At 38.9% G+C, this 288,358-nt stretch overlaps 1 protein-coding gene across 3 annotated transcripts; it reads right to left on the reverse strand.

Moving 5' to 3' along the window:
* Positions 1-21,145: 21,145 nt before the first annotated feature.
* PDE5A (phosphodiesterase 5A) lies at positions 21,146-152,947 on the reverse strand. Of its 3 annotated transcripts, none has more exons than XM_058549977.1 (21): positions 152,546-152,947; positions 131,331-131,919; positions 119,885-119,974; positions 97,933-98,004; positions 96,205-96,294; positions 92,976-93,113; positions 90,631-90,698; positions 82,295-82,403; positions 81,248-81,335; positions 72,314-72,489; positions 68,262-68,321; positions 56,791-56,937; positions 51,596-51,721; positions 49,942-50,036; positions 41,563-41,650; positions 37,553-37,653; positions 35,750-35,827; positions 33,773-33,836; positions 29,267-29,341; positions 27,736-27,819; positions 21,146-25,644 (listed from the first exon to the last, which is right to left on the reverse strand). In XM_058549977.1, exons 1-21 carry the CDS (start codon positions 152,665-152,667, stop codon positions 25,507-25,509), a joined length of 2,598 nt encoding a protein of 865 aa, XP_058405960.1. In that variant the 5' UTR covers positions 152,668-152,947; the 3' UTR covers positions 21,146-25,506. The 3 variants fall into 3 exon arrangements, with proteins under 3 accessions (XP_058405960.1, XP_058405962.1, XP_058405961.1); XM_058549979.1 differs by lacking the exon at positions 152,546-152,947 and adding an exon at positions 151,990-152,440; XM_058549978.1 differs by lacking the exon at positions 152,546-152,947 and adding an exon at positions 151,143-151,244.
* Positions 152,948-288,358: the final 135,411 nt, after the last annotated feature.

The following is a 288,358-nucleotide window of genomic DNA, read 5'->3' on the forward strand; positions in this document are numbered from 1 at the left end:
TTCTACCATCTCCATTATTTCATTAAAAAAGAAAAAGACATCACAACACACACAGAGGGGTGGGGAGGTGGAGAGAGCGTAATTTTAGAATAACAGGAAGTCCTTTACATTTATAACTCTAGCTTTATGAGAAAATTGACTACCTTGTCTTTTTTTTTTCTCTCTTTTGCCAAAGATAATGAACCTCATCATTTAGGAACCATCACCCTAGTATACTTTCAACTTGGAGAAGAGTAGAAAAGTTTATGGTTACTCTAAAGCCAAGGACTAAATAGTCTCTCAGATAATCTCACTACTTATGGCGATTTGTGAATTTAGAAGGCCATGGATGATGGATCCAATCTTTCTTTTCAGATTAGAAAATTAGATGTGTCTGGTTACTGGAATAGAAATGTGGTACAGTAAAAAGAACATGTGTTTTAGAAACAAAAAGTCTTGCATTTCAATACTGACTACAACGCCCATTACCATACAGGACCTTGGTCGGATTACTCAGTCTCTGAGTGTCAGTTTCTTCATCTGTAAAATGAAGATAAATACCTAATACATACAGTTTTATGAATAAATTGTATAAAGCACACCCTGAACAAGTGGTAGACATCAAGTACTCAATAAACCTTGGTTTCTCTCCACATTCCCTGAGAAAGAAAATCCAACAGCAATAATAAACCCTTAGAAGTATCCCAGGTCTCAAAGTATTTTCATATTTTGTAAAGAAAATCCATGTCATTCTGCTGTTTATTAGAAAGTCACCTAAAAGTTATTTAGGTATTTTGTGACTTGTTCTAGTGATTAACTTGGAACTGGGTATGACTTGGATTTGCCTGTGAAGGGTAGCATGATGCTATAGCTCTCTCTGGGAATACATCTTCCTACTCTATGATCTCATAGCAATTGAAATGAAAATTCCTGACTCAGTTAGGAAGGTGGGGAGGAAGAAACTAGAATGACTTCTTACCATTGTTCACCTCACAGTGCCTTCCAAACATGATCTCACCCTTTATCTCATGGCCACCTTGAGCTTCCCAGGGGGAGCAGAATAGGATCAGGTGAAAGCAAATATCACTTGGACTCGTGCAAACCTGCAAACAGAATGGGCATGCTAAACTTTCAGCTTTCCATTTATCAGAGGCAGTAAACTAATTTAAAATCAGTTAGGAATCTGTGTTATCTCTGTAGACTAGTATCATTGGATATTTTTTTAATGACCAGATCAAATTTTTAACTACACTTTTCCTTCTTCAGCTCCCAACTCTGTAGCTCCCCAATTCTTATCACTTACCTAGACTCTATCTAGAAAAGGTTGTACAGAACCTATGGACCAGTTTCCCTATAGACCTCGCTTACTGAAGAAGCAACTGGGCCAACCAGCTGAGGCAGACCCAGTCCTTTATTTTCTTCTCTGATGATACTAGAAGACTTAGGGTCCTGCAATTTGGGAAAGTGGGTGGATTGGGTGTGTGTGTGCATGTGGGTGCAGACGCTATGGACGTAGAGCTGTACCCTCTATCTGGACTCCGCAGTACACATCCCCCACTGAATGGTGTGAAAGAAGTGGAAATCAGCAGAAGCTCCTGCTGAGCCCCGTCCCATTCCTCCAAGAGAAAGTACAAACCATGTTCCTTAACATGTCTTATGAAGCTCCTACTCACATCTCCAGTCTCTTGCCATTCCTTGCTGTGTACTCTAAGATCTAAACGTATTAAACTTCCTGCAGTCCCAGTCTCCTGAATGTGCATGCTTTCTGTTGCTTCAGGTCCCAGCTCGGTCATTTACTGCTCTAAGAAGCCTGCCCTGAACTACCAAGAGTAGGTCAGGTAAGCCTACTTCTCCCTAGTGTAATGAGCTTGTAAAGCTCTCAGCATAGCTCATAAAAGACAAGAACAGCTGATTCATGATAACCAGGGAAATATTAGTCTCATCATGAAGTCCAGAGATATCATGAGGAAGGGCAATACAATGTTGCAAGCTCGTCTCAAAGGAATAGCTTTCTAGAGATCATAGAAATCCTTTCACCCTGCTGTGTAGCAGTTGGGAAAGTTTTTCTGGAGTATTTTTTAAAAATATAACTTAAGGACATAATTATTATGCTTTTATATGATTCTTCCAGTTTTAAGTATATGTGTATGTTTGTACACACTCACCATATGTATAGGTATATTTTCATATATTCCTATGTACATATATGTGTATATATGTATGCATATACATATATGTATATGTTTGTGTATGTGTAGATACCCACAACCTATCTTCATGTGATCAGATTTGTATTTTAGAAGGCTTCATTTGGCACCAAATATAGGAGGGATTTGAGGAACCCATCTGGAAGAGAAGGCTAATTAAGTATTACCCTAACCTTGCTGAGAAATGAGGACTGCAAATAAATGGTGAAAGTGAGATTGGAGAAAAGAGAACCACAGAAATGTGGGAACATCCTAGGTGTCTGTCAGAGACTAGATTAGCAAACAAGACAGTAGATGGCAGCTGTGCCAGATGTGTATGGTACCTCCCAAGGGCATCAGGGCACAGTATTCTCTTTTCAGCTAGCTTATCTGTATGGGAGACCAACCTTTGAAATACAGATCAAGTCCCTAAACAACATCAGTCAGACATTGAAATTTGTCCCCAAAGAATGTTTCTACCCTTTTCAACAGGAATATGCTTCTTAAATCATCTCCTTGTTAAAGAAACAGATTAATTTAAATAGAATCACTCTCTTTAATAACTGAAATTGGCCTTTTACTATCTGTTTATTCATCCGTTCGTTCCTCCATCCGTCTTTCTGTGACCGTAAGTTGAACAAGCACAATTTATGGAGTTTAATTAAAATGCAAATTCATTTTTGTCTTTGTCTTTCACTGGGAGAAGTTTTTTTCCTATGCCTACGTAAAAACCTAGGCAGTCCCATGATTTTTCTGACCGTTCAAGTAATAAAATATTCTATCAGGGCCTCCAAGTTGTACAACTCCAGGGGCACCATTTGCATTGTAATCTTTGTAAATGAGCCTTCTGGAGCCCAGCTGCAATAGATTATAATAGGAATGATGCCCCTGGAGTTTAGTAACACGGTCTTGAATCCTAAGGTCACTTTAATATCAAACGCATTGTTTTAATCAGTGTCAGAAATGTTGTGTCTAATGTATTAAAGAATACTTTGTTCTTCATTCAAACTTAAGACTTCTCCTCCACACCCCACCTCCATTCCAGGGCTTGGCTGCAGGCAGGCCAGCAGTCTTCAGGGAAGAGTGTGTTATAAACCTTGCTTAACTCCTCTAGGGTTGGAGAGTGGGGTGGAGGGCAGAGGGCAGAGGTGGGGTCCCTCTGATTGCTTGGTCGTCAGTCCAACTCTCCAGAGGTAGCAGTGCTTCGCCTTCATTTGGTCACTCCCAGTGCCCCTCAGCTTCTGCTTTGCAGCAGTATATCCCAAAGCCGCCTACTCCTAGGTTGTCCTCAACCATCTCAGACCATCCTCTTGGACAGGATACCTTTTTAAATGACCCCTGACGTATATTCCTACCACTAGGTTTCATCTCGTCTCTAAAGTTCCCATCCTTTGGCCCACCATTAGAGGAGAGTGCGGTACTTTCCTAGTCACCCACCTCTGTCCTGCTGTCATAGGCTGCTTTAGCAGGTGCAGGTGAGGGTCAGACATTATTCCCTTGTGCCCCTCAGTTAGGGCTGGGACTAGGGTGAAGCTAGAGAGGCGCTCATCTTAAGCACAAAATTAAAGGAGGTGCCAAAAAAACTCAGCAATCAAAATAAACAATATTTTAGTGAAACATTTTTTAAAAATAAATGTTAATGCAAAAAAACACGATGAGCAGGATATCAAAATTTTAAATAAAGAGATTAGTGCAGGAGATGCTTATTAAGTTCTGTGACTAGTACATTGCAAACAACCCTCATCATTGTTCCCCCATAATACATCTCTCTTTCCAATGAAATAATCTTCAAAACATTTTCTCAATTGGCATAATCTTTTATATCTATGTTGAAATTTAGGCTCTGTGGTCTAACAGCTCACTTTGAAATGTATTTTGTATATTGTTGTATCAGTCAAAATTTCCAATTTAAATTACGGTTATCCATCCATCCATCCACCAATCCATCCACTCATTTATTGGAGTTGTATATGAAGGAGAATAAAGACAATCTTTAAATGCTAATAATTAATCTATTTTAAGAGATGGTTAAACTGATGACTGTGAAGTGGAAATGTTTACAGTTATAAAAGGAATACTAAGTTGGTCTGCCTCACCAAGTAGGCCCTGAGAACAAATTGATATGTAAAATTAAAGGGAATCACAATGCATTTTATTCTCCTGTTAGAAATGGCCCATAAAACGTATCATGTTACCAATTCCTCTATTCTGCTTACATCCCCACCTCTAAAGAGTCAGCCCTTGTGAGCTGTTCTGAAACAGCTCATTCCAGTTTCTGATCAGTTTGTTGTCAGTGTAAATAGAGACTCACCTTCAGAGGTAGAACGATGAGCCTGGTCTTGTTCAGAGAAAAATTGAGGACCTTTAAGCCAGTGAATTGTCAGTTCCTTTGGCAAGAGAGTGTTTATTACCCTTCAGCTGCCTTAGAGGTAGTTGTTAACAAAGGATTAAGTCAAACTTTGTATCAAAGAATACAGATATGCATGTCATTGTAAGCATTCAGGTTTTTTTGAAACTTATTTTCAAAGTTGTTTTTTTTTTAAGCTGATGTATTAGAGGGGTAATTTAGTCAATAGATATTTATCTATTTAGCTTACTTCATACAGTGCTATTGGCTCTAATGATTTTGAGTAGTAAAGATAATTCTCTAAAATCAGTTAAGGCACCTTTGGCCTATTTGTGTAACCAGGTACAAATTAGCAAGTTTCCCCCTTGAGTCCAGCTGCAGTGTATTGTTCTGTAAAGTGTCCAGGTGTCAGCTATGGTTACCTTGGTTGGTTGAATGACTCTGTTCCATAAGCACAGCCTGCAATGCATTTGGCTTAATAAACTAAACTGTAACATGCTGGCCACAGAAAGGAGGATTTTATAGAACCGTTCCTGCTTGGAATAGTATAATTGGGATTTGAATTAATTATAATCCGAAAATGTGTTTTAGCTCACAGCATATGACCTCTAAAGCTCACAGCATATGACCTCTAAAACTACAAATGTCAAATTCTTACTATGTAAAAATGATCCATATAATACAAAAACAGACACATAAATTGAATTGAGTTTCACACCATGATGTTTTCCTAAAATATACTGTCTAAAGAGTTCTTGCAAATCAGTTCCTGCTGTTATGTAAATGACCATATTTAAACTGAATTACAACAGCTCTGCTGCAAGGAGGCTGAAAGGCCCGAAAAGCCAACTTGTTCAAATAATGATTTAGGGCCCAATGATGCCAGAGAGTCTATGGCCCCATTGCTGCAAGTGAGCAGAAGGTCAGTGAAAATGGACACGTTATGAAGTCCACATTGCTAACAAACATCTTCCAAAGAATAAAATGGGAATTCCAGAAACATGTACAAGTTTACTTAATATTTTTTATTAACATTAGCAATGATATGAAAGAATACATTTCACATATATAATACAAAAAATAACCAAATAAATCCCATTTTAGCCACTCCTGGTTTAAAAAGTAGACTAGTACTGTGGATGGCCTATTCTGTTCGTGCTCACTACTCCCGAAAAGCACAAATGGCTGTGTGCTGTAAGCACCTGAGACGCTCTGCCTGTGGGCTTTCCTCTGGTCACAGAAACATGCTTAGCTCCTTCAGGCAGGGCATGCCGAAGTGCCAGGGAATTAAGGCCACCAGGAGCAGCCCTCAACTAACAATGGGCAGGAGCTGGCAGACAAATATCCAAGCTTCCTTGCCCCTCAAGTAGGATGATTTTGAGGTGTATTGTGTACAGTCTCCAAGAGGTCCCCAGTGAAACTGAGCCTCAGTTGCCCACGGTAATAATCTGCTTAAAACTCACCCTTGTACAGACTCCCCTCCCCTCCCATCTCACCTCTCTACTCCTTTGTCAGTGCTTCCTGGGATAGCCTCCCAAATCAACTACTTACACTCAAATACCTGCATCAGGGTTTGCTCCTGGGGGATTCTAACAATTGCCAATACTGTTGAAGCTCTTCATTTTCATCCCAATTTCAACTCTCTGTCTCTCCCCAACCAAGGGTAACTACTACTTTGACTTTTTTACGTTTACCATTGCTTTGCTGTTTTTTTATGGTTTTACTAAATATATTGAAGATACCAGTAACTAACAATGCATTTTTAGGATTTTTTGTTTTTGAACTAAATAAGTTTATTTCATATGGTATGCATTCTTCTGCAATTTTTTTTAAACTAACCATTATCTTTCTAAGATTCATCCATGGATTACTTCTAGATTGTTGCTGTTATGTCAATGCTGCTTTGAATATTTCTGCACATCTCTCCTGGTACACGTGTCAAGAGTTTACCTAGTAGTGAAATTGCTGAGTTGTAGACTCTGTGCATATTTATTTTTCTTAAATCACATCTCCTAGTAAAAACAGTAGATTTAATACATATGTCTAATTTTATTTCCTTTCAAAACCCCAATAAAACTTTTAAAAAGGCAAAACTCCCCAGAGATGGGGAAAAGAGAAGATGAGACAATATCAATAAAATTTTTAAATCTTGAAAGTAGATGGATGAGTGGTAAATTACTTGGTAAAACTGAAACAGCCAAAACTAAGATGGGATGAGGGGCAATGGAAGGGAATCAGAGAACCACCTTAATTTATGCTGCGGAATCTTCAAAAGACTCCATAATTGGTACCTCTGGAAGATGGGATAAAAGGGGCTAGCTGAAATATGGTGAATTGATTGAAAGCTTTTAAAGAAGCAGTTAAATTCCCAAACCACCTTCTCTATACTACACCCATGAGTAATTGTCCCTCACAGCCAGCAGAATTATTCTCCAGATGGTAAAACAGAAGAACTCTTGACTAAGAGATACTGCACACAATTGAGAACACAAATACTATAAAGAAACAGGAAGATGAATTGAATATGTAACTATTACATATTGAGAGATCCACCCTATTCACTTTTTAAAACTCTGGAAGCCAAGTCTTTACTCTCTACACAAGATTTTGGAAGAGTCTTCTCTGGGGGCTCTGACCGGTCCGTGTGCAAAGACCTAAAGAAAATGACATTGCACTTTCCCCAACAAATGGCCATCTGGATCACCCTACAGGGAATTTCACAGTTGGCAAGCTCACCAGGCCTTTAGTCATACACCTTTAAAAATGAGCATTTAATCAGGGAGACTTTTGAGAAAAAAGCCTCTAATATGAAAGAGAAGAAAATAAATGGATGAAATCATTTTAGATATATGTGGAAAGAATAAAACCTCAAAAATAAAAATAGAAATATAACTATCATTAATATCTTCAAAGATATAAGAGAATATATGTATGTCTGGAACAAAAACAGGATGGCATGAAAAATTGAACAGAGAACCAAAAAATAGCTCTTGGAAATTAAAAATGTGATGGAAGAAATGAAATACTTAATAGAAGAGTTGGATGAGAAAGAAACATCTCAGAAAATATATAAAAAGATGAAGAAAAGACATGCATGAAAATGTAAGGAAATTAAAGGACCAGTCCAGGAGTCATAACATTTGACAAACAAAAGTTCAGAATGTGAAAACAGAAAAAATAGAGGGCAGGAAATCATGCATCAAATAATTCAAGAAAATTACCCAAACTGAAAGATTTGAGTTTCTACATTGAAAGGGCTCACCAAGTGCTTAGCACAGCAGGTAAAAATAGGACCACACTAAGGCACATTGTGAAATTTCATTTATGTGGGGAAAAAGAAATAATTTTATAAATTTCTGTGGTGGGGCGTTGGCAAGGGCAGTGACATACACATCATAATCATAAGGGGTTTGAATTTCTCAACAGCATACTGGACGTTAGACAGTAAAGGAGCATTGCCTTCAAAGTAAAAAGGAAATTATTGCCTTTTTTTCTAATGTAGAGTTCTATACTGATCCAAACTATCAATTGAGTATTAGGATAGACTACAGATGTTTTCCAGTTATACAGGTCTCAAAAAATTTATCCCATAAGCATCCTTTCTAAGAAGCTTCTGGAAGACAAAATGTGCATATAAAACATGGATTAAAAAAAAAAAACTTTAAAATTTAAAAAATAGGGGGAAATATAATACAAATACTTTTTCAAAGTGGTATATCAATTTATCCTTCCTAAAACAGTGTATATGAATTCCTTAGGCCACATCCTCATCAATAATTCTTTTTCCTCTAAAAGTTTGGTAGAACTTATTATAAATCTGTATGAGTCTGGTGTCTTCTTTATGAGAGAAGTTTGAAAACAACAATTTAATTTCTTTAATTATAATAATATATATAATAATATAGTATATGTAATATATAATATACATATATGTATAATATATCATAATATATATAGTATATTATGTATAATGTATATTGTATATTATACATAATGTATAATGTATATTATATATAATGTATAATAATATTTCTTTAATTTTAATATACTATACATGTTTTGTATTTTTTGAGTGAGTTTCAATAAATTATTTGTTTCTAGGATGTGTTCCTTTTGTCTAAATTATTAAATTTTTTTCACTAATATATTTATTCTATTTGTATTGGTTTTTCTTCTCTCCATTTTGTATGTTGAAGGTCACACCTAAACGGCTTTTTTCACCTGAACTTAATGACTCTAAGAAACTTTATATATGCACATATGTGTATGTATGCATCTGTAGCTCTTACTACAGAAGTAATATGTTCATTGTTGAAAATCAAGATATGCAGATAAGCGAAAAGGAAACAATAACCTTCAATAATCCCCCCATTTTACTGGTACAAAAACAGACACACAGATCAATGGAACAGAATCGAGAGCCCAGAAATAAACCCACACATCTATGGATACCTAATTTTCGACAAGAGAGCTAAGAACATATAATGGAGAAAGGGGAGTCTCTTCAGTAAATAGTGTTGGGGAAACTGGACAACCACCTGCAAAAGAAGGAAAGTAGACCATTATCTTACACCATACACAAAAATTAACTCAAAATTGGTTAAAGACTTAAATATAAAACCTGAAACCATAAAACTTCTAAAAGAAAACATAGGCAGTACGCTCTTTGACATTGGTCTTAGCAGCATACTTGCAAGTACCATCTCTGACCAGGCAAGGGAAATAATAGAAAAAATAAACAAATGGGACTACATAAAACTAAAAACCTTCTGCACAGCAAAGGAAACCATCAACAAAGCAAAAATACAACCTAACAATTGGGAGAAGATATTTGCAAACCATATATCTGATAAGGGATTAATTTCCAAAATATATAAAGAACTCATACATCTCAACAACAAAAAAAACTAACAACCCAATTAAAAAATGGGCAAAAGACCTGAACAGACATTTTCCCAAAGAAGATAGATATACAGATGGCCAACAGACACATGAAAACATGTTCAACATCACTAATTATTAGGGAAATGCAAATCCAAACTACAATGAGATATCACTTCACGCCCGTCAGAATGGCTAGAATTAACCAGACAAGAAATAACAAGTGTTGGAGAGGATGTGGAGAAAGGGAACTCTCATACACTGCTGGTGGGAGTGCAAACTGGTGCAGCCACTATGGAAAGCAGTATGGAGATTCCTCAAAAAATTAAGAATAGAACTACCATATGATCCAGCTATTCCACTGTTGGATATTTATCCAAAGAATGTGAAAACATGAATGTGTAAAGATATATGCATCCCTGTGTTCATTGTGACATTATTCACAATAGCCAAGACTTGGAAGCAACCTAGGTGCCCATCAAGTGATGAATGGATACAGAAGATGTGGTATATATACACAATGGAATACTACTCAGCCATTAAAAAACATGAAATCTTGCCATTTGCGACAACATGGATGGACCTTGAGGGTGTTATGCTAAGTGAAATAAGTCAGAGGGAGAAAGTCAAATACTGTATGATCTCACTCATAAATAGAAAATAAAACAACAACAAACAAACACAGAGACAGAGATTGGATTGGTGGTTACCAGAGGGAAAGGGGAGAGGGAGGAGGGTGAAAGGGGTGATTAGGCATAAGTGTATGGTGATGGATTGTAATTAGTCTTTGGGTGGTGTACATGATGTATTCTACACATAAATTGAAATATAATGATGTACACTTGAAATTTATATAATGTTATAAACCAATGTTACCTCTGTAAAAAAGGAAAGAAAATCAAATGACCATTAAAAAAAAAGGAAAAAAAAATCCCGCCATTTAGGGATTACCACTGTTCACATCTATTTTAGCTTGGATTCCCTGAAAAACAGGCTTGACGACAGAGAATTCGGTGCAAGAAGTTTACCAGGGAGTGCTCTTGGGAAAACACCTGTGAGTGAATGAAGGCAGCAGGACTGGGCAGCAGGGAGAACTTGATCTGCTGTGCAGGAGCAACGAAGTCAGTCAGTCCTCTGAGGGGGTCTGGAACTGGAATAGCTCTTCAGAGTTGTCCTCACTTAGGCAAGGGGATTGGGTCTTTGTTCCCCTCGTTGACCCGTGATAGGATGCAGTGTTGTCCCTGGAGAGAGTGGGTAACCTTGAGCCAGGCAGCTCCCTTAGGACCAGGACAATTTCTGGGCCCAGCTGTGAGCTGACACTGTTAGCAGTCAAAGATCCTGACAGCCTGGAGAGTGAGTGCCTTTATGCTCTGGCGCTGTGTGTGTATAGGTTGAGGGAGGGTGGCTAGAGTGGGAGATGAATCTTGTCAGTACACCACGGACTAACTAAAATCTACCTCTGGCACTGCTCGGATCACACTTGCTTAATATAATAAGTTTGCCTCATCTGGGAATAGCTCCTCTGAGATCCTGGTTGGTCTCTTTCTCTGGGGAGAAGGGGAAGGATAGTGGGATGAACTATTAGCCCAGTGGTGGCAGCTGTCCTAGTGGTCACAAATGATGCTTATCGTTTCTCTCTTCTATTACCCATTCTAGATTTGCCTTGCCCTTGGAGGCTTTCCCTCAGGAGCCTGGGACCCTGGCCGTGATGCCCTTCTCACACTGTGGCTGCTGCACTTATCCATTTTCTTTCAAAATTTGGAAAAAAATACTAAAAGATGCTCCGTTGGAACACCTGGGTACCAAACATATTCTTTCCTGCTCCTGTTGTGTACAAGCAACCCTGTCTTCTGATACTCTGGGTCAGTTACTCCTGCCAGGATGGTGACTTCTTTCTTTGCCTATTGGTGTGTTGGGAAATAGGATTTCTAACTCACAGAGTTGAAGGAGTAGGAAGTGATGGCAACAGGACCACTTCTATTTTTACTCTTTATTTCCCAGATCCAGATATTCTACTTATTGAGGATAGAGCACTATAAAATGGTTATTAATACGAGTATACCATATCTTTGCAGCTGATGCCCCACCCTTGCAGTGTATGCACATCTATATTGCCTTAGGAGAAATTCCTCAAGTAGATTAGTTGGCCAAATGGCCACAGTAAAATCAACTCTCACACAGATGAGGGTAGGTGTTCCTACCTCAAGGCCGTGACAGAACAGCCTGGGCTGCCTACAGCTGCTCTATTCCTGTTCCATTCCAAATTGTTTCATCTGCCTGGCAAGCAATTCCATAGGTTAGTGCTGCCCAGGAACCCTGCCCTAGAGACTGCATTCTGTCATGGAATTGTCCTGGCACATAGCTTGTTAAAAGAAGGATATAATTGTAGCTGACAAATACAAAGGAAAGTATTAGTTAATATGTCACTATTCTGTAATAGTTAAATAAATAAGTCCCCAGTGGGGAGTGATAGATATATGTCCCAAGAAGAAAGGAGTCTTTCTATAAGGGGTTAGTTTGACCAGCTTGAAAACGAAAACAAACTTCACAGAAAACTGTTCTTCTGACTTAGGCTATCACAAATGAATGATTAACTGGCTGAAATATCATTGATAGTTATGACTATGTTGTATATAAAGCTTTAGGGCAAATAAAAGAGCGCTTAGAGGATTATGCTGAAAGAAGCAGATTGCAGCAAATGCTGTGTGGCTACCTTTGCAATAAAATGCTCACCTCAGCCCTTTTTTTCCCTCGTGTTAAGAGATAAAAAAATTGATGATGGTTTTCATTTGACTGGCATGTGTGGAGGTAAATGGAGGAAGGAGGTTTGGATGGAGAAAGGGGAGTAGATGGCATAAATAAGGAGCATCCAGAGAAAAACTCCCAACTCAGCTGTCTGTGACCTCCACCCCTTCTTCGGTGGTAGGAGAAGTGCATAATGATTCTCTCTCAGGACAGTGTGATCAGGATGTGTGTCTGCAGGCCAAGAAAGATGGCACAGGTGACGTATACACTGCAATCTTCATTGATCTGTGGGTGACAGCTCACACAGGAAGGCCTGAAATGACTTTCTCTCCAAGACAGGTAGTCAGCCCCCTGGGCCCCATCTGCTGTGGCAGCGCAGTAGTGAGAGCAGGGACTTTGAAGCCAGACCTGAGTTCATATTCCAGCTATGCCACTTGCAAGCTTGTGACTTTGAGTAAGTAACATAACCTTCTCTGCCTTATTTTCCTGTCTGAAAAATGGGGATAAAATTATCTACTTAATGATATTCTTATGAGGATAAAATGAGTTAATGTATGGAAGGGGTCTGACACATAGTTACTGCCCAATAAATGTTCACCTCCTTCCCTCTACTCTGCTCACAGTCCTTACTGTAATGCAAAGAATTGTTTTCTGGTAATTCTATGGAAAAGGCCTCTTTGGGCATGAAATCACCTGCCAATTGTCCCCAGGACACAGCCTTCATAGCTCTTGGGGGCCGACTAAGGTGCAGGGCTCAGGGCAGTAACATGCTTCACCGTACCAGCAGGATGGTTATCAGGACCTCATCCCTGGCCAGGGAAGAGCTCTCTTTCCCCACGCAGTTGGAAGCCCCATCCTCATCTGGAGTTTACCTAGGTTTTGAAGAAGCTCCAAACTGTAGCAGCAAGGAAGGCCGAGGGCTGAGCAGGGACCAGCCCTACCGTGGATTTTGGCTTCTGGTGAAAGCACCACTAGCCTCACCTCCTCTCTTAAATCTCCTTCGAAATGCTTACTCTCTCTCATAGACTTGGAACAGACTGCTTTTCCTCAGGGATGGTTTTTGCCAGAGTCTTCCCTGGGGCCCCTTTCAAAATTGAACTGATCCCTTGGTTCTGATAATGAACAGTGACTGTTGGACCTCCAGGGTGGTAGCTGGCAGGAGTCTTTACCCTCCCAAATTGCTCCTGGATGTTGATCCAACCCATGACATATTTAGATGATATATCAGAAAGAGCACCATTGTCCTCTACTCTTAGATCTAGAAACAATTTGGTGGATCACCAGTAAGGGTATCTATAACAGATAAGATGTCAGCTCTCACTTTGCCGTCTCAGGCTGACATACCACATCCAATTTGTCTTTGTTCCAAATGTGAGAGGACTGAATCTCATCATTCTGGCCTTTTGCAGTGAAGTGTTTGTTCTCCAAGGGTAAGATCTATGAGGGGGAGAAGGACTGATAGTGGAGCTAGTCTTTTAAGGTCCTGCTGAAGCAATTGTAGATAACATAGAAGGAGAGGAAACTCTGGAAATCATCATGATTATCCTGCTTCTGCCCCTGCTGAAACTTAATTTGAAACCTCCCTTGTTTTGACTTCTCTCTTCCCTATATGGATGGAATATGTTGTACTTTTGTTGAGATGAAAAATCCATATAATTGAAACAGCATTTTCAATGAGTTGGCTTCAATGGTTCAATGACTCATTGAAAGGTGTTTGAAGTTTGAATCCTTCAAAATTTTAGGGGTCTCTCTAATAAAAGTGTTACTTTAATGGAGTCATTATTTAAACAGTTTTGGTGTGGCTGTCTCGTTATCTCTTTCATCTTGGGATTGTAAAATTAGAAGAAAAGAGCAATGTCTTGGATCAGTGGTTCTCAAACTTGAGCTCACATTGGAGTAACCTGCAGGGCTAATAAAAAACTCAGATTGCTTGGCCTGACCCTCAGTAGATCAGGCATGGGGCCGGAGAATTTGCATTTTCAACACGTGATGCTGATGCTGCTGGTCCAGGAACCACACTTTGAAAATTACCTATTTACATAATAAAAGCCTGACCATTTGGAACCCTTAGAGAGTGGAACTATTGTGTAATGCAAAGTGTACCAGATTTGGTGTGGGAAGACGGGTTCAGGTGGCAACTCTGCAAATTACAAGATGTGAAACAACTGAGTCTCTGGGACTCAGTGTCATCATCTGAAAATCAGGAATGAAAATAATGCCTTTAGTGCAGAATTGCTGTCAAGATGAGATAAGGTTGTGTATGTGAAAGAGCTTGGTAAATGGCAAAGCACAATCTAAGTTTAATTCATTCTAGATGTGCTTTCAATAGTCAAATTTTATCTTCTTTAGAATAGAAGATTTTATTTTAACTTCTGGGATAGAAATCTTTCATCATTATCATCATTGTAATAATAACAATAATAGAAGTCTACTAGTCTATTTACTGTACTTTCTGTACTGGGCACTTAACACGTTTTGTTTATATCTTTCAAAAACCTCATAAAATCTACTTTATCATATAAATTCTTTGCTTGCCTAAAAGGAGTGTACTGGACAGAATTTAAATTTTTCTTGAGGCTTCAGGGCAGGGCAGCCCCTTGGGTGTGTGAGGCCCCTGTCTATATATATAAACAATTTGACTCAAAAATATAAGTGGTACACCCATACTATGAAATATTATTAAGAGCTAAAAAGAAATGGGCTAGCAAGCCAAAAAAAAGACATGGAAGAATCTTAGATGCATATTACTAAGTGGAAGAAGCCAATTGTTAAAGGCTACATAATGTATGATTCCAACTCTATAACATTCTGGAAAAGGCAAAACTATGGAGACAGTAAAAAAAAAAAAAAGAAAAATCAGTGGTTGCCAGGGGCTGAGGGAGGGAAGAAGGATTAATAGGCAGAGTGCAGAGGGTTTTTAGGGCCGTGGATCTACTCTGTATGATACTATAGTGATGGATACAAGCAGGGGGTATATGTGAACTCTCTGTACCTTCCTCTCTATTTTTCTGTGAAGCTAAAAATGCTCTAAAAAATAAATTCTTTAAATTTAAAAAAATTAGTGGTTGCCAGGTATTAGGGGGCAAGGAGGGATTCATAGGCAGAGCATAGAAGATTTTTAGGGCAATGAAACTGCTCCGCCACTATAATGATGGATACATATCATTATACATTTGTCCAAACCCATAGAATGTACAACACCAAGAGTGAACCCTAATGTAAACTTTGGACTTTAGGTGGCAACGGTGTGTCAGTATTGGTTCATTGACTGAAACAATTGTACCACTCTGGGGTGCGATGTTGATAGTGGGGGAGACTGTGCATGTGGGGTGATGGGATATTTGGAAACTCTGTACTTTCTGTTCAGTTTTGCTGTGAATCCAAAATTGTTCTAAAAAAATAGTCTATTAAAAAAAATCTCACCAAAAAAAATGTACTACAAAATTCATGAGCGCCTGTGAGAGATAGTGACTGGTAGACAGAATAATGGCCCCCAAAGATGTCCACATCCTAATCCCTGGAACCTGTGAACACGTCCCCTTACATGGCTGAAGGGACTTTGCAGATGTGATTGTTAGGTATTTTGAAATGGGAAGGTCGGGGCTGGCCCTGTGGCATAGTGGCTAAGTGCGCGCGCTCTGCTGCTGGCTGCCGGGTTCGGATCCCGGGTGCGCACCGACGCACCGCTTGTCAGGCCATGCTGTGGCGGCATCCCACATAAAGTGGAGGAAGATAGGCATGGATGTTAGCCCAGGGCCATTCTTCCTCAGCAAAAAGAGGAGGATTGGCATGGATGTCAGCTCAGGGCTGATCTTCCTTACAAAAAACTAAAAAGAAATGGGAAGATCATCCTGGATTATCTGGATGGGCCCAAGGTAATCATAAGCCTCCTTATAAGAGGGTTAGAGAAGGAAATGTGAAGATGGGAGCAGAGGTAGGTCGTGTGTGTGTGTGTGTGTGTGTGTGTGTGTGTGTGTGTAAGAGAGAAAGAGAGAGCCCTTTAAAGATGTTACACTGCTGGCTTTGAAGATGGAGGAAGAGACAACAAACTAAGCAGTGCAGGCAGCCTCTAAAAGCTCAGAAAGGCAAGAAAGTGGCTTCTAGAAGTAATGTAGCCTTGCAGACACATTTTAGACTTTTGATCTCTTGAACAGTAGGATAATAAATTTGTGTTGTTTTAAGTCAATACATCTGTGATAATTTGTTACACCAGCAATAGGAAACTAATACAATGATATTTCAGTGAAAATTTAGAAAATTAAGTAGAGAAGACATAATTACATAGTCCCTTGTCCAATTAGTGCATGTGAAAATCAATTCGCATTGGTAGTGTCCAGGTACCACCTCTTCTTGTTCAGGTCCGAGAACCATCTGCTTGTGTTTTTTATCGTCAGACGTGCTCTTCCTCTCTAATTTCATAACTCACTGAGAGAAAAAAGTAACTGTTATACTCACAATGCCATGGCTCTTTAGAATGTGTTTATATGGAAATAATATTAGCTCTTCTTGTCTCTGCGGTTCCCTAATACTATTTATTTGTATTGGGTATATTATTACCCACGACGCTGCCTCATCCATTGTGCTGACTATGAAAACAGTCCAGTGATTGTTAGGGTGCTTCGTTAATGATTATCACCAATGCAAGTCTTAGAATAGGCTGAAGAAAAATGTGAATGATAATTTCTGGTCATGTTAAATTTACTTTTCAGAATTTTAAATATAAAACAGATCAACTTCTAACCATGCTTTTCTTGAACTCTTTAGGCCATATACACCGCATTCCTAAAATGGGATCTTTTTCACTGTTGACTTCACTCTGTCTTCCAACAGCCACCAGCAGGAAGGAGAGGTGAGTAAGAATGTTCTTATTTGCACATTCTGTCCCTCGAACGGCATGGCTTACGACAGACCCAAGAAAGCACAGATTTACCACATTGATCAGAGGCTGGAGAGGACATTGATTGAAATGGCCCATTGGTATTGCAGAGAAACAGTCTAGAAAGCCTTTGTAGGAGATAGGCATAGCACTCAAAGAAAACCATGTGACGCTGGCTGGTGTAGTGCTTTGTGGAAGTGGTCAGGTAAATATGGCATTTAGAGAACAGGCTGTGGTCAACATGGGTGTAACACTTCCTGCCTCAGTCCTCACCCCTTCAGCAGGCTAGACCTTGGGACAGCCTACATACTGGGACACACTTACCTAGGATTTCCAACTTGCACTGGATCAGGGTCGAAAAGTAAGGAAAAGAAACAAATCCCCAGCATTTACTGCATTTTATTAGATTAACTTCACCCATTTAAGGACTGTGGACTGATGGCCGTCACCCTCCAATCAGGCATCTGACTGAGTTGGGTGAAAGGTGGAACAAGGGGCCAAGAGTGTCACCTTAGGGGTGTTCCTTCATTTGGAAACACAAGAACGAGGAATCAGTGATCCTCCCAACAGCCTCTATCAAAGAGTTCTATTGTCTGGGTTTGTTGGGGATCTGATCCTGCAGTCTTGTGGAAGTCTTCTGACTTCTTGCATTGTGAATTGTTTCCTCACGTGTTTTGCAATTATGAATTATGAATTTGTCTTTAGTGGCATAATTTCTGTGGAAATTTTATGGGCCTATTTGAGGCTGTGTTCCTCCAAAGACATTTTGCCTTTGCTTTTGCCAGGTGTCCAGGGATATTACTGGCCTGAGACTTCTTTTTGTGCTTACAATTTAACTTGGGTAGTCCTGGATCATATTCAAACCCCAAATCTGTGTGAATATGAGGGTAGACCCAATGTTATGATTTTTTTTTTTTAATCAGACCCAAGATTAAGACAGGCGGTGCTTCCTTTATGTTTTCCTGTGTCTCTGAGTGGACTTCCCCCCAGTTTTTACATGTTCATTGAGGGCATAGCTCTTCAAAGGGTTTGGCCTTACTTGGAGGGCTGTTCCCCAAATGCTTCACAGGGTCTCAAGACCATGTTTCCTGCCTGGGTGGGCATTGAAACCCCTTCATTATAGAGATCTCCAAATATTCCCAGGTCTGACATAGTATCAGCTCACATGCTTACTGCTGGGATTTTTAATTAGCTTTATTTTAGCCTCTGGGAATTTCTCTTACTTTCTTAAGAGCTCAAATTTACATTTAAAGGACACCTGCTTTATTTTATACAACATTTATACGTACATGTAATATTTATACTTTATAAATATATTTTTAATCCTCATCATTCATAAGTGTAAAATTTACCAGCATTTAAATAAGTCGAGGGAAGTCTTTCAAGTTCTCTCGTCTGCTACTTCTAGGTCTTAACATGTTTCTTCTACCAGGAGTACTCTTCTCCCTTTTCACTTGGCTAAACCAGATGTCACACCCTTAAGGGAGCCATCTGTGAACCCTCAAGTTTGAATTAAGTATCCTCCACTCCCACCCTCAGTGCATAGATAATGAGTCTCTTTGCCCTTGTGTGTAGCCTCCACTGGACTAGAAGCTCTGTGAGACCATGTCTATTTAGTTTACCCCAGCCTGACACATAGAAGAGAATCAACTATTTGTGAATGAATGAATTTTCCTTGGCTCCTAGCAATATGGTAAAAATTCCACTGGGAGTAACTCCACCATTGGTTATCAATTTATTAACAAAAGCCTGGTAAACTATTGTTCACAGTAGAAAACAAGTATTTTTTTCTAAAAGATTGTTTTATTCAGTTTGTTTTTTCATCTGAAATTTCAGCTCTTGTTCAACTGAGAATGTCTAAAAATCCTGTATTGATTTTTCTATTGCCCTGCACTGGAATTACTTTTTCCTTTCTTTATAAAAAATTCAATTTTAGGTCAAATGGGAAAGGATGGAAATCTATTCTTTCACTATTTGTTGAATACCTTCAAAGTACAAGAAAGAATGCAGAGATGCTGGTAGCTTAGGAGGGCTGTGTCATTCAGGGAGCTGTTTTTAGGGAAGGGGAGAATCAAATATGTTTGAAGGCCTAGGGGATGGAGCCACAATAGAAGAGAAGCAGAGGTTTCAAGAAACGGAGGGAATAATGATATGACACAGTCCTGCCTTCATCTCCCAAGAAGCATATTATTTATTCTAACAGACTCAGTAGAGCACCCTTAGTAACTACTTCTCTTGGCTTTTCTATAGAGAGAAGTTGTAGCTGAGGTAGTTGTTGACCATATTTTATGCCTTTCCTCCTCGGTCCGGGCAGATCAGCAAGACCAGAGAATTCTTGACTTTCAGAGAGCTGGTTGGTAAAGGGAGAAGCTTGTTTCTTACAGAAATATGCTGGATTGGTGTCATATAAAGCCTAAGAACACTCCTGCTGGGTAAGAGGAAACAGTGATATGAAGTGAAATATGTCTCTAAAAGGAATTACTATAGAGGATATATATAGGGGATATATATATATAGGGGATAGAAAGCTGTTGTGACAGTCCACATTCATGGTTTTATTTTTTTACCCTTTAGCCATGCAGTCTTGTCCCTTAGATTTTAGTTTAAAAAGACGAATCCTAAAATGTGCCACCGAGATTGTTGTCAGATGACTGAAAGAGTTAACTTAGTTCCTGTTTATATTATACACAGACACACACACACACACACACACACACACACACACACACACACTCAAAATGAGGCAAGCCAGAGAGAGAAATCATGCATGCCACTTAATTAGTCAGATTTCTTTTGTTTCACATATTATTATTTTGGTCCCATTCATAACTCTTGTGGATTTTTATTTTGAACTGGAAACATATAATTTTTTTTCCTGCTAAAGCTGAATATAGCTTAAAATCAGAGAATATTCTCTGCAAGTTCAAAGTGTCTGTTATGTTATATGCCTTAAAAATAGAAAATCATATCCTACATTTGCATATATCAAACCTAGGAATCCCTGTTTGCTGAGAAGGCAGCACAGCTAATAGCAAGAATGTGGGTTCAAGAGAGTTGTCAAATGCTTCTCTTTTCTACAAGAAGGGATGGTGTCCCTGTGGGTGGAATAGAGTATCAATCAGAGACTTCAGATATCAATTATTGTTTGGAGAAAATCTTGAAGAAATGATCACTAGACAGACAGCAGTCAGCAAGTCTTAATTCCCAATTGGTTTTTTCCATTTATTTTTCTTTAGCTAGTAAAAATCTTTTAGAAAGCAGTTTTATTCACTGTTTGTACCCAGTCAGGGAGGATTACTGCTTTAAATGCAACTGTAACTCGGGCGCTCCCTAGTGGCCAGAAAATCTAACATATTGTTTTACACGAGCTTTCGTTTTATTTTTGTCTTTATCTTTCTGAATTAGGCATAACCTAGATATTCTGCCCCACAGGAAGAGGGCTTGTCTAGTGGCAAAACTAAATAATGAATCTCTTCACTAACAGATTCTTAATAAGTTCCAGGCAAAGGTCCTCAGAAAACTGCATTTAATTGTACCACCACACCTCTAGACCAGCAGCACTGAAGCACGGTGGTATCTGGGATTCTGTGAAGGCATGGCATTAGTTATTACCAGATGAACTAAAGGAATGTTGACTGTAAAAACCCAAACAAAACCAAACCTGCCGGGTGACAGAAATCTTGTCTCTAATGCTTCTAGGTAGCCCATCGGATTCACTAAGGATGGATTTGGGACCTTTAACAGTTACAACTCAAGAAGAGAACTAAGTGGAATCAACACCTGCTTTGACACTAGAAAGATCTGGGCTCGAATGCAGCTCATGCCCTCTGGCAAGTATTTAACTCCTAAGCCTTAGCTCCTCACACAACATGAGGCAGGGAATAATCACCCTCCATGGAGTTGTTAGGATCTTGAAGTGAGGAGTATGGAAGATGTTGCCCTCAAATTTCCAGCAAAGGATATAGAAGACTATTACTGAGAGGAGTCTAGACTAAGGAAAGGATTTTATTAAAACAGTTTTTTTCAGCTAACAGAACCATAGGTTAGTTTGATTAAAGTCTCTCAAACTATTGGCCCCATTCTGTCTACCTAAAATTCAAAGTCCCCCGATAATCACACAATACTCATACCTACTTATTCATTGTTTTTATTTTTACAAAGCATAGCAAAATGAGCAAACAAATGATAGGTTCTTACAAGTTTTCACAATGGAAAACCACCCTGACCATCTCGTGACTTCAGGGGTCACAGGTGGGTAAGTGTCCTTTAAAGTGATTTTTGTCACCGAAGTCATCTGAAATGGTTCTCATGGTGGGGGGAGAGGAAAGACAAGAAATCAACATTCACAATTATTTTAAATGACTTAAAAGCTAAACATAATATACATAGTAATTCCTTTATCCTAGTACAAAAATAGTGGCAGAAACTATATATTTGTTCAAATATATTGAAAAGGTATAAGAATACAAATAGATATTAACAGTGGCTAGTGATGATTCATAAGGTTTTTTTTCCTTAAACTGTAATAGAAATTTATATTTTCAACTATTTACATTGCTCTCAACAACATTCATTAAGACATGTTTACACAGGCTTTTGAGAAGTATATGGAAGGTCAAAGTGAGCTTTTAATACTTTCTTCCTCGCTCCCTGTGGTGGAGCAGAAGGGGTCCAAAACTGTGCACAATTTAGCAGTCTAAGAGAACTCTGAGTAATCTCTACCTGGCCAACATAAGGAAAAATAATCCAGATAGTGGAATATATGACTCCGTACATAGGATGTTCTTTTAAGCTATCAACAGGCTAAGTGATTCATACTTGCAAGAAGACAGGATGTTCACGAACAGATTCTTAATAAGTTCCAGGTAAAGGTCCTCAAATAACTGTATAATACATATGTTATAGATGAAAACGAAAGTGATATAATGTTATTTTAACGTTAAATCAGCAGGATCAGAAGCTGGTTAAGTCTCTTATCCAGCCTTTCCTGCAGAGACTGTGAGCTCCTTGAGGTCACTGCTCTGTCTCCATGGCTGAGTACAATGCCTGACGTGGCAGGGACTCAATAAAAGGTGGATCAATGCATGTCCGATACTGAGCAATTGAATTATACCACCTTATTTTAACTACAGTTGTTCACAGAAGACAGCAGTTACTCTTTTTCCCCTTCTCACCTTAAATTGATCTCATAAAAACAAAACAGCATTGCTTGTGATGGCCTGTAAAGTTTTAGGAGTATAATCTGGTGAAAAACACAGGAAAACTGAAATCAAATTGGAGTAGGTCTAACATCTGTGCTCTATGCTAAAAATAAAGGCACTTCACTGCTAGGCAAGAATGTATCTGTGACCAGTTTCCTCCCAGAATCCAATATGTCCAGTATATTTTCATACACTTTCTTATCTTCAATACTCCTATCAGTGGAAACTATTCTTCTTAATTAAGAGATCAGTGGTGACCACATCATTGTCAGGGTTTGTACCTTGAGGCGAGGTGCTCAAAGAGCTCTACATCTCACAGTCACCAGCGATCTGCGTGGGAAGCCGAATAAATGTATTGTCTTTGCTTTTCCAGTCTTGGAAACTCAACATAAGAAATGACATGTGGGATTAGATCACTGTGCTCTGTAGCCCAGTATCCCATTTCTGACAGTGGTCTCCAGGGCCCATTAGGGCTGACATAGTAGCTGCCTTCTGTGACATCCTCCTTGAAGACAAAGGCTTAGCCCAAACAGAACTCCTTTAATAGCACAACTTATCAGGCACACAGCGGTTAAGTGACTCACACAAGTTCACACAGGACTGCGATTGGCAAAGGCCAGTCTTCTGAAAAATATAAGGCCAGGCAATTTTATAGACATCTTTTAACAATTAGTATAATAGTCGGGACTTTTTGGGCTGAAAATGGAAATGAAATGGTATCATACTACTTAGCTATAACTAAAACAAACTAATCTAGAACAACTTTTCACTAGTTATTGCTAATATAAATATAGGGTAGGGTGGGGGAAGACTATATATATATATTTTTCCAACTTGAGAAGATAATGGAAAGGAAATATTTACATAAAAGCAAAAACTTTGAGTTGTGCCCACGTACCAGATATTAATCCATGTATGGAATGATTTTTCCTAAAAATTAAAAATTATTTGAATCAACTAACCAAGGCTAAAGAAGTATTCTTCTTCTGTATGAACTAAAACATCCAACAATAAAATAAAATAGGCATGGCATTGCCAAACTTCTTTTAATTTCTAAACTAGTAAAGTAAAATAAACCATTATCTAAAGGTAAACCAAACAATTTCTAATCTAAATATCTCTTCTTGCTTGTTTAAGTGACACACATACAAATCCTCCATACATGGTCTCTGTCTTTAAAAATCTCAGTGACATATATTAGAGGGGGTCTAAACAGACTACTAATATATGTGTCTATAGATTTTAGCATAACTGCTAAATCATGATGTGTATGAAAAAAAGATAAGTTTTTAAAGACTGTAATTCTTTAAACAATTTTTCTATACTAAGGAATTACATATGCATGCATAGGTGTATACCAGTATGTAGACACATGATTTTAGTGACAGTCTGTGTACTTTACACACCAGTGTCACCAAGAGGCAACCTTACAGATCTCATTTGTATGCCATAAAATAAAATAGAATAACATCCTGAAAATACAAGTATTACAATAACAATACATATAACATTAAATAGCTGATAACTTTCTAGACTAGCCTTTACCACTACAAAGTAATGTCAATACAATACAATTTGTTTTGTTTTGTTTTTACCTGAATGGTAAGAAGAAAGCCACATTATGTCAAGATACATATACACACTCAGAATGTTAAAAACTTAACAAACATATTGAATTTTAGGCAGTTTAGAGAAAAAACAATATGATTGGAAAACATGTTTTAGTGAAAGGTCTTTGAGAATGCTGCATTACCATATCCTCAAGAGATTTCTATCCAAATTAGTGACAGGAACTCAGAAACTTTTTTTGACCTCAAACACCTCCCTACTCTCCCCAAGTCCAAACATTTCCACAGATTTGGAGCAGGCTTTCCTTTCCTGAACCTGTTGCTCGATTCATTCCCTACTTCTGCAACACTGAATAAATGTGAAGTTAGGGGCACACATGTACAATGGGAATCCACTTCAATGGGCTCAAATTCTAAGAAAATGGTAACATTTTCTAAATGTACGAAAAGCTATGAGAAGTAAATACCACCAACTACGAGGTCAGGGCCAGCGTTTAGGGTACTACCCCAACTTCCGTGATTCCGGGTTGACTAGTCCTATAAAGCAAAATATGGCACTCTCAATCACAAACTCAATACTGCTAAGTTTTATTCAGGCCTAAGGTTTCTTACCTTACTGCTCCCTCAATTTAATTTTTGACTCCAATATCAAGGATAGCCCTTTGCTGTTTATATAATTAAAACTTTTCTCTGTACTTCGTTTGAAAAGAGAAAAACAATGATTCATTTTGTACCCTCTTATCTGTAGTTGAATCTCACTTCAGGTCAGTGCTCCACTTATCACTTTTTTCTCGATTTCCTGTTGAGATTTAAGCTCTTGACTTATAAACTTTGGTTTGTAAGGAGATGAAAGATGAGGAAGCTATTTAAAAAAGGAAGTTCAATATTCAAAACGCTCACTGACTCTCCAAAGGGTCTTCCAACAGAACGTTTTTCTTCACTGACAGACATCCATGGCCATGCCCTTTCTGGATCACACTCATCCCTCGATACAGTCAGCGACTGGGTCTTCTCAAGAGGTTTCCCCTGCTTTCCATCAGATGGGTTAGACTGAAGAGACTTGATGGTAGCCTTTGGATAGATGTATTGCACTGAAATGAGAAAGTGCTCTCCTGCCTGTTCTCTAACAAAAATAGCAAATCAATTAAATAATACTTTTTCTTTACAATACTGCCTCATAGTACTTTCCATTTGTTTCAGAGTTTTAACTTTTTTTCTTAAGGTAATACACTGTTGACAAACATACCCCTTAAAATCCACTTAGCCAACGTTTTCCTCTATCCTATGAAGGTTTTAAATGTCACAGAATATATTCAATTTGCTCCTAGCTTATTTTTGAGAAAGGAAAGATTCCAAACATTCTTGAAAGATTGGTAATTCAGAAAACACAAAACCAATTATTTAAAATCTCTAAGCAAAAAAAACAACCTCAGTGCAACAATGCCACTTGCACTTTGCAGTACACAACATATCACAAACAGTGCTCTTATCCATGTGCTAAGAGTGGGTGTCATTGAAAATCTCAGTTCAGTGGCGTAAAACAAATATACAGAAAATATGTAATAGTCCCCTAAAAACATTTCATGCTGTGCTCTCAAAAGTTGTACAAAAATAAAAATACAGCAGTGGCAAAGTATACACTAAATCTGTACAGTGTATAGCAAGACTAGGCATACTGCAGAATACACCATCTGTAAACTTCAACTCTGCGCGAATAGGCCACTCAGTTCCGCTTGGCCTGGCTGCTTTCTCCATTAATCAGCATCTTCTCCTGCTGTTCTGCAAGAGCCTGCCATTTTTGCCTGTTCTTTCTGCAACCATCTAGCAAAGGGAAACAGTCCTCTGATACATGGGTCAGGACCTAAAGAAAGAAAAAGAAAGCAAACAACTATAAGGAAGCCAGGAAATGAGCCCTCTCCCCAGGCCTGTACCAAAGGGCCACATCCCACACTCGCTTCACAAGCAGGCCCACTGTTGGAGTTTTCACAAGCTGTGTGAACACATACATGGATTATTCACGAATGAGTCCTCTTAAGCTATACAAACAAGGAGTATGTGCTGAGAGATAGAGCAAATGCACACATTCCAAAATAACATTATTGAGCTATGGAGACACGATCTGCATGGAATCTGCTTTGCAGGGAAACAATACATTTTGCTTTTATGTAGTACAGATGGCTGTCCCTAACTATGACTGTACTAGGAACTGCTTACTTTTTGTTTTTCTATTAAATGGTTTTATACAATGTACTTAAATAGATTTTCATCCAAGATTATAATAAAGATTAATTTATAATTCTGTGTGGCATTATTATTTACTAACTATAGTGCCATAAATATTTAGCTCCAAGAATGTTCATTGCAGATTTCTTTGTAATAGAAAAACATTCAAAATGACTGAGATAACCCAACAACAGGGTTAGGTATATTGTGTTACTATTTTGCAGCCATTAAAAATGTCACAGAAACACATCTGGAACAGAAAGATGTATATTATGGATTGCAAAAAGCAATTTTTGTTAAATGAAAAACAGGAAGATGTCATAAAGCATCTATATGGTTGACGGTAATTATCTCAGAGTAGTGGAATTATAAGTGATTTTATCTTTCTTTTTGCTTCTCTATTCTCTGATTTTTCTAAAATAGTATATTACTAATGTAATAGTAAAAATACATATCTGTCACATAGAATTTAATAGCAGATTCAAATAAAATGAATCCTTGCACAAACATGAAATGTGGAAGGATAAAATCTATAATAGGTGATCTGATTGTAATTTTGACTAGATTTACAGGCATGGGGAAAAATCAAAAGACATTAGTATCTTCAACTGAGGAACTCTTAATCCAATCAATAAGGAAAGATCTGCTAAGTAAAGAATGAGATATTCAAAGGTGTTCAAAACCTTGCTCTGAACATACTTCTGCAAAGGAGTAAACAAGTAGAATGCCAAAACAAGGTGGGGAGACAGTGGTACAGAGGCCGAACACCCGATGCTCCTTCTGCTTTTGCTGCCTCTCCTCCTCTTCTTTTCCTCTTCAGCCGCAGCTTCTGTATTAAATTCTTTTGATGACTAGAACCCTGGACTTAGGTGAGAACTGGATTCTAGATGCAGTTCTCCCACTACCTACCTGTCTGGGGCAAATATTCCAGCTCCCTGGAAGATGAACTTGACATATTCCTTTACTGAATCCATGAAATGTCTGGATTAGAAGATTTCTAGGGTTTCCTCTGGTCTTGACATTCTGTGATAACTCCATGATAAATGTTCTTTTCCCAAATAATTAAAACTTAAGACAGTTTCCTGGTTAAACTTTGAAAGACAAGGACAGCATCTACTTTCTGTGCTTGGGGCATAAACATCTAAACTGGTAAGCTGGATGTTTTAGGGAGAATATCTTTACCTAAAAATAAACAAACAAACAAAAAAAACCCAAGCCAACAGGTGTATGGAAATGGGAACCTGCAATATTCTTCTAGCTACCTTCTTTTAATCCTCATAAAAATTTTCTTAACAATGTTAAAGCCACACTATGACAATGAGAAAAAGTTAGATGATTATTTTTTCTTATCTAGGGTGAAATTTAGACTTAAAAAGAATAGGCTAACAGAGAGTATGCACAATATACCTGCTCGAGGGTAGCCCTGGCACATAATTTTTCTCAGTATTCTTTACATCAGTTTGTTGGAGCCTAGCACATAGTTGGCACTCAATAGATAGTTTTGATGAATTAAAGTTTTTGAGAAATAGTAAACATAAAATGTGTTCCTTGTTCAATGCAAATAGCATGTTCATCAACAAAAGAAAAAATCCTAATAATAATTTTACTTCTTATTTCTTGATTAAGAAGCAAAAAATATATGCCTAGTGTTAATCACTTCAATTTACTTTAGGTTTTAATTCATAATGCAGTCTAAGTTTAGCAAGTCTAGTAGTTTTCATATAAATACCTCATACAGTTGTAAGCAGATGGCATCTATGAACCCAACTTGCATATTTGGGATTTTGTTTTTCTTCTCTCTGTTCATTAGATCCTGAAAACACAGAAAGAGACACACATAGATATCTCGTTTACTTAAAGAGCATAACTTAAAGAGCATAATTGACTCTAAACAGATGAATCACTAGGTTAGCTGAGGAAGGCAATACCTGCCTACCTGCTCTCTACCTCTGCGAGCCTCCTGCACTCCCCACCAGCACCATGCTCAGGAAGACGCTGATCCTCTCCATCTTGTTCATTCTGACTGTAACTTTCCTCACATTACCCCTGGAATCGATCACTGTGCCCTAGACTTGATCACTGACCTAGAGTCAACCACTGACCTAGAGTTGACCACTGACCTAGAGTTCACTGCTGACGTAGAATCAACCACTGACATGTATGTGGAGAACACACACACAGGCTTTCAAATTGTCTACTGATGTGAAATCAAACACCCTCAGCTTTGTGGAAGAAGCCACTGAGACCACAGCTGATTATAATTCCTTGACACAGAAAGCTTTTTGAGCGCAGATTACACAGACGTCACTGCTGATTATTCCGAGGAGTTCATGCCTGGAGCATCAGAATAGCCCAGCGCCTCCGTGGGAAGCAATGAGCCTGTCTCAGTGCATGTTTAAAATGCAGCAGATTCTCTGTTAGCTCTAACCATCACTCTGCTACCCACCACTTTCTAAGAAGATTCCGAGCTTCTGAGCAAGCCTACTGTTACATTATAGGAGACTGAATAATTGTAAAAGACTAATGAGACACAGGATGTACCCAGCTGAGGAAACAGAGCAGAGTGGAGGGAACTGCACACAGATACAGGAGGGGCATCTCTTAACCATGTCCCATTTACTATGGGCTCAATAAATGTTCATTTGAATTGGAAAAAAAAAAAATGACTCTATGCTTCATTTTCAGGAAAAACTCATTCCAAAAGACAAATGGTTTGAGAAGAATCTTTTTCTTGTTGGGATCCATATTTGTGTGAGATCCAGGCTCTATGTAAAAAGACAGTATGTATCAAAAATCTTTAAAATCTGTGTGCCCTTCAACACAGCAATTCTGGGAATTTATCCTAACAAGATAATGAAAAATGGCACACATTTCACAACATAGATGTTTATAGTGAACACTGCAGAACATTACCCCAAAGGAAGTGGGTAAATTACGGTTACATCTATTTCATGTAATCATTACAAATAATATATAGAAGAGCATCTGTTAGAATGAAAAGTGGCTTATGATATTCAAGTGGAAAAATCAAATTATAAAAACATAGGTACAATATGATGACCCAAAGAGTCTTTTTTGTCCTCTTTTATGTGCTCGTTTTCCGTAATAAACATGTATAATTCTTCTAATACGAAAAAAGTTGTAAAAATAAAATGAGGAGAGATTGCATTCCCAAGGAAAGGTCTCATAGAAGCATAAAAAGAAGTCTACAATAAAAAAATGTATTTGAATAATTTGTACCAACAAGGTCTTGTACTTACAGCAGGCTCTATGTTGAGTTCTTTTCTCTCCCTGTCTCCTTGGTCAAAAAATTCAGTCGCTACAAGTTCTGCTATCTAAAAAATAAAGAACAGACTAAGTTTTGGCAATTAAAAGCATATCACTGTAAAACATTTTGAATGAAGATAAAATCTATCAAATCTGTAGCTTTCAACCACATCAGTAAAATTAAAGCAGTAATGAGTAATAGAAATTATATTTCATCACAAAGGCTAGAGTTTGTAATCTTCTGTAACTAACCAGAAAAAAGCAACATGTTATTTCAACTCCAGCAATTAGCAGGAAGAAAGTACTGTGTGCCTGTCTGTATGCATAATCAATGAGATATTTATTGAGCACCTGTTACACCAGGTGCTGTGAAGAACACAGTATCAAATAGTAAAAATATACTGTGATTGATTGATATGCCTTTTAAGTTTCCTTTAATCTACCAGTTCCTTCTCTTCTCTCTTTTTAAAAATTTTCTTTATAATCTTGATGTTTGTTGTTGAATAAACTGGGTTATTTATCTTATAGTTTCCCACTGTCTGGATTTTGCTGATTGCATTCCTGTGATGAAATTTAATGTTTCTCTGTACCCTGTATTTCCATACACTAGAGGCTTGATTAGATTGAGATTCTAATTTTTTTTTTTTTTGCCACAACTACTTCATAGGCAGTGCTGTGTATGTACTCCTATCAAGGGCTACTGAATGCTTGGTTGGCTCTCTTTTTGTGATATTAGCAACCCTTTATGATCTTTGCCTAGATCCATTAATTTAGAGGCTGCAAAAAGATGATATTCAAAGCAATCATTCCTTTTTCCTTTATAAGATGAAATACAGTAAAGAGGAAGTTCCCCACGTTGATTATTTAGTTACCCTAAAGTACAATTGATATAAGAAAAGAAGGAGAAATGCTTGATTTTCTCTACTTTACTTACTATTTTTAAAATAACTCGGTTCTCAAGCATCCACCAAAGATGATCATGGAAGGTTTTGTTTTATTATTTTTATTATTATTTTAAACTCTTGGATTTAAACATATTTAATGTATTTCAATCTTTATGGATGCTGAAATTGTTCCATTTTGGCCAGTGGGAGCTTATTAAGTTCACTTCTTTGTGCTTTTGACACAACCCTATCAGTCTTGGACAGCTTCTTTGCTTTCTGCTAAACAAGACGTTCTAGGCTCATCTTGTACATTTCCTGCTTTAGAACTGCAATCAGCCATTTCTTCCTGGAGCCCTTGTTCCTTTAAGTTGAGGTATTGAGAAACCTCAATCTGGGCACTAGGTTTGTTCATTACTGCTAGGTTGATCCATATTTTTAAGTCCTTTTAGGGTTTGGAGCTAAGACACAACCTAAGTCCATACAATATTTCTATTTGAAATTCAGGACTACAGGATTTCTGCATAACTTTGTCCATCTTAGATCTTTATCTTTCCCCTCACACTGAAAATGTGGAAATACATTTCACACTGAAATGTATTCTCAACAGCAATATAATTTCTTATATGCTTTTATCCCACATCATCCACAATAGTGACTGAGTATCTATACAAAATTACCACTAATAATATGATTACTGAAAACAGTTTTAAGAGCTTTTTTGGTAATTCTTTTTGTTTTTAGGGTACATCCCACTAGAGATACATGGTCAAATTACTGTTTTAATGCCACTTGGAATGAAATAGTCCCTCTCAGTGTGGTTTTGCAAACAAAATCAGGTTTGTTTCATTTTACTTTCAAAGTTTAGTGATTTTTTAAAATTCAATTTTATTTTATAAAAACTATTTACATGGTTCCAAAGTGAAATCTACAAAACAAGGACATTCAAGCAACTCTAGCTTCTATCCCTGTTCCCTCTCCTATTCCTCCTCTCCTGTAGGAAATCATTAATTTTTTTGTGGTTAATCCTTCTGGGTTTTTAACATATAAGCAAACATGTACATATATACCCCTCTTTTAGATAAATGGTAGCACACCATACACATTTTTCTCTACCTTGTTTTTCACTTAAAAATATATCCTTGTAATCCATAGTAGTATACAGATTGTAAATATACTACAATTTATTCAATCAGTACCCTATTGATGAATATTTGAGTTATTTCTAGTCTTTGCATTATAAATAGCACTAAAATGAACAGCTGTGTGTAAATACTTTTTTATATTCTTGCTAGTATATCTTTGGGATAAGATTTCTAGAAGTAATGGTAAAGGAATATGTGTATTTATATACTTCCAAACGGTTGCAGTATTTTGCATTCCTAGTTTTCCCACAGTTTCCGCAACAGAGTATGTTGTAAAACCTTTGGATTTTTGCCAATTGGACAATTGAGAAATGGTATCTCAGTGTTGTTTTTTTTAAAAGAAGTAGAATTTACATACTGTGAATGCACAGCTCATAAGTATACAGTTCAGTGTATTGATAAATGCATATAACCATTTAACACACACCCCATCCAAGATATGGAATATTTCTGTCACCCTAAAAGGTGCCCTCATGCCCCTTTCCCAATCAATCCCTGCCCCTTCTTTCCTCCCTCCTCTCACAACCACTATTCTAATTTCTTTCACCATAGATTAGTTTCACCTGTTCTGGAACTTCATATAAATGAAATCACAGTACGTATTCTTCTGTGTCTGGCTTCTTTTGCTCAGTACAAGGTTTATGAGACTCATCTATATTGTTGCATGTGTCAATGGTTAGTTTCTGTTTATTGCTGAGCGGTACTCCATTGTATGAAGGAATATACTACAATATGTTTCTCCCTCCTCCTGTTGATAGATGCTTGGGTTGTTTCTAGTTTCTGACTGTTAGGAATAAAGCTGTTATGAGATTCTATACAAGTTTTTTTGTGTCAGTGTAGTTTTAATTTGTATTTTTTCTTATGACTGATGTTCTGAGAACCTTTTCAAGTGAATAAGAATCGTTCGCATTTCTTTTTCTATCAACTTTCTGTTCAAATCTTTGGCCTATTTTTCTGTAGGGTTGTTGGCCTTTTTCTTTTTTCTTTTTTAGAAATTCTTTAATATTAGGGATATTAACTATCTGTCAGATATAAGTTGCAAATTTTTTTTTACCAGTTTTTCATTGTTTTTTACTCTGCTTATAGTATAGTGTCTTTTGCCATGCAAAAGTTTTATTCTTCATTTTTATGTAATCAAATTTATCAATCTTTTTCTTTATTGTTTCTGCCTGTCAAGCCATAGTTAGAAAAGTTTTCACACTCCTAGGTTATAGAAGAATCCACAAATGTTTTTATTTAGTACTTGTATGGTTTAATTCTCTACATTGAACTCTATGCTCCACTTGGAACTTAAGTATGCAGAGTAGATCCAATTTTGTCTTTTGCTATCTCGCTATGGAAGATGGGAAAATCATCCTAACATTATTTAGTAAAAAGTCTATCTTTTCCTCAGTTATTTGAAATACTATCTTTATTATATATTAAATGTTCTATGCAATTCTAGATTTTCTATTGTGTTCCACTGGTCTGTCACCAAACTGTTTTAATTATAGAGGCTTTATAGTATTGCTTTTTATGTCTGGACCCCAGCCTCATTGTTCTACCTTTTCAGAGTTTGATTTAGAAGAAAGAAAAGATAAATGAAAAGACAAATTCCTCCCTCTTCCATTCTCTTCCCATTTTGGAAATGGGCATTTAGTCCTATTTATTATGGAGCAGGAAGGTCTGTAAAGACCACCTTTCTTGAGTGCTTATGGCATATCAGGTTTGACACATGGAGAGTGCATTTCTGATCTTGTTGTCTCGGCATGTGTGTTTCATGAGATAAACCTGTGGTTGCTGGGCTCCATACCTGTGCAGCTCAGAGCCTTGACCAATAGCAGACTATCCATAATTTTAGGTAGTGCAGCAAGGATTCAAAATGCAGCCTCCAAGAAACACAATATACATATCACTGCATGTATACCCATCCCTCTTCTAAGCCTAGGGCCTTTACTGCCACTGCCAAATGTTATGGCAGTTACTTATTTAGAGAGAAGGATATATTTCTAGCCACCTAGCCATAGGCCCTGATCAGATTCTTCCTGACCTCTTATATCAACGTTTCCAATATTTACAAGCTCCAGAAATGTTTAAGTTCTACTTGTTAATGCCTATTTAGAGCTGTGGTATAACCTAGTAGGATAACCATAAGAAAAATAAGTTTGCTTCTTCTAATTTTCAAGGTTATTAAAGGGATGTGCTAAAAACACCCCTCAGTGAGCCAGAAGTAGTACTGGAATTTAAAACTTATCAACAGCTAGGTTTCTGCTCTGTTCATACAGATGCTCTCTTAATATATCTTATAAATACTAGTAAGTGCTAATGAATCTTCTAAAAAAGAAAACTTGTTTATGTCCAATTATCTGCTTTTAGTACTACTTAAAAATTAGATTAAAAGTTCCACAAGTACTTCAGAAGCTACCTTTAAGAGTAAAGAGTTTCCTGATTTTGACTTTTTAATGATTACATTTATCATCACTAAGCAACATACCCGTTGTTGAATAGGCCAGGGTTTTGTAATTGCAGAAAGATCACAAGCTGTCATCAGCATAGCTCTGTTAAAGGAAAAAGAAGCCCAACTTCTTTAACTCCTGTTTACTTTCATGCGAATATATACCCTCAGTAAATAGCTACTAATACAAAAGTTAAATTAAAACCCTCTAAACTACAGGGATGGTATGAAGACTAAAGAAACAGAATTTAGATAGAAGTGTGACTGATACAGTGATAGCAGAGTGTCATTGTTTTGGTTCACCCAGTGAACTACTGGAATTTGACTTCAAACTGCCTCATTTAGCTCCAGATTGGCGTAAGGAGAGAAATTATTAACCTTTCGGCAAAAACTTGCCTGCTATTATTTTGTTTCAACTTGGTACTCCATTCTCAGTGATAATATGATAAAAACACACTGATTACTAATAATTAACCATTAAAGGATAACATCAGATATCCTACTGATAAAAGTCCTATGAGAGAAAGAACTATGGTGGGTCATCCTAATTCACTCAACATACATAGTGACTTCTATGTGAAAAGCCTTTGAATTACTCAACAGTATCTGCTGGAAGAAAAGAGGGAGATGAGAGGACAGTGCTCTTTAGTCCTTCCCTTGTTAGAGAAGTGAAAACCACGCTGGACTCTGGGGCCTGTGACAAGGCACTCTAGAACTCAATATATAACTATCGTATGAAAATGGTTCTTCTATCTTTAGCACAGTTTTCCCATGTCAGATCCAAATATCTACCATTTAATCCTTTTGTTTGAAGAAACAGGCAAAAAGGCCATCACTCAATATAGAAACACTCAAGGTAAAGGATCATATCACTTGTCCCTCTAGGGAAACACAACCTAAAAGTATCTTCTCCCTCACTAGATAAGTCCCCAAAGCAAATGGTTTTCCACTGCTATTCTCTTTCTTATACCAACTCTCTCACAAGAAATGAGTGCACCAGAGAGTTTTAATCATTGTTTAAACCCATTTTCATGAAGGATTTCAATAACATTTGCCAATTCAAATGGCCTCCCCCGAAGAACACTGTCCACCTATATGAGCTTAACTACAACCAAAAAAAAATGAAGAGTGCCAGAGGTGACGCTGAGTGCTAGACCTGAGTACTTCTTCATGAGCTCAGAAGTTAGGAGAGTGGAGAAGCGAAAACCGTGGCACAGACTTGGAATTGAGGTTGGATTTCTTTTTTGTTATTGGGCAAAACTGTTCACTAATCACAGCAGCATGTCCACACTTTTCTAAGGCACTGTTCTGAAAAACATGTTGAGACTATTAAGTGAAACATGACTATACCGACCAGACAGCTGGGCATTTGTATATTGTTTCCTTATAATTTGCATTTGTTTGCATGCTAAATAATATCAATCTGTTTAAAGAAATGTTGATTTCAAAATTGTAACAGCACTGTCCTTAGTATTGCCATGTCTTTCTTTTCTTTACTATTGACCCTCTGTTCTGTTCTTTTTGATCCAGTTCTTGCCATGGCAAAGGTAGTCACAGTAACAGCCAAGGGATGGTCTCTGCAGCTAGGAGGGAGGGACAGGGCGCAGGTGAGGAAAAACAGAAATCCTGAAGTTATGTCAGTGCTCTCTGCCATCACTCAAGAGAAGTAAACACTTCACAGCCACCTTCTTGCTCCCACAATCTTTAGGATGCTATTTTCAGCTCTTTCATTCCAAAGAATTGGGAATATGAACAAGGGAACCTTATAGCCTTGTACTGATACTCTACCACATTTTAAAGGTCCTTCTAGGACAAAGGAGTGATTTATTCACTTGAATTTGCAAATGCATTTCTTTTCAAGTAAATATTCATACTCAGCCCTTTGTAGAACACTCTGGAGAATTCTGACAGCCTCTAAGATCATCACATTATAACAAATAATTACAATAAAATCTGATGATGATAAAATTAATTGGGTGGCAAAACTTCAGCTTTAAGAAGGGTAAACCTACTTACAAAAACAATTCCTTTTGATGAGGATCTTCCAAATTGAATTGATTTTTTCTTACAAGTTCAAAAAATTCTCCTCGCCTCCTTGAAAACAAAAAAAAATATTTGGTAGTTATGATGAGTCCCCAGGCTCTTATCCCTTTGGTCTACAAAGATTCATGCAGTAAATTTTGGGGGAAAAGAGTCTCTAATGGTTTTTTCCCATCTTAGAATCCAATATAAAAATCATCATTTAAAAATCTTTAATACCTTACTTTCCTCCCTTCTGCCATTTTCTTTGGTGAAACATTAAACCTCACCTACTTTTTAACTATAGACCATGAATAGTGGTCATTTCATTTCTTGAACGTGATTTTAAGAAAATGAAACAATCTGAGTTAAAAATTTGATGCCAAGAATGATTTAAGAAATTTTAAGTGTATGGCATAATAAGATCTATATGGTTTCAGTTTAATCTCATGTATCTTATTCATATATATTATGGTATAGAATAACACGTGTTCATAATAATTACTCTATGTCAGTATAAAGTTGTGAAGAGTTTCTGAAGCAAAAAAAGACCAAGTGAAGTGTGAGCTAATATTTGTTAAGTATATAGTGAATATCTCCTATGTGCCCACATTGTTAAGCATCTTGGGAAGTCTTTAAGACGTGAGTTCTTTTCACAGTGTTTAAAATAAATCTAGTCAGAGACACAAGACAAACATAAGAAAACCTTATATAACAAAATTGACTGTATGTGATTGAGTACCAAAAATGAAAAGCAGGTTTCATAAGGGTTCAGAGGAGAGACCCACATGGCCTGGAAACGTTGAGAAGTCTTTGTGGTTGGTTACAAGTATTTTTCAAATTCTTGGTAATTTGATAATCTTTATTCTGCAATCACTTTGAATACACTGAGGTTTACTATATTTTCTTTTATCTGAATTAACTTTAAAGTGCTCCAAAGTCCAATGAAGCAGACACTTTTAGATGCAGTTTCGTTTAGATGTACAACAGTGGCTATCTGGTATGTGTTTTTGTGTCTGTTCTGTTTGTTTTTACTTCTCATAAGAGTGGCTACAACCACGGATGTGAATCCCTGCACAGAGGGAGAGGGGCCCGTGGTCCAGGGAAATCCCATGAATGTGACTGCCTGCCTCCCCTCACTCCCACACATGCAGCAAAGATCTCGCTCTACCTGTGGGAAACTGATTCCTGCCCAAATGCAGCCAAGTCTTTTCTCGCTTTTAGAGAGGCAGTTTAATTATGCAAATGCATGTGTACATCACAAATCCTACTTTAATGCATACTTTAATCTTTGAATCAGTAACTTCATTAATTAAAGTTCTATATTAATACTCTTCTTCTGCCAAAATCAAATAAAAAGAAACAAGATTTACTTGTCTGGCACTCAGCTCCTTTTCCTGCCCACCTAGGCTGAGATGACAGTACAAAGGATTGTGAAACGGTCAGAAGTCAGGGGAGTGAAGGAAAGGAGGAAAAGCAAATGGCCTTTATAATCTTTAGATTGGACAACCCAGCTTGGAATGAACTTGCAATGGTTATTTGCTTTGTACATAGCTTCAGAGAGATAGTGGTGGATAAACAGCAGAAATAACTCTGTATTCTGTAATTTCTAGCATTAACTAAGTCAAAGGAGTAGACTTTTCTGGCTTCCTCTAAGAAACTGCTCCATAGTTTGAAAAACAGCTCTGCCAGGACATTTGTCCTTATAATCTAAAAATTTTCCAATGTGGATTTTCAAAGTTTGAAACAATGCAAAAACTACCAAGACCTGTTTATCCCAGGATATTTCTTAAAACTTACTTAATGTACAGTGCTAGGTCTGTAGCTAAAATAGCTTGCTTGATCATTTTCAAGGTGGTTTTATATTCTTCAATGGAGAGGCCACTGAGAATCTGATTGCCCTTTATAAAAGAAGAAAACCATCATTAGATTCCACCTGCAAAAGCTGCTGACAAGAAAAAAATCTGAAAATATATTCACATATCTTAAACACATGCATAGTATTCTGAACTCATGACTATGGAAGACACCTGCTTACTTAAAATAAATACTGTGAAATAATGTTTCCCCTCTGTGCTCCTACTGCCTTGTCACATAAGAAAAAACAGCTTCATAATGGTGCATCTGCGTATGTATGCATGTTTTTCCAACTCTTATACTCCTTAGACCTAAAATCTATAACTAGATCTTTTTTCCTTTGGGCAGGTTAATTGCTACAACATAACACCAAGTGAAACTTTGAAAAATCAAAGCCGTATTAATGACATGAAGAACACAGTAGTGAAACTTTTAAACAACTGATTATTAAAAAAATCATTTCTCTATGGCTTTTATAATAAATCCAATAACATTTTTGGTGCAAATTTATATAATTTTAACTTAACAAACATTGAGAACACTGTGTATTCCTTAGGAAGATGCCAATATAGATGGGTGGAGGGCATGAGCCAAAGGTGTGCTTACTGGTGGCATAAAGAAAGCATGGGTTAAAACACCTATAAGGAGTATTTAAAAGGTGGCTAATCCACGTGCAAGTTATTGCAAGTTTTCGCTACATAACCATTTTTTATTTCTTGCCTGTAATTTAAAGAATAGTGGCTCTCTAATCTTGAACTAAGTAAAACATACCTTGGGCACTCAGAATATACTCAAAACAACATCTGTTAAAGTGAGTCAGATGTGCTTCCTAAATCTCAGGGCCAAGAAAACACCCAGAGGCTTAGGAACAGGATCTGGAGGCAAAGGATTTGTTTTAAGAAGGGGAAACTGCTGAGTGTGGTAGGCTGAAGCCAGAACACTGGTTAGGGGATAACTAGATGCTGAAATTGTGGCATATATCTAATTAATGAATCTGTGACTACAACCATAAACATTATTTTTGAATATTAAATCATTCTAGACTCTGGGCGAAACAGAAAACTACTCAGAAAACACCTTCTGACACTTTTATTTATTTTAAGATAAAAACATTTCGAGTGGAAAAGGAAATGTCTTTTGGTGTTATATTTTTATTTTCCCTTCCAAAAGCACACGCTTTAAATTCTTGTGTATTGGTGCTTAGAAAGACAGAATATACAGGTAGCTCTTATAATTTGAGGCCAGCCATTTATACAACCAGATTCCTTATATGTTAAGTAATAACATATTACATAATAAGTTACATTATTTAATAACAGAGGTAGCTATGATAGGAATACTGTAAAATATTATGTTTTTTTGTGTGTGTGTGAGGAAGATCGGCTATGAGCTAACATCTGCCAATCCTCTTTTTGCTGAGGAAGACTGGCCCTGGGCTAACATCCACGCCCATCTTCCTCTACTTTATATGGGATGCCGCCACAGCATGGCTTGACAAGCTGTGCCTCGATGTGCGCCTGGGATCTGAACCGGTGAACTCCGGGCCGCGGCAGCAGAGTGCGTACACTTAACCGCTTGCACCACCGGGCCGGCCCCTAAAATATTATGTTTTTTAAAAAAGCTTAGCATATTTTCCTTCTTTAAAACAGAATAGGATATTAAAATGAAAGTTTGAGCTGAAGTACAAAGATAGCAAATTCCAAGGAAAGTACAGATGTTTCTGCCATAACTCAACATATACATTCCTGAAAAGTCTCAGTTCTGAAAAACTACACGCTAAAAATAACATAGTTTATGGGAAAAAAACAGTGTGAGGCAGACCACTGGAAACCTATGCAACTTTATAGCCAGAGCAAGAATTGGTATATCTGGAGGTAACTTGGAAGCCCAGGCTGGCCAGTCTGGAGGCTGCCTCTGAGGATATTTAATGACACAAAAACAATCGAGTGGAAACACCGGTTTACCAGAGCCCAGGAACAAAAAAATGGAATTAGATTCCTGGGACAGTGGGGCTACTCTAATTACCTGCCACGAGCCTAAAGCAGTCCAAAGCAAGGGAGCATGCCTCAGGTGCAACTGGCCGTTTCAATATTCTTGGAATAGAATGGAAAGGGCTGTGTGAACAAAAGCCAAGTGGAGGGCATTTTCCTTTCTTGTTGAAGGTCGAAATTCAACTCCCATAATTCTGGCACCTTACTCAAGAGAACTTATATATGAAGCAATAAAACTTGTATATTATACTGACATCATTTGCCTGCTTACCAATCACACATGAACTAATTCATATTAAACAATCACATACTGTAGCAAAATAGTCTGTACTAGACCACATGCCAGATTTATAAGAAGGCTGTCTTAACCTTCACCCACATTCTAGAGGTATTTAGAGAGAGGTGAGATTGTGTTCCCCTTCACCTCAAGTAAGAGAGAGGGGCATGAAGTCCCTGCAGATGTCTCCTGTAGTTTAGTGGGGTGGGGTGGGGCTATAGTGGACCTGTGTCTGATTCCTTCTGGAAAATCTAAAAGGCAAGACACAGGCTGGCTGGCTGCTCTGATCGCAGCAATGAAGGAGAGGTTGTCACTAAATGGGATGGCTTGCATTCTCTGAGTTTTGCAGGCATGGGATTGATTTAAGTCCTGTCCTGTTCAAGAGGACCACAAAGAAGGCCAAAGAATCTTAGCAGAAAGGAGCTGAAAGCAAATGATCAGATTTCCATGAGCTGAGGAAGGAGTCCTGTGGTGATAAAGCAGACGGAGATGATCACTCATATAACGGGATGTCCGGTGGAAACGCCCCACAATGAGGGTGCTCGGCGGGACCATGAAATTACCCACAAGAAAAGAACTTGGCTCAGACACCTACCAGGCACAAAGAGGGAGACACTCCTAACATTACCAGTCTGGAGAATGTCCTTACCCCTCCTCTCACCTGTTCTCCCAGTCTGGAGGGGAGGAAACTACTTGGGGGTTTGAGGGAAAGGAAAGAGAAGAAACACCAAGTAGGGACAAAAGAAGCCAGCCAGGGCAGTTAGGGGAGAACCTGAAACTTTAAATCAAGTTCAAAATCTGGACTGTTACATAGGACTGGACGTTTGGTTTCTAACTTGAGAATTGTATACTGTATTTTGGGACCTAAAGTAACTAGAGGGCTTTTCCTCACAGTACAGTGACCAAAAGAGTCCTGGCCTCCCTGAGTTTCCTTCTAGGGCTCAGGGAAGAACGGCCTCACTGCGCAAACATGAAGAGGCGGAGGTAAAACTGCTTTCAGATTACATACCAGGCATTGTGCTTCTTCAACCTAATAGTTACAACTTTCATTTTTTTCTTATTATAAAGGTAATATGTGCACACAACAGATAACGTGAATAATGAACAAAACAAAATAAGAAAATACAAAGTACTGATAATTTAACTAGACAAAGACAACCACTGTTAACGTTTTGGTGTATATTATTTTAATCTTATTTTCCTTGACATAAATATGTTTAGCATAGCATAGCATATGCTTTCTTACATTGATAAATATTCATTTAACCAAGCTGTTGAACAGTTTTATTCCTTAATAAAACAGTTAGTGCTCAGAAGTTTCAATAAAAAGAGGAAAAGCTATTGCGAGCTGTATAAACCGCTTCATTTGACCTCCCCGCCGCCAAAAAAAAAGCAGAATTAACTGAGACCCACGAAATACCAGCTTTGTTCGTTTCTAATTTGGAATAACCAAATAAAGGTGTGTAACCCGATTTCCCTTATCAGGCAACACTGAAACAGTGCTGGTTGTCTAGAGAAGTGAGGCTGTGAAGACCTCAAATGTTTTGGCTTTGCCTTCCTTACCCAAAAAGGAATAAAGCCTGCTCAAGAATTTATGATGCTGGGAATAAATCCAAAACTTAAAAATAAAACTGAATTTATAAAGCTCTCTTTTAAAATTCCACAACCATAAATTAGGTACTTACTGGACTATTAAGAATCATCAGGCACTGGTCAAAATGATGATGCTCCATGATTGAATGGCAGTAGAGCTGAGCAAGTGGGTGTTCACTTCTGAAAAATATTTTGTTGAAGAAAGAAAAAAAGTTTAAAAAATTATCAATTTCCCCAATATGTCAGTTTATCAGTTTATTATTATTATTAGTTAATTTAAAAAGAGGCTATTTCACAAAATTAATCAAACTAACAACTTTCCTTTTGCTGAGAAAAGAATGAGGTAATCTCTGGGAAATAAATGTAAAGAGTCAAATTGTTTTCAGATACCCATGTTACTGCTGCTGGTTCAAAGCACGAACAATTGCACTGGTTTTAATATTGATTAAAATAGTAGAAGGAATAAAGACAAAGAACTAATTTCTTTAAACATGAAAAAATAATCTCTGAAATAGCTGTACCAGTAATAATTTTCAATTTCAACACTGCAATTAATTTAAAATCTGAAACAAATTTCCCTATGCTAGCCTTTCCTCTGAAATAAGCCTGAAAGTCAGTGTATTCAGGTGTGCCTACGTATAAGAGAGAGAGCTGACTGAGGTGGAATTAACTGAGGTGTGAGTGATGAAAGGCAAGGAAAGGGGGGACAGTCGGTGCACATCCCCCTCTGCAGGAAGGAGGAGAGAGATGAGTCAGAAATTCCCCACGGGGGATCCAGGTGATTTCAGTGTGGGACATCCTGCACGCTCTCTAAAGTGAACTGGGGCAACAGTAGAGATGGGTTGGCTGAAGGGGGAGAAAGAGAGAGAGATATTACACTCAGTTCACTGTATGTAACAGACAGTCACAAATCAAGTCCTAGAGCATGGCAAGTCTAGTCTTCCACTCATATTTCTCATGACCCCTCACATGTGAATATAAAGCACAATTTCCACTATTTCTTCTTTGGAAAAAAAAAAAAGTTAAAGTTCCTGAGAATCTCTGTTCCTAAAATTTATAGGACAGAGATTTATGAATTGTAAAGCACCATACGAGTGTCAGATAATAGAACTAATTTGTTTTTTCTTTATACTTCTATATGAATCCTTATTTTACTTTGCATTTAATTTGTTGAAGATAGAGAAGCTACTCAAGACTGAAGAAACTGACACGGGAAAAAATGAGTAGAGTGAGAAGGCCTTAAGGGAAAACAAACAGTAAAATGAAAATAAAGGTAAGAGAATGGGTATTCTCATCTGTTGCTATTGTTTAATCTACCACGGATAATTGCTGACCCCCAAACTGCCAATTTTTGTTGTTGCTGTTGTAACCGTTCCCAGATTAACTCCTGTCTGCCTGTTGTCTTTGCTCTTTCCATATTTAGTGAGTTGTACTTTGTGTCAGATACTGTGCTTATCACTGGACAATGGGAAGACAACGGATGGAGTAAAATGAGCAGATTTGTAAAAATAAATAAATAAATTTGCTGGAATCAAGACTGGAGATGCATGGAGACTACTGGGAGTGAGTGAGTTAGGAGACTACCAGCAAACTGTTCTAGTAAAGCGAGATAAGAGTCTGGATTAGAGTGGTAGAATCCCAGTAAAGAGAAGCAGAGTTACGAGAGCTGTTGAGGAGGTAGACTAGAGAGGAGTTGGCAATGGATCCCAATGTTGGGACCTAGTGGGGATGAGGGAGATGAAGGGGGAAAAGTATGAAGGCCACATTTCTGTCTTCTCATTTACTGACACAGGATAAAAGGGAGAAGATGACTAGGGATGAGGGATGATAGTGGGGAGATGACTAATTGAGTGCTGGATCTGTTGATTTTAAGATGCCTAAAGTACACCCAAGTGGGTATAAATGTCTGAACTCAGGTCTGGACTGGAGATACAGATTTGGAACATATCAACATGCAGATGGGAACTCAAGCCATGGGAGTAGATGAGATGATCCAGGGAGACAGAATAACAGAGGGCCTAGGATAAACAGAATCGATGCTCTCCCTTCTGAATCCTGCCTCATATTCTATATTCTCCATTTTGGCAGCAGCATTTTCTCCTCACTCAGACTAGAGATGCTGAAGTCAACTTCAGCCTAACAATTGCAGCCTTCCTCATTCGCTTCACCTAGAAAAGGAAAAGCTTCTAGAGTATCTGTTCTTTTTATTTATATAAGAAATTCAGGACATACAGCCAGGTGTTAGCTGTTTATAAGTGTATTACCCTGTTAGATAAACCTCATGCGTTTTGTCAGGTCTGTTTTCCCTAATGATAACGATTACCATTTACTGAGGGGCTATAACATGTCAGGCACTGTGCTAAGTAGTTTATATTTAATTTTTACAATACTCCTGTATGAGAACACTGTTCACCACATCAAAATCCTGAATCCCACCTCCTATTCCAGCCACTGACATAGTGTCCAGTTTCATGCACGTTTTAACAGACTTCACACAGGTGCCAATTAGAAGGTGTCTTGCCCTGGCCCACCGTGACTACCTCTCACTGCTGCCCTGCGGCTCTCTCACCTCACAGCTGGGGCCCACAGGAACTCTCTCTGCACTCAGGCTTGTTCAGCCTGGAGTGTGGAGGATCTAAGGTCTATAGAGTCACCTTTGACCAATGGAGTACAGGAGCTTATGGATAGCTGCCCCCTCCTCCTTTTGTCTCTGTCCGTCTGTGAACAGTTCTGGGTCTCATTTCATAACACTTCTCAAAAGCACCTGGCAGGATTGAGCACCAGCTGCCTGGATGGGTGGACAGCTGGATAACTCATCCTTCTGCTGGCTTTCTCTTTTCCCCTGTTTCACACTCCCAGGCCTGTGTTCCTCCTCCCTGGGATCACGTGCACAAATAAGCTATAAGCACACCAGCTTTTGTCTCAGGCTGTGCCTCCAGGGGGACCCAGGCTGAGACCTCTCTAAAATTGGCATTTTAGCATTTGTTTTTTAGATGACTAAAAGTTCAGAGAGATTATCTAACTTGCTCAAGGATTCAAACACATCCTCCTGGGCCGCCCCGTGGCTTAGCGGTTAAGTGCGCGCGCTCTGCTGCTGTCGGCCGGGGTTCGGATCCTGGGCGCGCACCGATGCACAGCTTGTCCGGCAGTGCTGAGGCCGCGTCCCACATACAGCAACTAGAAGAATGTACAGCTATGACATACAACTATCTACTGGGGCTTTGGGGGCAAAATATATAAATAAATAAAAAATTAAAAAAAAAAGTCAACTCAGTTCTAAAAAAAAACAAAAACAAAAACAAATACATCCTCCTCACCACATCACGCTGGCTCATGACACTACAGCACTTTGCACACAGTATCCACTCACTGACCTAGTTAGAAGCTGCACTAGAAATGCGATGAGGTGCATACAACACAAACATGTTTAAAACTTCAAACCCACATTACATTTTTAGACAATGCAGAAAGGACTGTTTCACATTAGAGAAAATTCTTGGCTTGTGAGATAGATGAATGCAAATTATGTGTTTGCCTTTACTTACATTCTAAAACTGCAGATCTACGAATCAATAAAAGGGTGACAAATGCCCCAAGTTTCTTGTTTACAAAAGATATTCATGGAAATCTACGTATTCTATATCCTGTTGCTTTATACTCTTTCAGACACAAGGCAATGTTGCCTCTTTATTTGAGGCCCTGTCAAAAGGACCCATTTAAACCACTTCTGCTGCAGAATTTTATTCCCACATTAATGTCATTGAGCAGTAACGGCCTAGCATGCCCTCCCTACATTTTCATCTTATCCTGCAGTTGTTGGTCCATCCTATGAGTGGCATTAGGATGCCAGTGCAGAAGTCAGACCAATATTCTAGAAATATAAAGCCTTAGAAATCAACAGAAAATAAAGTCTCTGTAAGAAAAACAATTCCTGCCACTCCAGTATTCCTTTTTACTAACTCTAACAACCGTCCTTGATTTTGCTTCTCATCCCATATATACTGCTCTGGGCTCAAATCTCTTCAACACTCTTTGTAACCCAAGTCAAGCCCATTTAATTCTTTACTTCACAATTTCTCTCCAAATCATCACTATTGTCTTCTATCAATCAGAGGTTATTTTACCTTCGCATTCTCTGTAATCACATTTGGTGACACAGATATTCAAGCCAATGAATCATTTGACCTTTTGACCCCATTTCTTTGACCTCCTTGACTCTACTGATTGTCTCTTTTCACATCAACAATAGACACTCCCTTCTTTGTCCCACAGCTTCTAAGTGCCATGAGGCATAGTATCTTTGCTACTCCCTGATCCACTTTTGGGACAAAGCAAGATCTTGAACTCCTACCTGTCCTTAATAGCATCCCCTGTGAAAACAGCTAAAACCTGTAGAGCATTTATATGTGCCAGGGACTGTTCCAAGCACTTTACATTTATTTATACTCCTTAATCCTTATGGAAAACTCTATGAGACAGGTACTGTCATTATTCCATTATACAGAGAAGGAAACACAGGGAGGGAGGTTACAGGACTTGCCCAAGGTCACATGGTGAGAGGAGTCAGGATTCGCATTTGCACCCAGGCATCTGGCATCTGAGTTGGCCCTTAACCACCATAACCATCGTAGCCACTGCACTGCGTGGTGGTCTAAGGACCAACTGAACTTGTACATATAAAGTGCTAAAAAGGGTTCCAATGCCACATGATGAGGGCTATATTAAGCATTAGCTTCTATTATTATTACTATTATTAGCTACTGACATTAGGACTAATTGAACTTGCACTTTATTCACATTCAGATCTCCAGTCTCTCAAGCCCTCCAACCTTACCAGGGATGATCTCATTCCTGGCTAAAATAGACTCTACCCGGTTTGAACTTCACAAAATGTGATTTCTGAGCTGTCTTTACTGCCCTTTTAAGTCTCTCAGAGCCTGCTGACCCTCTATTACCACCATGCCAGTCCACAACTCCAGCTCACTCCTGCTCCTCTGTCACAGAGCAGAGAAGACCACGGCACAGAACCAGTTCTCCCAGGACAAATATATGTGGTCCCATTGTGGTTACCAGGAAATTCTTTTATTCTGATTTGACTGAATCTCTAATTTTGAAAAAAACATTCATCATTTTACCTCTTCTAACTGCTATCCTATTTATTATTTTCTCCTCATTGTCAAACTCTTATACCCTGCATGCTTCTCCCCCCTCCCCCCGAGCACACACACACGCACATGCCCCCCAGTTCTCTCACAGTCATCAATGGCACTGTCATTGTCCCAACGTCTTGGACTGGGAGTCATGATGTTTCCCCTTCCTTCATGCATATAACTAACTGTTCAGTATTACATTACAAAAAAAGTTTCTCTTTCCTTCAGCTTCTTTCTCTCTCTCCAGCCAATATGTGATTTTCACCATATACGTGGCTTGCTGTAACAGCTTTATAGCTAAACTCTGTGGTTCTAATTATTACTCATTTACCTTCTACCTTATTTTCAGACTTTCTTCCTAAACAATGTCTTTATTACCCACTGCAGTGGCTCCTTGTGTTTTCACTATATCAAATCTAAAATGCACTTAGTTGTGTAGCTCTCCCTCGAAAGGGAGAGCTCCCTCGAACTTCTATTTGTTCATCCTCTCCCTTTTCATTCCTAGTCAGTGAGCCTTCTCACTCTAGGCAGGCTAGCCATCATCACTGTTCCATGAGAATGCTCACCTAATGGTGCTTCTGGAATATCTTCATCCTTTCTCCTCTCCAAATCCTAACCCTTTTTAAGATCCAGTTTAAGTCTCATTCCTCCATTAACAGTGGAGATGGACTCCATTGGTCTTGGCCAGTCTCCTTCTCTGCTGAACACTTACAGCTCATGTTATTAAACAACTCAGGACTTACTAGATACTTTCTTGCATTGATCACCATTGTTTCACAAGACTATGAAAATTCCTTGATAACAGGAACCACATTTTATACTTTTATAGTTCTCTTTCTGCCTAGCAAAGTGCCAGACCCTAGTAATTACTCATTATCCATCTGCCTAAAATGTAGGATAATTTCACTATATCATTTTATCAAACACCAAATCTGGATCTAACCAAATAAATGCATCTATGACAGTCTTCTTATATTGACTGCAGGCCTACCGCAGAAAATTTCTCTACATAAGCCAAGTATTCCAATGGTGCTTTCTCTAGCAGATGTCTGTACTCCAGCCATTTTGTTCCTATTCCGGTGTATTTTTAAAACAATACTTCAATATCTATCTGAAATCACTCTTTCCCTTATCCACCCATGTGGGAGAAGGAAGCACAACAGTGAACTCTTCCCCCAAATATTTCACTGGCATATTTGCAGTACTCCTCATAATGGCAGTCTTCCTAATCAAGGAAGTAATCAAAGAATCAAATAATGACTCAAAACAGTTTCCTTAAAAGGAATATCTTACCTTCAAATTAATTTTCTGAAAAGATGTTCAAGAAGAACGAATGACAGGAGAAGTTCAGTTTCTAACTTTGCTACCACATGAGGGCTTTTGTCTTTTTGATGTATTACTTTTATTTCTGTGCCTTCTTTTATTGTTTTGGTTGTCTTCATACAATGTTTGAATATCTGATGAGGTCTGGACACAGTACACCTTTTTTAGAAATTAGTTCTTTATATGGGAATGTTTTGGTACTCTTATTCTTCCCAGAGTCCCGGTTAAGAAAATCCTACTTGAGGTATCATTCATTTACCACAAAAAAAGGAAAAAAAAGAAACATCACTGGAAAATTCTTGGTTTCTTCTACTCAAACCACAGGGATGTAGGAAGAAATAAAAGTCTCTGAAACTCCTTTAATTTTTTTTTAAGTTATTATTACTTGGTGGAAGTCTGCTTTGTGGTGTGTGTGAAAGCAAGATTCTGCAGTCTGACTTTTTCCCAGGACTTTTTTTTTTTAAAGAGAAGATGACGTATCTCCAGATGTTTTTCCGGGTAATTATTTTTAAATAAACAAAGGAAAAAATAGCTGAGTGTTTTTTTCACTCTAAAGCAGGGCAATATGGCACCTCAGAGCAATCTGCGCACTAATAATGCCTATATACTAATAATATCATGTTCAGGGCCAAGGCAGGGAGGGGATGGAACACCCCTGACTCTGATCAGTGTCTGTGCTTGACTCTGCGCTATACATCTTTTCATGTCATTGATCCCTTTCATAATAACTCCTGTGTCGATGTGAGGCTCAGGATCACAAGCACATGACAAAGCACAGAGGACAAAGGACATGTCACCCAATCAGTTCTCCAAAACGTTAGGTTTTAAAGAGGAAACAGCCAGTCACTGACACTCAGGCAAGAGCCTGCTATCTTTTCCCATCAGAGGTCAGCAGAGGACACAGTTGCTACATCACTACAATTCTTCTTACATGAAGTTTTCCATTTATTTAGATAAAGGGAATGTGATTAGAGAGCTTCCTGAAATTCCCTCAAGATATCAGACATCCGGAATTTTCTTAAGAGATCTATCCATTAGTTTAGTCACTTATGTACTTAAAAAATGCTCAGTAGTAAGAGATTTTTGCCATTAAAACGTAAGCTTTTCAACTAAGTTGCTGCAAGAAAATAAAAATGTCACAGCGGCTCGAAAATGATGAAAGTGATGTCACCTTTATCATCTCATTTGTCATTGCAAACATCACTTAAGTATGATCCGTAAGGGAGCCTGAAACACTTGTCTGAAGAGTTAGTATCTTACCCTCAAAATCGGCCAAAAAAGCAGGCTTCTGATGATGATAGGACTATCAGAAGCATCTGCTGCTGAGATTTATTTAACACTTATGTACCAGATATAGCAGGCATGCTACCTGGTATTGACGTGTGTTCTCTGTTAAAGCTTACAGCAACCCTATGAGGTAGGTATGCTATGATCTCCGTTTTACAAATGAGGACATTGAGGTATAGAGAGATGAGCTCCTTGCCCAAGGTCACACAGGAACTGTGTGGCAGTGGTAGGATCTGAATCCAGGTCTGACTGCAGAGCCCAGGCTCCCCACACTGCTCCCTGCCTTCACCAGACCAGAGCCTCCTTCTACTGAGCACTGACTAGGTACCTAGGATCGACCTGAGCACTTTTCAAACGTTATCTTTTCTATTCCAGGATGAAATTCTACCTTTTCTGAACTAGTCTTAATAGTTTTCTAATGAAGCTCTTAAGCTGGTGTACATAAACTAAAGCAAAACTCTTGGTAATTATCGAATGAAATAAGATGCTCAAAATAAATATTTTTTCAACTTCAGACCAGAAACAGTACCAACACAATACTGGATTTGCATTATTTTTTCCATTTCCCTTAAATAAAACCAGAGTATGTTATGGGAACTTGACCAATTGAAATTTTGTACCATCAAATTTTGCTGTGGCTTTTACTTTAAAAAAGACAGCCCTACAATTTAAAAGCAACATTTTCCTCTCTGGCTGGGGAAAACGCCTTACCGCTGTATGTACGAGTTATTCACACCACGGTGATCCAGATCGTGGCTCAGTGCAGCAATCAGCAATGCAAGTATCTCCAGGTCAGTCAGCTTGTTCTGCACCACCGAGGGCATTGGAGGAAAGAAAGAGAAAGGACAATGTGGTAAAGTGCATTATACTACCTCTTTTCATTAATCATGTATTTTCTTTCTCACTGCGTTACATATGTGCTTCTTTATAGTCACAAAGGACTCATGCTGGAATCCTGTTCTGCAGGAAATCAATTGTACTTTGTCTTTAGAATGGGATTATGTCAAATGTCACTTAGCAATAGAAAAAGTTGAAATGCCTCAAACAATAATCTGTCCACCTGTAGTATTTACCATTAATTCTTAATTATTTACATATATGTGAAATAATCGAAATAAACTTTAAACAACTGTTTTCTCTCTGCTTTTTAGCTCACTGCAGATTCTGCTGCCTTCACTCTGCTATCAGTTGCTGTGTCCTTAAGGGACAGAGACAATGTGAATATTAAGCAAAACAACAGAAAAAAGGAGGATTAGGAATGAAAATTTGGCTTCAAAAAATTACACAATATATTCCAAAGCCAAATATACGTTATTTTTTAATATCTGCCATTTGTATTATCTATTCTACTGTTCTCCTTCATTAGTAAGAAAACACAAGTTGACATTATTATCAGCTCTGTTCTGCTGGAACTCTCTACACTCTAAACAGTATGTTTACAACATACCCAAAAATCTTCATTTTGTTATTCTTCACAAAAAGCAAGGAGAGTCTTCAGTGGTATAATCCTTATAACCTTTCCATACCCCAAACTAAGTTTACCCTATTTCTTATGAATATTTGCTATGGCAGGAAAATACTACTATGGTATTTCATATGGCTTCTTGGACAACAATCACTTCTCTTAGCTCTAGCCAGTTACAGTGTGCACCCTATGAAAGTAGAGACAGAGAACAACATTTTTGGAATTTATTACAAAGAAAAGTGCATGGAGGCTCTGAATTAAAAAGTTATATGATGGATGCCTGGAATCACTTACCTAGAATAACTAGTCGATTCCCACTGAAGTTAGAATCTAAGGACAGAGATATGGATAAAATTTGGCCTGGAAAGGAACGAATTACTTGAACGTTTTCTGCATTGAACTTCCTTATAAACAGTCTCGGTCACTGTCTATGAAACCAAAACGCTTTCCATGAAATCGTACTTATAAAATTAACTGAGTGCTCCTGAGAGAATGCAATAGAGAACCATGGACTTATCTGTGAAGCCAAGTTCAGGACTCAAGTGGCTTTTGAGGAATTCTACTGTAGAGCAGGTTGAATGTGAACATGAGAAATCTGATACTTTTTCTTATGAAGGAAGTATTTATTTGCCCAAAGACTATTAAGTTTAACATGAAGTTATTTTAAAGATTTTTAAAAATATGCCATATATATTATATATGAAAGAAAATTAGTAACTAAGTATTTTGCTTAGTAACTAAGTCTTCTTTAAATAACAAAATAATTTATTTTTTAAGTGGCAATAAATATCATTCTCAATCATCATTAGTACACATTTAAAAAACATGAAAGAACAAGCTGTAAATTTTACTACTAAAGCAACAAAATGTCTTAAATATATAAATGGCTCTAAAAAGTACCTGAATTTTGCCTGCTTTTAGAGCAGCAAACATGCATTGGGCTGTATTAAAGGCGTGTCTCCAGTTATGATAGGCAACATTCTTCCGGTAATTCTTCTTAACACTCAAAATCCATCTGCAAAGAACCTTTGGGAGATAAAGCATAAGGAGGAATAATAATTGCTAACATTTATCCCACATTTCCTATGTTCCAGGCACTGTAAGATCGTTTACATCCAACTCTCACGACTCTGAGGGAGGCACTACTATCTGGATCATTTTACAGATGAGGAAACTGACAGGTAATTTGCCCAAGGTCATGTTGCTCATTAAGGGTGAGGCCGAAATTCAAACCTGAGCAGTCTGACTCCAGAGCCCACCACGTTAACCACCACGCTAACTAAATTAGATGTAAAATGCAATACAGCTCTAAGAAAGGTATTTTTGGCATGGGTAGGGCACTGACTGGCTTTTTAAAAGGTATTATGTCCATGTGTCATCAATCAGGAGAGTCCAGATAGTCAGATACCTATGAATTCACTTTTAGAGAGCCATGCAAGCAGCCACTCTCAGGCTCCCATGTTCTATGTCTGTGAAGGTATTCAGTGCAAGGCTCTGGGGGTCAACTGGGGGCAGGTATACAGCACATGTCCAAGGACCAACTGGAGCTCCAAGTTCTGATACAATCATTAGATCTTTGCCCCTTTCATTTTTTAGGAAGATTGGCCCTGAGCTAACATCTATTGCTAATCTTCCTCTTTTTCTTTTTTTTTCTCCCCAAAGCCCCAGTACATAGTTGTATATCTTAGTTTTAGGTCCTTCTAGTTCTTCTATGTGGGACACCACCTCAGCACGGCTTGATGAGCAGTGAGTAGGTCCGCGCCCAGGATCCAAACCGGCGAACCCCAGGTTGCCGAAGTGGGACTCACGAACTTAGCCGCTATGCCACCGGGCCAGCCCCTTTTTGTCGCTTTTAAACTGTGCTTCAATATTCAGGCAGAGTTACTGCTTAGTTACCAGAAGTAATTTTTTAAAAATAACATATGCAAAATAAAGCCCTAGGGTACATATGAAAAAAATATATTTTAAAAGATGGGGGGAGGGCCGGCTCAGTGGCATAGTGGTTAAGTGCACGCACTCCGCTGCTGGCGGCCCGGGTTTGGATCCCCAGTGTGCACCGAGGCACTGCTTGTCAAGCCATGCTGTGGCGGCGTCCCATATAAAGTGGAGGAAGATGGGCACAGATGTTAGCCCAGGGCCAGTCTTCCTCAGCAAAAAGAGGAGGATTGGCATGGATGTTAGCTCAGGGCTGATCTTCCTCACCAAAAAAAAAAAAAAAAAAACACAACAGATGGGGGAAAAAAGGGATAGACTGATCGGAAAATCTCATAAGCTGGGTTTAATTCAACTTCTAAGTGGTGATTCAGTAAAATCCCCAGGGACTCATGGGCTCTAAGCATGGTTATTTTGTGTTTCTGTTAGCATCAGAGCCTGCCTCTGTTCAATTCTGAATGATTTACTATACATTTGGGGATCAGTAAAAATAAATACACGCTTCTCCCGACGTATATCCCCGGAGATATTTCCAACACAAAGGACGCTGCCCTGGGGAATGAAAAAAGTACCAGGGAAAAGAATGTTGCTTTAACAATATTCCACACAGTATGATTGGCTGCAGAAGAAGGCCAAAAACAAGGTTTGTTCATTGTTGGTAGCAAATGCTTACAGAGGATTTAGTAGAAAATTAGTGCTTTCATATCTTCCCTTTTCTTTTCGGGTCTTTTTGTTCCTGTTTCATCACACAGTTCACAGGCAATTCTGATAACAAAGAGCCCCAAAGTCCCCTAGCTCCTTCACCTCCAAGTCACCATATTTTGCAGAGGATTTCAGTGTGCCTAAGACTGACGTGTTAACCCCAAGTACCCTGCAGCTTCCTTCACCATGACATTGCTGAACAAAGTTGTCCAGGAAGGCGATAGATTCATCTTATCAGGAGAATTTTAGGTAAAAGCCATAAACTTTCCTTGATATGCTTAAAAACTATACAGTAAAGTGTGGTAGAAAATTACTGGTGATTAATTAAAGAATCAAGTAAAATAAGCAGAAAACCCAGAAATTTAACCTATGGACATATCTCTTTACTAATCATAAATCTGTAGATATAATTAAATATGCACATATATCATTTAATGTGAAATAATGACCAAAATGACTCTATGAAACATAATTACTGATGGACTATTCTATTAAGCTTCTTTTAAGATGGGCCTGATAGAATTGGGTAACACAGTGGATATAGTAGTTAGCAACTAGATTTAAGTACAGTTTTGGATTCTATTATCAGAATGTTCTTAACAGCATTTAAGAAAATAATGGTCAGATCTGCTAAGTGCTTGGTGGACATGCCTGCCATGTTAAAATTTGCAATAGTCTTTTTTGTACAGGACTGTTGAATAATTATGTGCAGTTCGGATGATTCTAGGGAGCATGCTCAATACACTGAATCAGTCTCCAGCAATTACAAAAGCTTCCTAAGTCCTGAGTGGCATACTCAAGATGCTATGAGAGAAAGGGAAGAAACAGAAAAGACAGCTCAGCTCCTGCCTTCAAGAACCTCAATCAGTAGTAAAAATAACAAAAGTGCACATAAAAAGGAACTAAATCTATCAACATAAAATTGAGAACACAAATTTATAAACTGTGTCAACAGCATTCCAAATGGCATGAAGTCAATCCTAGGGTTCTCCCAGGATCAGAGATTTTTGAGTCAGGCTCTGAGGAAGAGAAAAGTATGTTGTGGCATAAAATGGAGCAGACTTGGAAGTGGAGCAGCCCATTCAGGGGAGGAATGACGTGTAAAAGACAGAAGGTAGAAATAAGCACAGAACATGCAGATTTGTTCGAGGAGAGTCAAGAATCTGTTTCAGGGATCAGCAAGAGCAACGGTTGCAATGGTTATAGGAAGCCAAGCAGAGACGTGAAGATCTGACATATGTTTGGAGTAGGAAATGTTCTGTCAGGGCAGCTTCATGATGCTACCAGCCTCTCTAGCAATAACATTTTAATTTTATCATCCTAAACTTAAAGGGACAATAATATCTGAAATAAACAAAAGAGTCATTAAGGCAGGAAGGCCGAGAAGAAGGACTGCAATGTTCAAGTTGATGTTGGCCGGAATTAGAATAGTAGTTATTCAAACAGAAAAGGAAAGAAGATGAATGAGACAGTGAGGAGAAATATCTGCCTAATGGAAAAAATTCAAGAAAAGGTGAGAATAAACATTGCTAAGGAAATTTTAAGTGACTATCTTCATATCCAACACTCAAATGCTATCTAAAAATAAAAGTTTTTAAGAAATAAATCAACTTATAAGAATTTCATAAATAGGTACAAGGACTACATTTCTTTGTTCTGGCCAGGCCCTTTCAATAGAATCATTACTAGTTTAAAGTATGGGTGATCTCAGGAATAGAAACGGATTAGAGATGCTATCTTAGTTTATAAGGTCCTATAACTAGCAAGAAACAGAACTGAGATTCACATTTAGAAGTTCCAGCTCTAAATGAGGTCTTCATTCCATTAATAGAAAAGGCTTTTAAAAATGGGCCCTACAACCTACAATAGAGAAATTTGATGGGGTGATATAACTATAGTCAAATTTGGCCTAAGGAAGGGATAACTGACATGCACTCCACACCTGTGTTAAGCAAAATATCATCCAAGTATACACACATACACATGCATACAAATACATACTCACATAGATGCATGTGTAATTCTCACAAGATGCCCACAGGGCAAGTCACAGCATTACCCCCAATTAACAGATTACCAAACTGAGAATGAGGGATTAATTGCCCAAGGAACGAAGAGCTAATCACTAGTAGAGCTATATCTCAAAATCCATGAGCTTTCTACTCTATCATGCTGTCTCAATTTCTTCATTTGTAAAACAGGGACAATAATAACCAATAACCTTTCTTGAGAGCTTCTTGAAACAATTAAATGACTAATATCCCTTAATCAACACACTCTAATAGGAGTGAAGTCTTATTAAAGAAGAGTCCACAGACAGTTGTTCTTTGTTTTCACCCAAGAGTAATATTAACTTTGGTTAAATTCAAGAAAGAACTAGATTTGGGCCCCACTTATACCATAAATGGCACTGTATTGACCGTAGCTATATTAGCCCTTAGCTTTCACTCCTAACTGTGAGCTTTTGAGCGCAGGGACAACTCATCACTGGAATGTGTACCTAGCACAGTGCTGAGAACACTGTGTATATTCATAAATTTTTATTTTATGAATTAATGGATTGCTAAATAGTGGAAGCCTTCAAGGTATTTAAATTTCCAGAGAGGAGATCTGTACAAAGAGACTAGACATTCAACTGACCAGAAAAAAATAAGTTTAAAGGCAAATTACTGATTTTTTTTCAAACAGTGCTTTCTATTCTCCCTTATTCTTTGATGCTTTACACATAGCCATTATGAAACACACTAGAATTCCCTTGATATCTCCAGACTGGTATTAGAAGGCTTTGATTTAAGTCTTGCTATTTTCCGGGAGGCGAATAAGGCAATCAACAGAGGTTAAAATCAGTTTCCATCTTCACCCCATGTGGGTGACCCTGTTCAGACCAAGAGCTTGGCCTCACATCAAGCCGCCTTTACGCCCTGATTTCCAAAGGAGTTCACTCCTTTGGTCCTTCCCTGTACTGTGTTATTATGACCTCTGCAATCAGACCATGTTACTTCCTTGCTTAAAATTCCTCAGTGACTCACCATTGTTTTCAGGATAAAATCCAAATTCCTCTGAATAGCTTACGAGGTTATATGTGATTTGCTTCCTACCTTCCTCTCCAGTTGCCACTCTCACCCCCACAACCAGGGCTTCACGCCCCCACCCCCAATCTTTCTGTCATCATGCCTTTGCACATCCCGCTCACTGTTGGGAACATACTCCCCTACTCTTCAACCTGGTGCTTGATACATGGGAGGAACCCAATAAATGTCTTTTTAATGGTTGAAAATTTTCCTTTAAAAATCTCAGTATGCATTAGGTGACAGTATATTAATCACTAAAGCTTAAAAATCCCTATTCCATACTAGCATACAAAACTAATTCTCTCTTTCTCTCTCTCTCTCTCTCTCTCACACACACACACACACACACACACACACACACTTTTCCAAAGGACATCACTGCATTCCTACCTCATGTTTCATCTGGAAGTTCTGCACCAGGTTGAGGTCAGTGAACATCCGAATCGTGCACAGTGCCGTTTCCAAGTCAGACAGCTCAAAGTCACTGAAGCTGAAGTCAGTAATTTTAAGGGTCTGGGCAGATGGTACCACAGCAGCCTTAGGTCAGGGGAGAAAAAAATAAAATAAAGCTGTTAATTAAAGCAGCAGTGATTCCCTAAGTTTTCTCGCTTTGCTATAGAGAAATAGCACATTATGCTTGTTTTTCCTTTTTAATGTAATACACTAGAAATTTTCTAATATAGGAGTTACCCCCATTTTTTTTTAAACTGAGCCACACGGGGATAACTAATATGGTTCCAGGTAGATAAGTAGAGAGAGGGTAGTTGCCCTGAGATTGTACCTAGAACAGTAAGCAGAACTAAGGACTCCAGTGATCTGGCCCCTGTATACCTCCCCAGTCTTATTCATTCAACAGATATTTACTGCGTAATTATTCTGGACCAGTCCCAGTACCATGGGCTAGGAAGCAAGTGGTGAGCAGGATGATGATGCTCTAAGGATTTTACATTTAATTCTCAGGACAACCTTATGAAGTGGATATTCTAGTTCCATTTTTCAGGTACAGAAACTTAAGCACAAAGAGGTTAATTTCCTTACCCATGGTAGCTCAGCTAGTTAAGGAATGGAGCCTGGCTTCCAATCCAGGCCGACTCTCCTGGTCTAGATTTGACACAATCTATGCTAGAGACTAGCAGAACGTGCTTCATGCACGCCTCAATCGTAAGAATCGCCTCATGTGCCTATTAAAATAAGCAGTGATTCAGTAGGTCTGGGATGGGTCTTTGGAAGCTGTTTTTGTTTTTTGCAGGGGGATGTTTTTTATTAACATCCTCGGCTTTCATTTGATAATCATTTAATTGTAGTAAGCACTTACACTTTCTTGAAATATACCTTGCTCTTTTTCATCAACATTCCTTTGTACTTCCTGCTTCTCCTGTAAAGCACCTACTCTCTTTAACTGATGGACTCCTTTAAGGCACAGTTTCCATCCACAGAAGGGTTAAATGCCCTTTAGAGCTGACCCCACCCTGGGGATACCTGTTTAATTACATGAAATTCACTATAATGTAATTTCCCTGTTTGTCTCCTAACTACACTGGGATCTACAGCTGGGGCTATGTCTTTCCTTATCTTGGTATCCATTGTGACTACTGATGAATAGAGTTTTGATATTTGTTACTATGAATATTTACTAAATAAATGGGAGGAAACAAGTCTCATTCCCTTCAGTTAATTTGAGTCAGTAAGTTCCAGTTTTAAGGTCCCAAAACCTAGGAGGATGAAGCCTGTTAACCTGAGCTAGGAAACTAGCAGACCTGGCAAGTGTATTCCAATCTGTTTTGTTTGGTACTGAATGTTTTTAAAAGTCACCAAATGTGTTATATTGTTTAAGAACTGGGAGAATTTAACAAGGAAAAAAATGATTTCTGGCTTCTCCTGAAAAATCAGGCCACACTGAGCCCCAATTCCCACAAAGCAACACTGGCTACGGCCAAGGCACCCTGGCCCCTCAGAGGAGCAGAGCTGTCAAGCTTCTCTCCTAGATTTCCTGCCGGCCCCTGGGGGCATCAGAACTTGCAGGGGTGGGGCATCAGAACTTGCAGGAACCCCCACTCCTCCACCCCGTTAACCCTTTACCCTGCCAGCACTTTAACTGCTTTAGCCAGATCAGGCTGAGATTCACTTGATAAAAAGAGGGTTTAACTTGGTGCGGGGCAGAGGAAAGAATAATTAAGGAATCTGAACCAGGCAGGTTGCTTCCCTTGAATGTTTTTTCCTCGACTCCCTCCAAACCCCTTAGGTTTCCTATGAGTATCTGGGATATCACTAGTCCGCTTTACCTACAACTTGCATGAAGTAAAATGGGCAAAATAATAAAATCTTATGGAACAATCTAGAGCTTTCCTCTACAATCTGAAGGCACTTGCACATTCCCCTGCTCATGTTGAACTTCACATTTTACTTACATATACCAGAAGTATCTAAACTTTAAACGAATGTCACCTCTCTGTATACTCCAAACTAAGAATCTTTTCCCAAGTCCCAAATTCACAGGAAAATATGCATTGTGTTAAGTCAATTCCACAGGCTAATGCGTGGGCTGAATTATGGGAAAAGAGAAGGAATTAAAATATTTAGATAAAGGGCTTTGTTGTTTACATGAGCCTCCAACTTCAGAGAGGAACAGTGGACTCAACTGGAACTCGGAAGTGTGGAGGTGGGAATCAGCCCACCTTTTAACTCAAAGCAGATAACAGCTGCTTCCCTTAAACATACTGCACTCGACAAGAGAACAGATGTTTTTTCCTTAGGGCATCATTATTCTTACAGCAGGGTTTTCTTTCCTTCCTTCCACAAAGGATATTCTCAACGCTACAGGATAAAGGCAGCCAACACAGCTTGTGCCTCTCTCCATTACACACTCTAATTCCCAACCTCTCTCTACTGAGAGAAAAGAACCTTTTCTTTGGCTTGTTCAGTCACACCACACCACAACTCAACCCTCCTGAGCTGACCCCGTGGGGACATGCAAACATTTTGCTCCGGAACCTTGTGGTCAGTGATACAGATGTTCAGAATTCTTGGGACTGATTACTAACAAGGCATGAGGAAAGTCAGACGCCATTTAAAGCTCATTTAAAACTGCTTCATTGACCACTACAAGATAATTCAACTTTCTGTTTGCCTTGGAAGGCCTTGGGACAAAGGTGATTTAAGTAAAACATATTACCTATAATTCTTACCTGCCATTTTATAAAACAAAATATTCTACATTTTATTAATAGTAGGGAATAAAGTGTGTGGTTTTTCTGGGATAGGATATGTATATTCAAATCTGGATTTTCACAGCTTCTCCTTTTGTGATGGTTTGATTTGTTAGAATTTGCAAAGTGCGATTTCTGACTTTGTTTTTCTTCACGGGATAATATAACTTCTTGCATTGTGGTGTTAAAGACTAACAGAAATAACATACTTTAAAGATTCTGTAAAACAATAAGGTGCATTAAATGTGTATATGTATTATGCTATAATCCAATTGAAAACTCCTGGGACTATATACCACCTAACACATCCAATTCTGCCTATCCCTCCACATGCGGGCACAACGCCTGTGAATTCTCAGGCCACTGCATTTATTTAGTGCTTTAACTGAATGGGAGTTTTAATTTGTGTCAAATTAACCAAATATGGAATGCAAAAAAATACACAAAGCTCAGTGGATTAAAGATTCAATCTGACAAACAGCTCAGTACTATACTCTCATTTTTCTTCTGAGTTCTTTAATTGTATCTGCCATTCAAATAATAAAGAACTAGTTTGCCTCTAGTGACTCTTTAAAGGAAATTCTTCATTTAAGCCACCTTTTTATGAATCTTTTTTTAATGCCTTGGCTACTTTTCACCATTCTTGCAAAAATTAAAAAAAAAAAACAAACCTCTGGAAGTGAAATTCACTAAGAGTGGAACTGAAAGCATCTTTGGGAGTAGGGCTGGATTGAGTTAAAGGAAGCAGTATTCAGAGTTATAAAAATATTTTAGTTTCTCAGTGATCATTAATCAAAACCAGTTGTTCTGAATACCACCTGACTGATAAGGAGTTAAATATTAAATTGATCACCAGCTGACAAATTCTACCACATCTGCATTTCAGCATTAGATAATGACCATGAAAAGAGAAACTTAAAAGCAAGGTGAAGCACATGGTAAAAAGGAATGTTTGCTATTAGGGTTCTAGTCCCGACGTCCCACTGACTTTGTCACCCTGAACAAGGTGTTCAACCTCTCTGCTTTTTTTCTCACCTGTAAAATGAGGAGGTTGGATTACATTGTCTCTAAGGGTTAATATTCTGAGTTTATGGTACATTTATCTCTGTGTCCACAGGACTCCAGGATCTCTTATTGCCTGCTCACTTTGGAACCAAATGCCACACTCTGAGAGGCATCTAAATCTTGCCAGTGACCTTCCTGTACAGGGCCCAAGCTCTGTCTCTGACTCTCTCAGTGTTCAAGGTAAATGGATGGGTGCACCTTAGCTGTTATGGTTATGCAGTGTTTCCATGCTTGATTACACACACACAGTTTCTACCTTTTAGCAGCTCTGGTAGCAAGTTACTTACAATGGTCAATTCTAGATTATCCCCCTCAAGTAGACAACTGGTTTACATTTCTTCCTATAACACGTGGTGCTTTCTTCTTGCAGTAAGTTTTCTACTAACCTGTTCTACGTAGGCCAATTTAAAAATGAGTGTATACTTTCTTGAGTGCACATTATTGGAATGGTTTGGGCACAAAGACTTGGTACATGACAGCAAACATAAAGATCTCGATGCTCTTACTACTAGATCTTGAGAACTGATTTTCCTCCCACTATTCCCACTACCAACAATAACTAATACTTAATGGGGGCGTATGTACCAGGAACTCTGGTCACTACAACTCTGTGAGGTAAATTCTTTTATTATCCTCCTTTTACAGATGAAGAAACTGAGGCACAGAGAAATCACATATTTGCCTGAGATCACACAGCTAGAATTTGAACCTAAATGTCTCCCTCTAGACCCATGTTTTTAACCATCATGCTTTCTCATGGAAATGAAAGTTAGCAATGAAAACGTGTCTTAGCGCCCCTTGACATGTCTGGCTCTATCACCAGTTAACAGGCAGTTTTATATATTTAATCAACTATTAAATTATTTCAAGCTTCATAATCATTTTAAAGAAAAAGAAAACAAAAATCTTGTTGAATGGATTGAAGGAGCTTGAGTTGTGTTATTTCATGCTAGATTATAGGCTTTCTAAAAGTCTGGATTTTCCAGAATCTACTAGGTCATTCAATCAATCCTTCAACAAAACAGGTAAACCAGGATCTTGTTAAGCAATCACTAAATGGTAGTTGTTATTATTATTATTACGACTCAAGAACTAACAGCCTGATGGAGACAACAGACACATAAATAATTGAAAATAGTTTTTTAAGTGCAATAACAAGTATGTTGGTAGTTTGCCCAAGTGATTCCTAACAACACAATGATAGAGAATGTTAAGTACACATTTGACTACTTTTTTTTTAGTCACTTGTGATGGTTAATTTTATGTGTCAATTTGACTGGCTGTGGGGTGCCCAAATTAAACATTATTTCTGGGTGTGTCAGTGAGGGTGTTTCTGGATGAGATTAGCATTGGAATCAGTGGCCTCAGTAAAGTAGACTGCACTCCCCAGTGTGGGTGGGCATCATCCATTCCATTGAGGGCCTGAATAGAACAAAAGGCAGAGGAAAGAAATCTACCTACCTGCTTGAGTTGGGACATCTCATCTCATGTGCTCAGGCCCTCGGACTGGGATTAAACCATCCGCTCTTCTGTTCTCAGGCCTTCAGACTCGGACTGAATTACACCACCAGCTTTCCTGGGTCTCTACCTTGCAGGTGGCAGATTGCTGGACTTCTCAGCTCCCACAATCATGTGAGCCAATTCCTCAAATAAATCTCCTTGGATATACATATCCTACTGGTTTTGTTTCTCTGGAGAACCCTGACTAATACAGTCACCTATTTTTCTAAAGTCAAAGAGAATCCTTCCTGAGCTTTATGAGGGCCTTACTTAAGATAAATGATACCCTGCTTTTCTTCAACTTTTTCTCATTATAAAGGCCATCAAGGTAACAAAAGGGACACACTGTTGTCCCTTTTATACAGGTGTAGAGGGTGCCTTTTTGTTTACTCAATTGAGAAATGATACTTTATAGGAAATAATACAGTTATAAAGCGTATAGTCTCCCTGAAGCCCATAAGGCATGTGTTCATGGAAAATAATACACTTGGGTAAAGTAAATATAATGATTGTTTTAAGAAGATTGAGTTTCTTATTTTTAGTGGATGCCTCATGACAAAGGTTCATATTTGGCCTGTGGCAAAGTCTCTGGTAAATTCAGAAGAAAATAAAGACATGTGGCTACATGGCTACACAATTTGCTCAGTTGTATAATCTTCATACAAAAAAGGTCACACCGCTATCAAAAGCATTCTGCCTGCCTTAGTCTGAAGGATCAAATCCCCAGAGATAAAATAAAAATGAAATAAACAACTCCTACTAGCCAACTGTTAGGAAAAGGCTCCTTATTCAGAAAGTTATTTATTAAAATAAGTCTGAGAAGAAGGGCAGCTACTGAACTTGGTGTTCCACAAAATGTCAAATTCTTCCAATTAGCTTCAGTGCTTTATAAAGGCATTCTGTTACAGTAACACTCCTTGATGTTTATTCAATGTAAATGTTAAGAGGAAAAGAGATTTTCCTCAATGATTCATCCTTTAAGGAAATTATTTTCAGGGAAAAGTTAATAAGATATTTGATGAGTTTATTGGCAGTTATGAGGAGAGAGACCCTCGGTCAGGTGTTTGATCACTAGCCCCCATCCCCCGCCTACTGGGGCACTCTTCTATGAAGAGCAGTTTGGTTCCAGGCTTTGAATAAAGCCACTGTGACAGCCATCACATTACACTTCACAGAAGACTAATGTCTCTCTTCCTCACTTTTTACATGCACAGAAAAGGTGTTTTTAAAGGAAAAAACCCACACAATTAGTTTACAAAGCTGATAGAATTTCTCTCTCTCTAAGACTGAAGTGCATCCAACTACACATGAAAAAGAAATCTACTTGTACAAAGGGAGGTGAATATTCAACTCAGTATGTGGAACCAAATCTTATAGAGAATAAAGAAGTGAATAAGGCACAGCAGGACTGGATTAGTATATTTTCTTCAATAACTATACCAACATGTTTTATGATTTCTCCTTCTTTCTAACATTATATAAATGGGTTCCTTTAAATCTCAATAGGGAAGAAGCACAGACTTTAAAAAAACTTGGATAATGAACATAGTTTTCCAAACTATATAAAGAAAGTACATAATAATATCAAGATTCTGATAAACTGGGACTAATACACACGGATCTGGTTAACATGAAGTTAGTATATAAGAAGCTCAAGAACAGTGCCACTATACTCTGGAGCTAAGATTAACATTGAACGTGATCCACTAGTAAAATCAAAGCAAAACAGATAAGATTAGCTTGTCAAATGAAAGCAGGCAGAATCAACAGTATCTATTAAGTCTTGCCAGTGTGGAAAAGATACAGCCCAGTTAATGTAATAGACATCTATAAAAATGAATGTTATCAACTGATGGTATAAAGAAGTCCAAAGGACTCAGATTGTTCCAGAGTATTTCCAAAGGACTCAGATTGTTCCAGAGTATTTCTAGCACTGTTTGAGGAAGAGGGTGCCTTACTGGATGCCACAGGTTACCACATTCAGTGACACTGGTTATCGAGATCATAGGGTCAACCCTTCTTTGTTATTACTGCTCAAAATCTTCCATTTATAATTTGGCTATCCATATAGATTCTCCCAAAAAGTGAGGGGATGTGATGGTCATCTTGATAGAAGGAACTAGATCTATACTCTAACACTGACTTAGGCATCAGAGATTTGGGGCAGGTACCTGGCTCTGCTCTTACTGCTGTTACCTGCAGCAATCACACACATGCCTGATCAAGCGAGTTCTTGTGAAGTTTCTGGCTCTGAGAGGTTAAGGTCAAGATGAGGTACATTCTGTCCTAGGAAATCCTGCCCAAGAGGTCGGCATCTCCCTCTCTCACTATTTTGATACAGAAGACCCTTCAGGATCATGACAGGGTCTCAGTTTGCTTTTAGATACATGACCTGGGATTAGAAATTGCTGTAAAGCAGAAGTTATAGGGACTGAACCAAATCAACACTGTCTCCATGACAAAACTGAGGAGCTTATTTTAAAAAACTAAACTCAGGGCCGGCCCCCTGGCTTAGCGGTTAAGTGCGCGCGCTCTGCTACTGGCGGCCTGGGTTTGGATCCCGGGCGCGCACCAACGCACGGCTTCTCCGGCCATGCTGAGGCCGCGTCCCACATACAGCAACTAGCAGGATGTGCAACTGTGACATACAACTATCAACTGGGGCTTTGGGGAGGAAAAAAAAAAAAAGGAGGAGGATTGGCAATAGGTGTTAGCTCAGGGCTGGTCTTCCTCAGCAAAAAGAGCAGGATTGCATGAATGTTAGCTCAGGGCTGATCTTCCTCACAAAAAAAAAAAAAAAAACTAAACTCTAATATAATTTACTGCTCTTCCAACAAGAGAGGAAGGCAGAAAAGGCCTTTTCAATCAATCAAATGTAATAACTATTTATTACATTCTGATATCTTAGAACTACTAACTTTGTAAGAACCATAACCAGGTCACCTGGGGTCCTTTTATTGTTATCCCAACAACTTGTGACTACGGATCATCAGAATACATTATTTAATTTTCTTAACAACTAATTTTTAAAAATAAAAGTTAAGAAAACATTTGACAGCTTTTCAATTTATTTTAGGTTTCAAATTGAGATAAACAATCAGACATGACAAAGACAGCAATTTTGGTAATTTCTAGATGATGCAGACACCTGTGTAGTTGGGGCTGTAAAGGAATTTTTATTAGGTTGATAGAAAACTAGAATTGAAATCAGTTGCTGAATTTAAATGACTTACTTGACCTACAAGCTATGTAACCCTAAATTTCTCAATGCAGCTGCCAGAAATCTATTTTCCAAATGGAACAACAGATGGTTTTGAACAATACTGCAATACGGCAATTTTCAGTTATTCCAAAGTGTTTTTCTCTTGCTAAAATTATAAACATAATTGAGAAAATAATTTTCAGATTTTTCTGAAAGACTCTGCTATTTTCAAAGTGAAAAGCAAAGTTTAATGTCCTAGTGATTTTTTTAGCATTATCTTTAGAAATTACTTTATTTGCTACTTTTTATTTAGCTAAAACAGCACATGGCAGAGTGTAACCTTGTCCTCATTTTAGAAATAACCTAATCATCCCACAGTGCCTGCAAGCACTTCAAAATGTATCTTTCCATGGGATAATTTCCAACTCACAGTATGCACTTAGTTCCAAACTTTATCATTCTGGAGGAGTAGACAAATGGGCCAATTAAGCCTAATGTGAAAGATACTTTAAACCTATAAACCTTTGTACATAATTGAAAAACTGCTCATTCCTTCAAATACCATTGTGAACAAAATAAATACAGCCAATTCCGAATGCGGCTAACCCCAAAAGAAGCTTAACCTTTCAGGTGAAATCATCGCAAGTTCCTTAAACTGTTCTTGGCAAATGACTCAGCATCCTACTCAGTGATGTAACGGAGGATGTCTACAGGTCCTCATTCTTCTTCCCTCCTTTGCAGCCCATCATCTTGCCAGTGCTGTGCAATGGAGTGTGGGTTCTGGATCTGGACCACCTGAGTTTAGTACTGGCATCATCACTTATGACCCGAATAGGACAATCTAAACTCTCTCAACCCTAAATTCCATTTTCAAAATGCTAATACTACTGACCTTAGAGAGTTGTTGTGGATTGAATACATTTAGTCCACACACACACAAAGAACTTTAAACATGCCAGGTATATGGTAAACGCTCCATAAATGTGGCTATTATTATTATTATTACCCCTTTCTTCTTGTCTTGGCCAAAGAAATGTCTCTCTTAATGCCTAGGCCACTTCAAGGTCCAAGTCTCTTCACTGTCTTGCACTGTTAGTCTCACACCCACCCCATACCTTCCCCCTTTGTCCAAGAACATGTTGGCTCTCTTGGTTGTGAGCAAACCCTGCTCACAAACACAAAACAAACAATAAAAAACTTCACATGATTCAGCCAACACCCTTCATGGCTACTTCTCCACGAAACTTATTTTTTAGAAATAGTCCACATTCATTTCCTCCATTTCTCACCATTTACTCCTTCTGTTTGCAGTTTCACTCCTGAAGCTGCTTTCTCAAGAATCACCTAACTACTGAATCCAGCAGCATTTTCTCAGTCTTCCTATTTCTCAACCTTCCTACCGCTGATGGGATCTCTGTCTCTTTTGAAACTGTTCTATCTTGCCTTCTGTGCCACTGCTCTATCCTTATTCTTCCTCCCTAACTACTGCTTCTCTACCTTAGCTGGTTTCTTTTCCCACTCCTCCCATCTAAAGCTGTATTTACAAGAGTTCTGCCCACAGTCTTGCACATTTCTCTCTGCACTCTCTCCCAACTGCTCCACTCCCATTATTTCACTACCATGGGACTCCCCCAAATCCCAAGACTTAACTTCCAAGTCACCACCTCTAGTTCTGCCCACCAGTCCCTCACCACTCCAGTCCTGCCTCTCCTGATCAACACTCTAGTCCTGCCTTTCCGGATCAGTGAAGATGTCCATTTGGTTGTTCCACCAGCACCTCAAACTTACCATGTTCCAATCAAATCTACCAGTTTTCCTTCTTAATATTTCCACTTTTGTTAATTAATGGCATCGTGGTTCTTTGAATTACCAAGGTCAAGACATCCAAATCATCTTGACTCTTCCCTCTCCCCAACGGCTCATAACAGAGAGCGTGTGGTTTTGTGCATGGGCTCTGGAAGGAGACTATATGAGTTTGTACCCTGACTCCCTCACTTCCTGCCAGTGTGACCTTGAGCAAGTCACTTGGCTTCCCTAGTGTCAGTGTGGGCTTTATAACACAGTTGTGCAGTTTACATGAGAAAATGTATGTAAGGGCATAGAGGGTTAGCATCTGGTAAGCTATGATGATGATGATGATGACAATGAAAAAGAAGCTCAGTGATCTGTTCACACCCTTCTCCTCACATCTCACATAGACCTTATCTATGTTGTCTCAAGTAAATGTAAACTCAGAAGGCCAGCCTTAGTTGTAAATGTGTAAGTGCCTCAAATTTTCATTAATCTCGGCCACAGCAATCTCAATCAAGACCCAAAACATATGACATTCCACTTAAATATCAATGTGCTTTTCTCTCACAGCATACTAAATAAGAATGTGATGAGAATTCAGGAACTGGCCTTATTTCAACCCGATTTCAAATAATAGTCCGTAAGCCATATGGTCAGAAATTAAAATCACTCTCAGTTCTCAATAATGCACAGTAAGTTATCAGTAACTAACTAAAAAATCTTTGTTGTCATTATCCTAACCAAACAACCACCCTGCAGTCACCTGTCCACATTTCCCCAGGGAACTGAAAACTAATTTTGGCCTTAGAAAGATATAAAGATTATAACAATTATTGGAAAAAGTCAGAATCATATAATGTTTTACAAAGTCAGTATGTTATGATCTTTTGCTTTGTATTATCAGTGCCTTTGTAGCCCTGCAAGAAAGCAGAGATGATTAAATACTTTTATGAATGTCTATCTAAATATTTACCACATTTAATTAAATGTCTAGGGGGCCATTACTAGTAGAGGCAGTTATCTTGAGAGAAGTGTATTTATGTATTATTAGATGTCTGTAGTTAGTCATTTTTACAAAGAAAGAGAAGGAGAATTACCGCTAAGGATTGGAGCTCTCTTGTTTCTTCCTCCGCTGCTGAAGCGTGATATGACAGAACCTACAGCATAAGAAAAGAAGGAATACAGGTTATACAGAAGAGGACTACCACATGCAGACTACAACTGCAAACTTGGGATTCTGCTAAACCTTCCTGGAGAGAGAACTAGACTCCTCAGAATGTCAAATCTTGTTTGCTGCTTTCTTCACCAGAGAGCAAATCCCAGATGTGGATTCCATTGCTTATTTCAGAAAACAAAAAGTTATACTCCTTAAGTTCCAAGAAAACTCTTGCCACTTTTATTCTGACATTGTTGATATACCAAACACATTATTTATAAGCCACACTATTTGGCTTAAACTTGGCAGAAAATTTACTTTGTATTGCCTTTTTAAAAAATATACTGACTTTAATTGTTTCTATTTGTCTACAGAATTAATTAAAAAAACGTTGTGGAGGTGGCCCAGTGGTGCAAGCAGTTAAGTGCATGCGCTCCGCTGCGGCGGCCCGGGGTTCGTGGGTTCGGATCCCGGGCGCGCACCGACGCACCGCTTGTCAGGCCATGCTGTGGCAGCTTCCCATATAAAGTGCAGGAAGATGAGCATGGATGTTAGCCCAGGGCCAGTCTTCCTCAGCAAAAAGAGGAGGATTGGCAGAAGATGTTAGCTCAGGGCCAACCTTCCTCACAAAAACAAAACAAAACAAAAACAAAAACAAAAATGTTGCATAAACTGACATTTTTAACAGTGATATTTGGAAAGAAAGTAGTCTAGAAGTGACTCTCAGATGAGGCCAGTAACCACTGTAGAATTCATGAAGAAAAACTGAGTGGCTGGGATATAACGTCACACAGGTTCAGGGATCCCTTTACACTTGTAGGACTTATGAGCTGAGAAGAAGAGTACTAAACCCACCCATTAACAGGTGAGGACACCTAGGAGCAGCGATTCTCACCCAGTGAGACGACAGGAGGGCCTAGGACCAGCTTTCAACTCCTACTCTAGTACACTTTCCATTACCCTAGTTGAGTTAAAAAGGCAGGCTTACTATCTTCTTATAATTTAACTTGAAAATCATTAATTCCCATTTTCAAAAGTGATAACTTCTAAGTGAAGGGATAATATTTTAGATATTCTATTTAACCAAGGTAGTGGTAATTAAAACATCTATCATATTTAATTTTTTTTTTTTTTTTTTTTTTTTTTTTTGCTGAGGAAGATTTCCCCTGAGCTAATATCTGTGCCAAGCTTCCTCTATTTTGTATGCGGGTCACTGCCACAGCATGCCTGACAAGCATGGCTGATCAGAACCCGCAAACCTGGGCCGCCGAAAAGGTGTGTGCAGAACTTTAACCACTTGGCCACAGGGCTGGCCCCTTAAAAAATATTTTTTAATGTTCACTTTCGATAGAGACAACATAGATTTACTAAAAACACAAGTTTTAGAATCATTGATAAAAAGGTAACCCATTTTCAGACTTTAAATGGTGAGCCAAGTAATGCAGCAATCCAAACTAGTTTTCCTTAAACCAGTCTTTAAAATTTTAAGCAATTCAAAATCTAAAGCCAAAAGGTATTTATTGTCTACTATCTTGTGTTTCAGAGCATTTATATGTGCTACTTCGGATCTGTCTTAGCATTTGAACTGTTAATCACTAGGAAATCACAGGAAACTTGGAGCTTCTGTCTTCTGCTCACGTGAAATTGATGGGTCACGACTCCTAACCTGTTGCTGCTGATACCACAGAGGTAGTTTGTTGGGAAAAGCTAAAACTGTGACCAGGAATTAGTCTAATATAAATAAGTGCAATGCAACATGGATAAATGAATAAAGGCATAACAACATTCTAAGCTCAAAAAGATTAATTTTATCACACACTGAAGATAAAAATAGCACCTTACTCACAGGGTTGTAAGGATTAATTCTGTTAATACATATAAGCATTAGAACAGAGTAAGCATTTGATGGAGGTTAGCTATTATTATTGTTATTATAATAATATGGCTTCCAGGTCAAAATAATTCACTGTCATAAGAAAACCTGAGGGGTCTGTGTCCTTAGCTTTTATCCAATGGGCTCATGAGAAAAGGAAAATATTTTCAAGTTTGAACCTATGATCACAGAAATGACTTCCCATAATGACCTTAAATTGAAAAATGTTTATACTAAATGAAAGCCTAATTACTCATAGCATATATGTAACAAAGTAAAGCTTAAAGTATAAAAATAGAAATAAAAATTCCTCAATCAGGAAAATATCTAAAGATTTTGAACAAAATGATCCGATGTCTGGTATTTGCTTCAAAATAATCCAATGGGAGGGGAAGAAGTGTTCCAAGGAGTGAGGGTAGAGATGGAATGATACTGGCCATGGGGTCGGCAATTTCGGAAGATGGCTGATGAGTGCATGGGGGCTCATTAAGCTATTCTCTCTACTTTTGTATATGTTTGAAATTTTCCATAATAAAAAGTTTTTTAAAAAAGAAATAATTTTTAACTCATAGCTGGCTTAGATTCAGTTCTTCAATGCAAAACCATGGGAACTGTAGAAAAAGATTAGATAAAAAATTATATATATATATATATACACACACACACATACATGTATATTAAACTATATGTACACATATGTGTGTATGTGTGTGTGTGTGTGTGTATATATATTTGTGTATATATATTTGAAACTGTGATTTTTCCCTGGTTTATAATCCAAGGTCTCTTACCTTATATAATACTATAGCAAAACTGTAAGAATTATACATTCACCTTAGAAAGTAAAGGGTACCATCTTGGTATTGATAAATCTTGATGTATAATTTATAACTTTCTAGCTCATTAGGTTCAGTATTTATTTATTAGGGGTTAGAGGAAAAGTTATGTTCCAAATACCAATTCCCACTGACCTCAGCTAGGTATGAGTAGGCAAACATTCAAACATATTCACACAGTTTTGTCTCTAGTACAAAAACTAGAGACATTTGTACTTTCTGAAGTCTATTTCCCTAAATTGGTCTATGATGTAAGAAATTTCCATGTTATACAAAGCGAGCATTTTCAAGGCAGTTAGTGACATACATCAGGCGAGGGCTGGCCCCACTTGGGTAGGCTAGCCCTAGCTGGGAGGGAGCCTGCCTGAAGTCAGTCCCCCAGACCAGTTGTTCACTCACTGCCTGCACGTTCAGAATCACTCGGGGAACTTTGTAATAATACAGATTCCCAGCCTCTACCCAAGGCTTACTGAATCAGAAATTTCAGAAGTGGGATCCATAAACCTGTAATTTGAAAGAGTTTCTGAGCGCCCGGCACGGTGGCGTAGCAGTTAAGTGTACATGCTCCGCTGCGGCAGCCCGGGGTTCACCGATTCGGATCCCGGGCGTGCACCGATGCATCGCTTATCAAGCCATGCTGTGGCAGCGTCCCATATAGAGTAGAGGAAGATGGGCATGGATGTTAGCCCAGGGCCAATCTTCCTCGGCAAAAAGAGGAAGATTGGCATCGGATGTTAGCTCAGGGCTGATCTTCCTCACAAAATAAAAAAATAAATAAATAAAAAAAAAAGAGTTTCTGAGAGATTCCAAAGTAGCTAGTCCAGGAGTTTAAACTAGTCCTGATTTTCATTGATTTTTTTTTCTTTTCTTCACTTCGCATTCTCTGAGTGCTTAGTGTTTCTGTTTTTGTTTTTAAAAAATGTGTGAACAAAACTGCTTGCATGGAGAGATGGGGAGGCTCAGGCAATGGGGAAGGGACAGACAGGCCACAGGGGAAGTAGACATCTGGGAATGGATTATTAAGATCAAGGATTGCTTTCTGCCAAAAAAGCAGAGGACTGAAGGGAGAACACCCTGAGTTTTGGTTTGGTCATATGACTTCTTGACAAGTTTCTAAAATATTCTGGGTCTCAGTTTCCTTAGCTGTTTAAATGATCATCTAAATCACATGATTCTCATGAGGATAAAATGATACAACAAATAGCCACCACGAGTTGTTAGGAGGGAAAGGTAGAAGCTGAGTGTTTGGCTGTAGACCGAGAAGTCGTGTAAGCTTCATCCCACCTCTAATGTGACCATTTGCTTGGCCATGGCTCTCTCCACTGCTTCATACATCTGTGTGTTCTGGATCCCCAAGCCACAAAAGATGACAAAAGCTTCCAGAAACTGCTCATCATTTCGGTTGAAAGGCTTAACCTTGCCAGTATTCTCGTCCATCTTATTAACAAGTTGGCAAACCCCTGTAACGATCCAAGAAATTGAACAAATGTTATTATGAATTATCACAGTCTTTATTAACTGTAATACATACCCCTAAAGATTATCTTATACTTTTCTCTTAGAGTGCTTTGCATCTCCAAATAAGCAAATGAATGCTCACAAATATAAGCTAGAAAAGTACACTAAAATAATTTACATGAGAACTCGTTTCACATAGTCCTAAATGTATGTTGCCAGTGTTAAAAAAATCCTAGAGCGCTATTTTCTTCCAGACTGGGTCACGAATTTTACATCAGTTGAGTCCCCAAAGACAATTTGTCCTTTGGAGACTAATTGGATTTTTGTACACTTGCCAAGAGAACAATTTTGATGCACATCAGAATTTTGGGTCAGACAGATTGCCTTTCCTTACTGAGAAAACAGAAGTTAAAAACACAGTTACATACAAAATAGAATGTAGAAAACAGGCAATTCACAGACAGTCTCAAAGGTCAAATATGCACCTCTGCATCCAGGAGGATCATATTGGCAGACAACTTTTGATACTGCAAATAAATGCCAATAAAAATGACTATTTACTTAGAAATAAAAGCAGAACTAATGTTTGAAGAAAATCACAACCTCCCAAGTCCTGGCCTCTCATACAAAGTCAAACGTGTAGTCAATATAAAGGGAAGATTACATCAATGTTAGGGTAAATCTTTATCAAACTAGTTGTTCTATAGGATTCCTAGCCAACTGGTCTCTCTGTGAGGAGTTTGGTGACCTCCAACCTCTGGGTAAAACAAAGCATTGTTAAAGTCATTATCTCTTTTGTCTCTAAATATCTGATAACAGACTTTCCTCAGGTGACCACCGTGGGGCAGACATTGTGCTAAATGCTTTCGCACACACAGGATCTCATGTCCTCCCAATTTATACTGTGAGGTAGCTCTGACCATCCCCATTCTACAATGAAGAAACTGAATCTCGGAAACGTTAAGTAATTTGCTCAAGGCTACTCAGCTAGTATGCTTATGTCTAAAATTCAAACCTCAGCTCGGCTTTGCCCCAAAGCCCACTTTTTACCACACGCTGTTGCTCTGTGCCCTTTACCTCCGTCAGATCCTTGCTAGCAGTCCGACTGCACCTAGCTTGCCCGCACTCTTGCCCATGCTGCCCCCTCCGCCTTCTCTCCTGTTTTCCCAGTTGATCCCTCCATCTCTTTCACAGTGAGCTCCTGGAGGCCTCCCAGTTCCCAGCTGAGGTGGGCACGTCTCTCTTCTATGCCCTCAATGTGATCACTTGGCGTATCATGGTGGATTTTATTTCTCTCTCCCTCTAGACTGTACATACCTTGGTCTTAGAGATTTTATTTTTTCAATTCCACTTCCTCAACTAGCAAAATGCCTGGCATATAGCAGGAACTCAGAAAATGTTTACTGAGTTAATGAAAGAACGCAGGATTGCGGCTGTGACCCCAACTATTTTCCCATGAAGACTGTAGTCTGTTATCTCTTATTTTTCCTGGAGCACAAAAGGATTTCCTAGAGTCCACGCTGATGCATGGCTGCACATTAGGTCCCTTTATGACCACGGGTGTGCAGTTTCTTTATTTTTAACACTACAAATGATCTGTACTCTCTTTTTATGCTCTTTTTTTGTTTGTTTGTGGGAGTTTTTTGACTTTAGACAGTAAAGATATCCTTATCTATCTAGATTAGTACTGTTGAGATTACTTCTCCAACACTTATTCCATTATCAAGAAAAACTTTAAACAAAACACAATGAATTTGGACACTGCAAGTAGAAACCATGATTAAATGGCAATTGGCCCTCACTATCTTAAAAGAACATGTCCCTTGTATGGTAAAAACACAGGGTTATGTCCTCCAACCTTTGTGAATCTCCCATTATAAATATGGAACTGTTTATATAGCTTCTGGCCATCTCCCAAACCACATTTTCTTGCAAATCATGTGTTTCATGCCCTTATCCTCACATCACAATGTAATTTCCTTTCAATTCTCACTCAAGTTTTCTCCTCCTTGATGGCCATTTTTCATAAGCAATATTTTTCTTTTTATCATTTCATAAGAATTACTGCATGTATGAAAGGAAAAGACAACAAGGAGGCACTGAAACGTGGCTACCTGGCAGTCGGCTAGGCTTCTGACCTGGCTATGTAACTCTCTCCTGAACAGCAGTTCAAATCTATGCCTCAGTCACAATGAATGAATACATTGAGGTATTAATTAATACTTCTAGAATGGAAAGGTATTGAAATGGAATGCTAAGCGTACAAATATCAAGAGTTGGCTATAACAACCACAGCTCAGAGCACAACAGCTAAAGTGTGTCTCTGTTACAATCCAGATACAGATATAGACATATAGACAGTTAAGCTCTATCAAATAAAATACTCAAGTTAAAAAAGAAAGCTATGAAGAAGAAGGTTTATAACAAACAAACAGGGTTCTTTGGGAAAATTGAAAGCTTGGACACATTTACAGATGGAGTTTTCACAACTTCTTCATTAATGACCAGAAGAGTGGATAAAGAGTACAATAATGAAATTCAAAACTGGTCATTTCAGATGCCACATCTACTAGTAAGCCATACAAAATCAGAATCACTTACATACAAAAACAAAGTAGTTAATGCAGAACCAAAAAACCAAAACCACTCAGTAAAAACCAATGAATATGTACAATCATAAAGTAAAATATTCAAAAACATATTAGGAGAAAACCAAGAAGTAGTACAGTTACATAGTAAAATATCAGTGCTACTTAATATTATTAGAGTTCACCAAATACTTGTACAGACATTATTTCATGTGGTCATCATGGCAGCTCTGAGGGGCTAAGTTGGCATTGAAGGCATCTCTTGAAATGATGCTGAAGGGACTAGATGGTTTCTAAAAGCACACAATTATGTTTCCTTTTCTGTAATTCCAGGGATCAGATGTTGTTACCTACCACAGTTTTCCTCCCAGCTTTTTGGCAGAGCAGGGAGTCAACTCTTACATCCTGCTTGTCGTCTCATGTCCTCTCTACCACACAACATGGACTCCAACATTAGCATCCTGTCTTGTTAATATATGACTTGCCCTTATCACCTTTATTGCAAATATTTTTTTTTTGCACTTGTCATTTGTCAATTATCTTAATTTGAGAAGTTTTTATTGCAGTATAGTGTCTTGCTTTTAAAAGAAGCTTCCCCATTTTAAGATTACATATAAAACCATATTTTCCCCTAGTACTTTTATAGATTCATTGTATCACATTTAATCTTCAAATTCAACTTAATTTTTTCCCCAAATTGCTAGTAGATTCTTATAATACTTGAATAGTTACCCATTCTCTAATGATTTGAATTGTCACCTTAAATGCTAAATTCATACTTATTTCAACTATTATGTACTTTTTTCACATGTTAATATTTTTGAAATCAGTATGCATCCTAATCAATTGCTTGTCATAGTTTACTTGAAATCATTTTTTTCTTTCTTGAAGATACATAAAATGATGTCTTTCAACCAATGTCATCTTAGAAACAATGAAATATACTCTATTACATACAATAACACAAATATTATATATATATACCAGACGTGGGTCCGCATTTAGACTTTCCGTTGTGTTCCATCAATCATGCCATCTCTTGTAGCACACATGATACACACTTTTAATTATGTTACTTTTATAGCATTACTCTAATTTCTGATAAGGCAATTCTCTATCCATCAACTCTGATTCTTTTTATATGTTATTCTTCCAGATGAATTTTATAAATGTTGGTCAAGAATTCCCCTTCCCCCTGAAAAAAAAATCTTACAAGGATATGTCTTAAAATTGATATAAATCTAATCTGGGGACACTGACATCTTACAAAATAGATTGTTATCATTAGGAAATGTTATATCAGTTCACTTACTAAAGATTTTTAAGTTACTCAGAATTTTCCTCATATAGATGCTACATATTTCTGGCTTAAGTTTATTCTTTGTTACTATTGTAAATGGGACTTTTTTCCATTATAATTTTCTAACAAATTTGTCTTGGCATATATTAAAGTTATTTCTCTTTAATAATTTGATAACTAGGCACTTTTTAAACTTTCTTTTTAGATAGGTCCTTCTGGCTGATTCTCTTGGGTTTTCCCATTTCACAATTCATATCACTTGTATGTTATTTTGCCTCTTCCTTTTCTATGTCTCGCCGTATTTCATCCTCTCCTCTCATCTGATCACTTTGGTTAGAATTTCCTTTGGGCAATAGCTTTTTTTTTTTGTTTAAATGACTTGAAAAATAACTTTCTCAATTACTTCTATGAAAAATTTTAAACACCTCTTGAGTTAGTATTGATTATTACCAATTTTTATACAATTTCTCCATTTCATAAAATGTACTACCTTTTTGGTACACTGTATTATCTAATGCCTGTTAAAATTTCTTCTGTATCTGTAATTACACTTTCTTTCTCTTTCCTAATTGTTTCTCTCATTTTCTGTCTTGGAGATTTCTTTATTATTATTGTGTTTGCCCATTATCTCTCGTTTTACTATCCCTTCCCATTTCACAAATTCATCTTTCCAATTTCTTTCCTCTGCTTTCTTTCTTCCTATTTATTTCGTTATTTTGGGGGACAGCATAGAGGGTGAGAAAGAGAAAAAAAGGTGCCGCTTTTATAATTTCTTCAGTTGAACACTTAGTTCAAATAATTTCATTATTTCTTGATTAATAATAACAAAATATTTAAAGCTAAGTATCTCCTCTGAGTATAGCTTTGACTGTGTACCTTGAGTTTTTATGTTACATTGATACAACCATTAATTCTCTAAAATGCTGTACTTTCATTTTGACTTTTGATTTCTTCTGTCATTTAGGAAAATGCTTTTCAGTTTCTGAGTTTTTTCCTTCCAATTTATCCTTTTATTATGCATTTCCAGTTTTAATGCATTGTGATCCACGAGAGTGGCTGTCAATTCTGCTTTTCAGAAATGACTGAGTTTGTGTTGTTTGTGTATCTCATGAGTATTTGTACATTTCTGGTGGATATTTAACGGGAATTTGTATTTTTAAATTACAAAATATAAAAGTAAATCTATATATGATAATTTAAATCCGTTTCATTTTTATATTAATCAATTCTAATGTTTCCTTATTTTTTCCTGTACCTTAACATTCTATGAGAAGTCTACTAAAGGCTCTCACATGACCACCTTTTTGTCCATTTCTCCCTATATTTTTAATAGCTTTGGCTTTTATTTGTCAATGATGTTATTTAGTTTATTAAAAGCATTTATGACAATTACATTTTCCTCCATGGATTTTAACTTTAATCAATGCAAAGTGACGCTTTAACATTATGTTTTTATCTTAAATTCTACTTTGATATTAATATTGTTATCTCTATTCAAATTTTGTGTAATGTATTCTTAGAAATGGTATATACTTCATATCTTCCAGAAATTCCTCAGTGTTTCTGGGCCCATCAAGGTACGCTTTTCTGTTTTCCAGTGCTACTATGAAGCTTTCCTTATATTTCTATTTCTTCAGTCAATTCTTGAAACTATAATCCTTATATTTATTTTTATTTTATATATTTTCATTTTTATACTTTTAAGCTATAATTTCCTAGTTTTATTTTTCTCTCATTTTCTTCCAATTATTACTGCTCCTACAGTCTTATTTCCTGGTGCTTATTATAACTAAACATAATCTACATTTCTCTAACTGGGAAAAAAACTGGATACTGTAAAAAAGAAAACTGTACCATGGATGACACTACACAGTTTAATTACACTTGCATTAAGAAAATCCTAGCAAGTATTTTATAAACAAATGAGCAGTTAGTGATATTGTCAAATGATAAGATTTAATATGAAAAATAAAATGAAGTAGAAGTCAAATTTGAACTTATATAATTTTAGAATATTTGTTTATGCCTTGGAATCAAATTGCAACACACAGATGACCAGAGGATTAGGATAGTAATCAGTTTAGAACATACATACAGTAAGAAATACATATTTCTCATACTTTTCTCTCATACTTCACTGTCAAGCAATATGTGGTATAACACTATAACTTTTATTATACACAGAGATGGAAATATAACTTATTGAAAGTGGCTAAACATTTTTTTGGATGGGAATGGGACTAATTTCTTCAAAATCTGCCCTGAAACTGGTATGGCAAATGGGCATAAGAATTTCTGATAAATATGATATGGGAAAAAGGCATATTTAGCCTAATAAATAGAGGAAATTATTGGTTAAAATAAACGAATGTTGAATGAGAAAAATACTTCCTTAATAGTTTTGGAAGTAAAGTTATGGAAACACTCTGTATTAGCCAGAGCACTAAGAAAACATTTGCTATGAAATAATACCTCAGGGAATACATCTGATGATACAACAGGCCCCATACTGGTCTAATGTCTATAATTTCATCTAAATGTCAGTAATGGAAAAAAATGAGGGGGAAGGAAGATTACCAAAAACACATGGGCCTGTCTGTCTTTCTAAATGTAACTCTATGGGGATTCTCTATTAGAGTTATATAAAAGCAGAATCTGGTCTGTGACATGTAAGAAAAATTATCTACAACCACGATATTTTCCATGCTGCATCTGTGGGCACAGAGTATGGCTGAGAATTCAAATTCTATGTTTTGTCACACTTATAAAACAGCAGGGAACACTGGAAATTTTCCCTCTTATACTTGGAATCAACTTAAGCCCCCACAAACACCCCACTAAGGGAATCATTTTTTTCTTTCTTTGTATTTCCAGAGAATTTTTCCTCACCAAAAACAACATTTGCTTACTTTTGGCTCTGCTTTCAACTAGGGTGACACAAAATGTATGCCAGGAGAAGTCTGATTATTTCAAGTGGTATTTATTATTTTTTTGGCTCACTTGTCTGAAACAGTGACAGGATCATAGAAGGTGAATTTTGAACAGATCTGAAAGGTTATTTAGTTCACTTCCATAGAGGTCAAAGGTCAAAGGCAGCTTGTAGTAAATCTTTGTAGTTATATCAAAAAGCATTTTAAAAAAGCATAACTTTTATAATGCAGTTTCCACCTTGAGCTCCCTGGGAAATAAAATTTTATAATATGATGTTTACTCAATATCATATTGTAGGGCACCCTTGTCAGTTTTCTTTTGTTGTTTATGTTAGAGATCTGATCGGTAATAATCTTGAAAAGAGGGCTTCCGTAGTACGTATTCATCAGCCTCTACTTTTTCCTCTGAGAACTGTGAAGAGGGCATGTGACCACACAGCCCAGCAGGGAGTCACCAGGCTGGCTTCTAAGGCTTTACCAGGCAATTCACCAGGGTCAGGATCTGACCCCCACCCAGCCTTGTAGCCTTAGGAACTAGGTTACCATGCTGAGGACAGATCTGTCTCTCTGGGTTGGATCCAGTAACTAACTTCACAAGACTGATATATAACCCCAGCATAGTATTAATGCCCAACAAGAAATAGAGCTGTCCCAGGAACAGGAGTACGTGCACCTGCAACCCCAGCCCATTGCCTCAAGTCCAGTTCACTGATTTACAATAAGGAACAACTGTCAAAGCAGTCAATCTATTTGAGAGGATACGAAGACTGCGTTCTCTTCCTATGAGTTAACCTACCTTGAAAAGAAAATAATCAGAACAAGGGAGGTCAGACTGGTGGGATGTTTACCAGCATAAGCCGGTGTAGCTGTCTCACAGTAAGGATGCACACCAGCAAAGGGACTGGAATAGTTGAGAAATATCAGCTACAACCTGCTGCATCCATCGCTAGCGAAATGATGGCCTCGCTATGTGGTTAGAATACTGTCTGCAAACTGGTACAACTCTCTATATCCACCTCCACGTGAGGGGCTGAGGCTCCCTGACTCCTGGACAGAACCTGGACAGGCACTTGCAATACTTGTCTTTTTTTTTCTCCCTCCCCAGCCTTTCTGACTGATAATCTCCTTCAATAAAATTATAGTCAAGTCTTGCAACCTGGAAACTATTCAGACTTTTCAAGGTAAATTTATATATCTAAGCCTTGCTCTATTCGGGTTTTTATTTAAAAATTTAGCCTTTAGAAGGCACTCATAATTCCTTTATTTCCAAGTTCTTGGGAGAATGTTAACAGTTCAGACTATTTTCACAATGTCAGTCGTGTGATTGGCATTTAAAACCCCATGTTTTCTGTTCTACTCTTAACATAACATGCAGTGCCAAGAAACAAATATGTCAATAACAGGAAACATCATTCCTTTTCTCTGAGAATGCATTCTTCCACCATTCCTGAAGTGGACATTTTTCTAGAATCTTCATATAAGAATGTAAGCTCCTAGAGGGCAGGGATTTCTGCCTTGTTTGCTGATTTTTCCCAAGTGCCTACAACAGTGGCGTGCTCAATAAATATTCTTGAATGAGTGAATGACTACAACCTACAATCGAAACCACATATTCACAAAAGAAAAATCAGAAACCAAGAAGTGAGACTCTAAAATAATGCACATTATCAACTTGATGTCTCTCAGTCCACTAACTTTCAACACATCATTCTGTTGAAAAAGGATTATAATGATTATGATAATACATCAGAGTTAATAAGATATTTAACAAATGTCTGTTGACATTTATCAATATAAAATTATTTCAAAATTCTTTTATTATTCCAATTTTTATCTTTGTTCACACATTTTATCCTTTAAATTTATACTTGAAAGAAAGAAGTTTCTGGGGCTACACTTTTTTCTATTAAGTACAGAGTAGAGGTTAATGAAAAGGCTTTACCTATCACTTTATTCTTCTTTCCATTTTTTATAGGCGTGCAAAGCAAACTTCTAATGCACTGCTGGTTTACATTTCCTGTGTTTTCATTCTAAACAAAGTAAAACAGCGAAAAATTGTGAAAAGACTGATTTGCCCATTACATGCTATATAAACTAAATTGCACATCTGAAACCACTAATATATTGATCTCTTATTAGCTTTAGATAACATCAGAGTGCAGAAAATGTACAAATTATAATGAAGTTCACATAAATGCAATATAAAGCAATTAGTCTTTACATTATTAAAAATAATAACCTATATTTCTTTTTTTTCCATTTTACACTCTCCAAGAAGCTTATAGTAATATTAAGCAAAATATTTATTCAGTATCTACCATACCTGTATAGTATCCACCATACCTATGTAGTGGTATCCAAAAGCATTACACCGCTAGGATACCACATGTTACAAACTTGTCCTTCTTTAGTTCCACTACTGTTCTATTGCCCATATTGCTAAAGTTCTAAAAAGGTCTCCTGGATATGCAAATAAAAAAATCAAGGCAGCTGCCTCAAAGTGCAAAGCTTTTCTGAAGTAAGATGAGAGAAAGTACTAGAATTCACAGTTTTCAAGGTCTGAGAAACTGATCTTTGTAGCTTTTGCTGTCAAGGAAAACAGATCTTCGTTTTTCCACAGAGCTACTCACTGTGGTAGATAACCAATTACTTAAGTTCAAGTCATACGGAACTTCATTTTTGAGGATAAACTCAAGAACTCTAGCAACACTATCTAAGGAATGTCATTGGCTTTAAGCAGGTAATAGTTAAATTACCTCAACATTAGTTCATAATTCATTAATACATGTTAAAAAATGATAAAAGTACAGAGAAAAATACTCAAGTATAGCTGACCGCCACTCAACAGGTGTTACGAGCTATTTTATTCTCTTAGATCACTCCTAAATAGCCAGTTCTAGGGCCAGTCCTTCAGCTGCAGAGTCCCTGTAAGTGCACATCTGATGGGAACACAGCCTTCAAGCTCCAAGTCTAAAATGGGGTCACTTACTGTCCAGAGAAATCTCTTGTCCTTACTGACATCTGGGATATTAAGTGGTTCCATAGTATTTTTGACATACTGAGCATACATGTAATTGATTCTGTTTGCATCACGTTCCCTGTGGAAATAACAGATATGAGTTCTTTCTGTGCAGTGAAAAAACATGGGCAAAACAGTTAAATAAATGATTAGAGAAACATACCAATCTTAAATTACAGGGCAAAGTATATGTCTTCATTAGAAAATGCAGCTTTAAATGTATTTGAGGATTTTTAACTTTGGTAGTTACTATAATTGAAATGGTTTGAAAAGACAAAGATCCACAATTTTTCAACCATCTAAACAAGTTTTAAAACTTTACTCATAAGTAATCTTATTACCACTGTTAATGGGCATGTTGATTTTTGTGCCACTTAATGTAAAATCCACATGAATTTTCCCCTATGTCTTATTTTCTCATCAGATTCCAGAATGACTAAGGTCTAGGGCCTGTTTTACTTCCTCAATTATTTCCTTTTTCTATCCAGCCCAATAAAACAATCTTTTACACGTTTCAATCCAAGGGAAATTTCAAGCAGGCCTAAAAGAATTTTGTTAAGCTCTTCTCTGTTCTTTTTTCTGCTTTAAGACCCTTTATATAATATTTTTTTAATTAAAAATTTTTTGAACTTAAAATATTTTTCCCAGTTTCTTGCTTAATAGGTTGAACATAAAAGATTAATCTGATGTCAGAGGGTACATAAGTACAGTGCCAGTGCTGGAGGTGGGAAAACAACAGAACATGTTTTTTCATCAGGAAACCTCATATGTTCCCTGGTGATGGGGATGAATTCGCAAAGAGGGTCAGGTTATACAAATTTACTCCAATTTTAAGGATATGCCTGTATTAATTGTAATAGTACTAACTGAAGAAATAGGAAAGCAGAATAGTAGGAGACATTTCAAAATAAAATATATGTTTCAGGAAAAATGTCCATGTGTTCTGAGTTCTCCAAGTTCCAATATTTTTCCTATCCTCCGTCCTTCTCACCCACCCAAACTGCTTCTTGGGAGAGTAGTTTCAGATGGTGTCCCTGAGCACCAGTGAGTCCACAAAGATTCCTGAAGTCTTGGCCTCATTCCTGGGCAAGGCATGTTAGTGCTTCCTTTCTTTGCTGTTCATTTTAGTCTACGTGTAATTTGGTCAAATCGGGTACTGACCACATGTCTGGTATTATGTATAAATGAAAAAGAAGGAAAAGGAAATGACAGTAGTAACATAGGAATAGATGAACTTCAGACTCAACATTTACTGAGTGATAATGCAGACTGACAATCTGTGAAGGCATGCGGAACATCGTACACATCAGACCTAGGATCCCAAGAAAAAGTTATGAGATAAGTGCAGGATTTAGGTTGACAAAATAATTTTTAAAACTGCAAATATTTTATAGACATCTAAAGTCTCAGGAAAAGAAAACAAGATAATAATAAAGATAAGAAAAATGAAAAGGTGGTTACTGGGAGGAAGAAGTACATTGAAGAAGATACCCTTGTCGAAATCTCTTTTAAAATGATAATATTACTGACTTTCGTTATTCTTCTCATCATTAGGTTAACAGTGTGAGCCACATGAAACCCAAAACAGTTAAGCAACTTGCCAGAGATCATAAATTCAGACTTACAGGTGTTGACATAGAGAAGCAGAAGTACTAAAATTACTTTTAAATCAACAGAAACCTAATTCTTTTTTCAATTCTCCGAAAATTAAGTTTTCCTGACGGTTACTTCAGTGGAAAATGAGTATTAGATTTATTAAAGTTATACGATACCATTTTATTTCTTACTCTGTAAAAAAATGCTGATAAATTCTTAGTTCCTGCGCTCAATAAATACAGACTGAGCACCTGTTCCGTGAGAGGCCCCTTAGCATCAGGAGAGGGACAAACTTATACAGGTCAGTAGCTATCATAAGGGGCTCACCAGCCGGCTGAGGGTTGTGACACAGAACAGACAATACAACGTTTAGTTGAACGTACTCAGGGTAGAGTCTAGTGCAGAGGCTCGCAGCTGCCCCTCAATAACCGTTCTTCCTTTGTCTTGATCTGGGCACGTGGCCACCCAGAATAGAGACTACTTTCTCAGCCACCCTAGTGGCTTGACATGGCCATGTGACTAAGTTCTAGTCAACAGGATGTAAGAGGCACTGTGATTGCTTCTAGAAACCTTACCTAAGGGACAGCGGAGGCATGCTCTCTGCCCCTTCTTTCCCTGTCCTCCATCCTTCCCTTTGAAACAGGGATATGATGGCTGGAGCTGCGTCCCTGATCCTGAAGGGAAGGGCCACATCCTAGAGATGCGGAATAGAAAGCCTGTAGGCGCCTGGGTCCCTGAGGCCTTTGTGGAGCAGAGCAGCATCCCCGACCCTGAGCCGCCTGCCTCTGGGCCGTTACAGGAGACAGTAGTAATACTGCATTCTTGTTTAAGCTATTTTTATTTACGAGTTTTTAAGATTTACGGTCAAACCTAATCCTAACTAGTACAATTGGTAACAATGCGAGCACCACCCATATGGAGAAGATGGACAGACAGCACCTAATGGAGTGGGTTAGAGAGGAGGTGGCATTAGAGAAATGCATGAAAGGCTGGGTGAGATGTAAGGATGTGAAAAAAGACATTAGGAATGAAAGGGAGGGTATTCCAGGAAGGGGAAGAAAACCAAACCAGTAAAACATACGTTGCTGAAATGGAAGAGTTCTGTGTGTATTTGGGAAACATGAAATAGTTACAGATTGTTAGGAATAAAGTGATGGTTTTAGGCTGACAATGTTAGGACAGATAGTGGATGATTCTGAAAGTGCAACACAAGGAATACGGATCTCATTCTTTAAATAACAGGAATCACAGGTAGCCTTGAAAACGTGCCTCTCAGAGCTCCAGCTGCAGGAAGAGTGACTGACTGATGTCTCGAGTTGCCGGGATCTGGAACCGGGACAACGTTTGCACTGAGGCCATGCCTCCCAGGGCTGCCCCTGGACGCTGAGCACAGCAGAGACGCTAAGATAGGCCCATTCCTGGAGACCCAGGATTCTTCTGAGGAGACTGGCTAGAGGACTCCCCAACAGCCGTGCCCAACTTTCCTTAGACTGCTTCCACACAATCCTCCTTCCTTCTTTCCCCCTTTCTTTCACTCTGGATCAGACTTGTGTGGGGGTCTGATGGCTCTCCTAGCCTCTCCCACCTCCTTCTCTCTTTACTCTCACAGGGGGTTCCCCTAATAAATTGGCTGCACATTTAATCCAGTCTCAGCATCTGCTTCTTGGAGGGTCCAGGCTAACCTAGACATCTAAGGCGTTTTGCACAGTGGATATCAAGGGAGTTGTATATGAGTACAACCTTGAGAAGACAAGGGAACACTCACAAATTTCTGTGCTTTAGAACTAAGTGGGAATCACTGCAGGCAATGTGCACCAAAGGCAGAAAAACACATCAGAGATACAGAAACACTAGCTCACACATACTGAGTACTTACTATGTGCCAGAAATTTTCTGAAGCATTTTATGTGCATTATCTCATTTAGTCTTTACTACAATCCTACTGTCATTATCCCCATTTTACAGATGAAGAAACTGAGGCTTCAAGAGGTTAAATAATTTACATGAAGCCCTAGAGCTAATAAGTGGTAAAACTTCAATTTAAATACCATCAGTCTGATTTCAGACTCTACACTCTCCTACTCTGTATCCACAGTTTTTTAAAGTAGTAGGTGTCACTGTATTTAACTATAACTATGTTTTCTAGTATAATAATAATTAGCAAGTACTAACTAGTATATATATTCCAAGAAAGTGAGCCTAAAGGATTAATTCTATGTATTTGTCATTTTATGATAAAAATGTACATTTATAAATTAATATAAAGTTACCTAATATGGAATTATGGCACTAAAATATCTATTTCTTAAAATTAAGAGCCAACATAAACTGTCCCCACTCCACACTCATTTTTTCCTTCTCATTGGGTGGCTCTCTGAATTAAGCACAGAAACTAAAACCTCCCACCATCTGAAATGAACTTCCCTTCTGAAATTCTCAGGCAGCCGAACTCCCAACAGCTTCCTGTGCTTTATCCCACGACAATATGATTCTAATAACTGTGTATAATGTTCACCCTGAATATGTTTTCGTTTTACACTTAACATTTCTAAACTGTCTTCAATATACTATTTTAAATTATAAAAGATAATTAGTGGGTTGGTTAGAAAAATACCAAATGAACCATGCTTTTCAAAAGATACATAACTGCCTACAGAGAATGATTTACTTACTGTGAACATCATCAAACTGTCTAGCATTTAATTTCATGGAAGAGTGTTTGGACTGACAAAGTGTTTAATAATGAGAATTGGAGAGGCCTGAATTCTATCAATAAGCAATTTTAGAAACGCAATAAGGAATCCTCTGGTGAAGTGTCAATATCAGCTTAGTCCTTTTTCAAAATGCTGAAGTTACTCAACACCATTTTAATTCAGAATTGTTGCAAAATTAAGCCCGATATCTAATTTTTATTAAAATAAAAACATATTTATGTCACTAAGAGGTCTCTTATTGCATTATTAGAATAAAGGCTAACTTTAAAACATTTAGCTGAGACAAGGCATTAGTGCTGAATAATTTTCATTACTGTAAAATCAGTTAATCCATCAGTTAAAATGATCCATGTAAATCAGTCTCTTTTAAGGTAATCACACTGACCTAGTTATCTTTTATAAAAAATCTTTATACTAAGACTGCCTTGGAATGATTAAAAAATAAATAAAAGGCAAGAAACTTTCCATTTTGCCTACAGAGAGGGAACATGGTATTCATCAGAAAACAACCTGAATAAATCAAATATATACTAAAATTTCGCTTTTTGAAAAAAGTGCATATTCACCAGTAGAGGTCACTATTACACAAGTCACTGGGCTTATTCAGTTATCACTGAAGAAATTAGAGGACCTGGCTGAATTTATAATAAAAATCAAAATGTGAATACGTAAAATATAATTACACAGACATATGCTCCTGCACAAATATTCAAAGGTAAATGTAAATAATTCATCATTTTATACATTTTATATGCATTATCATACCGATTTTCCTATTGTCCTATGGATATATGTAAATTCACAAATATACAGGTATCTATTTATATTTTTATATTTCTATATATAGCAATTAATTATTTATACAAGCCAGAGTAAAATAATCGAATATTTACATGTGTCTTATCTAGAAGATTCCTAAAATATTCTTTCTAAAAAGCAACAAAAATGTCATACCATCATAAAATCAAAATAATATATATTAATGCTCCTCATAAGAAAAGAAACTTGATGACTGAACTAGGCGGTTCAGCCTGATACCAGCATTTAAGAGGGATACACTGGGGCCGGCCCCGTGGCTTAGCGGTTAAGTGCTCGCGCTGCGCTACTGGCGGCCTGGGCCCTCCGGCCATGCTGAGGCCGCGTCCCACATACAGCAACTAGAAGACTGTGCAACTATGACATACAACTATCTACTGGGGCTTTGGGGGGAAAAAAAAAGGAGGAGGATTGGCAATGGATGTTAGCTCAGAGCCGGTCTTCCTCAGCAAAAAGAGGAGGATTAGCATGGATGTTAGCTCAGGGCTGATCTTCCTCACAAAAAAAAAAAAGAGAGATACGTACATACTCACCGGGACATGTGCATATTACCACACATTCAAAAAGGATTCAATACTAACTAAAACAATGTCAAATAGCTAGGAAATACACGGGGGGCAGGAAAGAACAGCCATGGAGATGGGATACAAACTACAGTTCATGACCAGCGATGACAAGAGAGACACAAAAGTCAGCTCTTCAGTTATCACTATGTGAACCAAAAACTCCAGGCCAGCAGAAGAATCTCTGGGTAGAGATACCATGGCTTATCTACCTCGACTACACACCCCACGCCAAGTCAGCAGTGAAGGCCCAAGTCAGGTGTATCTTCTGAGTTTAATGAATTCCCCATCTGCCCCCAAGTTACATCCGCCCCTTTGCTAGTTCCTAAAATTCTTTTAATAGGAGAAACCGCTTTTCATTGTATCGTGTTGTTAAAATAATAGTCTAGAAACAATGAGTTTTGATTTAAATACAATCGTTTAACAAACTAACAGCTTTAAGTCACTGTGGTCAACAGTTTCTCCATCTTTTTTTTTTTTTTTATAATTTTATTTATTTACTTTTTCCCCCAAAGCCCCAGTAGATAGTTGTATGTCATAGCTGCACATCCTTCTAGTTGCTGTATGTGGGACGCGGCCTCAGCATGGCCAGAGAAGCGGTGCCTCGGTGAGTGCCCGGGATCCGAACCCGGGCCGCCAGCAGCGGAGCGCACGCACTTAACCGCTAAGCCACGGGGCCGGCCCAGTTTCTCCATCTTGATGGGGGAAGACATAAGAGGACAGATCTGCTTTATATGATGTATAGAGATAATTTTTGTTTTGTTTGTTACTTTTTATTACAACTTTTTATTACAAACATTTTCTTCCAATTTTTTATGATAAACATTTTGAATTATCCAAGAAAGCTGAAAGTAAAATGAATAGCTTACTCGTTGACTCAACAATTTTTAACATTTTGCCATGTTTGCTTTATCTACATATGTTATGTGTAAATATATATATTTGTTTGAATATATGAAATTTAGATACATTTACTTATTTCTCTTTGGCTGACCCATTTTAAAGTAAGGTGCAGACGTGACATGAAACACTTCATCCTTAAATACACCAGCATGAATCTCCTAAAAATAAGAACATTCTCCTACTAACCATAATATCTTCTTAATTTTAATTTTATTTATTTATTTATTTTTTTCCCCCAAAGCCCCAGTAGATAGTTGTATGTCATAGTTGCACATCCCTCCAGTTGCTGTATGTGGGACGCGGCCTCAGCATGGCCGGAGAAGCGGTGCGTCAGTGCGCGCCCGGGATCCGAACCCAGGCCGCCCAGCAGCGGAGCATGAGCACCCAACCACTAAGCCACAGGGCCGGCCCATGATATCTTCTTAATTTCAAAGAAAAGTAACAATAATTCCCCATCAACATCTAGTATCTGGTCCACATTCAAATTTGCAATTGTCCTCAAAATGACTTTGATAGCTGTTTTATTTTTAACCAGGATCTAATCAAGGCTCATGTATTGCATTTGCTGTTGTGTCCAAGAGCAGTCCCTCCCTCCATTTTATTCAGTGATACTGACTTTTTGAAGAGACCAGGCCAGTTAACTTATAGAATGTTCTTTAGTTTAGATTTGCACCGAGTTTATTTTTAAAGCATCACCACCAAGGAAGGAGCTTGGTTACTGAGAACAGTACTAATTCTGACATCATTCACTACATGAAATAATTCTTTGATAGGTCAACTGTAGGGAAAAAAATCTGGAACTTTAATATCAAACAGTAAAGTTAAGATAATGTTCTATTTCCATGATCATATGAGGCTTTTAGATATAATATCAATAATTAGGGGTAAAATAAGTTGAGACAAATGAACAATGAATAATGTGATAAATAGCATTATGCCCAAGAATTCCTGACACTTTATCCTGGCTGACTTATATTACTTAGAACATCCTATAACTTAAGCAAACAATACCAGTTTTTTTGCTAAGGGTGAAAAAGGAATATGAGAAAGAACATTTGGTAGTTTACTCTAAACCCTTTCTAAATTCTTCAGAAAGCACATATAAAATTGGGGCAATAACATCTATAACCTAGATCATCCAACTACGTTCTACTGTTTCTGAGTGACAATTAACAACAAAAAAATGAATACAAATCTTAAAATTACAAAAGAACATGAAAAAGCAATGAACTACCACAGAGATCTGGGCTGATTCCAGCCATGGGGTACAGGTACTAGTGTGATGGGGATCACAGGCTTCCTTCTGGTATTGGTTAAATCCCCACGGCTGATTCCAAATCAGAACAGATTCACAGAACAGTCTGTTCAGAAGCCAATCACAATTCCAGTGAGGGTCCAAAATGCAATGAAAAAGTATAATTGAAATGTAGTACTCGTGGGTTTTACATGAGCCAGTTCACAAAAAACACCACACCCAGGCCTGTACTAATTGCGACACCATTCATCAGATGAAAGAATTCTCCAATAGGTCAACTGCAGTAAAAAAAAAATCCTGGAATTTTAACATCAAATAGTAAAATATTTTCACAAATAAAATTATTTGTGGGGGAAGAGAGCAGTTTGTAGCTTCTATGTCCTAAACTAAACAGATCATGAAATAACTATTTAGCCAGTATTATATACCTGTGATAAAGGCAGAGAATAAGTATTTTACCTTGTTAAAGTATCGGATGATTTTTCTAATTCCTCACACTCCATGTGAAACACACTAGAAAAAGAATCCTGAAAACAGAGTGACAACACAGACTGAGATATAGTTTGACAACGTAATGAAAACTATCTAGACACAGACATACGGGTCTGGGGAACTGACTGAAGATACCAACACTTGTGATATTTTTTAACTCACTCTCCAACTGACCCCAGTACTCACTTCTTGACATCCCCAAACGTCCTTCCCATTATCGAAAGCCATGTTGCTAGTGTTTCTGATATTTTCTTGCAAAAATGCTTATCTCAGTACTATTTGCTTTTGTTTTTCTACCAGGTGTTAATGAATATGTTAGCTTCAAACTTTCTCTATATTTATTCGAAATCCTCAAGTTTTAGCTTTTAAGTATACACTGATTACTGTTGTTAGATCTTTTTTAAAAGACATATGAGTCAATAATATTTTATGAGATCATTAAAATAATTGTGAAGATTTTAGCAACATAGAAAAGTACTTTTGAAGTTACATGAAAAGCAGAACACAACTGAATAATGAAATGGAAGGAAACAGAAATAAAACAATGATATTAGTTTAATTTGGGGATAGAAAACTGAGTACATGTTTTCTCTTGCTTACATTTGGATTTTTGCTTATGTTGTTGGAATATTTTTAATCAAAAAATAATTATAATATAAATAAACATCAAGTCACTTAATTCCTAAAACCAACAAATTAAGTTGTTAAAACTGAGCAAAATACATTAATTGTCATAATGCCAAGCTATACTTCAAAGCACCACTGATTCAAGACATTTGCTGCTATGATAGGTGTTAACTGGTAGAAGCATGAGCTGAATGTTAATTAAAGTGATATTTAAGTTGTCTAAAAAAGGAGTGCCTTACATATAACTTCAAAAATTAAATGCTAAAGAGCAGGTCACAGAGAAGAAATAATAAATTGACAGGGGCTGGCCCGGTGGCATAAGTGGTTAAGTGCGCATGCTCCGCTGTGGTCCGGGCTTTGCCAGTTCGGAACCCCGGGCGCACACCGACGCACTGCTTGGCAAGCCATGCTGTGGTGGCGTCCCATATAAAGTAGAGGAAGATGGGCACGGATGTTAGCCCAGGGCCAGTCTTCCTCAGCAAAAAGAGGAAGATTGGCAGATGTTAGCACAGAGCTATCTCCTCACACAAAAAATAATAATAATAATAATAAATTGACATACCGCATTAACAAGTTCTGACCTGAACTTTAAAAGGATAGCTACTATCTTGTAATCATCTCTATATTAAGAATTTTATAACTGATTGAAAAATGAAATAATATCTATGAGAATACTGATTATCTTATAGCACAGTGAATTCTCATTTGATATGCTATTAATAAGAATTACACACACACACAAAATGATTCAGATAATGCTGAGTCATACAGTATACTCTTACTATCTAAAACAAAATTTTTTTAATATGTTAAGTATTAAATATCTTTTATTATTCTACTTCCCTAAAAATATCAATTCAGATATCATATATGGATTATAGCTGACCTATGCAAGTGGTAATCCCCACTCTCTTTTCCTAACTCACCAATGAAGAGCCTATTCTCAGCGTCTAAAGGAAAAGAAAAACAACTGCACCAAAAAGAAATATCCCAAATGCAGTGGTTCACAGGTTGAGAAGGGAAAGAAAGTGCATCAAGGAAAACTGCCTTAGGCTAGGGGCCTGATTCTAACAGCAAACTCAGCTGGGCTGTTTAGAAGTAGCTAGCACTCTATGAGAACGCTCCATCTTTCTGCACACATCTGTTTCTTTACCTTACAAATCAATGGATTGAAATCTACCAATAAGAACAGTTTTCCATTGTTGGTAAAGAACTTGGGACTAATAAGCACCTTTAATAACATTGCCTTTACTGGGCCATGCCTTTTATAATTTCTGGTTAAAAAAAAAATTTTGGACCGAGCCCTTTCAGAAGCGGGGGTCAACCTGTTCACAGCAACCAGGGCAACACTATTCCTGACCATAAAAGGTGTGCACACTGTAATGACAAAGTATTTCTCCATTAAGGTCGTATAGCCATTGACAAAAGCAGTACACAGACGTTCCCATGGTAACTACTCAGTGGAGGGGCACACAGGTGAAAGCATGCATTCAAGGCATCCTGCAACCTCACCTCTACCCCTTCTCAACCAGAACAGCTCAAACTCTGATCAGCTTTACATAAACAACCATATATAGTTGGGTTTGAGCGAGAGTTCTGAGGCTAACATGAGGTTTACAAGCAGTGCTTTAAGAAATGTAAGTTTCTATCTTTCTAAAAATAAAAAAGTCATACTCTGTACTCACGGAGCAATCTTCATCCACTATGAAAATGGTGCATTTCTGCACCTGCATGAAAGAGATAATAGTGGCAGCTATTTTCTTTAGAATTACTTCTAATGATTGTTGTTCTTCAAAAATTAAGCTAGCAAGGTCAAGCAGCACCTAGACAAAAAAATTAAGAGCTTATTATTTAGTAATTGTTTGTAATTATTAAAGTAATACAGTAATTTATATGGGTTATAAGTTGCTTATATATCATCTAACAAGTTACAACCAAGTTTGTGTTCAAGTATTAAATATATAAATCTCTGCTTACTAACAAAACTTCCCTGTTGATTGTTGTACAGTTAGTATAATGGTTATGATCACAGACTCTGAAGCAGAGTCATCAGTTTTAATCCTGACTCCCTTCCTGCTAGCTTTGTGATCTAGGGCAAGTTTCTTGAAAAGAGGGAAAACAAACAGTAGTACCAAAATCAAAGGGCTGTTGTGAGGACTAAATAAATTAACATTAGGAAGCATTCTGAACAGTATCTGATACATAAAACACACTGTTGTTGTTATTCCAAACTTCTGAGATCAACATGATCAACATTTTCACAGAGCACAGTAAATACTGTCCAAAGTAAACCAAGGTTTAAGAGTTCCTTTTGTGTTTTGCCTGGTAATTTCTCTTTCCTTTGAATTCCATAGAATTTCTTCTAATCTCACAAGGTATTTGTGTGATGAAGGGGGACTAAGGGTGTTACAGAAAGTTTATTGGAGGTGATACTATCCTAGCTGAGGCCTGAAAGATGAAGTGGAAGGTGAAGTGGGGAAGGTAAATAGTTCAGTCAAAAAGAACTGAATTGAGAGAAAGTAGCATACTGCAAGTTTTGATCAAGTTTTATGAGAATATAGAGAGTAAAGAGAACTGGGGAGATGACACCGCAGAGTTGAGCAGAGAAAGAACCCCAAAAGCCCTGTATGTCTTTTGAAGCAGTATGGACCATTATGAATTGCAGGAAGGAAGTGACAAGATCACAGCTGGGTTCATAAAAATGGGGACTGGAATCACAGGGTGGCAAGAATGCAGCAGAGAGAACAGTTAGGAAGATACTGCAGTTGAAGGCAATGGAAAGTCCAATAACTTATTAAAACAAGTTCTAAAAAGAGAAAAAAGAGGGTAGGGGAGACGAATTATCAAAGAAATAATGAAAAAGAATTACATAAAATTGAAGGGCTTAAGTCTCTAGACTGAAAGGGATGACCAGGTACCAGCCTGATGAATGAAAAAAGAGTCATATTGTGAAATTAAGTTACAAAAGCAGATAAGGAAATCATTTGAAAAGCTTATAGACAAAAGAAAAAAAAAATCTACAAAGAGCCAAGAATCACAATAACATGGATGCTAGTTAGAAGACAAAGTACTACCTTTAAATTCTGAGAAAATGATTTTTCAATTTAGAATTTTTTTTTGTGAGGAAGATCAGCACTGAGCTAACATCCATGCCAATCCTCCTCTTTTTGCTGAGGAAGACTGGCCCTGAGCTAACATCTATTGCCAATCTTTCTCCTTTTCTTCCCTTTTTCTCCCGAAAGCCCGGGCAGATAGTTGTATGTCATAGTTGCACATCATTCTAGTTGCTCAATGTGGGACACTGCCTCAGCACGGCCCGACAAGCAGTGTGTTGGTGCGCGCCCAGGATCCGAACCCGGGCCACCAGTCGCGGAGCGCGCGCACGTAACTGCTAAGCCACAGGGCCGGCCCCTCAATTTAGAATTTTATACCCAGCCAAACTGGTAGGATGATACAGTAGACATTTTCATACATTCAAGAACTCAGAAAGCTTACTCACCAATATTCTTTCTCAAGTAGTTAATTGAGAATATGCTGCAATAAAACAAGGAAGTAAACTGATAAAGAAGGAGCTATGGGATCCAGTGGAGTCTTTCTAAGAAAGCAGTGAAGGAGAGTTCTATGATGACACCTGTACAGCAGGCATGAGGAGAAATAGTTTAGCTTGTGTGAAAATTAATAAAGGGAAATCTCATTTAAAATGGAGTCAGGAGGCCAGAAGCGGGGAGTTCCCACGCAGTACCACACCAGGTCAATTATAGGAAAGATAGTCAATTACAGACCCCAATAGAAAGTACTAAATAGGAAAGAATTGTCAATTACAGGAAGAAAAATACATTGCATCCCAAACAGAAATCATTACCCTAGCAACTCAGCCAATGGAAAACCATCACCACCCTGAACTCTTGCTTTTCTCCAACGGACTTTCCTTCAAAACAACCCCTCCCAATATCCTCCTTTTTCCCTATAAAATAACATGCCTCTCCTTTGATTGTCGGATTTGCCTATGGTCTGCCATAGCATGCATATGCTGAATTGGAATTCTCTGGCTATTCCTGAATAAACTTGTTTCACTGGTAAAATAACTGGTTGTTTTATTTTTAAGGTTGACACTTGGAAGAGGAAAGATGGAAAACCTCAATTTGGAGATCTCCAAGAAAAAGAAGCAAGCAACAGAATGCTGTAAAAAATGGAGAGTTTGGAGGGAAAAACCAACAACATGAAGGTACACTAGAGCAAGAAGTTCAAGGAAAAAAAGAATGGAATTCAGAAATATCAAGAAAAACTACAAGTTATATAACAAAGGTAATATGAACAACATTTACGTAGTCATAATACTTATAAACACTTTATTTTAAATTACAACTTTAGAATTAACCTAGACAAAGCTTAAGAAAAGTCAATCCTGGTTGTAGAACAATATATATGTTATCAACATGAGCAATATAAAAGAAAAAGTCAAGATGGGAAAAGCAGAGGTAAGGAGTGGTAGCTGGGAAGGAAAGATGAGAGTTGCTAAGATCCTCACCTTATAAAGCATGGGATCAAGAAATGATGTCTCTAGTTGACAGAGCAAGAACTAAAAGCCTTATTTAACATTACAAATGCAACCCATCCAGTAACTTAAAACAGCGACATAATGATACTGGTCGGATCAGGGTAATGGAAGGCAGAGGGTGGTCTAAGTCAAATAAGTCCTCATCTGTCAAGTTAATGAATATTGTCTAACAGGGAAAAAGCAACAGAACATAGAAAATAGGAAATGGAAATAACTATTAGTAGAAACAGCCAAAATATTTGGAAACTTAAATCTGTACTATTTGGATTTTTAGTCATATGCATATATTACTTGGATAAAAATTTAACAATTTTTTAAAAAAGAATTTCTATACTCTCTTTAGTAATCACACTTGCCTGATTTCTCTTGTTCTCCAGCAGTGAAGTCTCATAGAGTTGAGCATTATGAAGAACAATACCACAAAATGCCAAATACGCAGCAAAGTCCTAGAAAACAGGTAAGACAACAGCCAAATAAGAATTGTCTATAAAACTGTCCTGTTACATTGCCTGAAAAAACAAAAGACATCAAAAAACATTTATAGTTGAAATAAATAGGAGAAAGCCAAAAGTGTAGATGTTTATTCTGCATAAAATTAGGACCTGATGCAAAGCAAGTGTTAGCTGAATGGCACAAGTAGTAGGTGACAAGTGTTAATATAATCTCCTCAAGTCGTACATTAGTTATAAATTAACAAGAGAAAGAGGGGAGGGACACAGATCTCTTTATATCATTTGAAATTGAAACTGGCTCTATATAAAATCTGTTGTAGTCTCTGAATGATAATAAGACTTGGATCTCTGCCGACTATATAAATAGCTTATAACTTATTACTGGGGCAAACGAAAGCTCACATACTTGTTAAGAGAATATTGGCAATAACAGTCCCATATAAAGTTGCAAATATGAGTTTAAATATGTTCTTTTTTAACATGGATCTATCATCATTATACTGTACTAGGGTGATACGTTCACAATTATATTATTGATTAACATAAATCTTTACATGGTATACTGTGTTCACAATCATGGATTTATTTTGCCAAGAGATGATACAGCCTAAGAATGCAAATCTTTCAAGAGGGGTTTACATTAATGGACTGTAAACAAATAATGGAATATAAAGCCAATCTAGAACCATGTTCCCCACCAAATGTTCTCAGGTGTCATTAACAGAAGAGGAGACTATATGTCTATTACACTGATTTAAAAAGGTACTTGCTATGTTCTGAAGCAATTAAGACCTGGGGACCACACACGTGCCAATACAGCCTACAGCATGGAGACAAAAATAACTCTGTCTTGTCTGAATGTCTTCCAAAGGCACCTACTACTTTTCAGGGGAGTGACATAAATAGCAATGGGCTTGAATAGGAAGAATTCAGTGGGCTCCATGATATGCATATAACTGCATATTCAAGAAGAGAAATAATAAAACCTACTGACAGAATGAAGTTATAAACAGGTTTAAGGGCTTCCGTCCTTAAATGGAAAGCATGTTGATGTGGTGCGGTGTGGAATGTATTCCTTCAGAGTTGGACGAGAGGAGTAATAAAATAATGCTGACTGCCGTTCTTTCTAAAGCTAAATTCACATCATCCAGCCTGAATTCACACCTTGGCGCCCCACCGTCTGTGTGCAAAGCTTATAAAACATTCTGAAATTTCACCAGGAGGCAATTCCAATTTTTAGCTGACCTGGAGTGCTGAACTTGGAGCCCTGTTTAGGGGTTTTACTCAAGGTTGAATTTCTTTATAGTGGTGATGAAAGGTAAATGAGATACTTAAAATACCATGGCACCCGCTTATGGCCCTAACAGGCACACAGCCCTGGGGGAGGCTTGGCAGCACAGCGAGCAGGGGGTTGGGGGGGTTTCTGCTGACTGAATGCCACAGGTCCTCCAAAGTCAGGTCAGCACTGTATTGAGCCATAGGAAAGAGACACTTTGGAACATTTCATATCACTTAAACTATCATGTTTTTTGTAATCAACAATTTCAGCAACAGCTAATTCTAGAGGTCTATACACTATAAATAGAAAGCATCTTCCTAAACTGACATCACACCAGACACAAGTTTGGGTACCTTTTCATCCTTTTCAGTGAATGTCCCACCATTGCCCGATTTCTTGTTGATGGCCTGGGCTACGCCAACAACCTGGTATAAGCAGAGAAAAGTGGTAATTTCGTTGACCGAAATTATTGGCACAAATTCACCAAAGTGTGTTTACAGAAGAATTTCTACATGTGCTTTAAAATAACAATAAGCTACAAAACCAAAACAAAACCCCTCAGCATTTGAACTAGTTCTGTATCATTTACTACATTCTTTTTCCCTAATAAGAGTTCAAATGTTTTTAACTTCTTGGCAATCACATTTTTTTTTTTTTTGTGAGGAAAACCAGCCCTGAGCTAACATCTGATGCCAATCCTCCTCTTTTTGCTGAGGAAGACTGGCCCTGGGCTAACATCCATGCCCATCTTACTCCACTTTATATAGGACGCCGCCACAGCATGGCTTGACAAGCAGTGCGTCGGTGCGCGCCAGGGATCCGAACCTGCGACCCCCAGGCTGCCGCAGCAGAGCGCGCGCACTTAACCGCTTGCGCCACCGGGCCGGCCCCAGCAATTACATTTTAAGTGAATATTTGTCATAGTTCTTGAATAAAAAATAAACACTAAATTTCTATCACATTCAAATAAAATATATGATAAAATGAACATTTTATACTGGTTTTAAATATAATATTTCAAACGGGCTAAATGCTCTTCTACTGAAAATGAAACAGGACCCAGTGGTCAATCACAGAAATTAAAATGCAGGAGGACTGTTAGGGTGAAAACAATTCCTAATGTAGGCATGTAGTCCAACTTCTTTTGAAACTTCTGACCTTGAAAATTATTTTACCTTCAACAGACTTGTTTTTGGGGGAAGAGATTTTATTGAAAAATCAAAACAGGAATTAACAGGCTGAGATTTATTTCAAATGGATCAGAAGGTGTTCCAATAAATTATATCTTAAGAAGACTGAGCTAAACTCGTTCTAGGAATATATCTTAAGTTTCCATGCAAGCTTTAGCAAGACTTGAAGAACCGTCTCATCTTTCCACTTGAAAGTGTATCTTACTTACCTGTTTAGTTCCAACTCCAGTCTGAGTTATTACCTTAATCTTAAAAAGACCTTCAACTTACTTGTTTCCTCTTTGCCACTTATAAATTCTACCCTTTCCTTCCTTCTGCAATTTAATATTTTCAGTGGAATAAGCTATTATCCCCTAAATGGTTACACGTTAGGAATATAACGTCCTTAGTCGTGTGGAGACGGTTGATCCTTGTTTCCTCAGCTCTCTCGAGTACGTGTGCTTTAGGAAAAGGATATAAAATTCCCTCTAGGATAGCAGAACAAGGAAGGGGAAATATATTCTTGTCTGATGCAGTTTTCTGGGCTTCTCAACACCTTTCCTCCCCACCCGATGACAGAGTAAAGGAAGGTTAATTTAGAAAAAGCAGAATTATCCAATTATTTTGTACCTTTTTATTGTCCTTAGTTCAAGTCTCTTATTTTTGTACACTCTTTAGCTCTTGAAAATGGCTAAAAGGTTTCTAGATGCTCAAATCTCAACGACTAAATGCTAACAAAAGCTTTTGTCTCTAAGGTCAAAAAATGTCTGGACTGCAGCTAATTCATGTGAATAGAACTGATAGGAACCACCAGAAGGTCACTGGGCTCTAATGCATAGCGGTACCAGAATAACTTGGTTATTTCAAGTGTTCAGTCATTCACTCAACAAATGCTGAGGGGCCTTCTATGTATGAGTGAGAAAAACTGGAAGAAAGACCCCCCTGGGCTCTAATGCATAGCGGTACCAGAATAACTTGGTTATTTCAAGTGTTCAGTCATTCACTCAACAAATGCTGAGGGGCCTTCTATGTATGAGTGAGAAAAACTGGGAGAAAGACCCCCCTGAAGGAACTCAGGACCAAGAATGGGTGATACATAAGCAGACAGAGCACACGAGATGGTGTGGTCAGTTTTATGCTGGATGCCCACAGACTGCTAAGAGCATGGGGCGGGGGGGTGGGGCACTTCTAATATGGGTAAAAGAGAAGGCTTCTCAGCAATGATGACATTTGAGTTTTTATTTGTCTTTATTAAATGGTTTTCTAAAAGAAAGACTTAAATTTTAAATCTTCATTTTAAGGAAGATGAGTTTAAAACAGATATAGAGACTGTTATGCAAACCTTCTCAGATAATTATACAGCATAAAAAAGTATGTACTGATGTGCTATTTGTACCTGGAGCTGTGTGAGGTAATGTACTAAGCAAGGAAGTGAAGAGAAAGTTCCTGCTCACTCAAAAATATGAAGGGACAAAAAGCTAGCTATTTATCAAATGGCCAATAATCAAACTATATTAACATTTTAGTCCATCATGATATCACCATAAATTGACAGTGAGATGATAGTTTCTTGCAAAGTCTTAAAAGAAAGGAAAATCAGCTGCACAATGTATTTCTAGTAAAAGTGATAATGTTGGTTAGTTTAGGTCATTAGAGTCCCTTGAGAATGAGGGGAAAGCTAGCTTCGGCCAGTTAGCTCACTGTGGTCCGAGGCTGCAGGCTACAGATACCCTTAACTGAGTCAGTGATCTGTGAACTGACTTGTGGTGGGAGGGGAGAGTCGGGAGGGGAGGGGGAGTAAATATTTTATGGGTGGGTTAGTGAGCATCTATCTCGACTACAAAAGCAGAACCGAAGCACAGCCTGTTCCCACTGGGTCTGCAGCATCTTATCTTCGTTTCAGTAGAACATCAAACAAGGCATCTTCAGTACACAGGAGGATGGGCCCTAGAGCTCTCCCTTCATTAAAACCTGGATCCCGATTTCAACTGCAGTTTCAACCCGCATGTTTGTGTTTTACACTCGGGAACAATTACAGGGTAAGCATTTTTCTAACTGTGGGCTGAAAAGTTTTCTCTGTGGTTAAAAGAACAACGGCCCTGAAACCATACTAAATATAAGCCATTATTCACAATTTTCAACCCACACAATAGTGTTCACATAGTTCAATAACTCTTTTCCATTTCTAGAATTTCTATTTGATTCTTTTTTCAAACCTGCCTATTCCTCTTCCTTTTCTTTCTTTGTCCTTTAAATACTAGGGCTCGTCGTCCGTCATCTCTCCGAACATACTTCATTTTGACTGTAGGTTCATCCTCAGCAGGACTGTTTTCCATGGGAGTCCCATGTTCCCCGGGTCATGAAGTGTCCATGCACGGCAATTTCCTGCTTGTCTGCGCACTGCACTGCTGGTGTGAACTGAACTCCATACCTGTGTGTGCCACAGGCTCGTGCTCTCATGCTTCACAGGTGTCTCTTCTTTGTCTCGCAACTGCCGGCAGAAGGCAAACTTCCCTGCTGCCTCTCCTGGCTGCCGGTGGAGTTTGCCAGGCCCAGTTTCGTAGATGGAAGCTTCACTGTCTAGGCTTTCCATGGGAGTTCAGTTTCACCTCCCTGCCCAGACCGTGCCTGCCGAGTAGATGCACCCCCGACCTGCCGATGCTGCCCTCAGATGTTCATCTTACTATCCTGAATCTCAGACTCTGGGAGCTCAGCTGGCCAGTGGTCACTCACATTTCTTACCTTGGGTTCCCCTCTTTGTTTCTGACACCTGGGGTTTTCCCTTTCTTGAGCTCATCTGTAATTTGTTAAATTGCTTTTGATGAAATTTTATCTACTTGTTTGCAGAATGGGGGGCGGGTGGGAGCGGTTTTCTTCTGCATCTGTTCAGTCTGGTATACTGACCAGAAGTCTTGCTCAAGGCTTCAAAACCTACTTTGTACCTGCTGAATACCAGGTCTTTACTATGTTTAATTTTTTTCCCCTAACATTAGAGCAAGATATTTACCATTAGGCAATCTTGTGGAATGAGGACTTCCAAGGATGAATTTTTCATCCTTTCTGGTAACCAATTATTTCTCTCACTAGTAATTTTATAGATTCAGATATTAGAGGTTAATTTGTTTAAGGGATGATGAATTAAATATAATTCGTATTAAAAAAAAAACAGGCAAGTTCTTTCAAGAAACTATTAGGCCAGGAAAATATATCTAATATGTATATGTACCTCCTATCCTCAGATGGATGCCCTTTTAAAAACAGCACTGATAAAGACAACAGATAAAAACAGGGGAAAAGATATAGTGTTTGTCCAAGGTCACATAAGACAGTAAAAGACAAAAAAAGACTTTAATTCTACAATTTCAAGGATCCTGAGCAAAACTAGCACCCTCTGCCCTCCTTGTGTTGATATAAAGTCTTTCCTCCTCCTGTCAACTATTGCTCCTTTAAACAAATTAGTTCATTTTCTTCAAGCCAGGGAACTGCTAACCATAGGTTTTTAAGTGTCCATTTTCAAAGACAGATTTTATGGCAAGTGTATGTCAGACCTCATATCTGAGAGGCCAACCCCCTAAAAATGTTAGCTTCCATACCAGAAACCAATACTTCTGCCTACCTGCTGGCTATCCATACCCTCAAACACCAATACTTCATGATATATTTTTTAAGCACAAAGAATCTTCTCCGTTTTCTATTTTACTGGCACTTTCCACAGCATAAATGGATATTATGTCCTCATGGGGTCAAGTGTTCTTTTAGGAATGCAAAGGGTAAGCCTTGACTCTCGCTGGGTGAGCAGCATGGAATGTGACAGCTGGTCGTTTCAGGGGCAACTGATCATTGCCACAGTGAGCAATTTCTTCTATCAGCAGCTGCCCCAGACCCCTCCTGAGGCCATACATCAGTCCCAATGTATTTCCCCATTCCTACTTCCAGGGGATGCTCAGCATGGAGGCTAAAAGCAAGTGAGAAAAAGAACAGACTACAAATCTCAGCTCTCCCTCTCTCCCACCAGCAGAATGTCTCATCATAATGACAGGATTCTAGACCATCTACAACCTGAGCCAAAAACCTTACGTCACCAAGAAAACAAGAACTTAATGTAGACAGGGGCCAGTGGAGAATTCTCCCCTGTGCTCTTTTCAAACTTTTCCTTGACTCAGTCATTCATTTGGCAACAAACATTCTATTCAACAAATAATTACTGAGCGCCTATTAATATGTATCAGTTACTGTTCTAGACAGTGAAGACACCAGTAGTGAACAAGACAGACACAAATCCCTGGCCTCAGGGAGCTGACATTCTAGTCAGTGTTAGGCTTGGAAGGGAATCCCACCCCTACCCACTTCTCCACCCCTATTTTGCAGATGAGCAAACTGAAAACGAGACGGCTGACATGACCAATCCAGGCTTTTCCACCTCTCTTCCAAACCCTAGGCAATCATCAAATCATGGTCATATTCCATGTGGTAGGAAAAATAATGGCTCCCAAAGATATCCTCGTCCTAATCCCCAGAACCTGTGAACATGTTACCTTAAAGGCAAAAGCGACTTTGCAGATGTGATAGTTAAGGATCTGGAGATGAGGAGACTATCCTGAATCATCTGCCTGGGCCCAGTGAAATCACAAGAATCCTTATGAGGGAAAGTGGGAGGCAGAAGAGTCAGAGTCAGAGATTTGAAGACCCTATGCTGCAGGTTTTGAAGATGGAGGAAGGGGCCACAAGCCAAGGGATGTGGGCAGCCTGTAGAACCGGGAAAAGGCAAGAGAACAGATTCTTCCCCTCTTAGAGACTCCACATAGGAACACACCCCTGCTGACACTGTGATTTTAGCCCAGTGAGAACTATTTTGGACTCTGAACTCCAAAACTATGACACAATACATTTGCATTGTTTTAAGCTACTAAGTTTCTGGTAGTTTTTTACAGCAGCAATAAGAAACTGATACCTTCCATTAGAATTATTTTCACATTTTTCCATTCCTTTTTCATTTTTCTTTACCCAGTATTGTATCTTGTGTTTCACCATCTAAATCTTCACGTTGTTGAAGGCCCTGACATCTCATTGCTAATTGTTTTTTTGCCTTTAGTCCATCTTTGACACTTATGCCAAATTTATCTTCTTGGGACACTGCTTTGCATGTACAAATTACCTCATTACTCAAGACTTTTTAATGGTTCCATCTATCTCTAGGTGAAGACTCTGATTCCATACCCTCAACCTGAACTAGGATCACTTTTTACATGGGTATTTAAGTTAGAATGCTACAATGACCTTTGTTCACATCATTCCTTGAAATATTACTTCCACTTTCTCTACTGAGGCTGAGTCTCCAAAAAGCTTCCCTTCAAACTCCTCTGAAATTCTGTGCAGCAACTGTGTATGCCCTACATCTTACAGTGGGGTATTCTCATTTTTAACCTCGTCTTCTATACTCACATCCTGACTCTCCAACTAGGTTGTTTTCTAGGGACATGATTTATACCTTATGCCTTACGGGAGCATCAGTACTCTGCATTGTTCTGAAGGTACTCAATGCTAGATAGATATTTGCTGTTGATGATAACAGGAGAAGTGTCAGAGGGATCAGTTTTAGGGTGATGTACTTACTGGATGCTACACATCTGAATAATAGTCAATAATATCTGCCCAATTTTTTTTTCTACCCTTTGCTTGATACTAAGAGATCTGTCCACATCTGAGAACTTTATGAGGCAGTAATGAGCTTATGCTCTTAATAAGCCTTTGGTTATGGAGTTGAAATTCACAGCCTAGACGGACTTTGGGAGAGTGGGAAAGAAAAGCTTCAGATTGTTAGTTTCAACTTTTAATTTTAAAAATATAGAAAATCGCAGTGAATAAGATCGTCATAAAAGTCCCTGTCTTTGTCATCTAGAACAGTGGTAGTGTGGGGCTTGTTAAAACACAGCTTGCTGAGTTCCCACCCCCAGAGTTTCAGATTCAGTAGATCTGGGTTGGGGCCTGAGAATTTGTTTTACTAAAAGTTCTCAGGTGATGCCAAGTGCCAGTGGTCTAGGGACAAAAACCACTTTGAGAACCACTGATACAGAGCTAAGTGTTAATATTGGTGATGTTCTCCTTTCTTAAGACTAAATTAAATTGGACTTTCTCCTTCCCAGTCCCATTGTATTCTATACAAATTTTATTCATTTCATCCCCAAATGTTTGGACTGATCGCAATTTTCTGCTATTCTGAACCATCTACAAGGAACATCTCTATATAGGTCTCCTTGTGCACATGTGCAAGAGCTTCTTTGATGAAATCTTCAAAGGGATTACAGAAATTTATACCTTTCCTAGCGATATGTAAGGGTTCTTACTAAGCTCATATCCTAATCAGCACCTAGTATTATCAGGCTTTTTAATCTTTGTCAATCTGATAGGTATAAAACTGTATCTTATTGTTGTTTTAATTTGCATTCTCTTGATTACTAGAGCAAATGAACCACTTTTTAATTTTTATCTGCTATCTTGGTTTTCCTCTTCTGTGTTGTCTACATGTACCTTTACCAATTTTGACTGTTTTGTTTGGGTTGTTTGGCTTTTATTAATAAATTTGAGAATCGAGGTTTGATATTTCTTTAAATGACTGGTAAGACTGCCTTTATTTGGTTGTGATCCATTTTACCCATCTGTAATGTACACGCACCACTATACCTACTCTCTCTCTCAAGAGTACATTTCTGGATATTCTAGGGTTGGGGACAACACAAGTATGAATGTAGAAGTAGTGGGTGCTTGTAGTTTCCTCTCACAGCTTGGGTGACTAGGAAGAGGCAGCCAAGGTGAAGAGAAGCTTCTAGGAAGTTGCAAGATATAAACAGCAGTGCCCTGAAGATAACTGGCATCAGCAATACATGATCAATGGCCAATGTCTCTAATATAGTTAATAAATCTATTCCCAGCCAAAAAAAAGAAAAATTCATAATGCTAAAAAGTTTGCCATTTAAAAAAAGGAGAAGGGAGGGCCTGCTATGTGACAGGCACTTAGTATCTGTTAATCCATTTAACCTCTGGCACAACCCTTGCAGGGAGATATTATTATTCCCATTTAATCACAGAGGCAGCTGATGTTCAGAAAAGTTAAATAGGTGGTCCAAGAATGCACAGACCCACATGCTCTCCAGGTCTGATGCCAAAGCCTACATTCTTTCTACTGCTTCCCCAGGTAAAGTGAAACCAGCAGCAGTATAAAATACAGGTTCTTAGGCACTATTCTTTAAACTAAAGGAATTGTGAAGACCAAGGGTTTTCTAGTACATCCAAGGCTGTCTTCAAATCCCATACATGGGCTTATCTTAATGCATATTTTCATCAAAGGGAATGAAACAATTTCAAAATTATAACTTTAAGAAACAAAAACAGATCTGAAGATAGCTGCTAAAAGTTCTGTTTTCTTTGACTTTAATTATAAATCTTATGACACATTTTTATAGCCAAGAACCACTTATACAACATAAAAATGTCCTATGTTTCAGGGGAAAATAGATAATAATGCAGTTTCAAAAATAAGTAGATTCTTCAAGAAAAAGCAGAATTAACCTGTGGTGACAGAAATCAGAACAGTGTTGCCCATGGGTGGTGGGGACCGACTGGGGTGATGAAAAGTGTTCTATATCTTGAGTGGGGTGTTAGTTACACACATGTATATACATTTGTCGAAACTCATCAAATTGTACATTAAGATCTGTGTGTCTTACTGTATGTAAAATTTGACTTAGTTTTCAAAAAGTATTTAAAAGTTTTAAAAGTAAATTTGCAATCGCTGACAGCACATGAAAGTGGTGGTCCGCGTGCCCAGTTCCCGGCTGTCCTGGTAGAGCAGGCTGAGGCCCTGACCATTTGCTCTGTTCCCCAGAAGAACTAAGACAAATCCAGCCTCTGGGGGTTGGTAGCTGTCCTGCCCCAGGAACATCCAGTGGGAGTGGTGCCAACCTGCGCCTGGATTCCTTCCAGACAAGGGGATGCTGGGCATAATTCTTGATCCTGGTGTTTATTCTTATCCCTTTGCACAAAAAAATTCCTCTTCCCTGCCAAATACTAATCTCTCTGCCACACTAGCTTTTAAGCAATGAGGCAAAGGTCTCAGATCTAGAACCACAGGGACCTTTTACCTTATTAGACCTTTACGTCCCTTGGGATACGGAGATTCAGGTCTGAGACAGAGCAGCACATAGCTACTGTGAGCAGAGTCTCCTTTCATGCCCTTTAAAAACTGCCAGAGACACAAAGGTCACATAGCAGAAAAGAACCTGCTGTCTTTCCCATGTTCAGTGTTTAACTGTTGTTACTTAACTTTCCATGCCTCCATTTGTCTGGTCTTGCAACACTCTGAAGGGAGGAAAGGGACCTTTTCTGAATCTTCACTAGCTGAAGAGCTCTGCCGTGGGCACTGTCACATTCCTTGTCTCCCTAGGACTTTCCAAGCCCCCCTAAGTGTTTGTACTTCATGTTAAAACTTCACAGATGAGTGACCTACGGCACAGAGAGGTGAAGAAGCTTGCTTCAAGAATCACTGATCTGAAGCCAGCACTCAAGACCAAGTCATTTTTGCTACAGAGTTGGAGCTCTTTCTTTCAAACTGTCTCTCTGCCTAATTGGGAATATGTCCAAAATAACAACAACAAAATTGTATACTCAATATATATTGTACAAACTGCACTTTGTATCAGGATAATTCTACCACTGTTTGTGCCCACCTTTTACGTGACATTGCCAAAAATGACTTCAGAGCCTTGGAGCTATTTAGTAACTAAGATTTATTTTCAGGGTGGTATCCTGCATTCTGCCAGGTGCTGGCCTGCAAAGCACAGGCTTACTCTGGACAGTGTTGTTGGATCTGGATTCTATTAAACCAGGATCAGGCTTGTTCCAGCACTGCCTGCACTTATAACAGGTCCACGTCGCTACAGCCTGGTAAGATGTTGTGCTAATCAAGCTTCCTGATAATTACAGGGGAAAGGGGTGTGCCCATAATGTGCACCTAACACAAACAGAAGAGAGATAACACAGCAAAAGTGGCAAAAAGCAAGTTTTGTGCATCAAAACACTGAAAAGCTGAATCTCATTTATCAATTAAAGTTGGTATCAAAGGGGCTGAGAGAATACCTTCCTAATTAGAGCTGAACTGAGTGTTCAGATCCCTGCTCTTGCCTCTACTGGTCCAGCTAACCGCATCACAGCCGTGAGAAGCTAGATATCCATTTCATTTAGCTTAACAGATCCAGGAGAAAACCATGTGTGTGTGTATATTCATCATTTTATTTACATTCAACAAATTCTTCACATAGAGAATACAGTCTATTATGTTATCAGAGTTAAAACACAATTTTCTCTCTTAAGTGTTTTTTCCTCCAAATGGAAGATGAGCCTGAAAAGGTAATCATATATGGAAGCTCAGATGCAGACATCAGTCTCACTCGCAAAACTCCTAGTTGTAGGTGTTACCAGCACAAAAAGACTGTCCTCCTCCAGACGGCTGTGCCAGTTAATATACAGAGTAATTAATAGTATGTAGAATCATTGTTTGCAACTCTAGATTTTGTTATTATATTATTCCAGTCTATAACTTGCATTTTCAAAAGCTAAAATAGAAAAAGAGTTGGTTGGTAGCTTTTCAGGTATAATCATTAATAAAAATGAAAGAAGATAATGATTTCATAGTGAGAAAAATGCAGCCTTAGAATAAGACGACATGGGTCTGAATTCCAGCTCTGTCAACACCTAAAAGATATGTAACATTGGGAAATTTCCCTAACTTGACCAAGTCCATATTTCCTCATCTAAAATGGGGATAATAATATCAACAAAGAAGTTACTATTGATCTCTCAAGATCAGCAGGAAGATCCTAGCCCTACTGCTATTTACCACATAGCCTTTATTTAAATCTCTGCTTGAGATCCCTTAATTTGCCAGTCTATTTTGGTTATCATGCTTTAAGATGGTAAAAAAACACTTCTGAAAAAGAATCATACTATAAGTTCTCAAGTAAACTAGGTTATTGCATACTACAAATGCAGCTTAAATGTCGCCTCCTCTGTGAAGCATTCTCATCTCACCTTGCTCGCATGGGGCTTTCAGGCTAGTGAGGGGAAACAGAAACAAACCAGTAGGTTTAATGTGTAGTATGTGAAATGGTGATTGAGTGCTTAAGCATTATGGAGAAAACAGAGCAGGGATGGAAGTAATGGTTGATATTTAATAAGGATGGCCAAAGTCTTATGGAGATGTCACTGGAGTAAAAACCTGAAGGAGATGAGAGAGTGAGCCATGTGAATAACTAGGGAAGAGACTTCCAGACAGAGGGAACAGCAAGTGCAAAGGCCCTGGGGCTGGAGCTTACCTGATTTATTGAGAAACAGCAAGACTGCCACTGTACTGGAGAGGATTGGGGGTTGGGGGGGGAGTGGGGAGAGATAATAGGAGAAGAGATCAGAGGGGCATTGGAGCCAGATCATGTGCGACTATTCTTATAGAGTGAGGTGGAAATACACTGGAGATTTTTGAACAGGCGAGTGATGAGATCTAACATATTTTATAAAATTTGTGTTGAGACTAGACCATAGGGAGTTAAAGGCTTGAGGCAGGGATACTAGTCAGGGGGCTACTGTAATAATTCAGGTGCTACATATTGATGGTTTGAGCCGGGGGTTAGAAGCGCAGGGGGTTAGAAGCGCAGGTGGAGACGAGTGATGGACGGGACAGGCAATAGTGTTTGCTAATTAACCAGGCATCTGCTGTGAGGGAAAGAAGGCAGAGATGGCTTCAGGGAATTCAGCCTGAATAACTAGAGTGATAGCCAAATTGTTCACTGCATGGGGACAAGTATGGAGCAGCTTTGATGGAAAGGAAGACCAGGAGTTGGGTTTTAGATGTTAAGTGCCTGTGAGACATATGTAGGTACAGCAGTCAAGTAAGCAGTTGAAATATGAGTTTAAACTGACGAAACAGCACAGCTGCCATATAAGTTTGGTCAGCACATATACGGTATTTAAAGCCAGGAGAGTAAATAAAGTCACAGAGGGAGTGAGTGTCGTCAGAGCAGAGAAGAGGGTCCAGGGCTGAGCCATTTAGCAGCACTGTGATGAGCAGACACCAGCTAAGGAGAGAGAGAGATGCTCAAAGAGACAAGAGGAAAACTGGGGGGTCTGAGGTCCTGGAAAGCAAGTGAAAACAATGAGTGACCGCTAAGAATGTCACATGCTGCTGACAGGCCGAGTAAGCTGAGAACTGAGAAATGATCACCAGCTCTTGCCCTACAGAAGCCAGGGGACCTTGCCAAGAGCTTCCATAGAATGGGGAGGGTAAAGGCTTGGGTGGAGTGTGTTCAAGCAAGGATGGAAGGAAATGGAAATGGCGAGCGTGGACATCTCTTTCAAAGAGTTTTGCTCTGATGGTGATCAGAGACATGGGTGTTTTCCGAAAGGAGATGTGTAGGCCAATGGGTGTTTATTTTTGTTTTTAAGATGGGAGAAATAACAGCATATTTGTAGAGTGATAAACTAATTTGGTAGAGAGGGGAATTTTGGTGATTCTGCACATAGAGGGAAGACCTGCTGAGCCGTGTCTTTGAGCAGAAAAAACAGGATGAGATCTAGTGTACACGTGTGAGACTGACCTTTGCTATTTCAGAGACGGTTAAAGTAGAAGGGAAACAGAAGCATATGGACTCAGGTGCAGGAGCAGGGGAAGAGACTGGCGAAGTCCTCTTGTGGAAAGATTCTTCTAATTGAAAATTTTTTTGCTGAAATAGTAAGCAGGCCATCAGCTGAAGGTGGGCTGGGGAGGCAGCACTGAGACATGAGGAGAGCGGAGAAAGCAGTAGACAGTACAACATATCCCAAAAAGGACCTAACTGTTGTCATCCCCACAAACCAATTCTCTCTGTTGCATGTTTTATTTTAGGGACTATCACAACTTTCCCCGTTGCATCCTATCTAAAAAACCTAGGAAGTATTCTAGATTCTTCCTTCTACTTAACCTTCCATCAAATCAATCCCTCAACCTCCCAAACAGAAGTGTAACAAATCCACTCTTCTTGTTCCCTCCGCCTCAGCCTGTGTCCACTTGTAGTCTGGATTACTGCAAAAGCTTCCTTACCAACTTCCCCGCTTCGAGACACAGTACTTTCTCCATGTATGAACAAATATGGAAATTATTTAATTATCAAAATCTATCAAGTGTCAAATTATGTGGCTCTGGGTTAGATATTAAACAAAGAGAACTGTTCATCCTTAATGCTGTGGCCCTACAGATCTTTAAATATAGCAAATGTTTCCCGGCTTAAAAAAAAATTCAGCACCTCCTTTCCATGGCTTTAGAAGGCTCTTCGTGATCTTGCCTCTCTGCCTGCACGGACTTATCTCCAGGACACTCCCTCCTTCCAGTTTACACTCAAGCAAACACGGTGCCCAAGTGCTAAACACATTCCCTCCGCTCCTGATCCAGGACAGAGGCAGAAAACAACGGTGCAGAAAGAGATATACCAGTGACTGTTTCAATACTTTCAAAGCAAAGTATTGAAATTACATGGAAACAGTGGTCTCATGTAGACTAGCATTTATGACCTAACATTTTAGAAGCCTTTTAACGCCTCAATCATTTGCCACAGCCCAAAGAAGCAGACATCTTCCTCTTTTCCTCCTCCATCTTCCTCTTTTAATTCTCTACTTCCTCTTTTCCCTGTGACTCATGCCAACCTGGCAAAGCATACACACCAACTCGCCACCTTTTTTAAATCCAGCCTATGTTGCCTCTGGTAGTTCATATTATTTTTTAGTACCAGGTTGAGAAATAATAATTTTTAAATATTATTTTAATTAATGAGTGGAGTTCCTCTTTTATCATCTGGCCAGTTTTAAGGACAGAGAATAAAGCTTCAAAATATATTTAGTACTTCTGCTGGTTTCAAAACATCTCCACAAATTCTTTGATACTCCTCTCTTCAAGAGGTGGAGCCTAATTCCCCTGCTCTTGAGTTTGGGCTGGACTCGATGCCTGGCCTCTAAAGAACAGAGTACTATGAAGTGACGGTGTACGTCTCTGCAGACTTGGTCATACAAAGGCGCTACTGCTCCTCCTTGCTCGCTCTCTGCCACGTGACAAGGACACTAACTGAGGCCTCCTGCCAAGAACCATGTGTGTGAGCCCTCTGGGGAGTGGACACTCAGGCCTGAGTCAAACATCTCTCTCATATCCTGAGTGCTGCCCCCCCTGCAGGTAATCTGGGCCAAAACCACCCAGCCAGCTAAGCCACTGCAGAATTCCTGAACCACAGAAACTGTGAGATAATAAATGTCTCTTGTCCAAAATCACTAAGCTTAGGGTAATTTGTTATGTTGCAAGAGATAACTAATATAATACTCATGATCATCAAATAATTTTTAATAATCAAATATATCTGGAATTCTAAATCCAGGTATTTTTGCTTTATTTCACTGCTATGAAGTGATACAGAAAAACATGATTCAAAAATTTTATAAGATCATCATCTCTTGCTCTTCAATTTAAACTAAGCCTGGAATATTAATTTCCACTCTATGGTAGAAGAGAAACAAGTAGGGATTTTTAGATGAGGATTTAATAAGAAGGAATACAGAGTATTTAAACAATTTATAGAGGACTTTATCTATGTAACCTTAGCTCTTAATAGATGAATATAGATGTTTGCACATATATCTATTGAGAGGAACTATTTCATTGCACCACCTTAATTCTTTAAGAATGCATGAAAAAATGAAAATTATTTAATAATCAAAATCCATCCAAGAGTCTAATGGTGTGGCTCTGAGTCAGATATTATAACAAAGCAATTGTTTATGCTTATCTGCTTATCTGCAACTGGTTCCAGACCTGCATTATTCAGGGCCTATGTAAAACTTCTCAAAACTAAATTTATAAATGATCTATTAAATTAAAAATGTAATGTATTCCAACAAGTGCTGGAATGGTTATCCTGCAAGTACTAATGAAGATAGGCCTCATATTGAATAAAACATAGCATTCAGTCTGAACCAAATTTTCTGAGCATTAAAAATAAGATTTGGGTGAATACAGCGTACCATTAATTTAATCTTCAGTCTCAAGCTTTTATTCACCCTTTCTTCTTCTCCCGGATCAGTAGTGTAGCCTCAGGGATTTAACCTATTAGCACCATGTTTTTCATCTGCTGCTCTTAAGAAATGTGTTTTCCTTAGGACAGTGGTTACCACCTTCTTCTTCGTAAAACACACTTGTTTATTATTTAAAGGGCAATGTGGAAAAGGAAAATGAAAAGATCATCAGCATCATGACATCAAGTCCAGAACAAACGGAAACTTTGCAGAGTGCTTTTGTTTTGTTTCTAAAACCAAGCCACAAGAAAGAATATCGCAGGGGAATAAATGCAATCAACAATTTATAAGTTAAAAAAACAACACATTGGCTACTTGGCCAATTCTTTAAGATTAAAATAGATCTAGATTAACTCTGCTTATTTTTGTAGCTATATTTTCATCTAGTCTGACTTAGAATTGAAGGATTATGCATAAAACCATAACGTTTATCTGTTCCAAGGTTACTTGTCAAACTTAAGAAAGACCCAGTCAGTACTGTGAGCCTGAGATCACAGACAAGCATCTCCTCTGCCTGCACCTCTCATGGAGGGCCTGGATGTGCTTCCTCTCTTAGGGCTCTGGGATAAACACAGCAGGCATCTGCCCTATGAAACCACAGCTTCTTCCATCCTCTGTGACTTCTGTAGCTCTCAAAATCTAGTCCTTCCTTTGCACTTGTGTGTCAAATATTGAACTCATTTAACATTTGTCTTGTTGCTTTGTATCGATATTTAATTTCTGGTATACAAGATCCACAGCAACAAATTGAAAAAAAATTTAAAGCAAGTATCTTCCTTGCTTCCTTTTTTTTTAGATCCTCACTGCTCTACATAGTACAGTGATTCAATAATTACTTGTCCAAACAAAATAATTCAGGGGAAAAAATGAGAATATTTTAAAATGAGAAGATAAAATCATATAGCTTAAATTCTAGAAAACATTCACTTTTGTACATTGCAGTTGGAATTACACATCTGATTCCATTACTGCTTTATTTTGTGATTTTTGGCAGGCATTAAATCTCTTTGATCCATCCAAGTATTTATCTCATAAAAATTAGCTGATATTTTTTGAAAATTTTCAGGTTTTTTTTAAAGGAAGATAGAAATAATTAGATATTTAGCTAAAATACTCCTTTATCACAATTGTAAAAAGATTTATCATAAATTCTGTTATATTTGCATCAAAGAATTATAAGCATATCATCAAGTATGATAAAATCAAATCAAATGCTAAAACAAAAATAGATAAGGTGGAAAAGAGCTCTGATTCCAAATTAGATTTCTGCTTAATAACTGGAGTTGACTTTCAACCAAGAGAAAACAGGTGTTTCAGCCTAGCTTGAAAGACATTATTGGATATAATCTCCAGCTCAGATCAATAGGAAATTTTCACAGAACTTGCATTATTTCGCAATGTCCTGCCTGCTACCTCATTGGTGCAGCCCCTATAAATAAAAAAGAACACCCATCTCTACCAGGTCATAACGAGCAATACTTCAGAGGAGGGCAGTATTTCAGAAATAGGTCACCTGAGATACAGAGAAAGAGTTGAATTTCCTTGCACTTCTTCACTGAACATAAAAGAATTGTCTGGTTACAGAAATAACTAATGCAAGTGACAAAAATAAAAACTGGTTCAAGTGCCCAGGTCCAAAAAATGCAGCATTAAGTATGAAAGAAATTTAACAGCAGCCCTAAAAATTCACACACTTGCTGCAATTTTCTTCATTGTGCTTCATGTGCCCGATATGGTTCTTCTCTGGAGCACATTGGCCAGATGAATAAGAAGCATACTCCTGTAACTCTTTCATCTCTGGTCAAGATTTCCTCTAGTTTATTGGATGGATTCCTCTTAAGACATTATAGACGATGTGACTCTGATCCATCTTTCTCCTTCACTCTTTTTATTTTTTCATTTTAAAAAGTCTGTCTGCAGAGTGTTTTAAACACTTAACTTGGAAAAGCCATCAGAATACAGCCAGTCTCCTTGTTTCCACCTTCCGGTCCTGCTTCTGCGTGGAGCCACATTAAACACATCAGTAGTGTACCTCCCCTCCCCCCACCCAAATCAACCATCATTTAAAGGTTTACCACAACTGTTCAAGAAAACACTGCAGGGAGGGGGAGAAAGTACAGTGCAGTCATCATCCACAGCAGAATTGTAAGAAGCCCACCTTCCCACATTATGACCCCGCAGTCCGACTGCCTAGGATTGAATCTCAGCTTCACCAGTTTTTAGTCATGTGACTTTGGGTGAGTTCCCTGAAGGTTCTGCGTCTGTTTCCTCATCTGTTAAGTGGGAATAAATAATGACCACCTCCTATGGTTGTTATGAAGCTTAAACGAATTAGTATAAGCCAGGTCTTTAGAATAGTTTCCACAAGATAGGCAGTTATTTCCAGAGTCCCACCCCACAGTCCTCAAACCACTCTAACACACAGCCCAGGCTGGCTCTCTTCTCTCCCTTGACCTTTTTCTTTCTGTCTTCATTCATTTTTCTCTAGCCAGTAGCTCTTTGACCTTTCCAAAATAAATTATTTTAGCCTTCTCAAGCTTTCCAGTTTTTTTCCCCTACTTTGTCCATTAACCTCATTCTCTTGGAAGGGAATAGGGAGAAGAGAAGATTGCAAAAGCTTATTCTCTAAGATTTTTTTTAAAAATGTCTGTTAGAGAAGTTTGGGAGTATCTATGATCCTGACTTCTAAAAAGGTATTGCTGTATCTATTACACTTAAGATTATAACATCAATGAAAAGAAGTCGTGAAAATTTTTAATTAGTTGAACTGCTTCACAAGAAGAGACAAATGAGATTATATATTTTACTAAATCTTAAAAATCTTCCTGAATTTTCTGGACTATGTTATATAGTTCAGACTTTAGGACTCCATATTCAACTGCTCCGTTCAAGCAGCTTTCCAGAGTTGATACCTATGCCTTAAGAAACTGGGGTCACTGAAAGGCACGTAAAGGACATTTTGTAAACAGTCAATAATCACATTTCATTTTAGGTTCCTTGGTAGTTGGAATCAGTGCTGGCTTACCACAGTTGGACTAACACAAAGAGAAGACAACAAATTCATTTTGCCTCATTTATGAGGAAAAACAGTGAAAAGCATTTTTCTTTTAAGCTTCAGGTTTGTTAGAGGATAACAACCCAGTTATGTCAGGTAACACACCAGTTAAGTCAGGACTGTGCTGGTTACTATGTGGCCAATGACCTCTTCATATAACTTGATCATTCCCTGTCTCTCTTAAAAGCTCTGTTAGTTCTATGTCTCCTGTTAAAAAACAACAGCTGACATTTATTGACCATTCCGGTGTGCCAGGAACTATGGTAAGCCCTCTGCATGCATTAATGTATTTAATCTTTACAACCCTATGAAGTAGGGCTTTTTTTAACCCCCATGTTGCAGATGAGGAAACTGAAGGGCAAAGGGATTAACCAATTCCATACTGGTTACTCATCAAGGAAGTGGTAAAAACGGGATTCTAGCCCAGAGCAAGCAAACTTAACAATTACTCCCAAAAACCTACTGTGACTCTCCATTCTGATTTCAAAAGCTTCATGAGAGAAAGAACACACACAAGTACACACAAAAGCAAACACTGCCCTGAGTCTGTTTACGTAGCTATAAACTTAAAGATAATTCTAGAAGTCATCTATTGCATCTTCTTAGTGGCCTTGGTTCTCAGTCAGCTAAATTACTTTTTTATACTACATAGCCATGCTGAGAGTGTGTCTATTCCTCTGTTTTTCTTCATTCCTTTTCTCTGAAGAAATAATTCTCACAGGAAATAATTTCGAACTGGGTGGTGTGAATGTGGGAGGAGAAGGAACAAGGGGGAGAGGATAGGGAATGGGTAGGGTCAGCAAGATGTTTAAAAAGCTATTTGGAAACCCTCCCTTCAGTAAAGTTACTAAATCCCCAGTGAAGTTACTGAAGGTTTTTTATCTCATAAAATGCTTGGTGTGAGCGAACTTTTGAGGAAACCAGTTAAGAGCCCAGGCTTCATATCAAGTCATCACAGGGTAGAACAGAGACAGCAGGAGGATGCAGGGGCATGGGGGCAGAGAAACCTGAGGACACTCAGGAACCCAGCAGGAATCTTAGAGAGAGCTTTGGACAATCACAATCTGGGGACCTGTGGCTGAACCCACTTTAATTATATTTGTAAGTGAGCCGTCAGCCCTTGGCTGAGAGTGGGGTTATATATTCATGTAATCAAATTTAAACCATCCCCGCTAGAATGGCTAAAATTTCAAAATTTGACAATACCACGTGTTGCCAAGGGTGTGAAGTAACTGGAACTCTCATACATTGCTGGTAAGAATGCATATGGTACAGCCACTTTGAGAAAGAGTTTGGAAGTCTCTTATAAAATTAAACATTTACCTAACATGTGACCTGGCAGTTCCTCTCCTATATATTTACCCAAGAGAAATGAAAACATTATGTCCACACAAAGATCTGTATGCAAACACTGACAGTGACTTTTTTCATAGTAGATAAAAACTGGAAACAACTCAAATGTCTATCAGCTGAGGAATGGATAATCAAATTGTGGTATATCCATAAAATGGAATAAATCACTCAGCAATAAAAAGGAATAAACTACTGACCCATGCAACAACATGTGCTAAGTGAAAGAAGCCAGACACACAAGACTTCATACTGTAGGATTCCATTTATATGACATTCTAGAAAAGGCAAAACAATACAGACAAAAAACAGATCGGTGACTGTCAGGGGCTGGGGGTTGAGGGAGATGGAGATCAACTACAAAGGGGCACAGGGAAATATCTGAGGTGACAGAAATGCTCTATATCTTGATGATAGTGGTGGTTACATGACTGTATACACATTTATCAAAACTCATCAAATTGTACACTTAAAATTTTAGGGCAAATTATACTTCAATACAGCTGGGGGTTTTGTTGTTGTTGTTTGTTTTAATTTAAATCATCCTCACAGGTAGTCATAAAAAGAGAAACATATGTGTCCTGAAAATGCTCTCTTACAGAAGGGCAGTCCCACTCACTTCACCATGGTGATTCTGCTGCACATCTCATGGGTTCTCCCAACTCCTACTGTTGGCGAGATTGTTCACATTATTTAGAAAGAGTTTAATCAGAGTATAATTCAGGCTGAGTCTCTTGGCCAGTATGAAGTTGTGTTTTGGGCCATGATTTTAAACCATAATTACTAACTAATAGCTGAACATTGTCTTCTTAAGTACACAGAATCATAGTCCTTGGTTTATAACTAGGGTTGCCTGATAAAATACAGGATATCTAGTCAAACAATTTCAGATGAACAACAAGTAAATTTTTTAGTATAACTATGTCCCAAATATTGCATGGGACATGCTTTTTATTTGCCATATTTGGCAACCCAATTAATAGCGCTACCATTAGTCCATGCACGGCCTTTTCAATTTTATTTATTCATTCACATAATTAATTAATTAACTTACTAATTAACTAATTAATCTCATATTCATGTTTTAGCTGCAGGTATTTTTAGTAACTACCCTCCTTAAGAAACCATGTAGCAACTCTAAGGCAGTGAGAACTTATTTTAGACTACTGAGAAGTGACTGATTCAGGATCCTCTTAATCAAATTGTGATCTGCTGACCCAGGGCGTCAGCATCAACTTGGTGCTTGTTAGAAAAGAATCTCAGGTCCCACCTAGACCTACTAAATTCAGAATCTGCATTTTAACAAAATCCCCATGTGATTCATATGCACATTAATGTTTTAGGAGCACTGATTCAGAAAGCTGTGTTTTAGGAAAATTCCCAAGGCATATGCAGGGTGGATTGAAAGGAAACTGACTGCAAGTAGAGAAACCCCTTACAAGACTATTTTAAAAGTTCAGGCATTGCTTCCAGATCTGAATTACGGTGCAGGCAGCAGGAATGAAAAGAAAGAAATTGAAATGAGAAACAATCTAATGGAAAAAAATCAATGGGACTTGGTAATAGACCAGATGGAGGAGAGAAAGGAAAGATGTCAGAATCTGAATATAAATCAAGCAGACGCATCAAAGTGTTTCTAGACCCCTTGGCAGCGATTCTCAACCTCAGCCACGAACTGTGATCACCGGGAGCTTTAAAATCCTGATGCTCAGGTCCCAACCCCAGAGACTGATTTAAGGTGAAGCCTGGGCATTCGAATTGCTAACTACTTCCCAAGTGATTCTACTGTGCAGCCAAGACCAAGAACCACCGATATGGGCTCTTTCAATCTATCTGTGTTCACTTAGAGTCGTCATTTTCAACCCTGGCTACACTTTAGAATTACTTGGGGAGCTTTAAAAATATATCAGTATCCAGACCTTGCCCTTAGAGATTCTGATTTAATTGGTAATATTTTAGAAGTTCTTCAGTTGATTGTAATGTGCAGCCAGGGTTGAAAACACTCAATTGAAACATTCAGTTTAATCGGTAATTTATTAACTATTTTTTTCAAATAAGTATAAACGAAGAGGGAAATCAGTGCTAACAGAATCCAAACCTTCTAGTTAGATGAAATATAAACCAACATATTTTCATTTGCTTGTTATAACTTCACGATGAAATTTACTTGGAATTAGCTACAATTTCCATTTTTTCATAACCTCATTTTGAATCCAGAAAACAATCAGCTGATGACCATTGCAATTGGATAACCATTTATGAAATGAGCATTATTCAGACACTTAAAAGATAATATGAAATAAATTGATTCCAACTGCAACCACAATTATATATCTTAGGACAGAATAAGGTCCTGGGAAGAGCAAAGCAAGGAAACAAAATGTCTGAAATTTATTTCTAAGTCAAAGTAAAGTCTCTATCAGGATTCAACCCTATAATTAAAATCTAAATAAAAAATATAGAGCGGAACATTTAAGCACTTTATAGTTAACTTGTCACTATAGTATTATTTCATAAGCGCACAAAGTAAAAATTTTTTTTTCAAAAAGAGAAATGTCTCCAGATGACCTTTTATAAAATGGAAAACTGGCTTACCTCTTCCCTGTGATTCTTAATTGGCATACAAAGAATACTTTGTGTCCTGTAGCCTGTGATTTGGTCAACTTCTGCATTGAATCGAGGATCCTAGTAAGGAAAAAGAAATTCAATTTAATGACTGACTTGTTCAAAGATTGATTTGATTTTTCCGACTTATAAGATTAGAGAAATCTAACCTTCGACTTACCTTGTTGCTCTGAATGACAATTTTATCATTGTAAAAGGCATCATATCATGTAAGTACATATCATCTTTGACAAAGATAAATTTAAGTGTTTTTTTAGCAGCTAGTGTTTATTAGAACCAAAAAAATACGGACTCAAACAAATAAAGGAAATAGAAATAAAGAAATAAACTTAAAGAAATAAAGGAAATTCAAACTATTAACCAATTTGGATAGCCTTACTTAAATTCAGGAAAACTGTCAACTCTCCTCTCCTGTAACACAATTTGCCTGTTCCCATCTCACTACCTGATTCTTCTGCGCCATCCAACAGAAAAGCATCTCTGCTCTGAAACTTTTCCTATAAAACCTACCACCTCCAAAACGACCTTACCAGTATTGACTTTACTTCCTCGTAATGGTTGTTTATATAATTCCTCAGTATTCTGTTCTATCTCAGGTGTTCATAAGAATTTAAATATTTTCTTTTAATATATATAAAAAGTCTGCATGGGGGCCAGCCCAGCGGTATACTGGTTAAGTCTGCACACTCCGCTTTCGCAGCCCAGGGTTTGCAGGTTCGGATTGTGGGCGTGGACCTACGCACCACTTACCAAGCCATGCTGTGACAGGCATCCCACATATAAAGTAGAGGAAGATGGGCACGGATGTTAGCCCAGGACCAATCTTCCTCAGCAAAAAGAGGGGAATTGGCAACAGATGTTAGCTCAGGGCTAATCTTCATCACCAAAAAAACAAAAGTCTGCATGGCCTCAATCAGACTGTAAACAACTTAATCTTTTGAAGCTCTTTCCCCTTTTACAAAGTATATCATGCACATCCAAAAATCACAAAGGACTCTGAGAGGTGTGTAAAAGTTCTAAATGTGGGTTAAGAAAGGTACAGGCTATTTTCTATTAAACTCTAGATTGGGAAGATTAAAGTTAGTTAGGCTGTAAACTTATGTGGGGCTTTTTTTGGTTCATCACTGTATTCCCGATATTAGCACAGGAACTTAAAAGCATTTGTTAAATAAACAAAGGAATTCATTAACAAGTGATATCATAGTTATCAAATGTGATCATTTTTAGCTTATTGTAGTTTAAAGAAAGCTTGTAGGTAGGGGGAAAACATACTAGAGGAAACGGACACTTACTACTATATGAGGAAAGATTAGAATGGATAAAACATACCAGAACATAAACATCTGAATGAGTGTTGTTCCCTTCAAAGTAATAGCCTTGGGAAGTTACATGTTCAACCTAATAATAGCATCACTGCTCTAAAAACTCTGCTTTTGGAATTCCCTTCAGAGAATATGGAATAGCTACATTGGAAAATTCTCATCTTTCAAGGTCATTTCTATTTTTTTTAATTAGTCTAAAGTCATGCAAAGCCAAAGCTGTGAATGAAGGAAATGATTACACTAGATTCCATAAATTGGGGTCAGAAATGAGGCCAATTTTCCCAAGAGGGCCAAACCCGGCATTAAAGACAACTGCAAAAAAAAAAAGTTATAAAATGGTGGAAAATCAGTTTGAATATTTTATATTATAAATAAACACTACTGCATTTTTGCTTTTTCTGCAAACATGCTCAAAGTTATACTGAGACACAAAGAAAACCCTGGCTGAATGTTTCTAAGAAATAGTTCTTAAATAACATACTTTAGTATTGCAAAGTATCTGAAGAAAGCAACAGGATACTGATTATTAATGAATTAAAGTAAAAATTTATTAACTTATAGAGTAAATTATTCTACAAGCTAATAATCAAAATGTGAATTAAAATGCACCCTCAGTAATTATTTTGTTAATGAATATTTGAATAACAAGACCAATCTATAAAGAAGAAGATTAAACCCAACTATCTAATCAGAGCAATAGAGTTTGAGAAACTGAAATTAGTAGGACTTTCACAGCATTTTTATGCATACTAGAAGTTTAAAATCAACAGCAGCCTGGATGTCACTCTTCATTGAAGGAGGTGGGAGTAATGTATGCTTCAAATTCACTTTAGGTGTACTTTGGCATCTCAAAGAATTTTCCTTTAACAATGCACTCAGTGCAAAGGTGATACACAGAGAGAACTTCTAACCCCCCTAGGTCCAAGAAACACCAAAGAAAAAAATGAAACACTAGTATTATTGTGATTATTTCTTTCACTGTTTATAAGAACATGACAGTATAAAAAAACACAAGCCTTGGATATCCACTGCCATAATAAAGCAACTGGTACCAGACTTGCCCTCCTGCTAAAAAATATAAGACTAGACCAAATAATATGAGACAACTAAACCACAGGCAGTGAAGAGGGGAAATACACAATTGCCATGCAATACTCTGGCTTTCTTCCTGGGGGCATTTCCTGCTGGGGAGAAGGCCAGTAGTACCCAAGTGGAACAACAATTTCCAATGGAACTGAAAGAAATTCAAAGCTTCTAAATTTGCAAGGCTGGAATCTGCAAGGCAAAGTACCTGATGAGAGAGGCTGTGTTGGGGGTTGGGGGTATAAAGGAGGAGTGGCAGAAGACTGAGTGGCTATTCACTTCAGACACGTACAGAGCAAGACTCTAAGAGAACTTGGAAAAATGACCTGTTGAAGGCTGAAAGCAGAATGGGGACACCAGCTGGGGACATGGTCAGAGACACTGGAGTTCCAGCCCAGCCAGAGGAGAGACCTCACTGAGCACCTCAGGCATTCAGTTGAGACAGAGAAAGGCCACCCCTTAGCAGTCAGGATCACACCCTAAATTCAGGGGCCACTCCCTAAGATTCAATTCAAAACTAAAATAGATCCACCCTGACAAATAATAATACCAAGCCCAACAGGACCAAAAGGATCTCTCAGTAATTTCACTGCCTGCAAGAACAAATGTCAGCCCTATTTTAAAGAGCTGATATGATCCAAAAGCCCTGCAATGAAACGTCCACAATGTCCAGCATGCAATCAAAAATCACAACACATGGGAAAAAACAGGAAATTGCAACCCATAATAAAGAGAAAAAGTAGTCAACAGAAAATGACCCCAAGATGATTCAGATGTTAGAATTAACAGACAAAGATTTTAAAAGCAGCTATTATAAATGTATTTAAGGACTTAAAATAAAATATGGTAACAATGAACTGATAGGAATCTCTGCAAAGAAAGAAAAAACTATTAAGAAAAAAAAGCCAAATGGAAATTCTAGAACTGAAAAGTACAATGTTTAAAATGAAAAGTTCATCGAGGGATTTAACAGCAGATTAGAAAGAGAAGAAGAAAGGGTCTGTGAACCTGAAGATAGATCAACAGAAAGTATCTAATCAGAAGAAGTGAGAGGAAAAAGAAAAAACCTGTAAAAAGTTAACAGAGCCTCACTGTTTTCTGGGACAATATCAAGTGGTCTAAAATATATATAATTGAAGTCCCAAAAAGAAGAAAGAAAATGGAGCAGAAAATATTTAAAGTTAAATATTTTACTTTTATTTAAATAAATACAATTAGAAATAAAATATTTAGGGGCCGGCCCGGTGGGCAAGCGGTTAAGTGTGCGAGCTCCGCTGCAGAGGCCCGGGGTTCGCTGGTTTGGATCCCGGGTGCGCATCGACACACTGCTTGTCAGGCCACGCTGTGGCAGTGTCCCATATAAAGTAGAGGAAGATGGGCGTGGATGTTAGCCCAGGGCCAGTCTTCCTCAGCAAAAAGAGGAGGATTTGCAGATGTTAGTTCAGGGCCGATCTTCCTCACACACACAAAAAATAAAATAAAATACTTAAAATTAAACTAAAAATTTCTCAAAGTTGGTGAAAACCTTAAACTTATACACATGGTGTGAAAATGATATATAGCATGAAACATAGAAGGTGAAAATATCAAGTACGGCTTACTTCTCACGAGAAAAACAAAGACCAGAAAAAAGTGGGAAAACCCGTTTAAAGTGTTGAAAGAAAACTACTATTAACTGAGAATTGTCTATCCAGTGAAAATATCTTTTAAGAATACAGGTAAAATAAAGGCATTTTCAGATAAACTAAAACTGAGAGAATTTGTCAGCACCAGACCTGTACTAGAAGAAGTGCTAATGTAAGTTCTTCAGCCTGAAGGGAAAGATACTGGAACCTGCAAAAAGGAGTAAAGAGGTTAGAACTTGGCTTGAGGAGATGCTTAAATATATAAAGAATAAGGAAGCCTGGTTCTTCATTTTTGGAGAAGGAAACACCTAATAGAGAAAAGTAGAAGAAAAACAAAATATACCTTGAGATGTGGATTGAAATTGGAGGTATCAGTAAGAATTCATTGTTTTTAATATAGTAAGCAGATATACAGAGAAATAAATAAAACATAGTATGTGTGTATATTTGTTTTTGTCCCTAACTCTGTCTGCTAACACATTAGCAATGAGTACATATCAGAAGCAATGAGCACACCTGGTGCCCAGACCTTGGTTTCTAAATACCATCCCTTCCTTGGAACCAAGGCTCCTTGGAAAAAACAGTCATTCTAGGGCTAGGGCAGGGAACGTATAAGATGACCTGGAACATCTTGTTAAGCCAGTTAGAACTTCCAGCCCCACCAGAAAGCAAGAAAATTGCAGAATGATGGGGACATATCACAAAGACATGGGAGCCTGCAAATCTGATATAATTTGAGAATCCAAGTAAATAAAGATAATAACAGATCATAACTCATAAACAAAATGAAAATGAGAGTCCTCAGTGATATAAATGAATGAATGAATGGATGAATGAATAAAAAAGACAAAACTCTTCCTCACATTAGAATGCCAACTAATAAATATAGAAGGTATGATGACATTAGAAAATTAGTGGATGCCAAAACTGGTAAATGTAGGTTGATGAGGAAAAGAATATTTACACAATATGAAAGTATCTCCCCATAAGATACTTATTAATTTGTTGTTGCTAGTGCCATCAAGTCTCTCCGACTCCTAGTGCCCCTGTGGACAGCAGGGCAGAACCCTGACCAGTCTTTTTGCGCCATCCTCTCACCTTATGGCGCTGTATCAGACAATGCTCTGCTGCTATTCATAGGGTTTTCATGGCCAATTTTTTCGAAGTGGGTGGCCAGGTCCTTCTTCCTAATCTGTCTTAGTCTGAAAGCTCCACTGAAACCTGTCCACCATGGGTGACCCAGTTGGTATTTGAAATATCGGTGGCACAGCTTTCTGCATCACAGCAACTTGTAGCTGCCACAGCATGACAAACCATAGACGGGTGGTGTGGTTCCCTAACAAGGAAACAAACGCAGGCTAGGGTGGTGAGAACACTGAATCTTAACCACTAGACCTCCAGGGCTGGCTACTTAATAATTACAATGAGAAAACTGTACCTTTACAGTGGAGAAACCCAGTGGACACCACTTTAACCAAGTTATCAAATTTAACATCATTGATACTGGGGTAAACTAACATCACATGCTTCCTGATAACGTACACTGAGAAGGTCTGTGGTATAATAAAAAATATATTTGGTCTTTGTCCCTGGTTCCCGGCACAGAGCTCCTAAAACCCTTAAAATTTCCCAAGTGATAGGAGAGTCTTTTGATATTCATAACAAGCCCCTTTCAACCACACCTGAGTTCATGCTAATTAGATGATTCATGGGGGAGAGGGCTCCAGATAGCTTTAGGATGGGGGCTGGCCACCAGAAAAACCAACCAATTGATTAGAGGGTTAGAACTCTCAGCCCCACCCCTGACCTCGGCAGAGCGAAGCCAGCACTGGAGATTGAGTTCAATCACAAATTGCCAATGATTTAATCAATCATGCCTACATAATGAAATCTCAATAAAAACCTCAGAACAATGAGGTTTGGGGGAGCGTCCGGGTTGGTGAAGATATCTGTGCTGGGATGACGCTCCCCAGGGAGCATGGAAGTTCTGTGTCCCCCACATTCCCATTCCTTGCCCTACGCATCTCTCCCATTTGGCTGTTCCTGAATTGTATCCTTTATAATAAAACCGTAATTGTAAGGATAGCACTTTCTTGAGTTCTGTGAGTCATTCTAGCAAATGACTGAAGCTGAGCGGGGAACCCCTGAATCTGTAGTCAGCTGAGCATAGGTATAGGTAGCCTGGGGACCTCATTTGTGGCTGGCATCTGAAGTGGGGACAATCCTGTGGGCCTGAGTCCCTAACCTGTGGAGTCTAACTCCAGGTATTTATTGTCAGAACTGAAGTGGATTGCAGGACCCCCAGCTGGTGTAGGAGGGAAGAATTAATTGTTGTTTGGAAAACCAAACAAGGTCATAACATCAACACCTGTGGTATTCCTGCCAAAAGTGCCTAAGTTTAATCTATTCAGGAAAGATAGTCTAGTCTACAAAATAACTTGTCTGTATTCTTCCAAAATACATGTCAAGAAAGATAAAGGAACACTGACAAACTGTTCTAGACTTAAAGGGGACTAAAGAGACATGACAAATATGTACAATATGTAATCCTAGATTAGATCTTTGATTGGAGGGGAAAAATAACTATACAAGGACATTAATGGGACAATTGACCAAACCTGACTATAGACTGTTAGATACTGGTATTGTACCATAAAATTTCCTGATTTGGGGTGAATCTTTCCCAGCAAAAAAAAAAATTCTGATTTGGTAAAAGTATTACAATGGTGTAAGAGAATATTCTTGTTAGAAAATATACAGTGAAATATTTAGTTAAAACGTCTCTAACTTATTAGATGGTTGATAAGAAATATGTAGTATTACTTATATGCATTATATATAGAAAAAGAGAGAAAATGGTAAAGCAAATGGGGTAAAACATAACTGCAGAATATGGATAAAGGGTATATGGAAGTTGTTTATACGGGTCTTGCAACTTTTCTGCAAGTTTGCAATTATGTAAAAATAAAAATACAAAAAACAAAAAAAAGGAAACAACATAGTAGACTTGCCAAATTATAGGCTGGTTTTCTTTCACAGAGTAGCATTTTTAAGACAATGCCTAAAGATTATTAGAACAGTGAATAAAGACATATATAGCAGTTCCCAAACTGTGTTCCCTAGGGCACAAAGATGCCATGACATATTAGTAGATTTATCAAAATTAAAACAGGTGTTAGTGTTCTTTCTTCTAAAATTCATTTTGGAAATAATTTTATTCATCAGAAATTCATTTGAGAGAGCTCATATTTCTTTAGAAAAATATCTTGATAAATACTTGAAGTAGAAAGTGAGACGTGCAGGGTGAGAGATGGTGAAGATTCATTTATCTGGAGAAAGAATGACAAAGAAGGAATGAAGTAGGGATGGGAGGAATAGCAGCTACGTGGTAGAGGCCACATGAGTGGCCATGTGACCCTTCCCTAAGACCCTCCAAGCCTTCTCTCTAGAAATCATGACATACATGGGAGTGGCTGTCCTGTGGAAACAGAAGAGTCCAAGTTTTGCATTCCAGTTGACTTGGGAAAAAGTGGGGTGTTGTGACAATGTAAAACCTTTGACATAGGAAATCTTAGGGAGGCTTAAGGACATGGAACTAGGGGTTCAAGGCAATTTGTGATGGTTAATTTTATATGTCAACTTGACTAAGCTAAAGGATGCCCAATTAGCTGGAAAACTTTATTACAAGGTGTGCCTGTAAGGATGTCTCCGCAAGAGATTAGCATTTGAATCAGCAGACTGAATAAAGAAGATCTTCACCATTGTAGGTGGGCATCATCCAACCCGTTGAGGGCCTGACCAGACCAAAAAGGCAGAGGAAGGGCAGATTCGCTCTCTCTGCTTGAGCTGTGACAGCCATCTTCTCCTGCCCTCCTGCCCTCTATCGGAGCTCCTAGTTCTCAGGCGGGGTGGGGTGGGGGGGTGGGGGCGCTTTCAGATTCAAACCCAGACCAGACTTACACCAGTGGCCCCTTGATTCTCTGGCCTTCAGACTCTGAATTACACCACTAGCTTTCCTGGTTCTCCAGCTTGCAGAAGGCAGGCAGATCATGGACGTTCTAGGCCTCCATAACCAAGTGAGCTAATTCCTATAATAAATCTCTTTTTATATCTCTATATATATATTCTATTGGTTCTGTTTCTCTGAAGAACCCTGACTAATACACAATCTAATCTAGATATTGGATGATACCTGTTTTCATACACAGTTATGCACCGCAGAACAACATTTCAGTTACCAACAGACAGCATATCCATTGGCGGTCCCATAAGATTAGTACCATATAGCCTAGGTGTGTAGTAGGCTATACCGTCTAGGTTTGTGTAAGTACACTCTGTGATGTTCGTACAACAACGAAATTGCCTAACAATGCATTTCTCAGAGCGTATCCCCGCCGTTAGGAGATGCATGACTGTATAAAGGAAAACACCAAACACATTTATATAGTTGTTCTGATTATTATGTGTTAATATCTTATTATTCATAAATGTTGTGCCACATTCAAGAAAATTGCATAAATGATGGACTGATGCAGGAGATGATGTGTGACAACATCAATATATAGGCAGCATTTACTAACCCTTTCATTGGTATTTGTGGTCTAATTGAGAATTACTGGTCTAAGTTGTAGAACTTGTCTTATATTTTAAATATATGAATGTCTAATTTTATTAGTAATAAAATAGTTGAATTCTGATAATTTATATCATTCTGTTACAAAGTTTTAAACAGTGAATCAAATGTTGACCACTTCTTACAACAAATTTATCTATGACACCATTTTTTTATTCTTAGCGTCAGTCTGAGCACTATTATATTTCATGGCCACCTTGTGGTTTTCCCCTGTTACAGTACAACTTTTAAAGTGTTCTGTGGTCAAATAAGCTTAAGAAATACTGCTATAGAGTATTATTTTTACAGATGCATGTTTAAAGAGTGAGGACTCAGAAAACACTAGAATGTATTTTCATATTCTGACTACTTTCACAAAAGGCTATGCGACAGTATTTTGATTATTCAAATTATGGGTGGGGCTAAGTAATGAATTATCTGTTAGCCACCGACTTCCACTGTTAATACCAATGTAAATTATATGTCACAGATCAACCCCACAAGTTCTATTGAAATTCCTGGGACACAAATAACTTCTGCAAGGCCACTATAAACACAGATCAGGGTGCCAAGAGTGAAGTGGCAACATGAGGAACCCGCAGGCTAAGAGGCTTCACTCTGGGAGTGTCACAAATCAAGGACACGGGGCCTCTTTTAGACAGCAGCAGCAGAATTAAATCATTACTAAATGCAAAACAAAAATTACATTGTCAAAACTTTAAAGATGGTTGCAGATGAAATAAAATGCGTGTAAGGGAAGAAATTCTCAGGGCTGGAAAAACAGGAACACGAGGACAAATGAAGGCTTTCTCAGCAAAGCTGAAGCATATTTACGGTCCTACTGTACTTGAGACTATAGTGCCATTGAAGAGCGGAAACCCAGCTGTCACCTAAGACAGGAAGGGAATTCTGCAAATTTGGCAGCAGTCTTTCAGCTGTGTCCTTAATACCCCTCTTGGAGCTGGCTATGGTGTGACGTTACTACAGAGCTCAAAGAGGTCATGGAGACAGCTCCATGGAGAACCAAAATTGAATAAATTGCTTGTACAGAATGGATTCTGAAATATATCTCAGGATTTAACCTTCCTGAACTATCACTTCTCTCCCCAAATCCCTGCCCTGGGTGTTCCTCAGCAGTTACCATTATTTATTCACCCAACTTGAAAGCTGAGTCATCTCTGACTCCTCTTTCTCCCCCTCACTTCCATCTCCTATTTAGCTGCCAAGTCCAGCACATTCTACTTCTTCATTTGAAGTCCATTCCCTCTTTTTGATCTTGAAGGCTAGTGCCCTGCTTCAGGTCCTCACTTCCTCATACTATTACAATAATCTATCCTCCCAGCCTCCAGTATTTTTCCCTCTAATTCATTTTATGACCACCATCAAATTCATCTGTCTAAAGCACAGTCAGAATCATACCAGTCCCCCTTTCAAACCATCTTCCATTATTCCTCATGGCTCTGGACCACAGACACACTCTTCGCCTGGCATTCAAGACCCCAGTAATCAGGCTCTGCTCCCACAGCTCCTCGACGTCCATACTGACTATACCCTTTCCACACAACTGCCACATGGTCCAACTTCCTCATCTCTTCAAACTTCTCTTCACATCTGGATCTCACCATGCACGCAACTCAATCTATTCAAATCTTACCTATTTTTTAGGGTCCATTATCAGCACTGCTTCCTCAAAGAAACCTTTCTCCATCTCCCCAACTAGACGTCATCTCCTGCTTCCCTGGCCCTACTACATTTTCCTTGGCATCTATTACACTCTGCTTTCTATTCTCCTTATCTATCTCATCTACTATAATTTTCACTGAATCAATATTTATTAAGACTTGACTATACTCCAGGCACCATATTAGGCACCAGTGAACAGGGGTGAACAAAACAGCAATGACCCCACGAATTACATAGAGGAGCCTCAAGCTGGGATTATCCTGGAACCTGTACAGGGTACTGCATGGTAGGGAGGTAGAACAATTGTTCTTTCAAGGTGCTGGAAAATATTTCATAAACATACAAAGTGTCACTCAATTAAGATGCTTTGTTTAAAACCCATAATTCTATTAATAAAAAAGATCATTTTAAATAGGAAATTTGAAGAATCATATAGTATTATCTTTCAATCCATAATTAAAGACCTGTACAAAACTGTAGCAAAAGTGGAATATCAAATCCTTCCACTGAAATATTTTAGAGCAAAAATTTCCATTTTTTTTTAAGACATCCATAAATGTATTTGTTTAATAAAACAAAAGGAAGAAAGGATGGAAAGAAAGGAAATCAGACTTTACTGTCAATGGGACTTCTCATGAATGAATATGATCAATTGAATGAATGAATAAAAAAAGACTAAGGGTTTGGTTTTTTGACAATTTTTGGACCTATCATTTTGGAATCTCAGTAAAATCCTCAAAAGTTCACATACAAATAACAGATAGGGATATGTATAGTGATGAGGCAAAAAGATGAGAGAATACAACTATGAGATGAGCTATGTTAAATTATCATTAAGGAGAAAAACAAGACAAGACTTGTCTCACTCAGGTTCATATTCTTGACTCAACCCCAGTGAAAAAAATTTAGAAGAAGGGAAAGCTCTTACCATACATTCCAGTTTTAAATAAGTACGGAAATTATTACCTCCCAGTTCTCCTACTGCGTACATCTCAGTTTTGAATATCTCCACCATTCGCAGTAGCTGTCCAGTGCCCACCCATGTCCCCCTTCCCAACCCACCTCCACGGTTCCAATGGCTCCCTGTTTACCTCATACGCATCTTTGATGTTCAAAGGCTCACCAAGCGCTGCCACGTGTCCCACAATGCCTTTGTTCCATTCTAAGCGGATACAGTTATTGGAAGCTTCTTCCAGTGTTGAACCTTCTGCAACATCAAAGAGGCGGCTGATAAGAAACTTGTCGTTGGAGCTGTCCTCACAGACGAGGAACAGGGAATAGCGGTCAGCGGAGATGAGTCCATGGATGTGCAAGAAAATTTTGTGACATAAGGCTGTGACATCCAAATGACTAGAAATATCTTTCACTAATTCCAAGAGTCTTGAGCACTGGTCCCCTTCATCATTATCAAACCTTGGGGAGGTTAGAGGCATCTGTTCCTTCTTTTCTGAGTCAGAGAGGAAGCTCACAGTTCCCTCAGAATCCTTGACAACAATGGGTCTAAGAGGCCGGTCAAATTCGGAGGCAGAGATTTTCCTGGTTGGAGTTCCAGGGACGCTGCTATCCGCACGGGGAGTCTGCGGCAAGGGGCAAGAGCAGGATTCCGGGTGGCCTCTGACGCCTTCCTTGCAGACAGGGATGGTGTGAACTCTCTCAGCAAACCATGCATTGACCATTTCTCTGCAGAACAGAACATGCAGACACATTAAATATTTAAGATGGAAAGGTGCTACCCTGAAAGCTGCTAAAAATTCTCTCATGGTAAACTGATCAGATAATAATTCGAATTGTCATAGAAAATATAAACAAGATGCTTTATTTAAGACAGTTTTATTTTGAAAAACTAAAGAGGACAATTGTGCCAATGAATAATTTTAATAAAGTATGATGCCTATATATGTATATTTTCAGATATCTGATTTACAACACATCAAGCATCAAGTCTGCTTTCCTCAAAATCAGTTTGTATTAAAGTAAAAGACACTAAATTTGACAATAGTCTTAAGAAAACATAAATATGGAAATTAATCTGCTGTTTAAAACATACAACTTGTTCTGAAGCTAAATATTTGAAAGTTAAAGACAAATATTTATCTAAATTTGGCTAGCTAATATGCTTAATTTTAGATAGTTTTGTCTATATTGTTATATATAGATTAGATTTAGAAGGGGAAATGGGAAATATAAACAATTTTATCTGGTATATAGAAAGACTGTAGACTTCTGTAAATATTATCCTAAATATGCTTGTTCAGTGGTAAAAATTTCTTCTAGATTATCTACTCCTGGCATAAAGGAAGAAAATTAAAAAGTAGGCAATACCTAATTTTAAAAATTCAATCCAAGAAAATTTAAATTATTTATGTTTTTAATGTACTCTCCTGTGAAAGAAATCTATTTGAGCTAAAGGCTTCACAGAGAGTGATTTTTTCAAACAAACATACCAGATCATACACATCCAAATGATTATTCATTTCAAACAATTCCCTTTGGAAAGCTGTAATCTTAGATCAATTGATACTGCCATTACTTTGGACATTTTTGGAACGCTTCTTTTGAAACTAACTTCTAAGAAAATCATAAGCCAAGTAAGAACATTAGTTTTATCTAAAAGTTAGATCTTGTTTTTGGTCTTCCTCTTAAAACAAAAAAAATAAAACAAAGACCAAAGAAACCTAGAGTAACAGCTAACTTAATATCTATCTTATGCATAAGACTTTACTTTTTCCAAAACTCAAATTTACCTTCAAAAGATAAAAACTTGCTACCATTGAGGATATTTAAAAGAATTTGCCTATAGTAAGAGCAATGCAGTCTCCACTCTACAATAACATATGGATTATTTTCACCAAATAGCAGGATAAAAAAAGTTTGACAATGTACTATTTTGGAGAGTGTTGGGATATAGACACTCTCCAATCTTTGTGGCTGTACTAAATATTGGTTTCACCTCTTTGGAGGACAAATAGGCAATAGCTAATACATTTTTAAATGCACTTATCCTCTGTTCCAGAGATTTTACACGTGTGGCAAAGGAAGTACCAGGGTATTTATTGCAGGACTGTTCATTTAGCAAAGGTGACAAGCAACCTAACACCACCCCTGGGAGGCTAGCTAATGCATCATGACACATTTATACTACAGACCACTAGGCAGACACTAAAAGATGGTCATATGTACTGATATGAACAATCTCCAGATTTATTAAGTGAAAAAAGAAGAAAGCTGAGATAAAAAGAAGAGGTTGTCTTATTTCTGAGTCTCTTCTAAGTCTTTCATTTATGGGATGTTCCCTTAATTATTTTATTTTGAACAACACTGTATTGTTTGGTAAATATATATTATTCTGAAATGGTGCCAGTCTAGAATGAAATGGGGAAAAAATAACAGATATTATCCAGATGACTTAATAATTTCAGTGTTGGATACAGTTATAAAAGCTCTTTAAAGACCTCTTTTAAAAGTAATGTAGTAGGTAGGTATATAGTACAGATCACAAGTATATGCACCTACGGCACAGAGCTTTTAAAAATATAACTGTCCTAATGTTTTATAAATACATGCTGTGGCTTAGGACAAACTTTCCAATGACAGCAACAAACACTGCTTAAAACAATGCTGTATGTTAAAAACTTAGATAGAAATGAAGGTGATGTACTCCGGGGAATGCTTATATAACTAACCCCCCAAAATTGCAGTAGTAGTACCAAAGACACTGACGTCAAAATACATGTGAAGCTGTCAAAAACATACAGGAGGCTTTTGAATAAAATTGTTTTGTAAAATGTAAGATAGGAAGAAAGCAGTACGTGTAAATTAACACATCTTACGAGGATTTTAAAATATGTACATGTAACTTATATTGTTAAATCAATATAAAAATAGGCATTTTAATTATTTCAGCTACAAACCTAAAACTTAGCCCCAACTTATTTCTTATCTTCTCACTGGAAAATGGTGATCAACTTTTTTTTTTTTTTTGGTGAGGGAGACTGGCCCCGAGCTAATATCCGTTGCCAATCTGCCTCTTTTTGCTTGAGAAAGATTCACCCTGACCTAACAGCTGTGCCCATCTTCCTCTGTTTCATATGTGGGTCACCACCACAGCATGGCTGCTGACGAGTGGTGTAGGTCCACGCCCGGGTACCAAACCCGGGCCGCTGAAGCGGAGCACACCAAACTTAACCCTAGGCCATGGGGGTGGCCCCTGGTGATCAACTTTTTAATTTTTTAATCAAATCACCTACTTGACAACTGCATGTGGATGTCTAAACGGACAAGTGAAAATGGGGGAAACAGAATTCCTAATGCCCTTCCTAATGTCATCTTGCTCCCATCTCATTCCCTGCCAGTTTTCCTCACATCAATAAATAGCACCATCACCTCCCCAGTTACTCAAACCAGACATCTAGGAATTACTTTAAATTTCTGTTTCCTTAATTTCTCACGTCCAATCCAAGTCCCATCAACTTGACTCCCAAAACCTTCTTTCCCAACCTGTTCATTCCTAACTCCTCTACTACCACTCTGGTCCAAGCCCCACCATATCCCCCCTGGACTATGGCCGCAGCCCTAACTGGTCTCTCTGATATTATACTTGCTCCTTTCAATCCATTCTCCAGACAGCAGATCTTTTAACAAAGTAAATCTTAACATCTTAACTACCCAACTTGGCTTCTCATTGAACTGAGGATAAAACCCAAACTCTTTGAAACCCCTACCACAGCTCCTCTTGCCCACCCTGGCCTCCTTGGTGCTTGTCAAGCACCCCAAACTCCAACTGCCCCCAGTCTGCAATGCTCTCCCCCCACCTGCACCTGGCTGATCACAGCTTCCTCAACCCCCGTTCAGACAGCTCTTCCCTGATCACTTCACCTAAAGGGGCCTCCGACACATTGTGTTCTCGCCCCACACTCTGAATTCTCACTATCAGATACTTCTCTTGTTCATTAATCTGTTGGCTTATTGTCTGTCTCCCCTGACCAGATATAAATTTCATCAGAGCTACTTGTCTGCCTTGTTCACTACTGCATCCCGTCACACAGCAAATGCCTGTCACGTAATATGTCCTCAATAAATACTTCTTGAGTGAAGTGAGTGAATAAATAAATGAAGGCTCTAAATTAACTGTATCAAAAGGGACAACGGTCTTTTGAATGTCTGAATGCTGGTATATTCGTTACGGAAAATCAACACTGTGTTTTAGCTATTAATGTTCATCATCCCTCTGATGTAAGCTTCATAACTGATCACGGCTAATTTATCCTCGTATATCCTGCAGTGCCAGGTATATGTCTTAGAGCCAGTGCTCAACAATTCTTCATGTGTTTTTTATTACTATATTTAATTGTCTTACAAGTGATTTATCTCTAGATATTTTCTTGGAGAGATGACCTCAGTATTAAATGACCCAGGTAAAGCAGATCTAGACTGAATATCTAGAATGATATTCAGTCATTCAGTCAACAACTTTTATTAACTACTAGTCATGGAGGGAAGGCGTTTCTCATGACCACATTATTGATTATCTGAGTCCCTGTGGTTATATGCTTGTGTAGGAAAACATATGTTATCATAACATCAAAACAATCACTTATGAATCAACCACAAATAAAATTAAATCATCTCTCACACCTCTCTCCCTCATGCATCCCTTGAAGTGTTGTAGTGCGTGACCTATGTGGCTGTATGAAGTGGGCCTCTCCTAAGAGTAACTTCTCTCCTCTCCCGGTGAGTTTTTAACACTCCAGTCTCTATACAAGTACAAATCACCTGCAAATTGAAATTCTTTTTTTTTTTTTTGCTGGGAAAGATTCACCCTGAACTAACATCTGTTGCCAATCTTCCTCTTTTTTTTTTCTCCCCAAAGCCCTAGTAAATAGTTGTATATTCTAGTTTTAAGTCCTTCTAGTCCTTCTATGTGAGCTGCTGCCACAACATGGCTAATGACAGATGAGTGGCATGGTTCTGTGCCCGGGAACTGAACCTGGGCCGCCAAAGCAGTGCATGCCAAACTTTAACCACTAGGCCATCAGGGCTGGCTCGAAATTAAAATTCTTATATAAGATAGAGAATTTCCAGAAGTATACAAAAGTGATGTTGGAGAAGCATTCTAATATTACACAAAGCCTCTGACAAATAAGGGTTATGCCCAATTAAAGACCAGCTAACAACTGAAGAAAGAATCAACAGGGATAATGACATAACAGATACTCGAAAAGAGAGTTCTGTTCAAATAATTACATTCTAGATTTTAAAAGGCCCTTGGAAAAACTGATGAAGTTTTCAAATACTAATTCAAAAAAACTATTTTTGGGAAAAAAAAAAGACTCTCTATGATCCTGCTGCAAAAGTCAAACATGAGGTACATGTATTTATACACCATAAACATATACCATTGTTTATGATATAGTTTTGTCAGAAAATCAATTGTTTATTCTAAAAATTCGCATGGAGTTTATTATAATCTAAGTTTTATGAAATCTAAAATAAATTTACTTTCATAATCTACAGTTCCATTTTTCAAGATAAAGTTCCAATTAAAACGTTTTCACTGATATTTTTCCCTTTTAATTGAATTCACTTTTAAGTGTCCTTTTTTTCTAGAATGAATTATTCTCATGAGGTAAAGATCCCTGAGTGTAGCTGGGCACCAGGGATACAGTAATGAGCAACCTCAGATAAATTATTAAGTGACCTCTCCTCCCAAAACTGAAGTTTATATTGTGTTCAGAGGCTAATTTATATACATATTGGATTTTTCTGTGATGTGAAGTTAAATGTAAATACATACAAATGAATAAAGAGGGAAGAGATGACTGTGAACACGTCAAATATAAGGGTAAAAAGTACCAGAGAGGACTCAAGAAACCTGCATGGTAGTTCTGACTGGGCAAATCACTTCTACGGCCTCTAGAGGATCTCTAGTTCCCCTTCTTGCTCTTCCTTGATTCTATGGGATTTTGAAAAGTATTTACATTAGTGATATTGAAAAATAAAAAGCACCATTTTATTTAAACCTGGTGAGGCAGGCATTAACAATCCTACTTTGCAAATTATGAAGCTAAATTAAATGGCTGGACCAAACACATTCTGCTATTTGATAGCAAAACTAGGTCTCCTATTCCAAGTCTTATGGCCTGTAAAAATATAAAAGTTCCCAGAACCTCAACGCTTGTCATGAAGAAGGCACTCCGTAACTTCTAGCTGCATCTGAAAGAGTCAAAATCAGATTCGGGCATACAAGGCATAGAGAGAGTAAGATCACAACAACTCATTCTCTAACTTAATTCTTTCCATCCAGATCATAAAAGGATGGCACACTAACCCACGGAGGTAAAAACTCTGTCTCAGAGGACTCAAGGGAACAAAAATTCTTAAGGTTAGTGTCCTTAAAAAAACTCTGCCTGAATCTCACGTCTATACTTCTCTGAAAACAGGTCATGCTTTATAAATCTAACACAATGCACTGAAAAGAATGTATAATAAATGTGTTCGAGAGAAGAGTCATTCTTAGGGTCGCTTGATTTAGCAAATAAAAATATGGGATACCCAGTTAAAACTGAGTTTCAGATAAACAATGAATAATTGTTTAGTGTAAGTTGTATCTGAAATTCGAATTTAACGGGGTGTCCTGTATTTTAGCTGGCCACTCTAGTCACTCTATAGTCTGTTTTTCCCAACTGGAATTGTTGGCAGAAAGACTACAAAGAAAAGGTAAGTTCTATCCAGCATACTAATGAGTTCCAGGCTATCAAATCACTAATACTAATTTTGTCATCAAAAGAGCACAAAGGATCCTGTGTACCACACTGTGATCCTGTGTGTGACAAGTGAACCTTTTGAAAGCTCTTAGATTAATAATTTGTGGCATAAAATTCCTCCTTAAGTAAGCTTTTTCATTTCACTCTCAAAACCATACCATATAATATACTTAAAAGAGAAAAAACAAATTGCAGTCTACTTATAAAAGGGAGTTTGACTAATTGCTAAAAATTCTTGAGACGACAAAGCATTGAGAAGCTGTATTTTTTAGCCATGAATCCTAAATTCTAATCTAGTCTTAGCATTTGCTACTAGTGGGATGTGTGACCAGTGGCAAACAATTTTCTTCCTGCGTTTTCTTTCTGCATTTCAATTTTATCCTCTATAAAACAGGGCAGACACCACTGGTTCTGACTTCTTTTCGAAGTGCAAGGTGCTGACTGTCTTCTGCAGGGTATAAAGTCAAGAATACCAAACTGGCAATCAGGAGAGAATTCTAGTTCCAGCTACAAGACCACACAAATGTGAGGGTGAACCAATCACAACTTCTTTGGAGTTCAAGTTCTTCAGTTGTAAAAACGGGCAGCTGTATTAACAGGCCATGAAGACCCCCACAATGGCTTACAGTATCAACAGGCCAGGAGATGATGGATCACCAGGTCAGTCAACTCAGTTACCCTCTTTTTGCCCCTCACTTCCTCATTTTCACATAGGGGAAAGACCTCCTTACTCCTTCACTCACCACACAGGGTTGATGTACAAGTGAAATTAGAAAACGCATGTGGAAGCATTTCAAAATCTCCTCCACATACTTAAGATTTTGCTGTCTCCTATAATTTAGTACTCACTCCAACAGAGATGCAGGGCTGGGGTAAGGAGCAATGGCTGTTTATTTCCTCATAAAATTCCGCCAGGAGAACAAGGGAAAAGATGAGGGAAAAAAGGTTGTGTTCCCGGTGGTACAAAGCTCACAGGCTGCGAGGGTCTAACGGGGTCTGCAAAAGGCTGGCTACATGCACCCTGAGGACTCCAAGTCCTCGGCCAAAGCAGATACCTCAGAATGCCATTCTTTATAGGCTGTCACTAAGTTTTCCCCCCAAAAAGAAGAGTTACATCCTAACTCTACATAAGTTACATCCTAGCCATCTGAGCAAAAAGAACCAAGGGGACGCCCGTTCCACAAAGGTATTTTATATTTTACCCTTTGCTACAAGCCCTCATAACTCAGAGACTCGACTTTCATGTGCAAGCCTGCCCTTGCTCACTGCCCTGCAAACCTGGGAGCAATCACGAGCAGAGTGGCCCTCTTGAAGTCTTCGAGTTGATTTAACGTTTACAAGGCTGTTAATGAAAGATAAGAGGCCCTTGACACTTGAAATAAAGCCATGGCCAAGGGAAATACAATGAAAATTGATGCCAAGAATTTATAATCAATGACAAGATCCTGATGTTTAACATCCCACCCAAATCATTCCCTCTCTCCTCACCACAATCTGGTTTATTATCCTCCAGTCACTTATTTCCTTCCTCATTTTATTATACAAAAAATTTCTTACCTCATAAATGAGTTGTATTATAGACCAACTTTAAATGGGCAAATTAGATTTAGTTTTGTTTTCGTCTTTAACAATATGCCTTAAAATAGCTGGAGAAACCTTGGAGGGTACCAAAATCAATGTTAGGAGTTATTCCTCTCAGGTAACACTAATGCAAATACCATCTGTGGTTTCAGACGTGTACACTGCATACCACAGATGCTGCGCAGGCTTACTGAGGGGCCCTTTCCCACGCTGAGCAAGTAAAGAGCCCAAAAGACTGATAGGAATTAGATAGTAGGAAATAACGCCAAATGGAATTTGCCAAAAACTTGCCATGAGTTGTCATAAATGTAACTTGAATTTTAAATCTCAAATCTTTTTGAACAATGAATCCAATCAGAAGTTTATTATATTGTACTTTGGGGAAGACTCTTGCAGCTCAAACTGCTCATGCAATGACAATTTGATACAAAAATCAGTGTCATGAAGAATAATGCTTAACACATTTTGATTTCACGAGGCTCCTTTACAGCACCGACAGCACTGCGCCCTTTAGGGCGATGCTCCGACGTGGCTGGAGCGCCCCACAAAACTAAACGCGTTCCCGCACTCACAAGGCTGGGCAGCCAGGTTCTAGCAGCTGCTGCGGGCAAAGGCTGCGCGTGACACTTCCAGGCTCGGACACTGTGCTGTGTCTTTACTAACAGAAGGATGAATACGTTCAATCCTGAATGATAAAAAAGATCAAAGGAATTCTGGGGGGTAGGAAGCTTAGAAGGTGGTCATTTTTTCACATTTTTGTCCATAACGGTTGTAACACAGGGTTTATTTCATCAAATCACACACATGGCAGGAATAAAGTGCTATACATTTCATTCTACACTTCCTGTGTGCTCATATTGTGTAAGTAGGTGAAAAGTGTATCATAGACTCAATTAAGTTAATGATTAAATTTAATGGTGTCAAGCTAGTATTTTTTTTTTTTTTTTTTTTTTGGTGAGGAAGATTCGCCCTGAGCCAACATCCATTGCCAATCTTCATTTTTTTTGCCTCAGGAAGATTAGCCCTGAGCTAACATCTGTGCCAGTCTTCCTCTATTTTGTATGTGGGATGCCTCCACAGCATGGCTGGCGCGTGAAGTAGGTCTGCACCCGGGATCCGAACCCGTGACCCTGAGCCACCAAAGTGGATCACATGGAACCTTAACCACTCAGCCACAGGGCCAGCCCCAGTAATACCGTTTTTATGGATATTTAAATAAGTGTTGTAGATTGGGTACACTTCATCTCATACTTTCTAAAAATTTTATAGATTGATTAGTAATATTCATTTAAAAAATGAAAAGTCACTATATGGCACATACTATTAAGAATCAAAACTTTCCCCCTTTTCCAATCTCTCATTTTCACTCACGATTATTATAAACCTACCACAGGAAAGAAAACTACAACTTATTTTGTGTTCTAGAAATTTTCTACTAATCTAGACAAGTCACAGTTTCTTCCAGTGCCCACTATCTAGAAGTATTAAATAGGATATGCAAAACTTATTAACAGGACAGAGGGATGCAAGCTCTTGTATGGCATTTTAAATGTGAATAGCAAAAGGGACACACACACACACTCTAATGCCACACACACACACACAATACACTCTAATGCCTGTGTCCATAAGGGCTCCATGCAGCATACACTCTAATGCCACACACACACACACACACACAATACACTCTAATGCCTGTGTCCATAAGGGCTCCATGCAGCATACACTCTAATGCCACACACACACACACACACACACACAATACACTCTAATGCCTGTGTCCATAAGGGCTCCATGCAGCATACACTCTAATGCCACACACACACACACACACACATACACAATACACTCTAATGCCTGTGTCCATAAGGGCTCCATGCAGCATACACTCTAATGCCACACACACACACACACACACACACACACACACAATACACTCTAATGCCTGTGTCCATAAGGGCTCCATGCAGCATACATTCTAATGCCACACACACACACACACACACACACAATACACTCTAATGCCTGTGTCCATAAGGGCTCCATGCAGCATACACTCTAATGCCACACACACACACACACACAATACACTCTAATGCCTGTGTCCATAAGGGCTCCATGCTGCATACACTCTAATGCCACACACACAATACACTCTAATGCCTGTGTCCATAAGGGCTCCACGTAGCATACACTCTAATGCCACACACACACACACACACACACAATACACTCTAATGCCTGTGTCCATAAGGGCTCCATGCAGCGTACACTCTAATGCCACACACACACACACACACACACACACACACACACACAATACACTCTAATGCCTGTCTCCATAAGGGCTCCACGCAGCAGTAACTTTACTTTCTACTAAAGTTGAACTGCTCACTCATCTTACAAAATGAATCTTGAAAAAGAAAGAAATGCCTAAAAATACATATTCAATATTCCAGATGTCTTGAAAGGGAAAAATAATTAGAACACATTGTCAAGGTTTTATGGAATATTTCTTGGCATCTAGAAAAGTAAGGAAAAAGAAAAATTTACAAGGCAAAGTAAAATTGTGACATAAACAGAATAACTCTCATGAGTTAAAAACATAATTAGATGAAACCTACTTGTAGACCAACTAGTTTAATGTGTTTTGTACTCTTGCCTAAAATAATGTATCAAAGGGTAAAAATTCTTTCAAAATACACTGTACTTAGGGTATTCTGTGTTCTAATACTAAAAATATAATTCTAATGGCCTAGTACCTAAATTGTCAGCCACTCTATTTAAAATGTCATTTGAGAGTTGCCACTTTTTATACTCTAAAATTATATATAGAAACTGAACCCACCTGGGCAAGGTCTCTAGGCACATCATTTAGCAAGGTGCTTGCACATTAAGAGGCCCTAGAAGAAACTTCAACCTCTTCCTGAGCGCGATTCCCCATGACATTAACTCTATGAGCCTTTAGTGGGCTTCCATGAACGTGGACAGTGAACTGCAGTAGAGCATGCTGGGTAAGGGCCCTGGGTGCCAAAGACTTAGGCTTCAACCCCAGAACTACTTCTTTCTACGAGTGAGACCTTAGGGACATTATTTTCTCTCTCTAAAACGGAGAAAATGGTATTAACCGTCACAGGGTTTTTAAGAAAAAGAAAATGATGCCTATAAAATGACAGCAGAGTCTGAGACACAGTGTTTAATACATGATAATTATTGTTTTTAAGTTAATCGAACATTAAATGGAGTGTATTTTCAAAAGTGACTTTTTTTTTGTAAAAATAAAAAGAATTCATTCAGTGGGCTTCTATGGAATAACTAGATGTTAGCCATTTGTTGCTCCTAGTTTAAAAGCACTAATTTCTCTACAGAAACACTCATAAGAAATTGTTTCAATGTTAGCATTTTCTCAAATTAGTACTGAAAAAACACAGACTCCTTAGACCAATAATTACACTTACATATGACATAATTTTCTGAATAATACATAAAGATTAAGAGCTGAACATTTAGTGGAGAAAAATAAATGCAAGAACATAACTTGTTCTTCCATTACCAGTTAGAAATTAATTTTTTTAAGAAAAATAGGTTATAGATTTGGGGGATGATTTTTTTTTCAAAAGAGCAAAGATAAAATAAAACCAGCTGACAATAAATGTGAAAAAATATACAACTAATTACTATGATGAAAACCACAGCAATATTTCATAATAACCATAATTCTAAACTAGAGAATGGTTTTAAGACTTGATAAAGCAATGCTTTAACACTCTGCTACAGGAGATTTGGGGATTAAAGTTGATCCGTTTTAGCTCCTACTCAAGGGGGGGTCACTTGGGGAAATTCTATAAGTAGGCTGATGCCTGGGCCTCCAGGATGCCCATACAGCAGGTCCCCTGAGCACTAGCATTTGGGGAGACTTGCAGGGCACCACAAACAAAACAGAGTAGAGAGTTGCAGGCCATGAATGATCCACAAAACACAACGCATTCTTGTGTTTTTAAAATCTACTATTAAAACTTCATCCCTTTTTCTTTCTCTCTAGTGCTTTTTTCATCAGTCATGTGAATCACTAAAACCAAAATTACAAAGAGTGTACTAATTTCCTGTCTGGAAAGAGATGGTTAATAACTTATATGAAAATCTGCTAAAATTATCTGTAGGAAAAATATAAAAATAATTCACATTATAACGTTAGACATTTTTTTGCTCTTGGATCCTAATTCTATACAGTTTTAGTTATGTAGTTTGCATAATTTGACCTCGATCCACTACGGGTATTTGGAAAATACTTAGAGGAAACTATTCAATCTGAGAAGTTGATAGTCTGCTCTCCTGGTGAGAATCAAGATGCTGAGAGCTGGAAGAGGTTTTAAAGCTCACTGATCAATTTCTCTGCCTTGATTCCTTATTCCCTCCCACCTCCCATTTTCAAGTGGAGGTTTGTTAACTTGAGCCAGTCACAAAGCTGGGGACAAAATCCAGAGGCCTGGCCTCCCATTCCAATCCCCTTTCCAGAACCTTACACAATCCACAAAGCTTCTGTTCAAACCATTAATAAAACTTCATCTGAAGAATGAGAAGGACACTTAAAAGTCTATAAAATTCCTGTTCTGTTCTTTTAATTCCCAGAAGAAGGGAATGACTATCAAAGTAAGTGATTATATTCAAGGCACTGATGGTTCTCAAGGTAAAATAGTAAACTACTGAAAATCACTCTAAAAAAGATACGGAAATATGCATTATTTCCTGTAAATTTCTTAAGAAGCCTATGAAGTAAATACTATTATTTCCATTTTACAGAGAAAGCAAATAAAGCACCTAAGGTCATACCCTCAGAAAGACGTAGTTCTGGGGTTGAAGCCTAAATCTATCCTTCCCAGGGCCCTTACCCACCATAAACAGAGATAAATTTTAAAGGGTTCAGAACAGGGGCTCCCAACCAAGTTGCTGTGCCAGCCCTTGGGGGCATGTGGAAATGTGTGTCACAAGGATGGGGGTGCTCCTGGCATTTGGCATCCGGGGCCCAGGGATGTTAAACATCCTGCATTGTGCTGAACAGTCTCTCACAACAAAAAAAAAGGGTCACCACCAAATGCCAATAGCATCCCCTTTGGGAAGCACTGGTTTAGATGAATAAAAGACTAACATACTATAACAGGGAGATGGGGGCACCCTCAAGCGACATCCTCCAATAACCTCTCCTCTGATGTTACACTGCGTAGTTCACTTGGGTCTGGCATGGAAAAGAAATGAATGCTCTGCCTAAAGTTACTTAGTATTTCCAAGTTTTCTCCAGTTATGAAAACATCTGAGAAGCTTATTGGGACCAAACATAAATAAAATGCATAACTGCTTCATATGGTTTTACATTCAAATTTGACCAAGAATTGGAAGAGACACGTTTTGTAATTTTCCACGCATTCAGAATCACATGTATGAGAAATGTTCTTTTAAGGAAAACCTACTTATATCTGAAAGAAAACATCATAACTGAAATCTATGCTGTAAATATGTAATTGACTTGCTTTGCGGCTTAGATACGGGAGAGACTGGACTAGACTGGCATTTCTCAATCTGAGGTCTCAGAAGCCCCAAGAGTCCAAAACAAATACGTTTTGAAGATCTGTACTTTTCTATGAAAATGAAAGTTTGTGTTTTCACACTGATGACAATTAAAACCAAAAAAGGCAAAAGAAGTAAACTTTAAATGACTGGGTTGACCACCTTATAACCAGGTACTGTCCTGCAATTTTAGTGGTCAGGTTTATAATTGTGTTTACAGTCACACTGTAGCCCAGTGGTTCTGGGATAAGGAGAAAATAAAAGAGGTAAATTTAATACGCAAATGTGCTTTTAAACCAAGTAAAAACCAAAAGCTGGTATGCTGTGCCTGAGAATAAAAGTTTCCTGATTCTTCACACAGAGACCCAGTGGGAGAAGTGGACGATGCATCACAGGGCAGCCGTAGCAAAGGCGAACTGACCTCACCAGACCCTTCACTGGGCAGTCAGGGCCACGTTCACTTTGCAAGGGTGATTTAGTGAACGCTGTCAATTTGCATTTGGCAGGAGTTTTACCATTTTATTCATAATTAACTTATAAATTTATTTTGGTATTACAGTTGCATAAATGCTGTAAGTATGATTAAATTATACCTACTCTTAAGAATTCCACATTTAACTAACATTAAAATAAAAGAAAGCCCACACTAAGTACGGTAGGTATCTGGAACCTCTGGCTGTGCCCTCATCGCTTTCTTTTGGGAATTCCCCCTCCCCCAATGACATATCACACTATGGGTTACCTGTCCCAAAAAAGTAGTGCGACAACCCTATTCTTCTGGACACAATGATTGCTACAGAGCAGACACATGACCCAAACAAGGCCAGAGTACTTTTGAGAGGACTGATATGGATAAGAAGGTACTTCTCTAACATTAGAAGTTTAAGACCCACATAAACCTGCCAAGAAGAAACTTTTCCAGCACATGAAGAAAGCATGCAGGAGAATAAAACCAACACAGCATAGGGCCAAAACATGGATGGATGGATAGGTGGATGCATGGATGGATGAAGGAAGGAAGGAAGAATGAATGGATGGAAAAATGGATGGATGGACTGAAGGAAGGACTGATAGATTAGCTAGATACAGAGACAGACAGACAGACTCTTGACAAGATTATTCGATCAGCTGAATTTCACAGCCAAACCAATCCCCAGGTACTTCAATTATGTGAGTCAATTTTGTATGAGTTTAAGTTGGGTTTCTGTCACTTGTGACCAAAAGCTTTCTAACTAATATACTGGAGATCAATAAGAATGTCTTTAAAGGAGAACGTTACTTAAGTTTGAGAAACACTGGATTACATGATCCCCTCTAACTTTAAAGCTCAAAGATCCTGTGTGTGTATTAATTATTTTATCAGCTTCAAAGTTTTGGATCTTTTCTCTTCTTATAACCTCAGCACAGGTATTCAACAGAAAGTAGACCTCATTATTCTTATTTTTTTATAGTTATCACTAGGGATATGATATCAGATGGGGATCTTTTCTCTCCCAAGTTTAGATGTAATAAAATTATTCAGAGAAGATAATTTGCAAAAAATTAATCTTACTTTACAATTCAGACTCCAGGGAAAAATCTCAAAGAATACAGAAGCTAACAACGGCACAGAAGACTCTAAAAAGCATGTTCACTACAAACTACAAACCAGAAAGGGGAGGGAAAAAAAAAATAATATATATATATATAAAGGCTTTTTAAAAGCTTTTTAGAATACTTATCAAAACGATTCTTTGTGTGCGTGTGTGTAAGGAAGATCAGCCCTGAGCTAACATCCGATGCCAATTCTCCTCTTTTTTGCCAAGGAAGATTGGCCCTGGGCTAACATCCATGCCCATCTTCCTCTACTTTATATGGGGCGCAGCCACAGCATGGCTTGACAAGCAGTGGGTCGGTGCGCGCCTGGGATTCGAACCTTCGAACCCTGGGCCAACGCAGTGGAGCGAGCGCACTTAACCGCTATACCAAGTGGCCCCTCAAAATGATTCTTATGAACTTAACATTCAGGTTGCTTTACCTGCCTTAAACATTTGGTTGGCAACATGTATAAATTCCTACCAATTAGAGAAAATGAATAAAGCACTTACATTGTGGAAAAAATATATATAATTTAAAATAAAATGAGAATACTGAGTCAGTAAATAAGATTACAGAGTTAAATATCAAACAAATGACTCATGCAGAAAGACTTTCTTCAATTTTTATTCCTAGGTATGCAGTTCACAGGCACTCTTTACTGAGAACCTGACATAACAGATATCTCCAAGGCCACATCAATCAGCTGTAACACTGATCAACTGAATTTCCATCTGTCCAGCTAAACTAATTTGATAGGAAGTCCTGCAAAGTCGGTAGCTAGTCTGCATCCTAAATTCAGTAATTAGTCATCTTTCAACCCTCCACTATCAATCAACTCAGTGATTTATTTAATTGCTCTGCAGTCTTTACTAAAGCCTTTTATCCTAGGAAGAGGTTTTTATCCTTCAGTCAGCTCTGAGAACAAAGAACAAATCTAACTCCATACAACAGTTACAGGTTTAATAAATTATTAGGTTGAAAAATGTTTGGGGGATAAACTAATAAATACTGAGCACTTCTGATTATTAGCCTTTTCAATTATGAAACAAATCTTTCTCAAGCATTACTAAAAGGCACTAGGAAGTTCAAGCAAAGTTCTAAGTGCATTTGTGTTTTCAAATTCAGAGGAAGAGGAGCATCTTAGTAAGACACGTTCTCTGCCATCAGATGAAGGGTGAAGATACAAACTTGACCCAGACAACTTGAAAGCAGTCTCCAATATTTTAAAAGAAATAATGTCAGAGACCAGAGTCCAATCATCTATTTAGTTGGAATTATTTACAAAGGAAATTTTGTTACACAGCATAATCAAAATGCTAAAAATTGCTCATCTTTAGGTGCTGAAGACATGACCTTGTGAAAATATTGGTGATTTCTACAGATCTTCCAATCACAAACTGAAACAAAAAAAGCTACTGAATTGTACTACAAGCCTATTTAAGTTTGTGTTACAATAAGCAAACAGAGATATCCATCTATGTTTGCGACTGCATTAATTCTACCACATTTTTAGGAATCATGATCTTGTACTGCAAGATCTGAATGGATCTGTATTTGAAACCTTGAGAACATTAGAGAAAGAAGGGCAATGAGAAACATCATTTTAGGGTCTCCTACAGATTCTTCTAGAGGGGAAGAATTCCATCCACACGAATACTTTTAGGGCACTAAAGGCTGCTTAGAGCTGGCTATATGGATCCTGGTTATAAACAATACAAGCAAAAAAGGCCAATATTGCACCAGCAGAAAAATATTATAAATAATATCAAAGTCAGACTGAGTCAATACCCACAGTTTTATCTTCAACACTAGTGACTGCTTAACATAATATGCTTAACAAACCATTTGTCTGAAAATTGTGAAAAGTTTATGTTCCTATATAATTATAGAAATTAATTTTTAAAAGCATATAGCAATATTTATTTTATATCCATCATCTGATTTTAATATAAATATCTTGCAAATAAAAGTGTTGCAACTTTTAGAGATGAGAAAAAAATTACCAAGGAAAAAAAACAAAGAAAGAATCCCAAACACAGGACCTGCAACCTCAACTAATTCAGCACAGCCCTGCAGCGTCAAATAAAAAGTCTATCCTAGAAGACTACACGGGAGTGTAAAACTCCCGGACTTTGATCCAAGCGGTCATAAAAACCTGTCCTCACTTAATATCTCCTATTTCCAGTATATGCCAAATATTCTTAAGCTTTTGCCTAGTACAAAACAAAGCAAGAAAAAGTCAATCATGTTCCCCCACCATACTAAATGACCTAAAATATCACCCACAGCCACAGAGCTGATTAGTAACTAATGAAAGGTAACATGATTTTAATATGCTGTCAAGAAGAACAACAGTGGTTAAGTGGCATTAGCAGGGAAGGCTGCATTTGTGAACACACTAGCACTAAGAGCCCTTAATTAACACTGTATCTCGGGCCTGCAGGACTGCAAAGTTGTCTCCGACAGTGAGGGTGGGAGTTTTCCATAAGTTGTGGTTACTAGTCTCAAATTCATTTTTATGCCAGTAGATTATGTTATGACTTGTTCAACTGACTCTCTCAAATTCACATAAACAGGCTGTGATTACTAAACACCATCTATTCTAGGCTCCAAACTATACCTTTTAATGAGGTGCTTAGCTCTATATTTGAAGATAGTTACAGGAAACAATGTAATATAGCAGCATAACTGTGTTCAAGGTCAACCAAAATTCACAGGTGTTTACATGAGAATTTAGGAATGCCAGAACCTTCATTCTGTTCAGTAACTACTATTGAGTGCAGATCATTCAGTCTGGGGAGAGGATCGAGAATGCATGAATGCTGAACCACAACAATTAAATCAAATAATGTAGAAACAGTTCCATCAACACGCCTGTTTACAGGCACAGATGGCCAATCTAAGTGAATCCAAATTTATTTCAAATCTTAAAACATGCCAAATGCCTCTACAGAACTTGCATCGTTTCATCGGTTTCCTGCATCACATACAGTATTCATTTACACTTACTAAGTGTAACAAAAGGGAAAAAAGCAAAGCAATGTGAGCTTCTAGTTAAAAAAAAAATCAGCTGTAAAGTTAAAATGTCTACAATAAGTTTGTATCACAACCATGTGAATCCCACTGGCTTTAGCCATTCTGCACTTTTATCATCAACTAACGTCCAAACTCTCGTTCTTAAGTCTCCAGTAAATGCCACCGAACGTAAGCCCAAACTGGAATGTTGTTTCCTGAAGAACCTCAGGGTACACACAAACTCTCAGATTGTCTTCTCTGCAGTGACAACCTTCAGTACTTTATAACTCCTAAAATTGAAGGCCTGTACTACTCTTAAATATTTTACACTTTCGCTTTCCAACTTATAGGCCACATAAACTTTTAGGAACACATATGCACACACACACATATATCATAGAAAGTGTTCAGCCTGTTGTCAACATCAATTATAACATAAAGACCCTAACTGAAAAAAGTACACAGGGTCTCAGATGATCCAGATTTTACACTGAGCAGTGTAATTTTGAGAACTAGAATTTTAATCCTATGCTACTTGGGAGAAAAAGTAATGTGAAAAGAAATGTAACAACTCTCCATTTGTATTCCAATAAAATGTTACTTTCAATATTTTGGCAGCAAGGGTACTACTTATCTATGACTAGTTAAAAACTACCACCAAACAATCCCAAGTTTATGTCTTTAAAGGGAGAGGGGAGAAAAAAGGAAAGGACATTTATGCTGATACATAAAACAACTTTTTTCTTTCAACTTAATAATCTGCCTAAAGAACACCTCCAGAGAACAGCCACACACACTTAAAAACTCAGCCCAATTCTCTGCCCACTCCCCGTTCTGTGCGCTAGAATTCACCGAGGGCAGAGATGGAAGTGTATGGGGGTGAAAGAAAGTGGGGACAGATGGCCTCGGGGTACCAGGTGACATCTGAACACTGTCGCCCCCAGCAATCAGTAATTCCAGACCTAGATGGCCTTAGCGCCTCGCCCCAAACTCGCAGAAAAGTGGCCTTTGAAAAGAAACCACTTCCCTTTCAGGGTTCATCCTCTGGTCGCTCCAGACCTAGGATTTTGAAGGAACAAGGCGAAATCGGGGAAGAGGATTTAAAAAGGAGGGCGGAGTAATTAAACAGAAGAGATAAGATTTGTCCCGAAGCGGTGGCCTCTATCCAAAAACCCCGAAAGTGATCAAATCGACACCAACTCGTTAGGAGAAACAGGGTTAAAAAGAGCCCCATCTAAGATCCCAAAGTAACACATCCGCAAGACAGTAAAGGAAGACAGAAATATCACACACTCCATATTCAATGAAACAGCGCCCCACCGGTGTGACCCGAGCCACTACCCCGCACCCGGCCCCCGCCGCGCCCGCGGGGAAAGTGGGACGGGGGGATGCTGAAGGAAATACCTTGTTTTGTCTCCAAAAGGCAACATAGCAAACGTGGGAAGTTCGAGGTGCAGATCAAGCGGCCCCGGCGGCCCCTGGACTCTAGAAGGCGCCGAGGGACAACGACGTGCCCAGGTGAGGCCGGTGACTCAAGCCAGGTCCCCTACCGCCCGCGCCGCCGCCCGCCGCCGCCCGCTCGCCCCGCGCTGCGCCGCCCCCTGGCGGGGAGCGCCCGGCAGAGCCGAGGCCGCGCGCCGGCGGGTGGGAGCCCCGGCCGGCTCCTCCACCATCACCGCCCCGCGCGCGTCTCCCGGGCGGCCGAGGCGGCCAGCGCTGGCTGCCCGACGGCCGCTGCCCCGAGCCGGCGGCGGCGAGGCTCGGGACCCTTCTCCGAAGGCGTGCGTCCTCGAGTCAGCGCGCAGTAGCCTTGCCCGCGCCCCGGCTTCGCACCGACGACTCGGGCTTCGGGGGACCCGCCTGCCACGCACTCTCCGCTCCACCGTCCTCGGCCCCCGGCCTCAGGCTCAGTTCCTCCCCAACTCCCGGCGAGCGTTTCCCACGCGCGCCCCGATTGCCCGCTGCGCCGCTGCCTCCCAGGGGACGGGCTCCCTCCTCTCCGCCCTCCGCCGTGGCCGCCCCGGCGCTTGGCTCTCGACCAGGAAGGGCCGGCCTCTGGGGTCACCTGGGGCCGCGCGGGACCCGCCAGCCCCCGGGGTCCGCTCCCCGCCGCGCCTCCCCCGCGCCCTTTGTGTGCGCGCCGCGATCCCCTCCGCCCAGCCCTTTCGGCGGCGCCGCCTTGGGCGCAAGAGCGAGTGGAAGGAGGCGTGCGGGACAATCGGGGGACTGGAAGGGGGCAAAAGGCACTCACTCTGGGAGGGTTCCGGCATGTTGCTGCCTCTGGGCTTCCTTGTGGTCTCGCCCCTTCCCCGGCTTCCCCGCCCCGCCAGGGCCGGGGCGAGGGGGACGGAGGAGGAGCGGAGCCACTGGGACCGAGTTGGAAATGGTGCTTCCGGAGCTGCAGGGAAGGGGCTCAAAAACTGTTTTGGTTTCGCTAAGGAGATTTAGGGGAACCAGGAGGCTAGAGAAAGGCTGGAGGAAGGCCCGGGAGCACGGCTGTTATGAAAATAATCTTCCTCCCAGGGAATACCAAGGCGGTCAGGGATCGGGGGGTCGGCACGTACATTTTGGTATTAGAACTTTGTGAGCAAGTTGGATCGAATCCTAAGCTTGGGTTTTTCGACTGTACTCGCCTTAAAGTCGAGGTCCCTATACCGTAACAGGACCAGGGACCTACTTCAAAAGCGAAGGGCCTGGGAACGATGTTGTTGAATGGTGAACGAAAGGGAAAATGCAAAAGGGGAGAGAGATCAGCCCCAGGTCACGCTCCGCGCCCCGGCCGGGTCTTCCGTGGGTCCTCTTCTTACCTGGTGGCTTTCCTAACAAAGTAAGAGAAGGTAAAGTCCCAGTGATCGTCCAGCCAGGCTTCCACTGAGTCCTGGTCCCGCTGCTGCGGCGGCGGCGCAGAGCCGAGGCCGGCCCGCTCCATGATGGGCGCAGCGCGTCTCTGCGGCTGGCTGGCGCTGGTTTTCCACCCCAGCTGGGGTCCCTCCCTCGGAGCAGCAGGCTTCTGCCTCGAGACCCTCCCCCTTCGTCTTGCTCCAGTCCGGCCAGCTTTCGGGGAAGCCGCTCGGGCACCGGGCCAGCCCCCTGCCCCGCCCCGCCTCTCCCAGTCCTCACGGCTCCCAGGTGTGGCGGGTGGGGTCCGGCGCAGCAGCCCGGCGCCCTCCCTGGGGTCCGGCCGAGACTGGCTCTCGCAGTCTCTCGAGTCCCCCGATTCCGAGGCGGCTGCGGCGGCGACTGGCAAGCTCTCCGGAAGCCAAGTGGCCACGGCTAGCAGGAGGCCATGCGGCCGCTGGGGTGCGCTGTGTGCCAAGGCGGCTCCGGGGAGCGCGCAAAGGTGACTGTGGTGTGTTCTCAGTGTCCCACTCTGGGAAAGGGAAGGTCGCGATGTGGAGACCCATCCCAAGCCCAGAAAGCGGGAGCTAGGGGAAGTTTCGCCCCAAAGTGAGAGGTGGTGCTAGCTTGGGCGCTTTTCCTCGGGCCTGGGAGAACAATGACTGTCCCGCCTCGCTTTCCTCCAGCCTGGCGCTCCGGTCTGCGAGGAGTGGGGACCGACCTCCCTCGGAGCCCAGCCAGCGCGGTGGCTCAAAGCGCCCAGCCACCGACCGCGTCCGAGGAAGGACAGTTGGGCGTGTGCCACCAAGACGGATTCGCGAGTCTGGGTGGGTAACTTCCAATAAAGCCATTCCCGTGCTAATGTTAATAAGAACAACAATAATAATCATTATAAATTAAGTGCCTTTGCATCAAACACCCCCTTTTCGTGACTGGAAAAAGATTTTCTGGAAAAAGAAAAAGGTAAATTGAAATAATCATAGATGGTTTGTGAATGAAGTCAGAAAACAAGGGCACCTCTGTCCAATTAGGGTAACCTGAGAGCACTGGTGCTACCCCTGTACAGAGCAGAACAGCCAGTTAGCCCAATTTAAATTAATTCGTCATTTATATTTAACTGGAATTAACATAGACACACAAACACACACACACACCAAAAAATGTATCCCTATAAAAGAGATCAGACTTGCTACTCTGTTTTGTCCCATCCCTGTCATGTTTTACAAGAAGGAACTGGTGTCTTCCTTTGCTTTGTCCTCATCCCCAGATCCCTGTCCCGCATTTGCAGTCTTAGGATGGTATTTTGCAATGACCTAATTTTTTTGGCAGAATTAAATCTGGAGTTGTGTGTTTCACAACGTGTGAACAACACCATTAGCAGTGATATACCAAAAGTAATTGAGCTGACATACTTTCAACAAACTCCTTTCAAAACATTCTTGGCAAGAATATAAGACATTACTCACTACATAGAAACACGTAATTAAATTGATAATATGAGAAGGTTAAAAAATGTCCTCCATTCCTCCAATGCAATGATTTATCTTTCCTGCATTAAAGAATTGTCCTTTGGTAACTTCATTTTCTCTGGAACTTTGCTGTTGCTTTCTCCTCAGTGCTCAGTTCTCCCCTGTGGAAATTCATGCATTTCTTCTAACAGGAAGTCAATTATAATTTAAAACTCCACTTACCTACTAAAAATGGAGTCCATTTTTGGCTTGAATTGTTTGCTTTGTTTGGCTATCTTGATTAAACAAACAGGCTCTATCCAAATGGCCTTTTTTCTCTCCCAACCTGAAAGGGTTAAATTATCAGAAATTAGGAAGGTTTCTAAAAAAAATTACTGCAAGAAAAACAATCCATGGATTTTCCCATCAGTGAGTCTTAATTCCATGTGGTGTAGATGGTGGATTGGGGGTTACTGCAAAACCTTTTACCTGAGGTGAGCATATCACAAGGGATATGCTCTAGAATGCTCTAGAAAGCTCAGAGAAAGTTGGTAACAATACCTCTTGTAATTTTAAAGTACTTAAAGGTAAGTGTATTTTGAACCGGCCTCACCCTGGCTTCTTGGTTTTTAGCTCCATTGTATTCGATCCCAATTTGCTCGATTATTTTATGTTTTTAACTTATTGGTATGGATTGCTCTAAGCATCTCAAATTTTGTTTCAGAATGAGTTGAAGAATAAGTAAATAATAAATATTACCAGAAAATCACTTGAAAAATGCTGTTAATGCTGTTTATAACAAACAAATGTGACTTAACAGAAAGCCCTCCAGTGCATTCCCATTGTACTAGAATAAAACCCAAACTCTCTAATATGGCTTACAAAGTTCTACATGAATGGCTTTTACCTACCTCTGCTGTTAAAGGGTTTGGTCGTACAACTAGAAAAAACAAACAAAACGATGGCTGATCAAATTCCTTTTCCCAAAAAGAGAACACAAATGATAAGAGTCATAACATCTTTCCTGCCTTGCCTTGTTTTTTCCCCCAAATACCACACAGTATCTTCTGCTCCCTTGCAGCAATCCTGTGTATTCTAGGCTTGAGAAAATTGAGTAAATACATTTGCACATATAATGGGATCAGGTTTCTCACTGTTGAAGGGGTAAGACTAGAAGGTACATTGTGGTGTTGCAATGCAATTGGAGGTTAAAAATTCGATGTGTGTATGTATGTGTGTATGTCTGTGGGGAAATCCCACATAACAAGGAAATGCAGGCAGCTTCTAAGAGCTATGGGCAGCCTCTAGCTGACAGCCTACAAGGAGCTCTGGCCAGCAAGATAATGAATCCCTCAGTCTTATAACTACAAGGAACTGAATTCTCCCCAACAACCTCAGTGAGCTCAGATATTTCCCCAGTTAAGCCTCAGATGAGACCACAATCCCAGCCCATACATTAATTGCAGCCTTGTGAGATGCTAAGCAGAAGACATCATAATTATTTACTTCATAATATTGAGTCCTACAATCCATGAACATAGTACACTTATCCATTTATTCCAGTCTTTTAAAATTTCTCCCAGCAATGTCTTGTAGTTTTTAGTGTATATGTCTTGCATATATTTTGTTAAATTTATCTATATATATATTCCAGCTCTGTCACTGAGAGGTACTAGAAGCAATGATGTTCCAGTAACAATGAGTACACTTAGTACCCAGATTTTGGTTTCTAAATACCATTCTCCACTTTAAAAGAAACCAGGAGTCTTTGGAGAAAAAATTCCAGGTCTAGGACAGGGAAAGCACAAGATGTGCCTGGAAATTTCTGTTTTGCCAGAAAATAAAAAAGGCTTAAAAATGAGGCAACATACCAGAAGGACAGAAGATATATCTGAAGGGGGCTTCTAATTTATAAATCTGGAGCAATTGGAATATCAAAATATATAATAATAGTAACAAATTATAAACCATTGGCTAAAGTAAGAAACTGTGATTCTATATTGATATAAATAGATAACTAGATAAGTAAATAAATAGAAGAGAAGGGACTATTCCTTACAGTAGAATGCCAAGTACTAAATATAAAAGGAATCATGTAGTTGGAAAATCATTAACAGTTTCTAAAACTAATAGCTGAGAGTTTGATGATGAATGGGATATTGACATAGTCTTAAAGTCTATCCTCACAAGTTACATATTAGTTACCATGGGAAAATAGTATCTTTACAACAAAGAGAGCTTGTGGATACCTCTCTAACCAAGCAATCAATTAAATATCACTTATATTGTGATAAACCAACCATATGTACCTTTTAATAGGATATACTGAGAAGGACTCAACATCACTTCTGTATTATTCCTGCCAAAAAATCTGAATCTAATCATGAGGATTAGATTGAGGGATTTCCACATACACACACCCAGATTGAAGAACTTTCTACAAAATAACTGGCCTGTATGCTTCAAAGATTTCAAGGTCAAGAAAGACAAAGAAAGACTGAGGAGCTATTAGTTATTTATTGCTATGTAACAATATTACCACAATTTTTGTGGCTTAAAGCAACACACATTCATTATGTCTCAGTTTCTGTGAATGAGTCCGGCCTCAGCTGAACTAGGTCTTCTGCTCTGGGGGGTTTCACAAGGCAATCAAGGTGTGGGTCAGAGCTGCAGTCTCCTCTGAGGGTCACCTGGAGAAGGATCCAAGTTCCACTCAGGCTATTGACAGAACTCAGTTCCTTGCGATTGTAAAACTGAGGGATTCTTTTACTTGCTGGCTTCTAGCCCTCTCTGCTTCTAGAAGCCGCCTTCAGTTCCTCACCACATGGAATTCCCCAACATGGCCACTTGCTTCCTTGAAGCCAGCAAGGAAGAGAGCCTCCAGCAAGACGGGCACTATAATCTTATGTAACAGAATCACACAGTCACATACACATAATCGCACACATCCCATCACCTTCGCCTTATTCCCTTTGTTGGAACAAAGTCAAATCCTGCCCTCACACAAGAGAAGGGGATCGCACCAGGGTGTGAGCACCAGGAGGTGGGGATGCTGGAGGCCACCTCAGGAATCCATCTGGAATAACACTGTGTCACAAGGCATGGTGACTGGGACACAGCGTATGTTCAGTAGATAGTTGTTGAGTCAATTTAAGAAATGTGGGCGTTCTAGTAGAGTACTTGGGCAGTACTTCTGTGTACATATTGTACGTAAATACGTCAGCAATGAATCTTTGATAAGAGTAAATAATTCTTTACTTCTTTCAGTGGTCTTTGGAAGTTGTATCACGCTTAGTAAGATCACCTTTTACCCTTAGCAGCACTAGGCATATGTGAATTGGCAGTTTTATGAGGATAGTGTTGGAGTATGTGTTTCAAGTTGTTTCGAAGTATGGATCAGCCTAATATTTTAAATGCATGAATTTAAATGAGATCATAATTTTCAATTTCAAAGACAGAGCCCACTTATGAAGAATAAAACTGTGTTATAGTGCAATGATTCCAATCGGTACACAGCATTTTCTTTCCCAAATCAAACCCAAGTCTCTTGCAGCAGCCAAGAGTTCCGTTTGATATACAAAAGCTGGTCCGTGTAAAACAACATTACACAGAGGATGGTGTGCAGCTGTTCTTCCTATCGATGAAGGTCACACAGAGAGGAAATGGCCTTACATTAAAACAAGAGGGATTTGGGACAGATACTAAACACACTTTCCTGACACAGGGATGTAATGCAGATGGATTCATGATGAAAAACAACTGTGGAATTTTTCCCTAGAGACTCTTACCAAGGGGTGGACAACCATCTGTTGATAACGCTTTGAGTTCCCATCTAAGAAGCAGATCAACCACAGGAGCTCTTAACTTTCCCCACTGCCCTTTAGCTGCATATGGAGAGTATGTTAAACAGAGGAATTATGTTGTTTTCATTGATAAATAATATTAACTACTCGCGGAAACATAAAATCCCATAAAACACTCGTCCCCAGAACAAATCTATACACTTCCCATCCCCTTTCCTATTAAAGAAGAGATTCCATTCTCTAGAGAAAATATCCTGCACTAATCAGAATGACTAAAAATAAAATAATTAGCTTAGAGAGAAATAGCAACAAGTGAAACACTTTTAAGTCAACTGCATCCAGGTGTGACACACTTAACTAAAAACCAATTTAAAAGTAGGTCATTGGAAATAGACTCTTTAAAGGTTGAAGGAACAAAAATGTGTATTTTCAAAAGAAAATCAAGAGAAACAGAGGCTTATTGATCTTGATTGCTAGTCTAGAGAATCACTTGTCTTTCCTTTATTTTTATGGATAAAAATTCTTTACCTGATGCTCAGAGTCTCATTTTAAAAATCTCAGATGGCTGCCTAGACACTGTTGTGAAGCCTTCCTCCCCCACAATAAGTAAGAAAAACTATGATTTAATCATCATGCCAGAGAAAAAGAAAGAAGCTCATGACTGGACATAATTTTCATCTTTTAGGAGTAGCCTTTGGAAAAACTTTGAATCAATTCTTTTAAAACAAAAATCAACATTTTACAACATAATAAAATCAATGAAAACTCAAGCTAGACTTCAAAATTAGGTATACTATAAACTGTTCAAAACTCTTCACTTGGGCCAGCCCTGTGGCGTAGTGATTAAGTGCTCACACTCCGCTGCTGGCAGCCAGGGTTCGGATCCTGGGCGGGCACTGATGCACCCCTTGTCAGGCCATGCTGTGGCGGCATCCCACATAAAGTGGAGGAAGATGGGCGCAGATGTTAGCCCAGGGCCAGTCTTCCTCAGCAAAAAGAGGAGGATTGGCGTGGATGTTAGCTCAGGGCCGATCTTCCTCACAAAAAAAAAAACAACTTTTCACTCAAGTTTGATACATGCCTTGAAAATATTACATTTTTTAAATGAACAATGGCTGTATGGAGATATAGATTAAGCTACTAGTTCATTCTTTAGAGATAAGTCATAGTGATTCAATTTTCCCATTGCTTTCTTAGAGGAAAATTAACAATATGTTGAAAGGGAATAACTTGCAGCCTTTCTAATCTAAAAGTTCCAGGATAAAATTTCCAGCCGTGCTTACAGAAAATGTCATCTTTAAACGATAGCACTTCCAAGAAGAATAATCAATAAATCAATAGAAAGAGGGAACTACATCCCCAGAACAGGCCCCAATCCCTTCAGTTCACTTGTTTTCATTCTTCTCTGGGAACTCACTGAGCTGGTACATACATTAGAAGCGTTGCGCAAACTATTCCAGCATGAGAGTAAGGCCTGCAAAATCTCTTTCATACTAGGGCTGGGAATCTGAACATTTCAGTAATGTCTTAAAACTCCTTAATTGATCAATGCCAGTGATTTGCTCTTTGCAGTAGTTACCTTGGAAGGCCATATATTTTGATAAACTGTGCTGCCATTGCCGGAAATGTCTTGGGAAATTCCTCTTTGGAATGCTTTCAGAGTCTGCATTAGTCTCTGTGCACCTCTTCAGTAATGACAATATTTTGGTTTCTTTTATGCTGAGAGTGAATTTGTTTCTTTGTATATTTTAAACAGCCAAAAGTCACTCCACCTATGGAGTGGTGGGAAGTACAAATATTTTTTTTGTAAAATGAGAAATGGTTATAAAGTCATGGGACTGATTTTTGTTCTCTAGCTTGGAAGTTTATATTATCCTTTTCATATGCTGGCTGTGGGACCATGGGCAGTTTAGTCAGCGGCTCCATGCTTCAGTTTCCTTCTTTGTAACAGGAGTAACAATAGCCCACATAGACCTGTTATGACTATTAAGTAACATAATAAATGTACAGTAGTAATTAGAGTGCCCAGCACACGTTAGAGCTCAGTAATTCTTACTCAGAGAATAACTACGTGAAGGGACTTCTAGCTTTCTCCTTCTGATTCAAACTCCTTTCTCCATCTATTCAAATCCCACACATTGTTCGTGACTGACTCCAAATCCATTCTCTGAAGTCACTTCTTCAGTGTAACTAATTTATTTTGCCATTCTCACTTTCCAGCCAATCTGGGAGCCTTGAAGATTGATCTTCCATCATGACTCTTAAATCCATCCCCTTTTTCTCCATCCCACTTCTTGTCTTCAGTCTGTGAACCCATGCAATCTCCATGTTGCAGGCAGAGTGATCTGTCTAAAGTGTAAGCCTGATGGAGTTACTTTCCTCCTGAAACACTTTAGTGCCTCCCCATTGTCCTCTGGATAAGGGACAATCTTCTCAGTCTGTAAGACCATTTGCCATCTGAACCTGGTTTACTGCAGAGGCATCAGGGTCATATTTCCTTAAATGTAGCATGTTCTCCTCACTTTCTGAGGACTTTGCAGGTGGCTGAAATTTGCTGTCTTACTTTGGCTTCGGGCTAACTCCTCCTGTTTCCTCTGAATTTAATTTAGAGATCAGGGCTCCCGGAAGCTCACACTCCCAGGCCCACCTCCCCACCTCCCACACAAGGCTCATTTAGGTGTCCCTCTTAAGTAATCTTACAGTACCTGCTCACTCATTGCACCATTTTGTAATCCTCTATTTATTTGAAATTTATTTCCACATCAGAACATGAGCTTCTGGAGGGAGGCACTGTGTCTCATTTCATGCTGGTCCTAGTGGAGGCTCTTTGGGACCTCGTGTTCATATTTGTACCCCTAGAAACATAAAAGGGCTCAGTAATTATTTATTGAATGAATTAATGAACAAATAATGTTTCTGATGTCTTACTTACTGTTCTTGTGACTCATTAACAATTTTTATTGTTATTAGGATTTTTTTTAAATATTGGAAATCCTTGGAAAAATCTATACCTTCCCCCAAATAGTTCATAGCTAATCCTCTTTCTTAACGTGGGTCTCTGCTCATGTATCATCTCAGAGAGGTTTTCTCAGACCACATAAGCAAATAGGACACACAGTCACCCCATTACCAAACACAGCTGTATTTTTCTTGATAGCACTTATCTATTCTGGACATTAGAATCTGTATTTATCATTTGTTTGTTTATTCCTGATCTCTGTAAGCTCCATAAGGCTGAGTTTGCTTTTTTTCACTACTGGCTTCTCAGCTCCTACAATGTTGCCTGGCACATGGTGGGTGCTTAATGTTAAGTAAAGTGTTGAATTCCAGATTATGAATTCCCTGAAAACAGTAAAATTGCATATGAAAAAATGTTAGAGTATATAATTGATAAATATATATACATATATTTAAAAAAAAGCCTGTATCTACCTTTTGTATCTTTTCAGAGGTTAATTTTATGTATGAGTAACAGGGTGCCTCTTGAGGCAGACAATACCTGTGGGTGGGCATTGAGGGGGGGAAACTAAAAATTAAGTGAGTATCTGTAGGAAAGGAGGCAAAAAGTTTGTTTGAATCAGATCTTTGTTCTGCTAAGAATCACGTGAAGTTTTGCCCTTATTGATGTAAATGTAGGATAGGAAGGTTTCCCATGTTTGAAGTGGGGTGATGATGGTTAAAACAGAAGGCTGCCATTCTCTGAGACCCCGTGAGCAAAGGAAGGTCCCTAGGATGGAGTTAGACTAATTTGCACAAGGACCCTGGAACTTCTGGAAGAGAGGAACTAAACCACTTGTCTTTGTTCCCTGTGATTTGGCATGGTGTGGGGGAGGGTCTGTCAAGATGAATCAGGGTATCCATGATCTAGGCACAGAGGCAGAGAAGAGCAAGGGCTCCCCCAGGAAAACTCTGCAGAAAGGGCAGAGGTGGACTTACCCCAAAGCTCAGGAAACTTTCAGGGTCCTTCACTCACAGGGCCCCTTCTCAAGTCTCTGAGCGGGTCCCTAGCAATGTGTCCACGTGGCTATGTGGATTTAACTGACGAGTGATGAAGACAGCTGACTCTTGCCAACCCAACATTACCCTCTCAGACTTCTTCGCTGGAGTAGCTGCAGGCATTTTGGGGATCCAGCTAAGGGGAGGTTGAGGTAGGGATACTTTTAGTTTGGTTTAAAGGGGATATCTTTATCTGGTTCAAAGTCAATTCTTTTTATTGTTAAGTTTTTGCTAGCTGCCCTGGCGTAGGAACGACTTACAAGAATAGTCCTACCACCCACTCTTCAGAATCCCCTGGCCCCAGGACAAAAAGGGTCAGACTGCCTGTTGTGATATAAATGTGCCCTAGACCACCTGTCACTAGAGGTATGTGGATTGTTCGGGAGAAACAAGCTCTTTCTCATTTGGGGAATCTGGTAAACTGTGATGAGATTTAGTTTAAAATGAGACTACCAGATGTTTTAAAATTACTGCTCAGATATTCGATGGTTAGCAAAAGATTCTAGAAGAAATCAAATGCAAATACTACTTTACTAGTCTTTGCTGAAGAAGGTATTAACTATTTGATTCCTAAGATAAACCAAAAAGAAGAGGATGTAGAGGATGATTTTTGAGGCTTTCACCTAAGACTCTACCATCCCTGCCCTCCACCAAAAAATTTTTACGGAAAACTGAACCTCGTGATGGAGGAGGACCCAATGTCCGATGTTGCTAGACTCTTGGGTACAAGCGCACTGCACCCCAAGCCTCAGTGTGCTCGCATACAAAGGATGGCATGTTGCTAGCTGCTCTAGTGTGGGAGTCACTTGTAAGACTATTCCAACAGGAGGATTCCAGCGGAAAGTAAGGCTGTTGTTCTGTAGGTGGGAAACTGAGGTACCAGAAATGGAGAGTGTGCTCTGAGAATGAAATTCTAGCTCAAATGAAAACTCTATCTGAACACTGATTAAGACGGTAAGAGTAAAAGGTACCATAGTGGGAAATACAAGTGTAGGTAATGGAGGGCTTATATGGCTCTCTCCTCGTGGTCATCCCTATGTTCTTAAGAACACACTCCTGCATAACTCTGGCACAGTGCTTGAAAGCCCTAAAACAAGCATTTGAGGATTAGGAGAGTCATTGAATATGCTGGATATCTTCCGTTTGTCCCTCCAGGTCCTACTCTGTTCCCCAGAAGTCTGACCTGTAAGGACTACATCAACAAGCTCCTTTGCCCTCTGGCTATTGGTTGCCTCGGTTAATAGGGAGTATCAGTAAGAGATCGGGGGCAGGAGGAGAATGAGCTCGGAATCTTTATTAACCTGCTATGGTGGACTAAACATGGTGGGAAATTCTCTGCTGTTTCTCCCATTGAGAAGTGGAGTCAGTTCCCCTGTCTCATTTAATCTGGACTGGCCTAAGTGGCTTGCTTGAGTAACTGAATGCAGTTGGGAGTGACATTTTGGGACTTCTGAGGCTAGGTCATCACAAGAAGCCTTGCAGCCCCATCTACCCAGGTCTCTTGGAGCTCTGAGCTGTCATGTAAGAAGTCTGACTCCCCTGAGACAGTATTGCTGGAGGGACCTCCAGGGAGAGACCCTGTGGAGAGAGAGCAATTCTGGTCATCCCCCAGCCATTCCAGCCTTCCCAGGCAGACATGTGAGTGAGGACCCCATCTTGGAGGACATTCCAACCACAGCAGATATATCGTGGAGAAGAGCCAAGAAACCCAGCCAATAGCAGAGCTGAGGCCCCAAGCATATGACCCCCATAGAGCTGTCTCAGACATCTCCAGCTGTTCAAACACCCCGGCCGAGGCTTCAGGCACTGTGAAGCAAAAATGATCCATCTCCTCTATGTCCTGCCAGAATTCCTGGCCCACAAAATCGTGAGCATGACACATAATTATTGTTTCACCCTAGCAAGTTTGGGGGTGGTTTGTTACACAACAACAAATAACCAAACACCTGGTAACCTCCCACTGGGTCATCCCTGGTGGGCTACGTCCCTCTGCCAAAGTCTCTTCAAGTCAGTCTTCTCCAGCTCCTTGCCATCCAGCCTGCGGGAGGTGACAGCTGCCCGCCATCACGAGCTATAATAGCCTTTGTTATTGGCTTTGTTAAATGTTGTCTACCTTTTAAAAATAGTTCCTTAATTAAACTCTCCTGAATTACCCAGTTTGAGACCATCATCTGTTTCCTATTGGGATCTTGGCTCATCTACCAGACCTGATACACATCTCAAGACTTATTGCAGAGCAGGGGAGAAAGCTACAGACTTTGTAAGGAGGTTCAAAATTATGCTTCAGAAAGCCACAGAAAAATTTGCCCTAGCCAAACAGTATGTTTATTAACTGATATCAAGTACTTTATCAGGCAATTAGCATATTACTCTTAATGAAATACTTTAGAATACTTTTGAAGAGACTAGGTTTTTAAGGCCATTCTTAAGATTTTCTTGATTCAGTGAGTCCAGTGATTCTTTTGCTTTGTTTGGGAGGAAAATGGTCATTTTCTGGGATACCGCATTATTTTATTTAAGAAACAGTTATGTGACACTTTCTCTATTCCAGGCACTCTTCTAAGACCTTTAGAAATAATAACCCATTGAAATCTCCTAATAACCCTATCAGCCGTGTGCTATTATTATTTTACAGATGAAGACACTGGGGTGTGTCAAGATTACATGACTGGCCCAAGGGCTCACAGCTAGTAGGTGGCAGAGCTAGTGCTCAAAGCCACACGGTTGAGCTATAGAGTGCGCGCTCTTTGCCACTGTGTCATGCTGTTAAGTCTTGCCAGGGAAGATTTAGAAAACAGGAGAAATGAGTCGTCCTGGTCCGCTGTGTGGTTAGCCTCAGTGAGCGCTGGTGCCTCCTCTTCTCACAGGCATCAGAGATGATGGAGAGCGAGAAAGAGGAAGAGGTTGGATGCTCCTCAGAGGGCAGACACTAGAGAGGAGAAGTGTACTAGTCATCTGTTGCTGTGTAACAAATTACCTCAAAATGTAGTGGCTGCAAGCAACAATAATAGGTTTTTATGTCTCATGGTTTCTGTGGGTTGGGAGTTCAGATGCGGCACAGCAGGGTCTCTAATCCATTGGATCCAGAGTCTCAGATGGAAGATGTGGAGTCTGAAGACTCATTCACCCCTAAGTGGGCCTAGCTGGGTCTGCAGCCTGGAATACCCGTGACAACCCTCTACCCTCTGTCTGGTTCCAGGGGTGCTTAGAGGAAATGCCACCCACAAAATGAAATGTGTGGGAGTTATTATTTTGGAGGACCTGGGTTGAGTGATTATTTAAATGTTTCAGTCAGGATTTCTGAAGAAAATAAAGGGTAAGCTCAAACCATGTAAAAGGATTATTATTACTTTTTGTGTGTGTGAGGAAGATCAGTCCTGAGCTAACATCTGTTGCCAATCCTCCTCTTTTTGCTGAGGAAGACTGGCCCTGGGCTAACATCCATGCCCATCTTCCTCTACTTTATATGTGACGCTGCCACGGCATGGCTTGACAAGTGGTGCATCAGTCTGCGCCCGGGATCCGAACCTGTGAACCCCGGACTGCCAAAGTGGAGCACACGCACTTAACCGCTATGCCACCGGGGCAGCCCCTAAAAGGATTATTTTTAAAAGTGTGGGGAGCATTAACAAAAATAAGAGATTATGTAGAACCCCAGAACTAGCAACAGTAGAGAGCCATTACCTCTCCTAGGACTGAAGGATCCCTGAGGCTGTTTGTAGAGAGTGTCTGACAAGAGCTGTGGCCTTTAGGGAAGGATGCAGATAACAAAGGATGACCTGGTGGAGTAGGAGGAGGGTGACTAAACACTCTCTCCTCATTGTCCTCCTGCCCTCTGATCCCCTTGTCTAACTCACCCGAAGGCCATATGGCCATACCAGTTCATATAGGTCAGTCTCCCAGGATCCCAGAGGAGGATGATGTTGGGAATGGGTCTGGACAGGCAAACAGAAGATATCCAACACACCAAGATATGCCTGGGGGGGCCAGGTGGGAGGAGTGAGCAGTGTGTTTTGGCGAGTCACCAGTTGTCCCTTGTAGAGCTTCAGGTGAATGCTGCTGGAGTCTGTAAGGCCGCCATTAACATATTATGTTGTATCATATGAAATTACCATTTTTGTAGGTAAGAAAACTGGAAAAATTGGCAATTGCATGTAGTTCAACCTGATAGTCTGGGTACTTTCCAATAAAGTTGCTAATGGACAAACTGCTCATATTGGATAACTAAAAGTGTTGCTCCTCATTGTTTTATTGTTGTGTACTTTCTGTGTTGGGACTGTCTAAAATGCTTAAGCAGAATGGGTATTCTCATTGCACCACAGTAAACATTTTTTGGTTGTTCAGAGATGAGCCATGATAACAAACATCAAGTCAGCAAAACTTTAGAGGTCGGCATGTTGCTCGCTACAGCTCATGGCCATCTGAACCTGGGGGCCCGACTGGAATAGCTGAACCTACCTAGTTTGGCTTTCAGAGGTGGAGAGCCTTGAACCCAAGCAGAGAACTCTAAGGGGTGGCCCTGATGCCTGGGTTTCAGGGAGGCCCAGCAGGAAACAGAGAAGACTCAGGATAGACTATGGGAAGGGGACGTTTTGAATGTCATGTTCAAATCATGCCTTTGACTATCTTGTCCTCTAATCACATATTATTTAGTAACCTATTGCATCAAGACATGCTGGGGTTTTGAGGGTTTTTCTCACTCTGCCGTGCAGCTAGGAAGGTGTGAGTCAGAGGCTGGTTAATGTGGATTTTGAAGGGAATGTCCCCTGAGACATATATTTAAAAATTCTGCCACCTTCCACTAAGCATAGGGTGGAAACAGAACGTGGCCCTGAAGCAGATCTCTGTTGTCTAAGCAGTCACTTGAGTGGCGTGGCAGACAGAATAATGAGTCCCCAAAGATGTCCATGTCCTAATCCCCAGCACCTGTGAAAATGTTACTTTACGTGGTAAATGGGACTTTGCTGATATGACTAAATTAAGCATTTTGGGATAGAGACATTATCCTGGGTTATCCAGGTGGTTCCAACGTAATTCCACAGGTCCTTATAAGAGGGAGGCAGGAGAGTTAAAGTTAGGCGAAGACGATGTAACAATGGAAGTACAGATTGGAGTGATGTGGCCACAAGCCAAGGAATGCTGGCAGCCTCTAGAAGTTGGAAGAGGCAAGGAATGGATTCTCTTCCAAAAGGAACAGGCTCTGCAGAAACGTTCATTTTAGTCCCGTAAGACATAATTCAGACTTCTGATCTCCAGAACTGTAGAAGAACACATTTGTGTTGTTTTAAGCCAAATTTGTGATAATTTATTACAGCAGCCATAGTAAACTAATAAAAGTGGTTTCCCTAGTTATGTGAATATAGAGGAATATAGAGTGAGGAGGTACGCATGAGGATAGAGTCTTTTTGACAGTCACTCTGCGTTGTTACTCTTTACAAACCCAGCTGTGAGATTTGCGTGAGAGCCTAGGAGCCTCAGAGAGACTGGGACCAAGACACACACCCAGAAATTTGGAGTTAGAGTGATCTGTCAGGGTAGACTCGGGTGGTTCTGACCAAGACACAGTAACAGAGAAGGGCAATGGGATGCCTGGGAACAAAGTGTCCTCAGGAAATGGAGGAGGTGGTGGCTGATCCAAGCTTGACATAAGATCCCAAGTGTTGCTGGGGGGAGGACGGGTCTGGCACAGCTGGTGATTTATGCTACAAGGCTCTCAGGACCCAGCTGCCCAGACGTGTGACCGCAATGGCTGAGCAAGGCATTGTGGACAAATCATGAGGCTCTACTCTAGGAATCCAAATGAAAGGCATCCCTGAAGCCAGACCGTGGCCTCGGACCAGCTCAGCAAGTGTTAACAGGGATCTGAGGAACTTTTGGGACCAAGTTTCCACGATGACACTGTGTGGCAGTGAGAAACACCGCTAGCAGTAGGCTGACTGCACTTCAGTTATCCCTCCACTTGGCCTCTGGGCAAGGATTGACCAGATTGGCACTGAGTAATCCCTGAAGGTTCTTGCTAAATGGGTTATGGGGTGGGGTGGGTGTGGTCACAGGGGTCTGGGGTGGGGAGAGAGGATGGGTGGAATTTAAGGTTTACTGGGCTACCTTCCAGTAGGTGTTCTTTTGACTGACTGGGTTAATTAGAACAAAATAAGAGATATGTGTAGTTGGTTTTTTCCTTTGGGTTTATGCAGCAGGTTGTACTAGATACATAGGTTTGTGTTCAGTTAGAAAATTTTTAAAAAGATTTTTGGCTTCCTCTTTGTATATTTTTGGGAATCTGAACTTAAACTATACTGAATTCTGTATTCTTTACTTTTGCCCTCATTAAACAAACAAACAGTCTTGCAATACTATAAAATTAAAGGATTGTACATACATGCCCCCTATCCTTTGAATGTTAGCTTCTTTAATTGGGAGACTCCATCAACAGGCATTTTCCAGAAGTTGCTTAACCTTTACAGAGGGCCTGCTTTTTGTCAGACATTGCTCTACGATTTTACATAGCTCGTCTCATTGAAATCTCCCCGAAATTCCATGAGGCAGACTTTCTTTGATCGTATAAATGAGGAAATTGATTCATAGGCTTAGGAATTTCTTCTAGGTGGTTATAAGAGATGGATCTCTAACCATTGGTTTTATAAGCATCAATTAAGATCACACTTAAATCACGTGGCAAGTGAAGGATGAATATTAATAGGATGCTTGAATGCGCCTAGCAACTAAATCAAGATTTAATATAAATATAAGATGTAATATAACACCAGTTTGCATATCCCTTATTTTGTTCCAATTAATCACTCTCTCCAAACAAATCCTATCAGATAGACCAGCATATCCTCCTTAACCTCTACCTCCTCCTCGAATTACCTGAACTATACAGGTGCCAATAATGGATGAAAGATGTGAAAAAGCACTTAGCACCATACCATAAATATGGAAAGTGCTCGTTAAAGTTGAATAAAAAGTTAGCAAAAACATCATCCAAAAAGCACAGTAACAAATAGGGGAGGCGAAAAAAGGTTTGATACCATTTCCAAAGTTACAGCCTGATTTAAAAAATAGCAGCTACAGAATAACCCTGGTCTATTACTGGTCTATTACTCCTTTTCGGAAAAAAAGTTGAAAACACACCTTGAATTTCAAAGACGGGATTGCAAAAAGTCTCCCAACTCTGAATAATTCTAAAGCTACAAAACAAAAATTCTTTATATGTGGAAGAGTATTGCTTTCCCAATTTTTATTTGCTCTTGATTTTTGGAGGGCTATATTTAATATATGATCACCGGTCACCATTTGAAATAGACGTTTCTGCTTAATATATGATCACCGGTCACCATTTGAAATAGACATTTCTGCTGCCCACAAGCATTCATTTCTCCCTTCCTTCCAACAATCCCCAGACCTTATTCAGGTGTCTTCTCCTTCCTCACACCTCGCATGGGTCTCAGCAGAACCTGACCTCACTATCTGCTCCAGGGGTGGCTCTGGTGCATCTAAGGCTAACCCCACCCCTAGAGCAAGTGACAGGTGCAGGAGAGGTTTCCAAGGGGCATCTGAGAATGACTCATCATCACAATGAGCGAGATCCTCAGAGTCACCCTCTCTCCAGACGTTGTCATGATTCTCCTGCAGCTATTCTGCTATTACCCTGAAGATGTGGAGTAGGGAAAAGAAATCTAGTGGGTGACAGGATTGTCACCTCTAAGGCCTCTCCTCCTCTTCCTCTAATTAATTGAGCCAACAAATATCTGATTGTTTAAGCTAGTTTGAGTTGGGTTTTCTGCCATTTGCAGCTGAAAGTTTTCTAACCTGTACACCATCAACATTTTATTCTGTAAATATAATTCTGGTGTAGAGTCACTAAAACAAGTAAAAAAGACAGTCCTTGCTCATGGTATCAAAATGATAAGACTCATGCAAACTCTGAAGTCCATACTTAGGGGCTTGCCAAGCCAAATAAACAGCCTCTAAAGACTACTTTAGCTACAACTTGCCAATTCGAAAATGCCCATTCATCTGTAATCATCAAGTTTCAGTTCCTGAAGATTGTATGTTGTATGTTTTGTGAAATTACACATTTCCTGTGATAGCAAGAACCCCAGGTAATAATTTACCTAGCAAAGGAAAGTGAAGAGCGAAGATGGGTATATAATTTGTGTATGAATGGCTGTAGAACATTTGCATATTTTTAACACCACATGAAATGATTAGAATAAAAAATAAGATTTTTAAAATCCAATAAATTACGAAAAGGCCATGAATTACTTTTTAGGCACATTTAAAGAGAATCCCTAGAAATCAGAGCTGTTAAAATTTGTTACAAGTTGTAAGGGTACTTTTCACCTTAAAAAGAACATTGACCTTTGAGTGGATGACAGCAATATACCTAATTTTTAGAAAACATTCTGAATTGAATGATCACAGAACTATCAATATGGGGTTTCAAATTGAGACTGTCTCAGGCAATTAACCTAAAACAATGTGTCCATTTTGTTTAAAGACTCAGCAGGGAAGAATAATGAGCAACTTGAATTACCATTTGACTTATACTCCAGAAGTATGTTTGTGGCTTGAATAAATATGCTCTCAAGTATAAAATAGGACCCAAATTTACTTTAAAATTTAAATGGTTTTATTTGTTAAGTGATTTTTATGGTCTATAGTCAAATGATTAACTATCAAAAAAAGCATTTACTTTTTATGTAAAGAAAGATTATTTTTTTAAGTTTGCTTATTTTTCTTCCCAACTAACATTTACGGCACACTTATTAGGAGTAAAGGGGTAAAAATCCATCCAGCTCTCATGTAAGCTAGAGGGTTGGCTTTTGGAGTCCCAGAGAGATTTCTTCTTTGTATTTTGCATTTACTTTGTATTTATGTATCTTGCAAAAAACAATAATTCTATTTTTTAAATTAAGTAGCAGGATATTTGTTCTGTTGGTCAGAGCTTGTTCATACATAATCACAATATTATCGGCAATTGATCTGAGAGTAACTGTTTTCCAATTTGTTCTTGGACTGATAGTTTGTGATGTTAAACGTTTATTACTTCATGTGAAATAACTACAATCTTTAAACCAAATTAATAAATACTTATTGAATATCGCTATGTGCAAAGTGCTATATTTAAATATTATTAGTTTTCCTGTTGGACATAAAAATCCAGGTTATTGAAGTCACATCACCACTTCATAAGGTGGAGACAGTATCCCCACTGCCTTATTTACAGTAGAGAAAACCTCATCACGAGCTGTAAAGAAACTCGAGTTGCAAAACAACTTAGTGAAAACATGAGTAGTGATCGTGATAATCATATCCAACATTCACTGAGTGTGGAATTGAGAATATAAAATAATATTTAATACCTTTTGAAATCTCTATCACCTTACCTGCTCAAGCCTTTTTCCAGTATCTTATAAAAATGTGACTCTATTCAAATAAATTTATCCCTTATATTATTTTTTCTACAAAAGCTAATTGATTTAGAGCTTATAAAATTGTTTTTCTTTGCTTTAGGACCCAAACAGGCAATGTTCTAGAAGGTGAGGTAACTCATGTATGGAAGAATAATTCAACTATTATCCTATCAACGTTCCTACACCTGGAGCCACATCCTCTGCTTTTCCTACAGAAGCGTGGCTCCTACCACTCCACTTGTGTACTGGGTCCTGTTCCTCCTTACCGTCCACGAGGCTCTGTTGATCCCTTCTCTCTTCTGCATCCTCCTTTCTTTCTGCACTAAATTATTCCCATCGGCGTGAAAACATATGGAATATCTTCCATCTTATTAAAAAGAAGCCCTCTCTTGACTCCACGTCCCACCTCTAGCTTTGCCCATTTCTCTGCTCCCTTTTACAGTAGAACTCCATACCTGTTTCTCTTTTCTTCACTTCCTCATTCTCTGCCTTTCCTTGAACTCACTTACTTTGCTCCTCCACAGCAGTCTCTCCTGAACCCACTGCAGTGAGAATTTCTCCCATTTCTGCTTCACAGGAGAGTGCTTGTTAAGGTCACAAACGACCTCTACATTGCCATATCCAGGGTAAAATTCTCAGTCCTCATCTAACTTGACTTAGTATCAGCATTTGGCGCAGATGACCACCCCTTCTCCATTTTCTTCACTTGGTTTCCAAGACACCACTCCGATCTCCCTTTACCGCCATCCCACTGGCTGTTTGTCTCTCTGGTTGCTGGATCTGTCTCCTCCTCCTGACTAGGACTCAGTCTTCAGCTCCCTTTTGTATCCATACTCATTTCCTCAACGATCTCAGCTCTGAGCTGAAAAATTGCAGAATAATATGCCCAGCCAATGAAGAACAAGGCTGACTTTTATTTCCCCTTGCGATATACAGACAGCTAGGAAAGAAGATTCTGTGGTGTCCCTCTTTCTTGATTCCGTCTTCACCTCCTCATCCTACCTGCTATCCTTCAGACCAAATATGATGTTCACTCGTCTATTCATTTGACCAATACTTATTGACCAATATGTGCCAGGCTCTATGCTGTCTTATCCATAATCTAGGCTTCCGATGGTTTCTGGGTTTTTCTCCCTTCTTTTTTCTATCAGTTCTTCTTGCTCAATCTTACCCATTTCCATAACCTCAGGTATGTTCTAATGACCCCTCGAATATATATCTCCAGCCCAGACTTTCTCTTCCAAATTTCAAAGTCAAAATTCTACTGACTAGGTTTCTTATACCTGAAATGAACACTTCAAATTCAACATTACAATTTAAATGCAATTTTGTTAGAAATGCAACCAACACAAACGACCCTTGAAGCTCTTCCCGCCTAAGTCAGAGGTGAGTCGTTCTCCATTCCTCCTCCTCCCTCAGCTCACAGTGCCTTTCTGTTTCTCTCTAACTGGTCCCCTTATCTCTGTTCCTACTAATAGTGCTTCATCGTTTACTTGCCTTAATCATGTATTCTCTAAGGATCTCTTGGCCTCCAGTCTTGCATTCCTCCACTCCTTGCCCCACAATGCTGCCTGTGTGATCTACCTAAATTGAAATCTGAATATTTCACTTCCTTGAATACTATCTTTGATGGCTCTCCATCTCCTATGGAACAAAGCCCACAGTTTTATTCTTTGTAAGAACAAAACCTTTTGAGCCTCATCAGCTCTTCTTCTGCAAAAACTCGAGAGTTCTGTCCCAACAGAATGACTTGCAGATCTAGGAAGCCGAACTGCTGTTTCAGACCTCTTTGTCTCTGCATGTGTTTCTATGCCCTGTGTGTCTGGTGACTATGCACTCTTCCATCAAGACTCAGATCAATTTATACTATCTTTGAATCTCCTTGATGCCACCCAGAATTAGACCTTCTCTCTCCTCTGTGTTGTAATACCTTGTATAGACCTCTTTATTTTTTTCTATGTATTTCATGTAATGTAATTATTTGTCCGTATGTCTGTCTACTTCACTGCAGAGTATGTAGGCAGAGAACAGGTATTATTAATCTTATAATTTCAGTCTTTTTGTTTTGATTTCATCTTTTCTAAGGAAGAGGGAACAGCTGATATGCACTATCCTTCTAATGAATATTTGTGTACTGCAGAAGCTTAGATTATAAGACAAAATATTTTTTTCTAAAATATAATAGCTCTTTTCCTAATATTAGTTACTTGCTTATACAGGCTTTTTTAAAAATTGAAATATAATTCACATACCATAAAACTCATCCTTTTAAAGTGTATGCTTCAGTGGTTTTTAGTATATTCCCTGAGTTGTGCAATCATCACCACTATATGTTTCCAGAACATTTCTAACTCTAGAACATTTTCATTAACCCCAAAAGAAACTCTGACATCATTAGCTATCACTCTCCATCCCCATCCCCTCTCCAGGCCAACTAATCTACTTTCCACCTCTATAGGTTTGCCTATTCTGGACATTTAATAGAAATGAAATTACATAATATATGGCCTTTTTTGTCTGGCTTCTTTCACTTAGCATAATGTTTTCAAGGTTCATCCATGTTGTAGCTTGTATCATTCCTCTTTATGAGTGAATAATATTCCATTGTCTGGATATACCATATTTTATTTATTCATTCTTCAATTGATGGACATTTGGGTTTTTCCACTTTTTGGCTGTTATGAATAATGCTTCTATGAACATTCATGTACAAGTTTTTGTGTGGACATATATTTTCAATTCTCTTAGGTATATACAAGGAGTGGAATTACTGGATCGCGTGACAGCTCTGTTTAACTTTGTAAGGAACTGCCAAATAGCCTTCCAAAGGACTGCACAATTTTGCATTCCCATAATCTATGTAGGAGGGTTCTCATTTCTCTACATCCTTGTCAATACATGTTACTGTCCATTTTTTTGATTATAGCCTTCTGTGGGTATGAAGTGGTATCTTATTGTGATTATACAGGGTTTGATATCATCCTCCCATAACAGGGTTATAAAGAGTTCCATTCTGTCTAAAATCAGTAAACAAATATTTTGTTTTATATTACTCCGAAATAAATAAGAGATAAGCCTCTCAGAAGACAGAACTGTTCTTTTTTCTTATCTAAACGTCTTTGGTGTTTCATAGGACTTAGTATATTTTAAGTTATTTCTTAATATTCCTAAGATTCTTCCAAGATTCTCTCCTGTTTCCTAGTTTTTTGGGGGCAATATAAGGCCCTCAAATGCAAAGCTCTTAATTAAGATTTGATGTATGTTAACTTTGAGGGAAAAATACTTTCTAGCTCCCATCTTCCTATCTATCTTACATGTAAGCGTTACATGACAGTATAGGGCTAAGGATGGGGCTAGCACATTTAATTTGTCATCCCCTGTGATTCTTTAGACTTTTTTTTCTTATGTGTTCTTAACCAGTCTTTCCTGGTAACTAGCTATTACCTTGTTTTTGTCTGCACTTAACCCACCCAACTTAGTATTGTTTGAAAACTTTAATAAACATACTATAATTTCCTTTCTGCTGCCCAACATGGTATTCAGCATAGATGGTGAGTTTTAGAAATTGGCTAATTTACTTGAACATGTGGTGGGTGGAGTGACATTTGGTATAGTGGCTGTTTGTACACATTCCCTTGGATGAGTCTTTCCAATGAGGTGACTGTGACTGTGGCCAGCACTCTAGTCTCTGGTTGAGGAGAGGATTATTCTAGTTTACCCAAAACATGGTGACAGTGATTTGCCCAGATGGATTCCCCAAGCTAATAAGATATGGCCAGATGCTGCAGGTCATCTTCTGCAGTGTTAGGCCTCAAGAGACTTCTGTTGACATGTCCAAATATATTTTGATGGGGAGGTTGCTCTGTTTTTTCCATGTTTATGTAAATATTCATCCAATGATCTTGTGTTCATACACTTGAAGCATTTCTCATTTTGTTCAGAGGCGTTTAGCTTAGTCATTGACTAAATGCTTCATTCATTTCATTCATTCACAGTTTATTCACCCTGGATCCATAATGGCGGGCCCGTGACTTTCATAATTATTATTATGATTATTATTAACACATTATCTCCTCAAAGACCTCTCTGACCTTTCCTTCAGACTTCCATGTGTTTATGTAGTTGTGTATAACCGAATCCATCCGTTCCCTACAACCTTACCTTAGAAATCCTAGCTTAAATATTATAACCTTTACCCTCATGCAAGTGCATGGCTGAACATTCAGCTTAGTATTGCTCCACCCTTGCAAATATGCACAATTAAACATTGATCACCATATAATTCATCTTACCAATTATACACAATTATTTAATTTTGTCCTAGAAGTCAAAAGTAATAAGCATTCATATTTCTATCTCTTAATATACAGTGAGTAAAAAAGGAAGTAAAGAAATTATGTATGCTGAGGAATAATTCACACACTATGATAAATGCTGGAAGTTACATTAGCTTAAATATATCTCCTCAGTGATGGCTGGTCAGGCCTCATTTGTACCCACTAATGCATTTTGATTATAAAACACTTTATTTTGTGTCTTGCCATTTCTTTGTTACACTGACTTTTCCTGAGAAGAGGGTTAACATTCTTAGTTGATTCTCAAGTTAAGACTGATATTGGCAAGCAACTAACTTCCCCAGTTCAAGTATATCTTTCTCATGAGTAAAATTTCTTGTTTTTGTTGTTTACATCTCTAACAAAATTACATTTAACTTGTGCCAGTGGGAGCTCTGATAATGCGCCATAAATTGTTGTTCTCCCTCCTCTCCCAAGGATATTATGCTTATCTAGCTAGAAATTTGAGGCAAATTATCTTCCCTCAAATATATAAAGAAGAGGAATGGAGAAAGCTGTGTGTTTTAGCAACTGGAATTAAAAGAGGTGATGTCCAGCACACATCCATTTATCATGCAGTTTACATCACGAGGGAATTTGTCACCGCTGTCATTAGCATGTACGTCTCTAACGATGGGGACTTACGGCTATATCTGTAAATGGAAGCTCGTGTCCAGAGTTCCCACAGGAAACTCGTCATTTGTTTCAGTTTGGATGTGTAATCCGTCACATGCTCACAGCCCGTAAACTTGAGCAGAGTGTAGTGCTGGGCTTGGATGACATGACTTTATGGTTCCAGATGTTCTCTGATCTTTCAAATTTGCTTTATACTAAATGATCCACTGAATACCATACTTTTAGAAAACTTTTCCTTTCAGTGCCAGTTGCATTCACTTTCTCTAAGGAAGAAGAGGCATCTTGACCCCCAAATAATAAATTCAGTGAGTTCCACAGGTCCTGTTCTATATCTTACATCATCATATTCCTTTCCACAACTTTAGAAGTCAAGGATTTCAAGTTCCTCTCTCCCATCTTGTTGTCTTCATTGGTCAAATTCTTATTATTAGGATGATTTTAGGATCCTCATTTTAACAGCAGTACTCTGTAGGACCAAGACTGGATGTTGCAGACTCGATGCCTGGCTATGATCTTGGTCAAGTTACAGAGCCACATAACGCCTCAGTTTTCCCACATGTAACATGGATCATAATAAAATAGGAGAGCCTCCTTACCTGAGCAGGGTTGATACTGGAAGAAAAACCCTCTTAAAATGAATCCACTTCAAATATCATACATTTTATAGCAAATTGTGAGGTTTGCAAATTCATCTTTAAAAATACAAGCTAAACTATAAGAAACTGAATTCATTTTAATTCACAGTTAACATTGCAAAGATGTGCTATTTCTTAGCATAAACGAAGAATGAATCAGATATTAACTTTTGGCATAATTTTGGGGGGAGAAAATTATATCATAGTGTGATAGACAATCTTCACTTCAGTTCTGGCTTTTAGAGCAGGATCATAATCTTTCAATATTTAAATCATTCATATGATTTAAAGAACATAACCCGTCAACAGTTTGCTGATTTTTCTTTTTCAGTTAACTATTCTAAATTCTGCCAGATCCTCATCTGTTAGTGTCTTTGCCTGTGATTTGAACAGTGTTCCAACATATTTTTCACCAACGTCATGAAATCTGCCTCTTTTCCAGAATCTACAGTTATGCTTTGTTGTTGGTTTTCACTGTGTTGCTGGATGTTTGATACAATTAACAAGACACTGAGGGACAAAAACTTTGGCTCTTGTCCTGGTATGCTGGCATTAAATGGAAGTGATGTTTGTCTGAGTGGGAATTCATTCTATAAGTGGCCAATTTATTAGGGAATATTTTGTGTTATTGTGACTTTTACTTCCCTCTTAACCACTAGGACTCAGTAAATGAATACTAATATAAGGTGCCCCTAACTCATCTAATTGTATTATCGAGAAAAGTAAATGTGGGACTGTATCTAAGACACTTAGCACAGTCCTCGCATGTATTAATCAAACCATATACAATTAACAATTGTTACTATTATCATTATTTTACAAACATTCTCTAACAAAGTTAGTTACCCACAAACCGTAAGTTTTGGGGGTACTCACTGTTATGAGAGGTTCGGGGATTCGATCGGAGACGTAAAAGACACTTTCCACTCCAAACAAATGGACTGAAGGTATATTTTATTATATAGAGGATAGTAAAGGCGACAGTCTGCAAACAGATCTAGATAGGTCAAATATCAAGAGGGAAAAAAAACATCAGCCCGACTGGAAAGGGAAAACACCCACATCGGCTGAAGAGAAATGACACAAATCAACCAAAAAGAGAAACACCAGGTTAACCGAAAAGAGAACACATCAAATCAATTACTTCATATCAAATCAATTACTTCATATCAAATCAATTACTTCACATCAAATCAGTTATTCACAACATCCACGCCCCACTGCCGGGAGAGCTCTGTCAATCGACGCAGCTGGGCAAGGATCACACGTCCTGGGCAAGGTGTCCCTTCCACAGGTGGAACTCTCTCTGGGTCTCAGTTTCCAGCAGTTTTTATACCATCAGTAATTTTCAGAGTAAGCAATTACAGAGTTTGCAGAGCAAGCATTTAGTGTTCCCATGCACAAAATGGTTATCAGTGGCGTACGTGCACTGAGCCCCCTGGCTAACGTCCCAGCCCAGTAGTTGTGTACGTGCATTGTTCTCTTTGGTTATCGTCCCAGCCCGGCATAGATGGCCAGTCCATCCCGTGCTACGACGCTCCAAGAGCCTTGAAATGTTACAACCTGCAACTCCCTCCGTGAGAGAAGGGCCAGTTCCCACCACGCAGAAAGCAGCTTTTATATTTCTTTTTGTGCTGGTGGCTGTAGGTCAATGGAGCGGCCAAACATGGCTGCACTCATGTCAAGACACTCACCCAACAGAATGGACTTAATTGTCCAGCAACTCACAAACTTTTAGATTCACAGCCATCTCGGTCACCCGTATCATTTATTTAACTCACCAGAGTTTACTTCCACAAACCAAGTGACAAAAAATACTTTTTCAGAGACTCTGTAGCCCAATCCATTCATGCTGTTTTTCTCTTTAAAGGGAGGACATAGAAGGTACAGGGAGAGAGTTTGGAACTCCAAGTCAGAGGCTGAAAAGACGAATGGTTTTTGGCCGAGTCAATGACTGAATGAGGGATCAAGACGGTGTGTCAGCTGCAGTTTCTTTTAGAGACTTTGCCTCCTTCCTTTCCTCCATTTCTTCTTCCTTCATTTGTCTGCAGTCCTCTTTGAGCTAAGGTAGAAATCAAAAGTAAAAGTAAGATCCAATCATTTTGATTTTTTTTGAGCCTGTGGAGAAAAGAACCGAAAAATGAGGATAAGTGGAAAGAGAGATAACCCTGGCTGAAAGCACCCAGTGTCCAGTTGCCCAGACGTGCAGTCAAAGTGACCTTGCTGACAAATAAATTGAACTTTAAACACGATGGTTGCCGTTTCTTCAGTTTGACCCCCCGCTCTTTCTATCCTTACTTTCACTCCAACCTAAGTTTTTAAATGTGGGTTATCAGATCAATAGATACTTGAATCTACTGTCTGGTCCAGTGCTTCTCCAAATGAAAGTGCATAAGAATCCGCTGGGGATTTTGCTAAAATGCAGGTTCTGACTTAGCAGGCCTGAGAGTCTGCATTTCTAACAAGCCCCCGGGTGATACTGATGCTGCTGGTCTGGGGCCAAGGCCCACACTTTGAGGAGCAAGAATCTAGTATAATCCCAGGAATGTTAGATGGGATGACATGAAAGGCCTTCCTAATGATTAAAGAGATGAAATGTACAGTTTTGCCTTTTTCAATATTACTTTGCTATATATCAGGAAAGGAAATTAAATTGGTCTTTCTAGAACTATTTGAGTCTGCAAAAGCATGCTAATTACTCTATTTCTGGCCCTTCAAGGACGTTTCAAAATGATGATGTTCTACTTTCTTCTTGGGTATCAACACGAAGCTTTCTCATCTAATTTTGCTTTGACCAAATTGTGAAAGTAGATAGTCTCTGGTTTTGCAAGTTACCTCGTGACCTCTTGCTTTTTCACCCTCAATGGAGCCTCTAAATTTATTCTAATTAGAGTGTAAATAACTAATAATGATGGTGTAAGGCAGACGGGAATGCAGGAGTAAGCTCCTACTATGTGACACATGCTGCTGTAAGTATTGGAGACACAGCCATGGACAAAATATATGCCGTGTCTAGTTGCTTCCTCCCTTTAGCCCCGTGAGACCGGTGTGATGTTAATTGCTCAGATGGGAGACACAGAGAGTTACATAACCTCAGCAGGAGCAGCTGTGGGCGGCCAGCGGAGATACACACCTAGTTCTTTTTGACTCCAAAACCCTTGCTAGAGCTCCTGAACTCATTCCGAATAGGAAATGGCCCACCTCCTTGCCACAATGAGTAACTGGGGGTTTTGTATACTGTGGCGTCCAAAAAAGTCACTCTATTTCTCTTTCTTATACTTTCAGAATAAAGCTGCTGACTCTATAGGGACAACTGCCAATGTATTTTGTAAATAAGGATTCCATCTTCAAGCCCAAGGAATCCAAACATATATAATATTTTAACACGGCTTTACATTTAAATTGTTTTTCTCATTTTAATGCTATTTTCTATCTTTCTATCTCTTGTCCTGGATACTTGACTAGCATTGATATTTTTTCAAAAAGGAGAGGATATTTGCAATACATAAAGGATTGCATTTTTTGCATATATGCAAAAATTATATATATATGCAATATAATTGCATATAAAGGATTGATATTTTTTCCAGTAGGAAAGGATATGTGCGATACATAAACCAACAGGTTTAGAGTCAGAATACAAAAAAAAAAAAAAATCCAACAAATCAATAAGAAAAGGATGGACAACATATTAGAAAACCTTGCAAAAGACTTACATGGTAACTTCACAGAAAAGCATATCCAAATTGCTGTTAACATATGAAAATGTTCTCAGTCTTATTTGTCATCAGGGAAATACAAATTAAAACCACAATAAGATACCACTCCACACCCTCCAGAACGTCTAAAATTAAAAAGATTGGCAATACCAAACTCAGGCAATGGTTTGGAGTAACTGGAACTCTCATCCACTGCTGGTGGGAAAGTAAATTGATACAGCAACTTTGGAAATCCTTTTGGCAATAAATATTAAAACTGAACAAATGCACAGCCAATGACTCAGCATTTCCACTCCTAGGTGGAACAATGTAACAAATATGTGGACAACAGAAAGTCAAGTACATGAATATGCATATTCTTAAGCATTCATAATAGTCAAAACTGGGAACAACCCAAATAGCTATAAATAGAGAATGGATACATAAATTGTGTTTTATTGATTCAATCACATATTACTTAGCAATGAACATGAACAAGTGCTACATACAACAATATGTGTGAAATCTCATAGACGTAGTGTCCAGCAAAAGAAGTCAGACACAAAGAAGTACACATTATATGATTCTGGTTATATGAACGTCAAAAACATAAAACTGAGCAATAGTATCTGAAGTCAGGATAGATACTTTTGCAGGGGAGGGAAAGCAACTGGCAGCGGTGTGGAAATGGATTATTTCTTGTTCTGGATGGTGGTTACCTAGATATGTTCATTTTATGAAAATTCACTGAAGGGCCAGCCCCAGTAGCCTAGTAGTTTAAGTTCAGCACACTCTGTTTTGCTGGCCTGGGTTTGGTTCCCAGATGCAGACCTACACCGCTCTGTTAGCAGCCATACTGTGCTGGTGGCCCACATAGTAGAAAATAAAGGAAGATTGGCATGGATGTTAGCTCAGGGCGAATCTTCCTCAGCAAAAAAAAGAAAAAGAAAAAAGAAAATCCACTTAGGGGCTGGCCCCGTGGCACACGCAGTTAAGTGCGCACGCTCCACCGCATCGGCATGGGGTTCACCCGTTCAGATCCCAGGCGCGCACCAACGCACTGCTTGGCAAGCCATGCTGTGGCGGCTTCCCATATAAAGTGGAGGAAGATAGGCACGGATGTTAGGCCAGGGTCAGTCTTCCTCAGCAAAAAAAGAGGAGGATTGGCAGATGTTAGCACAGGGCTGATCTTCCTCACACACAAAAACAAAAAAGAAAATCCACTGAAATGTATACTTATGTATATGTAAGCTAACTCATATACTTTCCTATATGTTTGTTATTTTTTTCAATAAACAATAAAATATATGAAGGAGTAAAATTATTTAAAGTCTCTGTGTTTTTAATGTCATCTGTTACTAGTTTTTTTCCCTCTACAGCAAAGAAGCAAGAATTTTCTCAATTTCATTCCTTTGCCTTGCAAAACTAAAATCTGTTTTTTAAACAAATTTTTATGACACTTGTAAAACATATTTCTATTACTGCTTTTTGTCCCTAGGTTTTCCTTTTCTACATCAAATTCATTCTGCATTTTTTTTTGGAGTGCTGACTCCTGCTTTTTGTCACTTTTCCATTTGCCTTTTATGTTTCAGCAGAGTTCTGGTAATAATCCCATTTGACCTGAAGACAAATGCATTATCAAACCTTAAACAAAGCCCAGTCACCGTGGGCCTGATGTGTGACCTCATTCCATCTAACATTTAAGGAAACAGCAGTCCTCTAAGAATGATGGGACACGTGCTTCCTGAGGATGTGAGGCTTTTGACTGAAGACATGCTCTTTGAAAAAGAGCACTGATGACGGGAGTATAAAGGGAGTTGATCCCTTCAGAAGTGAAAAACCACCCCATCATCACAGCTTCATGCACTTTCCACTGCCCCCTCCCAGCGTAGCCCAGGGCAGCACATGGTGGGAACAGTTTGGAAAAGTCTTGGGTTCTGGGCTCGTCAGATAGGGATTCAAAGTCTAGATCTCACTAACAGTGTGTTCTTGAGCACGTGCTCAGTCTCTCTGGATTGCAATGGACTTCTCTATAAAATTGGGAATAAAAATATCTACATGACAAAACTGTTGCAAAAATTTCAATTACATAGATATATAAATGTCTCTAACATAATATCTAGCACATTTAGATTTTCAAAAGATGAAGCTCTCTTTTCTGCCCTTTTCCTTTTTAGGCAAAAATTTGTTGCAATAGTTTACAATCACATTTGAGTTTTTGATTCACAGCAGTCTGGCTTTGGTATGATAGGCTCTGGGATATTTATTTCATGAATACATGTTAGATCTATATATCTTTTCATACAGTCTATTTTTTTTCTCCTTTTGAATCTTCTAGATGAAATGTGTATCCTAAAGGGGATAAGAAAATAATAGTGATGTTTGTAAAATTTCTTTAATCGGAAAGAAGACATTTGAATATTTGATCTACAATCTTAAAGGAAGAGAGAGAAACAGTGTAGGTGAGATTTATTTTGTATTTTTAATTCTTATTTTCAAGTCTCACAAATTTGGCAAAACCTCTGTTGAAGACGTGAACATAATGGTAGTGTTTTTAAAGAGATGCACTTTTGGCTACTTTTGATTATAACCAGTTGGATCTGGCTTTAAAAAAACGTGTTACCGAGGAAAGCTGTAAATGAGATAGCTGGAGGGGACTTGAGTACGGAGCAATGTCCTCATTGCACATCTGAAAAATGCACGGAGGTGAAGCAACGCCCCCACGGTGGCCGCTGGAAGTTAGGAGTCAGTGAACCACTCCTCCTCTTCGCTGAGTTCTAAGCGGTAGGAAGTAGACACAAATGAGAGAAAAGACTCCGTGTTAGCACATGCCCCTGGGCCCCGAGGTTAAACGGCAGTGTTCTGTATCTGCGTTTCCAGATGGAGCCCCCGGAGCCCCCCGGCCGGGGAGCTGGCTCCGCAAAGCTGAGTCCACGCGCACTTTCCCCGCCAGCCCCCCGGAGGAGCCAGGGCCCCGGGCAGACGCAGACACCGCCGAGAGCAGTTTAAGACGGAGGATGAGCGCCGTGACTCGTGCGCAATGACCCTCCTCAGGCAACCCCCTGCACCCAAGAATGCCCTGAGATCAGCAGATGCTTTTCGCACGCGGGAAAATATTTATTTCAAATACTATTTGCTATCTAGTCTTACCTGAAGTATTAATTTGTTTAGCTTGTCTCCTTGAACTACTTATGTCCTATCGGGGAAAATATCAACCTAGAATGATCATAATTCCAGTTGATGATGATGATGATGATTTTGGTTATCATTTTTCTAATTGGTAGATTTCCCCCTTAGCATGAAACAACTTAATATAATACCTCACAAATGAAAGTCCTTGGAGGATTATACACAATGATGTCCCTTTCACTCACTCAAATTTATATGGGGATAGTTCCTCAAATTCTTGAGGATCTATTTTACAGTGTCAGATTGTAACATTGCTCCATAAAACCACAAAGCCTGAAGAGAAAGGAAGAAAAAAATATGGCAAATAAAGGCTGAGGACTATTTACCACATGGCAGTCAAGATAAAATTAGGTGAAAGAGTGAGTTTCTGGGCACAAATAGTTTATTCCCTAAAGTTAAGAAACTCATAGTCAAATATAAGTAAGAAATTATAATTACCACTTATTAAGTCACCTCATTAGCAAATCATTTGATATTAGTGCAGGAATAAACACGGGCAGCATTTGAGGACATATAATATGAATTTATTTCTTTGTAACCCCATCATGTCACAAAGGATTTGAAGCATCTAAGTCATTATTGAGCACAGGACAACCTTTTTTTCAAGAATTTGGCACCTAGCAATTCATCTAGCAGTGTGGATACAAATGAAATACACAAACAGAGCCCAGTGAATAATTCACATACATGGTCTCTGTAATTTGTTAAATTCTCTGTGCATCTGGAAAACTCCAGCAACTGAAATAATTGAAAGCGTTGGCAGGGTTGACATTAAAAGGCACAGCATCATGTCTCCACACGGAACTGACAACTTTGGGGGGAAATCCACACCTTAATTTTAATTTATTGCTTGGTAATACTTGACTGGGCCTCCTTCACTTCATCTCTTTCTTGCTCTTTTCCTCTTACCCTCTCTCTTTACATCTTGTTTTGGAGTACACAGTACTCAGTAAATTAACTCAGTAAATTAACCTCCAGTCTCTGTGATCGTCTATCACAAAGTTAAGTGGTTAAAGATGTTTTGCATAGTTTTGACCATAAAACATAGGTTTAAAAGGACATTCTTCTTCATGTCGTAAAAACAGAGTATGCAGCTGTGCTTTTAGCTGAATGGGGTGGCTTTCTTACCATGTTACTTCTTTCCATGTCTATTAATGGAAAGTGTAACCTACACATGCTGTGAAAGAGGCACTGCTCCATCTGCCTTCCTTCACCTCTGGACTGAAATTTCTGTGTTCTCCAGGCTAGAGAATAGAACTCACTATTGCTGCAAATGTGGTGTCTTTTGTTGGCAGGAGAGTGACAGCATGGAGCCTGTGTAGGGTTCACTGTGACACTGCACTCACTTTACTCATTTCTGTGTTTCAATGATTAGGAAGAGCCTGCTCAGAATATAGAATATGCCTTCAAAGTCCTTGCTGCTTTGAACTGTGTATGAACTGAAATGGATGCTTTGTCTATTTCAGTAGTTCTTAACCCAGGGTGCAAGAATAGAATCACCTGTGGGGCTTTTAGAATCTATACATGATGCTTTGCGAGTGGGGCCCAGACATCAGAATGTGTTTTTTACCTCCCCTCTCCCGTTCCGGATGATGCTACTGGGCCTTCAGAGTTGAGAATCGCAGAGCTATTTACACAGCTGTCTTCTGCTGTCTGGATTGGTAATGCTGTGAAATGGTGTAACAGACCCTGTCACCAGCCTGCCTGGCTGCAAATCCTGGCTGCTGCTTTTTATCAGTGTGACTTTAGGCAAAGTACTTAGCCACTCTGACCCTCAGTTTCCTCATTTGTAAAAGGGGGATGGTGGTAATAGTAGAACATACATCATACATGAAAAACAACCAGAACAGTGTCTGGCACATAGTATGTAGCATAAAAGTGTACTAATAAATATTTAATTCTCACTTCCAGCATTTTTCTCATTTTAAAATTTCTCCCAAATGTTAAGGAGAACCTTATTTATTTGTATGTGATTTATGCATTTTAAGTGGTTAACAAGTTGGTGTTCCTGAGTAATGTACTAGGATTTTCTACTGTTCCCTTGTTTCACCATCCCCATAATCACCCAGCGTGTGCTCAAGAAAATCTAACTAATGATTATACTATTTCATTACAATTTGATTGTTTATACCCTCATTTCCTTCCAAAAGGGTTTTGGGCAAGTATCTTACAAAGTACATACATATAACAAGTTGAAAGAGTTAAGTAATAAAACCAGAGCAAAAGATAAACAAGGGTAGGAAGATGAATTAGCCTTTTAAGTTTGGCTCCCAAGAAGGTACCCTATAAGTTCCTGTCCTCTCTTAGCCCAGGCCCAGGTCATTCATTCAGGGCTAAATTCATACCGAAGTGATATTTTACATTATCTGTGCAATAGTTTTCCTGCTAACACAAGAAATAGAAAGATGACTTTTATTATTGCTATTTTCATAGGCAGGATAATTTAAGCTCTAAAAATGAAGCATATTTTCTAGATGATTTTACAGGTCAGTGACAATGAAATGCCAATGTTCAGATGCTATTTGTTTTACCTAAAAAGGGGTTAATTTATACAATATGATTAGATAAAATATAAATCCTTTAAAAATACCTGCTAGATATTACTTCCCCATAAAGACAACTCTTTATGTTCAGTTGTCCAAAGAAATCAGCCTAAAATATGTGCCAGATATGGCATTTATTTCCGTTTCTATGATCCACTTTTATCAAAGCATGCAACTGCTTGTGGCTAGCTCTCGGATCTATAAAAGGAGACTAATGAGAAGTTGAGAAGTTTGGCCCAGAATTCACCCACAATCTCCTCTGGACATCCTTCCCCTGTGTGGTCAAACAGCTGTCACGGGTACCCTCAATCTGTAGGGCATCCTTCCTGGATGCCTGCTCGCAGGCAGATGGGTTGGTGTGTATTCCCTGAGCAGCCAGAGAATAGGCTGTGCTCTTGTGGACTAGTCCACTAAGACAAGAGAAAGACAAAATAACTGTCAAGTCTAAATTTGTTAGAAAGCCAATAACCTCCAACAGTACCATCTTCAAGCTTGATTGTGGCAGCATTTCATTCTCTGTGGCAGAGGAGGCAGGTTTGACATGATCCACATTGATCACTGACGATGTTAAACTCTTTAGGATTACTTTGTTTCATGAATCTATTCCAAGACCAAAAATTTCCAAGGATCTTAAATGCGACAGTTACAAGGCTTCCTGGGAGAATTCGCGTGTTTTAGTGTATATATAAAATTCCCCCTCCCTTATAGCTGACACTTGTCTTAATCCCACTGAAAATGGCAGGTTGGCAGGAAAAGTGAGAATATGAGGTAAATGTCTCCTGGCTACTAGTTTTCATTTTGGTCTTAAGTTAGATAGTGTCCTGTATTTCCAGCTGATAGTTTTTAATTCTATATTCTTACCAATCCGTTCTGAAGGGTGAAGGATGTTAGCGTGTAGAAACTCCATCTGTGTTTTTTATTCAGCACATAGATAATTATAGCTTTTAATTTCTTTCTTTGGCTTTAGGGTAAGTGATGGGTTGTATTTAAAAATAAAATTATCCTTCTTTATATGCCACTTACTGCCTTAGAGGAGAACTGTTACCAGCAGGAGCACACCTCTCTGCAAGCAAAGGGGTTTTATACGCACACTGGGTAAAGTCTATATTTTTAAAATTCATACACACGTCTTTCAGAGAAAAATAAATTTGTTTGCAACATGACGAACATCTTCTTGCAATGCTTTCATGTCAAATACATATTCTTCAAAATAAAGTACAAAAAATACAAAAGAGTGTGAATTTTCCAGTCTTGTACTTAGAGGCAAAAGATAAGTATATTAACATTCTATAAGGAAATGAAAATACTTGAAGGTTTTGTCTACAAATTTAGATACCAGTGAGTAAAACTCTTCTAACATTTAAACGCTGGTTGAGTTTTCTGTAAAGACAGATACTACCTGGCATGCTATAATATTACCCGGACATTGGCATGCTCCCCTCCTGAAAGAGCTCCTATAGGCAGGTGACACAGGATGGCACATTTATTTGGTTTACCTTGCAATATATTTCCAACAGTAATAATAATGATAAGGTTTTATTGAGCACTTACCATGTGTCAGGGACTATGTAAATCACTTTCCGTGAATCTTTTTATGTAATTCTCACACTGACCCTACTAGGAGGCAGTTATTATTTTCCACTTTCCCAGTGAGGGAATAGAAGCACAGATAACTGGAATGACTTGCTCGAGGTTACATCGAGTAGGTGGGAGAGCTGGAAGTCGAAAAGTTTGGCGTCTGCCTCCACAGTCCATGCTCAATATTCCTGGAAAGGTTAACATATTCAGCCCCTTTCATTAAGTGTAAATCAATCCATTATTTTTATTGATAGTACATATTAGGTGTTAAAATAATACCTAATGCAGAAAATTAAAAGAAGAAACTATTAGTATTTATCCTTATATTAGTTTACATGCTTATGGTTATTCTTACGGTAATGTAAGTACACTAAAACTTATAATGTTTATTATGAGTAATATAGTACTTATATTAGTATATATTCTCTGTGGCAGAGGAGGCAGGTTATATTAGTTTACATTAGTATATAATAGTATTATATTAGTACACTAGTATTAGGTGAAGTTTATATATAGTATATAAAACAAAATCACATTTTAAATACTGGAAAAATTTTAAACTCAACTAAATATGTGGCGAAAACCTTAAACATATATTTATATATACTATACTATATGCTAATATACTGTATTAAAGAAACTTATAATCACGTAAATAATAGTCAGCATAAAGTACAATTAAATAAAATATTAAAAGTGGCATTATTTTGTACTAATCTGGGAAGAGTTCAGTATTATTTATGTGAAAAATATGAAATATGAAATACATTAGATAAAGTGCTGGTGAAATCTTTAAAAATAAGCATGAGCGCTTTTTTGATGTTAAGTGGTTTAATGTCAATTGCATATCTTTAAGGTGGCAAATATATTAATATCTATTAAACTCTAATAAGTCAGAGATACCTATTTAATCTCTAGGGCAGAAATGAGGTTCTTAAGGGCAAGTCTTTTTGAAAAGTTGCTGAGACTAGCCTAGTGTCTGGCATACAGTTCGAGTAAGTGAATAAATATATAGCTAATTATTAAAAGAGTTGTATCAGGCAGGGTTCTCCAGAAAAACAGAACCAATAGGATATATATAGATATATGTAAGAGGAGATTTATTATAGGAATTGGCTCACGTGGTTATGGAGGCCAAGAAGTCCCGCATCTGTCATCTGCAAGCTGGAGAGACAGGAAAACCAGTGATATAATTCAGCCCAAGTCTGAAGGCCTGAGAACTAGGGGAACTGATGGTGTAAGTCCCAGAGTCGGAAGGTCCAAGAACCAGGAGCTCCATGTCCAAGGGCAGGAGAATGAGAGGTCCCAGTTCAAGAAGAGAGAGCAAGAATCTGCCAGTCCTTCACGTTTCTGTTCTATGCGAGCCCTCAACGGATTGGATGATGCCCACCCACATTGGTGAGAGTGATATTCTTTACTCAGTCTGCAGTTTTAAATGCTAACCTCTTCCAGAAACACCCTCACAGACACGCCCAGAAATAATGTTTCACCAGCTCTCTGGGGATCCCTTAGCCCAGCCACGTTGACACATAAAATTAACCATTGAAAATGTGTTTCCAAGTAAAGGTCCATTTAGACCAGCTTCACATCAATGAATAATAAAAGTGATTCATTATATAACAAATCTATTATCTGTATTCATTTACAAATAGTTTTAATAGTTCTAAACTAGTTCTTGTAACTAGTTCCTGCCCCTATGAAAGTTAAACTTTTCATCTGTAATGTTTTTTGCATTATTAATATGACTATGGCCATTTTCTTCATTGTTCAAAAAGTCAGTGATAGACTGATTCAATCCAAGTCAAATAATCATGGTTTCTAAATTAGTAGATTTGCAGTTAATGAAATTACATTGTACAGCTGACTGTGATAACTAGAAGGGCATTTTTGAGAGCTGTGACCAGTATGGTAGCTATTAGCTACACGTGGCCATTTAAATTTAAATTTAAAATGATTAAAATGAAATACAATTAAAAATCCAGTTACTCAGTTGCACTAGCAGCAACCGCACTGAACAGCACAGATACAGAGCATTTCCATCATCACAGAAAGTTCTACCAGACAGTGCTGTTCGAAAGAAATGGAGAATTTGTAATATGAATCAATTATATTCATAGATAATTTACAAACCTCACTTTTGCTGGCAATCTCTTGTCTTCCATACCCTTCTCAAAGTGCCCCTCTAATACCATGGCTGGCCTGAGTCTGAAGCCTGGCCTTCTCCTTGTAACCGTGGGAAGACATGCTGACAGGAGCAGGAAGGAGAGCAAAAGTGAGAAGCGGAATAATGTACATCATGTGCAGTCAGCTTTTATGAGATCAAGAAAGTCATCTGTAATATACCATCGATGAGTCATTTAGTCTGACAGCTTTTGGTGAGTAAAAATTTCTTTAAAGGAGGCATAATAAGACTATGGAGTACTGCATGACCCATCAGTTGGGTGATTGGCCTAAAATCCAAGAGTGCAAATAAAAAGAGAAATTAGAAACAGCAAATATAAAAGGACATAGGTAAATTCCAAACCACTCAATAGCAATGTCAGCCAGCTGCTGCAGAGGCTGAAATTTTTCCTTGATGCTTCCACACTCACATGATCAGGATTCCTGGTGCTTCCTTCCCCTCAGCTGTCAGCCCTTTCAGTGGTCTCTTGATGTCCAGGTTTCCAAGCGCAACCACTAGCTCTTCTCTAGATATTAACCTCCTACTTTGAACTTTTCCATCTGGGATTCCTTTCTCAAACCAGTCTGAAAAAATGACTGAGGGACTGGCCAGGTGGCATAGTGGTTAAGTTTGCACATTCTGCTTCGTTGGCCCTGGGTTTGCTGGTTCGGATCCTGGGTGCGGACTTACTCACCACTCATCAAGCCATGCTGAGGTGGCGTCCCACATAGAAGAGCTACAACTCTACAGCTGTGACACACAAGTGTGCACTGGGGCTTTAGGGAGAAAAAAGAAAAAGAGGAAGATTGGCAACAGATGTTAGCGCAGGGCCAGTCTCCCTCAAAAAAAAAAAAAAAGACTGATTACATCCAAGTGGGTTTCCAAGGCAATGGCACAGTATCAGCTATGTAAGTGTTCCAGAAAAGTTCCTATTTCCATTACAAATACATTCATTTCTAGCCTCTTGCTGACCCAATTACAGTAGGTCATGGTAGGTCATTAGATCTCTCACTGTTACCATCTTCTCTTTTTTAAGCTGCATTTTACTTGTCTCTTTTTCAAACACAATGTAATAAATATTAGATTTCAAAAACTCACAAAGACAAGCAAAAAGAAAGAGGTGTTTGCACATGGGCACAGACATAATTCACTGCAGTGTTTAGTCTTTGTCTTTTTAAAACAAACTCTAGCTTTGGGAGGAATACTGCAGGAAATAGGAAAAGGAAATACTATCTTACATTCTTCTAAATGTAATTGAGACGTTTTAAATAAAATACTTAGCCATTTAACCAAAACTTTTTTTCATCACCAAGCAATCTTGAGTTTTATGACGTACTAGGAATTGTTCATACACTGCATTGTGTAAGATGCATAAAGTTCATCTTGACTAGAATTAATGGAGTATTTTAGGAAGTCAAATCATTTGGGTGTCTTATTTTGAACTGAGTAAAAAATAAATATTAAAAATTATAACTTCTAGGGGCTGGCCCAGTGGCACAAGTGGTTAAGTGCACGTGCTCGGCTGCGGCGGCCTGGGATTCGTCAGTTTGGATCCCGGGCATGCACTGACGCACTGCTTGTCGAGCCACGCTGTGGCGGCGTCCCATATAAAGTAGGGGAAGATGGGCACGAATGTTAGCTCAGGGCCAGTCTTCCTCAGAAAAAAAAAAGAGGAGGAATGGCATCAGATGTTAGCTCAAACCTGATCTTCCTCGCACACACACACACAAAATTATAATTTCTAGTGGTATCTTCTTAAGCTACTGTCTCCAATCACCTGCTGGTCGTCCATCTGGCAGAGGACATGTGCGAGCCGTATTGGGTATACTCCAAAGAAGAACTTTGAGCCTCCTGGAGTTACTTAATTTCTGGCACATTTTCTTTAACAGAAGAGCCACAACATTTTCTAGAGGTAAGATTTACAGTGGTGTTACACTTGGGAGTATGATAACTTTTCCAGAAAGTCTAGAAGTTACAGACTTGACTCAGAGCTAGTACATTCTTCAGTATTTCTACTGAAATGGAAGACTGGAGGAGATAATAAAGTGACTGGATAAAGTATAGTGGAAGTCCACATTTGGGGCTGGGCGATGCTTGCTGCTAGAGTTCAGACATTTGCTGGCCATGTCTGTAGATTGTCTGAAGTCTATTTGAATGGAGAATTTAGGAACCTCCTTGGAAAGACATCATCTTAAAGGAAAGGGGAATTTAGGTATGACAAATTTGTCCCTGTAACAAAACCTTCATGATTGGAGTTGAGTTTTAGTTTTGAGTACAGATGTGCTGGTCTGGCTCCAGTTTGATTCTTGTGGGGAATGAGAGATGTATTTTTTTTTTTTAAGTTTATTGTTGTTATTATAATTATTTATATATTTGTTTTTGCTGAGGAAGATTTACCCTGAGCTAACATCTGTTGCCAATCTTCCTCTTTTTGTATGTGAGCCACTGCCACAGCATGGCCACTGACAGACAAGTGGTGAAGGTCTGTGCCCGGGAACCGAACCCAGGTCACCAAAGTGGAGCTTGCCAAAATTAACCACTAGGCTACTGGGGCTGGCCCGAGACATGTGTTCTTTGTACCTCTAGTTTGTGCTTTTTTTTTTTTAGTGATGAAAGCCTTAGTGAGGCACTTTGGTGCTGGGTTAAGGTGCTTTGTTGCTCCTTCAGTTGAGGCCCATAGGGTCAGTGTTGTACATGGTTAAAGGAGTAGCCAGACTGACATTTACATGCAGATCATCTTCCAGTTCCTTCTTTTTCATGCTAGGTGACATCCTTCAATAAAATCAGACAACACTCACAGCCCTTAATCTGTGCATTAGGGATCCAGTGGAGAATACGATAGACAGTCTCTTCTTCGAGAACAGTTATAGTCTCGTGGAGGAGGTAGGTCTCAAAAATAAGTACAACACTAATTATATACTACGAGATGGTGAAAACTTATGACGGGGGATCTAATCTAATGGAGGACAGGTAAGGAAAGCCTCTTAGAGTGAGATTGAAGCGAATAGCTGCAGGATGGGTCAAGTTAATCAGGTCAATGGAGCATGGAGAAAGCTTTACAAGTACAAAGAAGAGCATATGCAAAGACCCTAGGGGCAAGAATGAATCTACTGTGTTGGAAGAACAGAAAGATGCTAGTATGGTTGTTGCAAATAGATTGAAGAAGAAAACAGAGGGAGATAAGTCTGCAGAGGTAGGCAAGGACCACATCATACAGAGCTCTGTCAGCCACGGTAAGGGTTTTAATTTTATTCTAAGAGTAATGAGAAGTCATAAAAGGGTTTTGAATAGGGAGTGACATGATTAGAATTGCCATATTACCAGTCTACTTTGGCTGTTGGTGAATGGATTACAAGGTGGCCAGAATGGATGTGGGGAGCCTATTGCAATAACCAAACCAAGAGACATTTGTGACTTTAGACTAGAGTAGTAGTTCTCAATGTGTTGTCCATGGACCCTTAGGGCAAGGTAAAAATTATTTTCATGATAATACTAAGATATTATTTGCCCTTTAAATTGTTTTTACATTTTCACTGATGGTGCAAAAGCAATAATGGGTAAACTTCTGGAAATTTAGCTCTAATAAAGGCTTATAGTCATTGAATTCTTCATCTCAACATACTCTCAGTGAAAAACTGCAAGTTTTATTTAAGAATTTTCTTGATGAAACAGAAACATTTACTAATTTTATTAAATCTCATCCTTGAGTACACATCATTTTTATACTGTGTGACAAGATGGTGAAACATGTTGCTGAAGTTACGCAAAGTTATTGTCAGCTTCCCACAGCAGAAGCTGTTTTTCTCTTTGTGGTAGCAGAGGTCAGGTGCTCGATGTAGCAGAGGGCTAAAGAGAGACAGCATATGAGAGTGGATGCTCCAAGCTAAGAGAAGAAAAGAGATAACGACAATGGGGGCATATATAAATATATCTGTGGGCATTCATGAGTCACTCTGCAAAGCTATTTAGCCTCCCAGTTTTGCCAGTTATGTAGTCATAAATAGGCTCTCAGGATGACCCTGGAAAGCCGTGTCGGGTAGGTACTAACAATGATGAACGGGTTCATAATGGATCAGGAGAATGGGTTGTATGCATCTCTTCCCAATTCCACATTCAGTGGTGTCAGGTTGGTAGCTCGAAATCAAATTGATGGTCCTATTTACACCACATTAATTAGCAAACACTGCAAATCAGGCCTTTATTTGTTTTTTAAAAAACCCTGGAGAGCCAGTTGTTAAACATTTAGCAGCACACCTCTGGTCCTAGCCAGGTCTCTGAATGCTTTCTCCCTCTCATGTTCCCAAGGCAAATCATTGGCTCTCTCCACTAATCCTCATTTATTTAATAATCTTTGTTTTAAAAGAGAATTTGAGATAATAGCTGACATTGTTAAAATGTAAATATCTGGCATATAATACATGTTCAATAAATATTTGTTGAATGTTAATTGAATAAAATGTGGGTCTAAAAAGGGCTAAGAGTATATATCTTACTTGCTATTGATATAATTTATTGTCTATTTTCCCATAGCTCTTATTTGGAATATAGCACTTACATCATATTAGAGTTTGTTTACATATAAATGCCAAAAATCTAGCCACTGAGACAAGCAATAAAAATCTCTGAGTTCCCTTATTTCCAACGTACTTTCATGAAAATATATTTAGAGAAGAAACTAAAATCTTACCTAATTTCTTTCTCAATGATGTATTACTTTAAATAGTTCTAGTGTTAACACCCATTTAGGGAAAAAATAGGGACTTGAGCATTCTGAGAAGCCTCTGTTCAGTCATGCTTTAAGGTACTCTGCAAAGCCACTCTTCTCTAGGCAACAATTGAAACAAACAAAAAATGGGCTCACTAATAGTCAATTCTCAGTCATTCAAGGATTAATGGGACAGTTTGTGGAGTTTGTTGTCTCCATCTTTGTTTTTTTTAATTCTCTTTTTGGCTTCCTGCTACTGAGTCTCTGCATTATTCATTAGAACCCACACTAGTGCATGATCTGGGGAAATAAAGGCCTCTGAAATGCAAATCTTTCCTTTACTTTTGTTAGCTGTTCTCCAAAAAGTACTGTTGCAGGAGGAGGAGGTCAAAACAATTAACTTAAATGAAAATTGTTTATATTTATAGGTTTCAAATATCCATTTAACGTAAAGGTAGGTCTGCTTAACTTTATACACTAAAGAGAGGCTAGAAACACTCCTTAAAATTAAGTTGTTTAAAATCTCTAAGAATCTTATATTTTGTCCACTCCTACAAAGGATCAAAAATTTTTAAAAATTAGATAACAACCTCTCTTCCTCGAAAAAAGCCATAGTGTCTCACAATTTGAAAAGGTCTTTCCACAGCGGGTGCTTTGTCATGATGAGGACATTTGAACATGTTCCTTGGAAGACAAACAGTGGAAGACAAACAAAGTGTTGGGCTTCAGTTACAGCAGGGCCTTCCAAAAGAAATAAAGTGACTAGTTAATCCTTAGAGTACTGGAATTTGCTAGACTATTAGCCAAATGAATATTTAGGAGATTGCCTATGTGTTTCTGTGTACATATGCTCAAATCTTGATGCTCTGGACCGAGGAAAGACCAGAAGGAAGACAAATGTAGGACCACTCACCTCTAGAGAAGGTGTTAAGGATTGTAGACAATTAGTTCTTATCTACGTGTGTGTGTGTGTGTGTGTGTGTGTATGTGTGGTAGCAGGTGAGGGTGAGGCGAAGAGGAGGGCAGCTGTTAACATCACTGTCCCTGCTGACACTTGGAGCTAAGCAGCTAAGTCTCTAAGAAACTTTTCCTAATTATCTTCAAGGCTGCCACAATGCAAACCTCTGGCCTGGTAAGGTTTCAGGCAGTCTCCCGCTAAGAAAATTTTTTCATATTGTTGGTGATGCCATGTCTCTAGTTTGAAGATTAAACTAAGCTTTCCTACAACTCAATTGGTCTTTTTGCCTCTCTGCTATGTGTGTGCGAGCATATGTGTGTGTATTTTTCAGCAGTCTCTCAGGATATTGGAAAACACCCAGCCACATCCACAGAAATACACAGTTAATATTAAATTTCCGTTAAATTTACCACGCAGCATCTAAGAGTACACAAACATATTGTTCTGGGCACAGAAGAGAAATCCAGCTCTCCAAACCCTCTCACAAACTCAGTCTTGATTAACAGACTTTAATGGAATCAATATCACTATGTCCCCCAGTCTATCACGTCGACAGCAGCCACATTGCCGGCTGCACTGGGACTAGGGAAAAGGCCCCTCAGTTTGCACTGGTTGGCAGCGCATAGCAAAATAGGAGCTGAAAGAAGCAAAGGCAGGCACTGTAGGTGCAATTATCAGGAGACTTACAGATGCTGCATGGTTCCCAGAAAACTGTTTCCTGCCCTGGTCAAGTCAACCTTTGGAGTGATGTGTGATGTCTCTTCCTGGGCCAATAAATAGTGAAGATAAACTTCCTACTGTAGGGTACTGGTCAGGAGAAGAAGAGAAGAAAACGGGTTTTCTATATTGTTATTAGTTGTGGGAATTTTAAGTTTACTTTTTAAATCTATATGCTTGTCTCTGAATAAAATGCTATGTCTAATATTTAATTCAAGGTACACATTGGCACCTTGTACTTGACACAAATTGCAGTCAATTTTAGCCCCTTAGAAGCTGTTACCCTTGGGCTGGCCCTGTGGCTTAGCGGTTAAGTGCGCACGCTCTGCTGCTGGCGGCCCGGGTTCGGATCCCGGGCACGCACCGACGCACCACTTCTTGGCCATGCTGAGGCCGCGCCCCACATACAGCAACTAGAAGGATGTGCAACTATGACGTACAACTATCTACTGGGACTTTGGGGGGAAAATAAATAAATAAATAATATTAAAAAAAAAAAAAAGAAGCTGTTAACCCTTTATTCCTGAACTTTCTCTTGTGTCGTTAGCATATTTCTATTCTTTTTGCATGCTCTTTAGTTTCTTATCTTATCACTAATTTCAGAGTTTGATTTTGTGGATCAAACAAATTCATATTGAGTCAATAGAGATATGCATTTTGAAAACTTACCTTTGAGCTGCGATTTTACATGTTATTTTTCTTGCATCAAACAACACCCTCTAAAGGAGAGTTATTTCCTTTAACCTCACAAGACACAAAAATGTCTCAGAACATTTTTCAGAAAAGTGCATGTATTACAAATCAAAACTAACATGAGGCAGAAACATCCTTTGTGAAAACCAAAAGGAGGGACAATTAAGTACAGTTCTTAGTCAACAAAGATAATTATATGTGGTAATTAATCACAATTCAGAATCATGTAAATAGCTTTGTTGGAATTACATAATCACACATAGATAAAAAGAACATACATTATACTGAATTTTAGTAATTTTTTTTTTTCCTAATAGTGCCGGGATGGGACTGTTAAAGAAGTCACCCCAAATTGCAACAAATCAGAAAGAGTTCGTGTTCAGTCAACAAATAATTTTTAGTATCTATCATATGTCAGTCAAAGTGCTAGGTCAATGCTTTTACAAAATACTTTTATTCTTCTTATCTATCAGGATGAAGGATTTAAGCTTCATCCTCTTCAAAATGACATACAAGTAATTTTATCTGAAATTTAGTAGATATTTCATAATTATTCTAATTACTTATTAATGTTAATTACAGAACCCGATTCCTAAAATTTTAGTTTCAAAAGTACTTCAAATCAATATGGAGAAGTCAGCAATTGCATGACTACTTCTACTAAAGCATTCTGGGTGAGAAAACAAATCTCCATGTAGAGTTGAATTTAATTACCATTACCATAACCACATAAACCACATAACACATGAAGTGTGAGTTAAGACTAACAACGTTTTATTGATTTTATCTGTCTTTCCCAACATGCACCTTTATGTAAGGTCCACCTCCTGTGCCTCAGTACCAGCTGACCCATGAGGGCACGCAACTCTACACCCAGTAATCCCAGGAAGTTCCACGTGTTCCCATCCCATTCCAGTTGGACCCGTTTGTTGTCCCTTGGATCAGCCTGTCGGGTGAGCCCTGCTCCAGGCTGTGGTTCGATTATTCACATCTGGTTTCCCCACCTGTGAATCCTCGAGCTTCTTGAGAACAGTGGCTCACACCCTCCATTTACTTTCTGGATTTTGGCTCCTCCTTGTTAAATTCCTAACCTAGCTTTAACCTGTCAGGCTCTAGCCTCCAAGCCTTGTGGTGTCTGGCTGGGGCCCCTGCTGAGCCCATTCAAGTCATAATGCAGTTACACATTTAAGAGGGAACAAAATAAGATTGATAGTCATCGTGGTACATGTGTTTTTACACTTAAATGAAAAACACTTTTATGACATATTTGTTCAAAACCTATATTTATTTCATCTGGTAAAATGCTCTCTTTTCAGAAAAATGCTAATAAAAGTAATTTGAGACATGAATTTAGTTTTTTCCAGCATTTTGACCAATCCAAAGAATTTATTGAAATTTATAACTATATGTGATTAAATTATAAATGATAACGTATGTAAAAGCATTTTAAATAGTGTAACGTGTTCTACGGGTGCCTATGGTTATATTTTCATTATGCACACCCAGTAGTCTTGAGATAAACCAGTGTTTTAGCTTATCAGTTGAATCTATAGTTGAGTCAGATTTCTGCAAGAAGTAGCTTTTTCACTATATGAAGTTTCATATATTAATATTTCATTTAGGAAGTAATTTTATAAATGCTCTACAAAGAATAGTATCAAAATGAATTATAAGAATGAATGTCACTTTCCAATGTGCTTACCTTGTTTTTCCGTTTTGCCAGTGTGCTGAAAAGACCTGATTAAATATTCAAGATTTGGATGAGTATTTTTGTACTTTTAGAATCCCTTTCCCCATACCTCATATAAAAACAATTTCTTCAAATAATATTGCTATTTTGGTGAGAACACAAGGTTAGCCAACTAAAGCAGTTACATGACAATTATCTTGAAGAATAACATGTAATTTACTTATCAAAAGAAACCTGAATTTTTCTACATTTTAAAAGATAGGAAAGTTAAGTAGATGCGGGTTCATGTATGATTCATATTATTCCATGGGGAGAAATATGAATGCTCTTCAAAATATGGGTCCACGGAGTTCACTAAACATTTTGAAAATTGTATAACGTTCTGACTTGCTTAAGATGTAAGGGTCAGGTCACTGTCTACAAATTTAATTTATAACCCATTTGGGAATGTATTCAATAAGTTTAGTTTTTGTTCTAAATAGTATACCCTTAAATGAAAATAGCTCTCACTGAAAAAAAAATTGCTTATAACTATGTATTTTCTAAACACAGGTGGACAAACAGGCTGAAATCAAAGTCACATCAGAAAAATTGACCCAAAATAATCTGCTGGAAGGAAGTTCGTGTATACTCAGAACTCATGGAGCTCTAGCTCTGGCTAAAGATTTTGTAAATAAATCTTGTACAGCATGGTGGACTGGAGCTTAGAGGCCATTTAGTATAAATAAGCAAAAACAGAGCTTGTATTTGACATACTCTATTACAGAAGAATTTCCCCCAAGGTTTTCAAGTTTTGGAATTCATAATAGAAAGCCAAATATGTCCTTGAAAGTCTAATGGGTCTCATCAATTATATGATATTTTTAAACATGTATATTGGGACCATGAGCTATGGACTATTTGAAAAATCCTTATGATGCTTGTGCTAAGGATATGCCTGCAATTTTAATTTCCAAATTTGGGATATCATTGAGCTTTATTAAGGGAATAGATAACTGCCGACTCTGTGCCAAGCAGAATATAAGGTTTTTCATTTATAACTCTCAGTTTCTTGTAACAACCAACAAGGTAGTTACTCTACCCACAATTTACAGATGAAGATTCTGAGATTCAAGCTATAAGAACCAACTTTGTGGGGAGTTCTCAAACTTCATTCATTCATTTATTTATTTATATTAAGCAAATAAACTCATGCCTCATTCACTGAAAGAGATATAAACATATCTGTTACAGACTGAAAAGGAAATGGTGTGATTCCCCCGTCTATGGAAACTCCAGGGATGATTGAGTATGTGATGGGTCATTGATCCAAGGGATCTCTTTCAAGAAGGGAATGATGGAGCAGGAGTTTAGAATCTGGAAAAGAGGATCTAGGAAAGAGTAGAACATAGACTTAACGCATTTGGAAGAAGGTGCTGTATGTGTACGTATAGATGTATGTTTCATATCTTCATTTGGAATCTCAAGGTGCTGAGGGACACTATTTTCTCCTGTATTCTGTGCTCTGTATTCTTTATCCTTCTCCCTTTCCCAGTAGTTGCTCTTAGTCTGGCCAGCCCGTTCACCAGCTATCGTACATATCCAGGTCCAGAAGACATGCCATAATTTTAGGAACCAGAGGAAATATTACACACTTCTCACTCCGTGGTGTCTTCACCCTCAGATTCCTGTGAAGGAGAACCCAGGAGGCTCCTGAAATTCAGTTCAGTTCAATTCAGTTCAAAAGTTTTATCTTTCTCAGAAGACCATCTGTTATGCCTTTTTCTGATTGTTCTTTTCTCCCTTCTTCAGGGTCAATTTGAAAAACATGACCCATCACTGCCACCTTTGGAAACCCTCCCCCAACCCCCATTTGAGGCAAATATGAGGTAAGTCGTGCTTATATTAAATCTCTTGTTTCAGTTTGTTTTAGGGCTTGACTTATTTGAAGCTCTGACTCGCTTCTTTTGACTTCCTAGCCTGAGCAATCCGTCAGCAACCTATGACCCAACAGATACAAGATGACAGAGCTGGGGCTAGCAAAGTGCAGTATGTAGACAAGAGTGATTTTTATCACCCTTGACATAGTCTAATATGAGTCATATGCATGTTCATTTGGTTCAGTATTTTATTACCAATAGAAAATCTAAAGAGTATGGCATCGAGTTTAAATTTAGGTACATCCCAGCTTCTTTTAGTAACATACAATCACGGACTTTTGTTTCTCCATTTAGTCCAATGCCCTTAATTACCTTAGAAAGAAAAAAATAACTTCTGACCCATGCCAAGTAAAGTACTATATAAAGCTTTTTATATACAGAATCTCTCAAATATTTTATATTCTTTCAAATTCTTCCAATAACCATCAGTGTAGAAATCATTATCCTCAATTTATTGTCAACGACCCTGAAATTTAGAGAATTTAGGAAGATTTTAAGATTGTTAAGAGAGGGGAAGCAGACGTTAAAAAAAATTACTCTGATTGTACCATAGAAAAAATTTTCAGGGTACAAAAGTGGGTGTGAGGAAATCAGTTGTTGCTTATTCCATTAGTCTCAGCAAGTCATGATGTCAGCCTGGACTAGAGACTGTGGGGATGAAGGGAAGGAGATAATAGAATCAACAGAAATTTAGAGTAGAGAACTGATGGGACTTAGTGATAGATTTGTTGTGGGAGGTGAGAGGAAAGAGAAAGAACAGTCAAACTTGACAACCAATTTTTGGCTTAAAGAACTGGCTGGATGGTGGAGCCACTTGCCAAGATGAATAGCCCTGACAAGATTTGACAAGCGCGGGTGAGACAGGGAGCAGCGGACGGGTGCAGGGAGCAAGGAGATCGTGAAGTTTTGACATGATACAGGCAACTTCTTCAGTAGTTTTTAAGATTGGAGATCCGAGACTACATTTTCTACCAAATGCTCTCTCACCCTCTTCCCTCCCCTTATCCATGTGGCAATCCAAACGGTACTTGGGCTTTGGGTTTGAAAATGCAAATGTTAGCATTTTTCTAGGTAACTACAGAAGTTGACATTTAGCAACTCACTTCATCTAAGCCCTTGTGATTCTCTTGGACATTTTAGATTTAGATTTTAGGTAACTTGGGAGAAAGAACATTGTCATAGAAGAGTTACTAATGTATTGGGATTTCGTCTGGACCTAAATTGGGATTTGGAGTTTTGGCGTGTGTTTGCTGAAAAGTTGCAGCTAAAAGCTCAAAGAGACTATTTGGATGAAGCAGGTTAAGTAGTAGGAAAGTGTCTCCAGAGAGCAGGGTGTCTGGTGACCGAGATGGAAAGGGCTATGAGTGGACAGGATGCTGTGTCTTTTATGAAGGGTCTCGTGGAGTTAGCCTGCACCCTGACGGAGACAAAGGCTGCGAGAAGAATCTGAGGGATGTTTTCACCAGCACAGAGGCACCGGTCATGTGGCTTAGGGGCCAAGGTGATGAGGTAGGAAGATTGGTTAGGTGATTGGTTAGGGAAGAGCATCATTTTCTCCTGGCACTTTAAATATTTTGCTCCACTTTCTTCTTGTTTGCATGGTTTCTGGGAACTCAGATATAATTCTTATTTTTGTTCCTTACGGTAAAGTGATTTTTTCCTCTGGCTCCTTTCAGAAGTTTTTCTTTATCTTTGATTTTCTGTAAATTGAAAATGATATTGCCGAGGTGTATTTTTTTTTATGTGTTTAACCTGCTTGGTATTCTCTGAGCTTCCTGAGTCTGTTGTTTGGCATCTGACATTAATTTGGGGAAATTCTCAGTCATTATTGTTTCAAATATTTCCTCTGTTCCTTTCTCTTTCTCCTCCTTCTGGTATTCCCGCATACGTTACACCCTTTGTAGTTGTCCCATAGTTCTTGGATATTCTATTCTATTTTTTTTTCAGTCTTTGTTCTCTTTGCTTTTTGGTTTTTGAGGATTCTATTGATATATCCTCAAGCTCAGAGATTCTTTCCTCAGCCTTGTCCAGTCTACTAATAAGCCCATCAAAGGCATTCATTTCTATTACAGTGTTTTTTATCTCAAGCATTTCTTTTTGGTTCTTTCTTAGGATTTCCATCTCTCTGCTTACATTGCCCATCTGTTCTTGCATGCTTTCTACTTTATCCATTAGAGCTTTTAGCATATTAATCATAGTAGTTTTAAATTCCCCTGTCTAATAATTCCAATATCCCTGCCATGTCTGGTTCTGATGCTTGTTCTCTCTCTTCAAATCTCTCTTCAAATTGTGTTTTTGCCTTTTGGTATGCCTTGTAATTTTTTCTTGATAGCCATACATGATGTACCTGGTGAAAGGAACTGCTGTAAATAGGTTTTAGTAATGTGGGGTGAAGTGTAGGGGGGAGGGGAAACATGCTATATTCCTATGATTAGGTCACAGTCTTTTAGTGAGCCTGTGCTTCTGGGCTGTGAAGGAGCATAATTTTCCCCATGTCTAGGCATAACATAGCTTAGTTCTGAGATGACAAAGGCTGTTTGGGCTTGAGGGTTTGCACCCTGGGAGACCCAGGATAGGTGTCAGCACTTTGAGCAGGGAGCCAGTGTTAAGTACCACTCTCAAGTGGCTCTGCTAGCCAGGACCTCAACAAGAAATGCCAGGCAGAAAAGTCTAGGAGGAGTGCTTTCCAGCCCTGTGCTATGCATTTGGGGGCCAGAGAAATAGGTGGATGGAATCCTGCAATTACACGTGGAGGTGGAGGACCGTGAGATTTGAGCTATTGCTGTGATTGGGGTTTTGTAATCATAGAGTGGTGAGGCCTGGGGAAATGTGGATTATACTGGAAAAGTAGTTCTTCAGCTGAAGTGTGCTTCGAAATAACTGGTGGAACTTTTAAAAAAAAAGATCCATGCTCCTGTGCCACTTCTAGGGGTTTTTAGTTGTTGTTGTTGAGGAAGATTTGCTCTGGGCTAACATCTGTGCCCATCTTCCTCTATTTTGTATAGAGGGTTGCCGCCACAGCATGGCTGATGAGTGGTATAGGTACACGCCAGGGATCCGAATCCACAAACCCGGGCTGCCAAAGTGGAGCATGCTGAACTTAACCACTATGTCATGGGGCTGGCCTCAAGAGCTTTTGATTTAGAAAGCCTAGGATGGCATCTTGGCAACTATATTATGAAAAACCTCCATGAGTAATTCTGATGCTTATGCCTGATTAAGAACAACAGAGAAAAAATTTATGTTTTTGGAGTCATTTGCCCTTTTGAATTTATTGTTTTATATTCTTATTCCTTTCTCTCCAAATTTCTACATTCCCATTAAAACAGCTTCCTTTATTGGTTTCCTTAATTCCTCACTGAAAGTTTCTTTGAAGGAGAATTACTGGGAGATCTAGCGAGTCTGAGACTCTTGGGTTCTTCATACTTGGACTTGGATGAAAAGAAAAATTAAGAATGTAAACATCCTTTTTTCTTCCTTAGAAGAAAATGGCTTGCAATCTTATTTTGTTTGATCCCCTTAATGCTAAACAATTGTGTGACTATTTTTCTTGAAACATCCACTCTCTTTCATGGCTATTTCCACAGCTCACTCCACTGTTATTTTTGCTTAAAAGCTATCAATGGAATTTAGACATCAAAGACTTTCAGCTTCATTTCTCCACTCAGGCTACAACAACCACCTTCCAGAGTTGTAAGCATAAAAATGATCCCTCATCATACATACTTTCATTCATTCTTGTGTAAGCTAGGAGAGAATGGCTTTCTTTTGTAGAATCTATAGTATTGAAAATAAACTAGATTAGTGACCTACTTCCTGCTTAATGAGTCCTTTATTCCCCAATGTTACCCGTAATTTTCAACCCAATGGAATTCTTGTCATCTTGAAATAAAGCTAAAATATAATCACTGTGTGCCAATTTTTTTCAGTGCAAAAATTTCAAATGTCCACTCTATTAACTGAGAAAAGGGAGGTCAGAGTTACATCAGGAATTAAATGTACTTTTCGTTTACTCTCCAGGAATTAAAGAAGAGAAAATAGATCATTCTTCAGTCTGAACGAGGCATAATTCAGCAGTCTCCCTGTATTACTTTTCAGAGGAAAGAGCTTGAGTGTCTACAGAGAGGATGATGCATTAAGTGCTGGGGAAAAAAAGGAGAGTCTCCAGTCTTGGGAATGTAATAACTTGGTGGTCAGCTGAGTGTCCTGTGGCGGACTGACCCAATGGCTGCTGGGAAAAGTAACATAATTTCTCTGCTGGAGGGCGAGACGCATTCTAATCAGATATGATCCGCCATCCAGGGAGCTTTGGGTATCAGGAGAAAAGGAAGTGCTGCTCCTTTCAACTGAGAAACTGTACAATATCTCACCCATCCTTTTTTTTTTAATACTGTCTCTCTCTTCTCTTTTTTATTAGCTTTGTGATAAATTTTTAATTTAAAATTGATTATACAAATCAGAAGTACTTCATAATCATCTGACTATTTAACGTTTATAGATGACATTTATATCTTTATTTTAAAAAGCTAAAGAAAATATATATAACTTAGAATTTAATGTTTGCTGCACACAAGATAAAATGGAAACTGAAACTCTTTGTGGCTTGTTTTCTTATTCCTTAACTTAGTCCATTGATGTGGATTTACTATTCATAAGATGAAAAGAAACTCTTTTTTCCCCAAAACTTTTGTCCTTTATTGAGTGATTTTAGACAATTAATTTGCCCTATCCAAACCTCAGTATTTCATGAGTGAGAAAAATGTGAGTACCTACCTATTATTATTATTATAGAGTGGATCTTCCGATAAAAAACTAAGAATTTACTCAAACGTAATCCTTGGAACTATTTCACCATAAAAACTAAAACAATATATGATTAAATTAATATTGCTGTTTCAGTGAACTCATTTGACAACAGTTACAAGATGCAATTTGAAGAGTTTTCTGGGCCAACGTTAGGGCTAGGCATACACTATCTACCCTGAAATCTCCCCTATCTTCATATTACCCAGAATATGTAGTGGGGTCAATGGATATGGTCTTGAAAAAAACAGAAAAAAGAAAGTAAAGAAATGCCTTCTATTTTTCAATGCTTATTAATTCAGAATTTATTTACATTTTTCAGTGGAGGGATTGTGTGGTTTAACACATAAGTAGCTTATGAATAGTGGCAACACCAAGGAGAGGCTCAGGGGACCATCTTTGGTGCCCAACCTCTCCCTCCACAAATTTCATTCATAATATTTTTTCCATCTAGACAACTGCCATTTTCTCAAACATCTGAAAATCATATTTTGAAAATGTTTCTATTTTTATTCATCTGCGATTTGTAATTTTAGTAAAAACAAATAAGACAAGCCCCCTAACGTTCCCTGCCCTCCACTTCCTGCTGCCCCTCAATCCCTCCACGTGAACATGCTGATCTTAGCAGACACGTGAGTGATTATGGAAACATAAATTTATTTGCGGCTTCACTGTCCTAGAAGAAAATGAAAAGAATAGTGCCAGTATTCCATAAAGACCCAAATTGTTGTGCAAATAAAGTCCTTCTTAAAGGAAAAGAGACAAAGATGATTTTCTGGAAAATAGAAAGACTCAATTTAAACAGCTCTATAGCATATGTTCCATGGATGATTGGGATGAAGTTATATCATTAAAACAGCTTTTATTCTACCATTTTTTATATATGTGTGTTTTATAAGAAAGCTATGCATGTACTGGAAAATAAGGAAATGGTAGGGCTTGTCTGTGGATTTTTTTTTAATTCTTATATTGGCTTGGGCTTAATTTTTTTATTTTATTTTATTTTTTTGTGAGGAAGATCAGCCCTGAGCTAACATCCATGCTAATCCTCCTCTTTTTGCTGAGGAAGACCGGCTCTGAGCTAACATCTATTGCCAATCCTCTTTCTTTTTTTTTTTTCCCCAAAGCCCCAGTAGATAGTTGTATGTCATAGTTGCACATCCTTCTAGTTGCTGTATGTGGGACGCGGCCTCAGCATGGCCGGAGAGGCGGTGCAGCGGTGCGCACCCGGGACCCAAACCTGGTCCACCAGCAGCAGAGCGCGCGCACTTAACCGCTAAGCCACGGGGCTGGCCTCAGCTTGGGCTTAATTTTTGAGGGTTTCCGTCCACCACCCACTTCTCGCACCTATACCCCAGACATGTAGGGACTGGAGGAAAAGCAGAGTGCATTTTATAATTTGAAAGGCAGGATGATAGGAATAATTAAGGAATGAAGCCTGGAGAAATACTTATTATAATGTTTAAAATGTTCTTTTATAGTTATTTGACAAGAACTCCAAGATTCCTCAGTTTCTGGGAACTCAAAGGAAGGGAAGGGCTGTAGCTGATTTGGAGGCTGACATATGTGTAAAAGAAGGATGCAATTGACATTGAAATGCCAGTCTGAGATTCCCTCTGAGATATTGCTTTAGTTTCTGTTTCTTCAAAAGCATATTAAGAAGTAACTCTGGTTAAAACATTGTAGTTTGGGGATGGATAAAATGAGGAAATAGACATGGCTCCTACTTTCAAAGGAGATTTTAATCTGGTGAAGGTGACAGACTGAAGGGAGCACACAAATCAGATTTAGAGAGTGAACAAGATAGAGGCTGTGGGGAGAATGTTGAAGGTGAGCTGAGAAGGGAAGCTGCAGCCACAAAATGTTGTTGGGATGTCTTTTAATCCCCATCCTCACAGAGGGACCAATGTAGCACTACCTGGGTTGGAGGGAAGACTGGTAAATAAATCCCGCCTGAACCTGGAATCTGATAGCACTCATTAGTCCACCTACAATATCTGGTATTTTTATAACATCTATAACTTCAATGGTTCTTAAACTTTGGAACAGTGTGTATTCCTTAGAAAACGGAAATAAACTATGACTCCTCCTCATGGGGGAGGGGAGGAGAAGCAGCTGAACAATTTCAGGGACTTCCTTCTGAAGTCCTTGGGCAATCACCTAACCTCTCTGTCTCTCAGTTTCTCAGTCTGTAAGATGGGAATGATACTACCTACTCCACAAAGTGGTTGAGAGAATTAAATGAGATAATTATATAAAGTATTTAGCACAGATCCCAGAGCAGATGTTCAATAAATGACAGCCATTATTTCACTCCTTTCTTCCTTTTCTCCATGAGACTGTGTTCTTTCCTTCACTGTGACTGATGAGACAGTGACAAGCCTGGGGGATCCAGTAATGGACTGTTCACCAAGGAGAGTGGCAGAGATAAAGGCGATAGAAGAGTTTCACGCCCAGGCACAAAATATGATACAAGGAAAGCAGGGGACTTTACAGGAATTTATCTGTGGGAGTGTCTAGGAGAACACTGTAAAGGAACTATGAAGATGCTGCTCTAGCTGTAAACATTTTGTGGATTTAATACAATAATAATAGTCTTAATTTCAATAAAATGACAAAGGCACACTTATGGCATGCTTTCTATGTGCCAGACATTGTGCTTAGCTCAGCTCACATAGATCACCTCATTTAATCCTCACAACAATGTGAACTAACACAGTCCGTAATACCTCATCTCAAATTCTAAAATAAAAAATCTCTGAAAATGAAAATTTTGAAATCATTGATTCAGCAGCAAAATCTGACCTGAACTGACATGAGGCTATTTTTAGTCTTTATTTATCTCACTTAAAGTGAATTTTCCTGCATTTTGCTATAGAAATATTAATGTTTGGTCATAGGGTGTTTCTCAGACCCCACTGGGGCAATACTCCATGTTGCCATTCTAAAAAAGTCTTCAAATTCCAAAATTCACCTGGCCTCCAGGATTTCAGGTAAGGTAGAGTGGGCCTTTGAAAAGAGCAGACATTTATTCAGAACTTGCTGTGTGCCAGGTTCGGGTCTAAGTCTCTACTTACATTAATTCCTTTATCCTCATAATAATCCTCAGGGGCAGAGACATTTATCATCCTTCCTGCTTTACAGTTGAGGCAACTCAGGTACAGAGAGCTCCCGGAACCCAAGGGTACCAGCTGATAACTCAGAAACACAGAATTTGAACCCAGGCAGTCTGGATCTAAGAAGCTTTTGATTCACTACTACACATACTGCCTCATTTATATTATTGTAATTGTTATCCTCATTCTATAGATGAAAATTCTGAGAATTAAAGGTTAAATAATTTTATCCAAGAAAAAGTGTCTGTGTGATCTTGGGCAAGTTACTTAACCTCTTTGTGCCTAGCTTCCCTTTCTGTAAAATGGGGGCAAAGAAAATACACACCACATAGGATGGTTATGGGGATTCAGTGAGTTGAAAGCACTGAGAGCAGTGCCCGACACACCTTATGCAATCACTGCAGTTTAGCTCTTACTACTGTTACAATCAGGCCATGCGGATGTTAGTAGGGAGGAGGAGGATATGGTGAAAGTCAATACTCATGCAAAGATTTACTATAGAGGAGGTAAAAGGGATAATAATTTTTGAGATATTATGTCAATATTTTCTTTATTTTTTGTTCCCTAGTCCCTGGGTGTGTAGTGGCCGCTCTATTTGTTGAATCAATGGCATTTATTGCTTCAGAGTGAGAGCAGGTACAGAACAAAGACGTCTTTTATTCCTCTCTGAGTCCTGAAGCTGACATGTTTTAATCCATTGCAAGACTTAAGTCACAAAGTCATGTTTTGTTAAAGAACAAGACTGTTTTATAAATTCCAAAAGCTTCTTTTTACAATTAAAAGTCTGGGCTTGGTTCCCTCAATTCCTATAGTACTGCATTTACAAGAAGCCACAGCATAAAGAGAACAGAGACTATATTGTAATGGCAGTTTCCTTATGACAGGAAGGGGAGTTCCCATTCACTAAGAATAGGATTTGGAAACTAGAGAAAGAGAGAAGTGGGAGAGTATAGATATGAGTGACCTACTCACCTACGTGGATGCTAATGTCCTAGGGGCAGGGAAAAGGGAAGGCTGTGAGCTCCTTAGCGAAGCCCTGCATTCAGCTTTGTGTTGGTTCTATGTAGTCTCTGGGCAGAAGAGCAATGTCTGAGGAAATGTCTGAAGGCTGCCTCAAAGAATTCTTCATCTTGCTTCAGGGTGAGCAAAATCAGCTAATGGCTCTTGGGTGTCCCACAAGGGTGAAAGATTTGAGACAATCAGTGGAACAGAAGAGAACCACTACGGGGACCTTAGGATGAAGGAACATAACAAGATGCGGAGGCATCAATAGTAGATGACACCATGGAACAAGACCAGACCAGTTGGAGCTCAGGAGGCACTGGTGTGGGTGGTCCAGTAATGAGGGAGGGAAGGGAAAATTCCAGCAGAAGAGAGCATGTGACCAAAGATCTCTCCCTACACCACCATGCTGGCCGGGACCCAGAGGCTAGTTGTAGAGGAAAGAGAGTTAGAGAAGTCTCTGTAAGAAAGGAGAAACAGTTGTGACTAATTTTTAATTGACTTATTTTTTCCACAAATATTTTAAAATCAAAAGAAGCTGAGTTAATTTTATTTGGCCAATTTTATTTTATTTTTTCCTGCTAGTAGAAGGAATTGGACTCCAGAAGATGGTGAGATTATAAATAATAAAGGCAGCTACTTTTCTCTCTCTCTTTCTTTCTTTCTGTTCTTTTTTTTTTTTTTAAACAGCTGAATGTACCTTTCAATTCTATTATATTTCAAAGGACTAAATCTCAAGATTTTCTAAAACCAAACTCCATTCTAAAATATGTCAGAATTTGGCGACGAGAGGTAATAAGGATATATAATTACCCTCTGTCCACAAACAACTAGAAAACTGGACAAATTTTAGGAAATAACTATTTTAAGATACTTGATGGTAGGCAGCACAAGACTGTAATCCTGGAGAAAGGAGAAACAAATTAAGTGAGCCCTATCTTTGCCCAGGCTTTCTGCCTGGAAGTAATTTCCACTGAAAGTACAGGAAGGGAAACAAAGCTTGGCTATGTCAAGGGTGGAGGAGACAGAAATCATCATTTGAAGAAGCCAAGGCATCTAGAATTTGTGGGGCAGGCCGCCTAAGAGAAGGGGGCCATGCAGACGTGCCCCAGATATCTTCACAGGAATCCCACTGAGTCTTTGGCTGAATATCAACCTACAAATACATCCTTGGACATGAACAATTTCAGAGAAAAGAACAATTACCAGGGAGCCGTAAGCTGAACAGTTCCTGGAGCTCATAAAGGTCTGAGAACCATTCAAGTTCCCATAAGCCAAAATGAAGAGACCTTCACGAATTTATGGTGCATTTACTAGAGACCCCAGAAGAGCCTCACCATAAAAGTGGGGCTAAAGGAGCACTAAAGGTAATCTAGATTCACCCTAAAAGATATAACAAAATGCACCACTCAAAAACACAAAACCACGATGTCCAGCATCCAGCCAAAATTACTGCGTATGTGAAGAAGCAGAAAAATGGGACCTATAACGTGGAGAAAAGTCAGTCAATAAAACAGATCCAAAGTGAAAAAGATAGTAAAGTTAATTAACAGACAAAAACTTTAAAATTGTACAAATCCAATATACATATTGGATAGTGATAGAAAGTATCCAAAATGAAGCACAGAGAAAAAAAGACTGAAAAAAAATTAGTCTTTAGTGACTTGTGAGACAATAACAAATGATTTAACATATGTGCAGTTGGAATTCCAGAAGAGAAGGAAAGGAACAGAAAAAATACTAGAAGAAATAAAGGCCAAAATTTTTCCAAATCTGATTTAAAAAACTACAAACGCTTGATCCAAAAGACAAAATGCAGTCCAAGTAAAGGAAACATAAATAAAAATTCTCCAAGTTTTATTATAATCAAACTGCAGAAAAAGTGTTAAAGAGGGAATATTAAAAGCATCAAGAGAACAAAGACACATTGCATCCAGAGAAACAGAGATAAAAATATCAGCAGAATTATGCAATTCCAAAGACAATGAGCTTCTCTCTTTAAAATGCTGACAGAGGGGGGCCAGCCCCTGGGCCTACTGGGTAAGTTTGGCAAGCTCTGCTTCAGTGGGCCAGGTTCATGTGTTTGAATCCTGGGTGTGGACCTACACCACTCGTCAGCCATGCTGTGGCGGAAACCCACATACAAAATAGAGGAAGACTGGCACAGATGTTAGCTCAGGGCTAATCTTCCTCAAGCAAAAAAAGAGGAAGATTGGCAACAGATGTTAGCTTAGCATGAATCCTCCTCAGAAAAAAAAAAATGCTGACAGAAAAAAGTGTCAACTTAAAATTCTATATCCAGCAAATATATCTCTCATAAATAAGGGTAAGTAGAAATCAACAAGCTTATTGTACAATTTATAACAAAATTCAAAGGATCTAGAATTTCCAAATGATTTTTTTAAATAATAAAGTTGGAGGATTTACACCATCTGCTTTCAAGATTTATAAAGCTATAGTAATCAAAGCAGTATAGTAATGGCAAAGAATAGACAAATGGATCAATGGAACAGACATGACAATCCAGAAACAGATCAACACTTAATGTAATCAATTGATTTTCAACAAAAGTGTCAAAAATTCAGTGGGGGAAAGGATAGTCTTTCAGTAAACTGTGCTAGAATAACTGGATATCTGTATGGAAAAAATGAAATCTCAGCCTTTTCCTTATACCATACACAAAAAAAATAATACAAAATAAGTCATATACCTAGACATAGGAGCTAAAATGATAAATCTTTCAGAAGAAAACATAGGAGAAAATCTGTATGTCCTCGGGTTAGGCAAAGATTTCTTAGACAGACATAATCATAAGCCATAAGTGGAAAATCTGATAAAGTGGACTACATTAAAATCAAAACTTTCACTTGTCAAAAGACATTGTTAAGAAAACAAAAAGGCAAGCAGAAAAATGGGAGAAAATATTTGCAAAACATATATCTGACAAAGGGTGTATACGTAGATGTATACACAGAATTTACAAAGAACTCTTTTAACTCAATAATAAGAAGACCAACATCCCAATCAAGAAATGGGCAAAAGAAAAAGATTTGGACACTTCATAAAAGAAGATACTTCCTGTCTAACAAGCTCATGAAAAAATACTCAACATCATTAATCACTAGGAAAATGCAAATTAAAATCACCATTAAATACCACTGTACACTCATTAAAATGGCTTAAATTGAAAAGGCTGACAATTCCAAGTGTTGGCAAGGACGTAGAGAAACTGGAACCCTCCTATATTGCTGGTGGGAACTCACACTGGATAAAGTTAAGCATACACTTACCACAGGACCCACTGGTCTGAAGAAACAAGAGTAATGTATTGTGGTGGTTTTTAAAGCATATGTCAATGTAAATTGTATGAAAATTATGGCACAAAGAATGAGAGAGGGAAACGGAAGTATATTCTTAAAATTCGTACATTATATGTCCCCAGATGGCAGGCGGCAAGGCGCGCCTGCGAAGGAACAAGGTGTGAGCAGCGGGAAGGCCGCCGTTCCCTCCCCGTGTCAGAGGTGGAGGGGCCGCCGGCAGGAGAGCACCTGGACGGGAGCCGGCGCTGTGCACTGCCGCGGCCTCGCCCCCTGCCCCGGGCCGCGGGTCTGTCCGGCCTCCCGGCCCTGCCTGCCCGGGAAAGTAGCAGCCGTGTCCCGGGGAAGCAGCAGGGAGCGGGTTGTGATAACAACTGGTGATGGGATGTTCCGGGAAAGGTGGGTAAGGGCACAGTGTGGGGATTAGCTGTTCGTTAGAGACTTAAAAGTTCGGGCTGTGAGAATGAAATGAGAGAAAACGTACCTTTTTAGAAGGAGTAAATGTACTGAGCAAATCTATCCCCTTTTAAAGAAAATGTTAATGGTGTTTAGGTAAGTAGGAGGGAAAACTGAATTTCTGGCAAAGCACCAGTTGGCCGTTTACCGCTCGATTCTGCCGGACAACTGCGTGTTCGGCTCTCTCCTCCTTCATTTCGGTGCCGCAGACGCTTAGGGGCACACGGGGCGGAGCGGGGGTCGCCGTCAGACACGTCTGCAGACCTCCGTCCCGCTGTCGGAGTTTGATGTCTGTCAGGACTTTGCTTTCTGTCATTGTAAGTCACTCGTGAGGTGGGAATGGGAACTGGGGTGGGTGGGAAGGTCAGATTGGTGTGGTCAAATACCAAGAAAAGTCGTGGAAACCAGGAGGATAAACCAAACCAAACCAAACCAAACGCCGGGCCCAGAGTTCCTTCAAAACAGCAACCAGAGGAGCTTCAGGAATTGAGAGATGACATGGGGTGGGGGTGGCTGAAGGGACAGGGCCACACTCAACAGCCAGGAGAGTCACGGGGTGGGGTGGGGGGCAGGGGGCGAGGGGGAACAGAAGCCATTCCTGGCAAAGCCAGTGAGAAAAAGATCTGGACGACAGTCCTGGTTCAGCTCTGGATTCCTTAAGCACCATGTTGAGATCCAGAACAAAGAAAGGGAAGCTCACTAAGGCAAAGTGAAATTTAGGAGTAGTGATCAACTAGGTAAGATAGGGGGATATTTTAACAATGAATTTGACTGAATTAGGACTTATATGGACCAGCTCTTGCTTGGTCCATATATAAATAAGCTATTTATAAGTAAACTATGATTTCCTGTTTTGCTTTCCATTCCTAGCTTCTACAACTCTTATCAACAATAAGTAGGGCTGTGTTCTCCCCATTGCTTTAGTGATGGCTTCATGTTTGTGCTTTTCTCCCATCCACTGGACTTAAAGTACCAGAACTAGATAGAAGGGAAATAATTTCAGAAATAAACACGAAGTAAGAGAGTATGTCTTGATTTGTGTTTCACAATGTAGAGATTTGATATTTTTTTCAATCGCATGTTGATATTTGGGATCAAAGAAATGATACAGACTTTGGTTTCTCTGCTTTAGAACTCCACATGAATGACTTGCGACGGTGTTGTTGAAATGCTCTCTATAACACCACAAAGTGTCTTCTTAGTTAAAGCCAACAAACTGATGTTGATCAGTGACTGCTTCTTCATTGATTTCTGTGGACAGAAGAGTCTGAGGCAGGAGAACAAGGATGCTCAAGAATGTTGCGGTCTGTAAGGTGCTTTATGAACACACGAGGCTGCTCACCTATGGCTCCATCACAGCGGTTGATATTGGTGGTGGGGAGGTTCCAACTTTTCCTCAATCTAAGAAGAAATTTAATTAGAGGTATGTGGAGTGTTGGTTAATAGTAGACAACAAGTCTTAGAATGAGATTTTGGAAAATTTCATACCCTGCATTTTGTTTTTGAGTAGAAGTCAGATTGAATGCAAGAGTCTCTATTTATCTGCGGGGCGTCTTGTTACAGGACAGTTTGAGTGTGCTGTGGTCAGGGTCTGTGCAAGTATTAATGGGATCGTGGACTTCACGGGATTGGAAGGGCCTTCAAGAAGCGAGCTAGGTAATGTAAGGGTCTATCTCCAGCAGGATCTCATCTTCCATTCCAAAAGCCAATGCAGCAAAAGTAACTGATTAAAGCACACTGGCAGAGAATGCTTTCTGCCTCACTTTCCCCTCATGTTTTGAAAGACCAAAATGACCTTTCAAATTCCGAGGTATTAACACCTTATGTGAATGAAAATATACATAAACCCACTTCTTACCTGTCTGAAACAGGTGAGTACTGTTAAATACCCTTTAGAGAGAAAGGAGAAAGGTCAGTAGCTTGGCTGTGTCTTGACTACTTGCCTAATATCTAGTCTTTCCCATCCAGGAAGAATCCAGAGCAATGTACTAAATCAAGGGAAGTGATTGTTTTAGCTACATGGTAACTTGAAAGTTTAGAGAGTTTGTCTCATATGGTTACTGTGTGTATAAATGATGTGTTTTGCCTTAATGATATGTGATAAAATCTCATAAACATCTATGGAAGTATTCAAATCACCTTAGATTAGATAGTGAAGTTTTGATTAAAATTTCCCTACGTTTGCTCGTAGACTTCCTGCTTGATTTCTTGGAACCTGGCAGCTTCTGAGCAACAGTTTTCCCAAGGCTCTGAGTCAGCAGTTATGTCTTTTTTGAATTCCATCAGTAATTTTATCCTTATTCTGGATATGTTTCCATTGTAAACAGTTATGCATGCACACACAGACACGTCCATACATAAAAGACTCCATCCCTCATAAACTATTTTTGCCTTATTCATGAGCCAAGACTGAATATTATCAAGGATCAGATAGTTTTCTAAAAAGCTATTAGGGAAAACTTTGATTTTTAAAGGGAAATAATTGTTCATTAAACCTTCAGAAAATTCTCAAGCTATAGTTTCACCCTTAAGTTGAAAGAATGGCAAAATTTAATACCACCAATTTTTACCTTATTTTTTCCTCTATTCTGTGTAGGAAAAACCAATAGATTTAATCTGGTGTCATTTTGCTTTTTCTAATAAGCTAACTTTAATAACATCACTTATATTCCTATTCTCTTATTCCTACATTTTTGAGTTGTTCATTTACAATATATCTATGTTGTGATTTCTCACAGTTTCTTCATGGAATGTGCTGTTTTGTTTCCAGATATCTGATCATATTTAAATGCCTTATTCTTTCCTGTTCAAATAGTAGTTCAAATTGAAGAATTTTTTTCTTCAATATTCTGCAAAAGAAGTAAGCAGATTCTCATAGGTTTAAACGTGTCTTCAGAACATTCATGGGAAAAATAAAGAGTAGCTCTGTCACATTTTTAGCAGCAAAGTACTTAAAAGAAGTAGGTTTCAGGGCTGGCCCCGTGGCGTAGTGGTTAAGTTCAGCACACTCTACTTTGGTGGCCTGGGGTGTGCGGGTTCAGATCCCCAACGTGGACCTACACCACTTGTCAGCCATGCTGTGGTGGCATCCCACATACAAAATAGGGGAAGATTGGCACAGATGTTAGCTCAGGGACAATCTTCCTCAGGAAAAAAAAAAAAAAAAGAAGTAGGTCTCCAACAAAACTATTGTTGTGAAGCCCACCAAGAGATACTCCCGTCCTAAATTACTCACTCTATAACTACATTCCTATGAAAAAGAGCAAAACATAACAAGAAGTTAGGATAAATAACTGTCTCTGAAACTCATCAGGTCCTGATTTATATTAACAAATATCAGTCAGTTTCTAATTTAGACTTTTAAATTGCAAAAAGAAAATTTGAGATGCTTTTTATGTTATATTTGGAAAACTTAGAATAGTTTTAGAATAGATTACATTTAGAAAAGATTTTTTTGTTTCCTAACTTGAGGAAATAGTTGAGAAAAATAAATAGTAACTGTCTGCATAGCTCCCCTCTGGGTTTTAGAAGCAGTGCTCTGTCCTCACACAGCTTTCTGTACTGTCTGCTGCTGGGTAGACACTCAGGGTGGACAGCGAGGGGCGGAAGGAAGAGAATGCACAAACTTCTCTTCTTGTCTCAGTCCACTGTCACCCATCAGCCACTGAGTGACCAAGCCGTGTTTCTTCCCACCTGCAGCACCTTGAGATGAAGCTGTCAGAGACAGCTCCCCTAATAGGCACAAACTGAGAGCCTCTACGTCATATCAGAGTGTTTTTATTTTTTTCAATTAACTTTGCTTTATGTTGTTTTTTTTGTTTTTGCTTATTTTGGAGTAAACTTTGTGTTCAAGTACAAGTCATACTTTAATGCAGAATAATACACAAATTAAAGTGTACAGCTTAAGGAATTTTCGCAAAATGAACACCTTTGTGTGATCAATACCCAGTAATTAATTGCTAACACTGACGCATTGGGAGATTACTACATAAAACATCCATATTCCTCATTTCTTTTGAAAAATTGGAAAATCTCATCATATTGAGCCCACATTTCCACTGGCATCAGTCAGCTAAGCTGAGGAGCAGCTGGTCCTTTAAGTGGAGCATATGCTCTCCATTTTTCCACAGTCCCTCCTACTCCCTGGTATCCCCACCTGTGAAGGCAAGTGTTGGTTGCTGTTGACAAGTACAAATAGTGAAAATTAGAATGACTGTAAAGTTGTGATCAAGAACGGACAAAACAACAAAAATATGAGAGGAATGCAGGAGCGAATGGAATGTTACTAAAATGACAAACATTTTGATTGAGCGGGACAAAAAGAGATCTAAAAATAATGCAGAGTCTAATTGGTCAGCAATTATATGAATTAGAACTGATCATATCACGGAGAAGCTTGCGCTGGAACCTGAGCAGAGGTTACAAAGTCCAGCTGCGTCAATCACATGATGGACATTGGTCTACCGAAAGGTGTTAGGGCTAGGTTATGCCGTGTTTTGTAGTGATTCTCAGATTATGGTATGTGCCTTTAATTGTGTAATTATATTTTGGCTGCTGCAGACCTGTATTATTCCAATAATCAGGTTGTATAGTGACAATCAGAATCTCCCAGTGATATCTACTCCATGAAAAATAATTAGCTACCTTCAAATTAACTCTAGTTGACGAATGGGATAAATTGTATTAGTGGCAGTTTGCTAAATACTGATTCTGGTTGTAGTATTGAGTATTGTTTGACTATTTAATAGTAACTCCCACACTCCTGCCCCTTCCTCCTCTCTCATACTGATTTCTGTTCAGATAATTTAACCTTTTTCCCATGGCCATATGCTTCCCTAATCCAATTATGGTAATCCCATTTTTCTTGGCTCTTCGTATTTTAGCACTAGATATGATGCATTTCTTGTTAATGAGCCATGAAGTGGAATCTTCTGGGCACTTAGGGAAAAATTTTGTAACAATTAAAAGAGACACAGAAAAAGACAGTATTTGTATTGGATATTACCTTGTGTGGTTCTGATAATAAGGTAGTTAGCCTGAGGGCAAGCCTACATCCTGAAGAATACAATATGGAAAAATGGGAAGATTCTTAGTCGTTGATGTTGTTGAGGCACTGAATTCAGCAACCCTGGAGCTGCTTCAACTCCCAATTTCTTATATGAAATAATAAATTTTGTAAGGCTTCAGCTGGTTAGGCCAGGATTTTCTGTTTCTTGTAGCTGAAATTTTTCTAATTAATACACTGGGGGCAATACTTTATTAGTGAATGATTTACAGTTGAAGGATTTTTCAGATTAAGGAGAATGGTCTTTATCTCAGCCTGTCCCACAGAATGAACTATCCTAGAAAGGAGAGAGAAAATTGGATGATGGTAGAAAGATGAAATAGAGTCTTAAGGTAAAAATTAAAAAATATATAACGATGTGGCAGTAGCCTAGACCAGGAGTCAGAACCTATTCTAACAAATTCATTAGATTAAAAATGTAAAAGTTATATATTGTAAATATATATGTCTGTCTGTATATATAAATGTTTCGTCCAGGATTGTTCAAATAGTTCATATAGTTTGTGCTTCTGATGAATCTTGAGTACTTTCATGTTTCTCTTAAATTGCTAAACCTAAATTATTAATGGCTGTGTTAATTCAACAAAGTCCTCTTATCTACCCATCGTTAGTGACAAGTCTCTATTTTACTCAGCTTTAATAAAGTTTGAACATAAAGGTTTTTGTGAACTAAGCTTCTTTTATGAAACTGATTTGTTTATAATCTCGGTATATTGTAAGGTTTGTATATCAAATAAAGAGACTTGAACCCTGACTACATATTTAGAAATGCTCAATATGGTTGGTTTGAATTTAGGGCCAAAAGAGTTCTTCATTATGATCAGTTTCCTGTCTTTTCAGAGGCAGGTATATCTATCTATCTATCTATCTATCTATCTATCTATCTATCTATCTAGCTATCTATCTAATCTTCCTAGCTCAGCCCCTCTGTTCTATGTTTTGTTCAGCTAATGCAGAAGAAATGTAGTACATCATCACATGATTTGACAGAAACTTTATATGAAAAGGTAGAAATTATATAGGAGGAACGGAAATGTATTCTAGGGTAAGTTAGATAAATAACAGATAACTTCTCTAAAGTCACATGTGCTAGAAAATACAAGTAGGTGTTTAGTCTTGGGGAGAGTGACTGAAGAGGGGGAGGGGCAAAGTATTGGCCAGCAGCCTAGACCAAGACTGATTATGGCCTGGGGCCAGATCCAGCCTGCTGCCTGTTTTTGTATGGCCCATGAGCTAAGAAAGGTTTGAACATTTTTAACTGTTGGAAAAAAATTAAAAGGATATTTTGTGAAACATGAAAACTATATGAAATTAGAATTTCAGTTTTCATAAATAGGTTTACTGGTATAGAACCATGCCCATGTTGATGGCTGCTCTCGAATTAGGAGGGCAGAGTTGAATGGTTGCAACAAAGACTGTTGTCACAAAGGTTAAAATACTTACCCTCTGGCCCTTTACAGAAAAAGTTTGCCGACCTCTGACCTAGACCAGTGCTTCTCAGCCTTCAGTGTGCACGTGAGTCACTGGGGGATCTGGTGAGAATGTGCAGAGTCTGATTGAGTAGGTCTGGGGCCTGAGTGTCTGCATTTCTAACGAGCTAAGGACCACACGAAGTAGCAAGGGCCTAGTGCCAGCTCAGCAAACTTATTCTTTAAAGGGCCAAATAGTAAATATATTAGGATCTGAAGGCTGTACAGTCTTTTTTACAACTACTCAGATCTTCAGGGGAAAGCAGACATAGAGCACATGTGAAAGAACAGGAGTGACTCTGTTGCAATAGATGTTTATTTGCAGAAGCAGGTGCTGGGCTGGATTTCGCCCACGGGTTTCGTTTGCTGATAGCTGGCCTAGAGTGTTAGTATTGGGTGTCCATCAAGAAATGGGCATGGTCCTACCTTCAGCTTGCTTACTGCTTCCGTTATGCACCCCCATATAATGATGATACAATTAACTTTTCTTGGGTAATTCTTACATGCCAGGCTCTATGTTAAGCACTGAGTCGTCTCTTATTTAATCCTCACAGCAGATCCTAGGAAGCGTATCCTGTATTATTTTCACTTACAAAGGGGGAAACTGAGCTTCAGAGAAAAATAACTTACCCAAAGCTGCCACAGCAAACCAGTGGTGGCCTGGGATAAAACATAACCCATGAGTGTTGGATGACTGTTGGATTACTGGATGACTGGATAGAGTATGCACACTCACAAGGTTCCACAAGCCAGAGAACCAGACTTGGACTGTACCGACTTCCTTCATTGTGGGGCCTGGTGCTCGAAGACCCGAACAATAAGAGGTGAGACGTGTGTTTAGAACCAACATTAAACATCAGTGTCAGAAAACTGGATGTTTGGCTGAGGGAGGGCAGAGATTTCTATTTTACGAGAGATTTAGTACTTTCACTGCTTGTTCTTGAAGTTAAGGCTCAGAGAGATCTCAGAAAGCACACTTCCACAGGCTTGGACTCTCCGTGCTCCAAAAATGAAATTGCTTTACTTTATAATAATGTGTTATTTTAGGCACCAAATAGTATGGCATTCTGCCTTCCCTGTATACTTTGGAATTTTCAATTATACAATGAATGTCCCTTCTAACCACAATGACTGAAATTACATTTTTCTTTGCAAATTTTTCTCGAATATTTTCTTTCTTTTTAGCTACAGTTCCTAAAGTAGAGAGTAGACCTTGATTCTGGCCTGGAATATAAGAGTAGTTTTGTCCATCTTTACATTGTTATTTCTGTATAAATTAATGTTTCTAAGTAAGACACATATCAGCATAATTGCGTTATAGATAAATAGAACACTAAGAGCAAACATGCTGTAATTAAAAATGCTTTGAAAAAAACTTTTCTAAAGTCTGAGACACAATATCCTCAGATTACAGATAACATATAGAGATGAATAATTGTGTCATTTATATGAGTCACCTATTGATAACCTTTATATCACTGCCTTGATGATTAATAATAATTTCCACTTTATGAGCAATCAATGTAGGTTATAGGGCAAGGAGGAATATAGCAAAGTTTTCTAAGTCCTAAGAATCTACCATCTCAAATTTTTAGATGGGGCAGGAAGTTGAAATATGACACCAAAATATGAAATCACACAAAATCGTAGATTCTTAGAGTCAGAACTTTTGATGATCTCATATAGCCATCTATATATACCCCTATTTTTCTATGTAAGTCCAAATTGATTAAGTGAAATTCTGAAAGCCATTTGCATCTTTAACACAAATATATTGTAGTTTTTTCCCTTGAATCTGGGAATATATGTGTGTTTCCTAAGGATGTCATAACAAAGTACCATAAACAGGGGAGCTTAAACAACGGAAATTTGTTATCACATGGTTCTGGAGGCCAGAAGACTGGAATCAAGGTGTCAGCAGGGCCATGCTCCTTCTGAAGGCTCTTGAGAAGAATCCTTCCTTGCCTCTTAGCTTCTGTTGGAGGCCAGCAATCCTTGGTGATCTTTGGCTTGTAGATGCCTCCCTCCAATCTCTGCCTCCATCTTCACTTGGTGTTTTCTCTGCGTCTCTGTTTCTTCACATTGCTGTCTTCTTATAAGGACACCAGTCGTATTGGATTAGGCTACTCCACCACTCTACTCCAGTATGACCCCGTCTTGACTAATTACATCTGCAACAACCCTATTTCCAAATAAGGTCACATTTTGTGGTATTGGGTATTAGGACTTCAAAATATCTTTTCTTTGGGGGGGTGGCACAATAAAACCCATTAACAGAATACAAGGATGCAAAGATGTTATTGTTTCCCATGCAGATCTTACTGTATATGGGAGAAGGCAAATATGTAGAGCCATGAAGATGCAGGTTGTATTACTGCAATATGTACAAAATGCTATAAGAGTACCACAGTGGGGCAACTCCCTTTTTATAAGTGAAATGGTAAAAGAAGGCTTTCAGAGGCAATTCTCATTTGAAATAGGCTTTGTGGGACAAAGAGGAGTTCGTCATGGAGAGAAGGATGCCGAGGGGAGGGACACATCAGGCAAGTGGCTTTGGGTAAAGGCATAGAAGTAAGAATGAATAAAGTGTTTATTTGCTGTGATCAATACTAGCTACTGTTTGTTAAGTATTAGTATGTGTCATTTGATATTAACAATGACCCTTTGCTCCCCATTTTGCAGACAGGAAAACTGAAATTTAGAGAAGCTAAGTACTTTGTCTGTAGCTCACACATCTACAAGGTGGTACTGCTGGGATTAGAACCCAGAGAGTCTGATTATACAGCTTGTGTTATTAGCCATTGTGATAAAAATTACAGTTTAGGGTATTGGAAGTGCTTATGGGGTGGTTAGAGATAAGAATGAAGAAGTAAGTTGGAGACAAATTGTGAAGAAACTGGTTTATCATATTAGGAGTTTGAACTTTGAAGACTAAAGGCAGTTGAACAGTTGCAAAGCTTTAAGGAAAGGTGTCCAATGGGCAGATTCCTGCAGAGTAGAAGGTGGACTGGGGGAGAGGGAGATTGGAGGTCTAGAGGCCATGTTAGAAATAATGAAGGTTGGAACTAAGACAGAGATAATGGGACAGATCAAGAGATGCTTGTCAGTTAGGATCAGTCACGTGCTAATGCTTAAGTTGGCGCATGCTCTGTTGCGATGCCATTCCTGCTTCTTTGACTCAAGTGCTGGAAGTAGAGATGGTCTCAACTCAAGTGATTGAAACAATAATTTCAATCTGTCACCCTAACCTTAGAGTCTAGTAAGTACATGTTAATGCTATTTAAAGAGTTACATTATAGAAGACATTAAAATATTTTTAAAAATTCCAAAGACTGACTTAACATATTTTAAAACAAACTACATAAAAGTGGCAGGAAATATTTTGTCAAAATGCTTTGATGCAGTCTCATCTATTTTTGTTAAGATGTAACTGCTTTGGGTTAAATTCACCCAAGCGTTACTGTAGGTATAGCCACACTTCTACAGCTCAGCTTATTCAACCAAAAGCCATGTTCTTTAAAAAAATCTATTATTTCTTAACAATAATTTTAATTTATCACCAAGTTAATGTAACAACATTTAGCATTAATCAAGAGTCCCCAGTTGTCTTTGTGTGGGACAGAGGGAGCCAAGTCTGTGTCTTCTTGTGACTTATGGCCTTCATATGAGAAGCTGTCCAAACAATTATGACTAGCCAGCAGGATATTTTTGGAATTTCATAGAAAGATATCAATTACTAGAGGAAAATTTATTAATATAAGCTACATTTCCCTTAAGTGAATTTCTTTTATTTTGAGGAATTATTTTATGCAGATATCTTGTGCCACCACAGACCATGTATTATGACTTGCTTATCTTTAGTGACGTTCAGCCTGTCTGTGTGTACTTGGCAGCTTTCCCCAAGCGTTGACCAGGGCCTTGTGATACCACTGCCATTAGTCAGGCAAAAGCAAACATAAACAATGTTTGTGAATCTTTTTTCCACTTTTAGCCTGTAAACTTAAAAGTATGATATCATAAATTTGGGGAAAATGAGACATAAGTTGATATATTCATATACATGCTGTATCTCACTAAACGAAGGTCTAGGAGATAATGAAAAGAATGCTAAAAATTCTATTTAATTGGTTATATATTGCACAAAGGAAACTGAAGTTACCCGAAAATAGCAAACATTCTTTTTCTGGTGTTCTGCCGGCACCTGAACATCAAACAAACCCCAAATTGTGTGGAAACATTATATCTTCTTATGATTGACTTTGAATTTGATATTTTACATTGCTAGATAAAAGAATTTTTGGAATGTTAATTTAGAATGTTGAGCACTAAATTAGAATTGACTGTTGTAAGGTTTGAAACAAACATAGCAATTCAGGGGTTTAAAATTCTTATACTTCATCACTTCTGAGAGACCATTCTTTTATAAAGTAGAGGATTCGGTAAAATAGCAGCACGAAGGACAGGGAGACGTAGAAGGAAGACAAAAAACAGGAAGAATTACCCTTCTTTGTTTCGTTCAAAGGCACATCCGAAGAAAAATATTAAGGATAAATAGTGATGCAAAATGCTGACAGTGCAAACTTATGGACGTTGACTAAGCAGCAGAAACACATTAATATTGTGATTTTTAGATTACTGATAAAATATGTAATACAATAGGAGGAAAAAAAACCTAACCTCATTCTGTGTATGCAAATTGTCACCGCCAACGTGAAGAAGGTTTCTGCATCTTGTAATGTTCTACTGGACTTACTGTAGCTTAGGTCTGTGGGAACATCTAGAACTAATGTGCTGCATCAAAAGGGAAGACCGACTGTGAGGGGCTTCTTCCTCTGCTTAACAAAATTCCCGGAACCTAACAGAGAACCAACCTGGAATCAGATGGCAAATGGGATTCGTGATGGCCTTTTCATAGTGAAGAATCCGAACACATCCAGAGAAAGATCATATAGATATGTGGTCCATATAGATATGCAGTCTACCCAAGGTTTCCTAGGAGTTCAAAAATGGGTGTGGAGATGAGAGAGCTAGACTTTGGGCCTAGAGCTAGAGCGTGCTTCCCAAGACCAGCAGTTCTCAGACTCCTGGGAAAGGGACAGAAAGGTTTGGTTCTGCTTACCCACTCGGAGATTCAGTCTGGGCTAGACCACTTCATACCTGGACCCTCTGAGATTTTAGTGTTACAATACATGGCCTCAAATTATTCAGAATCAGTGGCACATGGGCATGGAACCCTTGCATTTCAGTCCCCCTCTGGGCAACTGCCATTCACTGCACAGAGAATTCAGCAGTCAAGGTACTTGACACTTGGCCGCTGCCTTCACAGAGGATAAAAAGTGGTGGCCGCAGCCAGATTCACACCAACTGGCTCATATCCTATCTTAATGGATTCTTAAGTGATTACACATTGATCAAGTTCATGGACATCACTGGTGCACAGAAAGTAGCAATGTTTCTGGTATCTCGTATACTGTAAGAAAAAGCTGTTTGCCTTTTACAACTTTTCAGAATTAAAGTCTTTGAAGTAGGGTTTTAACAAATGAAAGAAAATAAGTAGTGTTATAATGTCTACAATTTTACAAAGACACTTGATTTATTAAAAAAAATATTCAGAGAAAAATTAAATAATGGTGACGATGGGAATCAGAGAAGAGTAAGAGTTCACTGATCTGGAGGTCTTGCCCTACCTGCCCTAGAAAACTCTGTTCTTACGTGTTGTGTGGAGTATAGATACCAGTGCTCTGGAGGGCTTGAGTCTGAATCAGCTGCCGTCAATTTGGTTCTGAGCTTAGATTATGTGTTTAAAGCAGTTATCTAAAATGAGACAACATTTACAAAAAGATGCTAGGACTGCTGTTTAACGATCCTGAAAAACTATGGAACAAGACAATTTATTGGACAGAATAAATAGTGGGGATTTGGAATGATTCTTTTGAATCTATAACAAGTGGCGGGGAAGAAAGAATTACCAATTTTCCAGCCGTTTGGGATGAAACAACACTTTCTGGGATTCATATTTCATATCACGGTTGTTTAACCAGCAAAATGCTGAAGTGATTAAATATGAAGCCACGAAACTGAAGCTCCAGAAAACTGTTTGGTCAGAACTGTTTTTGGAACGGCCGGCCCTTGACTTGATTTACTTCTGTTCTGTTGGTCAGTGATGAAATGTGCTATAATCAGCCTGCTACGTTCTCCTCAGAGGAAGGTTTACTTTGGTGCTTTTAAGGCGTCTTCTTTTAGAATTCTGATGTGGCAGCACATCCCTTCACAGTTCATTTCCTGCGGAATACTAAGCGAGAGCCAAAGCCAAGAAAAAAGGGAAGTTGAAGATCTCTCCCCTCACCGTGACCCCTTTCCATGTTTAAACTTAGGAGACACTCTCATTATCTTGCTTAAACTGAACACTGCCACAAAGGCATTAAATATTTATTATGTGGGGCCCCAGGGCCTATTTTTCACTAGAAAAGTAAGAGATGTCTGTACCAGTATTCTTCTTTGCCCACATGTGAAACTGAAGCCAAAATGAATGAAACAACCTTATTTTTCCTATAATAATTTCATTGAAGAAAACTTGAATAGGTTCGTGTGTAAGCAGTATTAATATCTTTTGGTTGTCCGTTGGGAATTTAGGAGAGTGCATGTCTCAATCACTATACTGTAGTGTCTCCTCAGGGCTCGACCTGGACGTTACTCCATCCAGGAAGTCCTTCCTGACCGTAGCTGTCAGCAAATAAGGCTCGGCCTGGGAAGCTGTCTCCTCCTCAGGGGAGTTTAATTTTACATTTATATTAACTCTAACTTCTATCCATTTGACTATTTATAGTCTTCTGACTTTTTTGCCTTACTTCAATAAAATAATGCTAAATGGCTAATAATATAAAATTTATTTTCACATATAAAGTTACCTGTAAGATAAATGTGTTCTCAGGGTGTCAAATTTCTGAATCAATAGAGCTAAATCCTCAAAACAGAGGAGGGCCAGCAAGAGGGCATTGGCATGTGTGGAGAGACACACTGACTTCATGTGTCTGAGTAAAGTGAAGAGAGGTATTTGGAGGACGTAATTTCCAACTTTAAAATACAGAGGATTATTTACAGCTAAACCTAATCTAATGTGATTTGATTGGCTTGTATTCTTTAAATTTAATACTACCAATTCCTGAGATTCTTAAATTATTGATTTAAAAGATAAACATAAAATGTCTTAAAGGGTGTTTTGGTCAAAGCTGAATTACATAATAGATTTTATATTCCTTGGCATTTTATGAAAAAGGCAAAGAATAGCTCTGATCAATGGTGTGCTGGTAAACGTTTATTAACCAGCCCTCGGGATGGGGTTAGGGGAGTCCTCATTCATAGCATTTGACAATTAATATGCTGTAAATGCTCCCACATGGCCAATTTCAAGCTACCAGTGGAATGTTAGTTGGCTCAAAAACCTGCAGGTTTTACAGTTGGCTCTCACAAGGCAGGATGAGCCAGCTCGAGCACACTGGCTAAGAATAAATTTGTACAGACCATAAAACAATCCTCAGAACTTAAGAGTTTGTCAAAGTAGTTACCCACTGTGGATATGGAACCTCAAACATTCTGCCTTATGATCCTCCACATAGCTATAAAAAGGAAAGGAAAACATAATAGGGATAAGAATGGGAAATTTTGCTCGGTTTGCTGTCTCCAGAATCTTACATCAAATATATTGAAAAAGTATATTAAATAGAGTGAAAAGTTCCTTAAGACTTTGAAATAAATATTAAATGTGCCTCTACAATATAAAGATTTTAGTATTCCTTATAGCATGTTGTTGGAAATATAACATCAATAAATGGCCATGAATAAACGATTTACTGCCAGTCCTTAAACCTCTCCTTGTATTACTTTTTTTTTTTTTTTTTTTTTTTTTGTCAGGGGATCAGCCCTGTGCTAACATCCGCCAATCCTCCTCTTTTTTTGCCGAGGAAGACGGCCCTGGGCTAACATCCGTGCCCATCCTCCTCCACTTTATATGGGACGCCGCCACAGCGTGGCCCGCCAAAGCAGTGCATCGGTGCGCACCCGGGATCCGAACCAGCGAACCCCGGGCCGCCGCAGCGGAGCGCGCGCACTTAACCGCTCGCGCCACCGGGCCGGCCCCTCCTTGTATTACTTTTTAATTGATATTCTTCCGTTGTTTCCTTGTTGGATCTTTTTCCCTCAGATCACTTTCTCTCCATCAATGCCAATTTATTTCACCAAAACAAATATCCTTATGAAAGCTCTTTGTCAGCTAGACTGTTTACAGTGTATAACTAAAACAATTTTTTTCTTATTCAACACCACTCTTGAAATGAAAACATTTACAGGGACAATGCCAATCCTGTGCCAGAGTTTTGGGGAAATTTTTGAAAAATAACCTCTGAATAATCCCACCCTACCTGGAAATGTTAATAATTTTAGGAAAAGAGACTTAGTTGTTTGTTTAATCTGCCAGAATTAAAAGTTACAAGTAAAAGCCTCTTAACTTTATTCATTCCTTTCAGCGGCTCAGCCTTGGGACTCAGAAGCTCTACGTTGACTGAATTCATTGCTTCTTGAGATTTTTCCTCAATTGGCAACTGAGAAGGAGCTTCCACAATAAATGTACTCCACCATGGTCCTTGGGTGTGATTTTTTTTTAAAGGTATAGCCAAGACATAGATTTACCAAAGAACACACAATCAGATAATCTTTGCCAGGTCTTCTTTTTTTTTAATAAAAAACATGCATGCCAAGTCCTCTCTCATTTGTTCTTGTTTTCTCTAACACAGGAGAGGCATAATGGTGATGCTCGAGAATAATGAAGAGGGAGGGTAGTTCTACAAAGAATGATTAGGGGGCCGGCCCAGTGGCATAGTGGTTAAGTTCATGCGCTCCGCTTCAGCTGCTGGGGGTTCCCAGGTTCCGATCCCTGGGGCGGACCTGGGCACCGCTTATCAAGCCACTCTGTGGCAGGTGTCCCACATATAAAGCAGAGGAAGATGGGCACCAATGTTAGCCCAGGGCCAATCTTCCTCAGCAAAAAGAGGAGGATTAGCAACAGATGTTAGCTCAGGGCTAATCTTCCTAACTAAAAAAAAAAAAAAAAGAAAAGAAAAAGAATGATTGGATTAGAGAAAATGTAGAAAATCGACACTTCTCTTTCTTGGGCTTTAAAAGGTACTCAGATATGTGAAGCAAGTTCATTGCATTGATATTTTTAATTTTTATTTTGTAAAGCACTGGGAACTCTCCCTTCCCCCAGGACTTAAGATTGGCAGAAGGGCTGCCTTTAAATATACCATGAGTGGTGATTTTTCTTTCCACCTGCAAGGAAATTATTCTTCATGTTCTTCCTAATCTTTCTGCATTGGCTGTCAGCTGGAAATGTTGATAGCTATCATTAGTGAGTAGGTGTTAAAATAGCACATTTGTTATAAAGAAAAACAAAAGGATACACGTCTTGCAGAGGTCAGCCAGTCACACAATGCACTGTTTGGAAATTTCCATTCGCTTATGTTTTAGTTTCTATGTATATTGAGAATAAACTGATTCTTCAGGGAACTGTTTTTCAGATTACTCTCTTAAACAAAATAAAGCACTTCCCTATCTGTAGCTACTTTGGTAAAAAAGAAGAAAAACAAAGCTTTTATTTCTCAGTGGGTGTTGGAGGGAGACCCTGGTACACCATGAACTTGTTTAAAAACAAAGACGGTGGGATGAGCTGGTGCACTAACTAGTGAGTACTCCCCCCCCCCCAGAAACCTCTGAACCTGTGTTGTCTACCAGATACAAGCTTCTTGAGGACTTTGTTGTCCTTGAAGGCACAAGGACGAGTGTTACGTGTTCAATGAGTCTTTCTTCTTCCCTTGAATTGAGTATCGTGGCTACTTAGAACTGTACTCTCTCTGCAGTCTGACCCCTCCCCACCAAAACAGACAGTGAAAAAACAAACTACCCGTCCACGGAGATTACTGATCTGGTGGTTGGCAGGTTATGTGATTGATTTTGTTCCCCTTTAATTTTCTTCCCAGATTTCCTTCCTTAGCATCCCTCATTATTCTGTCAAGCCTTTTGAATTTCTGCTTCTCTCTGGAGTGTCATCAATTAGGAAAATATTCTGTCAGTTGACAAAGTTTGGTCCTTCGTACCCATATCTGCATTATGCAACAGGATTCCTGAAGATGGGAAGGCTTCCTTCCTCTCCAATAGTGTATATAAAACCAAAACTACTTGTGTCTCCCACTTCCCAACCCCCTGAGGAAAAAGACATAAAAAGGATACTCTCATTTCTAAGAAATTGTTAGTTCCTGATCTAAGCGTTTGCAGACTTTAAAAGAAAAAATAGTACAATTGAGAATATTATATGTTAAAGAAGAATCTCTGTTTTCCGGGTTTATCAATAATGGAGATCAAATAATAGAGAGGAAAGGTAGTTCTAAGAAGAATGGTAGGATCATTGAAAACGGAAAAAAGAAAGGCAAATCAACAGTCGGCTTTGTTCTCCTCTGCATTTGCTTAAATATTACACAGCTCTGCACCTGGAGGCATCTCTGTTGCTATCAGGGCTACTCAGTTACTTCAGATTCTGCTGAAGCCAAACCTCTAGGCAGATCAGCAGTTAAACTGTATTGAAAAACCACAGAAAGGAACATACCAAACCAAGCCAAACCAAAATTACCCAAACAAAAAACTGTTTAATCAAGTGAAGTTTTCTTGATGTCTGCTTTTCTGAGTAACTGTCATTACTTAAACAGCATGCTCCTTTGTATCATTAGTGTGTGATTGCATCTCTCCATCGACCTTAATCTTCAAATATGGTGTTTTCTTTAATTTTAAAGGGGTTTCAACATTCCTATCCCCTTATTTTCTAGCCAGTTTGCTGCTGGGAGAGATTAACTGTTGCCCTAGAAACACTCAAAACGTCCATTTCCCTGGGGCAGTATCTCACTAATCTCAGCACTTAAATCACAAGGTTTAGTTAGAGCCTGTTCAGTGGGTACTTTAAGGTTGATTAAATGACCATTCAACGTCCCCGGGCAACCAGAAGGAAAAGCTCAGAAGTAGCAGATCACCCCTGGTGGAAGGCAGCTCCTCCCATTCAGAAGAGATCAGTTTTGTCAAGACCACCCAAAAGACACACAGTTACCATTTTCTAACGGTAACTGCAGAATTATAATTATTTATAGTAATTCCATGTTTAATGCGAATAGCCTGTATAAATTTTTCTAATATTTCCTAAATGAGGCATTTGGTCAAAATGTAGATAAGCATCCGTGTGTGTGTGGGGGGGGGGGGCTCACTGTGTGGAACATCTCTCTTGTTTGCTTACCTTTCACTTGTTGGGGTACCTTCCTCTGGTTCACTCTTACCTCTGGGGAGAGGTTTGGCAGTTTATGTCTCTTGAGGAGGGCAGAGAGGACAGATAATGGATTTGAGAGATATTTCTGAGCTATTTGATTTCACTAGGACAGAAATGAGATTGGGTATTTGTATTACAATTTGGATCAGGGATTAGATAATCTTATGACAGAAAGAAAGTGATGATAAAGGTGCAGTTTCATAATATACCTACAAATGAACACATTTGTTTATAAGAGTTCCTGGGGGAGGGAAAACCAAAACAAAAATAAAACAAGAAAAATAACAGTATCAACAACAGCAACAAAAAACAAGTTAATTCATAAACCAGGCATCAGTCAGAGATTTTGGAGGGTGCCAGTATAATTCACATGAGTTGCCACGGGAAATGCCTTTTCATCGGTTTTGAAATGACCTTCCATTAGCTGTTAGACCATCGACAAGCACTTCCACTCCCTACCTCCAATCTATCTTGAAGGAACACACTACTCTTCTCCAAAGATTTAGGGACATATGATATTACCGTATTCCCGTTTCATGTGCGTAACTGAGGCATAAAGGATTAATGTGTTTCCCTGGGCTTGCTCAGCTCTCTGAAGCAAGAATGTACAGATGAGTTACTCAGAAGTACAGCTATATTGAAGCCTACTTTAAAAAAATGTATAATGCTTTGAAATTCACTAAGCCTATTTGCAATAATTCACATATATTAGTATTATACATATATATATATATATATAAGTTCACTGGAAATTTTGGCTGTTATGAATTAAAATCTAATTTAAATGTTTGAAAATAATTCATAGGAAGGCGTTGCTTTCTATAATTGAGGTTTACATGTAAAATACATTTTGTTCATCATAGGCTATGCTTTATTTTTTCACATGGTTACTAACTGTGTACATTTTGAAATAGTTATGATTTTAAAAATGATAATCCTGAAAGTTTCATTTCTATGCCTAGGAAAATATTTGAATACTCTTGCTATGTGACTTAGTTTTGTATTGACTCCAACTGCTAATTGCAGTCTGTTTTCCTCCAGCCAGTGGCCATCAAGATACCTTTCCAAGATGCCTTAAACCCATGTTTTATTTAAAGTGTATGCTTTCAAAGGTGATCATCCACTTTAAAAAGAAAAGATACCAAAAATAAATAGAAGATACCAAGTCGTTTACTCCATTGGATATTAAAGCTGGAAGGAACTTGTGGGGTCCTCCAGTTGGGCTCCCCATCCTCTCCTTTGTGACGATAAGGCCGCTAAGCCCAGGGAGACTGTGCAGCTTGCCAAGGCCACACAGCTAGTCAGGCAGAGCCAGCACCAGACCCCACATGTGTTGGCTTTCAGTTGAGACCTTTCCTACTGTATTTCAAGCAGACCATATTTAGAAAAGATTAAAATGCTGAAATTTTCTCTCCACATCTGTATATTTGAGTAAATCAATCTCTGACATGAATTATGCTCACCATTCCCAGTGTTTATCTGAAAAGTTCTGAACATTCTGAGGTTTGCCCTTCATTAGCTACATCGAAAATAATGAAAGAGCCAATTCGACCTCCTGGCTTGAACGTACTGCCTTCTCTCTGGTGTTTCAAGTGCATAGCTGCTCTGAGTCTCCCTCTTGAACGACATCCTCCTTACCTTATTGCAGCATTATTTGAGATTCAGGAATCACCTGAAATATTTCATAGTTTACAACAATGTTATTTAAAGTTCACTCTTAAAAATCACAAAGGTAAAAATACTCATTTATAGTCCTTTCTCTTGGTTATTATAAATAATTCAAAAAATGTCATCTTTTAAAGGAATATTTCAACTTTCAACATATCTGACGTTTATTGCCTTAATGCCTGGGAGGAATGCTTGACTCAGGAGGAGTTTTGCTCTTTCACTAGTAGGAAGTGAGTTATCCTACATGTGTGTACCTGTTTCACCTCCTTGAGGATCAGAATAATAGAAATCATGTTTTTCTTGAGTGCTTACTAGCTGCTAATACAGAGAATAAACACTTTATAAGCATTATCTTATTTAATTCTCATGGCTGCCCTATGAGATTGTTGTTATTATCCCCATTTTACAGGTGAAGTAATTGAGGCTGAGGGATTAAGATCACCAAGTTGGTAGTGGCAGAATGTGACTAAATCCAAGCAGTCTCAATTCAGGTCCCAGCTCTGTGCCAGAGTGTAAAATCCCCCGAGGAGGAGACAGCTTCCCAGGTCCAACATTGGTTGCATCTGTGGTCAGGGAGGACTTCCTGGATGGAGTAATGTCCAGGATGAGACCTGAAGAGACATCGCACTGTGGTGATTGAGAACCGGGGCCTGGGCACAGTGCTGGGGCTGGTGTCCCTGCTTTGCTACTTACTGGATCTCTCTAAGCTTTAGTTCTTGTCTGTATAATGGGGAATATATTACTACATATGTCTGTAGATTTGCTGTAAGCAGGGGATGGGATAATCCATGTAAAGAGCTTTACACAATGCTGGACACATAATATGCACTCAAAAAACTGAGCTATACTTACACTTGATTGGTAACAAAGATAAAAATGAAATTTCTAGCCCATTATCCATTTCTCTAAACCCCATGATGTCCCATGAGAAAAGAAGATCTGAATGGTGGTCTGGGGGCTGGAAGCGAGAGAGGTTTCTTTTTACTTTGAATAGCTCAGGTGTTATTAAGCCTTGCTTGCAAGAAAATAAAGCAGCCTGTCAGCAGCTGTTTATGATATGATAACAGAAACTAAAATGAGACAGAACATAAACTGAACATGGTCCGAGTGCTCAAGAGGCCAAAGGAAGCGACAAGCTAGCCAGGGATACCATGAACAGAGGTGTGCACAGTCTTTACACAAATGCACTGCTGGGGGTAAGTTGTGGGATTCTGGGTAGAGACTAACAGGAAGTACCTTAGGACAGTGTTCTGGAGATGATGGACTGTTGTTGTGTGAAACAGACAGGGAAGACCTCTTGTGAGTCAAAGAAGCTGTTCTCCGCACCTAGGATATTGGCGGCAAAATTTCTGGGATAGGAGTTGCAAAGTAAGAAAAACACAGCTCTTTCCTAACACAAATGGAAGTTGTTGGCTAAAATATAGAGTGAGATAAGAGTGGTTAGATGGAGGAGAAGCATAGGATGAAGAGTCCTAAAGGATATGGTTTAAGTATGGTTTGAAGCCAGAGGTAATTAGCAAACTACTAGATATCTAAAGAGGAGGAGTTTATGATCTATGTTTCTCTGTCTCTCTCTCTCTCTCTCTCACACACACACACACACACACACACACACAAACACTCTTCTGGGACTTTCTATCTGGAATATCTCTCTATCCCTCCTCTCCCCTCCTGTTCCCTTGACTAACCCATGCAAAGTCTTCAGGTCTCAGCTTTAGGTCTTTCTTAGGAAGTGATCCCTGATCATAGGTTGGATTAGGTCTTTCCGTGTAGGTACTAATAGTATCCTCTGTCTACCTCTGTCAGAGGATATTTGTTTTTTTTGTCTATTGCTGCTTATCGAATTACAACAAATGTAGCAGCTTGAAACAACAAAATTGATTTTCTCACAGTTTCTGTGGGTCAAGAGTCCCGGATGCTCTGCTCAGGATCTAGAGCCAAGATCAAGATGCTGGCCGCTGTGTCCTCATCTGGAGGTTCGACTAGGGAATGTTAGGCTTCCAAGCTGCCTTAGGTTGTTGGCAGAATTTATTTTCTTGCAGCTCTAAGACTGATGTGGTCTCTGTTTTCTTAATAGCTGCTGGCTGGGGCCCACTCTCAACCTAGGTCTCTGCCACGTGGCCCTCTCTACAACACAGCAATTTGCTTCTTCAAGACCAGCAGGAGAATGTTTCTTCTCAATCGACTAAGAACATGGTCTTATGTAATATAACCCCGAAGTGACTATCCATTATCTTTGACATATGATGTAACCTAATCAATAGAGTAACTGTCCCACCATATTCGCAAATCCTGCCCATACTTAAGGGGAAGGGATTATACAGAGTGTGTACAGCAAGGGTAGGGGATCTTGGGGGCCATCTCAGTGTTTTGCCAACCAAAATATCCTTTATCACATTGCATTAAAATTGCCAACTTACTGAGATCCCAGAAAGACTATGTCTTGGTGGTCTTGTAGCTTCTGCTTCACGTAGTGCTTGGCAGATATTGGGCTCTCAATAGACGCTTGCTCAGTCACTTAATAAATATTGACATTTCAGTTTGGATAGCAGAGAGCATGGAGGCTCAAAGAGAAAAGATTTTAATAACCAATACATTTAGTAGAATCATAGGTGAAAAGATGTTGTTGAATGGCAATGAAGGACAGAGAAATTCTGAACTGAATCCAGAATCTACAGACTCTGTTAATGAGGATAGTACCATCACTGTGGTGATGGGGAAACTGGATGCTGTGTTTCTGGAGGTGGTGGTTACCTGATTCTCAATTAGCAGTGTTTGTTCAATTATATTGCATATGGTATTGAATAGGTAAGAATGAGCAGTTCCCAGTAATCGTGCTCATGTGGAAGGCCATCATGATACTCATTGCTAAAAAAAATTTATTTGAGCTTTTCCTCTGATCAAGGCACAAGGTTAAATACTGTTGGAGAGTATATCAGGGCTCAATCAAGAAATTATAGGAAATTTAAAGCAGGGAATTGGTTTACTTAGATGATACGAAAACTGAGAAGCCAAAGAGGAGACAGTGAGGCTAACCAGAGATTAGCAACACCAGGAAGTCACTACCTTCTGGGGGTACAAAGGAAGGAGGTGATCATCTAGGAGCTTGGGGGCCAGGGTTACAGAACTGGGATCATGGAGGAGGGTTAGCTGTCTCCAGAGATGCTGGCTCCTCAGAGAAGGAGGAGGAATGCTGTGGTTTCTCCCTTCCTCCCACTCTTCAATCTCCACCTAGTGTCTCCTGTTAATTGAAGCCAGCTGGAGGCAGTTGATAAGGAAGCAGGGGAAATGCAGGCAGCAGGCATCAGCCCTCTCCCCACAGCGTCTCCCCGTCTGGGGGTGGGGGAGAGCAGAAATGGACTTGAGGGCAAACAAGCTCAGGACCAGTACAGGCACATAAGATAAATGGCAAGAATCTGTCCTCAAAGGGCTTACGTTCCGGTAGAGGAAAGAGGCATGCATACAGATAACCATAATAAAGCAGAGATCAACACTTTCTGGAACAATGATTGCTGACTTTGGCAATGGCAGTCAAGTGGCATGATAATTTAAAAAACAACAAACACCAAACAAAACACAAGATTTCTGGTATTCAAAATGGAGTTTGCACAAGGAATTAAATCAGATATTGATTGGACTTGTATTTCACAGTGTAATTAGTAAAGACAAAAAGTGAATTTTAGAAGAAAATTTGGAATATATGTATGGCTAAGGGGAGAGGATTTAAAGCAAGATGGGAAACCCAGAAGCCATAAGCTAGAGAGACATAACTGATAATACGAAATATTTTTAAAGAATTGCAAACTACCGTAAAACCATAGGTAAAGTCAGAGTACACATGATAAATTGGGAAAGAATATTTGTAACAAATGACACAAAAAGAGTCAATCCCTGTAACGTGCCTAGAGTAAAAAAAAACACAAATAACCAAATATAAAAGTTAGTAAAAATATTGACAGTTCACCCAACAAAGTAAGATAATATGCTTCAATTTTTGTAAGGCAAAGTGTTACCAAGCAGGGGCTTGCCACCTGTTGCACACAGAAGCCAACCGTGGCACACCAGTCTTTGCAGGAAGAAAGGCTTTATTGCACATTCAATTGGCAAGGAGATGGGGGGCTGGGCTCCCAAATCTGTCTCCCCGATCCAGGGTATAGAGTAAAGTTTAAGTGTGCAGGGAGGGCTGGCTGGTATGTGGAAGCTCTGGCAGGATTTTTTTTTTTTTTTTTTTTTGTGAGGAGATCAGCCCTGTGCTAACATCCACCAATCCTCCTCTTTTTTTGCTGAGGAAGACGGCCCTGGGCTACCATCTGTGCCCATCTTCCTCCACTTTATATGGGACGCCGCCACAGCATGGCTTGCCAAGCAGTGCGTCGGTGCGCGCCTGGGATCCCAACCAGCGAACCCCGGGCCGCCGCAGCGGAGCGCGCGCACTTAACCGCTTGCGCCACCGGGCCGGCCCCTGGCAGGATGAGTTTTGATTGGCAGATCAAAGTTTTCTCTTCTGCCCATGCTTCTGGCTGGCTCGCTGCCCCTGAAAAATAGCTTTAGCATTCTGTTGTTAAGATGGGACCAGTTATGGGAGGTTACCAGGAAAAGCACAGTAAACAAAGGTAAAGTTGTTATGCAGATTTAAGTCATTGCCTTCTCCATTGATAAGAGTCTCTAGCGATTTAGAGCCATCCTTACCTTCCTGGCAGAGAGGGAGGCACCCTTACAAATGGAAATTTCTCTTATAAATTTAAATTTTCCTTACAAAAGGGTGACTTCTACTAGGTTTTCAGAGCTTTTTCTCTGTCTGCTGTTTTTTTTTTTCTCCTCATGGTCATATATCCTAGATGTAAGTCCTAGTTCTTCTATGTGAGCTGCCGCCACAGCATGGCAACTGACAGACGAGTGGTGTGATTCTGTGACCAGGAAACAAATGTGGGCCGCTGAAGCGATGAGAGCACCAAAGTTTAACCACTAGGCCATCAGGGTGGGCTCCTGTCTGCTGTTTTTTAATAATCATCAGCACAAAATAGCCCTTATGCCAAAGAGGCATGTTTTAGGGTGACAAATTCTATTCCTGGTCCTGTGGTAACAGATGCATTAAAAAAGGTCCTCCATGTGTGATTTATGAAAATGGAGAGAAATGTGAAAGGTTGTATATCTGGCTGGCTTCTTTTGTTAGTTACTAGAAGGGAAGAGCAGAGGGATGTGGGATGGAGGACCAGGTAACGGAGAGAGAAAAGGAAAAGGAGTACATAACAAAAGTTTGAACACATTCAGCATATATATGGCCCCATTTGTGTCAAATTGCTTAAGTATATAGCTATACATGTGTGTGTATACTACTTCCACTGCCCCCACCCTAGTCCAAGCACCATCAGCTCTCACCTGGCTTCCTGCTAGAATCTTCTTTCTGATTTCCCTCTTGCATGCTTGTCTTCTTACAGTCCATCCTCTGCACGGCAGCCAGAGTGGTTCTTTGAAAAGTTAGAGCAGATCATGATCCTCCTCTGGTCAATACTCTCTGGAGGCTCTCCATCTCCCTCAGAGTAGGATCTGGCCCTTGTGACTTCCTTACCCTCATGTCATACTCTCCCTTCCCTCAGGACACTCCAGCCGCACGGGTCCTCACTGTTCCTCAGAGACCCTGAATGCCAACTCGCCTCACAGCTTGTGTGCTTGCTGTCAGATGTCTCCATCTTCCCACCCTTACCTCCACACCTCTGCCCGGATGTCACCCCATCAGAAAGAATTTCCCCAAGGACGCCATCCAAAATAACATCTTCTTCACTCTCTAACATTAATCCCCTTCTTTATTCTTCTTCATAGCATCTATTACCACCCGACATATGACTAGAATATAAGCACCTTGAGGACGTAAGACTGTGTGTCACATGGCACACAGTAGGTTCTTCAAAATTGTTTGCTGAATGAATGAATAAATGAATGGAGATGTTTGGGTAAGGATAGTCACCAAAATGTTAGCAGTGACAGGTTGCAGATGCTTCTTATTTCTTCTTTATAATTTTCTCTATTGCTTAAGTAACAGAATTTTTAAACGTTGTTTTCCTCATTGATAAATCAGAAGATTTGGCTTCTGTTTATAGGAGTCTGTGATAGGTTTAGAGGACAAACAACTCTAAGGATAAATGAACTTACTGCCCTTCTTTATCTCAAAAATGTATGATTATTTATCATCTCTATAGCTATCATTTTTCCAGAGAACTTCAAGACGTTACTTAGCTATTTCTGTGTGTATTTTCTAGACGTGGGCAGAAAGTCATATATCCAGGAACTCAGCTCCTACACCAAATATAAATGCCCTGCGTCTTACTCTTTACTGCAGTGGAGATAAATGTGTCTTGTTCATGTCAAAAGACAAATCACTAATGTTTGCTATAGTTCTTAGGGAAAAGTGGACTGATGTTTTAATTTACTCTGAAGTGCATAAAAAAGCAAGATGGATTAATGGATGAATAGAGGGGTGGATACATATGGAATAAAACAAGAGAGTAAGATATTAATGGTAGAATCTAGGTGGTGAGTGTATAGTTCTTCACTGTAAAATTATTTCAACTTACAAATATTTGAAAAATTTCATAATAAAATTTTTGAAAAAGTCAATAACTAAATATAATAGAATTTAAATAGTATAATATTCAAAACTACTTATTTCTTTTTGATGAGAGGGGGAAAAAGGAATTTAGATATTCTGATGAAAGCATTAATAGTGTTCTTAGATATAGTAAATATTTTAGCCCGTTTATTGTCTTACATAGAATTGTAGTTGTGTAAATCACATTTGTTTAATTGGAAAAAAATCCATTTTGATCATTGGGCAGTGTGGCTTCATCAAGCATCTTGTGTGCTTTAAGCATTTATAGACGAAGCAATGAGAAACATTTACAGAAGAAGCAATGGGAGTCTTTTCCATTAATTAGAGCTTTCAAAAGCTTACTGCAAAACACCCTTCTAAACATGACAAGCCGCTGAGAGCTTTGCGCTGAACTACAATTAGCGCTGTTAATAATAGCTTTTCCAGGAAAAGAATTTAATGACTATGCAGAATCAAAAAATCTAAATGAAGTATCATTGTGTATATCACTTCAGTGTTTTCTTTATTTTTCATGTGATAAATAGGCAGAAAATTTGTTTCAATGCTAAGTACTATTACCTTCTAAACCACTACTCTAAAAACACATTCATTCATTCATTCCAATGTGCCACACTGTCACACAGAGGCCGTGGAGAGGCAGGGACAGAATTGCAGCTCGTGGTTTCTCTGTCTCTCCCTCTCTCCTCCCCGATCCTCCTTCTCCATCTCCTTCTTGTCCTTCAGCCTCTTCTCTCTCTTTCTCTTCTTCCCTCCCTTCCTCCTCCTCCTCCTTCTCCCCCTCTCATCTCTTCCTCTCTCTGTCCCCTCCCACTCTCCCTCCTGCCTCAGGCTGCCGGAGAGAGGTGCCAGGCCCTTCCCTACATGCTCATTTCTCACACTAGTGAGATTACACTGAGGCAGAATGTAGAAGGAATGTTAGATTCTCCATCTGAGATATGTAAACTATATATTTTTAGTTGTTGGTTATACTTTTCAATTTCTCTATGTCTTTTTTTTTCCTACTAGGTCTCTGTCTGATTTGAAAAGAGAGATATTTAAATTTCCCAGTATATGAGGCTGGCCTTGGTGGCATAGTGATTAAGTTCACGGGCTCTGCTTCAGCGGCCCGGGGTTCTCAGGTTCAGATCCTGGGCGCAGACCTATCGCCACTTATCAAGCCATGCTGTGGCAGGCATCCCACATATAAAATAGGGGAAGATGGGCACAGATGTTAGCCCAGGGCCAATCTTGCTCAGCAAAAAGAGGAGGATTGGCAACAGATGTTAGCTCAGGGCTAATCTTCCTCACCAGAAAAAAAAAATATATATATATATATAAAAATTTCCCAGTATAAATGTATTTTTAATCAAGTTCTCCTTCTATTATAATCGTTTTTGTGTATGCTTAGCACCTGCATTGATTGATGCATTTGTACCGTGCATTTTTTGATGAATAAGCGGTGCGTAGGTCCGTGCCCAGGATCTAAACCTGCGAACCCCAGGCCACTGAAGCAGAGCACGTGAACCCAGCCACTATGCCACTGGGCTGGCCCCCAGAATGCATTGTTTTTATGTATTGTATCTTTCATCATGATGTGACTTCCCTTCTTACCTAGTTGCGTGCTTTTCCCTGCTTATCCAATACCTTAAGACAATACCTTAAGTCCTGTATTGTCTGATATTAATATTGCTATTCCTATTTTTCTTTTTGCTAGCATTTGTCTGGTATTTTCTTGCCTATTTCCTAATTTTCAGTGTTCTAATTACTTTATTTTAAATAATTTTCTATTCTTTTTTAATCCAATATGACTGACTCTTTTAATGTAAGTGTATGGTTCATTGACATTGGGCGTATTGACTGATTTATTTGATTTTTTTCTTTCATTTTTCTCTTATTTTACTTTATTATTATTTCTCTGCTTTGTTCAAGTTACTATTCATTCCATTTTCCTTCACCTTGACTTTAAGCACCTCTCTCCTGCTGCTCCAAGTCAGACACATATTTCTTTGCTACTATTTAAATACAAGATACTTAGGGTCTTTTTTCAAACTTAAAACACAGGAGGAACTATATTGACTCAGAGGAGACAGATGTCCAAGAGGCACAGCAGGATGAAGAAATCAAATATGTCACTAGGCTCTTGTTTTCTCTCTTTCTGGCTTCTGTTTGCTTGCTTTGCTTTTTTTCAGCTTTATTGATATAATTGACAAATATATTAAAGTGTACAATGTGATGATTTGATATACATATACATTTTGAAAGGAGATACCATCTTTTTTTCCACCAAGACATTCCACTTCTCTTAATCATCACCCTCTCACTCCAATAAGACGAGCCCTTTAGCATACTGTCACTTGCTTATCTTCTCTGCTTCCTCCTACCAGATGAGAAGTTTGGAATATTTTTATTCTCCAGTCTCTCCACCCTAATCCCACCCTACCACCATCCCCAACTTCTGGGTTTTGCTGAGATGGTTAAATATTTTTATTCTAAACTCATTAGACTTTCATTTCAAGAATTCTTATTTAGTACTTTTAAAAACACATTCCCAGACAGTCTACCATTATCTATTTAGATTTAAATATATATTTAGATTGTGTGTGTGCTGTACTAAAATGCTCTTCAAGCTGTTTGCTTGACTTGTCATACATCTCCCCAGCAGCTCTATTTCACTGGACACCTGTAATCTTTGATCTTTCTTTTTCAGGTTGTTATCCTAACAGGTTGTCATTTTTCTCGGTGTGGACCTGAGTACAGATCTTGGGGTGTCAGTGGTCCCATAAGCGATGGGAAGCAGAGCAGCCCCGCCTAACTCTGGGGACTTGTGCAGCAGGTAGACAGCCGGGCTCTATCTAGACAGCAGAAAAACGTTCCTGCTTCGCTTTCTCCTTACACTTTTTTATCCTCAGAAATAGGGAAGTTTCAGCCTATCGGATATACTTCTTGGGCTTTGTGGGGGTCAATCAGACTGAGAACCCCGGCGAGAGACCAAGTCAGCCTTAGCTGCTTAGGGTGCACAGAACTTTGAAGCTTTCCCCAACGTTCACCAAGTGTGAACTTCATCTTGAGGGTCTCTGAATGTGGCTTTCAGACTTATGCCTGGCCATGTTGGAAAGGGCCCCACAGTGTCTCCTCTGCCAAGACCTTTTCAGAACTCAATATCTTACTTACAGTCACCACCACCAACTGCTATTTGGCTCAAGATAGACAAATAGATTCAAGCTAGGAATGGATGGGAAATAAGACATTCAGATTTGATCACTATATTCCCAGAATCCCTTCAGAATAGAAGTCCAGTTTTTAAAAAATTTATTAATTAATTTTATAAATCATTAGAATGTCTTTAAAATGGGGAAGAAAACAGAAATGAAAAAACACAAGATCTGGTCATGTGTAATATGCAGATTGTGGTGGGAGTTATTTTTATTGACTGTCCAAAATCCTTCCAGTAACTACCACCCTTCCCCTGACCCAGCTCATATAATTTCAGCCTTGATAAATTACACTATCAGTTGGGAATATTTCTTTTGCAGATAACAGAAAAATCTAACATGGCTTATATAAAAAATGGAGTTGATTTGGTAGTTATGACTATCTTGAGCCAAGTAGATTTTGGGGAGGATAAGTAGAGGTATATTGAACTTCAGAGAACTGGTTGTTCAGTTATGTCATCAGTGACTAGTTTCTGGCTAGCTTTTATTCATTCTTTCTGTGCAAAACTGTTCCTTCTCAAGATTGTAAGATGTCTGCCAACAATTCCGAGGGATACTGATCTTCTTGGTCACATCTGGTGGCAGAAAGTGTGTCTTTCCATTAGCTCTCTGAGAAGAGCATGTAAACTGCTTTCCCAGAAGCCCCCAGCAAACATCAACCACATTTTATTGTCCCTGTTTGGATCATATACTGTAATGGACAAAAATCTGTCCTACTCATTGGCTTGCACATAAGTGATCAGAATCACACACACGTTAACATAAAGACACAAACTATGTCCAGCAACCCTCTCTTGTCAAGGTCACCCAAAGATTTCCACTTTGCTGAATCCAGTGATCAATTCTCAGTCCTTATTTTACTTGACTTATTAGTATCATTTGACTCAATTGATCATCTACTCCTTCTTGAAACACTTTCTTCCCTTTGCTTCCGTGATCTTGCTCTCTTAGTTTTCCTCCTACCTCACTGGATGCTCCAATTTAGTCTTCTTTGCTGATTCTTCCTCAAGATCATAATTTTGTATAGCCCTGGAACAGTCTTTAGACCTCTTCTTTTTTCTGTCTACACTCACTGTCTTCATGGTCTCATCCAGTTTCATGACTTTAAGTATGATCTATACAAACTATGTGTAGTCAACATCATCATCGTCATCTAGCAAAATATACCAAATCAACATCATCATTCTTATCACTAAATGCCCAGAGAAATCTTATCTCATTTACTCTTGGCAGAATTTCATGATGTAGGTTGAGTTATTGTCTCCATTTTACAGGTGAGAAAACCGAGACTGAAGACGTTGTGAGTAACTTGGGCGGGGTCACAGGGAGAAAGTGGTAGAGCCAGGTCTTGGCTTCAGATGGATTCCACAGCCATTCTTACCCACCATGCGTTACTGCCTCCATAGTGTCAGCAGCTTCTCGATAATGCAGCACCTCTGGAAGGCATTCATTTGCTGTTCAGGCCAGTATCTGGCGTTTTTAGGGTGCCCTGCTCTCAGAAGCCTATTTCTCTGCTGCTAAGAATTTCCTGAAATTTTAAAATTTCCACTGTTTCAAATGACTTCAGAATTGTCAGCAATGAGCTGTTCTGCTACGAGGAAAATTTTAGAGGCCAAACTGCCAGTGATTCTATTTTCTTAAAATAAGACTGAACTGACATTAAAAACATTAAAAAGAAGCCTAAAACACTCTTTGAAACCTTTCTTTCCCTGGCTAATGCCTCTTTTATTTCTGTGTTCCTCCACCATTTTACTGGAATAATACCTTTATAAAATAAAGCACAAAAAACTTAATAAAATAAAATAAATAAAATAATAAATAAAAAAACACCTTAGTTTCCTTGCCCTCCATTTGCATTCTGAATTCCAACTTCCCTATTCCTCTGAAATTACCACTGGTCCCTTCTCTTAACTGCCAAATCCAATGAACATTCTCAGTCTCTGTTTTACTCAGTTTTTCTCTGGCATTTAACCTTGTTGATTATTCTCTCCTTGCAACTATTTCTTCCCTTGAGCTTCATGACATCATGCTCTTCTGGATTTCCCCCTATTTCTGTGACTTTATTTTTTGAGCACCCCTTACTTGAAGTATGATTAAGTTTGGTTTTCTCCAGGGTTATTAGTCCTCTCCTCATTATATTCTCTCCTTGGATAATGTCATCCATCTCTGAGCCTTAAATTATTTAAAAATGAATAACCCTAAATATGTATCTTTGCTGGAGGTCCTGTATGTCCCTCAGTCAACACACCCACAGGTGAGCCGTGTGGCTGCCTTTCTCCACTCTGAGAGGATTCCACTTGTCTTTACCCTGTCTGCATTAGTGATATGCCACCACCGCTCTCCAAAGTCCAGAGAACTCTAAGTTGTCTGGTGCTTCCTCTGTTAGCTCAACTTCAAAACCCACTCTAACAGGTTCTATCTCAAGTCTGCTGTCTCTACAGCGTCACCTGTGGCCTTGTGTTAGTTCCAGCACTGTTCGTCTCCAGCCTGCACCGTTACAGCAGGCTGCTATTCGATCTTCCTGAATTCACGCTTGCCCCTGCTTTTTTCCCCCATATTTTTATCAGAGTGGTCTTTCCAGATTTCACATCTGACCACATCATTTCCCAGATGAGTTCCTTCAGTGACTCCCTGATGCTGAGAGGAGGAGGTTCAAGCTCAACGAAGTCCTTCCTAATCTGGTCCCAGCCTGCCTCTCCAGCTCCATTTCCTGCTCCTTCTCACTTCCTCACTTCTTCCTTTTCTCCTTTGCCTTCTTTTTTTCATCTTCCTTTTCTCCTTCTTTTTCTCCCCACACCCTCCTCTTCCTTCAGTATTAAGTTGTTTGTAGTTCTCTGAAGATGACAGGTTGTTTTATAGGCCTGGACCATCTGAAACGTCTTTCCCCACCTTGTCCACCCACTGAACTCCTATGTACCCTACCAAGGCCAGTTCACATACTGTTCCTTCCAATTTCTCCAAACTGAGTTAGGTACTGCCTTCCTTGTATTAGTTTTGTAATGTGCCCATACTTTATTATACGTGAAGTTATCTAGTTGCAACTTGTTTGGGTTCTGTGGCTTTCATTAGATTGTAAGTTTCTTAAATGTAGTAAATCTGTTTTTATTATCTTTTTAGGCCCTATCACAGGGGGTGTTCAGCATATAATAGAGGGTCAATATTTGTTGAGCTGGGCTTAACTGAAACCGTAGGTTAGACAGTTTCCCTTAGGATACTAATAGTATTTCTAGAAATGATATCATACATTTTAATATCACCTTACTGTGCACTGTGCATTCCTGTGCACCCTTCTATTAAGCCTAAGTAATTTTCACCATAACTTAACCGTACAAGAAGTCACATTTATTATTCTATGTCATTAAGACCATTTAGTGTTATTAACAAAGTATGTATGTTATTTTGTGCTAAAATCCTTAAAATTTTCCTTATGGAAAAGTCATTTCTATTTTCTCATGGAAATGACAGCAAAGGCAGTGCCATCTGGGATAACATTAATAGCTGAATCCAAATAAATTTGACTACATCATTCGCAAGGAATCTAAGTTTCATATTCTTGAGTCATCTATTTTTGCAGTTTCAAATTTATAGCACATATAGAGATAGATTATTTAATAATGACAAAAGAATTAATTCTGATTGTTATCAAAAAGAGCTCAGCTAAGTTTAGCTTTTAAAATAAAATTTAAAAGCTGCAAAAAAATGAACCTTGCAGATTCATCTCATCTGTTTTTATAGTTAGGACATGCCAAAAATTAATTGCTATAGACCTTGTCTGCCAATAGTTCTGTTCTTCTTTTTTGTCATCTCCCTCAAACCTTTAAAATTTGAAAGAAATAGAATATGGTCATGGAAATTTAGCTGTCCATTCATTAAAAATGAATAAGATTTTTATCACCTGTTAATTTTTCTCCCCTTTAAGGCTTGGTTTCTGATGGGAAAGACTTATAAAATTAACCCCATTGTAACTACTTCTGTCTTCCTTCTAAGTCATAAGCAGTTGGCTTATTTTGTTTTTATTGAGGTGAAATTCACATAACATAAAATTAACCTAGTTAAAGTGAACAATTCAGTGGCATTTAGAACATTCACAATGTTGTGCAACCACCATCTGCATCTAGTTCCAAAACTTTTTTATCATGCCAAAAGGAAACCCTGTATACATTAAGCAGTTAATCTCTGCTCCCCACTGCCCCCAGACCACCAATCTGCTTCCTGTTTCTATGGATTGACCTATTCTGGATGTTTCATGTAAATGGACTCATACACTGTGTGGTCTTCTGTGTCCGTTTTTTTCACTTAGAATAATGTTTTTGAGGTCTATCCATGTTGTAACATGTATCAGTACTTCATTTCTTTCCATGGCTGAATAATGTTCCATTATGTATATATATAAATATATAATATATAATGTATATGTATACACATACCACAATTTCTTTATCCATACAACCACATTCGGGTTGTGCCACCTTTTGGCTACTGTGAATAGTGCTGCTATGAACATTCATGTACAAGTAATTGTTTGAGTACCTGTTTTCAATGAGTTGGTGTATTTTTGACAAGGACATAAGAGCAAGTATCCTGAATTTTGGGAAGCTTTTTGCAAATTTGACTGAATATAGACAATGTTCTTATCTTGGGATGTATCTATGAAAACTAAATATCAAAGCTTTGAGCACTGTTTCTCCTGAAACCGACCACTCCTATTCCAGGAAAAAAGCACCAGAACTGATAGTCGTGGGGAATTCAGTTCAGTTGTCCGTATTTGTTGAAATTTGTTGAATTTCTAGAATAGAAAATCAATTTCTATTGTATGTCAGATATTGTATTCAGTTGGAATTACAGAAATAAATTTCGCTTTCAAGAAGCTGTAGATAGTGGGACAGATGCTCAAATAACATACTACAAAAACTCATTGGGATGCTGCGATGCTCTAGAGTTCGCCCAGGATGCATTGGAGCAGAAAGGAGGGGCACCTCATCAGTCTGAGCAGGCCCAGTCAGACTTCCCAGAAGTGAAATATGAATTCTTTCCAAATATTATGAAGGTGAAGTAATAGTTTCCTGAAGCAATCCTTTTTCCTTCCCACTCCCCAGAGGTAGATAATGTACCCTTCTTGAGTATTTTTGTGTAATAGGGTATACATTTGGACTGAATATACACAGAGACAAGTGTTTCTTGAACAGAATCAAACTATATATACTGTTTTGTGAAATGCCTTTTGAACCGAACTATTGTGATGTCTTTTCTCAGACATACAGATGACCTGAGACTAAGATGTCTGAGTTAGCCTGGTGAAGAGAACTGTGAAGGTTATTTTATGCAAGGAATACGGTATGGATAAAGGCATGGAGATGGGAGAGAGCATGGTATATCCTAAACCTCTAGACAATTCAGTCTTTCTGTGTAGGGAAACTAGCATGGAAACTTGATAGAGTTGAAATAGGAAAGATTGATGTGTCTAGACAATCTCTACCTAGATATGAATTATTTTAGGATTATCAAACTCACTTTATAAGCCTTTGCATTTTCCTTCTTTACGTCTTATGTTTCCCTGTTAGGTTCTTAGTGAAGCCTCATTTCAAACAGATTTTAAGTCCCCCCAGAAGCAACTGTTTCATCTTGTTTGTTTACCCAAGTATGGCCCTGAATTGTGTGCAATTACCCAGAACTTCAGGCTAGGTCGACATTGATTGTGCAGTGGCTGTGACCGAAGCACTGTGATAAGGTGCTGGGAATAAACAGATGAGTAAGACAAAATCTGTGTCCTAATGGGATCACGGTCTAATGGGAGATCTATCGATATGGATATCTAGATAGAGATACGGAACAGATAATTCAGAACTGTACATTGAGACCCTTAGCCCCCAGACTGATGAGGTCAGGGAAGGCTTCTTGCATAAAAGAGTACGAGTTATCTAAGATAAAAAGTGTGAGTAGAACATTTCAGGCAAAGGATCAAGCAAAGTAAAGATGGCTAAGTTTAGAAAGCAGCATGTAGTTTTATCTCTTTGGAGCATAATATGGTGTATTGTGTTGGAAGAGACAGAGGTGAGGAAGTGGGGGTCCTAGTGTGTGATGTTAAAGGGCTTATACTTTATCCTCTGCTGGATAAGAAGACACTGAATACAGTCATGTGTTGCTTAACAATGGGGATACATTCTGAAAAATGGCAATTTCATTGTTGTGCAAACATCATAGAGTGTACTTACACAAACCTAGATGGTGTAGCCTTCTACACACCTAGGCTATAGGGTACTAATCTTATAGGGCCACAGTTGTATATGCAGTCCGTCATTGGCTGAGATGTCGTTATGCAGTGAGTGACTGTAATTTAAGGGAGACAAACACGGTCAGGGAGTGTGGATTTGAGGAAGGGAGATTACAATTAGGGAGACCAGTTAACAAGCCATTACAACAGTCCAGTTGAGATATTATGGGGCCTGAACAAGAGCAGTGGATGTGAAAGGGACGGGGAGGAGGCAGGGACTGAATTAATAAATATTTTAGAGGTACAATGAGAAGAACTTAGTGATAAGAGGAAATAATGCTGAGAGAAGAGGAGAAACAATGGATGTATCCTAGATTTTTACTTTTGGTGAGGGGGAAAATGCCTGTGCTACTAGTTAAAATTGCCGAGAGATGGTAAGAAAATTCTGGGGGACAAATTGGTGAATGCATTTTACCCATTAGGAGCATGCAAACCTGCTCCCAATGGACGCGTGGTTCAGAGGTTTGAGGGCAGGTTAAAGATGGAGAAACAGACTTGGAAATGAGCCAAAGGGATTGTTGAAACCATCACTAAGAGAGAATCTGTAGAGTGAGAAGGGTAATGAGCTGAGGGTGAAAGTATGGGGCAGTCGAGTAGTTAGCTTATGAAAAAGAAAATATAAAAATTTTATAATGACCAGAATTGTCAAAATAGAAACAAGAGTGAGTGTCATGAGAATCAGGAAGGAGGACAGTCAATCGACACAAGGAAACCCATTTAAAGAGTGAAGATCAAAAATGTCCTTTGGAAATGACACAGTTGCTGAGAATTCTTAGGTGAAGTTCAGGTTGGTTAAGCCCACTGAGAGTGATAATGATGTGATAAACTAATAAATGAAGATGGCTAATATTTATGAGGCCTTGCTATATGCCAGGCATAGTTCTAAGTATTTTATGTAATTTATCTCCTAAGACTCTTCATTTGGACTTGAGTTCGTTTTAGACCTAGTTTTCCGATGTCATCTGGAACTCTCTATGGTTCAGAGTGCTCTGTGGTTCAGTTACATTCTTGCTTCTAATGCATTTTTGTTCTGTTTGGCTAGTCTGAAGACACAGTGGTTAGTGCTGTTCTGCTTCTTACACTATTTTCTTTCTCTTTTTGAGCCAGAGTTTAGAGGATATCTCCAGTTCGTTGAATAATAAACACACATTGTTTTAGGTTCCAGAAATACAATGATGTATTCATCATTCAAACTTGATAAGCTCTTCTTTAATTGTCAGAATTTTTACATTGTTTCTTTTCTCCTAAAACACATAATCCTATTCCATTTACCCCATATAATTTCATCCTAATGTAATATGTTTTTGCTGGAAAATCTATTGATCAGTCTATTATAATTTACTCCAAAATTAAATTGAAATTGAATTAAAAAAAAATTTCTTGTGGCCATTAGGCTTGAAATGTTAATGTTTCTGTTCCGGATTCTGTTGCACTAATCAATTCCATAATTATATTACAAATTTTGATAAATTATTATTATACATAGGAAGCAAAATTTTATTGGGGATGCATATCTTAAATATATAGATTTAGGTATTTTTTTCAATTATTAAATTACTAATGAATAATTATTACATATTGCTATATTGAGACAGGTTTCGGTATCAATTCTTTCTTATTTATATAGATCAACATTTTTCAAACTTGTTGAACTCGGGGCCCTTTTATACTCTTAAAAATTATTGAGGCCTCCTGGGCAGGGGTGGCAGGGGCAGCGGGAGGACCATCTGGTCACCTTCCCTCCCTGAGTCTCTTCCCCAGCCCCCGCCAGCCCTGGGGAACCAGGGTGGACCCCCACCCTCACCCCCACACCCAGTACCAAGCTTTGGTTTGACCCATTTTCTCAGGGCCCCTTCCCCAAACAGGGTGGCCCTCTGATTACCAGCCCCCCCACCGCCCCCCCGCCACACACATCCCCACTCCGTCTTTTTAAGACCACTTGGAATTTGAAAAAAGATGCAACACTAGTTGGGATTAGGGGGGCAGAAGGGACTTCTGATTTCCCAGAGGGCAGAGTAAGAATGAGGCTGGGTGGGAGTCGTCGAATCTCCCTAACCCCACCTCCCCTAGAATTCCTAGGAGTTTCCAGGTCCCAAGTCAGAAGGAGCTCTCCCAACCCCATCACCACCCTGCAGGAAAAATAAGGGGGAAGTGTAGAGAAATAAAGAAACATGTTGCTTTGCTGAAAAAATAATTATTAAGGACCTCAAAGAGCTTTTGTTTATGTGTGTTTTATTTGTCAATATTTACTGCATTAGAAATTGAAATTGAGAACTTAAAAATATTTATTCATTTAAAAATAAAATTAATAAACCCATTACATATAATAATAAATAACGTATTTTAAATGAAGAATATCTATATTTAAAAAAGTATAGTGAGAATATTGGCATTGTTTTCCATTTTTGCAAATCTCTTTAATGCCTTTCTTAAAAAAGGCAATTGGGTTCTCGTATCTACTTATACATTTAATCTTTTGCAACATGTTGTTTTTATTGAAATATATGAAGAAAATCTGGCTGCACACAAATGTATAGCTGGAAAAGGGAGAATTTGATAGGTGTCTGAAAAAGTCTCAGGGACCCCCAGGTGTTTTGGGACCACATGTTGAGAATGACTGATATAGAGGTAAGTGCTAAAAACAACTTGTTCCCATAAAAAGCAGATGTGGGAATAGTTATAGTTGAAACAGTTATGCTCTTAAAAAAATTCCTTATGTATGTTCCTGTTATCAAATATTATTTTTAATTTTCTATCAGCTAACAACTCAATCAAGTCCTCCTTTAATTTTGTTGAAAATAAATGATTTGAAACCACCTAAGTTGCAAATGAATTTGTTACCTTGTCTTAGAGTTGTGCATTTTCTCAATATTTGGGAGATATACCAAAAGGACCTTTTTTTTTTTTTGTGAGGCGATCAGCCCTGTGCTAACATCTGCCAATCCTCCTCTTTTTTTGCTGAGGAAGACCGGCCCTGGGCTAACATGGGTGCCCATCTTCCTCCACTTTATATGGGGCGCCAGCCACAGCATGGCCTGCCAAGCAGTGTGTAGGTGCGCACCTGGGATCTGGACCGGCGAACCCCGGGCCGCCGCAGTGGAGCGCGTGCACTTAACCGCTTGCGCCACCAGGCCGGCCCCCCAAAAGGATCTTTTGAAGAGTTAACAAGTGACAATTAATCATAGCTATTATTCTTTCTTTTAGACACGCCCTATTTTTGTTTTTAACTCAGAAAGGGTTGGAAAAATTGAAGTGTTGTCATTTTCAGTGCAACTTTGATAATGCAGTGTTTTAATTTCAAATGTTTATGTGCAGTTACAATACTGTGTGTGCATGTATCTTCCCCTCTAATAGTTGGAGTTCCAGTTAGTTCATTCAGTTCATGGAAAATGTCAAATCAATCATCTAAATCAGATGTCCGCATTTTAAAAAAGAGTAATTTCAAATAAATGTGATAATATTCATGTTCATGACGAGCATCTCATTTGGGAATTCTAATTCTTAACTAGGGAGATGAATAGTTTGAGAGACAGAGATGAGTCTTTGGGGAGGGGTCATGTATGGATGAGTTTATAACCTGGAAATCAGCTTTCCTTCTTCAATATTTCTCTTCAAAGATCCTTTTGCTTCACTTTCCCAGGGCTTTCTCTTAAGAGTATGAATTCTTAGAAAATAGTTGGCAGATGGGTACGACTTTTATAGACAACAGTATGGAGGTTCTTTAAAGAAGTAAAAATAGAACTATTTGATCCAGCAATCTCATTTTTGGGTATATGTCCAAAGGAAATGAAATCGGTATCTCTAAGAGAGATCTGTGCTCTCATGTTCATTGCAGCATTATTCACAATAGCCAAGGTATGGAGAAAAACCTATTCACCGATGGATGAATAGGTAAAGAAAATGTGGGTGGATGAGTGGATAAAGAAAATATTCCTCAAATGGAATGACATGGTAGACTGTATTTTTTAAATTAAATTAGTGAATTGATTTTTGATCTTCTTCAATATTATTAAAATAAACATTATGGTTATTAAACACTGAAAAAAAAAAGAAAATATTCCATGTACTGTGGAGTATTATTCATCCATCCAATGAAGGAAATCCTGCCATTTGCAACAACATGGGGAACCTAGAGGACGTTATTATGCTACATGAAATAAGCCAGACACAGAAAGACAAATACTAGATGATCTCACTTGTATGTGGAATCTAAAAAAGTTGAACTCATAGAACCTGAGAGTAGAATAGTGGTTGCCAAGGGCGTAATGGGGAGGGGTGGGATGAAGTGATGTTGGTCAGAGGGTACCAACTTTCAGTTATAAGATGAATAAGTTCTGGGGATCTAATGTGCAGCCTGGTGACCGTGGTTAATAATACTGTATTGTCTATTTGAAATTTGCTGAGAGAGGATCTTGTATTCTCACCACACACACACACAAAGATAACTGTGAGGTGATAGATGTGTTAATGATGATTGCGGTAATCCTTTCACAATGTATATGTATGTCAAATCATCACATTACATAACCTAAATGTATAAAATTTTTATTTGTCAATAATACCTCAGTAAATGTGGGGAAAAAAATAATTGGCAGATGAAATAAAATGATTGTTCCTGTAACTGTGTCACTCCAGAATAAATATCAATTCAGATATATTGGCCAAATAGCACAGGTTTCCACCAACATTTTAAATTAACAGAAATATCTAAAAGATAGGGAAAACTTTGAACTCCCATGTGGGTTTCTGATGACTCAATTAAAGGAGGCTGTGCTGACATCAATATTCAGTTTTTGCTTTGAAGACTTTGCCCTCCTGATAGCTTTTATATACTATGGAAATGCTCCACGTTAAGATTTGGCATCTGTGAGAGGTAGGCGTTTCTCTCATAAGGTGAGGAAAGGGAGGTGAGCAAGGAGGAATGGCATTCATGCCTGACCTTAGGCAGGTTTTCAGGCAGATCAGTTTTGGGAAAGGAGACGTGGAAGTGGAAGGTCCGGTACGCAAGTCCCTGAAAACTGTCCTTACCCCGTGCTCCTTGGAAACTTTGTGCGTGCACCCAGGAACGCGTCTACCCTAGTTTGAAGAATGCTGTTATTCAGCACAGCTACGGTCTTTGACCCCACTGAACTATCATGTTAGGGCAAATGCAGACAAGTAAATTAGACAAAGAAAAACAACCCCACAATTACAACATGGTGTGTGATGGGGGAAGTAGTATGATGGGGGAAGTATGGACACTCTGAGAACATCAATGAGGGGCTCCCCAGTTGGGCTGGGGGTCAAGAAAGTCTTCTGCGAGAAGATGACATTCAAACTGAGACATGGGAGATAAGGAAAAGTAAGCCAGGTGAAGAGGGTGGAAAAGAGGCATTCCAAACAGAACAAAGTATGTGCCCCAGACACAGAGGCCAGAGAGAACTGAGTCCATTTGAGGAAAAGGAGCTCAGTGTGGCTGGAGCAGAGAAGGAAGGGGCAGGAGCAGGTGGACAGAGAACAGGCAGGCAAGGCTGAGGATGGAAGATGAGGCGGAGGCCAGAGGATCTGCAAGTCATATGCAGAACTTGGAATTTTACCTGGGGTAGGTGGGAGCCGTGGGAGGTTTGGGCAGGTACAGAAAGTCATGGTATTTGTGTATTCTCATTTGCTGAACAGAGACAGTGGCAAAGCCTGAGAGCAGCTGCTACGCAACACCATTTTGTTTGAAGTTTTCAGCTTTTCCCACTTCTGGGGAGTTTTCCTTAGCTCTCCCTAGGGCAACTTTTTTTATAGAAAGCATTCCAACCGTAATGGTTTCACAATATCACGCACTTTAAACACATAGCACAGAGAAGCACCCATAGAGCAGGGGACATTGTTTCACCTCCTGCGTGGGCTGTAAAAGAAATTTCCCATTTCCTTGAGGCTCCAGAAATATTCCATTGTCTTTAGAAGCATTGATCTAGGGAAAACTGAATATTTAACGTATTTTACTAAACTTCAGGTCAGTTTTAATATGGATTTAAATAATCTTTCAATTGTGGAGACTGGATGCACAACATGATGTGTGAAGCACCCTCCTGGGCACTGCAGTGAGTTTTGATCCTGATATTACAGGAGTACTGACGCATTAATTACACTGCCCTCCAATGACTCTATAAAATTTATATTACCCTTATTTAAAATGACTTTCAATTACACTGTCTAGAATAAACACTAAAACTGCTAATGCTCTAGTCAGTTAATTCATTTGTGATGTACATATCGTGAGGGACTTTTAAAAATGGCCACCGAATGTGCTGGAGTGATTAAAGTAGGAAGATACAGTTGGTGCTGCTCCTTCCTAGCTCACCTACACGATCTCAAATAGTGAATACCTACCATTAGGCTTTTTTTAAAAAAAGGGCTGAGTCTACCTATTGGGTGCGATGAAAAGAAGAAAAATAAAAGAGCACCAATTCCCCTAATCTTGTGCCCTTGGTCCTATGGCGGGGCATTTTCATGAATTAAGTGTAGTTTACAGGGCTAAATGGGGCTTCATTAGAAGCCCTTCATTAGAAGAGGGAACTCCATTTCTCTCAAGTCCTATCCTTTAATGCAGAAGTCGAAATACAATAATGTACACCTGAAATTTATAGAATGTTATAAACCCGTGTTACATCAATTTAAAAAAGAAAAAAAAGGAAAAAGAAAAGAAAAAAAAAGATCTACCTTTTACAAGCTAGGTTTCTAATACTGTTGGCTTAATTGGGAAACAAAGCTTAGAAGCTATTGGAACCAAAACATCTTGCAGCCAGATCAGCAATCTCCAGCATGTTGTTGTTACTTCTTTCTTAAGAGTTTATGAACACACTTGATATTTATTTTCCTATTCTTATATCCCAAAGTGAAATAATTACAAAAGAAGCCTTAAGAAATTCTCTATACATTGTTTTTATTTTAGTTGCCTTTATCTTTATAGCTATCAATTGAAACCACTTGAAATAGCATCATCCACTATATAGATCAAAACATAGTAATCTCCAGATCAAAGGGCAAATGCGTAGGAATATATTCCTTTGAACTGATGCCAAGAAAGAGGGAACTTCCAGGCTTGTTAAGGTGTCTAAAGAATGTATGTGAGCTGATGAGATAAAAATGGCTTTACCAAAGCCATCATTACAAGGATTTGGGGCCTGAAATGAAAGCAAGAAATGGCCTTCCACCATACTGCATGTTCATCCATGTCAAATCTGGATTAATAGCCAAATATAAGAAAAATGAAGAGAGATTTTATAGAATGGTAACAAAAAGCCTGAAGGTGTATCCAACCTGCTAGTGAGACTCAATCCTGTCTATGCTGGTTTTGTTTACAATATGTGCACCTTAGTTCATTTTTGGCATCAGCTGGTGAAATCACCTCTGTTGGCCCTCCCTATTACCTCGTGTGTTTTTAATTCTTGGTGTCCACTTCCCTATAGTGGCATTGGAGCCTTCAAATTATGGGACAGAGCAATCACTCTGCTGCACCCTCCTAGAGGCAGGGCCCTGAGGTTTAGTTTGATGTTCCCATACCTTGAAATGAATTCTGCGAGAAGGCATGTAGTCTTGTTGAGTATGTGGTCTCTCCATTCTGCAGCCTCATCTCTTATTACTTTTACTAGTAGATTATCCCCATAGACCCAAGATCAGTTAGGGGTCTTTTCTGCATCCTGTTTTTTTATTGGAGATGTACAAATCAGTTCCATTGCACAAATATTTTCTGAGCTGTATTCAAGACACTATGTGGGGTGCCGCAGAGATCCTGAGATGGGTAACACAAAGTCATTGACGTCAAAGATTTTGCAATTTGGTAAATAATTTTAATGCAGAGTAAAGTCAGTGCCCTAAGATTTCATACAAATTGCTAATAATAAGGCAGAGATCACATCTGGCTTAGAAATGAAGAAAAGCTTAATGAAGTGAGAACACAATGTCTGAGATCTGTCTACATGAAGAAAGGAGGTAGGAACAGTAATATGTACTGAGTTCCTTTGCTGGATTAGCTCTTTTAAAGCTCAAACTATAGCTGTGAGGTAGGAGTTATGTACATATTACAGATTATGACACAAAGGATTTAAAAAATTAAGTAATTTGCCCGCAGTTATATAGCTGATGAGTGGGGATTTGAATGCAGTGAGTTCAAAGCTCACAGCTCTTCTTTCCACCATGTTGTGCTGTCTTTAAGTGTCAGGAAGGAAAGAAAGCCTTAAGAGGAGGAAAGCACAGGTCCTATGTGGAGAGGCAACCAGCTTTGACTGGAACATGTGGAAGGTAGTAGGAAAGTAGTAGGAAATAAGTAGGAAAATGTGTGCCAGGCCTGTATATTTAGAAAGATCTTGAATACCATGGTGAAAATGCTAATTTGATGGGTAGTGAAGAGCCCTTGAAGAACGCGAAGCCGCAGAGGGAGAGCTGTGGGTAAGGAAGAATCGTCTGGCAGCAGTGCCCAGGATGGACAGGAGAAGGGAAGACGCTCCCGCTCCCTCTTCTGTTATGGAACTCCAGTTAATCCTAATAAGGGCATAAATGAGTGGAGGCAGTGAGGATCAGAGGAGAGAGAGAATACAAGAAATATTTTGGAGATAGAATCTACATGACTTGATGACTGCCAGAATTTAAGGGATGAGGGAGAGAGAAGAGTTGAGAATGACCTGGCTATTTTGAACATGAAGATATGGAAAAAAGGAATTCCTATCACCTGCAAACCAGAGAAGGATCCCCTTTAGGGGAGAAAGTTGTTAAATTGATTTAGGATAAGCTGAATTTTCGGTTCAGATAAGTGGTCTAGGGAATAACAGCTAATACACAACTGAGAATGTGAGTCTGAAGCTCCAGAAAGAGGCCTGGCTTGGGGATGTAGCTTTAGAGTCATCTGCAGGGAAGTGGTGATAGAGGCAGGGAAGTGAACAAGATCCTTGAGGGAAGATAGAGAGAAGAAAGAACCTGGAAAGTAATGACAATTAGGGGGCGGTTGAGTATTAAGTTATCTCAAACACAATAGAGATACTGCACTGAATTATTACTCTTCATTGGGATCCTGCAAAGACAAAAATTGTCTTCCATACTTATGGATGTCAGCTATTTGCTAAAATTGCAGACTCCAAAGCACACGTGTTTCAGTTGATGGCTCTGCTTCATTGTGTAGGCGTCTTCTGAGCCTTGTCTTTTGCTATCTGCTTTAATAAAAATTTGTGATGTCGAGAATGAAAATGAATCCTTTTGAGAGTAAAGCATGTTTAATATATGTTTAATACTGAAGTTTACCAGAGATGATTAGACATGTTTTGATTCCTATCTACTGACTTCAAAGCACCTTAAACTTGTTTAGCTTCTTGTTAGATTAAAGGCAAGAATATATATGTATATATTTTACTTACAGTGATGAACAAAGTATGGGGTAGAAATTATATTAAAGGGAACAGTAGGGAACCATGGTAAAAATATCATAAGAATAATAATATAGTTTAGATAACTTTTATAAAAATATAGTTTAGATAACTTTTTCTGTTTCTCCTTTTTTTTCTTTTAAACATGCCGTTCTTTTAAATATTAGGACTCAGTGACATGTGTTTTAGGATACACAACTCTGTAAAAATCTATTAAATGTATAATTTAGAAGTGCTGATTTATATTTAAAGAGGAGTATTTGCTTTATAAATTTATTTAGCATTGCTAGCTTAGTGCATTTAAGCGTTTATTGGCAGATCCTTAATTATTTTATAGGGAAAGACAGGGTACTGAGGCTTAAAACAACAGTAACACAAAACAGCTTCAATAGAAGTTATTCTGGTCTGCTGGTGTATGGCCTCAGATTTCTGAAACCGTGCTCTCTGTACCACATTGTGCCCCTCCGCCAGTCTGTTCTCCAGCCTCTTCTCCCACCTTTGGTTTGCTTGACTTGTCCACTGGATTCCTTTCAGCATCTCCTCCTGCTTCCACGAGGAACATCTTTCTGCCTTTAAGTTTGGCTCTTGTTGTTGGAAGCTAGATTCTCTTTTTACTTAGGACTTCCACAGAATCCTCTTGTGACATCTTTCTCCAGGACCAGCCTCTCTCAGCTGCTCGAGGTCTGGCCTCCACGCTAGCCCCGGTTCAGAATGACCCCACACAAGGAACTTAACTTCCCCATCCCCATTCTCTGGCTAGGGCCCTGTAAATTAGACTAACAAAAGATTAACAAGAGAGAAACAAAAGGAAGTTTATTAACATGTGCATTGTGCATACACATGGGAACACTCAGCAGTGAGTAACTCAAAGGGATGGTTAGAACTTGGGCTTATATAGCGTCTTAACAAAAGAAGGATAAATTTTTAGAAGAGCGACAAGACAAACGAAAAGGACTTCTAGGGGCAGCAAATTTTGGGAAGGCAAATATATGGGGAAACTGATGATATCTAAAGGCTAGTTTTAGCAAGATTTGTTATGCAGATTCCTCTGGTTCCATCTCTGGGCTGATAAGGGTCTAGAGTTGTCTCCATTGATTCACTACTGTCCTTCCTAGTAGAGAATTTATGTCCTGCTTTTAGGCAAATAGGGGAAGGGCAGAGGGCTTTTCTTGTATTAGCTTCTTCTCAATTGCTTTCAGTTTAAAATAATCCTATGCCAAAGTGGCATATTTTGGGGGTGTCATATTCTGCTACCCTTCACAAGCTTTCAGCTGGGACTTGAAAGTTATTGCTAGTTGAACATAAATCATAAAATAAAATATATCTGGAACTGCATGTAAATTAACAGGAAATTCAGATTTGATCACATTATTTTTACTTACCTTCAACTTTTCAAGATTATAATTATTCCTTGTCTTGAAAAGAATCACCTGGGGTATTTGGTGATGTAGCCTACATCTCTCCCTAGAGATTCTGATTCAGTGGGTCTGGAATGGGGCCTTGGATTTTATATTTTTCACTGGAACCCCAGATCCTTGCTACTCAAAATGTGGACCGTGTACCAACAGCATTGGCATCATCTGGGAGCTTGTTAGAAATGCAGACTCTAGGATCCCACCCCAGACCTACTAAATCAGAACTTGAATTTAATAAGAACCCTGGGATGTATACAAATTTGAGAGGCACTGCTCTAAATCAGTGGCTCCAGACCAGCAGCATCAGTATCACCAGGGAACTTGTTGGAACTGCAGATTCTCAGGCCCCACCCCAGACCTACTGGATCAGAAACTGGGCGGGATAGAGCCTTGAACTCTGTGTTTTAGAGTCCTCCAGGTGCTTTTAATGTGTGCTAAAGTTTGAGAACCATTGCTATACATGATTCTCATCATTGGGGAAGATGGAGAACGTGATCTAACCCCACCTGAGCTGTTTAAACCAGAAGTCTCACTTTGTACGTTAGAATCAGTTTTGAAAAATACTCATGGCAAGTCACATGACACCAGTTTAATCAGAATCTCTTGGATATGGATTTTTTATTTTTTTATTTTTATTTTTTGTGAGGAAGATCAGCCCTGAGCTAACATCCATGCCAATCCTTCTCTTTTTGCTGAGGAAGACTGGCCCTGGGCTAACATCCGTGCCCATCTTCCTCCACTTTATATGGGACGCTGCCACAGCATGGCCTGACAACGGGTGCATCGGTGCGCGCCGGGGTTCTGAGCCCAGGCTGCCAGCAGCGGAGCACGCGCACTTAACCGCTACGCCACTGACCCGCCCTGAGGATGTGGATTTTTTAAAGGTTCCAACTCTAATATCCAGCTTGGGTTGAAGATGACTGCCTTAAGTCATCAGCAAATCCACTAGCCAGTGCTACAAATGAACGGCGTTCCAGCATCCTTTTACTGTGCACTGTCGGTGATCTGGCGCATTTGCATGACGGGCTCTGAGTACCTGTTGGGAAATACGCCTCACAACTCTCTCATGCTCCTGCACATCTTGCTGGGTATACCAAGAAGGCGAGGCCACGACTACTCTTTACCTAGGCTATTTCTTAGGTTTTTTTCAGGGAACAACCTTGAGGAATGAAGTAATGCTCCTCACTGGCACAGAGAGCGAGCTTCCTTACCTCTTGCTGCAAAATGGTGGGTTCTCCAAGATCCCAGTGTTTTCCTGCTGTAATACAACCTGCTGCGTGTGTAAGCATCCACTGAGCCCTCCTCCACATGGCCTCAGTGGACTTGCACAGCAAGGGAAACTGATGCTCATGCTGCTTGCTGTGCCGTGAGTAATAAGTCTTTATTTCTGATCCAGACGTCCCATATCTTCTACCAGTATTTACGAAATAGTTTCAGGCAAACTTATTAGCTTGTAAATAGGGTAAAATCAAATCTCTGACCTGTAGTATTCCATACTGACCTATTCCCAGTACTCTGGCCTCTTTTCTGTTAGATCTTGCTCTTCAGACCGTATCTGGGCATAGATTTCCGGCCTAGTCATAGATTTCATTCTTCCTACATCTGGGATTCTCCCCCTTGTTACTATTAGCTTCAGTCCACACAGGATAGGGCTCCACTAATGACATCCTTACTCCAGAGACACTGTGCCTGTCAGTATCTGCCTTGGGCTACACATGAGGCCTGTCTAGGTCCCAGAGAGAACCCAAATTCATTGTGTTAAAGCACATAAATCTTCTCTGTAGTAATAATAATAATATCATACATTTGTATAACATTTTTTGTTATACAGATTTGCATAACATTTTTTGTTATACAAATTTGCATAATATTTTTTGTTATACAGATTTGCATAACACTTTTTGTTATACAGATTTGCATAATGTTTATATACAGCTATTAATGTGCTCTCATAAAAATCTTATTTGATTTATTTTCATTCCATATTTAATAGCCTATTACCTTGCATGTAACATGCATTCCTTTTTTATTTCTTTGAACAAATGAATGAATATACTCATGAACTTAGATGCAGGGAGGAAAAAAAATTCTATGTTTGTGGACATAGGTAATGTACCTTCCCTCTTTGATAAAAAGTACTTGAATTATATTAACGTTCTTTATCATCATTTCTGTGATTGTCGTCACTGACATCATCATTTGTGTTAAGTGCATTCACACATTGTGGTGTTTTGATAGAACGGTTTATTTTCTTCCACTTAAAGAACCTCCATACTACAAAGACAAATTATATTACCGAGTCAGTCAACAGCCTTTACTGATGTAAGATTGAATCATGTAAGGCTTGTTGTTTTATCTTTTGGATTGTTTTCCCATCTCATCATTTGAATTTGGACAGTTAATCCTTCCTATAACTTGCTGGTAACATGTTCTGAGAAGGACTGAGGGGTGATTTGTGGTTAGAGGGCAGTGATGTCTGCTCTCCAGGCTTGTCAGTGCTTCCAGACAAATCAGACTCACTCCTCCTGCCACTCAGGGAGACCCTGCTGGGCTCGGTTACTCTAATGTAGGCCACCCCCTAAATCACATCTGGAGGTGGTTTCCTGATGCTTGGGGCTGACCCAGGGAGGAAAGGGAGATTTCAGGAAATGGGAATCCTCAATTAGCCTTCACTGCTCTACAGCATTAAGATGGTGTGAAGAGAACGGACCAGGTAAAGAGCACCTGGCTTTAGCCTGAATCTCTCTTATTCATTCCCTGCCTCCCCAGCTCTGCCCTTGGATGGATTTGGGTGTCCTAGAGGGGCCCTGTAATCACTGCATTATTATTAAACAAAAATCAAAAGGGGAGTAGGGCAATTAAACAGAAAATTTGGTTAATAAACACAGTCTTAAGTCTCCCTTTATCATCAGTACTAGAATTTTGCTTCCCGTGAATAACCCCGAACAAATGTGCCAGATATCCACTTTATTTTTCAGATGCAGAGAGAAAGCAGTAGGCATTGAATGGGCTTGTGAGGAGCCCAGCCGGGAGGTCATCCTCCTAGTGTTAGGAGTTGGCTTTTACTCAGGAAACAAAGGTTGTGCCCTGTGGCTTCTAAGAGTACCTACAGTTCTGAAGTAAGAATGACAACATCTCTAGCCATTTTCAGGCAGTGTGCTTTGCTCTTCTGTTGTTGTTGCACATGGAAATAGACAGGGGTTCAGATTTCTTTAAAAGGCCTTTAAGTTGCCATTGAAAACACGAGTATGTTCGGAAAATGTAAAAAAGTTTTGGGAATACAGATTCCATACTGTGAAAAGGCAGGATGGAAGAAGGCTAGGTATTGTTCACACTACAATGAGCATAAAATGATTCAGTGGTTAGAGGGTATTTTTTTTTTTTGGTGAAGAAGATTGAACCTAAGCTAACATCTGTTGCCAATCTTCCTCTTTTTGCTTGAGGAAGATTGTCCCTGAGCTAACATCTGTGCCAGTCTTCCTCTATTTTGTATATGGGATGCCACCACAGCATGGCTTGATAAGCAGTGTGTAGGTCTGTGCCCAGGATCCAAATTCCTGAACCCCAGGCTGCTGAAGTGGAGCATGTGAACTTAACCACTACACCACTGGGCTGGCCCTGGTTAGAGGGTATTGTTGATTGACTAAGAGAATGTCATGGAATCATAATTAATCGTAATTTATTACCAACAGGGTTTGGTGAGATAGACTGTTTTCTTTTTTCTTTCTTTTTTTTTTTTTCCTGAGGAAGATTCGCCCGAGCTAACATCAGTTACCAATCTTCCTCTTTTTGTATGTGCGCCACCACCACAGCATGGCTGACGAGTGGTGTAGGTCCATGCCTGGGAACCAAACCCAGGCTGCCAAAGTGGAGCATGCTAAACTTAACCACTAGGACACCAGGGCTGGCCTGAGAGACTCTTTTTATGTTAAACATGTAGGAAGATAATCTCAAGAGTTTATCTATATAATTGCAAAATACCAGAGTTTATCTATATAATCCTTCCCACCGATACTGTATGGGAGCAAATGAAAAGAGGAGTGACTTCCCAAAACAAACAAACAAACACAATAAAGAAAGGCTACATTAGACCTTATAGAGAAAGCCAGGGAGCCTGCAGGCAGAACAAAAAGAAAAATTGAAAGCTGTGTACCACAAAAACAGATGCGCCATTTCTCACAAATGAGCAGCTGCAGCAAGAATTTACAGCACTTACTGGATGGGAGGGAAGCTCATTAAATTCTACACAACTCAGAACAAACTTCAAAGGCTACGGGAATTGTTTATGGAGAATCTTTAAATAAAACTGAAACTTAGAACAATTGCAGTTGGATACCTAAGAATACTTGGTACTTATTTCAATACCTGATTGAAAAAAGTAAAAATTTGGGCAAGTCTCGTATGAGATATGAGTGATGTAGAATACAGAGGAAGTTAGTTTATAGTAAAACCCTTGGGTGATTAAAAAAAAAAAGAAAGAAAGAATTCAACTTAGAAAACATTTTCTTAGCTCCTACCAGAGGCTAGGACTGTAACCTGTTCTTTAGCTTGAAAGAATTGCGGGAAATGGCCAAGTCACACAGTATTATTTATAAGGTTTTGGCCTATATATAATCATACTCATTAAAACTTTATATTTTTCTCATTGCATAGCTTGGATTCAGTCAGTGTTAATGTTTTAACTCAGGACTTCACAAAGTAAAGGAAGAATTCCTTGGGCCGGCCCCATGGCTTAGTGGTTAAGTGCGCGCGCTCCACTGCTGGCGGCCCCGGGTTCGGAATCCCAGGTGCGCACCGACGCACCGCTTCTCCGGCCATGCTGAGGCCGCGTCCCACATACAGCAACTAGAAGGATGTGCAGCTATGACATACAACTATCTACTGGGGCTTTGGGGGAAAAGAAAGAAAAAAATAAAATTATAAAAAAAAAAAAGAATTCCTTTAAGTATTTTAGATACAGAAATTAAGTGAAACCAGCTAACAATTTCAATCAAGATTTGCACCTCGAGTTGTCAGAGGTAATAAGTCATCTCCTAATCCTCTCCTGAAAGTGGGGAGGGGCCTTGAGAGGCTGTTCCTCTGTGGCTGTGCCCTTCTTAGCCTAGCTTTTCTCAAAGCAAGTTGTATTCGCCTGTGTTTGAAAGGCTCTCTTCAGTATGCTAATTCTTTGTATCTCATATAATTACAGTTTTAAGCAATCAATTTCCAATTCCTATGATATTGTATTATAAGAATATCTTTCAGATACTTTAAATGCTTCTCATGTCCTCAATGTATAATGGAGCATGACTTCCTGTTCAGTTTTGATGGTTTCCGATATATTTTCATTAGAAATTAGAATTATTGTAATAGTTTTACTTAAAATTTTTGTGTAAAAGCCTTTGTAACTATTATGGAAAAAAAAGAGATGTTCAGAATATGATGCTCCATGGTATAATATGCTAATTAAAAAAAGAGTTTATATCAAAGATAAAAATTTACAGGGCATCAAGGTCATATTCATCAGCAAAGCGCTATTGTATTTTAGTTTCAAAAAAGTGAGAAACTAGAATTTTAGAATAAGAAGTGCTGAGAAACTGATGTCTGAGGAAGAAGATCTATGGTATCAGTGGACTTCATTATAATTGGATGTTAGGAGGAAACTTAGAGATATTTTGGGATCAAAACTTGACATTTTAAGGTTATGTATAGGAAAGTAAATTCTAATACATATGAAAAATGTCTTTTTAAAAATTTGATCTTTGGAGAGAAAACAAATATATTCATTAATCCAGTGAAAGACTAGAGAGAAAGGGACCACATTATACTTGGTTTAAGCTTTTACCTGAAGACTTATATTTGACTTAAATATTTTAGTATTTAATTTTAACGGGTAAACTTAAAAAACTTAGTAGTCTCCATTACTACCTGTTTCATCCTAATAACATCCTCCAGCCCTCAGTGCTTTGCTTTTCCACACACCTTCATTGAGTATCTGTTATGCGTGGTTAGTGCTAGGTTCTCAACAGGATTGGATGCAGAGATAAACATGACAAGATCCCTGTTCTCAGGAGAGACAGAGAAATACATGAACGTATAGTTAGAGCTAATTAACTAGTTAGAGTAGCACTTCTCAAATTATTTTGATGTGAGGACTGCTTTAGACTTAAAAGTTATTGAGGATCCCAAAGAACTTTTGTTTGTTATATCTATCAATATTTACCACATTAGAAATTAAAACTGAGAAAATGTAAAATACAAACATACAATAATAACACATTCCTTTAACTATTAGAGTGATAATTTTATCCCATGTCTTGTAGCCTCTGGAAAACTACTGTACATACACTTGTGAGAAAATGAGAGTGAAAAAGACAAATAATGTTTTAGAATTATTAAGAAAATACTCTTGACTTTGTGAAGCCTCTGAACAGGTCTTGAGGACCCACAGAGACCATACTTTGGCCATCAGTGTACCAGAGAATAAGCTGTCTGGAGCCTCCAGTGATAGCTGTGTAATCAAAATGCCATAGGGATACAGAGAGGGAGAGTAACTTGGAGCAGTTAGTGCTAAAAGTGATTAATACCACATTGTTAATATTAGTCTTCAACTGAGCCTGGATTACAATAAAAAACAAATAAATAAAATAAACAGCAAAACTAGTTTTTGCCAAGTAGTTCAGTTCATGAAATGAAGGCATTCCCCTGCCACCTGGTGGCAATATATCCTAATTAGGGATTGAAGAGGTTTTTGAATGGTGCACAATTACACTGTATCTTAATTGCAGATTTAGAGTTTTTGAGTGTTGAATCTACCCGTAAAACACTATAAAACTATACTTGAACCTCTGAAACATTCCAGCTTACTCTAAACAGTTCTCCAGTGCAATAAAAGCAAGTGGGTTAAAATCCAACTCTGTTTTAAAGAACCAATAATTATGCAGGAAACTATGATAAAATAATCAAAGCTTTCAAGTATAAAATATTGTATAATTAGGGTAAAATTCTATGGAATGGAATTACATGATCAAGTAAAAAAGAGATGTATGTTAATTTCCATAGTTTAACAGTTTATTCATGTATTTTTTTTAGGGTGGCTCTCACTTACAGTATTTAAACTCCATTAGACACATTTAAAAGAATGAAGTAGCTGTTTTATTCTCAGTGTTGGAGAAATTACATCTACTTAAAAATGCAATAAAACATTTTAACTCAACTAAAAATATGTGAGGGAGTATATAATTTTTCCAAAAATTTTCAGATTGTCAGTGGATAAAAAAGTTTGAAGATGTCTGGTTGACTGACCATGAGGGCCAACTCAGAAGTCATTTGAGTAAATTGAGGCTAAGAGAGGTAAGAGATATAGCCCAATGTCACCTCAGTAATTCTGTGATAGATGTGGCGTTCAAAACTAGATAATTTTTAAAATGTTAAAGTGTTTTAAATTATAGGCATAAATATATGTGCATAGTAAAGAGACAGTAAAATACAGTACTCCCAAAATAGTAATGCAGTAACCTCTAGAATCATTGACTTATTTTGTTTTTTCCTTTACATTTCTGTATTTTATTCATTTTATAAAATAAGCATGTGTTACTTAACTAACCAGAAAAAGTACATATGCATACCTTATTTCATCAAATCTAAGACGCCACTGGTTATGAGACACACCGTTATCTTATGTTCCACTAAGAAAAAACGTTGCCCATCGGAACCATGAAATGATGTTAAATGCCATTGACCTAGAAGATAACTCACAATTCCAGAAATGTAAAGATGTGAGAAAATTGCCATTTCAGAATATATGGATTATGGTGTATGTGTACTTTGTGTAATGAAACTTTGCATTTTCCTATTAAAGTATAATTTACATACATTAAAATTCATCTGTGTTAGTGTATAGTTCTGTGAGTTTTGACAAAAGTGGAGAGTCATATAACCGCTCCACCACCAAAAGCCAAATGTAGAACAGTTCTATCAGCCTCTCAAACTCCCCCCTGCTCCTTGTAGTCAATCCCTCCCCATTCTGCTAGGCCCTGGCAACTGTCGATCTGGTCTACATTGTGTAGTTTTGCCTTTTCCAGAATGTAGTATGAATGGAATCATAAGTATGTAGCCTTTTGACTCTAGCTTCTTTCACTTATCGTAATGAGTTTGAGGTTTATCTATGATCTTGTGTATATCTATAATTCATTTCTTTTTATTGCCGGGTAGTAGTCCATTGTGTGGATGGAATACAGTTGGCTTATTCATTCACCAGTTGAAAGACATTTAGGTCGGTTTGAGTTTTTGAAGATTATGAATAAAGCTTCTGTAAACATTTATCTACAGTTTTTTGTCTGAACGTAGTTTTTATTTCACTTGGGTAAATACTGAGCAGTGGGGTTGCTGGGTCATGTGCTGAGTGAATATTTAACTTTATAAGAAACTGATAAACTGCTTTCCAAAATGGCTATACCATTTTGCATTCCCAAAATATACGAGAGTTCCAGTTGCTCCACATTCTTGCCAGCAGCATTGGGTATTGTCAGGTTTTGTTGTTATTCTTTCCATTCTGACAGTTTATATAGTGATAGCTCAGGGTGACTTCCCTAATGACTAATTAGATTGAACATCTGTTCATGTGCTTATTTGCCATTTGTATATCTTCTTTGGTGAAATATCTGTTTGAATCTTTTGCCTATTAAAAAAATTGGGTTGGGGGCTGGCTGGTGGCATAGCAGTTAAGTTTGCATGTTCTGCTTCAGCAGCCCGGGGTTCGCAGGTTTGGATCCCTGGTGTGGACAGATGCACTGCTTGTCAAGCCGTGCTGTAGTGGAGTCCCATATAAAGTAGAGGAAGATGGGCACGGATGTTAGTCCAGGGCCAATCTTCCTCAGCAAAGAAAGAGGAGGATTGGCAATAGATGTTAGCTCAGGGCTAATCTTCCTCACACATACACACAAATTGGGTTGGTTGTTTGCTTATCATTGAGTTCCCCGCCCCCCTAAAGCCCCAGTAGATAGTTGTATGTCATAGCTGCACATCCTTCTAGTTGCTGTACGTGGGACGCGGCCTCAGCGTGGCCGGACAAGCCGTGCGTCGGTGCTCACCCGGGATCGAACCCGGGCCGCCAGCAGCGGAGCGCGTGCACTTAACCACTAAGCCACGGGGCCGGCCCTATCATTGAGTTTTGAGAATCCTTTATATAATCTAGATGTAAGTCCTTATCAGATTGTGGTAAAGTGCATTTCCAGTAAGCTTCCAGGTGCTGCTAATGCTGCTCTGCTGCTGAGAGTAGCTCTGATCAAGCACAATGCTTCTCAAACTTCTTTAACATCCATGAAAAACCACCTGGGATGAACCTGAGATTCTGCATTTCTAACAAGCTCCCAGATGAGTCTGACGCTTCTGTGATCACAGTTTGAGTAAGAAGTGTTTAGAAGAGTCACAGACGGATTCCAAAGAAAGGGTTACTCTTCAACTGAGATTGAAGGATGAGTACATTTTTCCAGAAAGGTAAGGAGTAGAGAAGAATGGAAGGTGAAGGTGGGAGAAAAGAGAAGAATAATTTTGCAGAGGGAATAATATAAGCACAAATATAGAGGAATGAACTGTGCCAGGTTGAAGGAAAAAGGCAGTTAAAGATGTTGGGGGCAGGGAGCGGGGGTGCATTGAAATATTTCAATCAGGAGAGTAATGTGATCAGATTGTTAGTATAGAAATATGTCTCTGGCAGGCGAATGAAGGAGGATTATAGAAGAGAGTGGAGGCTGGAAAACTGGTTATTGCAATGTGCAGTGAGAGAGGAAGTACACTTGAATTAGGGTAGTTACAATTGGTTAGAAGAGGAGGAGCCAGATTGAGATGTTTAGGAAGAACAATCAACATAACTAGGTAAAAATCAGATGTAGGGGAGAGAGGAGGAGGACTAGGATGGCAACTCGGTGACGCCATTTGCGAGGATAAGGAATGTGTCTTTAAGGACTAAGTTTTCTGTGGAAGATGATGAGGTTCATCAGATATGCTGAGACCAGAGTGCTTCTTGTATATCCACCTGCAAATGACCAGAAGGCATTTGTAAGAGCATGGAGAAGAAAAGCGACAAATAGTTTGAAGTCACAAACTTGAGAGTAACCTGATTTTTTTTTTTATTGTGGTAAGAACACCTAACATGAGATCTACCATCTTAAATTTTTAAGTGCACAATACAGTATTGTTAACTATAGGCATTATGTTGTACAGCAAATCTCTAGAACTTACTCATCTTGCGTTAACTAAAACTTTATACCCATTGAACAACAACTCCCCATTTCCCGCTCCCCCCAGTCCCTGGCAACCACTATTCTACTTTCTGCTTTATGGGTTTAACTATTTGAGATACTGCATATAAGTGGATTCATGCAGTATTTGTCCTTCTGTGTCTGGCTTATTTCACTTAGAATAATATCCTCCAGGTTCATCCATGTTGTTGCATGTGGGTTAGGGTTAGGACTAGGATCCCCCTTTTGTTCGTGTCTTTTTTGTAAGAGGTTAGCGTTACGGTTAGGGTTTCCTTCTTTTTTAAGGCTGAATGGTATTCCAGTGTATGTAAATAGCACTTTTCTTTATCCATTCACCCATTGATGGACATGAGGTTGTTTCCGTATCTTGGCTATTGTGAATAATGCTGCAGTGAACATGGGAGTGTAAATATCTCTCTGGGATCCTGATTTCAATTCTTTTGAATATATACCCAGAAGTGAGATGGCTGGATTGTATGGTAGTTCTATTTTTAATTTTTTGAGGAACATGCATACTGTTTTCCATAGTGGTTGCACCAATTTACATTGCCACTAACAGTGTACAAGGGTGCCTGTGTATCCACATGCTCTTCAACACTTGTTATTTTTTGTATTTTTGGTAATAGCAATCTTAGCAGGTATGAGGTGATCTCTCAGTGTGGCTTTGATTTGCATTTCCCTGATGATTAGTGATACTGATCACCTTTTCAGATAGCTGTTAGCCATTTGTATGTCTTCTTTTGAGAAATGTCTATCCAAGTCCTTTGCCCATTCTTTATTCGGGTTACTTGTATTTTTGCTATCGAGTTGTAGGAGTGGAGTAATCTGGTTCTGATGGTAGTTGAAGTCAAGTTCCTTGATGAAATCCCCAGGGGGTGCAAAAGAGAGAAGAGCCAAAGGCAGTATCCCAGAGACACTCCATGTATGAGATGGATGAAGGAGGGAATCCAGGGAAGGACAGGGAGGTATTTCTCCCAACAGGGGAAAGTATTTTAATTTGAAATCCAGTGAGGAGACAATATGAGACTCGAGGAGTTGATTTAAAATTATTTTTTCAATATTTAATAAGTGTGTTTGCCCCTTACAGACAGTAGAGAAAATATTCTTCATTTTCCTAATTCTAAGGTAAAAGATAACATTCACTTAATATATGTTCAACTATTTGGTTCATGGACGATCTTTCATGTTCTGTTTTTTTATTTAAGTCTTGAATTACTTCTTGGTTGAGAGCCTACCAGGAAAAATTGTGATTTCCTCCCTTGCTTCTAGAATCTGTATTTGAAAACTGAATGTCTGTAAACTGTACCAGGCAATGCAGTAATGATGCAATTACTAAAGGTCATTGTCGGTATGAACATATTTCATTTAGATGCAAACTTCTACTGCTGTATTACAGACACTTGAGAAATGCACTGATCCACACTAGAAATGAGCACAGATTTACCACATATTGATGCCAGCAGTTTACAACTTGTCTAAAAATATTTCTCTGTCATTTGCTCCCAAAAATGACAATAATTGCAGGCAGGTAGTTGGTGCTTGATCTAGCTCTTCTGCCCCAATCTCCTTTCAAGAAAGCCTGAGCAATCTAACCCTTTACTGCATAGATCTATTTTTGGATGTAGCAGAGCACTGGACACAGCCTCAGAAGACCTGAAGTTCAAGTCCTGCTGCTTCCGTTTCTTAAATGTTATACTTGAGCAAGTTGGTTCAGTTTATTTCAACAAATTCTGTACTGAATTCCTAGTATTACTAAGTACCAGAGAAACAAAGCCAAATGAAATATGGTCCCAGAGAGAATCAGACATACATAGAACATTTCAAAACAATGTGAGAGACATACTCACAGGGCACTGTGAGTTTGAAGGAGATTCACCTTCTTCAGCTTGAGAAATAAAAGTGGGCACAATTTCTGGAGGGGGGATGTCTGGGATGATTCTCTAGGGATGAGCATGTGTGGCCAGGTTTGGGGCTGAAGAGAAGGTGGTGACTGAAAGGTCAGAAGATTGTTCCTGCCACAGAGAGCATGAAGGCAGTGCTGGATGAACAACAGGTGTGCTGGGGGCACTCTGTAGTTTCGTAGTACTTGAAAGTATCCGGGAGTGCAGGCAGGGGCTAGCTGTGGAGGGCTTCACAGGCTGGATGAAAGCTTGGGCTCTGGCATCTCATTGAAGGGACTTGGTGAAGTTTGTTAAGAACAGCATTCACAGTCAAATTTGCATTGCTGTTACTTACATAACTCTGGGGGCAGTGTGGAGGGTGCATCTGAAGGAAGCAAATCGAGAGGCATTTTTAATGCTTTAGGAGGCATGATAAGGGCTTGAACTTGGGTGATGATAGAGTCAGGGAGAGGAAGGGCACAATTAAGAAAGAGTAAGGAGACATCTATTTATGACAGTGCTTTTTGAACGATAAAAAGTACAGCTTGAAGAGTGAGAGAGACCTGAACTTGAACCCCAGCTTCATCACTTAAGAATTTGAGCCCTTTACAGGCTACTGTATTTCCTGATTTTCTGTATTTCTGAGAGTGAAGGTGACACTACCTTGTATTATCATGGAGATTAGACGTAAGCTAAAGCACCTCAAACAATGCTTGGGTGTATTGTGTCAATAGTTACTAGTATTACTATTTACTTAACATCTGCAAAACTCAGCTTCCTCTCCTGCGTTATAGATTTGTTGTGATATTACAGTGAGATAGTATGTGTTGATGGTGGACAACCTTTTGGGTAAAGAATCTTTTCAGAAAAAAATGTTTTATGTGCCACTTTTTCCACACTTGAAAGAAAAATAGCATTGAATCTCATTGAAAAAGAAGACTATTCTTGTAACCAATGCAGTTTATTGCCTTATTGAATAAAAGCAAACTGGTGAGAATATTGGCCACTGAAATGCTAATAATGAGCATCTTTGGGAATTAGCCGAATGGACTTGTTACGTTATAGTGCTTAAGAACACAGGAGCTGGGGTCAGACTGGTGGCTAATTTTATGTCTTTGGGCAAGTTAGCTTACTTCTCTGTGCTTCAGTTTCTTCATTTCTAAATGGCTAAGCCTACTAAGAGATTTGTGAGGATTAAATGAGATAATCACTCAGTGTGCTGGGTACATGCTAAGGATTTACCAAATAGTGACCATTATTTTTTTGGAGGTCAGTGTTTAAAAGAGTGACTTCATGTGCATTAACTCATTTAATTTCAAAGAAAAGAGAAGAAAAAAACAAACAATGTCCAAAGATGAGTATTACTATCATGCCCCATTTGCAGACATGGGAATATAGACTAGGGTGGAATTATGGTGTTGAAGGTCACGTAGCAAGGAAGCATTAGAGCCGAGGCTAAAATTAGTTCATTCCATTCAATGTTGCATTTCCTGAGTCTGTTGTATACTCCTGCTGGGGCCTATGTGGGTGGTCCTCTCCCCTCACCCCAACCCAACCTAAGTCTTCCTCTCTCCCCAGGTTGTAGGATAATCTCTGCTTAAACACAATGCAGCCTAGAGCTATAGCATGGACTGTGGTTTTCTGGAAGGGCTGGCTGCTGCTCCACCCTGCACTGAGCTCTGGAGGGCCCAGTCAGCTGACGGTCTCAGCTCTCCTTTGCCTTCTCCTCCCACGAGTGAGCCATACTCCCGGCCAATTCCCTGCCTCCCATTTGCACCAGGCCCTGCCCAACTGGGGTGCACATTCCCGGAGTCAAGGAATTTTAGTGATGCTCCTCTCAGGATCCTAGGTCTCTCCTTTCTTCCACCCCCAACAGGCTCAGTCTCTGTGTGGTGTGAACTGATAGGCTGTAGGCTCAATCACCATGTGCGTAAGGTCAGGGGTTTCTTATTACTGATGGACGCTATGTGAAAGATCTTTTCAAACCAAGCCATAGACAGATACGTTTGTTATGATCAATAACGATAATAACGAGCAGTGTGGAAAATAATGGCTGGAAGAATCTCTCTGTCAATGGACGTGCTCAGTTATGGGCAGACTCTACTGTTCACGTGTCAGCTCTTCCCACTTTTACAGATAAGGACAGGTAGAGAAAAGCATAGAATTTGATTTGCTTTTCAGATAAATATGTGCTCATCCACCTCACATTTAAAGGTAAGACTTGGGATAGGGGTTGAAGGCTTCAGTAGAAATAGAAGTAACAATTTCCTGATCTCAACTTCTCCAATGCGTTTTGGGCTCCTCCTTCCCATCTTCTCATGATTATATAAAAGGTCTCAGTCTGAGCTTTCTTAGCCTTGGCAGACTCGTCTCTTTAGGTGAATCACCATCAAGATGTGCACTGTCATAATCGTCATATGGTTTTATTTACTTTTCCCTGCTTATTTTTATGAAGACATGTTGGTAAGACTACAAGTGTGTCTAAATGAGAAAGAAAAAAAGAAAAGTTAAATCGACCTGAAGGAGAGCTGTTGCATATATCCATTATCTACCTTCACTTGTGGTGTCAAAGAGGTCGCTTATAAAGCACAGATGCCCCAGTGTGCTTTATAGAACTCCTTCATTAGTTGGAATAGAAAGGGAAGTAGCTTTGAATGTCTTCAGATCCACCTCAGAACTACTCTAACTCATGAATAAGCATCATCATTTTTTGAGAAACATCAACTATCACGTCCATATATGTTTTTCTAAAGGCTTTTGTATGGTGGTTTTGATTCTTATCTCAATGTTAATTGCTGCATTTCATCAAGTAACTGCCACAGGCCCCTGCCTAAGCATAGCATTTTTGGTGACTGTTACCAATAAGCAAGATTTCAAAACAAAACAAAAACTAGCCATCAGTCAAAAGGTTGTCATTCGTCTCCTCTTTGAAGAGGCAGCAAATGAGTTGCAGATGGACCAGTATTTACAGTTACCCAACATGTCCTGAGGGCTTGGCGGATGTTTTCTGCAGTGTCACCACCACACAGCATTTAAAACTTCCACATAAAAGAAGCCCCTGCTTAAGAGAGAAGAGGCAAAAGACGAATTTCTCCTTAGCGGGTGGCCCACAGAGTTGTGGGAGCATGAGTGGTCATTTACACTTTTCTCCAGGCCAAGGTCACTGTTCATTGTTTTGAAGGGTGGACTCAGAGGAAAAATGTCTGTGCGTTTATGTGCAGGAGTGGTGCTGGGCAGCCACACTGGCTTCCTTTCAGTTTCTCCTTTTCCTCCTCAGAGCCTTGTCCTGCTAGTGATTCTCTGGACTGGGTCTTCAGGTGGCCACCAGCTTCCCTTTCCACAGGGCTTGGCCCTGATGTTAGATGGTTTACAGATAGTTTTCCTGACCTCCCTCTCCAGGCAAGTCCCCCTTACTACTCTTGATCATTGCACTCAATTATTTTCTTCATATCATCTCCCACAGGCTTGTATATGTATGCTTAAAAAAAAAAATGTTCTGTCACCCTTTTGGACTAAAACCTCCGGAATCCATATCTGTTTGGCTCGTGGCTGTTCATCCACAATGGAATATTGTAGAGAGCAGGACCTCAATAAAAGTTTACTGAATAAATGTAGAATGAAGGGTATTGTAGAAATAATATATCCTCACCTTAGGCCTTTATTTATCTGCCTTATTAATGTCGTTATTCATGGTAACTTTTCAAAATTAATTAAATTAAAAAAATTACCATGTTTTACTTTAGGGGGAAGAATTATTTTCTCAGCTTTTTTTTTTTTGGAGCTAGCATAGAGTTCCTTTTGGAAAGAGAACTTTCCCTCTAGGAAAATACCTATATAGTCCACTTTGGTTGGGACAGGGGAGATACCAAGACATGGTTTATACTGTTAAAACAAAACAAGTTGTGGATAAAATGCTTTGAATAAGATGTTAATAGTAATCTGAGGTTGTAGAAGGGAGCCGTGCAACGTGGTGGGACTCTGGAACCTTCAAAAAAGTACTTAACAGTTTAGCAGGTGAACAGTTTCTTGGGGCAGGGTAGCCCAAGTCTTTAGAGTGCACAGTTGTCTAATAATCTGATTTTAAGTTATTAACTCGCTTTGACATAAATCACTTTTGTAGCACCAAACTTTGGAAAAGTCTGCTACATACATACATTTTGGAGAGAAGTTTTGGGAGAACAAATGAAAAGGGGCTGTGTGCACATCTGGTTACTGTGGAACTGGGAGCTGGAACAGGGCAGGGTGAACAGTGGGTATAACTTGTGTCAGTGGCCTCATTCTGTTCTTAAAAAGTTTTACCTTAAGTTTATACTTTGAAAACATTTTCAGCTGGCTGCTTTTGGGCTTCCAGAAATATCTGACTACATTGAATGATGCATAAAGTTTCAGAACCATAATATATACATAGCACATAATCACTGGTTAAAAATAAAGTATTTGGTATTTTTAGTGGTATGTAAGAAAAAGCACAAGTGTGAGTTATTAGTTATTAGTTATTAGTGATTTCTGTTATTAATGGTGGGAATTCTGTATTTTCTATTTCAACTGCCTGTAGAAATTTCTAGTTACCACAATCCATTTCCCAGGGGAGGGCTGGGGAGTCCTAGGTTGTGCACCCAGTGAGGGAAACCTGCTTCCTGCCCTGGCTAGGAGGAGGAGGTGAGGCCGTGAGAGATTGGTGTCCCTCACCCAGCCCAGCCCCCACCCAGGATTCCTCTGAAGAAAAAGGGCTCTTGGGTAATTGTGGGGCTCTCTTTTGGGGCCTTAATCCCTGGAATATTGGTTTTTTATTTTTGTTGTCATTGAGAATGTGACTCGTAGGTCTGCAAGTTTTTCAAAGCCAGCCAAGTCTGGAAAACAGCTGCTAAATATAAAATCTACATCTTAAGGACACTTAGTTTTTCTCAAGGCTTGATTAAGAAGAGAATGTCGGGTGACGGGCGTTTGAAAAAATCATTGATCTTCTTTCCTGGGGATGTAAAATCAGTAATGAAAACTCAAATTTGTATTACCTTTTTGGTTGAAAAATTATAGGATGGTAATACCTTATTAAAATATATAGATCCATAAATTACTAGTTATTGCCAAGCCACAAGTAAAATTTTGCTTTTGCTTATGCAAAATGGGCTCGAGTGTAATCATACAGTTCTGTGGGCTTGACGCCTTAATAGCTTGCCCTCTTAAACCTCAGAGGGGAGAAAATTCTCCTCTGACTACAGAAAAAATCTCTTTCTTTGAGATGGCTCTAGTACGTGGCTATGGCAGAGATTCAGGGAGGCCTTTCCACTGGCTTTAGAGCCTATTCCTATCTGGTGCTTCAGCTGAGTTTATATTCATGTATTTTCTCTTGAATTACTCAGTGTTGCTTCAGTTGTCCAGCATCGTCAAATGCCTTCCTGCATCGGGATCATTTGTATTCAGTTGAGCTTCAAGGCAAAAATGTACAGGCAGGTGGCGTTGCTCAGAGATAAAGGGCACAGGCCTTGTGCTTGGGAATCAGACACAAATAGGTTGCCTTAGTCGTGCCGCCTGACATCTATGAAAATCATTTTGTGCACCTGTAGAATTAGGTATATTTAGGATGACTTCTGCTACATCAGGTCCTGTGGTTTAAATGGCAGAGATGGGTACATTTTGGAAGTTGATCAGTTACAACATACAAATTAGCTTTTAAGACATTAGTTTATTCATATTTGTTTATCCATAGCTCTCTCTGCATAAAACATCTTTCTCTTCCTTATTTATTTGCTTAGTTACTCTCTTGTCCTTCAAGGTGTATTTCAGCGTTGTGGCTGGCAGGGAGCCTTTTCTGACGTCCTGGTCCCTGTTACGTGCCTCTTTCATGTCCAGTGTCTTGCCTTAACACATGGTATTGAAATTGTTCTTGACTTGCCCATTTCCTCCTGTTGTCTCTGAGCTCCCTGAGGGTAGGAATCTTATTATTTTTATCATTGCTTTCTCTGTGTCAATCACAGGCATCGTTCTGGTACAGTCAGCTCTCAATAAGTATTGATTTAATGAGTTATTTATTGATTTTTCAGGTAATGTTTACATTTCTGAGGGAAATAATCACCTGTGTTAAAAAAACTTAGCAGTACAGTCAGATGCTTTATTTCTGGCTTTATGAAGTGCTTTTAATAAAGGAATGATGGAATGTTAGGTCAGAAAAGGAACTTGGGATTCACGTAATTCAGTACCAGAATTTTACATAGGAGGAAACTAAGATCCAGAGAAATTAATCCATTTATCTGACATCACAGAGTTTGTTAATGACAGAACCGGTATTTCAGAGAGGGAGGCACTGTGCAAAGGTGAGTGTTTATGAGTTTGAAGTCACACCTGTGTTGAACTCTGGTTTAGCCACTTGGCTCTGCTGCACTGGCTAAGACACTGAATTCTCCAATCCTTAGTCCCTTCACCTCTAATTTGAAGAGGATGTTCAGGAAAGAGGGGGAGGACAGAAGACTGTCCTTGTGAAGATTAAACGAGTTAATATATGAGAAAGTGTTACACAACTGTATAGAGGTATACAGTAATAACTGACTACTCAGACTTATGATTCTTATTTAAGAACAATTTTGGGGGCCAGCCTGGTGGTGGAGTGGTTAAGTTCAAGCACTTCACTGTGTCAGCCTGGGGTGTTTACAGGTTTGGATCCTGGGTGCGACCTACACACCGCACATCAAGCCACGCTGTGGCAGTGTCCCATATACAGACGTTAGCTCAGGGCCAATCTTCTTTACCAAAAAAAAAAAGAACTGTTTTGTTTATTTATTTTATGTAGAAACTTGAGTTTTATTTTACTTTTTTTCTAGTTTTATTGAGATATAATTAACATATAACATTGTATAAGTTTAAGGTGTACAACATAATGATTTGATTATGTGTATATATTGCAAAATGAGTACCACACTAAGTTTAGTGAACTCTTGATGCTGCCTGTGACCCTGAGGGAAAACACTTAACCAAGTCCCTGAATTGCTATTAATTCCACAACAAATAGATGTGAACAGCCTTTCTTGTTTTAATAAGAACTTCTGCTATTAAGTTGTTAAGTGCTCCTCACAAACACCTAATAAATAAGGAAACAGCTACCAATTTGGTTTGTATTTAGTCTCTCTCTCCTTTCTATCAATTTGATTTTCCAGCCTCCAGATTGCTAAATAGCACATGCTGTCTTGATTTTGACCTGCAGATAACAAGCTGTCATTTGTGAGTTCCTTCCGAAATTAAAGATAATTATAGGTACTCATTTTCTTGTGATTAATGTTTAGAAGAGAAGTGGGACATAGAATAATTTTGGACTATTATTTTGCCATGCTAAACTAATACTGACATTTGATTATCATGCTAAGCTATTCTGAACACTTCGCAGCCATCGGACCGCTAAATGCGTGTGAGCTCGTGCTCACACGTAAATATTTAGGACTGACGTTGAGAGTTCAGGCTTACTGGTGCTCAGTGGTGGACTTGGGAAGAAGGGGAAGAAGGAAAGAAGGCATGAAGGGAGTGGCACGTCAGGCCTGAGGGAAAGTTGTGGAGTGGATCAGGTTAATCTTGCCTTTTCCTCAGGTCTTATCACCCTTCTGTCCGTGCTTTCTGTTTTGGACGCCTTATCTGCAGAAATGTTTCTCCTGGATCTCTAAAGCCATGCTACCCTGATTATGTAGAGAATGTTACAGCTGTGCCTTCTTTTTTTCTATAAAAAGCAAAAGCAGCTGGTTCTACCTCACCAGTGGAAAAAGCTGTTCCTCCATGCTGGACTCCCCATCGCTTTTCAGGCAACGCGTTTAAGTTTTCCTTCTGTATCCGTGCAGATCCTTGCGCTGTCAAGTCCAAAGCAAAGTTGCCTCTCAAAGTGACAGCACTTCTGACTCTTTATGCCTCAGGATTTTTTTTTTTAATGTATCTAATATTAAGTAAACTAGAGAAAATGAATCTGCTTTCTTATAATTGACTTTTCAGTTTTAATTCTTTACTCTAGAGGCAAAAATTGAGTCTCATCTTTCTGCCATTTGATGAACTTTTACTTATTTGGAGGTGGCTCTAATCCTTCATAAGGCTTCTTTTCTCATGTTGAAATATCAACTTGTCATTTTTCCTTAGCCAGATGGCTCCTAGTTCCTTCACTAGCCTACTTGCCTTGTTTTGGGTACACACCACTTTCTCAGTGTTTTTCTAATAGTGTAGAGGCTATAGATGCATAGACCTCATGCTGTTTGTACAAGAAGTCAATGTTGTTCTTTTCCTGTCGTGGCTCCTTTTCTGTGGCTCCTTGTCTCTTGCCTTCTCCATTGCTTTTCTTTCCTATGAAACTTCTTTCATTTTCTTTTTGTCATCCTTATAGAACTGAGTAAAATTTGCATTAAATAATTTTCTTAACATGTATTTTTTTGTGATTGTGCTCCCTGTTAATTGTTAACTATGTTTTTATAAAAATAATTTACACTTCATTGAATAAATAAGTGAATTCCAAAAATAGATGAATATTACAGAAGTTTCTAAGGAAAAAGTAGAGGTTCTTATTCTTCTCCACTGACTTTCAGTTTTACTCCTTAAACTCTGTTCACAGTTTCCTGTGTGTTCTTCTAGACGTTTTCTGTATAAATTAAGTAGACACATGCCAGGTCCAAATTTCAAATAAGAGCCTCTGATTATGAAAATATCTAACTTTAATTTTTGTACCTGAACTTAATTTCTTTCTGGAGCTCCCATTATCCTGATTATCTCTGAGTTCTGGGACACTAAAGAGTGTCAGGGCAGTGAGGGCATATGGTCTGGGTCTCAGTCATCTGTCTATACTGGCCCCTACCTTTTCATTCTTTTTGTTTCTTTGGTTGTCACTGTGGCCCTACCTGGTCAATTCTTCTCACAAAATTTTGCCTCATACTTGAGCTTTTGCTATTGAACACCAAAAGCCAGAAAATTAACTTTTTTTTTAATCCTTTAGATTCTTCTGCATTATTCTCTGCTGGAGACTAGTAACCACTAGCTGCTGCCTAAATGTGGATAAATGTCAGAGAGTAACAGCAAATATAAGAAAAAAATTAAGTGTATTATCCTAATAACTATATAAATATATTAGCTGAATGTTCAATAGAAATTTTCCTAATTTCTCAGTATTTTGACTGAAACCTGAAAGATGAGGATAACAAATCATGAAGAATCTGCACATTCTCAAGAAAGACAGACACTCAAAGGACTTGCTAAGAGGCGGCCAAACTGGTCTGTGGACCTCCCGCTCACCATCCAGGTTATATATGCAGAAAAGTAGAAATTCAAGGGAATTTATTGAAGAAAGAGAATTTAGAGGAGTAAAGAATGCTTTGGCTTCTATAGGTTAAGTGTTTTTGTTCTCTGGCTTCTTTCAAGATTTTCTTTTGTCCTTGGTTTTTTGCAGTTTGAATATGATATGCCTGGAGTAGATTTTTTAGTATTTATCCTACTTGGTATGCTCTGAGCTCCCTGAGTGTGTTGTTTAGTGTATGTCATTAGCTTTGGAACATTCTCAGTCATTATTACTTGAAATATTCTGTTTCTTTTTCTCTTTCTTCTCCTTCTAGTATTCCCATTATGTATATAATTTTTGTAATTGTCCCACAGTTCTAGGATATGCTATTCTGGTTTTTTTTTTTTTCATTCATTTTTCTGTTTGCGTTTCTGTTTGGGAAGTTTCTATTGACATATTTTTAAGCTCACTGGTTCTTTCTTTGTCCATGTCCAGTCTACTGATGAGGCCATTAAAGACATTATTCATTTCTCTAAGTGTTTTTTATTTCTAGCAGTTTCTTAGAGTTTCCATCTCTCTACTCACATTAACTATCTGGTTTTACATGTTGTCTATTTTTTCCTTTAGAACCCTTAGTGTATTAATCATAATTATTTTAAACTCCCCATCTGATAATTCCAAAATCTGTGTCATATCTAAGTCTCATTCTGATGCTTGCTGTGTCTCTTTAGATTGTGTTTTTTCTCGACTTGTGATTTTTTGTTGAAAGCTGAACATGATATATCAGCTACTAGGAACTGAGGTAATTAAGCCTTTTTTTCTTTCTTCCCAAAACCCCATTACATAGTTGTATATCCTAGTTGTTGGTCCTTCTGTTTTCTTCTGTGTGGGACATTGCCTCAGGATGGCACGATGAGCAGTGTGTAGGTCTGCGCCCAGGATCAGAACTGGCGAACCCCAGGCTGCTGAAGCGGGGCTCGTGAACTTAACCACTGCACCACTGGGCCAGCCCCTAATTAAGCCTTTATTTTTTATTTTACTTTATTTTTTTAATTAATTAATTTATTTATTTTTCTCTCAAAGCCCCAGTAGATAGTTGTATGTCATAGCTGCACATCCTTCTAGTTGCTGTATGTGGGACGTGGCCTTAGCATGGCCGGAGAAGCAGTGCATCGGTGCGTGCCCAGGATCCGAACCTGGGCTGCCAGTAGCAGAGGGCGTGCACTTAACTGCTAAGCCACAGGGCCAGCCCTAATTAAGCCTTTAGTGTGAGGTTTTATGTTAATCTGGCTAGGAGCTGGCTGTGTTTAATGTTTGTTGTAGCTGTGAGTGCCAGAGGTTTCAGTTTTCTCTAGTTTCCTTGTTATTTTTTTCTTCCTGTTGTCTCAGGACTTCCTCAAGAACTCCTTCTTAAATAGAGTCTATGTCTTACAGCTCTCTTAGCTGTAAATCACAGTTATTATACTGAAGTCCTGTTGATGTGGTGGCAAGGTATTGGGGGAGGAGCAGTGTTCTATAATCTTAATTTGATTAAATCTCAGTTTTACTAGTGGATTTGAGTCCCTTGGCTGTGACCTTTAGAAGCATTTCTTAGCCTTTTTTCCCCTCCTTTTTGTGAGATAGGGAGGCTAGAGACAACTGGAGTTGATTAATTGCCTTTCCCTCAGATCACCTAAGGCTCTGGTTGTTTCCTCTCAAGGGCAGACCTTTGTTATGGAGAACACTCTGGGCGTATTTCAAGATGGTTACATTCTCCTCTCCTTGCCAAAGACATGAAGGGATTTTTTTTTTTTTTTGTCTTTACCATGAGAACCCATTGGAGTTCCTGGAGTTAAAACCCGTGAAAATGTGGCTACTCTTCTAAGACTGGGCCCCCCAGGAGTTTTTAACATTCAAGCTAGTCCACCCTCAACCTCCAGCAGTTCTCCAAAGTTAGCATTTATGTGTTCCTACCAGTCACTGGCTCCAGAAGCTTCTGGGTAGTCTGATCTCAACTGTGATTCTCTGTATTTGCCCATTTCTCTGGATTTCGAAGTCATGGTTTGCCCAGACCTCAATTCTCTGATGGATCTAAGAAAAGTCATTGATTTGCAGTTTGTACAGCTTTTCTCTTGTGAGGATGAAAACAATAACTTCCAAGCTCTTTACATATTGGAAGCTGACACTGAAGTCCCTCCTCATTTTCTTTTAAAACTCTGCATATATCATGGAATCCCCCTTGTCTCCCAGAGCCTCCCTCTGGGAGCTGCATCCCCTTGCTCTTCCCTAGACTTGTTGCTCTCTAATCTCTCCACACAGCTGTCATCTCAGCACTTGGTGCTTCCTTCCTTGCTTTTCTGGATTCATTCCAACATATTTTTTGGTTTACGTCTTCATTCAGCTACTATTCTCACAGCTCCTTAGGGAAGGGAATATGGGAAATAAAATTTCTGAGTCTGTATCTGAAAATGCCTTCTAGCACCCAGTGTTACTGGTGAGAAATTTGATAACAATCTGATTTTTTTCTGAGCTATACATTGCCGGGTCTAGTCTTTTTTTCTTTTATCCACTGGAATGGGCACTAATATAGTTTTTCATCTATAGATTTATGTTCTTTAGCATTGAGATAGTCCTTTGAATTATTTCTTTGATAATTTTATTTTTGTTTTCTTGGATGTCTCCTGTGATTTATACTATTCAGGTTGTGAACTTTCTGAATTCTCTGTTTCTCTATCTGGCTTATCTATTTTCCATCTCATCTTTTCCATCTTACTGTATTTTATAGGAAAATCCCCTCAATTTTTTCTTCCCAATATTCTACTAAATTTTTAAATTTTGGTAATCATAATTGAAAATTCTAACAACTGTTTTTTTTTTGTTCCATGATTGGTTCTTTTTCATAGCCAGAGACTTATGAAATATTTTTGATTCGTTAATGTAATATCTTTTCTAACCTCTTTTATGCTTCTAGAAAGAACTTTTGTTTGCTTAAGTTCTACTCCATTCTCTAAATATTGTGTATCATTTAAGATAATATTTTCTGGGTTTTTTAAATCTTGGTCTCTTACTTTTATGCTGAAGCTTTCCTTAAATATTTGGTGACCCCTGGTTATCTATTCATATATTGTAATAAAGCAATAAAATATGCTGATGGGACTTTTGTTCATATCATAAGAAGTTTATCCACAGATGGACTTTGCTTCGGGGTGCAGATGGGTAGGCAAGGAGGCTGGTGTTAAACTGAGAAACTCCTAAATTAAAGTTGACAGATACAGCAAATAAAAATATGAGGCATTCCATTAAATTTGAATTTTAGATAAACAATAATAATTTTTTAGCATAAGTATTTCTTTTACAACTCTACCCTAAATGTCATTACTTGAAAGTATTTGCTCAGGGCCAGTCAGTTTCTGTTGAGAGGAACCCTCTAATTCTTTGCCTCTGGGTAGAAACCTGATTGTTGTATCTGTGATATGTATGTGTGTGTATGTTGGGAGTTGGGAGTTGATTGTTCTGTATGTACAAAATTTCAACGAATCTGCTTATTTTCGCTGCCACATCACACTCCTGTCCTCTGCAGCAGCTGACGTTTCCAAGTACCATGTGTCTCTGTGATTCTATGACCTTGATGGACTCCCATCTCAACTGAGCCCACTCAATGCATCGCATAGACCAGACCTTCTGAACCAGCGTGTCCAGGTGGATTACAAATATAGAGCAAGATACTGATAATTATATAGTTTTTATCATGACATAAATTTAAAAGCGTTTTTACTATCTATCCTTTGAAAAATTTATAGCAGCTTTTTAGTTAGTATTCTTTAACTTGTGATTTCAGTGATTGTTATTTTAATGCACAAGATTTCATCCAGAGCAGCTGTTGTCAGAGAGCAACGGAGTATCCTAGTTTTTCTGTTACTTCTGTTGGGATTTTTTGGCTTCAGTGATGTTCTTTGTTTTGAGTGTAAGTATGGAACATTTAATGCTTCAGCAGACCACTCTGGTTAGTGTGGTGTATCATGCAGAACCTTTTGCAAATGAGGCTCGGTTTTTTCCTTCCTTGGTCAACTAACTGGCCCCGGAGAAATCCCTAGGAGTCCGTTAAGTGGTATTACTGAAAGGAGAAGCCACAGCACAGCAGGGGCAGGCAGGGGCCATATGTTCACACAAATTGTGCCTTTAGATCCTGCTAAAGTCCTGTCTTGTACATGTCGTTTTCACATGCCAACTTTATGGCTTTCTGGATCAGATAACACCCAGTTCATGATGAACAGTCACATCTCATGTTACTTGGTATCTCAGAGTTAAGTCTCAGTCTCCACCCAGGAGACTGGTAGCAAGAGAACATCTGTTTCGGAAGAGTTTTTATCCTCTACAAATGGGCTGGCCTGTCTCCAAAATCCCAGAAGTCTGTCTGTGAACCTACAGTCAGGGCTTGCTATTGGGTCCGTGCAACAGTTGATTTTGCTACAGACCTTTCGATCAATGATAGAGCCTCTGGATTCCCACTTCAATTGCTAGATTATGAAGCTGCTTGTGCTGTAGACTGGGTTAGCTGGAATGTCTTACTATGGTCTGGCTCCTACATAAGGTTGGCAGCCTTACAAATTATTTATTTGTAATAAGTGATTTGTAATAAATGATGGCCTCTGGAATGGTGAGATGATACAAGTATTTGCAGACTAAGCTATGGCACAGAGCCAAGAGTTGAAGAGGAACAATGATGGCCCTAACCTTCTGACTGTGCTGTCTGAAGGCAGATATTTGTGCGTGTGTATGTGTGTGACAGAGAGAGAATTGGAGCATACAAGGTATCAGGAGCCATGTTGCTCTGTTCCAGTAAAGAGCCTACATATGGATCAGCAACTATGATTGAGTCACCACCTGATTAAGTTAACAATAATCTATTGATTTTTCTAAGGCCAATCTATTTTCTACATGGGCCAGAGAGGTCAGTTAAATGGGGATGGCATGGGATTCACAATCCCAGTATTTTTCAAGTACCAATATCTGAAATCCCCTCAGGAGTGCAGAGTTGATTTTGACTTACTATTTTGGTAGAGAGGAGTTATCCCTGAGATATCCTTTACTTCATAGTTCAGGGATCTGATGTTGTGATTCTGTCAGTAACTGACTATGCCTATTCCAACTGAGCATTCGGGACCCGAGGAAATAACCACGAGCATGTTCTTAGATGCCCTAGGCCTATGCTGAGATGAGTTGAGCCAAAGCTCCAGTTATAAATCACCTCCTAAGTACATCCTTTCTAACTCTTAGAGAACAATGGCATTCTGGGTCCTCAGGGGTTTATGTCATCTCAGGATCAGTATCCAATTATTATTGGATGGTATGGGTAGTTCCTTTTCTCAACACATAGTTACTCTGTGTGTTAGGGTTCTCCAGAGAACCAGAACCCATAGGATATATAGAGATACATAAGAGGAGGTTTATTATGGGAATTGGCTCACATGAGTATGGGGGCTGAGATATGCCACAATCTGTCATCTGCAAGCTGGAGAACCAGGAAGCCAGTAGTATACTTCGGTCTGAGTCCAAAGGCCTGAGAACTAGGGGGGCTGATGGTGTAACTCCCAGTATGAGGCTGAAGGCCTGAGAACCAGAGATGCACTGATGTAAGTCCTGGAATTCAAAGGCCTGCGAACCAGGAGCTCCAATGTTTGAGGGCAAAAGATGGATGTCCCAGCTCAAGAAGAGAAAGGGAGAATTTACCCTTCCTCCACTTTTTTTGTTCTATTTGTGTCCTCAGTGGATTGGAGGATGCCCACCCACGTTGGTGAGGGCGGATCTTCTTTACTCAGTCTACTGATTCAAATGCTAACCTCTTCCAGAAATACCCTCACAGACATACCCAGAAATAATATTTTATGAGGTATCTGGGCATCCCTTTGCCCAGTCAAGTTGACACATAAAATTAACTATCACGTCCTGATAAATGGCCCAAGTCCCTTTGGAATAGGCTTCTTAGGAATCTTCTAGGAAGAGTTATACTTGTGATATTATTGCAAGGTCCCTCCTGAAATCTACCTAGTCTCACCTTCATTCAGGGGCTGTGGATGTGTTTACTGACCCAGGCCTGGAAATTGGATGAAGAGCCTAAGCTTTTTTATGTTGACTCAAAGCATGCCTCTGTTCACCAGATATAGGAAGTTTTTATTGTTGTTATACAAATCAAGTAGAACCTTAGTAAACTGCCTGTGTATTGCAGCCCTTCAACAACTAGCCCATATCAAAGAGCCTTACAGTCCAACATGTTGATATTCACTCTGGTCCTGCTGCCCATCATGGTCATCTTGCTTCTCCTTGTTAAGTGATGCTGTATTTGGCTCACTGAAATCAGACGGACTGGTAAAATAACAGCATCTTTCAATCTAGAAGGACAGCCACTACAGAGCAACAGAGCTTTTCAAGAAAGGTGGTGCTTCAGTCTTCCCTGACTGAATATTGACTAAAACAACATACTTCTCAGTGCTTTGGTGTGGGCAGTATACTCTGAGCCCTCTCAGGGGATCTAGTGAGGAGGTGGGTTGTACCTAACAAATCTATTCCAACATTTCTACCTTCTTAAATCTTGGGATTCCTTCCTTAACAGTAGTCCAAGGATTTTTTGGCATGTCAAGTGCATTTAGTGAAAGTGTAACCATATCTATAACTTGATCCTGGTCTGTAATTTTATTCCTTCCTCCATGGTCTAGCACTTTTAGAATCCATTTCCATGACATTCTCCAGGTTAACCATAATGTAAAAATAATAAAATATTTTAATTATTTTGGTGTGTAAGCTGTTCATGTTCTAAATTAGATTTTGTACCAACCTCACTATGACATGTTTGTATTTGATTCTAGTTATTGATCTTGAGGCAATGAAGGAGTGGAGACTGAGAAAAACTTGTCATTCTTTTGAAAGGTATCCTGCTCAGTTGAAGCCATTAGAGAAGCTCAGGTCTGGCAAGTCTCTACTCATCAGACAGGGAAGGAGGGCCTGCTGCCGCTGACCAGGGTGTGCCCCCAGGGACTTAGAGATCTAGGGTACTCGGAGTTATCTGAGTCTACTGAATGTCTCCATTCAAATGATCAAGCTACCGCTCTTTCCCAATGCCGTAAATTTTCCAGACAGACTTGATGAGGTTGAGAATTGACTTATATTCACCATAACTTGAGCTGGGAATTTAAAATCCTGAACTGGCCA

Source organism: Diceros bicornis, chromosome 11 (genome assembly GCF_020826845.1).
Source record: "Diceros bicornis minor isolate mBicDic1 chromosome 11, mDicBic1.mat.cur, whole genome shotgun sequence".
NCBI classification, from domain to species: Eukaryota; Metazoa; Chordata; class Mammalia; order Perissodactyla; family Rhinocerotidae; genus Diceros; species Diceros bicornis.

Bases quoted from the DNA above. Each gene is read 5' to 3' on its own strand.
- PDE5A (XM_058549977.1), bottom strand. From the start codon at position 152,667: ATGGAGCGGGCCGGCCTCGGCTCTGCGCCGCCGCCGCAGCAGCGGGAC. The intron at 81,336-82,294 runs GTAAGTGACCCC...TACTTTGTTTAG, and splicing joins ACAAGAGATTTCTCTGGACA to AATGAAAACACAGGAAATGT. The intron at 41,651-49,941 runs GTAAGGCGTTTT...AATATTTTTCAG, and splicing joins AATAACTCGTACATACAGCG to AAGTGAACACCCACTTGCTC.